Source organism: Mixophyes fleayi, chromosome 3 (assembly GCF_038048845.1).
Source record: "Mixophyes fleayi isolate aMixFle1 chromosome 3, aMixFle1.hap1, whole genome shotgun sequence".
Classification (NCBI taxonomy): domain Eukaryota; kingdom Metazoa; phylum Chordata; class Amphibia; order Anura; family Limnodynastidae; genus Mixophyes; species Mixophyes fleayi.
This window is the reverse complement of record NC_134404.1, coordinates 145,722,139-146,008,312: the sequence shown is the minus strand read 5'-3', so window position 1 is coordinate 146,008,312 and position 286,174 is coordinate 145,722,139. Positions and strand designations below refer to the sequence as shown.

At 40.4% G+C, this 286,174-nt stretch overlaps 1 protein-coding gene across 5 annotated transcripts; it reads right to left on the bottom strand.

Moving 5' to 3' along the window:
• Positions 1-45,278: 45,278 nt before the first annotated feature.
• MLIP (muscular LMNA interacting protein) lies at positions 45,279-229,103 on the bottom strand. 5 transcript variants are annotated; one of them, XM_075202513.1, is made up of 13 exons: positions 228,931-229,103; positions 146,236-146,382; positions 141,145-141,507; positions 136,131-137,528; positions 129,500-129,571; positions 121,040-121,108; positions 120,895-120,954; positions 117,245-117,307; positions 101,422-101,466; positions 88,418-88,462; positions 86,764-86,889; positions 57,344-57,400; positions 47,090-47,177 (listed from the first exon to the last, which is right to left on the bottom strand). In XM_075202513.1, exons 1-12 carry the CDS (start codon positions 228,991-228,993, stop codon positions 57,374-57,376), a joined length of 2,478 nt encoding a protein of 825 aa, XP_075058614.1. In that variant the 5' UTR covers positions 228,994-229,103; the 3' UTR covers positions 47,090-47,177; positions 57,344-57,373. The 5 variants fall into 5 exon arrangements, with proteins under 5 accessions (XP_075058613.1, XP_075058614.1, XP_075058615.1 ...); XM_075202512.1 differs by lacking the exon at positions 57,344-57,400 and having other exon boundaries at positions 45,279-47,177; XM_075202514.1 differs by lacking the exon at positions 86,764-86,889.
• Positions 229,104-286,174: the final 57,071 nt, after the last annotated feature.

The window sequence follows — 286,174 nt, the reverse complement described above, 5'->3', positions numbered from 1 at the left end:
CTTTTGTACCCGTAAGAAAAGATCAAGCTGACTAACTTAAAAGCTCATTTTATACTCAGAATGTAAGGTTAATACTGTTTGCTGCTCAGAAAACTCACCCTTGTCCTTTCCTTACCTTGCTTATCAGAAGAACCAGAGAACACAGTGGAGGGATCATTTGTTGCTGTAGTCTTTTGTAGATTCTGTGCACTGCAAGTAAGCCAGAAGTCTGGGCAACAGTCTACATGCCCCAATGGTTCCTGGTCACAAAATGTGTCACAATAGCATGTTGCATTTTTTCCAATGTAATAAAAACCGCAATCATCATTTCTACTGTCACAGCAGCCATATATGGTACAGTAACTATATGTATCCAGAGATCTTTTTGCTCTTGTACTTCTTAATAGGTTATTCTCCTCTGCAGAATACAAGTTTACTATTAGACGTCTCCCAGAAACAAGTCCTTTAAAATAAAAATTACTTGTTATACATAAATATATCAGTATATAGTAGATACATTCCATTGTCACCTAGGAAGTAGCTATCCTCAATGTGAGGTGGAAGTTAAATGAATATTAACATATAGTCTTATTGACTTGTACTTTGCTAGGTGATTTTGATTAACAATTAACCAGTCTTATCAAGTGATCAGCTTAAAAATGTGCAAAAGCTATAAAATGAGCAAACAGACAAATATGGTATAACTACATAAATTGAATAGACTTTGAACAGCATATTGTCACTTAGAAATCAATGTTTCTTAAGGTTAACATAACTATCCATAATAAAACCATGTTTGTCATCTGCAGATATGCACTAAACTGTAAGGATGTCATGCTCATTGTGCACTCTGAGGCTCATGCTCAGCAGACAAGTATTGGTTTCATCATCTACCTCATGTGCATGAACACACACAAATGTCAAACTTCGTAACTATGTATCCCAGGATGTGCAGCATGTTATGCAACTATGTAGTGTAGAGCCTGATCAACCCATACCGGCATTTAATAAATATTTTTACCAGTGCATTTTTGTTAAAAGAAATTATAGGTGTCAGGCGCTCCCACGGCTGGCTGGAGTCATCAGGGCCGCACCTGATCTAAAGGGGGGTGGGCCTGACAATTACTATAGACAGGTAGCCCAAAAGCAAATCAGATTACTGTTAGCTGCCTGTCAGTGTGGATGCGGCTGTTAGTCTCGTCTTGCGAGATTACCACTTCTCCAGAGACTGGATTAAGAATTGTCTACACCAGCTAGCAGTAATCGGATTTGCTGCCAATCTGTCTCTCATGTAGAAGATGAAGACTGCTGTGACTGAGGTAAGTGAGTCTGGAGGGGTGACTGAAGGGAGGTGATGAAAATTAATGCAGATGAGGTTATGAAAATGGCTGCAGGGTTGCAGCAATACAAAATAATTAATATTACCTTGAATCTGGAGAGATGAATCACATATAGCCTGGACATTGATCGAGTGGAAATATTTCAATAAATAGAAGCATTTCCACCCAAAGGGACCAGAGCTACGTGTGTACAATCTATTGCCACTATAATATATAAACTGTTATTTTATGGGCACAAGGGAGTGGCAGATGTATGAATACCGGATGCATGTTAGGAAAGTCCTTAGCATAACCTGCAGCACCTGACTGAAGGTGGCTTGGGACATTCCTTCCGCGACAACCACTGTGGTCTGAAAAGATCCTGGTACACGGAAATGCAATACCGCCAATAGTTTATTCAGTGGTGGTATTGTTGTTGAGATGGTTTGCAAAGGCTCTAGGTAACATTGCACAATGCACAGGGTGTCCATGATGACATGAAGCAGTAATCAATAGTGACGAACCACCTCAGCATCATGCATCCCAAAGAGACACTTTGCGTGAGGAAGCGCTCTCTGGGCTGGTTTCAGAGTGGATAGTGCCTGCTGTCCTCCAGATTCTGTGCCTCCACTATGCCCATGTCTAGTTACATGTGAGAAAGAAGGATGGAGAAAAGAAATCAGTTACCTAATGCCTTGCAGATGTCATAGTCTATTTGTACATTAACCATTAAAGACATACTTACATATAGAAGGGATCCACTAAGTTTCATCCTCAAATTTCTGTAAAATATATAATATAAAAGTATATAAATTAGGCGTCACATGAAATATAATAAGCATAACTATTTTAAAAAAATAAATGATAAAACTATGGTACTACATAGTCATGCATATTAGATGACACAGGCAAGCTTTTAAAAAACCAACATGCAAAATGCAAATTTATGCAAGCATGTACAAACTAGACAACAGGCACATAGTAATGTCACAGATTACCAATGCTTGTTTGTTTAAAAATGCTATGTTAAAAAATGTATGAAAATAATTTGAAAATCAGAGTCCATTGCAAATATTTGCACAAGTATGCAGTGTTTGTAAAATATAAAATAATGCACCTACCTCTTTGGTAGAACAATCCTCTAATATAATACTATTTGGGTGGTAATCATATTTCCTATGACACCAACAAAAAGAATACTGACAGTAAAATGGAGACACTTAAAATACTGACAAGTAGGAAATACCTAACTACGTAAATACAGACAGGCAAGAAATTCCGATAGCCTAAATACCTATATGAGAGAAATCCTGACCAGTGAAAATGCAGAGAATCACATTGCGAACGGGACTGGTGGATATATATATTGTTAAAAATAGAACAATTAAATTTAAAAAAGTGTGGCGTTCCGACCTATAAACACTATTAACCCTAGTGCTTCCAGCCAACTGCTGGTTTCTGTAAATTCAGGGAGAAAAAGAGCTTGAGCCCCCCCCCCCCCCCCCCCGATTTCATGAAAACCAGCACTAGGCAAACCAGCTGGGTTGCGTGGCACTATAACAGTGGGACACAAGGCAGGGGTAACCAACCCCAGACTGAAAGTACTAGTGATCTTCCTATTTGCCTGGGGTGGTGGGTGTAAGGTAATAAAGTGAGTGTAGTGTATGAAAATGTTAAAAAGACAATCTTATTGTGTGGAACTACAAATCCCAGCCAACCTGGGCTGTCATTAACAGTCTGGGCATGCTGGTGCTTGCAGAATTACAAGGACCAGCGTACGAATGACAGCCAAGGCATACCTGCACTTGAGAACCACAAATGCCACCATCCCCTGACACCCAGGGCCAGCTAATACATGTAGTTCCACAAAGTAAAATGTAAAATAAAACACAACTCCCTCTTTTACACCACAATTAATAACGTATACACCCCCACTTCGAGCACACTGTGTGTGTGTGTGTGTGTTTGTGTTATATATATATATATATATATATATATATATATATATATATAGATATATATATACAAGTTAACCCATGCATGATACTAATGCATTCTAGTCAAATCAAGCTACTTAAGGTCTTAAAAAGGTTCTTGTCATGCATTTGGGCCTAGCCCAGGCCTCCTCAGGGGAAGAGCGTTACTTCCCGACGCAAGTGCCCTTTTTAATGTGTGTTCATGAGGTAAAGCCTATGTTCAAGTACATAGTGGTTTTAAGTCAGGGAAGCAAAAATGTAAATAAAAAGCTTGTACCTTTTCAAAGAAAAAAAAACACCTCTCTAATAAAGGTGAAAGTTTACTGTAGAAAAACATAAAATTGCCAACATGCCATTCTACCCAAAATATTACCAAGCATACCAGCATCAGCTAGCTCCTTTCTCTCAGCTAGATCTCAGCACCTGCAGTTTACACTGTCATCATATTCACCCTCATCAGTGTGTACATTATCCTCAAACAATACTAATTAATTCCCGATGGAATTTACCATTACAGAAGTCTGTGTACTTTGATGTAATTGCCGGTAATAGCCTTCCTCGTGGAATTTGTAGTTCATTTTACAGAAGAACTGTCATGATTTTTGGGCAATTCTTTTAGACCAGACCAAATGTCAAAATGTTGTGCAGACTCATCTGCATCATCACTGGGTGTCTTGGGAAAGCTAATTTTTTTCCTAGCAGCAATTTACAGTGAAACTGAAGAAGGAGACGTCATTGTATCATGTACCACTTGAACTGTCAGCTTGCTGACCAGGAGCTCACTGCATCTTGAGATCTGGGTCAGTTGGAAAGAAAGAGAAGACATAGTTCTTAAACGTAGGATCAAGCACAGTAGCCAAAATGTAATGATGCGATTTCAAGATGTTGATAACTCTTGGATCCTGGTGAAGCAAATAAAGTACTTAATCTACAGTCCAACATAATTAATGGAATTGCTTTGTTTCATTTCCTCCTTCAATTTCTCTTCTGCTTTTCAAAAAGTCTAATTCGGGGAATCACTTGGCTCAAGCTAACAGTGTCTGCACTATCTTCACAGGTGACTACTTCGGTTTCAGAACCTTGCACAACATGGAAAGTATTCTACACTTCGCTGGACTAAAGTACATTCCCCCTAAACCCTATTCTTCTTGCAGCTGCTGCATTCTCCTACATGCTATTTCAGAATGCCGAAAATGACCTAAATATTATTAAATTACATTTTTACGAACCTTCTGGTAGAGGTGAGGAATAGCTTTTCTAGCAAAATGGTGTTGTGATGGAATTTGGTAACGGGAACGGAAGACCTCAAGTAACTGTCTAAAACCAGCTGCATTAATAGGGGATATTAGACACAGATCTAATACTAGCATAGTTGCCATTGCGTCTGTGTTCCACTTTGCAACTGGGTGACAACTTTCATACTTGCCTCCTCTTGCAATGGATTGTTTAACAGTCAATTGTTGTAAACTACTAGTAGCCTTCTTCTTGGTCTGCTTCTGGGTTGAAGATCCACCCCCAGCAGCAGCAGCAGTGGGCCTAACACTCAAGGATTCTTCTGAGGAGTCCTGTATAGGGTAGGACTCATCTCACCTTAGAAACTTGGATGCTGGACTAACTCTGATCACTTATGAGGATGTTGATGATGAAGGTGTTGGGGGTGTAGATTGCAGGTGCTGGGATCTAGCTGAGAGAAGGGAGGTAGCTGATGCTGGACTGCTTGTTGTTATTTTTTAGAATAAGTTTCTGATTTTCGCAAAAGCTTTTCATGAACTCGCTTCAAATGGCGTAACATGGATGACGTTACTAGATGGTTAAGGTCCCTACCTCTACTGACTGTGGTTTTATAATGCTACAAATGGCTAGACAACCGTTGTCAGGAGTTGTGTAAAAATAATTCCACACATAAGAGGTGGATTTTTTGGTCTTATGCCCAGGCATGACAATGGCCTTCTTCTTATCACTGGCAAGAACTGCTTCCACTGGTGCATGACTTGCCACAGTAGAGTTCATTAACAGCACTGTTTGTTTAGGTACCTTAAGCCCATTGTTAGCTTGTTTTGTGGGGGGCCCAAACAAACAAAGCACTTCAGCCACAAAAGTGGCACTGCTTGTTGCTGGAGTATCTTACATAAGGGTGAGTGGGAGGGCCCAAGGACAATTCCATTTGCTGTCACTGCTGTGTGGCAATGTTTCCTAGATGTACTATGAACTGCCGTGTGCTTGTGTCATTGCTTTGTTGCTTAGCATCCAGTCAGGTCGCTGCAGTCTTTGTTTGAAAGTTTATGAAAATAATATTGTGACCTGTGAGGTGGTCAAAATTGACAAGTAAATGACTTGAAATTAGTGTTATTGTGGTTAATAATAATGTAAGCAAAATTATGTGATTTTAGCAAAAAAAAAATAGGGATTTTAGAAAAAAATAGGGATCCAAAACCAAACACACAAGGACGGTTTTGCCAAAACCAAAGCACAAAGTTAATCCAGATTCAAAACCAGAACACGGGGGTCTATATTGTGATAAAGCATGGCATTCATTGGAGTCTCACACAGCTTGGCTGAACCATTTTACTGTTTATTGTCAGTTGTCAGGGTGTATTAAACTGTTTCAGCGATAATCAGGGCCGGACTGGGACTAAAAATCAGCCCTGGCATTTAAAGCACACAGGCCCACGTGTTGTGGGCTCCATGCACTATATTGTTGCACACTGATGCTGGCGCAGTACAACATGATGTAGTATGAGTGTGTGTGTGGTGGGGGGGGGTATTTATTTCTCCCAATGACCCTCAACATTACATTATTAGCACCCCAATTACATCAATAATTACCATGACAATACATTATTTGTACCCAAATTACAGCAATAAAAAACCCCCCACACACACTCATACTACATCAATCACCACCACATTACAGCAACCGGCATCACCCCACACATTACAGCAACCGGCATCACCCCCCACATTATAGCAATACCCTCTCCTACTTATTAGCAATACTAAGCACCAAACACACTACAACATTGCCACCAGCACGCCACCCCATACTACAGCAATACCACCAATTATACATACGCCACTGTAGGAAACAATGTTTTGCTTTTTTCAAATCTCCCACAAAATAGCAACAACGAACAGAGTACTTACACACACATATAGGTAACAGGTACCCTTTTCCCTCAATTAAATAGTAACAGCAGAATTTTCATGAATCATTCCACATGAAATAAAACTAACATATATCTAAAAAAAACATAACTATTGAATGATCAGTTGAACCCACACAGCCGCATTAAAAGTATTTCCATCTACAGCAAAATGTCAGAGAAAAATATTTTTGTTTTACTACAGTAATTGGATATGCGTCTTTTCTATTCATTTTAAATAACACAGTATATAAATTAAGGGGGATAAAGGAGGTGGGTGAGAAATAATTGGATGTGATCCATCAGTTTGATTAGATAGGAAACATTTAGATTATTTACCTGGAGGCGTCTACCCCCTTGACTCACAGGCAGGGCTGACAAGAGGAATTTTGGGCCCCGATACAGCAACTTCTTTGGGCTCCCATCATATTCAACAATGAAAGACTTGCCTTTGGCAGAAGTTCATATGATGCCACACCGTAGTGTGCCCAGTTCATATTATGCCACATCGTAGTGCCCCAAGGTCATATTATGCCACATAGTATTACCCTCAATTCTTATTTGGTCATGCAGAAGTGCCCACAAATCATATTATGGCATAGTAGTGCCCCCAAATCATTAGTAAAGCTCAGATAAAAACTCATTCACAAATAAAAAAAATTGCAACAGCATATCAGATACTGAGTGTGAGTCCCAAGAGCAGCTTAATACATCATTTACAATGCAAACAAAATAGATATATTGACACAATTACAGATAAAATTTATTACAAGCAATGTTTTTTCCTCTTAATTAAAAATCTCTGTACAGATAAATATGCAAAAAACATTACAGCACAATAATGAGCAATACATAGTGTTAAACATTATTGGATACGCTGTAGTGTCCCCAGTTCAAGAAAGGATGGTTAAAAACACATTGCACACGAGAAAATATATGAACTTACCTGATTATGGCATCCTGTGTTCTGTTCTCCTAGTGGGCGCGCTGGGCGAGGAGGGATCAGCAGCTGTCAGCTCACACAGGCAGTCGGGAGCAGGAATAGAGGGCAGTGGTCAAAGCAGAAATTTAGGAGTGGGGGTATAGAAAATATAAGTGAATGGAGTATGAAGGCTTGATTTTTTATTTTTTTTAACACTTGTCCCCTCTGTGCATTTCCATTCTTCATTACTACTTGTGTTTTATGATGGCTGCATCCCTGACATTCCCATTCTTAAGATGTCTCTCCCTTTACACTTTCTTTTACCTATGCCCCTGCACCATCTTCTCCTTTGTCCCTCTCACTTAACCCCCTGCACCACCTTCTCTGCTGGCTCTCACACATCTTCCTGTACCACCTACTCCCCTGGCTCTCTCACACGTCTTCCTGCACCCTCTACCCCCCCGGCTCTCTCACTCCTCTTCCTGCACTCCCTACCACCCTGGCTCTCTCACCCCCTTTGGCTCTCTCACCTCCTTTCCCAGCACCCCCTTCGGCTCTCTCACCCCCTCTCCCTCACCCCCTTTCCCAGGACCCCCTTCCGCTCTCCCACCCCCTCTCCCAGCACCCCCTTCAGCTCTCTCACCCCCTTTCCCAGCACCCCCTTGGGCTCTCTCACCCCCTCTCCCAGCACCCCCTGGCTCTCACCCCCTTTCTCAGCACCCCCTTGGGCTCTCACCCCCTCTCCCAGCACCCCCTGGCTCTCACCCCCTTTCCCAGCACCCCCTTCCGCTCTCTCTCACTCCCTCTCCCAGCACCCCCTTCAGCTCTCTCACCCCCTCTCCCAGCACCCCCTTCAGCTCTCGCACCCCCTTAAGCTCTCTCACCCCCTTTCCCAGCACCCCCTTCCGCTCTCTCACCCCCTTCCGCTCTCTCACCCCCTTCGGCTCTCACACCCCCTGGCTCTCACCCCCTCTCCCAGGACCCCCTTTCCCAGCACCCCCTTCCGCTCTCTAACCCCCTTCGGCTCTCACCCCCTCTCCCAGCACCCCCTTCGGCTCTCTCACCCCCTCTCCCAGCACCCCCTTCGGCTCTCTCACCCCCTCTCCCAGCACCCCCTTCGGCTCTCTCACCCCCTCTCCCAGCACCCCCTTCGGCTCTCTCACCCCCTCTCCCAGCACCCCCTAGCTCTCAACCCCTTTCCCAGCACCCCCTTCCGCTCTCTCAACCCCTTTCCCAGCACCCCCTTCCGCTCTCTCAACCCCTTTCCCAGCACCCCCTTAGGCTCTCTCAACCCCTTTCCCAGCACCCCCTTCGGCTCTCACCCCCTTTCCCAGCACCCCCTTCGGCTCTCTCACCCCCTCTCCCAGCACCCCCTGGCTCTCACCCCCTTCGGCTCTCTCACCTCCTTTCCCAGCACCCCCTTCGGCTCTCTCACCCACTCTCCCAGCACCCCCTGGCTCTCACCCCCTTTCCCAGCACCCCCTCCGGCTCTCTCACCCCCTCTCCAAGCACCCCCTGGCTCTCACCCCCTTTCCCAGCACCCCCTGGCTCTCACCCCCTTTCCCAGCACCCCCTGGCTCTCACCCCCTTTCCCAGCACCCCCTGGCTCTCACCCCCGAAAATCGCGGCACCCCCGCGACCCCTCCCCCCCCTGAAAATCGCGGGCACCCCCGCCCGAAAATCGCGGGCACCCCCGTGACCCCCCCCCCCTGAAAATCGCGGGCACCCCCACCCGAAAATCGCGGCACCCCCCCCCTCGAAAATCGCGGCACCCCCGCGACCCCCCCCCCTGAGAATCGCGGCACCCCTTCCTCTTCAGTAAAAAAAAAAAACAAATTAAAAAAGACAGGAAACTCACCAGTGTAACTGGCTGCACAGCATAACGGGGGAGGGAGCTGGGGAGCGCGCAGCAGAGGTGGCTGGTTCCTCCAGCCACCAAGAAGACAGGGGGAGTTGGGCCGGCCCATATAGCCATCGGCCCTTCTGGCATTTGCCAGAAGTGCCAGATGGCCAGTCCGGCCCTGGCGATAATTACAGCAGACATATCCAGTAAAAGCATCACAATTCTCCCACAAACCTACCTCTTTCTAAATAGTAGCTCCCTTACTACTAGCCGGCCACTAACTGGAATCAGTGTCTCTGCAAACGAATACAAAAAGTGTTTTTATCATCCACCCAAAGACTACAAACAAATCACAGTAAACAACAATCCAATGAGACCCATGTGGAACACTTGTGTGTATATGTGATGAAAGAGGAGCCCAGGGGAAATGTAACCCTCTCTACAATCTGCCCGTGCAGACTGCCTGGGTTTCTACCTTTTTCCCTAGAGGAGAGGAGAGGTGTGACAAATAAGCCTTTATGTTATTTTATATATATATATATATATATATATATATATATATATATATATATATATATATATATATATATATATATATATATATATATATGTATATATATATATATTATATAATAATATAATTACATATAATATAATTATATATAATATAATTAATATAATTATAATAATATAATAAATATAAGATACTTATATTTTTGTTTAGTCATAGAAAAGATGCCATATGGTCTACTCTATAAACATTTTTATATACAACCCTAATTATACAGTATATGATAAGGGTCCATTGAAAGGCATTCAGCCATTAAAGAGCCGCCCTCCTGAAGTCAAATTAACGTCACTAAGAAGAGTGACAAGTGTTTTGAGGAGCATGGGTTCAATATATTGTATAATTTGTCAGTACTCGCTGGAAAGAGAAAGGACATTATTTGAAAGTGTTTTGGACTATACATACAAGTTCTTTGACATACTACACCATATGCATGTTTGTGTTTTGTGTTTTATTTGTAGAATCAAAAATTTGTGCAAAGATACATATGAAAAAATTGGTGTGGATTGTGATTCTTCTTTAAATTGAAGGCCTACCTACTCTTTTGTGCTATACAGTGAGCCTAAAGTACGTATATACATTTTTGCATTATTGAAGACATTGAAGATATTGATGTTGGAAATGCAAGCTCAGATCTGCAAATTCTGGGAAGGTATGGAGCAGATCTATCTCAGAAAGGAATTGGATGTTCTTATTAATCCAAAATAGAAAATCTAAAGGGAACAACCAATGGAAAGTCCATGTTGTTCCATAGAGAGGAGACAAACGAACATATTATGTGTACTCCATCCCAGATATCGCATAAAAAAATATAGTTGGACAATGAGAGCAACTAGGTAGGTGAGAATGTTGTGGCAGCTAAAGATCTAAGAAATTAGATCAAGCATAGCAGCTTTATCTGGTAATCCAGACATTCAATACCTGCAGTCACCTGTCAAACTTGGAAAACCAGAGTTACCAGCTTCCCAGCTTAACCTGCCAAACCAGACACCCGGCAGCTGCAGTTATCTGTCATAATTTCAAAACCTGGGTCTCTGTGGAGATTCCCCCGGAGCCGGTGCCCGTGAAGAGGGCGAAGATCCCGGCTGTCGCTGTGCCCCTGGAGGGGCTGAAGACTCCCCTGATGGCGGTGCCCAGCAAGAGGGTGAAGAAAGAAGAAAGAACTTACTTACCCGTCCGGCTATCCAGCGGAGGTAAGTATTCATTCTTTCTTGCAGGTTCTGGCAGCGGAGGACGGATGAGCCAATCAGGGCTCATCTTTCCCCGCTGGCCAATCAGCGGCCGGATACGCGAGCCAATCGCGGCTCGCGCCCGGACGTTTAAAAGATCGGCACCGACGCGAGCCAATCAGCGCTCGCGCCAGCTAATGACGTCACGCCGGCGACTTTATAAGTTGCCGGGTGGCGCCATTTTGCCAGAAGTCCGTCGGTGGAGGAAGGAAGCAGACGTCTGGAGCGGCGGCGGAGAAAGAAGACTACAAGCAAGCCGCCGGAGCAGAGAACGTCGGCGGGGAGCCCTTGTAAGGGCAAAGAGCGCCCCCGCCAAGCAGCCCTCAACAGCGCCGAAGAGGAGAAGAGGCGCCGCCGGCTGGAGGGTCTGGAAGACCCGGAGAAAGAAGAAGGAAGACGGCGTGGCAAGCTGAGAGTCCTGCGCAGAGCAGGTAAGTAGCCTCAGCGTTAGGTCGGGCACTAGGCCCGTGGAGACAGTAAATTAGGGGCACAAGGCCCAGGGACCTGGGCACTAGGCCCCGAACAAGTAGTGGGCCAGTAAACCATATCGTTGTTAAAGGGGACAAGCCCCTATTAGCTAGAGAGTGAGGGAAGGCTCAGAGCCCCCAGGTACAAGGGCACAAGGCCCTTAGGTAGGTAGTGGCCTAGAGGCCATAGAAAAGCCACAAGGCCTGAGTAGGGACTGGTAGCCCGTAGGCTATAAAGGGCACAAGGCCCTAGTAAATAGTCAGGAAGGCCACAGGCCTCAGTAGGCAGGGGCTAGTGCCCCAGGTAGCAGGGCACAAGGCCCTAGTTAGTGGGCTCAGAGCCCTGAGTTAGAGAGGGGGCTGAGGCCCATAATCAGAGCACAAGGCTCTGGAAGCAACTGGGCAAGAGGCCCATGGTGTGTAGGGCATAAGGCCCTGGTGGTGTGTGGTAGAGGCGTGAGAGCCTCGTGAGTATAGGTGCGGTCCTGTGTGAGGTGAGCACACGGAGTTAGGAGGTAAAGTAGAGCGGAGGCTCCTGTGGTGCTGTAGCAACCGGCTGGTTGGCTAGCAGCGGTGTGCTCTGGTGAGTAGCGTGCAAAGTACTGTATACTGTATTTATTCTGTCTGTGCGGAGAGTATTGTTTGTATTACAGTATTTTGGGGTGTGCTACATAACTGTGTCCAGGGGAAAGTTGTCAGGCCCCCATTAAAGGTAGGCTCTTGTTCCCTGTGTTTTCCTGTACTAACCCGTGCTGTGGGGACAAGTGTAGTTACCAGCGTACACATAGTCAGGGAAGAACACACGTAGTTTTCCCGTCCCTTAGGTCCCTGGGGTCACACTGGATTCCAGAGGGGGTGACTGAGTGAGTCAGTGGCAGTGCAGCACAGCTCAACGCAGTTCCAGGGGCGTCCCGTGGTTCAGGTTGAGTGTCCCAGTCCTCAGTTCCGTGCAGGTTCCCTGGCGGTTCCGGAGTGGGATACGTGTTCGATATCTGGGTGCAGGCAGTAGGGCGGTTCAGTTTCGGTCGGCTGTTCCGGGCGGCAGTCTGTACGCAGGTTAGTGTGCTGTTCCAGTGAGTCTCAGTCGGGCCTGGTGCAGCCGGTGCTTAGGATCCGTGGGTGACCCCATAGCAAGAAGGCAGCTTCTTGGTACGGCCTGGGTGAGGGGGTTAGGAATCGCCCTCCGGTTTAGTCCGCGAACACCGGCTAGTGTTCCACGTAGTGGTTAGTGAGCGGTTCCGTTAGTGCACCACACCTAGGTAGTCATAGTTGTTTGACTTAGTTGCGTTACCGACCATTAGAGCGTTGTTAGGGTCGGGTCGCTGTTGTAGCCAGTTTAGTTTTGTGGGTGCCCATCTTAGTCTCACTGAGAGTGCAGAGGGAGGCTGTATGTTCCTTGTCATCCGCAGGTGTCGGGGAGGTGCAGGAGAACCAGATCATAAGTGGGAGTGTCCCGGTGAGTATCGCGCTCGATTCTCTCTTTCGGTTAGGCCCTCACCGGCAGGTGTGCGAGGTACTTGAGGCGGGACTAGTCCTGGTCTCAAGTGCCTGTAGTCCCCCGTGCCTTGGCAAGAGCAAAGTGAGGAGGCGGCAAGGGAGCTTGGACTGAGAGTGTTCTTGTTCATTGCCGTATTCTCGGACAGCCCTTACCTGGTAGGCACGGCCGTAAACTCTGTCTCTTTCTTAGAGGGACGTGGTTGGAGGTGACAAGGGTTGCGGCTGTGGATCTGCTGGGATCGGATCGCAGCTGAGATATCGGAGGCAGACTGGAGGTGACCATCGTTTTTTTGTGTTGCGTCTGTCCTGTTCCCCGCAGGCGCTACATCTCCAGCTTCCCAGTTAACCTGGTTATCTTGACATCCTATACATCCTATACCCGCAGTCATACTGTTGTGCCCGATCTCCAGTTTCCAAGGAAAACCTGCTCACTCTGATTTACCTGTAACCGCAGTTATCCTGTTGTGCCTGATCTGGAGCCAAACCTGCTTATTCAGACTAACCTGTACCTGCAGTTATCCAGTACTTTAGTTCCTCAGCTACCTGGTTATCCTGGGATCCTGTTTCACTGTTTCTATGGGCTTGTGTTAGTTGCCTTATTATATGCTACATCTCATATTTACCTGTGTGAACTGTGTTTACAATTAACCGATTTTTCATTTGCATTCTCTATGTGGTCTTCATATTGTGAATCCTGAGAATAGCATTGCATGCTGGTCATGCCCACTCTAGTAGCGTGGCTTGAAAACCCCCTCTAGACATTGTGTGCTTGCCCCTGAATAATAAATATAGAATTTATTTTCAAAAGTCAAGTATGTGTGTGAGAGACTGGAAAAAAGATATTTGGAGGAGTGGGGGCGGTAGGCTGAAGCTTTTCCTAGGGTGCCTAGAAACATTGCAACAGCCCTGTTAACATGCAATGTATTCCATCACATGGACACACAATACAGGGGAAAGTTTTAATTTTCACTAGTAGTGTAGCCAAAAGGAATATGTGGATGCAAAGAAGCAACCAACACTGCATGATGTACTAATCCGACCATCTTGATACTTTAAATATAGAAGTGCAGTATGACTAGATGTAAATTTCATGAGTGACTGACAATTGCTCGATTATGTTGTTCAGCTTAAATAATTGTGTTTCATCTTAAGGGCCTGAGTCATTAAATAGAGCAAAGCATAAAAAAGGAGTAACTTTGTACCGGGGAAAACCATGTTGCATTAGAAGGGGAGGTAAATTTAAAATGTGGGGACATATTTATAGTTGGGGTAGGGCATGTCCTAGATCAACTTTAAATTTCAGTGAAAAAATAACATTATCAAGTGTTTGTGTGCTACATGAAAAAATAGCCAGTAATAAATAATAATAAAAAATTAATTAATAATAATTAATAATAATAATAATAATAATAATAATAATAAATTAATTTGCACCCCTTGCATTGTAACATGGTTTGTCTCGAAGAACATTTACTCCTTTTTTTGCCTTAGTTTCCTAAATGACTCAGGCCCTTAGACTTTAGTGTAAAAACTGTAAATATACACAAAAAGTGTATGTAAAAATATGATAACTCTGCCTTTAAAAATCCATTCTGTTTTAAAAAGCAAATATGTTATTGATAACAATTTGACATTATTAAAAAAATCGACCAACCATTGTACCCTATGTCAACTCCAAAGCTACTGCAATACATGATCCAAATCCAACAGCATTTGATCAAGTATACCAGGATCCCTATTTTTAGATGCGTGAGGTTATCATTTATCCAGCAAAAGTAACTGCAATCTGGCCATTACTTTAGGCACCTGAACAACTGTGTAAATTAAATTTGTCCATCTGTGCATGTGGGTACATTACTTACAATTATATTGAATTGCTGGATGAGACCTTGTTTGCATACTTCACATTTCAGGCCCCCTATAGTGAAAATCTGGTTCTGGTTTTGAATTCTTGTTTGTGATACTGACCCAATTAAAAATTGATTTGCAAAAAGTTAAAAATGTAGAACTCACAAAATGACAGCAACAGTATTGTAATCTTATTATTATTAACAACACAATGCAATCCCTAAAGAATGCACAACACAATATGATAAAGGTGAAAATGTAATAAAATAGACATCCAATCTTTGGAGACTAGCGTTTAAGGTTATTTAAAATGAGTTTCCTAGCAGATGCCGTGTTCAATATCCTGCTTGGTTGTTCTTTTTTTCAATTTAAAGCCTAACACATTCTCTTATATCATTATGTGAGAATGTTTATTGTTTTAACTAAAGTAAAATATGCTTCCTAATGATTATTGGATCGTTTATATTGTGTATTCATATGGATATTATTTGCATGTGTAAAATATTGATTTAGATCAATTATTGCAACTAATTTAAAGCTTTTTTTCCCCTTAAATCACATCAGGTGTTCTGCTTGTCTTGAGAACATTGAAAGCCAGGTTTCTAATTCTGCATACATAAATACATGAAATTAAACTGTTCTAATAGGCTTGAGAACAGGGTGAATAATGTTCACTTGACATTTTTCAAAATGCTGCCAGCTAGTATCCTAAAGAGTTTAATTACATGAAATAACTACAGTACATAGGACCTGAGGGCAGTTTGTATCACAAATGTCAGAATCTATTGAGACTTATTAGCAGCAGATGTAGTAATTGCATTGAAAGTCTCTGTAGAAATGAGTATCAATCACAAAAATACAAAATGCCAAAAGTTTAGGGCCAGACTGGGAATCAAAAGCCGCACTGGCACACAAACCATTACTACTTACTATTGTTCGAGCTCCCAGCATGAGAGGATAAAGTAAACACAATGAATAACATAAGCACTAATAAATAGGGAAGATAGTAAAAAGTGGCAGTGAGCAGGCTAATAACAGTAATTTGACCCTTTTTAGGTAGCCCACCATCTTCCTGGAGCCAAGAGGGATGTTTTTATCCATCAAGTGCTTGGGTACGTCCTGTGATAGCGCCATCACACATCTGGTCCACCCCCAAGCAGTAATTAATTGCAACTGGAATGCAAATGGGCAGTGGGTGGTTTATTACGAGATTTCCAAGACAACGTGATTACATAGCTCAAGCTGCTAGCAGCGATAGCCATTGCAATGATGCAACGGCCGCTCATACTCATTGATACGTTACAGCTTTACTGGAAATCATGGGTGTTGATAGGCTCTGAAAACACCTGGGACACAGGCCAACAGTCGTCTTGCATATATATACACACATATATCTGTATAAAAGTAATTATTTTGCCTCAACGGAATGCTCCTCAGTATCATAGCATTTCTCCAAACTCAGCGTCTGATAATAAAAAAGGGGCATCATCTTCAGTTAAAATTATACTTTCCAATGACTGGTATAAAATGTTGTCATTGATTTCACTGACCAATTAGATATCACAGATAAATTTATGCTGTCTCTGTACAAACTAGGCCTGTATAGCAAAGCAACCCAACTTTACAGAATATGCAATGTATACTGAGCTCGTAATGTACAGTCTCATATATCAGTTTCAAACATCAGACACAAAAAGCAGATGCCAAACCTTACCCCCCCCCCCCCCCCTCCTGTGCCCAGATGTCAAGACGTATTGAAACGAAAGTATGCAGACAGCGAAATCACAACACTGTTGAGAAATTATTAACGGTACTTAATTAACCCGTTCCTACACTCTCAGTCCCTACTTGACCTTTCTTACACTTTCTGAGGGAGCAGATTCAAGATCCACCCATATTATGGCACTGAGAGAGGAATGCAGGTGAACACAATGAGCTGTGTTTGTGTTGTCAGTAAATAATTCCTCACTTTGGGAACCGCAAGGACTCTCTTTCCCAGACTATGTGAAATTGGAGACTAGCTTATGTGCCTATTGAAAGGTCTTGACCAGTATTTTGACTGCTATGACTTCAAACAGATATAAAAGTCAGGGAAGAAAGATGATTTTATTTGTGACACTCCATTATAATATTGTCAATTAGTGGGTATAGTAATCGGCAAATAGTTGATTGTATTCTTTAGTTATGTGTATTCCCTAGTATTTAAGATTTGCAATTTGCCATTAAAATTCATTTAAAGTGAAAGGGGGGATATTGAGGTCAAGGACTAATTTTATTTTTGTTTATAAGTATTTATCTTACAACCTCAAAGCATGCTGTAGTTCTGTATTGCAGAGAATAAATTATAGAGTGAGGTCAGGGGCTTTGTTAATAATATATTGTTTGAATTACAAACAATATATATGTTTTATGTCTTCTAGATACAGCTTTCATACTCAAGATGTTTGGATTGGATCTAATTTAGGTGGCCATGGGCTTATTAACTAAGCTGATAGGGGGCAACCCTGGTGGCTCTTTTTAACGATAAAAGAGGTTGTAGTGAAACCATTGGCAGATATCTTGTTTGGTATATAAGGCATCATTCCCAAACTGTGCACCATGGCTCCCTGGGGTGCCAGGGCCAGGGCTGGTGGTAAGCGGAGTAAACAACGTGCGGGAGGGGCACCCAGCCTCAGATGCTCTCCTCTCTGTCTGCCATCCCCAGCTTGTCCACTGCCTGGTCAAAAAATAAATAAACAAAACCTTACCATTATGAAGGCAATGGCACCCGACACTCTCCTCCCTGCTCCCTTCACACTTACTTCCGGGTGTAACGTCATCACGTCTGACATTTTCAGTGAGGAGTAGCGCAGAGAGGATACAGAACTTGAAGAAAATAAGACAGAAGAGAATACGAAGAAAACAGAATAAAGAAGGCCAAGTAAAAAGTAAGTAAATGAACAGAGGCATAGCATTGGGATGAAAGGGGCAGTGTAATAAAAGGGAAACTCATGAAGGGGCCCAGTGTGATGGTGAAGAGGCACAGTGTTATGATGAAGGGGCACAGTGTGATGGTGAACGGGCACAGTGTTATGATGTAGGGGCACAGTGTTATGGTGAAGGGGCACTATCTGATGGTGAAGTGACATAGTTTAATAGTGAAGGGGCTTACTGTTATGATGAAGGGGCACAGTGTTATAATGAAGGGTCACAGTGTGATGTGAAGGGGCAAAGTGTTATGATGAAGGGGCACAGTGTTATGATGAAGTGGCATAGTGTGATAGTGAAGGAGCTTACTGTTATGATGAATGGGCACAGTGTTATAATAAAGGGTCACAGTGTGATGGTGAAGGGGCACAGTGTTATGATGAAGGGGCACAGTGTTATGATGAAGTGGCATAGTGTGATAGTGAAGGGGCTCAGTGTTATGATGAAGGAGTACAGTGTTATGATGAAGACAAGGGTAACAGAGTGATTGTGATGGGCAACAGTGTTATGCTGAATGGGGCACAGTGTGATTGTGAAGGGGCACAGTGTTATGTTGAAGAGGCACTGTGATGGTGAAGGGGTACTGTGTGATGGTGATGGGCATAGTGTGATAGGGAAGGGCAGGGGTCACCCCCCCGGATGCAAAATACAACACTTTCCCCCGCGGCCGCATCCCCTGTCATGTGATGCGGCCGCCTGTGTGCCCCCCGGGCTTCCCTCTCCCAGCCCGCGCCTGGTGAAGGGGACAGTGTAATGATGAAGGGGCACAATGTGATGAAGAACCAGCACAGTGTTATAGTGGAGGGCCCCAGTTTGATGGTGAGGGGGCATGGTATGATGATGAAGAGGCACAGTTTAATTAAGGAAGGTGTAATGTGATGAAGGAGGACACAGTGTTATGGAGATACATACTCTGCATTTATTTAAAGAGCATTTTTGTACATGTCATTTTTCTTCCTTTACCAATAACTATTACCACATGTATCTTTTACTTATCAATGTACATAAGAATATGATCGTATGGGCATATTTTTATGAAATGTTTTATACCGTTTTAAATATGTTTCAAAGTCATTGATTAAAAATAAAAATTATTTCTCTTTCCCTGAACACTCCTATATCTTTTTATGGTACTTTATGAAGAACTTGTCACACTTTTAAGTGAGGTGCTTGGGAATGAGATAAATTTGAACATATGCCGTCATTACGTATTGAGTGAGATAAGCACTAGTTAATGTAGGTATCGATAGGCGCTGGTTAATGTAGGTATCGACAGGCAATGGTTAATGTAGGTATTGATAGACGCTTGTTAATGTAGGTATTGTTAGGCTCTGGTTAATGTAGGTATCGATAGGCGCTGGTTAATGTAGGTATCGACAGGCAATGGTTAATGTAGGTATTGATAGACGCTTGTTAATGTAGGTATTGATAGGCTCTGGTTAATGTAGGTATTGATAGGCTCTGGTTAATGTAGGTATCGATAGGTGCTGGTTAATTGTTCTGGTTAATTTAGTTGACCAGTAACTGTTGCAGACAGAGGAGAGCCATCACTAGGGGATATACTTTGGACACATAGAGCAATACTGTGGCAACATTTTTGTGGGGTGTCACCCTGCACTGTTCCTGCTGTTTATATGGTGTTGCTTCTTAGAAGAGCAATTTCACTTCTTGTACAGGATCTGCACAGGATTTGACTTCAACTTATAATAATTATTTATTCTGATGGCTTCAGGTTGCACAAAAAAATAAATTTTTAAATAGTGGAAAGAAGTGTGTCAGTGAAGAAAAGGGTGATGAACCACAGACCAGTGGCAAAGGTGTGAAGAAAAGGAAACATGTATGACAGTATTTACCTATATGTCTGTCTTACATCTGTAGCTGTCAATCATGAAGAGTGTCCACATTGTAAATTATGCCTGAAAATATTGTCTCCAGAATGAGTGATTCCCAACAAATACAAACTAAAATGCCATTTAGAGACCAATCCCCCAAATATGGCTAGTGAACCACGTAATTACTTCACCAGAAAGTTAAAAGAATTGAAAGAATAAAAAAGTAAATTTTTTGAAAGAGCATCCATACCAAGCAAGGCTTTGCTAGCATCCTATAAGGTGGCATATATAGTTGCAAAGTGTAAAAAGCCTCACACCATCGCAGAAGAACAGATTTGTACCGGCTGCAGTGGATATGGTCACCATTATGATTGGGGAATCAAACTGCTGCTGCAAGAAGAATCGAATTTGAGGGGTAAGGTACTTTAGTCCAGCGCAGTGGAGAATACTTTCCATGTTGTGCAAGGTGCAGAACCCACTATAAGTAGTCACCTGTGAAGTGAGTTCAGACACTGTTGGCTTGAGTCAAGTGATTCCCCTAATTTGACTTGTGGAAAAGCAGCTAGAGAAATTGAAGGAAGAGATGAAACTAAGCAATTCCACTAACTATATAGGACTTGTAGATCAAGTACTTGATTCGCTTCGCCAGGATCCAAGAGTTACCAACTTCTTGAAATCGGATCATTACATTTTGGCAACTGTGCATGATCCTAGGTTTAAGAGCAATGTCTTCTCTTTAATTCCTACTGACACAGATCTGAAGAGATGCAAAGAGCTACTGGTCAGCAAGCTGACAACTGAAGTGGTAAATGACACGGCGACTCATCCTCCCACAGTTTCTTTGGCAACTGCTGCTAGGAAAAAAATTAGCTTTCTCAAGACACCCAGTGGTGATACAGATAAGTCATGCACAACATTGTGACATTTGGTTTGGTGTAAAAGAATTTCCCAAAATTCGTGACAGCTCTGTGGTAAAATGAATTACAAATTCCACGGGGAAGGCCATTACCGGCAAGTACATCAAAGTACAGAGACTTCTGTAATGGTGGATTCCAGCAGGGATGAATTAGAATTGTGTGAGGATGGTGTACACACTGATGAGGGTGAGGATGATGACAGTGTAGATTGCAGGTGCTGGGATCTAGTTGAGAGAAGGGAGATAGCTGAAGCTGGTATGCTTGTTAATATTTTGGGTAGAATGGCATGTTGGCAATTTTCTGTTTTTCTACAGTAAACTTTCATCATTATTAGAGAGGTGCTTTTTCCTTTGAAAATTTGCAAGTTTTTCTTTTACATTTTTGTTTCCCTGACTTAAAACCACTATGAACTTGAACATAGGCTTTAGCACATGACGTGGAGGGATTAGTATCATCATCACTGAGACTGGAGAGTGACAAGAAAAATATGACTGAAGATTGGAGAGTGACAAGAACACTGCCACCCTCCTGTTTCTGTATGAGCTATGGCTCAGTAGAGTGTAACTGAAGACTTTTAAGAACACTGACAGCCCTATTATTACAATTTCTTTTTCAGCACTGAACCCTGCCACCTCTCCTGTTTCTGGGTGAACTATGGCACAGTAGAATGTCACTGGAGACTTTGAAGAACACTGCCAACCCTCCTCTTTCTGTTCTAGCTATGATGTTGCCCAACTGCACTGGAGACTACCAACAACCCTGCCAACCCTTCTGTGTCTCTCTGTGAAATAGCGCCAGATCTTCATGAAGGGCGGTATTTATAGAATCCTAAATTTGCGAGATCCAATGACTCTATGATGACGTTTTGCCTCATTTTCAGTTCCGAGGGTGAGCGAAAGTACTGAGCTGGCTCGGCTTGCTACTCGGATCAGCTATGTTCGGTTTTATCTAGTGTACTCTCCGTGATTCTTTGTGAACTTACGAAGCCCAGGTAGGCTCATACTACATGTGTATGTGATTTAAGTGTGAAATATTAATAAGTGGTTCTGGTGAACTTAAGGACACCATAATAAATCCTTTGTGGTGGCAGAAAATGTGTATTCATTGTTAATTAACTAAGGTAACACCAGTCACGGCCGGTTGTTCAGATTGCTGTATTTGGGACAAGCTGGACGTTCGTGACAGGTATTAAGAGTTGTTAATTTATTTAATAGAATTTATTTTTTCATGCGTTCTGATGGGACTTGATATTCTACATATGCATGTGCATATCCTGCAGTGTGTTCTGTCTATCTGCATGCGGCACGTAAAGTATAGCCAGAGTGTATGTATACCCAGATTCAAATGGAAACATTTCTTGAAATCTGCTTGTACTTTAACATAGATGTACGTGCGTTCAAGTTATGTCCCTTGTTTTGAAACACAAGTTGCGTTTACATTGTATTTGAAGATGAATCAGGCCCTTAATATCTGCTTTTTTTAGATAAAATGTGTCCAAATCTCCAACAATCCCATAAGATCATGTGTCTATCAAACACTCTACCTCTTTTTAAGCATAGTGCAAGTAACAAAAGGACCAAATTGGCCCAAGTCAACTAGAGCTGTTATAGTTTTGTGACTGGTTCTAGGGTCATTGGGATTAAGAATTTTGGGGTACAAGGAAGGTTTGTATTGTTGCTGCTTTATTTGGACATTGTACTTTAATATGTCCTAACTTTCCACAGTAATAACAAGCATTAGGGCCACTCTGAAACTGCAATACTCACACATTTCCCTTATCTCTGCCACTATAGCATTCCCTCAATTATCCTTGCCTCTGTCCCCCCCCCCCCCCAGAAAGATTTTGAAATTGTAATGTCATTAATTTTATTTCTGAATCAACCATTTTCTTTTCCTGCCAGACCAAATAATGATTAGCAATACTTATTGATTCTGCATGTGGCTTTGTCTGCATTTCAACTGCAATTATGCTTAATTGATTTTGGATGTTAGGTACTAATTCCCATACAAAAGCAATGGCCACTCTAGCGTTTTGAATACATAAATGCTGTTTTAATCTAAGTAATCTGCAGATAGCTTTCCTCCAATAAAAAGTATTCTAGTCCATAAAAACTCAACAGATTTGTTTGTATTACACAGATTGTACCAGACAGTATTTTTATTGTGAACCAGTAGGCTCTTAAAGTAAATTTTCAAACTCATAATACATTATTTGTCTGCAGAATTAAAAAAACAAAACAGAACAAAAAATGTAAAAATGTTGCTTACATAAGTATCCAACCCCTGTGCTGTGGAAATTCCAAGCTTACACAAATGAAAAATATTGCCCTAACAATTGGTTTTCAATTAACCTCTACCTGTGAATCATTAAAAAAGGTCAGGTTTTTATTAGAGATGGACGTGCTCGGTTTCCCGAAAACCGAGCCCACACGAACTTAGGGGGTCCGAGTACCGAGCAAGCTCAGTACTGTCGCGCTTTTTCGGATTCCAAAATGAGGCAAAACGTCATCGTGATGTCGTCGGATCTCGCGAGTTTTGGAATCTATAAATACCGCCCTATACGGCGATCTAGCACCATTTGAGAGAGGGATACAGAAGGGGTGGCACTTTTTAGTGCATTGTCTGGCACCCTTATTTGGTGTGTGTCTGATAAAAGCACGCATCCCGGGGGGGGGGGGGGTCAGCGTTCATTGCCATGTATTAGCTGTAGAATTACCCCACTTATCCAAGAAACACGTGGAGCGATCAAATTAACCATAACTGGTTTCATGATCCAAGGACAATTCTATCTTGCCCCACTTTTCTTTTCTGCCACTGCTGTGTGCAAATGTGTCCTAGATGTGGTATGAACTGCCGTGTATTTGAGTCATTGCTCTGTCGCTTACTATCCAGACAGATCGATGCAGTCTTTGTCCAAAAGTATATGAAAATAATATTGTGACCTGTGAGGTGGTCAAAATTGACTTCAAATGACTTGAAATTAGTGTTGTTGACGGTTATAATAATGTAGGATCAAAAAAAGAGCAAAAACAATAAGATCCCAAAAAAATACAGATCCAAAACCAAAACCCACGAGGGTGGTTTTGCCAAAACCAAACCCAAAACACAAAGCTAATCCAGATCCAAAACCAAAACTAAAACCACTTCACGCGGGTCAGTAAGCATCTCTAGTTTTTATGAATAAAAGTTCCCTTAATTTAAATAACTTTGGACATACTGTGAATCTGAAGGAAAGCTGTGAAAATAAAGACCAAATAGCATTCTATGAAAATTAAACAGAAAGTTATAGACATGCACAAGAAAGGGAAATACAAAGGGAAAGATCAAAAAAGCGCTCCCTGTCACAGCTGCCTAATACCTCAATAAATGCCACTACATTCAATTACCATAAATAATATAATACAGGTATATAGGCGCATATAACAAGTTCACCACAGAGTTCAAAAGTCCATATAATATCCACGTGAATCAACCTCTTCTTATAGGTCCAATCATGTAATCTTCTTAATAGATGATATTTAAGAAGCAGATGTCATATGGAAGGTTTTAGTTTTATCTTCTTATAAACTCTCCAGGTATTATAATCCGTAGAGTTTAGAAAAAAAGAGATAAATGGATATCAAATTAGTATTTCAAATTGGTATTACAACTGTTGAAGTCGTATAATTGGATGAACGAAAGTATATTGGTTTAATATTGGTTTGCCGTGCGTATTGCGAAGCGTACGCCACGTGTTATGTGACGTGGTGCATTCGCACGGTAAAATACGCGCGCACACACTCGCATTACAACAGTTAGTTATTTATATAATTTCATATTGGTTCTGTTACACTGTAATTCAGGAGCAGATAGTATTCGGTTTATTATTAGTCTATATATATAAATATATATATATATATATATATATATATATATATGTATATAGTGATTATATGTACATTGTAGTGTTATTAAAGGTTTAGGTAATAGGAAAGGTGTCATGCCTGATATCATATTTAGTTATTGATATTAGAGAGTAAACCTTTGTATGATACTGGCTATGAAAAGGAGCAGACCCCCTGGAGAGAAGACCCCCACCTTTGGATTCCTTAGATTGAATCAACCTATTACCTGTCTGGCCTGGACCCACCCAACGTCTGGACCTATAGAAACAATCTACGTCATCTCTATTGTTCACAATGAAACACTGACTGTATATATATTAGCTGCCTCTCACTGGGGCCTCAGTCAACTCTGACACAATATTCTATACAGAATATTGTCCATCGGGTCCGGTGGGTGCGCAGCGTGCGCAAGCGATTGCATTGGTATGTACTTATCTTTTGGTATTGGCTGTGCTGTACTGTACTTTATCATGATATAATAATGTATTGAATTGTTGACTATTTACATCTGTTAAAAATAAATCACTTTTTTGCTTTGGACACACATACAATTGATTGGGCAATGATTATTTTAAAACGATAGAATCACTTTAATACAACCTACTAAGAAAAAAACATTCTTCCTTAATCCCTTATCTTAAGGAATAAATATCCACTTCACCGTGTACAAGTTAACGGTTACTCAAAGCACCACACGTGTAGAGTGAGTGAGAAAATGAACTGAATCACTTACACAGTGAACTCGATCCACTGATTGATATAGAACGCCACGTCTTATTCTCTTCCTTTTGGAGCACTCCTCCGCTGCTCTTCTCTTCCTTTCTTCCAAGGAGCTTCTCCCCCTCAACTCGTCCGGACCGGTGGTGCTTATGGCCGCTTACAGAGGGTCCAACCTAGTGCTGCTGGTCCTGGCTCTCACACCTGATAGGCTCTATTCAGAGTCTTAAAACTCTGCAAAATGCAAATCTACAAACATGGAGCAGATTGTCGAGGTGAGCCTGGAACTCAGAGATTGTGTTGCCAGAACTTCACCCCTGTGTGTGCGATCCTCTTACACAACGAAATTCCAATATCCAATCAGGAACTGTAGCAGGTATGGATCTCCGGTGAGTAATAAATGCTGATTCCCAGTATGTTATCCTTCAATGACATTGAAGGACACGAGTTCCACCGCTAGCCACCGCCTTGTTCACATCGCGACCCGTCCTAGATAACATACTGGGAATCAGCATTTATTACTCACCGGAGATCCATACCTGCTACAGTTCCTGATTGGATATTGGAATTTCGTTGTGGAAGAGGATCGCACACACAGGGGTGAAGTTCTGGCAACACAATCTCTGAGTTCCAGGCTCACCTCGACAATCTGCTCCGTGTTTGTAGATTTGCATTTTGCAGAGTTTTAAGACTCTGAATAGAGCCTATCAGGTGTGAGAGCCAGGACCAGCAGCACTAGGTTGGACCCTCTGTAAGCGGCCATAAGCACCACCGGTCCGGACGAGTTGAGGGGGAGAAGCGCCTTGGAAGAAAGGAAGTGAAGAGCAGCGGAGGAGTGCTCCAAAAGGAAGAGAATAAGACGTGGCGTTCTATATCAATCAGTGGATCGAGTTCACTGTGTAAGTGATTCAGTTCATTTTCTCACTCACTCTACACGTGTGGGGCTTTGAGTAACCGTTAACTTGTACACGGTGAAGTGGATATTTATTCCTTAAGATAAGGGATTAAGGAAGAATGTTTTTTTCTTAGTAGGTTGTAATACCAATTTGAAATACTAATTTGATATCCATTTATCCCTTTTTTTCTAAACTCTACGGATTATAATACCTGGAGAGTTTATAAGAAGATAAAACGAAAACCTTCCATATGACATCTGTAACAGATTCTGGATACTATATTACTAATCTTGATTAGCGCTGGCTTACCTGAGGTGCGGAGTCTAACGATCTCCCCGGTGTTCACCAAGAACCGCCGCAAGGCGGGGTGGGCTTCGCTGCCAGGAGTCGCAGGTCGCGGTCCCCAGGTTCGCCTCAAGATGTAGTACAGCGGAGTGAAGCGGTGGTAGCGGAGTCAACGAGCCGGTTCGGTACACAGGAATGGAGTCAGGCAGAATCAGAAGGCAACTCGGAGTCAACAAGCCAGGTTCGGTACACGGGTCACAAGAATAGGAGAATGGTCAGCAAGCCGGGTCGGTACACAGGGAATAGAGAGCCAGGGAAGTCAAACAGGCAGAGATCAGCACACAGGAGACACAGGAACAGGAAGACACTGCAATCCACGAAGAGCAGGAGCCAGGAACAGGTAAGTGTTGCTCTGACACTCAGCGAGTGTCAGAGTGAGGTTTTTATACAGAAGGGGATTCAAAATCCCCGCCTCTAGGTTGTGGTCATGTGACCGCCTCCGGGTGCGGTCACATGGTCCTGAATGCGGAAGTGCGGCTGGACGGAGCGGCGGGGATAAGGTAAGTCCGTAACAGTACCCCCTGCCATAAAGGTGGACTCCGAACACCTAATAGGGTTTCAAAGGAAATTTTTTATGGAAGGATTTAAGTAGACGGGGAGCATGTAGGTCAATGGCTCTTACCCATGAGCGCTCCTCAGGGCCGTAAGCCTTCCAATCCACCAAGAACTGTATGGCACCTTGAACTTTACGAGAATCTAGGATAGTTTTAATCTCGTATTCCACTTGATCCCGATCCACAGCAGGAGGAGGAGTTCTGGATGAGGTGGAGAATCTGTTGGTTACCATCGGTTTTAACAAGGAGACATGGAAGACATTGGGTATGCGTAAGGAGGGAGGCAGACTCAATCTAAAGGCTACGGGATTAATAATCTCAGATATAGCAAATGGGCCAATAAACTTGGGAGCAAATTTTTTACTGGGAACCTTTAAACGAATGTTCTGGGTGGATAGCCATACCCTGTCACCAACTGCAAAACTTGGAGTCATTCCTCTCCTTTTATCGTAGAATTTTTTGGAACGAGTAGTTGCTTGTTTTAAGTTTGTCTTGGTTTGTTCCCAAATATCAGAGAAGTTACGAACCAGAGAGTCCACTGCTGGAACTTCAGAAGATGAGACTTGAGAGAAGGTGGGTAGTCTAGGATGGCAGCCATACAGAACAAAAAAGGGGGAGTTAGAGATGGCCTCATGAAAATGGTTGTTATGGGCGAACTCGGCCCAAGGGAGAAGGTCCACCCAGTTGTCTTGGTTACTAGAGATAAATATTCTTAGAAACTTCTCTAATTCTTGGTTGGTTCTCTCAGTAGCCCCATTGGACTGGGGATGATATGCGGAAGAGAAGTCAAGCTTGATCCCGGATTTATTGCAAAAAGACCGCCAAAATTTTGATATGAATTGTGATCCCCTATCGGAGACAATATGTTGAGGACAGCCATGGAGGCGAAATATTTCTTTAATAAAAATATCGGCTAAGGAGGAGGAAGAAGGAAGGCCTTTGAGAGCAATAAAGTGGGCTGTTTTAGAGAAGCGATCCGTGACCACAAGCACTACAGTACAGGATTTGGAAGGGGGAAGGTCCGTGATAAAATCCATGGAGATCTGTGACCAAGGGTAATCAGGAATGGGTAATGGGAGCAAGCATCCATAAGGCTTCTTCCTAGAGGTCTTGTGTTGAGCACATTTGGAACAAGCAGCAACAAATCTCTTCACATCCTCCAGCAAGGAAGGCCACCAGTAGCTTCGGGACAATAAGTCCCAGGTCTTGCGAATGCCAGCATGCCCAGAGAAGAGTGAGTGATGAGCCCAGTGAAGGAGCCGGGTGCGTAGATGTGGCAAGATGAATGTTTTGCCTGGAGGACAACCCTTTTTTAGGTGTGTAGCTGCCAATACTTGACATGGATTTACAATGAATTTCTTATCTTCCGAGGATTCCATGTCAGCTGGATCAAAAGAGCGAGATAAGGCGTCTGCTTTCGTGTTCTTAGATCCTGAGTGAAAAGTGATGTTGAAATCAAAGCGTGAGAAGAATAAGGACCACCTTGCTTGACGAGGATTTAGACATCGGGCAGTGCGTAAGTAAAGCAAATTCTTATGGTCGGTATATATGGTGATAGGGAATTGCGCTCCTTCTAGTAAATGTCTCCATTCGGAGAGAGCCAATTTGATGGCCAGGAGCTCTTTGTCGCCAATCCCATAATTCCTCTCAGCAGGTAAAAAGCGACGGGAAAAGAATCCGCAGGGATGAAGTTTTCCAGAAGGACCTCGCTGTGATAGTACGGCTCCTGTGCCAACAGAAGAGGCGTCTACCTCCAGGACAAAGGGACGAGAACAATCTGGCTGTTGAAGAATGGGTGCGGATGAAAAGAGAGACTTTAATAATATAAAGGCTTGGATAGCCTCAGAGGACCAAATACCAGCATCAGCAGATTTGCGGGTCAATGCTGTGATGGGAGCCACGAGAGAGGAGTACCCCTTGATAAATTGACGATAATAGTTGGAGAATCCTAGGAAGCGTTGAGTGGCTTTAAGGCCTGAAGGTTGGGGCCAGTCAAGTATGGCTTTCAATTTTGTGGGATCCATCTGTAGACCGGTGCCCGAAATAATATATCCCAGGAAGGGAATTTGTCTCTGCTCGAAGGTGCATTTCTCCAATTTGCAAAATAACTGATTTCTTCGGATACGAGAGAGGACCTCCAATACATGAGTACGATGAGATGCTAGATCTTGAGAAAAGATGAGAATGTCGTCCAAGTAGATGACTACAGATTGGTACAAGAGGTCTTGAAACAGCTCATTCATAAAGCTCTGAAATATGGCTGGGGCATTGCATAGCCCGAAAGGCATGACCAGATATTCAAAGTGGCCGTCTCGGGTGTTAAACGCCGTCTTCCATTCATCCCCCTCCTTAATGCGTATAAGGTTTAACGCTCCTCTGAGGTCAAGTTTAGAAAAGATGGTGGCACCCTTGATCCGGTCGAATAGTTCAGAAATCAATGGCAGTGGATACCGATTTTTAACGGTAATGGCATTCAGGCCTCTGTAATCAATGCAAGGGCGGAGGCCCCCATCTTTCTTTTTTACGAAGAAGAAGCCAGCCCCAGCTGGGGAGGCAGACTTGCGGATGAAGCCCCTGTTTAGATTTTCTTGGATGTACTCCTCCATAGCCTTAGATTCCGGGAGGGAAAGGGGGTAAACACAGCCCCTGGGAATGGGTTTACCAGGTATCAGATCAATGCCACAGTCCCAGATTCTGTGAGGGGGAAGTCTAGTGGCCTCTTGTTGACAGAAAACATCAGAGAAGGTTTGGTATGGCTCAGGCAGGAGAGTCACAGGAAATTCTTGGGTACGTCTGGGACTATTCGGGGGAACCACTCTCTGTAGGCAGCGAGAGAAGCAGGACTGTCCCCAGGACAATATGTGACCAGATTTCCAGTCCAAGGTGGGAGAGTGGGCACGAAACCAAGGAAGTCCTAGGATGACTGGGTTGGTAGATCTTTGTATTACTAAAAAAGAAATCTTCTCCCGATGAAGTGCTCCTATCTGAAGTAGAAGAGGAATAGTGCGTACCAGGATGGACCCCTCAGGGATTCTTCCCCCATCAATGGCCATCAGAGAGATGGGTTGTTCCAAGGCTTGTGTGGGAATAGCGAATTGTTTAACTACTGTGGCGGAAATAAAATTTCCTGCGGCTCCGGAATCTAGAAGAGCCGACTGCGGGAAGGTCTTTTGTCCTAACTGAAGGGAAATGGGAATAGACAGGCAATCATTACTATTGGGAACTGACTGACACTGAGAAAAGAGGCCCAACGACACAGCTCCAGAACTCGTTAGGCCCTGTCGTTTCCCGAGCGTTTGGGACAAGAACTCAGAAGATGGCCACTCTCTCCACAATATAAACACAGCTTGTTCCGAAATCTCCTCTCCCTCTCTTCGGCTGATAAGCGGGTCCTCCCAAGTTGCATGGGCTCTTCAGGGGGAAGAACAGGGGTTTGGAAGTTGGGGGCCAAGCGAATCATGCTACGCCGCGACTGTTCCTTCTCAGAATTACGTTCCTTGAAACGCAAATCAACTTTGACACAGAGGGAGATAATGTCGTCCAAAGACGTAGGGAGTTCCTGGGATACCAACTCGTCTTTGATTCGGTCTGAAAGGCCCTGCCAGAATGTAGCTACTAGAGCCTCATCGTTCCAGCGAAGTTCAGAGGCCATGGTTCTGAAGAGGACCGCATACTGCCCCACAGACTGGTTTCCCTGGCGGAGACGTAGTAAGCCGGAAGCGGCATTGGACACCCTTCCTGGCTCATCAAATATTTTCTTGAAGGTGGACAAGAAGAGGTTGAAGTTATGTAGAATGGGGTCGTCCCTCTCCCACAAGGGGGAAGCCCATGCTAAAGCTTGACCGGACAATAACGAAATCACATAGGCCACTTTCGTTTTTCCGGAGAGGAAGTTCCCAGGTAGAAGCTCGAATTGTATGGAGCATTGATTTAAAAAACCTCTGCAATTTTTAGGGTCTCCATCGAACTTAGGTGGGTTAGGCAACCGTAGCTGCGAGGAAGAAGCTGCTGCTGCGGCCTGAGGTACAGGGGCCACTGCCGGCCCAGGTGATCCACCAGCCACTAGGGTGTTCTGGACAACATCCAAGCGAGTGGATAGACTATTGAGGAATTTTAAAAGTTGCTCTTGGTTAGCTTCTTGTTTATCCATCCTTCCTACTAAATGCTCCAACAGATCTTTAGCTGTGGTATCCATGGTCAGAGCAAACTGTAACAGATTCTGGATACTATATTACTAATCTTGATTAGCGCTGGCTTACCTGAGGTGCGGAGTCTAACGATCTCCCCGGTGTTCACCAAGAACCGCCGCAAGGCGGGGTGGGCTTCGCTGCCAGGAGTCGCAGGTCGCGGTCCCCAGGTTCGCCTCAAGATGTAGTACAGCGGAGTGAAGCGGTGGTAGCGGAGTCAACGAGCCGGTTCGGTACACAGGAATGGAGTCAGGCAGAATCAGAAGGCAACTCGGAGTCAACAAGCCAGGTTCGGTACACGGGTCACAAGAATAGGAGTATGGTCAGCAAGCCGGGTCGGTACACAGGGAATAGAGAGCCAGGGAAGTCAAACAGGCAGAGATCAGCACACAGGAGACACAGGAACAGGAAGACACTGCAATCCACGAAGAGCAGGAGCCAGGAACAGGTAAGTGTTGCTCTGACACTCAGCGAGTGTCAGAGTGAGGTTTTTATACAGAAGGGGATTCAAAATCCCCGCCTCTAGGTTGTGGTCATGTGACCGCCTCCGGGTGCGGTCACATGGTCCTGAATGCGGAAGTGCGGCTGGACGGAGCGGCGGGGATAAGGTAAGTCCGTAACAACATCTGCTTCTTAAATATCATCTATTAAGAAGATTACATGATTGGACCTATAAGAAGAGGTTGATTCACGTGGATATTATATGTACTTTTGAACTCTGTGGTGAACTTGTTATATGCGCCTATATACCTGTATTATATTATTTACAAGAAAGGGAAAGGCTACAAAATAATATCCAAGTGCTTGTGACACTGTTGGTTCAATTGTGAGGAAATGGAAGCTGTATCATATCATTCAGGCTCTGCCTAGACAAGACAGTCACTCAAAACTTAACATCAGAGCAAAAAGGAGACTTGTAATGGAAGCCACAGACAGGTCACTTGAAGGTCACTTTGAAGGAGCTACACAGTTCAGTGGCTGAGACTGGAGTGAAATTGCACCAGTCAACCATATCAAGGTTTCTGCGTACAACTGGCCTATATTGGTGGGTTGCTAGAAAGATTCTATTACTGAATAAATACCACATAAATGCACATCTGGACTTTCCCATATTAAAGTAATTCTATCGTTTTAAAATAAGCATTGCCCAATCAATTGTATGTGTGTCCAAAGCACAAAGTGATTTATTTTAGCAGATGTAAATAGTCAACAATTTCAATGCATTATTATATTATGATAAAGTACAGTACAGCACAGCCAATACCAAAAGATAAGTACATACCAATGCAATCGCTTGCACATGCTGCGCACCCACGGGACCCGATGGACAGTATTCTGTTCAGAATACTGTGTCAGAGTTGACTGAAGCCCCAGTGAGATGCAGCTAATATATATATATACAGTCAGTGTTTCATTGTGAACAATAGAGATGACGTAGATTGTTTCTATAGGTCCAGACGTTGGGTGGGTGTTAGGAACTTACCTTGTTCCCGTTCCGCTGCGCTGTCAGCGGGAGCTGACAGCGGTGTCCGATCTCTTCAGCGCTTCTTCTGTGAGCGCTGCCGCACTTCCGGGTTCTCTCTGCTGCCGATCATGTGACTCCTGGGCGGGGAATTCAAACTCCTATATCTCCCCTGCTCTGACACGCTGCCTGTGTCAGAGCAATGTGTTTCCTGTTCCTGGCTACAGTTCCTGTGTCCTGACTCCTGTGAACCTGCTCCCTGTTAACCCCTCTATTCCTCCTACTCCTGTGTACCTACCTGGCTGTGACCTGACTATTCTTTGGCTTATCCCTGGCACTACGCAACTGGACTACCTTCTGTGTACCGACTCGGCTGTGTTACCAACTATTCTCTGGATCTCCCTCTGGCACCGCATACCTGATACCTTCTGTGTACCGACTCGGCTGTGTTACCAACTATTCTCTGGATCTCCCTCTGGCACTGCATCCCTGATACCTTCTGTGTACCGACTCGGCTGTGTTACCAACTATTCTCTGGACCCTGCCACGCACCCATTGCCTCCGTGCATCTACCGGTTACTGTTCCAGACCTACAACGCCTGGAATTAACGGTTAGTGCCTGTACTTGCACCGCATTGTCTATTTTCTTGTTTGCCTGCCATCACTTAGAACTTTCTCCCTTACGTCAGTAGGCTAATCTGGGGGCCGCGACCTGCGGTTCTTCGGCAGCTAAGTCCACACTACCTTGCGGTGGTTCTTGGTGAAGACCGGAAGGCCGTTAGACTCCGCGCCCTAGGTAAGCCTGTGCTAATACTGACTAAGGCATCAAAATCGTAACAGTTTGCTCTGAACCCCCTTATCTAACTGATGGAAGCGACAGGGAATCCCACTGCGAGAGTACTACTGGATAACTTAGCGGCTCAGGTTGAGGAACAGGGGAAAAATCAAGAACAGTTATTACAGATTCTGCAGACTCTGTCTAACAGGTTGGATACGCTCCAAGCAGCTCAGGTGGCAGCTCCTAATCCTCCACCTGCTCCGGTCCCACAACCTGCCCCCGCTCCAAGCAGTTCAGCTGTATCTGCTCCCACAACCTCTCAACTCCGCATACCGAACCCACCCAAGTTCAATGGGGATCCCAAGGAATGCCGAGGCTTCTTGAACCAGTGTGCTATTCAATTCGAACTTTTGCCCGGAAACTTTCCTACACAGAAAACTAAAGTCGCTTATATTATTTCCTTATTGTCTGGTCAAGCGCTTGCCTGGGCTTCTCCTATCTGGGAACATGATGACCCCATTCTCCATAATTGTGCCACTTTCCTGGAAACCTTCAGACGCATCTTTGATGAACCCGGACGAGTCTCCAGTGCAGCTTCTGGACTCCTCCGTCTGTGCCAGGGTACCCTTACTCTGGGCCAGTATGCCCTGCAATTTCGCACTATGGCGGCCGAACTTCGTTGGAACAATGAAGCTTTAGTGGCCACATTTTGGCAAGGCTTGTCCGATCATATTAAGGACGAGCTAGCAGCCCGAGAGTTACCCACTACCCTGGATGCTTTGATCTCTCTCTGTAACCAGATTGATATACGTTTCCGTGAACGCACTCAGGAGAGAGAGAGTTCCCGTCGATCTACTTTCCGTTTAGCTCCTCGCTTCCAAAGTCCTATTACACCGGAGGAAGAGCCTATGCAGTTGGGAAGAGCACGTTTATCCCAGAAGGAAAGAGAGAGGCGGTTCAAGAATCGTTTATGCCTTTATTGCGGGGAACCCGGTTGTCACTCACCGGACTGTGAGTGCTTCTTCCCGGACATTTAGGAACCGTGGCCGTCCTCCATCCTGAGGGACTGCGCATGCGCAGCCCTTTCTATACCTCCAGTGTATGTTCCTTTAACTTAATTGGCAGATCAGGCAACCTCCCTATATTAAGCACCTGTGGTCATCACCACATTGCCTGATCTTGGAGTCTCATTCCCCATGAGTCTCTGAAGGTGTTCCTGTGTTTCCTTGTTTATTCAGCCCTGCTGATTCCTGTGGTTTCCAAACCACTTCTACCTCTGTGGTTTCCAAACCACTTCTGCTACTGTGGTTCCCATACCACTTCTACCATCTACTGTATCATCGTGACTGTGAGCTGATTCCTATCCGCTGCCTCCGTGCACTACAGTCTTCTAATCACTTCAACTCTACCATGTATCATTGGGACTGTTAGCTGATGCCTATCCGCTGCCTCCGTGCACTACAGTCTTTCATTCACATCCACTCACCTGTTCATGATTGTGACTGCCAGCTGATTCCTATCCGCTGCCTCCGTGCACTACAGTCTTCAACCTGCAACCCGTCTGTGTTTCATCGTGACTGTTTAGCTGATTCCTATCCGCTGCCTCCGTGCACTACAGTCTTCAACCTGCAACTCGTCTGTGTTTCATCATCGTGACTGCTAGCTGATTCCTATCCGCTGCCTCCGTGCACTACAGTCTTCAACCTGCAACCCGTCTGTGTTTCATCGTGACTGTTTGGCTGATTCCTATCCGCTGCCTCTGTGCGCTTCAGTCTTCAGTCCTTGTCAACGCTCCCGTGTTTCCTTGAGTCTGCCTCCACTATTGCTACCCGCTATTCTCCGTGATCAACAGTGCCTGTTCAACTCTGCTCTCCCGTGTCCCATCGTTACTGCACCTGCTGGTTGCTATTGGCTACCTCCGTGTTCCCGCAGAGACCCGCTGCTGCTACTCCTCAGCACTACTCATCCATCTACTGCTGATCCGCTCTCCACGCTTTCCTGTGTTCCCTGCTGGTCTACCTACCCGTGCGCTGCACCTACTAGACCACCGCTTCACCCATCCAGGGACTTCGCATCCTGCCGGCCTCCTGCCGTTCAGGTATCTCTGCACTCCTGTCTGACTGCCTCCTGAACCACGGTATGCATACTTCTCATTGACTGTGCTGTGTATTGCATACCTTGCTGGACTCTGTTGGTTCTCCTCTGGAGTGTGCTATCCGCTGAGTCTATTGCCATCATTGACTGTGTTATCTTATGCTGGACTACTTCAAGAGACTTTCTATATTGGCAGTATTGTTCAGTCATCTATACATTTATATTGTGCATATCACTGTGGTTCAAAGTCAAGGTGCCCGTGTATATATTGTGTTGCAGTCTCTCCCCGTGCACCTCCTCACATATATATTCAGTGGTACAACTTGCTAGTGGCAGACCACTGACCCCTGTTTACAGTTTCACCTGTTCCAGTATCCTCTCACATAGCAGTGGTACAACTTGCTAACGCAGACCACTGACTCCCCGGATACCTCCACTTGGATTCCATTCCTTCACTCAGACAGCGGTACAACTTGCTATCCGCAGACCGCTGACTCTCATCATCTCCTCGTTTCTGTTGGACATTCCTCCTCACTATAGCAGTGGTACAACTTGCTACCGCAGACCACTGACTACCTTCACGTGTCCTTTGTCCATACAGTTCCTCGTGTATTACTACCTCCATATTGCCAGTGCTGCTAGTCATAGACTTTCCTGAGCATCTCATCATCTGCTATTTCCTGTTCCGTGATCACCCTGCTACCAGAGTACCATATTACCACCTATACTGCTCTGGTAAGCCTATCACCTGGTGATCCCTGGGTAAAGACTCCTAGTGCCCGTGACAGTAAGATCAGGCCATGACAGACCCAGATACGGAACCTACTGCTAAAGAGATGCTGCAGCATCTGGTCAGTCGTGTGGAGCAACAGGATGCTCGCCAACAGCTGTTACTTCAATGTTACCAATCGTTAACCTCCCAAGGAACATCTGGACAGACTGTTACAGCTAGTATTGAAGCTCCTGTGCTTTCCTCCGTTTCCCCAGTGCCATCCCAGGTGTCTACAGCTCCTACGCTTCACCTGCCTACTCCGTCAAAATATGACGGGGACCCCAAAACTTGTAGAGGTTTCCTTAACCAATGTTCAGTCCATTTTGAACTCCAACCTCAAAATTTTTCTACCCATCGTTCCAGAGTGGCCTATCTTATCTCATTGTTTTCTGGACAAGCCCTGGCTTGGTCCTCCCCTCTGTGGGAAAGAAACGACCCAATTCTACAAGATAGTGCCAAATTCATTTCCACGTTCCGAAGTGTGTTCGATGAACCAGGTCGTGTGACCTCCGCTGCTTCCAGCATTCTTCGTTTGCGACAAGGCTCCCATACAGTAGGACAGTATGTCATTCAATTTAGGATCTTAGCCTCTGAACTTCAGTGGAACACTGAAGCATTAGTTGCCGCCTTCTGGCAGGGGCTCTCCGATAAAATTAAAGATGCACTGACTACCCAAGAGCTTCCTTCGTCACTAGAAGATTTGATCTCTCTTTGCCATCGTGTAGACATGAGATTTCGTGAAAGAGAATCTGAGAAAACAACTTCTGCTAAAGCACCTCTTCGTTTAAACCCTCAATTTCGTCCAGTTTCACCTTCTGTGATTCCCATGGAGATAGGACGTTCCAAATTATCTTTAGAAGAGAGGAAACGAAGAGTAAAGAATAGACTCTGTATCTATTGTGCTGATTCCACACATATGCTCAGTTCTTGCCCTAAGAAATCGGGAAATGCCAGGCCCTAACTAGTTCTGGAGAGGTGAAGTTAGGGTCCCTGGAGTCCTCTCCATTGTCTATGAAATCTAAAGTCTGCGCTTTCGATGTTACGATTTCCTTTGCTACTAAATCCTTTGAGTCACAGGCATTGATTGATTCCGGAGCAGCAGGAAATTTCATTTCTAAATCACTAGTGAATCAATGGTCCCTACCAGTGATCACTTTAAAAACACCCATTACTGTGACGGCTATAGATGGATCACGTCTCATCAATGGTCTCATCACCCAGAGTACGTCTCCAGTAACCCTTCAGATTGGTGTACTACACCATGAAGAGATTTCGTTTTTAATTCTTCCTGTTACGACAAGTCCGATTGTCTTAGGCCTTCCATGGCTTCAATGTCACTCTCCCCAGATTGACTGGCGCACCCCTCAAGTTACGTCTTGGGGGCCTGAATGTCACCATCGTTGTCTCTCTCAAGTTATTCCTCTTAAAGTACAGCAATCTTCCATCTCATCTTCCTCCCCGGGACTCCCTCCTCAGTATGCTTCATTTGCCGATGTGTTTGATAAAGCTCAGTCTGAACGTCTTCCTCCTCATCGTTCTTGGGATTGTCCGATCGACCTTCTACCTGGCAAGACTCCTCCCAGGGGTCGGGTCTATCCTCTCTCGTTACCTGAAACTCAAGCCACATCTGAGTACATACGGGAGAATCTCCAGCGTGGGTTCATTCGACCTTCCACCTCTCCCGCTGGAGCTGGGTTCTTCTTCGTCAAAAAGAAGGATGGATCATTACGCCCTTGTATAGATTTTCGTGGACTCAACGCCATTACTATCAAGAATCGGTATCCCATTCCGCTGATCACTGAGCTATTTGATCGCATCAAGGGAGCTCGGATATTTACTAAGTTGGATCTTCGTGGTGCCTACAATTTAATTAGAATCCGTTCCGGTGACGAATGGAAGACCGCGTTTAACACCAGAGATGGGCATTACGAATATTTAGTAATGCCCTTCGGGCTGTGTAATGCCCCCGCGGTTTTCCAGGGTTTCATCAATGAGATCTTTCGGGACTTATTATATGTATGTGTCGTTGTCTACCTGGACGACATATTGATCTTCTCACAGGACCTGCCTTCTCATCACCAACATGTGGCAGAGGTCCTCTCCAGACTACGGAAAAACTCATTGTTCTGTAAATTGGAAAAATGTTCATTCGAGTTACCCCAGATTCCATTCTTGGGGTATATAGTTTCCGGAGTTGGCCTGAAGATGGATCCAGACAAAGTAAATGCTGTACTACATTGGCCTCAGCCAACTACTCTTCGTGCCATCCAGCGTTTTTTAGGTTTTGCCAATTACTATAGACGCTTCATTCAAGACTTCTCATCCATTGCATCTCCCATTGTGGCCTTAACTCGGAAAGGGGCTAATACTAAGCAATGGTCATCTGAGGCTCTCCAAGCCTTTCAAATCCTCAAAGAGTCCTTCTCGTCTGCTCCCATTCTGCGACAACCTGATGTGACACTCCCCTTCTTCCTAGAAGTAGATGCCTCTAATGTGGGCTTAGGAGCTATTCTCTCCCAACGCTCGGAGCAACAAAAATTACATCCTTGTGCCTTCTACTCTCGGGGTCTTCTGCCCGCAGAGAAAAACTATACTATCGGGGACAAGGAGTTGCTGGCCATCAAAGCTGCATTAGAGGAATGGAGATACTTGTTGGAAGGAGCTCGCCATCCGGTGACGATCTTCACGGATCATAAGAACTTGTCATATTTGCAATCTGCTCAATGCTTGAACCCTCGTCAAGCAAGATGGTCTCTTTTCTTTTCCCGTTTTGAATTAATTATAACCTTCAAACCAGCTGCTAAGAACAAGAAAGCTGACGCTCTATCTCGAGCTTTTGTGACGTCCTCTGATGTAGAAGAGGTTCCCAACCATGCTATTCTAGACCCCAAATGTATTTCTCTGGCTGCTTCATCCACCAAAATGCTGCCATTTGGGAAGACCCTCGTGCCTCCTACTCTGAGGAGGAAAATCCTTTCGTGGTTCCATGCCTCTCGTTTTTCTGGACACGCCGGTGAACATAAGACCTTTGAGATTCTCTCTCGTAGTTACTGGTGGCCTTCAATGAGGAGAGACGTCAAAGAGTTTATTGCTTCCTGTGATTTATGTTCTCAGTTCAAATCCTCCCGCAGAACTCCAGCAGGGTTGCTGCGACCACTACCCATTCCGTCCAAGCCTTGGACCCATATTAGTATGGATTTCGTTACTGATTTGCCACCAAGTAAGAATCACAATACTATTTGGGTAGTGGTAGACAGATTTTCGAAGATGGCTCATTTCGTCCCTCTGTCCGGTTTACCTTCCTCGTCTACTCTGGCTGAACATTTCATTAAAGAAATCTTCCGCATCCATGGATGTCCGTCTGAGATTGTGTCAGATAGAGGAGTACAATTCGTTTCCAGATTCTGGCGGGCCCTTTGTAAAACCTTGGGCATACGATTAGCACTCTCATCGTCTTACCATCCGCAATCTAACGGACAAACGGAACGAGTCAATCAAGATCTTGAGACTTTTATTAGGATGTTCTCTTCAGCCAACCAAGACAACTGGGTAGAATTGCTCCCTTGGGCTGAATTCGCCCATAACAACATGTACCATGAGTCATCATCCAAAACTCCATTCTTTGTGGTCTACGGTCACCATCCGTCTTTTCCGGAATTTCCTGCCCTCCCGCCCACCCAAGTTCCTGCTGTGGAGACTGCTTGTCAGACCTTCAAAAATATCTGGTCTCAGGTCAAAACCTGTTTAAAGAAGACATCTAACAAATATAAGTCTTTCGCAGATAAGAAGAGGCGGGCTATTCCACCACTAAAAATTGGAGATCGTGTCTGGTTATCTACCAAAAATATTCGTTTGAAGGTTCCATCTATGAAATTCGCCCCTCGTTTTATTGGTCCATATAGGATCATTCAAGTTATCAATCCAGTATGTGTTAAACTTCTTCTTCCTAAGAATCTTCGGATCTCCAATGCCTTCCATGTGTCCTTGCTCAAACCTCTCATCATCAACCGTTTCTCGACTCCTTCCTCAGCACCGCAGCCAGTTCAAGTTCATCAGGAGGAGGATTTCGAGATTACTGAGGTATTGGATGCAAAAATTTCGCGAGGAGTCCTCCGTTTCCTCGTTCATTGGAAGGGCTTTGGTCCTGAGGAGCGTTCATGGATCAAAGCTGAAGATCTTAATGCTCCTGCCCTTCTGAAGAAGTTTTATTCCAAAAATCCGGACAAGCCCGGTTCCAGGCGTTCTGTGCCCACCTTTAAAAGGGGGGGTACTGTCACTCACCGGACTGTGAGTGCTTCTTCCCGGACATTTAGGAACCGTGGCCGTCCTCCATCCTGAGGGACTGCGCATGCGCAGCCCTTTCTATACCTCCAGTGTATGTTCCTTTAACTTAATTGGCAGATCAGGCAACCTCCCTATATTAAGCACCTGTGGTCATCACCACATTGCCTGATCTTGGAGTCTCATTCCCCATGAGTCTCTGAAGGTGTTCCTGTGTTTCCTTGTTTATTCAGCCCTGCTGATTCCTGTGGTTTCCAAACCACTTCTACCTCTGTGGTTTCCAAACCACTTCTGCTACTGTGGTTCCCATACCACTTCTACCATCTACTGTATCATCGTGACTGTGAGCTGATTCCTATCCGCTGCCTCCGTGCACTACAGTCTTCTAATCACTTCAACTCTACCATGTATCATTGGGACTGTTAGCTGATGCCTATCCGCTGCCTCCGTGCACTACAGTCTTTCATTCACATCCACTCACCTGTTCATGATTGTGACTGCCAGCTGATTCCTATCCGCTGCCTCCGTGCACTACAGTCTTCAACCTGCAACCCGTCTGTGTTTCATCGTGACTGTTTAGCTGATTCCTATCCGCTGCCTCCGTGCACTACAGTCTTCAACCTGCAACTCGTCTGTGTTTCATCATCGTGACTGCTAGCTGATTCCTATCCGCTGCCTCCGTGCACTACAGTCTTCAACCTGCAACCCGTCTGTGTTTCATCGTGACTGTTTGGCTGATTCCTATCCGCTGCCTCTGTGCGCTTCAGTCTTCAGTCCTTGTCAACGCTCCCGTGTTTCCTTGAGTCTGCCTCCACTATTGCTACCCGCTATTCTCCGTGATCAACAGTGCCTGTTCAACTCTGCTCTCCCGTGTCCCATCGTTACTGCACCTGCTGGTTGCTATTGGCTACCTCCGTGTTCCCGCAGAGACCCGCTGCTGCTACTCCTCAGCACTACTCATCCATCTACTGCTGATCCGCTCTCCACGCTTTCCTGTGTTCCCTGCTGGTCTACCTACCCGTGCGCTGCACCTACTAGACCACCGCTTCACCCATCCAGGGACTTCGCATCCTGCCGGCCTCCTGCCGTTCAGGTATCTCTGCACTCCTGTCTGACTGCCTCCTGAACCACGGTATGCATACTTCTCATTGACTGTGCTGTGTATTGCATACCTTGCTGGACTGTGTTGGTTCTCCTCTGGAGTGTGCTATCCGCTGAGTCTATTGCCATCATTGACTGTGTTATCTTATGCTGGACTACTTCAAGAGACTTTCTATATTGGCAGTATTGTTCAGTCATCTATACATTTATATTGTGCATATCACTGTGGTTCAAAGTCAAGGTGCCCGTGTATATATTGTGTTGCAGTCTCTCCCCGTGCACCTCCTCACATATATATTCAGTGGTACAACTTGCTAGTGGCAGACCACTGACCCCTGTTTACAGTTTCACCTGTTCCAGTATCCTCTCACATAGCAGTGGTACAACTTGCTAACGCAGACCACTGACTCCCCGGATACCTCCACTTGGATTCCATTCCTTCACTCAGACAGCGGTACAACTTGCTATCCGCAGACCGCTGACTCTCATCACCTCCTCGTTTCTGTTGGACATTCCTCCTCACTATAGCAGTGGTACAACTTGCTACCGCAGACCACTGACTACCTTCACGTGTCCTTTGTCCATACAGTTCCTCGTGTATTACTACCTCCATATTGCCAGTGCTGCTAGTCATAGACTTTCCTGAGCATCTCATCATCTGCTATTTCCTGTTCCGTGATCACCCTGCTACCAGAGTACCATATTACCACCTATACTGCTCTGGTAAGCCTATCACCTGGTGATCCCTGGGTAAAGACTCCTAGTGCCCGTGACACCGGTCATGTCCTGAGTCAATGTGGGAAGCGCCCGGGAAACGATCGGACCTAACTGATGACGGAGAGACTAAGTTAGGTATGAATATTCTCTCTCCTATGGATTCTAGTTTTTCTATCCAAGTTATTCTGCAATATACTGATTATACTGACCGCATTGTCTATTTTCTTGTTTGCCTGCCATCACTTAGAACTTTCTCCCTTACGTCAGTAGGCTAATCTGGGGGCCGCGACCTGCGGTTCTTCGGCAACTAAGTCCACACTACCTTGCGGTGGTTCTTGGTGAAGACCGGAAGGCCGTTAGACTCCGCGTCCTAGGTAAGCCTGTGCTAATACTGACTAAGGCATCAAAATCGTAACAGTGGGGTCAGGCCAGACAGGTAATAGGTTGATTTCAATCTAAGGAATCCAAAGGTGGGGGTCTTCTCTCCAGGGGGTCTGCTCCTTTTCATAGCCAGTATCATGCAAAGGTTTACTCTCTAATATCAATAACTAAAGTATGCAATGTGCGATCTCTTCGCCGATTGCACCGGACAGCTGCTCATGATTAGGGCTTTGAATATGATATCAGGCATGACACCTTTCCTATTACCTAAACCTTTAATAACACTACAATGTACATATAATCACTATATATATATATATATATATATATATATATATATATATATAGACTAATAATAAACTGAATACTATCTGCTCCTGAATGACAGTGATAACAGAACCAATATGAAATTATATAACTAACTAACTGTTGTAATGCGAGTGTGTGCATGCGTATTTTACCGTGCGAACGCACCACGCCACGTAACACATGGCGTACGCTTCCCAATATGTACGGCAAACCAATATTAAACCAATATACTTTCGTTCATCCAATTATACGACTTCAACACCCAGAATACTTCAGAGTGACAGAACTAGAATGTGGGATAAGGTTTTGTTGTCAGATGAGACAACAGTATGTTGTCTATACGTTATGTGTGGGGAAAACCTAGCACTGTCCATTCCTCAGCAAACACCATACCAACAGTGTTGGTGTGGCAGCGTCATGTTGTAGGGATACTATTCTTCAGTGGGGACTGGGCCTCTTGTTAAAAATGGATGGATGGATGAATGGCGCAAAATGCAGGGAGATACTGCAAGACCACCTTCTTCAGTCTGCTAGAAAATTAAAGCTTGGGAAAAAGTTCACCTTTCAACAGGACAATTCTTCCAAGCACAAGGCCAAAGCAACATTGGTGTGGCTGAACAACAAAAAGGTGAATGTTCTACAAGAGGCAAGTCAAAGTCTAGGTATCAATGCAAATGACAATCTGTGGCACAATTTGAAAATTGCATTCCACAAATGGGATCCAACCAACCTGAACCAAATGGAGCAAAGTAAAAATGAGTGAAAATCACCAAACAGTGTGCAAAACTGGTAGAAACTTACCCAACAAATTTAAAGCTGTTATTGCAGGAAAATGTGGTTCTACCAAGTACTAGTCTACAGGGGTTGAATATGCAAGTAACATTTTTCAGAAAAATAACGAATGATGAGTTTAAAAATATTTTTAAGAGCCTACTAGTTCTTAATCTGTCTAAGTGTCATATGTAATACAGACAAATCTGTTGACTTTTTAGGGGGGTTAAATATTTTAGGGGGTTAAATACATTTGCAAGCCACTGGACAAATATCTGAAATAGCATTCAAAAGATTTTCTCTATGATTTCCCAGATAACTCTGCCCTTAACAGTTGGTTAAGCCCAGTTTCGATTATAACAATTGATATTTCCTTAAGTTTATGGGGTTCAGGGAGATCCTGAACTTGATCCCTTTGGTCAATAGGTTTTCAGGGGACATGGACAGTTTGTGGACCACCTTCTTCTGTGGGACACTGTCTTAGTGGCGCAATAAGTTGGCTATCTGATGTCTCTATTTGTTTCATTGGGGCGATTCAATTAGCAGCGTAGTGTTAGTAGCTGTAACATAACGTGGTGTGTTTCGACGTGATACTTTGGTAATGTTCTTCGCTCTTTTTGTTGCTCGCACCTCACGGCTAATAGAATTGACTCATTAGTTTATAATGGGCTAAAATAATGAGTGAGAGGGTTTTGTCAGTCTAGCTTCTCTCAAATCTCTGGTGGCGTCAGGAAGGGCATTGGATGCACCTTTCATTCTGTTTATTTTTTCCAGTCTTCTAGATAATTGCAAGTCCCTGAACCATACTCTGTACACATAACGGAGGCAAGTATTCTCAATAATGGACATTAATTATTACTTGTCATGTCCATTTTTTTAACTTGTCAATGCATGCCTTCAATCACAGGAATGACTGAAACAAGTACCAATGTCATCATCACACTTACACTCTTTTGCTCCTTCATTTTACCCCACCCCCGTTGCTAGGATGCTTAGTAAGTAACATAGAAATTCTATATGAAGGCTTGGGGCCTGATTCATTAAGGATCTTAACTTGAGAAACTTCTTATTTCAGTCTCCTGGACAAAACCATGGTACAATGCAAGGGGTGCAAATTAGTATTCTGTTTTGCACGTAAGTTAAATACTGACTGTTTCATGTAGCACACAAATACTTGATAGCTTATTTGTACACTGAAATTTAAAGTTGATATTTGTGTGCTACATGAAAAAACAGTCAGTATTTAACTTATGTGCAAAACAGAATACTAATTTGCACCCCTTGCATTGTAACATGATTTTGTCCAGGAGACTGAAATAAGAAGTTTCTCAAGTTAAGATCTTTAATGAATCAGGCCCCTGGTTATTAAGGGTTTACTTTCACAACTATAACATATTATCACACTTTAGTTTATAAATATGATAGAAATATGTTGAATGGGTATTTAATGCTCTTCTTAATGTTTTATATTAAAAACAAGCAACTTATTTAACTGCAGTTTTTATTTATTAAATGTGATTGATTACATGGTAAACTATAACAGAGCAGTACAAAGTATTAGATAGTAAATATTTATTAAGTTATGTCAGGGTGATATAACCATGTTAACATGTCTCTATTGAAGCAATTTGTTGTCCCAACATTTTAACATTGCCAGCTATCATTATAGGGACACTCAAAATATGGAGCTAGAACAGATTACTAAATTGTGTAGGTTTCTGCCATCTGCACATCTTAAGGTTGCAACTTAATGTATTATTAACAAATGATGCAATAAAAGCAGACATCTGTAATCAATTGTTCAGTTTAAACCTTGTTCGTAAAGAACTTTTTTAAATAAATTTCCAAATATCACATATAATGTTTTAAAATGGATGTCAAGTAGTCTTAAAGAAAATCTCCATCCAACTATGCTTAATTTTTAATACCCAATTGTCAATAACATGCTCTACAAATAATTCTTATGACATTTAAATTATCTGCTATTCCCAATTGTAATGCACTGCCGAGTATGTTAGTGCTATATAAATATATGTTAATGATGATGATAATAATAATAATAATAATAATAATAATAATATATTACTATGAATGAATGCAACACATGCCATCCTGCATTATTAAGAGTTAAAGGATTTTTCTAACGCCTCTCGCCTAACTAATTTAGGTGTTTATGAACAAACATAATATAAGTCCTTGTCATTCTCTGTTACGAAGAGAGAATAAAGAAAATGTCAGCATTAAATTAATTTATTAAAAACATAAACTAGTTTGCAGCCATGTAATACATATATAACCTTGCTACATTTGTATGTGGACTTGTATATGTGGTTTTTAGTTTTCGCGCATATCAGTTGCACTGCATGTATAAAGGACGTAGTGGGCTAATTCACCTAAGTTACCCAACCAATTCAAGTGCTTGTGAGGAAATAATTTCTAAGGCAGAGAGTAATTCTCTATAAGGGAGAGACAAGCAGAAAAATATCAGATCGTAGGGCTAATGGATAATGAAGCAATTTCAGTTGTGGTATTGTGCTTTTTGTGAAATGGCCATGCTATATAACAATACTTAATAAAGATTCATTCTAGCGACTGAATTTTATTTTAGTTTTGCAAATACCTACTGCAGTTGTATATATAAAAATCCATTAATGGAATACTACACAATATAGATTTAATATTTGTAACAAATATTAATAAAGGTTTGCCACTTTAAAGCCAATTCTGTCATTTATTTACTATCCACGGTTCAATAGACAGATGTTCACTTGCTAGTCATATATTGATCACAAAAACATCAAAACACAGACATTTCGCTCAGCATTGGGCCTTTGTCAATGTTAACGCTAAAAAGCCCATGTCTTGCTGACCTATATATCCAAAACTCAATGGGAAAATGTCTATGCTTTAATGTTTTTGTGATCAATAAAGATATGTTTTTACAACATGGAAAGAGCACCCCTGCTTTGGGGTATTTTTTGATACGCAGACATAGCACTATGTATTTGAATTAATAGTAGTGCAACTGTGAAGTGTATATGTTTCAATATTGTTATATTTTGAATAGCTGACCCGGAAATCTTAAACCAATTATGTAGCTATTTGTTTTATTTTATGTCCCCGTTAATGCTAAATTGCATTGCTTTTCAATTAATGTGCTTGTTAATTGCTCAAGCAGTTGTGCAAGTACTATATTTAATTACAACATTAGTATTTTCAGAACACTGTCTATACATACATATGCATACGAATATATTACCATACTATTACATATCTAGAAAAATTTGACAACATATGTTACAATCAAGTATAATTTGTAATAAAGCTTCATATCCATGGATAAGGATGGGAAAACGAGATGGCAATGTAAAAGGATGCTCAAGGTCCAGATGGCTTTTCTTTTCCCCCTTGTGCTTTCATCCTGCAAGACATTCAGTTGTATATTCAAATAAACATGTAAATGAAACATAAATATGTATGGTCTGCACTTTAAACAAACTGTCATATGTATGATTTGGTATGGAATTATGTTAAACATGACTTTGTCTTGTATAAATTCTCTAATTAGACCAAGATGCGGAGCCTGCCTACTTTTACGGTAGAAACTTGTAAATAAGGAGAACAAATTGTAGCTAGGACACATCATAATCTGTTTTGTAATGACAAAACCATAGATAACATACATAGTAAAATCAAGTAGGGATTAATCAAGCTAAGGCTAAGCTTTACATACAGTGGCGCAGTGATTGGTTTATGTACCATTTAATTATAAAACTATATATTATTATATAAGTTATCATCATAGTTAATTTAGATTGCGTTTTTTAAATCCAAAATATTTGCGTTTTCGCAAACATTTGAGCTAAAACACAGTGTACTGCTTTAATTTTTTAATAAACGTTGGACCAACTCTGAATAATTGCATAAGATATACTTGCCTACTCTTCATAACTTACTTTCAGGAAATGAAGTGGCATGGTGTGAAAAGAGGTGAGTGTGACTTAATGACATCATTCGTGTCATTGAGTTCATGGGGCAAGTGTTATTGGTATATGCTAATTACATCATCATACCTCAGCACACTCGGTATTCATTGGGTGGGCAGGGCTTGACAACACCATTTGTGTCATTGCAATGTGTCCTGACCCACCATACAGGCAGGTAAGTACATTTTTAGAAGTATTGCCTATTTTTTGCAGAGACTGGAAAATCTCTGGAAAATCTCACTCTAATGTGGGAGACTAGTGACAACTATAATATAAGGACAAATATAGTAGTGTAACTGACAAATTGTCATTTATTTTTGTTTCACATAATGGTAACCTATTGTTAGGACTAGATAGCTAATGTACATTTCTTGGGTGCAGTGGTACCTATTTTTTAGGGATCTGCTGCGCTGGCTATATCCTCCATATCACAATGAAATAGGCAATTTGTGGTAGCTGAAACCATAAACCTTTGTGATCTCAAAGTCACTCTGTCACTGAATATAGCAGGAAGGGTAATGCAATTATTGCTGTATAGTTGTAGGATCCAACAGCACAAAGGAGTGGTTAATTTCCACTCTGGAGTGCTTACTTGCCCTTGCTGTATTATTTATTTTATGATAGCAGTCTGGTAAATTACTTAGTTACTTCCCATAGAAAACAATTAAGAAAATCCCTCAATACACTCAATTTAATTCAATACATACATTTTTCCATACACTCTAAAAATCCCCTAGTGAAGAAGCGACATGTGCAGTTCACATACTTACATATACATATAGATATCAATATATATCATAGAGACATCAAATTATAATACATCCCTGGAGTGAAGTTACCTAGTACTGAGTGAATAAATAGATATTTATAAATAGATATTTCTGGACTTTCCTTTCTAAGCTTCCTGTAACATGATTGGTAATAGCATTGGTTCCAGCCCAATGACTACAATGCTGCAGTGGGTTTAGGAATGCTAATGTCTGTCTACTGCCAGTAACTTCTAAAGGAAGAAATAACAATTCTAGCTGACCAGGGGTTTCTGCAACAACAAAAAAGGTAGTTAAGCTAAACATGGGGAAGGATCTAATAATGTGAAATTATATAAAACAGGTTTTCGTCACATAGTGGCAAGTTTTCCTTTATACAGCTGCTCTTCACAATGCACTGAAAGAAAGCCAGAAATTAATATTTTAGCATGACTACCAGAGGTGCTGATTAGGAAAGAGGCAATATGATTATCAATATGTTATCCCTAGTCTATTCCATTAGATCCTTTGTTAGCAGAGTCAGGACTAGTGCACCACAGGCAAATATACAAACACCCCCTGGTGTAGAAACTACCAGCAGAAACAGCATTTTTTTTTGCTGTGTGTATGATGCCTTGTCCAAATACAGAAAAAGCTGGAAAGGGAGTTTTGCCTCCTTTTATCTACAGTGAATGTGCAGAACTTTAGGGGGGTTCAGGACAGTTACTCTTTCTTTTGTATACAGGTTTGTGTCTATAGAGTGGATTGCAATGTGTATTATCAACCTGAAACAAAACAAACAGGGGTGAAAGTTTTTTCTAATTATACTAGTCCTATGGATAATTAACAGAGTTTAGAATTTTAGAATTGCTTCTAAGAAAATGTTTAACTTATAGCATATTGTTTGTTTGAAAAGGAGACAAAGGGGGCAGATAGATAGATAGATAGATAGATAGATAGATAGATAGAGGCAATTGGGACACTTTGCCACCTTCTACTAGAGGAAAGAGTGGTGGTCCCTGGGAAACCAGAGTCTAAAAGTGCAGAGAGGGTTACATTCTGACCGGAAGCTTAAAAAGCTGGGTTTGATCTGTGTGTGAGAGACTGCTGCCAAACAGTGGCCAGTGACCAGTTGGGGTTCAGCAGAAACCTGTGTGAGGAGCCATCTGTTTGTAAGCCTTTCACAATATATATATATATATATATATATATATATATATATATTAGAGATGAGCGCACTCGGATTTCCTGAATCCGAGTCGGATCCGAGACAGATCCGGGTATTGGCGCCAAATGAAAACTTGAAACCGAGGCTCGGAGTCATAATCCCGCTGTCGGATCTCGCGATACTCGGATCCTATAAATTCCCCGCTAGTCACCGCCATCTTCACTCGGGCATTGATCAGGGTAGAGGGAGGGTGTGTTAGGTGGTCCTCTGTCCTAGTAGATCTCGTGCTGTGCTGTTTAGTTCTGTGCTGTGCTGTGCTGTGTTCTGCAGTATCAGTCCAGTGGTGCTGTGTGCTGTGCTCTGTCAATTTTGAGTTCAGTGGGGCTGCTGGGTCCTGTGCTGTGTCCTGTTCAGTCCAGTGGTCCTGTGTCCTGTGCTCTGTGCTTCTAAGGGCATAGTTATTTCCCCAATATTCCCAAGTGTTTAAAAAATTAAAAAAAAGTTATAAAAAAAATACAAAAAAATAATTACAACTTTTTTTAATTACAACAAAATTTGCAAAACCAATCCTGCAGTATAAGCCCATTGGTACTGCAATATTACCAAGTTCACACATTCAGCAGTAAAAGTCCAGTGGTACTGCTGCAATATTACAAAGTTCACACATTCTGCAGTATCAGTCCAGTGGTGCTGTGTGCTGTGCTCTGTCAATTTTGAGTTCAATGGTGCTGCTGGGTCCTGTGCTGTGTCCTGTTCAGTCCAGTGGTGTTGTGTCCTGTGCTCTGTGCCTCTAAGGGCATAGTTATTTCCCCAATATTCCCAAGTGTTTAAAAAATTTAAAAAAAGTTATAAAAAAAAATACAAAAAAATAATTAAAAAATAAATTAATTACAACAAAATTTGCAAAACCAATCCTGCAGTATAAGTCCATTGGTACTGCAATATTACCAAGTTCACACATTCTGCAGTATCTTGTGCTACATATAATGTAGAGCAAAAATTTGGAGGATAAAGTAGGGAAAGATCAAGACCCACTTCCTCCTAATGCGGAAGCTGCTGCCACTAGTCATGACATAGATGATGAAATGCCATCAATGTTGTCTTCCAAGCTCGATGCCCAATCTCCTAGTACAGGGCATGTACAAACCAAAAAGCCCAAGTTCTCAAAAAATAGCAAAAAGAGAAACTTAAAATCATCTGAGGAGAAACGTAAAGTTGGCAATATGCCATTTACGACACGTAGTGGCAAGGAACGGCTTAGGCCCTGGCCCATGTTCATGACTAGTGGTCCAGCTTCACCCAAGGATCTTAGCCCTCCTCCTCCTCCACCCTCTACAAAAAATTGAAGAGAGTTATGCTGTCAGCAACAAAACAGCAAACAACTCTGCCTTCTAAAGAGAAATTATCACAAATCCCCAAGGCGAGTCCAAGGGTGTTGGTGGTTGTCAAACCTGACCTTCCCATTACTGTACGGGAAGAGGTGGCTCGGGAGGAGGCTATTGATGATGTAGCTGGCGCTGTGAAGGAACTTGATGATGAGGATGGTGATGTGGTTATTGAAAATGAGGCACCAGGGGGGGAAACAGCTGATGTCCATGGGATGAAAAAGCCCATCGTCATGCCTGGTCAGAAGACCAAAAATTGCACCTCTTCAGTCTGGAGTTATTTTTATCCAAATCCGGACAACCAATGTATGGCCATATGTAGCTTATGTAAAGCTCAAATAAGCAGGGGTAAGGATCTTGCCCACCTAGGGACATCCTCCCTTATACGTCACCTGAATAACCTTCATAGTTCAGTGGTTAGTTCAGGAACTGGGGCTAGGACCCTCATCGGTACAGGGACACCTAAATCCCATGGTCCAGTTGGATACACACCAGCAACACCCTCCTCGTCAACTTCCTCCACGATCTCCATCAGATTCAGTCCTGCAGCCAAAGTCAGCAGCCAGACTGAGTCCTCTTCAATACGGGATTCATCCGAGGAATCCTGCAGCGGTACGCCTACTACTGCCACTGCTGCTGTTGCTGCTGTTAGTCGGTCATTTTCCCAGAGGGAAAGTCGTAAGACCGCTAAGTCTTTCACAAAACAATTGACCGTCCAACAGTCGTTTGCCATGACCACAAAATACGATAGCAGTCACCCTATTGCAAAGCGTATAACTGCGGCTGTAACTGCAATGTTGGTGTTAGACGTGCGCCCGGTGTCCGCCATCAGTGGAGTGGGATTTAGAGGGTTGATGGAGGTATTGTGTCCCCGGTACCAAATCCCGTCGAGATTCCACTTCACTAGGCAGGCGATACCAAAAATGTACAGAGAAGTACGATCAAGTGTCCTCAGTGCTCTAAAAAATGTGGTTGTACCCACTGTCCACTTAACCACGGACATGTGGACAAGTGGTTCTGGGCAAACGAAGGACTATATGACTGTGACAGCCCACTGGGTAGATGCATCCCCTTCCGCAGCAACAGCAACAGCTGCATCAGTAGCAGCATCTACAAAATGGCTGCTCGTGCAAAGGCAGGCAACATTGTGTATTACAGGCTTTAATAAAAGGCACAACGCTGACAACATATTAGAGAAACTGAGGGAAATTATCTCCCAGTGGCTTACCCCACTTAGACTCTCATGGGGATTTGTGGTGTCAGACAATGCCAGCAACATTGTGCGGGCATTAAATATGGGCAATTTCCAGCACGTCCCATGTTTTGCCCACACCATTAATTTGGTGGTGCAGCATTACCTCATAAGTGACAGGGGTGTGCAGGAGATGCTTGCGGTGGCCCGCAAAATTGCTGGACACTTTCGGCATTCTGCCAGTGCCTACCGCATGCTTGAGGCACATCAAAAAAGCATGAACCTGCCCTGCCATCACCTCAAACAAGAGGTTGTGATGCGCTGGAACTCCACCCTCTATATGCTGCAGAGGATGGAGGAGCAGCAAAAGGCCATTCAGGCCTACACAGCCACCTACGACATAGGCAAAGGAGTGGGGATGCGCCTGAGTCAAGCGCAGTGGAGACTGATTTCCGTGTTGTGCAAGGTTCTCCAGCCGTTTGAACTTGCCACACGAGAAGTCAGTTCCGACACTGCCAGCTTGAGTCAGGTCATTCCCCTGATCAGGCTGTTGCAGAAGCAGCTGGAGAAAGTGAGGGAGGAGCTGGTAAACCATTGCGATTATACCAAGCATGTAGCTCTTGTGGATGTAGCCCTTCATACGCTTTGCCAGGATCCGAGGGTGGTCACTCTTTTAAAGTCAGAGGAATACATTCTGGCCACCGTGCTCGATCCTCGGTTTAAAGCGTATGTTGTGTCTCTGTTTCCAGCGGACACAAGTCTACAGCGGTGCAAAGACCTGCTGGTCAGGAGAGTGTCCTCTGAAGAGGACCGTGACATGCCAACAGCTCCACCCTCATTTTCTTCCACATCTATGGCTGCGAGGAAAAAGCTCAGTTTTCCTAAAAGAGCCGCTGGCGGGGATGCTGATAACATCTGGTCCGGACTGAAGGACCTGCCAACCATTGCAGACATGTCTACTGTCGCTGCATTGGATGCTGTCACAATTGAAAAAATGGTGGAGGATTATTTTGCTGACACCATCCAAATAGACATGTCAGACAGTCCATATTGTTACTGGCAGGAAAAAAAGGCAGTTTGGAAGCCCCTGTACAAACTGGCTCTATTTTACCTGAGTTGTCCCCCCTCCAGTGTGTACTCGGAAAGAGTTTTTAGTGCAGCGGGGAACCTGGTCAGTGAGCGGCGAAGGAGGTTGCTTCCTCACAACGTTGAAAAAATGATGTTTATAAAAATGAATAATCAATTCCTCAATGAAGTACAGCACTGCCCTCCAGATAGTACAGAGGGACCTGTGGTTGTGGAGTCCAGCGGGGACGAATTGATAATGTGTGAGGAGGAGGAAGTACACACTGTAGGGGGAGAGGAATCAGAGGTTGAGGATGAGGACGACATCTTTCCTCAGTAGAGTCTGTTTAGTTTGTACAGGGAGAGATGAATTGTTTTTTTGGTGTGGGGGCCCAAACAAACCAATAATTTCAGCCACAGTTGTTTGGTAGGCCCTGTCGCTGAAATGATTGGTTTGTTAAAGTGTGCATGTCCTATTTCAACAACATAAGGGTGGGTGGGAGGGCCCAAGGACAATTCCATCTTGCAACTCTTTTTTTCGCATTATGTGACCATTCAACAGTCGTTTGCCATGTTCAAAAAGTAAAAGAAAATGTCAACAAATTCAAAAAATTAAATCAAAAGTTAAATGCCCTGTCATTATTTAAAACAAGAGGTATTGACGTGCTAGAATTAGTGTAGTGTTAATATGTTATAAACACTACACTTGGAACTTGGAGGAGGTATTGTGGCCCTGGTACCAAATTTAGTCCCGGGGCCACCCCACTACGCAGTCCAGATACTTGTTTGGTGGAATTCTGACCAGTTGAGGGTGTATTTATTATATTGTGGCCCCGGTATCAAATTGGGTACCAAAGCCACCCCACTACGCAGTCCAGATACTTGTTTGGTGGAATTCTGACCAGTTGAGGGTGTATTAATTATATTGTGGCCCCGGTATCAAATTGGGTACCGGGGCCACCCCACTACGCAGTGTAGATACTTGTTTGGTGGAATTCTGACCAGTTGAGGGTGTATTAATTATATTGTGGCCCCGGTATCAAATTGGGTACCGTGGCCACCCCACTACCTAGTCCAGAATTATTTTTTTGGGAATTCAGAGCCGTGGAGGTTTTTTTATTAATTATATTGTGGTAACCACTCCTCTACGCAGTCCAGGTACATTATTCGGTGGGATTCAGACCAGTTGATGGTTTTCTTATTATATTGTGGTGACCACTCCTCTACGCAGTCCAGGTACATTATTTTGTGCGATTCATACAAGTTCAGGGTTTTTAAATTATATTGTGGTGACCCACTCCTCTATGCAGTCCAGGTACATTTTTTGGTGCGAATCAGACCAGTTGATGGTTTTCTTATTATATTGTGGGGACCACTCCACTACGCAGTCCAGAAAGATACCTTGTTGCAACATTTTGGACTAATAACAATATTGTGAGGTGTTCAGAATACACTGTAAATTAGTGGAAATGATTGTTATTGAATGTTATTGAGGTTAATAATAGCGTAGGAGTGAAAATAAGCCCAAAAACGTGATTTTTGAACTTTTTATGCTTTTTTCCAAAAAAATCCGAATCCAAAACCTTAAATCCGAACCAAAACCTTTCGGCAGGTGTTTTGCGAAACAAATCCGAATCCAAAACACAAAATACGAGACACCAAAAGTCGCCGGTGCACATCCCTAATATATATATATATATATATATATATATATATATATATATATCATCATCATCATCATTTATTTATATAGCGCCACTAATTCCGCAGCGCTGTACAGAGAACTCATTCACATCAGTCCCTGCCCCATTGGAGCTTACAGTCTAAATTCCCTAATATAGACGCACACTCACACAGAGACAGACAGACAGCGAGGGAGAGACTAGGGTCAATTTTGATAGCAGCCAATTAACCTACAAGTATGTTTTTGGAATGTGGGAGGAAACCGGAGCACCCGGAGGAAACCCACGCAAACACAGGGAGAACATACAAACTCCACACAGATTAGGCCATGGTTGGGTATATATATAATTTCGCTATCACATGTAGCAAAGTGCTCCTTTGTCACAGTGCCGGCGTGGCACTGCCAGTAATGATACATAAAATACAATTTAGAAAAGCATTTGGAATCAATCCTACCACATTGCATAGGATGACATTAGCTGATAATGCACCAATATTTGTGTCATTATATTTCATGGTAAAAATAAAGCAAATTAAGCTATTCTTTATACTTGTTTTATATAGATTTTAAATGTATTTCATTGGTTTAAGGCATACCTTGGGATATATCTTAAGATATGTCTTGATTCAAGATATGTCTTAATTAATTAGCTGTGGACAGAATGGATATGTTGTTATGAGGGCTCTCATTATGCTACCCTCCCACCCTTCCCTTATGTCTTTACCCCTTCCCCACCTTTGTGTTTGTCTTTTTGTTTTATGCACTAGGTTATCAATAGTGTTATGAACATAGAGAGTGTGCAGTTATTTATAAAGGATAAAATCATAACTGCAGTGTAAATATGTTAGATCAAACGATTCCATTGATAAGTTCAGTTTAAAGTATAAAATTTAAAGAGCGAGAGTCTGATGTAAATGTGTTTGATGGCTTTGCACATCCCAGTGTGAGAAGATAAGCATTCTACCTTTAGCAGCTTCAAGGATCTCTTACTGTTAGTTTGTGACACTTGAATAGACTTTTAGGTACCGCTCAGCATGTGGTCTGGCTCAAAGAGGCCATGTGCTGACATAGGCTATACATAATATAGACCAAAAGAATTCAGTTTTAAAATATGCCCCTTAAAATCAATAAAAGTAGTGATCAACCACATATTCCTCAATAGCATGATTAGGGCAGCTCATATGTTGAATTAAGAATTCTGCCCCACAGAGACATAAGGGAAAGGAGTGTAAGCTCTGCAACTGCACTTTATTTAGGCGTGTTTGATATCAAAAGATGGACAAAGTCATAGGGGATTTATTAATGATAAAATTGGATCGATGTAACGCTCTACAGAAAAAATATATCACATAGTAGAATTGGTTAGTAAATCAGGCAACATGTAAATGGTGATTGAAAAAGTGTCCCAGGCCAGAACCCCCGATTAGCATTAAACGCTGTCCCTGTGAAGACCATCCCATCTCATGTTGCTTAAAAACCTGTGTTCTGAAGGAACAAATTGTCAGACTTTTTGGGAAATCAATTCACATTGATAAGCTGTCCATCTTCTTCCAAGCCAAATTTCCCTTGGCCAGAATGCAATTCATGTAAGTGCAAATCTGAATGTAACCCCTTTTTATTTGAAACTGCTTTTGCTTGTTATGCCAGTTTATTAATTGTTTATTCATTATTTTCCTTTATATCTGAATGCCCTGTATTTTTGTATATTAGATCTATATTTTAATAAGTTGCGTCCTTGATACTCTAACAAATCCATTAGCCTGTTTAGAAGAGGCAGATTGCTCGATCAAGTTAACCCTTGGAATGCCAGTGTGTGATTTGTTGATACATTTGATTAACAAGCTGTGTGTGCTTGTATTTACATTTGTGTAACAGTCTGTAGGTGTGAAGAGTTAACCCTGTGCATGCTGGTGTGGGTCTTGCTAGTCTGTAAATAGATAGAAGCCTGAGTGCCAGGGTGGCAAAGTATATTGGGATCCTATTGCAAGTACTCAATAGGTGGTACAAAACCTGAAAGGTCTGGGGGTGTGAGAGCGCTGTGTTTGGGGGCGATTCCGTAGGTCTATAACCTGTGTGATAGGTAGAGAGAGACTGCGGGCTGAAATCGTGTGTGACCTCATACAGCGAACACCCAAAAAGCACGACAGCTGGGAGCGTGTTCGTGACAAATAGCTATCAAATGTGGTTGGACATGTTTGTTCTTTTTGATACATTTATTCTTTCTTGGCTTGATGCCATGAGGTTATATTTTCTTTATCATTTACCAATCAATTCAAAAATTGTTGAAAATGTTTGTATAACCTGTTTATGTTCTTAAATCTCAATAAAACTTATTTCAGAAATAAAGCAAATCACACATACCTTCCAAGTACAGTAGTTTCCTTTTATATATCACATACGGTATCTTGTTTGCTTTTGCTGGGGGAAAAATTGGACAAAGTATATGATTTTAACATCAATGAATTTGTTTTGTAAAACATCTCTTGCACATATCAGTCTTTTTTCTTTTTAAATTCCCCTAACCATATGCCTATTACTGCTTTAACAGCAATCAGACCAGTAGAAATAAAGGGGAAGTGTTTTTGTGTCTTGGTCTATGTCCAACAAGCCAGAGCTAGATAATGTTATGCCACATGCTAAGACGCAGAACACCCTCCCCCCAACCTGCTAGTACCATCTCAGATTTTCACAAGCCCTGATTGCTGCTAAAACAGTGATTGGATATATCACTGTTTAGGGGGAGTAAACATTTAAACTAAGCTAGTGGCTAATGAAAATACTTTCACTTTAATCTGTGTGCATTTACAAACAGAAAAGCAATAGAAATAGAAATATATAAAAAAAAAAATACTGTTTCTGACCAAATAGTAAAACCCACACATTCAATGATTCACAGGCATACATTTATGTGGATATCTGCTGTGATAGAATAGACATATTTTCAAATGAAAAACTGTTCAAAATCATTAATTTTTTTAATAAAAGTTAATTATGTGCAGACACTGTACAATAGTATTTACAGTGTAAAAATCATGAGTGTTACATTGATAACACAGGTTAATATGGTCTGTCCTGGTAAGAAATTGACAGCAGCAGACATCAAATGCTGTGTAAAAAGTGATACACAAAGTTATAATAACCCATACCATCCATTGTTTATCTCCACTTCAGCTCATCGTCGCTATCATTTAACATGTAACACGATCTGACCTCCCAATTTCTCCACAACTTTGTTGCTTGGTACACATAACTTATATCAAATAACTTCCCCCTCCAAATTTGCCAACACAAACCTATGCTTGTTAATTTTTTCAATTATTTATTCCTAGCTAACTTCATATCTCAAACTCATGATGAAAATTACCATGATCCCAATCTTTCCAAACTTTGCCTAATATCTAGTTTCTCCAACTTGGACTTCCCGCTCTTCAACCACAACCTCCTTTCCTTCTACCTCACCTTGCACTAAGCACCCTTAGCTCCTAAAGCTATGTGCACTAAATGACACCTAAACACTTTGGACAATCTTTTCTTCTTCCTTTCTCTTGATCTTCTTCTCTTTCTCATTACTACTTTTTCCTGTTCGTTCTAACCTGAAGTGTCCATCATCTTAATACATCAATAAATTACTTTCAGCACTTGAAATAACTGGTACTTTCACTACACATGGTCTCCAGCACTCCTCAATACAGCCATGGCATTCTAAACCGACCTGATACCTACAAAAGCCCTCTCATATTGTTGATCACCACTCAACGAAATCTTGCACCAACCCTGACTTCCTCCACTACAAATTTGTTTTTTCACAATGCAACATGCATTATATTTTAACAAACAAATCTATTTCAAGGTTCTAATTTCCTCCTACTTGTCCAATCCCTGATATCTCTTTGCCACCTTCAATTTACTATTTTGCCCACTCTCATCTCCATCATCGCCTATGACTTTATCACCTAATTCAACAACATAATATGCCCTCCACTCCCCAACCTACCCTCATCTAATTTTTTCTAGTAATGGCTGACAATATCAAGGCACTTCTCTCTTCCTCCTACACCTCCAAGGTCTCCACTCTCTTTCTCCAAATGCCTGCCCGCTTCTAGCTCACCTCTTCAACCTGTCTCTCTCCACGCCATTTCTCCTTCAAGCATGCACTCATCTCGCCAATCCTTAAAGCTACACTACTACATATAAAAATAATTTCCTAAACTGGCCCTTCCATCTATTCAGAGACACAGGGGCTGCTACATGCAGATGTATTTCCTGGAGCTCTGCTGGTTCTGTAATGCAGAACCCAAAAATCTTTTGTTAGCCAAAGTAATATGGCCAACTGTGGAGGTAAGTGAGCAGAAGTATCAATTATAAGTCATGATCTCTTGATTGCAGCTTTTGATTAGTTCACTCACTCACATCCCCTCTGTATTTTGGCTGAGGATGTTAGAGAAATGAAGGATCCCAGGAAAAACATTGGAATGGAGCAGATCTTAGGGCTTCAGTTGGGGAGAGGGGCCTCCATGTCAATGTATTTTCCGAAGTGTTAATGCAGCTTTAATAAACCTTCTGCTGACCCAGAATTGCTTTAGAACTACCACCCTATCACTTACTTTCTCTTTGCTTCCAAACTACTTAAGTGGCCTGTGTGTCTGACTAGCTCATGTCCTCACCTCCCTCCCTCTTTAAATCTCTGCAATTGGACTCTCTACACTTTAATGACACTGTTTTTCTAAAGGGAGAAATTATCTACGCAGTCAAAGAGTCATGATTCTGTATTCCTCTTCACAGAATTTTCTGTCAATTTTGACACAATCAATCACAGTCTACTTCTGTATACACTTCATGCCATCTGCCTTTTTTTTCTGGTTCACTTCGCTCCATGTTCACTTCCTACCTCTTCAAATGCTCATTTATTGCACTTAACTCAGGCTCAACATCTCCTCCACTCCCTTTACCAGATGAGGCCTCTCAATGCTTCTTTTCTGGTCATCTCCTTTTCTTTGTGTACTCTCTCTCATCTAGTTTGGCTTATCCAGTACCATCTCTATTCAGATGACACGCTAACCAACATTTTCTCATCTCTTCACTTTTTTACTATCCCACATATTCTGCTGTCTCTCTGCCATCTTCACATAGATGTCACAGCAAAACCTACAGCTCAATATGTTGAAAATGGATCTCATCATCTACCCTGTTTCAGAGTCACAGATTCACTAACTCACATACCCACATCTCCCTCACCATTAGTGACACTACACTTTCTCCTGTTCCCACTTCTGCTATCTCGGTGTCATCCTGTTCCCCACTCTGAGTCACTCCTCAAATCAAATTTCTCTCATAGTCCTATTACATCCACCTTTGTGACATTTACACATTCATTTCTCACTCTGGACACACCCTAAACCAGGGGCGGGCTGGGCCGGAGGGCAGGTGGGCATTGGCCCCCCGGGCCGCTCAGAATCACGGCTGTTAGGGCCGCCCGCTCCCCGGAAGTAATATCAATGTGATGCGGCCGCGTCATTGATGACGCGCCTGCATCACGTGTCATGTGATGCGGCCGCCTGTGCGGCGTGTGCCCCCGGGCTGACGTCCATCAGCCCGCGCCTGCCCTAAACCCTTGTTCACTTGGCCTCAACTACTGGCAGCCTCCTCCTAATTGGCAGTAATCTATCCTAAATGCCACTGTATGACTAATCTTCCTCTCTTGCAGTTTCGCATGCGCCTAACCAGGCACTCTACACTGGCTCCCTATCCCCTCCATCATCCCCTTTAAACTTCTCATCCTCACCTACAAAACCCTCAACAAGACCTCTCACTTTTAGGTTTCTGAACTCATCCCCATATACTATCCTCTAGACCTCTTAGATCTACTTCTGACCTGCACATTATTTCATCTTGCATAACTACATCTAAGATTTCCTCTAGTGCTGCTACTCTCCCAAGGAACTCCCTACTACTCCTGATCCATGCTCCATCACACCTCCAATCACTAATCCCACCATACACACAAACATCTATTTCATCCACAGATTTCTTATCCTTGATGCTTTAGTTTCAAAGCGTATTAAGAAATCTGTATTGTCAATCCTCTCATGGCCACCCCTTATCCTTCTTAGGTGTACCCTGAGCCCCAAAAGCATATTGGACCAGGACCCAGGTTTAGTAATGGTTATTACCGCTGCTGCCTATGTTGCTACACCCAGGGCCGGTGCTAGGGTTTTTTTAAAAAGCGGCGCCCCCCCCGCCCCGCAAAAATCGCCGCCCTCCTCCCTCCTCTCCTTACCTTGTCTCACCACCGCCGCCTCTCTGCTCCGTCTCCTCCCCTCCACTCACTGACACTAGTAAGTGGAGGGGAGGAGAAGGAGCAGAGAGGCGGCGGTGGTGACAAAATAGCCTCTTCCCCACTCCCCGTGCATCTGAATGCTGTGCAGCGGCCGTGACAGGTATGGTCAGCGGTCGCCGCACAGTTTTAAAGTAATTTAGAATTCTGTGGCGCCCTCCAGGCGCCCTCCAGAGCCCGGCACCCTAGGCAAGTGCCTAACCTTGTCTAATGGGAGCGCCGGGCCTGGCTACACCACCGTTATTTCTTATTTAAACATAATATAAATGTAAACAAAATGTTATATTTATACTTGTATTTTATTTAATGTGTTGGCATATTCTTTTCCTTTTAGTGGGCACCAGGGTGTATGGGGAAGAAGAGATTGGCCTAATGCAAAGATGTACATTTTGCATTATACCATGCAACTGTGATTGAATTACATAGCTGGCTCACATTTGAGAAATATGAATGTTGCCATTTTATTTGTCAGATTGAAATTAAACTTTAAATTACTTTAAATATATTCTTATCAGTTATATAATTTAAAACCTTTTTAAGTATGTAGGTTAATATTTGTTACAATGAATACTTATATAATTAAATGGTAAATGTTTGTTTCTAAAATAATAATAGAAATTAAAAAAAAAAGAAAAACAATTCAGACAGGCCCACTAGATATAGATCCAGTTACAATCTGAGCGAGAGCCTCCGGACAAAAGTGCTATAGGGGACCCAGCAGCAGTTCTGAAGTGAGAGTAGTCTCAAGAATCGAGGCCATAATCTGTCAGAAAGAGTGACTATTAAATAACCTATGCTGTGTTCATAAAACAGACTACGAGAATATCAGTGTGCCAGAACACAATGTCCCAGTCTCACTTAAATTGAGTGATTTAATTACCTCTATATTTAAGTGGCAATTTGTTATGTATGTTCATTTTAGGAGTCACAATAATAAATTCTCATGAGGATGGAATACATAGGGAGTGATTTTGACAATTCAAATATTTTTAAAAAAAAAAAAAAAAAACTTAATCATAGGTTCTTAAACCCATTTAATGCCTTCATATATTTATAGTTACTTCTAGTACTTCACTTGGAAGCCATCCCACTGTTTTCTGGTGTCCTGGGCATAACGGAGGGTTTTATTGCCTATATTTTATACATGCTTTGGTATGTACCTGAAAGCAAAAGATAACAATTCTGAAAGAGAAGTATGTAGAAAACTTCTCCATACATATAGAGGAAATATTGATATTAAATAATGAAATAACAACAGTAACATGAAGTAAAGAGGAAAATTATAGATAAAAAAGACCATGAACATGTTCATAAAATGGATACATTATTTCTCTAATGTACAATAACTGGTGAAATCAGGGACAAGTTACTCAAAAATGCTTTACCATAGAAATTTAATAGATTATATTAGTGGTTTGGCTGGGTGTAGTCCTGTCAAACAGTTTAGTCAGCATTTTCTTCTATACAATAAAAAGCACATTGCCAATTCACACATCTGTCTTATCGTGTCCAATGCCTACAATAAGGAAAAGACCTTTGGTTGCACTTTGTTGACAGTCAATATAAATTTAGTACTTTACGCAAGTTCTCCAAGTGACAGGTACCCCATTCATGCTTATGTTGTTTAAATGGGCTTTGTCTAAAATAAAGGTTTCAAATCCAAGATGGAAGTCTCCAGGAAGCCTTACCATGATGTGGCTGTGACTTAATCATTATCAGAGGAAGTAGTAATTAAATTTGCAAAGGAGAGCACAATGTAAATTCTGCATAGCTTCAAGGATCAGTTGCTTAACTTTCTCAGGTTTGTTGTTACAAACTACATAAGACGATGTTTGGAGAGAGGCAGTTGCACATCCATCCACTTAATTACTTGATTTGTGAATACCTGCTTTTGGATGCAAATATCATCTAATCTAACTTTTTCCATTTTTCTAAAAGTTCAAAAAGATTTCTAAAAATAAATGAAAAGCTCTGTGGGATACTATAAATATTAGCAATTAAAAGACTACAGCTACCATCATACCAACCAGAAGCCTTATTGTCTCTAGGTATTTCCAGGATCCCTTTTCTAAACACCTAAATTCTCAATCAAGACTTTAAATAAGCAGAACAACTCTCAGAAAAAATCACTAATATCTTCTCAACTAATCCTTCCCTATTATGTAAACTTTGATGCAAGACCGCAGCTGGCTCACATCTAAATCATTGATCCATCAGATTAAAAAAAGTAAAATGTTTCTAAATACTGCTATGATGTTTCACTAATACTATTGCACTGCTATAATAATAAAATATTGCTTGATAGTATGACCTTTTGCAGTTTGTAAACAATGAATATTTGTATGAATGCATTAATAACATTCATACAATGGAAGAACAAGAAGATGTGCACAATTTATACTTTTGCAAAACATTTGTAAAAGTTATTGACATTTTCTGCATTCCTTGAGTCATACACAGATGCTGTAATCATTAATTGGTACAACCATTTGCAACACTGCTGAGAGCATTGCCTTTGATCTATAAATATTTCCTTCATATGACCTCGCTATATTTATGGCTTACTATAATCCTGTTAAATATTTACCAGAAACTGTAACCTACATTAAAAAGAAAAACTGCCTAAAATATGTAAGTTGAATGTAAACAAACGTATGTTTTAATTTTTTATGTATATTACTAACATTTAAAGCTAGTAAAGCATGTATGTTACATTACATATGTCAAATTTACAATATTAGAAAAATGCCAACACTACTTTAAAACATATTGTAACACTCTAGGAGTGCGGAGGGAGCTCGGGGTCTGCTTGGCTTGACACTACCGACAAAGAGGTGCGGAGTGTAACGAAAAGGTAAGTTTTCACCAGGGATCCCCGCAAGGGATTATGGACTTAGCAGCTCCCTGACCACAGGTTGCGGCCCTTAAGACCAGGTGGAGAACCCAATAGCTACGGTCTGAAGGCGGTGAGTCTGCTGACAGGAGTAGTTATTAGAAAGAAGGAGGTACTCTTAATATACAGGTAAGTTAGTAGGATGAATCACAAGCCCACAGAGGTGTAAAGGTCTGCAGAGAAGTGTAGCGCTATGGTCCTGGAGAGCTGGGAAGCCCTGGTGCAGGATTAGTAGGAGACACGACAGTCTGCAGGAGAATGCTGAGATCCGAGTAGACTGTAATGGAGAATCTGGAACACACAGAAGTGCGATGGTCTGCAGAGAGGTGTAGCGCAGAGGCCCTGGTGAGCTGGGAAGCCCTGGTGCAGAATCAGTAGGAGGCATGATTGTTTGTAGGAGAACACTGGGATCCAGGTAGACAGGAAGTCTGAGGCAGAGTACAGGAGCCAGTGGAAGGTACATCCAAACAGGTAGGGAGACCTGAAGATCTGGCACCTAAGCAATGCAGCAGGTGCTTTAAATTGATAGAGTAAGTAAGGCAATTAGCCAATAGGATGAATGAAGGAAGGTTCAAAATTGCCAGGTCCACGCATGCACAGAACTGCTGGCAGGATGGCGCCCGGCCGTTTTTGGGCAGATGTGTGGAAATGTATTTGTGACACTGCACCAGGCCCCCCCTTACATCTCTGATCTGCCTGTTTGGTGTCTCCTGGCAAAAGTCATAATAGCCCGTACATGGCTTGTTGCTGAGGGTAATCAGCAGCAAGTCAAACTCGTAAATGATGTTATTGGGACATGAACACTACATGTACAAGGTTAGAAATACCAGTCATAAGTATTATCAGATATAGGTTCGCTGGTACAACTCCAAGTATAGAATACATTCTGGAAATGAGGAAGTTTGTGTACCTCCTGACTAGTATATCCACAGGATCCACAGGCTTCTCTTAGTGGGTCCCTGGTTAGCATTGTCCTGCACATCCACCTGTTTATCTGCTGTCCTGAGCTACGTTATTAAATGTACAGAAATTCTGTTTTAGTTGCTTTGTTAGTTTATGCACTGACACAGCTATATATGTTTCAAATCTCTGTATTGGAACAATTGCTATTATGTCAGCCCTTTCATTAGTAATTGTTTATATCCTATAGTTAAATATTTAAATATTTAAATGTTACTATATTTTTAACCTGGATCACTAATATATAATTTCAATGATTAGATTAGCAAATGCATTTTAGTATAACATATATCAGTTGTTTTTTGTTTTTTTTGTTTGTTTTATAAAACTCTTCCAATAAAAAAACACATGATTCAAAAATACAGCGACCGGCCTGGAGTGTCGCAGCACTTGTACAGGGGAGGGGGCAGCAGCAAACGGATAGGTAGGAGCGCCAGACCCCGACCAAGTGGTCACTGGGTCCGGTGCTTGACACATATTTACATGTTGTATTAAATGAAGCATCAGATTATAGTAAGATTTTTTTTTTTAAACAGTTAAATTTATTTAAGACAACAAAAAAATGTTGAGATTTTGTATTTAGTGCAATTAGAGTGGAACAGTGTATCACAGGGCTTCATAGCAAAATTTGGGTAAGGGCCCCAACTTGAGCTTAACTGCACATGCACCACAGAAGTAAATTAGTAGATGTGATAGGATCAAAATAAGCAAAAGTCCTAATGTAAAAATGTCTGCATTGGATAACAATGACGGCAAGCTCACATGAGAGGAATAGGGGACCCCTTAGTGAATGCTTGTGCATGTGAGTTCACAGTGCCTCATTTGCATCCCCAATTTACTAGAATCCCACCAAGTTGTATATCAGTAGATACTAAACCAGCACAATGACACAGTGGGTAGTATTGCTGTCTAACAGTGCTGGGTCCATGGGCAGGATTTATTCAATGTTTTCATTAAGTATCCTCTGGGTGCTCAAGTCTTCTTTTGGTCTAAAAATACAATAGCAAGTTAATTGGCTTCTGACAACAAATTTAGCTTAGTGTGTGATCAACTTTAAATTTCAGTGTACACATAAGCTATCAAGTATTTGTTAGCTACATGAAAAAACAGACGGTATATATCTTATGTGCAAAATAATAAACTAATTTGCACCTGTAACAGGGTTTTGTCCAGAAGAAAACTTTCTCTAACTATTTTTTTGCCGTACTTTCCTTAATTAATCAGGCCCAAGAAATTCTAGTACAGTTTCTCACAACAGAAATCAGGCTTACAGAGAATCTGCAGCCCCTTTCACCAGGTAATGTGAGACTGAATCCCCTGCCTAGCAGCCTTTTAAACACAGCTCACAGGTGACAGCATTAATCAGTCTGACAGCAGAACAGAAGACCCGAACTAGGCCTTGTAAATGGAGCCCACACTTCTCTTTCCATTTACACCCCAGGGACCTTACCAGCTTTTCCCTAAAGCTGAAGGTCTCTCTGGGAAGCATTTTCCAAATGTAAACACTGTCCATGGGGTTTTAAAAGATGTAGGTTACAAAACTAATATAGCTGCCTGCAAACACTATTCCAAGGTCATTATATATATATATATATATATATATATATATATATATATATATATATAAAATCTTTTTAAATTACTGAATACTTTGTAAGTTTCAATTCACTTTAGGTTTTAACAGCTTGATGGAGACGAACATATAGCTTGGTTGTGACTATTTCAGAGTTATTATTAAACTGTCAAACAAACACTTTGTGGATATAGGATGAGCTGAATTTTTTATTTGACTATTTGACAAGATGACATGAAGATGGGAGACATGAACAGTTTTCATTTGTATATTTCTCAGCAACTTTTGATTTTTTTTCCAGACAGAAGAAAAAGTGTTTTTTGGGTCACTCTGTGATTACTTTATATTAAAATTTAAACTTTCATTGTTATTCATTAAAAAGATCATTTGGTCTATTACTAAATTATCATGGATAGCAAAATATTTAAAAACAATACAAGTGGATTAAAGTGACTATGCAATAAAGTGCTATTAAAATAACAGTTATAAACTGCTAAGCCTCGCTTCTGTGTCTGTATATTTTTAAATACACGTATATACTTTTAAAATATTCAGTCTCCTGTTTTTATATTGAATTAATATTAATCTTTTATTTCAACTCTGTATATTTTTGACAACAGAATTAAACTGTTGATACTGCGAAATTTCACACCTTTTAGGTTTATTTGAAGTGCTTTTTACATTTGAAAAATGATTATGTTCTAAGCGATCCTTTAGATTTCTAAATTTCCTCCAAGTGATCAAGATCTTGTTTTCCAGTGTGTCTTTTAAATCATCATCCAAAAGGAGAATATTCCAGTGTTTTTGAAAAATGTGGGTAATTTACTTCCATTCCGGACAGAAAGTTCCTATCATCCGCACTTTAGAGTCATTAGTTGTTTCTTTTGATAGTGGATAGATTAATGATTCTGTATCTCTAATATTGACTGAATGTGCTGCCATATGATTATTTTATTACCATATCCCCTTTGTTTTAATCTTATTTTTAATTCCTCAGATGGTAAAATTCTGTTCATCTGAGAAATTAAATTTTGCCATTAGAAGCCCTCCTTTCAGAATAACCTTAATAATGAGTGGGAAGTGTGCACTTGACTAATGCAGTAGGTTGTTGGTCGCAGTAGGTTGTTGGTCACATCAGTGCTTAATTAGTCTTCAGTGGTTTTTTGGATCGTCAAATCAAGATAATGAATTGTAGTGGCGAGAATCTCAGCAGTTAGTCTCAGATTCAATGAATTATTATTCAATATGTCAGTAAATTCATGAAAATGAATTTATGTGGCTGGTATACTTCTCATTGTTCTCTATTAAACACATTCTCTTTTTCCCACCAATCAAGAAAAAAATTGCATACGTCGGGCTACAAGATGTCCCCATTGTAGTCCCCCTGATCTACAAATAAAATCTCTCATCAAAGATTATGTAGTTCTTAGCTTGTATAAACTTTAAGAGTGTTTTAATAACGCCACTCAGATCACTCTTAATTTCCATTTCCATTTCCATTTATACATGTTCATGCGCAATTTTGGTGTACAGATATTCAATCTCATATGATGACATTTAGTATTATAATTTACTGTTATATCATATATCTTGGATAGCACATATATGAATAACACAAATCAAATGGGTCTAATGGGAAATACACATATGGTCGTAGATCGTCACTTGCGGTGGGTTTGTGTGATTACACCCAGACCGACAGAAGAAAACAGAGACTGCGAAGTGTGTACAGGAGATATGCCTCCTAAAAGATGTATATGTGTGTTTCTGCAAGTCAGCAGGCAACCATCTCAATGACGCATTTATTTCATTGGGGTTCTACGTTACATTCCAAATAAATAGGCCATTAACATGCATGAAGTTCCACAGCATTGTTAATTATTTTCCACACATCAATAAAAATTCAAGTTGTCTCTATTAATGTGAGATCCAAGCAGGGAGTCCCAGGGACTGTAACACTCTCAGCCAATCACATTATAGCTAATGTAGGAAACTGCTTATGATTGGTTGAGTGGTTAATAAAATTCCCAGTCAATTCATTCTTCCTGTGCATTACAATTTGAGAATACTTCCTGTAGATTTCAATTAAAAATGAACATCTCATGGATTACATTGTCCTTTGGATTGTATTTACAGAGGATGATGGGGAAATGGGTGGAATAATTGACTTAGGAGGTTTGCATTCTGAGTGCTACTGTAAAAAACATCTAGAGAGAGCATCTGCCTTAAAATTCGTTGACCCTGGTCGGAATGTAATAGTGAAATTGAACCGATAAAGAACAGAGCCCACCAGACTTGTTTTGGCTTAAGTCTTTCCACGGATTCTATATTTTGTAACATCTTGTGATCAGTATACACAGTGATGGTGTATTTTGCCCCTTCTAGCAAATATCTCCATTCTTCAAAAGTCCACTTGATGGCTATGATGAAACAGGGTCCCACTAGATTGAGGATGTTTTATTCATCACCCGTGTCTCACAGTTTATTATACTTTAAAATTCTTGGCCCAGTCTAAGTATATACATTAGAGCATTGGTGCATTTTGTGCATTATTATTTGTTGTTATTAGGAACATTTTGCCCTTGCTATTATCTGCAATGTTGTATGTATTAGAAGTATAAAGAATGTTGCCATATGGTGTGAAAATAACAGGACAGCAGAAGCCATATTGCATGACAGGATGGAAAGTTGTGTTAGCTAAAATGTGAGTTAGCTATGATAATTATCTTTTGTCTCAAATCTCCATTGTTATGAGGTGTGGCATAGATTTGGGCTGTTAGTAATCAGAACAATGTCTGAGTGACTGTTAATATAGCTAGCTGGCAGGCCATTTATCTAGCTCAACAGGTAATCTAGGAGGTAAATAGGTTAGAACTTCCAGATTATGAAGCAATGTGTCTCCACAGTACTATACTAGCTGAAATAGCAATAGAAACCATCTTAATATTTATTAATATAAATGTTATTGTATCAAAATATATCACAGATGTGTCAAATGTCTTACTGTTTCACGCAAACATGAAGTGTCATTCCCTGATGTAATATTGTCACCATTTGTTAAATGTATCCAGCCAAAAAAATCAGTCAAGCCATTCCATTGTATAATCAAGACAGTATGTCTAACAGTTAAATAATTTAGTGTCCACTGATAGACCACTGATGAAAGGGGGAAGATTGGGACATTAACTCTACTCCCTGTTTAGACAGCCAGGAAAATAAGGAGAACAGAATGTTAATAAATTCATTCTATCATATTAAAGCCTTATTTTGCATATATTATGGTCTGCCTGAGTGAATTGAATCCCACGAAGGGTAATCACCGTCCCAGCCAAGGGGGGTTTCCTCACAAAGGCCAACAACTCTCTGTTGCCTGCATCACAATTCATATAGAACTTTTGTGAGAAAAATGCACATGGATGCAGTTTCTTATCCAATGTATTGACCTGATAAAGGATTGCCCTGGCTCCAAATTCAGAGCTATCCACCTCAATGATAAAGGGCAGTTCCAGATCAGGGTGTTTGAGCAGAGGTGCCATACAAAAGGTTCCATTTAGAGTCAGGAAGGATTCAGACGCTTCATTGGACCAAATGGAAGGATCTACCCCTTTAAGGGTCATAGCGGTGAGAGGGGCAATTATAGCAGAAAAAGATTTAATAAAACTTCAGTAAAAATTAGCAATGCTCAGGAATCTCTGCAAGGCTTTCAGATTTGTGTGTTCTTTCCAGTTCTGAATTACATGTACTTTACTTGGATCCATGGACTGGATCTGGACTTTACTGAATCTATGGTAAATCCTTGATCTGAGCAGAAAGGTTACCTGAGATACTTCAAATTTGCACTTCTCCAGTTTTTTTTCTCTTAATTTCTGAAAACTGCACTGATGTGTGACATTGATGCTGTGATAAAGAATGGCAACTAACTAGAATATCATCCAGATAGACTTCCATGGATCTTCCCAGGAATGCTCTCAGGGCGTCATTAATTAGTTCTTGAAATACAAGCGGGGCATTACTTAGTTCAAAGGGCATGACAATGTATTAATAATGCTCTGTGTGCATACTGAATGCTGTCTTCCACTCATCCCCCTGGCGAATCCATAATAAGTTGTATGCCCCTCTGAGATCAATCTTAGTGAAAATTGTTGCCCCCCTTTAACTGATTAAATAGTTGAGGAATGAGTGGGAGTAGTAATTTGTTTTAATTGGTTATTTTATTCAGAACCCTTTACTCAACAAAGAAGGGTAAATGTATGAAGGATCGATTTCTGCAAGTCGCTGGAAATCGGCAACTTTGCAGAGGAAATTTAAAGCAACAATGTTGCCAATTTCCGTAACTAGACTGCCCTTGGTCCATTCCTGTATATAAGGCAGGGAGGGCTTAGCCTCCCTGCTGGCTATAGCATTAATTTCCTGATAGCTGACCTGCTCCTGCCCGTTCTGCTGAAACTTTGGATTTATTTCCTGTGCATGACCCTTGGCTTGTTTATTGGACTTTGATTGTTTGCTGATTGCCCTGACCTCTACCTTGGTACTCGGATACTCAAACCTCTTGCCTGTACCTGACTACGCTAACTGCTTCAGACCCTAGAACTCAGCCTGTTTCTGACCTTCGCTATCTTCACCTCCTAATTCTGTGCTGTGGTGTTATTCATAAGCTTACACTACACTATAGTTTAAGACTTGGGGGCATCTGAGTACCTGTGAGTGTAACTAGCTCTATGGGAAAGGCAGCTGCTATAAGTGAAGACCTCTACTCCTATTTCTGCAAGTTTATGATAATAGGCTCTAGCCGTAACACCCTGAGTGCAGATTAACTGTTTCTTGTCTCCAGTAGGTCATTAAAGAGGGAATTCACATATGCTTAGAAGACTGCTGAGTCACTGCACGGGCTGTACAGCATGACCCGGGATTCATATTGGTAATCCTTTGTGTTGAAGGCCGTCTTCTACTCATACCCCTCTTGGTCACAGAACAGGTTATAGGCCCTTCACATGTTCATTTTTGATTCATTCACAAAAATATGCAACCATGTCAAACGCATATGAATATATTAAATTATTATCAGATGCATTTTTATGAATTTTCACAACCAGTTTGCACTTGCATTTTTTTTAAACAAAGACATGGCCATTGGGTAAAGACCCTCGATTCTTTTTTTAACAAAATGCATAAGGCTCTCCTATCTTAGGCAAACTGCTGTAAACAAAGAGTGTGGTTTAGAGTGCAGGTATCATGCAATGCTACTATGCCTTATTTTCACACCTGCTTGAGCTTAACAGTTAAATAAAAAGAGGGCATGCAAAACCTTTATGGATAAGGCTGAAAAAATGTCACTAGACATCTGCAAAATGCCTGGGAGCAGACAGAATAGCAACTTTTCTTCCTTCGTGCATTCACTTATTCCCTCTCGTTGTCTATGCACTTCAACTAAAAACAGTGGTTTTTGTGTGTGGAAAACTAATTTTGGTTAAAATTTTGGCCCCATATTCATGAATCATTTTCCTAACCAAGAAACACATATTCATAGACATGGAATTTGCTGAACTGTTTCACTCATCTGTAATCTCTACATTTTGCAAGACTGTGCAGATGATATTTTGTAATGTTATAGAATGTTTATAAAATTTTCATTATATATTTTCTGTATGGACACTGTCATCAATAGATTTGGTCTTTCCACCTTAATACCTTTTGTAGCATCTAACATGTCATCCATTGTTTCGATATGTTCTGTTTCTCCTGAAGGCTCAAAAATTAGATCAAAACTTTCAAAATAATACTATTTATAAAAAGCACATATCAGAATATGGTTTTATATGTTGTGGGAATATTATGTATGTACAATGCTAGCACTGCCTCCAAGCTTGACTAAATAATACAGAACAACCTTATCAATCAGTCAACTACAATGTAAAATGCTACTGAACAGGATTTTACTTTGAAATTGCTGAATTATATCACGATATACTTTACAAATATTACCAATAAAAGTCTAGCAAAAAGTAGTTATTTAGGAAAGTCAACCTAGAGTTACGGTTGACTTTGTACAATGAAACAAAAAACAGAGCATGACATCATCATCATTATCGTCATCATCATAATCTTTTAGTGCAGGCCTGTCCAACCTGCGGCCCTCCAGGTGTTGTGAAACTACAAGCCCCAGCATGCTTTGCTGGTAGATAACCAGTTGATAGCTGGAAGGGCATGCTGGGACTTGTGGTTTCACAACACCTGGAGGGCCGCAGGTTGGACAGGCCTGATTTAGTGATATAGCACCTCCAAATAGCGTAGTGCTTTACAATTGGGGACAAACATAGCAATTGACAAAACTGGGTAATACAGACAAAGAGATGAGAAGGCCATGCTCGAAAGCTTACAATCTATGGAACTCGATTTTAAAGAATGTTATAAGCATGACTTTGTCATTACTAAGAACTTTGCCACTTGCTAATATAAGTGGAAATAGATAAGGTGAAAATATAGAAAGTAAGGAAGAGTCCTTCAGGAACACCTGCTTGGGTTTAGAAAAATTGAAAACTGAGACAAAAGTCGATGTTTTAGCATCATAATAATCCATAATATTATACATAAAAGAGTGTGTACCAGATTGGATAAACAAAATAATTTTGTTTTTTTTTGGCACATTAAGTATATTGTACCTTATGCATTAAACGCAAAACTGCAATTCTGTAAGTAGTATCTTTTGTGGGTCCAATGTCGAAGAGTGACATTCTCTAGCGCTCTTCGACACCTATATTAAAATAAAGAATTAGGGGAGAAGTCCAACCAGATAAAGTATACCCTGGAGAAATCTAGGGAGGTATATTTATCTACTGGAGTCTCTTAGGCCACTTGTGAGACCTAGTAGAAATTTGTTCAAAGTTTATTTGAATGTCTGAATAGATGAATCGTAGCACCAAAGGTGCGGTCGGAAAAGCCACAAATATGATAGAAGGAATCAAATTAACTTCCTACTAGAGGCTTATTTCGACCATTCCTGTCTGAGGTGTATCCTGAGTGTGGAGGCTACCTCCTGGATAGGCACGTCCCAAGATTTTAATAGAGTCATTTCACCTTCCACTGAGGAAATTACATACGTGGAATTATTTCTCTGTATGAGTAGCTTAACAGTAAACCCCCATCTGTATGCGATGTCTTGATCTCTCAGTGCGTTAGTGATTACTTGGAAAGATCTTCGTTTATTTACTGTAGCTGCGGAGAAGTCTTGGAATATCTGAAGATTCTGAAGGAGTTCAGCATTATTCTCCAGTCTTACCGCCGGCATTATTTTCTCCTTGATCGAAAAAAAATGGATTTGCATAAGTGTATCTTTAGGAAGGTCATCAGGTGTGGATCATGGCCTAGGAAGTCTGTGGATGCGATCTATCATTAAGTCTTGTTCAGATGCCCCAGGCAGTAGTTTTCGGAGAAGGTCCATGACATAGAGTAGCAGTTCAGCTGAGGTGCCTGAGTCTGGAATGCCTCTAATCTTAATTTTATTTCACCTAGACCTATCCTCCATGTCCGCCATTTAATCCTGCAATGTGTGGAATTCTTTATGTAGCTTTTCGTGTTTTGTAATAAGGTTGTTATATGAGGCTGTCAGTTCTTCCATTTTATCTTCAATAAGGCTAGTGCGACCACCTAGTTCTGTAACTTCACGCTGTATCTCTTTAATTGACAATCTCATTTCCATCAAAAGTTCAGATTTAAAATTGGATAACATGGTCTACATAGTTTTAAGCGTGAGTGGACCATCAGATTTTGGAGTAACAGAGACACCCCTACAGTGTTCAGGGGAATGAGCAGAAGTTCTAGCCGTAGAGGTTGTGTAACTGGAGATTCCTGACTTTTTAGAAGTACCAGTAACTTGAGTTGTAGACTTTGGCTTGTAAAAATGAACTGGGGATGTAGATGTAGTTGCCTTTGTTTTTTTGGGGGCCATTTTGAGGGCAACTGGAGAGTTTGATAACCAATAGCACTTCCGTCAAGACACCGGGTATTCCACAGCGTTGAAGGTACTGTGTTGATATGTGTTGATTGAGAGTGATCAGAGTCTCTCAGCTGACATTGTAGATGGTTGGGTGAGTGGTTAGGTCGACATGGGCAGGAGGATCAGGTGTAATCAAGCCAAATGCGTAGTAAGCTTGAATATTTTTCAGTGAGGTAAAGGAGACGTTTTTGTTCCAAGGACCCACTAGCATTCCAGTACTAACCGCTAGTTGTAGGCTTTGCAGACCAGCTGCGAGTTTTAAAGCTGTTAACAACAGATATGGATCTTGTACTAACAGTGTTTGCCTTTTATAGGTGCTGGTCATTATTTTGCTGGTATCAAATAGGCTTTCAACAGGAATACAGCACACCGGTGTTGTTTTTCTAGTTGACACAAGGTGGCAGTATGAAGTTAGGATTAAGGCAGCCTGACTATAGCTATATAGATTTCAATAAATGTCTGCTTATTATGAGTAGTCACTTAGAGAAATAAGCACACCATAGGGTATGAGGGCTGCCACCCAGCTACATAGATAATAGATGGGGATATATTACTGTGAGTGTTGTATTCACTCTGCCCCTTGCAGACAATACAGTTAAGGCTCGGCAAGCGTTCTACCAGTATCCATCTTCAGATGCCGTGAGCTTCTCCCCGTGTGACTCTCTGTGGACCAGCGCTGTCTCACAGGCAACGGCAGATGTAGTGGCGAACGTCCGTCCATCATGTCTGAGAGGCCACTGGCGTAAGTTCGTATACCCCTCCATGGTGTCCCCCCTCTCTTCCGACTCTGTCAATTCCGCTACGAGAAGGTCTCCGGCCAAGTCTCGGCCTCAGATGAGGTAAGTGCCGTAGTCTTTTTTATGCTGGGGTGACAGTTTGCCAGATGATCTATGACCAGAACAGTTCTCAGGCTCAGATTCACAGCACTGCAAGGTAGGCCCAGAGTTCCGTCATCACTCGCGGTCGGCCGTATCCCATGAGAAGCAGACTGGCAAGTACCCACAAGTTGTAGAGGTAAGTTACAGGTCCCTAGTATTTGTTCCTGCTGGTAAAAAAACAGATGTTTGGGGATTTTTGCTAGTGTTTGTTGGAGCTCTCTCATCATGCACCCTCTATAGATGGCATCCAAGCCACGCCCCCAAAATAACGTTTTTTTAAAGAAAAAAAGTGCAAGCAAAAAAAATGTTACTATGAAAACTGCTGTCCATTTAACAAAACTTGCCAAAGTTTTGTAAAAATAAGGATAAAATATAGAATCACTCCACAGTTGCATGCTGTCAATACCACAACTTGTCCCACAGTTACACACTATCCTTTCATAGGCATATATGTCCACAAATTATGGTGCACAACTTTATTGGTGCAGTTGGGACAGGTCTCAAGATACGTGTGGTGAAGGATTTGGGTGTTGGACTGCTGTGCTCTACTACACAGGATACTGCATAATACGTTCAATACCTAAGTGGATTATAAATTCACCAAAGAACGCACAGAAGAAAAATATATATCTAATTAATGCCACTAAAGGCATTAAAAATCAAAAAGTGAATAAACAAACAAAAAAGTCTATTTTAAATCCAATAAACAGATATAAAGGTGCTATAAACCACTCGAATAATAGTGCTTATCTGAACAGCAGCTCTCAATAACAGGATTCTGAAACCTGTGTATACATATATTAAATTGAAAATAAAATAAATTTATTAGTATGCTGTTAATGTCTACTGAACATAAAGTACATTTTTACAGTTGCTCCTGATGGCCAACACACCCCTTTCACTCCCCGAAATCATATGTCCGTTGTGCTCAAAGATGTAGCGGACAGAGCTACATTTATTGGCCTCGTTCTGGTCATGCGCAAGGTGATTTTGTGTCTGATTTTGTGTAATCAAAATCGGCAGATACGTGGCTTTGATGACTCAAGGCCACTGTATCTAATACACTTTTATGGTAACTTAATAAAGTAGTGTAAGGAGCAATTCATGTCCTTTTCTATCTTTGTTGTTAAACTATGAATAGTGTTTAAAAGAATTAATAATATACTTTGTGAATATAATGATTTGCTTTGTTTTGCAAGATAGTGAATATAATGTTGAAAATACCATTTTTCCTATGATGTTTTCAGCATTATTTTTGACCTGCCTAATCTTATTTGTAACACTGAGTTAAAGTAGGTATTATTCACAAGTTATATAAAAGTGCTAAGGATATTTAGCAAATCTTTGTAGCCCCTAAACATGTCATTGATAAATTGTACTAGTTGTTAGGTGAACATAGCTTTTCTGTTTCATTATGAAGTAGTTTTGTTTGTTCTGCAACTCAAAAAGATTTTAAATCATTCTGAATAAGCATAGTAATAATGTATGCTAAATTATTCTAAATAGGTTAAGGGATTTTATTATATACAGATTGTATCCATTTAGGAAGTAAAAAAGAAATTGGCAGGTGTATTACAGTACTTAAATTTTTTTACCGCTGGCTGTGGAACAATAATTTGCCCTGACTCCACCTTCTACCAAGGATATGGAGGGATTATCGTATTAATCATTGGACCTACACCACACTAGGTGAGACTAGGGAAACATATCCAGGATCATAGGGGTTAACTCACCAGAGGGTATAGCTTGGCAAACCCATCCCAGGTCCCTCCTGCAGCAGTGGGACCTGGCATTCAAGCCACTAACAATGCCTGGCTGGTGGTCTATTTTATAATGCCACCCCGACAGCACAAGGAGGGAGGCAACTTCATTTATACTTCTTAAATATTACACCCCGATCTCACCTCTTTAGAGAGGCCATGTTATATCAACCGGCCACTTGCTAGAGGGTTATTTGAGAGTCGTTGGTGCATAATTGTCTTAGTATTCCCATAAGAATTTGAACTCTACAAGATATATTTAATAAAGTGCGGGTTTGAAAAAGTAGAGATGTTGCCTATGGCAACCAATCAGATTCTAGCTGTCATTTTGTAGAATGTACTAAATAAATGATAACTAGAATTTGATTGGTTGCTATAGGCAATATCTCCATTTTTTCAAACCCACAGTTTAGTAAATATACAGTACCCCTATGCTTCTTAGCCATTATCACTGGTTACTGGTGTTTGTAAGAACCAGAGCTCAGTTGTAAAATGCTCTGTCAGCACTTATCATTCTGATGTATTTTAGAAAAACATGCTTAGGTTTTCACTGTAATGCAAGCCACTGTATTACAGAGTAGAAAAATTATGCCTAAGTAGGTTAAGAGTTGGACGCAAGTGTATTTGCACTGTGTAAATATGCATATGACATAAAATCTGTATCATTGTGCATGCACATAATTTACTCTTCAAGTGGCAGATTAGGGGCACTATGGTAGTAGCAAGTACACGCAAGTTAAGCACTTTGGGCCACATGTATCTTTGAAATACAGTCCTTAAAATGGATAAATTCTGCACCTACATAAGATGAGTGCAGGTTTTGAGTTAATGATTAAGATTGCTGCATCTGTACTTATGCTCCAGACACATCTATATGTTAGATTTAAGTTTGCACCTATTTTAAGGTGTTTTTAACTCAAAATGAGTAAATGTAAGTGTGCAGGCACATATGCAATAGTTGCAAATGCAGAATTTTTCGAGAGGGGGTTTCCAAATTGTTGAATTTGGAATATAGAAAAACTACAATATACAAAGACTTGTTAATAAGCCGGCAACAATGAAATCAAAATTAGCAGCCTAGAGGGTCAGGATTTGTGTGGCGCCACTGAAATCCCTCCCTCCAGTGCATCGTTTGCATCACATGGTATCAACGCGATCAGCCGCAGGGACTTTCTCTCCCCGTTGTGTGCCAACACAGCTGATACCTGCTGAGAGGGAAAGGGAATTCTGATGCTCCTTTCCTCTCTGTGCTGAAAGTGCAGACAGCATGCAGCAGAACATCAGACAGAGCAGGAGGAGGTCAGCCCGGTGATGAGGTAAGTATAGTCATTGTGTGGTATTGGTGTAATGTGTGGGAAGAGGTAATAGTAACTGTGGGTATTGTGATTGGCATAAGATGTTTGGGACACAAGGTGGCAAGGTATGTGGCAGAAACCTGGCATAACAAAGACCATATACACGTATACTGGTGCCATGTCTGGATATGGTGGTATCATAAAGTTGTTGGGGTCTTTGCCCCAGGTCCTTTAGAGTGACAGTAACACTCCAGCATCCTGGGGCATATATAAGCACTTGCGCTGTAAAACAATATTTCTTATATTAGTACCAATATAGATTTTTCCATGCTTTCAATAGTTTTTTCTCTGATTTAAAATAGACACACTTTATGCATTGTGCAGGTATATCGGAATTTCAAAGTGTCTTTAAACAAGTGCATAATACATAGAAAAAGACTCAAACAAATAATCACATAAAATGTGTCTGTTGCTGGCCTTTTGTGACAAGATTGTTCTTGCTTTGTTCCAAAATCAAACATTTAGAAACCCCCTCTTATAATCCTGCGTTTGCCCCTGGGCCTCAGTAGAGCCTGGACAGTGTTCTTCATCAGACATCAGTGCATTTGGACTGCAGCTTGCAAGCTAGAAAGGTGGATATAAGAGTTAATATTTTTATTTTACAAAAGTCAAATGCGTGGGGTTGGGAAGAGATTATTGTGGGGAGGAGGGGCGATAGGCTGAAGCTTTGCCTGAGGCCCTGCATTTACATGGCATGTTGTGACATGTCGTTCAGGAGTTGGAGAGTCCAGGGGGTTAGTAATGTGACCAACTAAGATGAGACTGGTTTTGTACACCTTCTTAAGCTGAAAATATAGTTATGATCCTGCTCTATCACAACAAATGAATACATTAACAGCTAGTTATAAAATTAGTAGCATTGAAATAAATAATTTACTATAGGGCATACTCTTCATTAGTTTAATAACTTTGTTGTAACTTAGTGCTTGTAGATAAAAAAAAGCATCTCACTGAGGTACTGATCTGTCTGACTAACCACTGCCCATTTACCAGCCCCTGCTGTGAATCATCTTCCTCCACAGCTCCCAAATTGACTTCATCCCTTGCAGACCGCATGAGAGAGAAGTTTGCCAGTGTTATTCTAGGCTGCACTTTCAAGAAGAAGGATGGAGCCTCCTGGTGACAATACAGCAATTACAGGGGCTGAGCCTCTTGGTCTCTGTGTCTGGGCTGCAATTGGAGATCAGAGTGTTGCCATGGAGGCATCTTTTCTATTGACTCTTGCTAAGGCAGTCAGAGCAGTCACATGTTGCTGCAGTGTCCAGACTCTTCATAAGCACGTTAAGGCTTCTCGTGATAGAAGTGCGACAAAAGGAGTTGCTGGGCAACGGGAACTACTTCTCCCCTATGTGCTGGCTTGTGCAAATAGGTATCTTTTACATAGTCTAAATCATTCACTAAGTGTAAAAATCTAACTGTGCAGAACATGTCCAACAAAGAACCTATGAAATACTCTTTATATTTTTGTTCAAAAATGTAAACTAGAAATTGAAGCTAGGAAGCTAGAAAATCAAGTCAAATAAACAGATTTCAGATTAGCATGGTCCTATCTTGAGCTTTGGTTACACATACAAAGAGTTAATTATGTATAACTCCAATGCCTACTGTTTTGATGCATGTACTGCATTGTTATAGAACAAATAAAACGCTTAATACATATTGGACCAATTGATGGAAAATTATAAGCAGTTGAATACGTGCATGCAGAGAATAGGGAAGAATTTTGTAATCATTGGTCCCAATGCCTCAGCTCACATTGCATACTGTGTTCTCTGTGTATTACACTTTAAAAAAGTAAGTGAGGAGTTATGGTGCATTGGTATTTAAGTTAATGGCCATGATATATGCTCTATTTGTATTGTGCTGTTGATACAACCTCACTGCATGCACATGATACTTTAGCTGTACATTGGAGTGAGTTATAATGGCATGGAAAACATATTCTAAAGAACCTCTATGACAAGCTTTCACTATGCCTCTTTGTTCTCTTTGGTTTGCAAGTAGTTCACAATATTGGACTAGTAGTTAGTTGGGGCTTGTATAGCTAGTAGTTTAAATACTTAACAGCCTGTAACTAAAGAAGTTAGCAAGATGGACACTTAAATTTGCATTGCCAGTGTGAAACAGGCAGAAAATGCTGTTTGAGAGCAATGATTCCACAACGCCAATCTCTGGCTGTCAATGAAAATGAGGGATCCAGGGAGGTCACCCGGAAGAGTGTTATTCAGATCCTGGCACCCCGATCACAGCACAGTGCTCAAAGAAAATGATATATGCTGCTTCTTCATTTAAAGAGAAATCCATTGATGTCATGGGTCAAACTGTTTTGAAAGAGTTCTCAAAAGTAGTCTGTCAAATATAAGCAAATGTTCGAAAAATCTCAGTAAATTCTGAAACTTTTGCAAGTTTGAACTTTAGACCGATTCAGGCCTGTTCAAGCAGGTTCGACAATATTTCAGAAAGTCTCTAATGTGTTCAAGCCTGTACTTTCAATGAACCTGCCATTTTAAATGTGATTCAAAAGAATGGTCTGGGACAGAGATTGAGGAACAAAAATGAACTTCCAGTAGCCAATAAGCAAATGCAAGCAGAAAATGACACATCTTTCAAACAAATTCACTGTATTGACAGCTGAAGTGTTACCAGAGATTGTTACCACTTGACATCAGGCAATAAAGCTGATGTAGAGATTGTGCAGGTGTTTCAAGAATGTTCTGCTTTGACCTATGGACTTGAGCTTTGCGCTAGCACTCTTCCTTCTAAGAGTTGTAAGTAGCCTGTCATTGTCAGTGCTTTAGAATATGGGACTGTTGACTCCATTCCTGTTGGCTCTAGCAAGCACTAAGACGGTTCATCAGTGTTTGCATGTCATCATGACCCTGCATACCTATCACAGTTGGATGCCAGTGCTTCCCACAACATTGCGCAAGCCACAGCATGCAACAATACAGAGAAAACAGTGGTCCAAGCGAAGCAGCTCCATTGTGAGGGATTCATTATGACTTTCACTTGGTGGAAGTGTCAGCAGCTGGTCCATCACCTGAAAAGTCTGTGAGTTGAAATGTGACAAGACAGGACGGGTTCCTGCCCTAATGCACCGTTTGCAAAGGGAGGCATCCAAATGTGTTATGAAGTTATGGTCAACGTGTCTTACAAATTGCAGTATCATCTAAATGTGCACTAAGTCTGAATAATTTAATCACCTCCTCCTGACCTGTGCATCTTATTTGCAGCAGGAGTCGGAGGAGGACATACCCATCACAAGGGAGCTGCACTAGTCCTGTTGCTAGTTCAGTAAAGCTGAGCTGCCAACTGGAGATCACTTTGTACATTTCCCACCTCAGCCATTACTTGCACCATCTCTGAGGCAGAAGGCACATGGAAGCAGAAGAACAGAAATGATTAGTCAGAGTGCGGAAGGGCATACCATTTGATGGATGATACTGTTTTCAGCATGTGCAGCACATGTTGTGGACCAGTATTGTTCAGTGGTGTGCAGGATCAGAATATGTGCATTCTAGATGTCTCTATGTTCTTTCAAAAGTTTCATCCAGTCCAAACTCTAGTTTGGAGGGAATGTTTACATGCAGAAGCTATTAAGGTGCACTTACCTGTGCTTCATTTTATCTACGCTGAATAGTAATCATCTGATTCAGCTACACCCTGATCTTGTGGGCTTTGCAAACATTTGTAATCTCTATTGAAATTCTTTGGCCTACTTTCCTTCCTTAACATTTTATTTCTGATTGTGGGTGGTGGATTGTCGCAATATCAGAAGCCGTGTAATATTATTATCCATAGATGCAGATCCTATGCGTTTTAACTGTTAAGTCTTATTACAAGAGTTTTTAGTTTGGGAATGTGATATGATGCACATAATTCATTAAACACTATTGCTTTAATGTATGCCATTACCCATTCCATCCCCAGTTCTTCAAACTGCCTGCGTTTGTTACTTCCCCTTCATTCATTTTAAATGTGAGAAGTTAAACACTGCTATTGCTGTTCTTCTTTTCTTGCCCTGTTTCCCACCTATGTGGAAATTGCCAAAAAAACTACTTCACTCATGAAGGATGAATACAAACACTACAAATATCTTGGAAATTAAATTGCAATTGTAACTTTTATGTTTGTATAAAGGTTGAACAAGAGCTTAACACAGACTAACAACTGTCCGTGATTCAAATGTCCGTGATTCAATTGCTCTAAAAAACACGATTAATGATAACTCTTCATCATCTGGTAAAACTAGTGAAATCATGTTGAACTTTACATTATCATGTAAGTGTTATTTGCTAGGTTCTATTCTTATAACACATTTTTTTAAAAAAATATGTTTTTGATTTGTTTTAACTGTTTTGAAAATTACTTTGGAACAAAAAAATAAAATAAATATCATTACAGAAGAAAGATGTCATGCTATTTTCATTTATAAGTTATCTTTAGACTGCCTCCACAAATACATTTGCTCAGTGCCATCTCTTCATCATTATTAAAGTACTGTATCATTTATATCATTATATTAGCCTTCAATTACAGCATTACACTATAGGGTAGAAGGTGCTTTGTTACAAGACTATTAAGCATCTTTCACTAGATACAAGTTATATGCGAGGCTGTATTAAATTCTATAATATTGTATTGTCTCCATATTTTCCACCCACGGATATTCATGGTCTTTATTAACGATTAACATCCGACTTAAAAATAAAATAAAGATATGCTACCAAAAACAAAGCCCTATAAATTGAAAAACAAATGGTAAAATGAAAAAAAAAATCCCAGTGAAACAGACCTCTCTGTTCATAAAATCATTTAAAATATGTTCCTAATGTATCAGGGGCGCACGCAGGTTCCCCCCCCACCCCCCGACCCCCCAAAAAAAAACCCACACGAGAAAGAGCTGCCGCGCATGCGCAAAGCACCGCCGCGGACGCTTCTTTGACAGCGCCGCGGCTGCTGTATAGGATAGTGCTGCTATGGCAGCCACTTGGTTAGCGCAGGGGGGGGGGTTTCTGGAGACTCAGAAGCCCCCCCTGCGTGCGCCACTGTGTATAACAAATATTTTAAATTTTCACTTGTACTAAGTATAATTTTGTAGAAGAAATTGAATAGAATTTATTGCTCCCGACTGTTTACCAGCTCTTATGTGCCCAGTTGTCATCCTCCTTACTGTTATGCAACAAGAAGTTTTCAAGTTATTTTCATTGCCTTTCTAATTACTGAGTGATTCATAATTCACTGGACTGATGACTGCAATGGTGAGGCACTCTTTGGGTATGTTTAGAACCATATAATTACTATGAAGTAATGTGATTTTTCCAACTTTTTATTTTCTGTGCAAACTGTTTGTTTGAGATAAGATGTTTTAGGACACAGTTCACTAATGCTAAACCTCTTGTAGTTAGAGTGCTGAGCTCTCTAAGCCATGTTATCTATGATTCACTGGATGCTTTACCATCATAGGCAGTAGGAGACTCAGCCTGAAGTCATGCTGCACTGTATTAACTGAATTTGCTTTGATCTTATTAGCTCACCTCTCTTCTTATACAGTAAAGAGATGCAGCCCCTCTAGCATTTATAATAATTATTTAATAACTATGTTCAATTATTTATTTGCATTTCTGTGTCCAAGCAAATTATAGCAGTCCCAAAACTATTAAAGGAATAAAATTTGGTCATGAAAATGTTATTTCCTTCAAATGTCACTTTTAGGAGTATAGTATGTTATTTGGATGCATGTAAATGATCTACTGTTTTTGCAGGAAGCCATAAGCCATGGCACATGAACCTTGTGGTCTGACAACTATAAAGCACAATGTTGTGAAGGGATCAGTGCAGTGCACAGTTTGTCTTTAATTTTCCAACATGTCACTTAAGTTAGAAGTCCTATTTAAATTATCAGGAGTTATTCTAGTTCAGTGGTCGCTAACCTGCTGCTCTTGAGCCGCAGGCGGCTCTTTGAGCTTTAAAATGTAGCTCCTGGCCTTGAGAATGACCGTAGAACAGTGCACTGGCAGGGGCTGATTAGAACATAGTCAGCTACTCGACTGTCCAGGAGCAGCTGTGTCATGGGACCTCCTCTGCACAAAGCAGGGGAGGTCACAATGTCCCAGACAATCCAGTCAGGGAAGGAGGAGGAGGGAGTGTAGTGCTTCTTCTGCGTGAGCTCCAGCGGCTAAGTGTTTGAGGTGTGAGCAGGGCCACTTTCAGGGGGGTATGACTGTGAGAAGTCCAAACAGACCCCTCCATCTGTCCAGGCCCCTGGTCTGTCCTGGGCATGTACTGTCATGACGGGAGGGGGGAAGCAGGACATGTACTGTGATAAGGAAGGAGGAGGGATATACGGTGAAAAGGAGAACTTGCCAGATTAATTTGTACTGGGCCCCACAGTTTCTGATGGCAGCCTTGGGTGTGAGAGTTAAGTAAGGGGCATGTTAGCTCTGATGGCATGTGAAGAGACAGATGTGCATGTAAGGAACTTTATGCATTTGAGGAGATCTGATGTAATGTGTGGAGGCCTGTTGGCATGTGGAAAGGTTTAATTGGCATGTATGGGGCATGTGGGGAGGTTTGATGGCATGTAAGGGGAATGTATGGATGTTTGATGGCTTGCATGGGACATGTGGGTAGATCTAATAGCATGTGAGGACATCTGATGGACATGCCAGGGGCAAGTAATGAGGTCTGATGGCATGAAAGGGGCCTGGTAAGGCAAAGTATGAGCTGATTTGATGATTATTGTGAGTAATTTGGCAATGTTGAATATTTTCTTTTTCCCTTAGCAATATACTGTTAATTATGTTATCTTTTCAATATATGTGTGTATGTATGCATGTGTTTATACTGTGTATATGTATATGCACATACATTTAAAAGGTAAAGTTGGCTCTTTGCGGTATCTATAGAAATTTTTGGGCTCTTAGTCTCTGACTTTTTAGCCACCCCTGTTCTAGTTAGTTTTAGTACCCAGCATAATGTTTTCTTTGCATGGAGCAATTATTAATGATTTATTGAAATCTGGAAAATTGGTTTTGAGGCATTCATTCATCCCACCAACAGGTAATAATACTCATAAGTGTCTCATAAGGCCAGGAGTACATTGGTATAGTCATCTGCTGACTATTTGTATATGTGCCAAATTGGCCACTGTGGGCACAGTAAGAGTAATAAAATATTGAATTTCCTGCAAGAGGAAGTAGTTGAAATTTCCCCTTCTCTATGGTCAAGTGCATGTTTAGACCTAATTATTATGTAATTATGGATACATGCTGTATTTATTTCGTGGAATAAAAATCTCCATGTGTGGTTGGTGTGTCCCTTCAACTACAGACCCTACATACATTAGTTTACTTAACTGGAAATAAATACCGGTCATTTACTCTATTTAAAATTGCAAGTTTAAACATATCTCTTATTCAAAAAACAAAACTGTATCCTCTAAGTCATTACAATTTGAGGAAGCTGCACCACATTTCCACAACTCACTTTTTGTAATGTTTCTGTTCTGTCTGAGCTAGTTTTCATTGTGATTTTTATATATAGTGCATGATATATTAATACGTTTGCTGCTGCATATGTTAGAATGTTGCTATAAATCATTATGTAAATAATGACAAATAAAATTGTAGCACTTTATAAAATACTCAAAATAATATATTTATGCAGCAGTAAAATCGATTAATGTCCTAATTTTCAGGGAAAGTCCCAAATTTTAAATAGCTGGTTTTAAAAAGTTTTGTCTTGTCACTGGAAATGTTATTCTGAATGTGTCCTCTTCTCATTCTATATATTGTAGGCAATTCTCTTGATCTAGTCTTATTATCTAGGATTTATATTAACATTTTCTAAGTTGAGTATTTAAAATGCAAAGAAAAAATCATTATAAGGAAGTGTGTAGCTTGTGATGGACTTAGAAGCACCTCTTCAACTACAAAGTGTGCCTACAAATTTAAAGACTTTTACAACAGCACTTTGGTGTATCTGTCAACTATGAAAATAAGAAACTGTATAAAAATGTAGCATTAGGACTTACAAAATCTGTCTCTCTTTTGTGTGGTGGCATGGAGAATTGCTGGAACGGATTTGAATAAAACCTTTCTTCCTTGTTTTCAATTGTATTAACTTTTAATGTTGTTGGACGAATAACCCCAGGCTTTGTCTTCAAAACAATAACGTGAAACAGAAAACACATATGGTGTCATTTCAAAATGAAGCATTGTGCCAGTAATATAATACAACCTCTAATACTCTTATTGAAGTTGCAGATCTACATATTACAGCTGTCTAAACACATTACTTCACAAATTGGATATATTCATGATATTGGTACAAATTATCAAAGTGATTAACAGAAAAACAGCTTTAAAATTATCTGAGGTCATGGCAATGTAAATTTGTTAAATGTGTTGTTTTATAGAATATTGTTGAAAATGGCAAATTGTTCCTCTTACCTTCTAATTTTCTATCTAGGACTTAACTCAATGCCTCTGTATTGGTGGTGCTATCTCACCTTGTTTAAGCGGTTGTGTGTGCTGTGTAGTTAACTTCTTGTCTGTTAACAAGGTTAACTATAGCCAATACCAAGAACAATCAAGTCCTGAAGGGTCCAGGATCATGTTCTTGTTTAGTTCATGTCTCCAGCCAGTTCCTGGTTCTTTTTGAACTGCACGTATTCCTTGTTATTATTTGGCCTTGTGCCCTCTGTCCAAGTCTATCCTAGTCTATCCTTCCATTCTGGTCTGCCCAAGTCTGTGTCTGCTGGTAGTGTATGATCATCACCTTCTCTGTCTTATACTCATTACTGTACTGTCTGCTTTGTTCAGGTTCCCCTTTCATCTGGTCTGGGCAACCTGCTATCCTGTCCTGCCATAACTCATGTGTGGCTTTGGTTCCTTCTTCATTTGTATTTCTACTTTGTTTCCAAATCTTGCCCCTGCCCCCTCACTTATCCTGATATAAGTTTGAGTTCCTTGTGTTGTCTAAGCCCCTGGGCGAATCTGGGTAGCCAAATGTATAATTCTGATGTGCAAGATGTTTCATATATGCCAAACACAAAGAAGTCCACAAGCGTTTTGAGTTTCAGAGCATTCTCCAATTCTAGGTCCTGTGTCAATTCTGCATCCTTCTTGTCTGTTAACTCTTTTGTCTCTCTTGTTATTTCTATTGACTTGTTACTGTTAATGACCTCCAGCTTCACAGACTAACTATCTTAGATCTGACCTCTGTCGATCTGACAGCCTGCTCTTGACCCTCAACCTCACCCTGGTTCCTCTATTTGTCTCAGATATATAGATAGATAGATAGATAGATAGATAGATAGATCTTGAAGATATAGACACCCCCTCTTAATTTAAAAATTGTATGCCAAATATTGTTTTCTCAAATATGCACTCAAATGTATGCATTGTGAGCCAGCATTATTTCAGCAATTTTTTTTTAGCACTGTGATAATGATTAATGAAACAAATAAATCAGTTAAAAAAGGTAACCTATAACTAATGTTTGTTATCATATTATATCAGGTTATTTATTTCCAATATTAAATTATTGTACCATTAATTATATCTTAAATAAATAGGCACAGCCTGCTTTATGGATTGTAATCAGGATAGATCAATAACCAGATCTTATCAGTTTCAATTGCTGTCAAAATGAATGTCACGTAAAGTACAAAATGAAGTACTCACTTGCAGATCCTTTGTTTTTGTATTCATTAGAGGCTGAACAGAGGCCTGTGAGTAAAAAAAATAAAAAAAATTCTTGTTGGATAAAACAGCAAAAGAAATGCTTTGATTGAATTGTTAGAATTACAGAGACAAGAAACATTAAAGGGAAAATGTACTGAAACATTGCATAAATTAAAAATGATTTTCCTGTAGAGCTCTTCATGCTAATACAATGTAATTACTTTAATAGTCTGAGTTGCAGGTGCTGCAGAAGAGTATGTCAGGTTATTTTGAATAGGGTGAGCTCCTAGAACCTCACTAAAGGTGCACTGGTTTTGACCAGTGGACTAAACATTCCAAATTTGGTGATGTACTGTGTACATCGTGGCTCATGTGGCAACATGCATGAAATGAAAAACAGCAGATATGTTTCTTTGATGCATATTTTGTTTTTTACAGAGAGTGTGATAGATCCATAGAATTGTTTCTCAACAGTTGGGGTAAGGACTTACCCAATGGGGAAAAAAAATCAAGGATGCATGGAACAAACATAATACTGTAGGTAAAACAAATATTAAGGAAAAGAAACAATGGTTCCCAATCCCAACAAAATAAAAATAAAGAAAACGCACACAAAAAAGGAACAGATTGATATGTTATTTTCTGTCATCAAAATGTTATGTTTCTATCCAATAGAATAGTCTGCCACTGTCTGGCAAGAAAAAGATAAATTATACATAAGGATAGATGTCACCCTCTTTGCCGCATAAAGGCACCCCTGCTGCCATTTCCACTTATATTTTTCCGGTGAAGTCATTTGGTGTAGTCTATTCTTATCCCATTCAGACCTCTGAGTGTCTTACTTGTCAAAATGATACTTAAGTGCTGAGAGGCACTATGATCACATTGATTTTTATAATGGACTCAGCACTACCAGAATTGTATCCACAAGCACCAGCTCCCCAACCAGACATTAGCCAAGTTAGGGGAGAGGGACCCACAGTGCAATGATAAACAGCAGAAGTGCTGGAAAGAACACCTGGTACCTCTACTGTTACAGGATTGAAAATGGTCACAGTTTGGCCCCTGGTCCTTTCTGCTCTTTGGACATTGAGATCAATGCAAGTCCTATTAATATGCCACTGCTTGATGAGTGATATAATGAAATTAATGGTAAGTTAGTCCTTACAGTTTTTTGTGAGCTTCAAAATGTATTTGTATTTGTGTATAAGTGAAATTGGCATTAGCAATGACATGCTAGCAAATCTTCTCAACGGTGATTTAAAACATTGTTTTTGGGACTGTATAATTTCAGCAATTTGAGAGTTATTACAGAGAAGCTTTTGTCCTCAGAGGAGTTCCCAGAAGTCAAGTAGCCTATGTAAGGTATGTTACCACTATATCTTGCACAATTCTCCTAACCTCTGTGTACTGATCTCACAGATTCTTTCACTGGCCACTCTTGTGACAGCAGATGTGATGGTCACACCTTTGCTGTTGCTAATGTGTATATTCATTTCTATAATCCATGCAGAAAGTAGGACTTCCTTCCAGAGCCTTCAGTGCCTTGTAGGTTCTAGGTCAACAGAACTAGGCAGAGTTCTGAATTAAATGTTTACCATAGAGGACCATTAATACCAAAATACAAATTGTCTTGTTTAAAAGTTATTAATAATATAAAAATTATTTTGTAAAAATTCCCTTAACTTTAAATGTATGATATTGTATTTACATTTGCTACACAGCTTAGTAAAGCTATTGTTCTCTATTACCAGCCATTTTACAAGACATTCTACTGTTTCCAAAAACAGTTGTAAACAGTAGAGAGAATCTTCAATTTGAGAGGACAGACAATCTGGAACAAGCAAACTAAACAGCAAGGATCCACACAGCACATCCCCTACTCTCAGGAACTTGTATGAAAAATCCGATTTTCAGAAACACATTGAATTTTCATCCATCCACCCATTCACTCAACTTTTTTCTTTTTCAACGCTAGCTTTTTGCTCCCTGAGGTGCAAGCAAATAGCCAGCGTTGAAATTACTGTATTAATGGTTATAATGCACACTATTACCATAATATCGGTAATAGTGCGCAGGCCACGTTACTTTTGACAGTAACTTGGCCTTTTGAATATGCCCCTATAAATAGTGGCTGCATATCATCATCCCTCCATCATCTTGAATAAGACTGGAAGCTGTTGAAACGCTTCATTGACCAAAGGAGGCAGGGGGTTGACCTGCTTGCTTTGGCCAATGCTTAATAGGACAATCGTTTGCGTTTCGTCTGCACCAAGCCATATGACTTGAGAAAGTCTGCATGGGCAGACTAAACGCATCACTTTCTATCTTTTTTTGCTGAACTTAACTACATATACAGAGGCTCGAAATACTACTGTTGTGGAGATTGTCCTCTTAAGTGAGAATGTGATACCGTATCCTCTGTAACTAGTGAAGGAACTCAAACTAGACTTAGTTCTGTCCGGACATTATCATTAGAAGCGCACCTACAGGAAAATGTAAAACAAACAAACAGAAACACGATGAGAGAAGTCCCTGAAGAAACATGTTAAAGAATGTTATTGCATATCCAGCTCTTCACTTCTAGATCAGATGAGTTACCCTGTCAGGACGTTATCCTCCAGCGACTTTGCTATGCAGAGTGTGTGGATGCACTCGCTTCTTATCGTGATTGCACTGTCACAAGCCTGAAGTTTGGAGGGCTGCCAGCTACAATCTGATTTGATTCATTATATCACCTGTAATTATTGAGCTGTGCTACAAGTAGACTATACTGCTTTACAGAGGATACTAAAATCACAAGGAACTTTTAGCGGAAATATATTTATTCTCACATTTTTTACTATATTTATTGCTGGATATTTAACAAGATATTTGTATGATGCAATTGCTGTTTGAGCTGTGCAAAATGGTCTGTGGTTCAATATCTATTGTTTTACACTTAAAACCATTGTGATTGTTTTTTCTGGTTTTTCTCTGTTTTTTTAATGTTATATTTTATTGATTCCTTGGGTATATATGGTATTTTATTTATGCCTTAGACAAATCATATGATCTATAGATTCTGTATACACCTAGGACAGTGATTTAGATTACTTAGGGCTAGCTGCGGGTTTGAAAAAGTGGGGATGTTTCCTATAGCAACCAATCAGATTCTAGCTATCATTTATTTAGTGCTTTCTACAAAATGACAGCTAGAATCTGGTTGGTTGCTATAGGCAACTTCCCCACTTTTTCAAACCCGCAGCTTAGTAAATCTAGTCCTTAGTCTCTAAAGGTGGATTAGAATTAGAGATGGGCGGGCTCGGTTCCCGAGATCCGAACCCACCCGAACTTCACCTATCCGAGTACCGAGCCGAGCAGGCTCGGTACTCTCGCACCAATTCGGATTCGAAATAGATGCAAAACATCATTGTGACGTCGTCGGATCTCAGTTCTCGCCATATTTGAAATCCATAAATACCCGCCTCCACAGCAATCCATCGCCATTTGGCAGAGGGAGAGAGAAGGCTTAGGTCGCAGGCAGCATTAGAGCAGGGAACATTAGAGGAGGGACAGAGCAAATATTCTTGCTATTCTTATTGCAATTCTTCCAGCAATTCTTATAGCAATTGTTATAGCAGTAAGAGAGGAGGATAGAGGCATTTTTGCAAATATTGCCAACTGTTTGGGGTGTCATATTCCCTCCTACAGAAACTATTTTCTGGCTGCAGAAAGTATTATCTAGCAGCACTATCTATTGAATATTTTGCACTACAAGTGTTTTGGGGTGTCCCATATTCCCCAGTGTGAAACTACAATTTTTCTGTTGTTGAAAGTGTTATCTAGCAGCACTATCTATTTAATGTTTTGCACTACAAGTGTTTTGGGGTGTCCCATATTCCCCAGTGTGAAACTACAATTTTTCTGGTGTTGAAAGTGTTATCTAGCAGCACTATCTATTTAATGTTTTGCACTACCAGTGTTTTGGGGTGTCCCATATTCCCCAGTGTGAAACTACAATTTTTCTGGTGTTGAAAGTCTTATCTAGCAGCACTATATATTGAATATTTTGCACTGCAAGTGCTTTGGGCTCATTAAAATGGATTCAAAGCAGTCCACATATGAGCAAGATCAGCAAACAGGTGCTGGCACCAGTCCTGATGGTAGTGTTCCCAGTACGTCATCTGGTAAAGCCTATGTAAAAGTACACAGTGTTTTTAAGTCAGGGGAAAAAAAAACAAAAAAAAAAATGGAACTGTGTTGAAGAGAAAAAGAGCTGTAACTGATGAAAAGTTAAATGTCGAGAAAAAAAAAAAAATGCCAACATGCCATTCTACACACGCAGTGGCAAAGAAAGAATGAGGCCTTCGCCTTTCTCTATTGCCAGATCAAAAAATGTTACTGAGACTTCTTCTTGTACGGTCACTCGTGACCAAGCAAGACCAAGTAATTTGGAGTCCAAAAGTGGTGCACAACTACTGTTTTGCGTGAAAGCCGAGGTGCAAGAAAACAGTAAGGCATTAGAGGAAAATATATGCTCAGAATAAGAAATGACACCAATCCCTGTGGAGGGTCCATTCACCAGTGGTATGTGTAATCGTGAGCATTCTGTTAGTGTACCCATAAAGAAGGGCCCTTTTGGCATTTCTGCTGATGTGTGCCTGAGCAGCCCGAGTGTAGCCGGTGATACACCAAGTGAGGATGACACTTTGGAATCAGAAGAAGATGAGGGGGAGATTTGGGTAGCCAACGAGGGCACTGATGAGGATGCGGTTAATTGTGTAAGTCCCGCACCAGTGGATGCAGTGTGGCACCAGTGGGATCAGTTCTGGCACGTGAGGTTCTGGCACCAAATTGCACTTTCCAAACACAAGCAGGGATGACGCAGGTGGCAGACCACAACAGTTTGACATCTGGGCTGGTTTGAAAGATTTGACCAAAAAATGTGTGACCTTGCCCATAACTCCAACCAATCCTACTATTACCATGCAAAGGATGGTGGAGGGCCTAGCAGGGATTAAACTGTATTTTTCCTAATTTGCACTAATAAGGTTTGGGTGTAATATACACCCAAAGACGAGTGCTCAATTGCTAAGAGTCATTGATGAAGAGGAAGACAAGCAGGCTTGTCAGTAGAATTTGCAGGCAAATTCTACTACGTTATATAGGTAACACCCAAAGAGAAGAGCTCCATTGCTAATTGCAATTGCTGAAATAGAAATAATAGGGCTGACAGTCTTGGTCTAAATCTGCAGTTACATTTTATTGAACCATAGCTCACTCAGAAACAGGAGAGGTAGCAGGGTTCAGTGCTAATCTTCCTCAAACAATACTAATTCATCCCCACTGGAATCCACCATCATAGAAGTCTGTGTACTATGATGTAATTGTCGATAATGGCTTTCCAAATGGAATTAGTAGTTCATTTTAGGCTAGAGCTGTCACGATTTTTGGGCAATTCTTTTACAGCAGAGCAAATATCAAAATGTTGTGCGGGCTCATCTGCATTACCACTGGGTGTCTTGGGAAAGCAACTTTTTTTCCAACAAGCAGTTGGCACAGAAACTGAAGGAGAAGATGTCATTACAAGATGTTGATAGCTTTTGGATCATGGCAAAGCAAATTGAGTATTCTACAATTAAAATATAGTTACCACATTTACTTTGTTTTATTTCATCCGTTAAATTTCTGTAGCTCCTTCTCAAAATGTATTATTAAGGTAATCACTTGACTCAAGCTAACCGTGTCTGCACTCTCTTCACAGGTTACTACTTCGCTGGACTAAAGTGCCCTCAAATGCTTGTTCTCTTGCAGTTGCTGCTTTCTCCTACATGCTGCTGCAGAATCCCAAAAATTACCCCAATTTTTCCGGACACAAACAGCATCTTCTGTATGTCATTGTCATTTTTTAAAAGTTCTGTAACACCAAGTTGATTGTGTGAGCAAAACAGGAAATGTAATGGAATTCCACCCCGCTGTAATTTTTAAACAATATTGGTGTCATTATCAGGAATGACATATCCTCAGGAGAGTCCAAGCAGGATTAGCCATGTTTCAATGACATCCCTTAGTTTTTGTAACACATTGTCAGCTGTATGCCTCTTAGTGAAGCCGCTGATACATAGAGTAGCCTACTTCTGAAAAATGTGACGTACTTGGGTACATGCTGCTGCTGTCCCTGCTGGTGAAGGTGAATGACCAACCCAGTGGCCTGTCACAGTCATATAATCTTTAGTTTGCCCAGTTCCACTTGTCCACATATCTGTGGTTAAGTGTACAGTTGGTAGAATGGCATTTTGTAGCCCAATAATTAAATTTTTAGGAACCTTCCGGTACAGGTGAGTAATAGCTTTTCTAGTAAAATGGTATAGTGATGACATTTGCTAACAGGGACAGAAGACCTCAATTAAATGTCTTAAACCAACTGTATTAATAGTGGACATTGGACGCAGATCTAATACTAGCGTAGTCCCCATGGCGTCTGTGATCCGCTTCGCGACTGGGTGACAGGTTTCATACTTGCTTCCTCTTGCAAATGATTGTTTAACAGTCAATTGTTGCTTCTGGGGATATTGATGATGAAGGTGTTAGGGGTGTAGATTGCAGGTGCTGGGATCTAGCTGAGAGAAGGGAGGTAGATGATGCTGGACTGCTTGTTGTTATTTTTTTTAACATAAGTTTCTGATTTTCCCAACAGCTTTTCATGAACTTGCTGAAAAATGCCGTAACATGGATGAGGATCCTAGATGGTTAAGGTCCCTACCTGTACTGAGTGCGGCTTTAAAAAACGCTAGAAATGGCTAGACAACTGTTGTCAGGATTTGTGTAAAAATAATTCCACACTTAAGAGGTGGATTTTTGGTCTTATGCGCAGGCATGACAATGGCCTTTTTCTTATCACTGGCAAGAACTGCTGCAATTTTTCTTTGAAAATGTATGAAAATCATATTGTGACCTATGCGGTGGTAAAAATTGAATGGAAATGACTGGAAATTAGTGTTAGTGCGGTTAATAATAATGTAGGTGCAAAATAATACCTAAATTAAGTAATTTTAGCCCAAAAAATAACATTTTTAAACAAATTGCCAACCAAACCAAACAAAACCAAAACCAAAACACGCAAGGGCGGTTTTGCCAAAACCAAAACCAGCTGCATTTGGGAACCCTTATAATTTATTTCTTGTCTTTTACAATACACAATTCAGCCCACGAGACTCTTCTTTTTTGTATATTTGAGGTGCTTTATATTGAATGCTATTTTTGCTCTTGTACGTTTAAGCACAATGGGAGGTGATTGGGTAGAAATACATAGGTCGACATTCATCTCGAGAAAATTGTTTTGTATTTAATGTCATATCAGAGATTTTATTCTAGTAAGTCTAAGCACAACAGGAAGTGTTGTGGTAGAAATTCACAGGTGGTTGTATGCTTTCACCTAAAGTGATTTGAGACACAGGATGTATTATCAATTCCAAAATGGAAAGAATATACTGCAATATATTATATTCCTTATTTTGTTTACATCCATATGCGTCATATTGAGAGGATGAATTATTTAACACTGGAGGAGGAAGACATCAATTGAAAGAAAATACTACAACCGGGCAATTGAGGACACTGTATCACATATGAAATTATTAAAATTTGTTTTAAATCAGTGTTTATGGTTGCAAGCTGTCTAAGAGTAATATTTTACTTTTATTCACCTGTCACTGAAACTGTGAGCGCCGCTAATGTAAATATACTTTAGATTGTATGAATATATTAATAGCCCTACCGACATTAAATTAAAAGCCCCCACACACAACATCATTAAATTAACACTCTACATAACATTTACACCCTCCCTCCCCCCTAACGCCAGCCACACTACACTCAGAACCCTCCCACACTTATATTCTTCCAGCTGGACTTCTGACCTCTAAAATGTAGGAGGCAAACTATTCTGGTTGCCTTGTTATCTGCAGACATGCGATGGTGTGCAAAAATCAGGAGAAGTTTGGCCACATATTTGACCTGCCAAGATGGAGTGGGAAGCCATCACACGTTGAGGGGACAGAGGGGAGTAACATGGGGATTTTGTCACAAGTAGAGGGGAGGCAGAAGGAAGGATTCACACATTGATCGAGAGACTCACCTTCTGACTGGGGGAGAGAGTGGGGATCTATCACAGGCTGAGTAGGAAACATAGGTGAGGGATTGAGAAACATCACATGCTGTGGTGGAGACATATAGGTGGGTGGGGAAACAGAGGGAGAGACGTACATGCTGACAAGGTGAGAGAAAGAGACAGAGACTCACTTGTTGATGGGGAGTCAGAGTAAAAAGGAAACAGAGACCACCAGACTGAGGGGAAGGCAGAGGGAGAGGAGCAACAGAGGGGATGGAGGGAGAGACTTCCTGGCTGAGAGGAGACTGTGGGAATGGTGGAGGAGACATAGAGAGAAATTCACATGCGGTCAGTCTGGAGGGAAGAGTGTCCTGTGATGTACTGCTCTGCCACTCCTCAGTCCACCTCTCAGATGACTGAGCTGGTGAACAATTGGTATACCAAGTTGAGCGCATCTGCAGCATGGAACCCCCACTGTGCTTTCCATATTCTGTTAGCCCTGTCTATGTGCACTCAGGACTGGCACTACCATTAGGCAGCTTAAGGCAGCTGCCTAGGGCTCCGGCCTCTGAGGGGCGGCACTGAGGCCGGGGACCCAATAATAATTGCTAAATAAATGCAGGCAGTGCGATCGCCCAGGGCAGATTCATTCATTTAACAATTTTAAAATGTGGTACTACAGTGCAGCACTGTATTTTAAAATCTGCCCCACGCCTGGCTCCCAGCTTCTGGCAGCGTTGTGACATCACAACCTTGCCAGTGTAGAGGAGCCAGCAGGAAGAAAGAAGCAAGAAAACTAGAGGAAGGCAAGAAAAGAATGAAAGAAAAGTGAAGAAGCTAAGGTGAGTACAGAGAAGAGGAGGCAAGAGAAAGGAGGGAGAATGGAGTCAAAAGAAAGGGGGAAGAATGGAGGCAAGAGAAAGTGGGGAGAACAGAGGCAAGAGAAAGGGGGGACAATGGAGGCTGCAGAAAGGGGGGAGAATGGAGGCAAGAGAAAGTGGGGAAGATGGAAGCAAAAGAAAGGGGGGAGAATGGAGGCAAGAGAAAGGGGAGAGAATGGAGGCTGCAGAAAGGGGGGAGAATAGAGGCTACATAAAGGGGGGAGAATAGAGGCTACATAAAGGGGGGAGAATGGAGGCTATACAAAGGGGGGAGAATGGAGGCTACACAAAGGGGGGAGAATGGAAGCTATAGAAAGAGGGGGAGAATGGATGCTATAGAAAGGGGGGGATGGATGCTACAGAAAGGGGGCAAAAATGGATGCTATAGAAAGGGGGCAGAAATGGATGCTATAGAAAGGGGCAGAAATGGATGCTATAGAAAGGGGGCAGAAATGGATGCTATAGAAAGGGGGAACTGATGTTATAGAAAGGGGGAGGGAGAAAGGATGCTACAGAAAAGTTAGAGACTATGGAGGTGACAAATTGCAGCGATGCATGATGAAGCACCACTGTTTTTCACCAACCCTGGGCTACTCTAGGATAGTTGAGGAACCATTTATGTTTTCTACTATTTGCACTCTATTCGGCTCTCCTTTGTTGCTTTCTATTAGTATAATTAATTTTACATCTGCAGATTACTTTAACAAATGCAAATAAAATAGAACGGTCTAGATTATTTGTAATTTAGATTACCTATCTCTATTTATTTGCATGTGTTAGTATATTTAATATATCATCTGCCATTCATGTCAAGTAGTGGGCAGGGGGGGCATGTGAGTAAAGCTGGTGTTATGCGGCTAGCATATGTGACAAAAGCTGATGGGCAAGGGGTGACATATGTGAAAATAGCTAGTGGGCAAATGGGCATGTGTGAGAGAAGTTGGTGGGCAGCGGGGTACATGTCAGTCTTTTTTTTGTTTGTTTTGTTCTGAATTCTAATATTTAGAGCCTCCCCTCTATATATCCTGTGTTTGCTCCTGGGCAGCAGTGAAGCCTGGACAGCATTCTGCATCAGACATCAGTGCTGCATCAGAAATCTGGACTGTATCCTAGCCAGCCAAGAGGAGGTAAGAGTTATTATTTTTATTTTAGAAATGTCAAGTGTGTTAGGGGCTGCGAAATTAGATTTTATTTTTTTTTGGGGGGGGGGGGGGCACGGCAAGCTTTAGCTTTGCCTAGGTCACCGAGCAACCTTGCACCGGCCCTGTGTGCACTGCATATATACTTTGGCATGGAGTAAATAGCAGGCCTTGGGCACCATGGCTGTTCGCTGTTTATGCCATAGAGCCAGGGCCAGCGGTAAGCAGTAAGTACAACAGTGCAAAGCAAAACATTCCTCCCCGCTGGACTGCCCACGTGGCTCCAACTTTGTCTAGGAGTTAAGGAGTACTCAAGACAGAATGCTCCTCCCCTTTTGGCAGCACATCAGATTTTCCAGCCCACCAACTGCACAATGATGCGAAGTGCACAGGAGAGAGCAGACCATCCCTGGACATCTCGCCAGATCCTCTTCCATTTTAGAGCTGCCTGTCCTCCATCTACGTCCATTAAAGCTTTAATTATTTCAGCATTTGAATTTCTCCCTCTGTCTTCTACATCCTCTCACTGTCCCTCCTCAGCCTATAAGTTTCTCCCTCCATAATTTGTGTCTCCCCCTTAGCATGGCAATATCTCCCTCTTTATCCCCCTCTCTCCTCTCTGTCTACCCTTCTGCCTGTGAGTCTCTTTCAGTCTCCGAGCTCAGCACGTTAGTTTCTCCTTTTCTGTCTCCCTCCCTCCGACCTGTCTCCTCATCATCGTGTGAATCTCTCCCTCTATCTCCCCATCACCATGTGAGTCACCCCCTCACCTCCACTCTTCATGTGACAGTATGCATATCACCCTTTCTTCCCTGAATGTGTGATGGTTTCTGTCTCCATCTTGGCAAGTCACATATTGAAATTGTGCCCATTGATTGAGATGCTCATCAATAGGCAGCAGAATTCAGGTCGGCTTACTGCTTACAGCCTTGTTTTCCAAAATGAATTGGAGGTTGGGAGAATAAATGTAACCTTATGATGATGAAATAAATAATTCTAGAGCATACACTGCAGTAAAACACTCTTTAAGGCTGAACACTATTTCAACAAGTCGACACTATAATAAAGACATTAGATTTCCACTGCTCACGGGGCCTCCTGATACTAGATAGGCACATTGTGGGTTGCCACTCTTTTCCCATGAATTGTTTATGAAGATAATAAATATTATTCAAAACATCATCATCATCATGGTTGATATTTATATTGCGCCAGTAAATTCCGTAGTGCTATATAATTGAGGACAAACACAGTAATAAACAATACAGGGTAATGCAGACAAAAAGGTAAGAAGGCCATGCTATCAAGCTTACAACCTATGGACAGGGCATATTTATATTATGGACAACCCTTAAAAGATCCCATCGCACAGATTACTGCTAGTCTCCCTCTATATAAATCTCATAAAGTCTCCTCTTGATAGAGATACGAGGGGTGCTATCTAATAACAACAAAATACAGTAGCTATAAATAGTAGGATTAAAAGTTTGTGTTTGGAAAGATGCACTTAAACTCTCCAGAGTAATAGGAAATGTTAAGCACTGTACCATATTCAAGGTTATAAAACTTAACTTTTATTGTCCAAATAGATAAAATGAATTAGTGAAATATAAAAAGGTGACTGATGTGTATAAAGTGTAAGTGAAATAAAATGCGTTGGAAGCACTCTCTATCCAGAAAAAAATATAAATGAATTGCTAGAAATTCCCATATAATAATGTAAGTTTGCCATGGATCCAAGTGCTAACAGCGACAACGCCAACCCGCGTTTCGCTATACTTTTTCAAGGCCCGTTCTCACTGTTAGCACTTTGATCCAGTGATTATTAGAGCGGAATCTTTTGGCACTCAGAATAGGCTCCTTATACCCAAAGTTAGTGGAGCTCTAACAGGTAGTTAGTAAAGCACTCCCCTTAACTTTCTATATTACGATCAATATGCTGGGTTCATTAGGTTGTTAAGGAGATATACCACATAGAAGTAGGCGCTGTGAATTCAGCAACCTTATGAAATTTGAGTGGTGGGGGACCTTATGAAATTTGAGTTGTGGGGCAGCACGACTATCCCTTTATGGATTCATGACTTTATCTGTGATGGTAGTACTGGTCCCGTTCACGGCAACCCACCATATAGAAATGATCACTTCTTTTATTTTAGAAAGCGGTGTGAACAATAGACGGTTCCAGTATACTTCTTGTATATATCATACAGCACAGACACTGTTCATTCGTTACGTTCAGAATGCATAGAAAGATACTTACCTGTTACTATATCTGGATATTTTGTGTCACAGTTTCTGATCTCCTACAATCTCTGATTGGTCTTTATTACTACAAGACCTGTTATCTCCTTTGACATATATGGTATTTACACCAAGTTACTGTTTTCAGAGGACTACAAAGGGAGAATTTGGAGTTTTGTAGTAGTGTATATTGTTATATAGAACCCATTATTATATGGGAATTTCTACCAATTCATTTATATTTTTTTCTGGATAGAGAGTGCTACCAGCGCATTTTATTTCACTTACACTTTATACACATTAGTCATCTTTTTATATTTCTCTATTTCATTTTATCTATTTGGACAATAAAAGCTAAGTTTTATAACCTCGAATATGGTACAGTGCTTAACATTTCCTACTACTCTGGAGAGTTGAAGTGCATTTTTCCAAACACAAACTTTTAATCCTTCTATTTATATTTATATTATGCTAATGTATTTGTCAGTAACTTTTCCATGAATCCCTTGTATTGCAGCTTCCGCACTTTAAAATACTGTATTTTTAATCATTTACTCAAAAGTGTGATATAGTACCCTAACACAAATGCACATTCTCTTGATTATCAACTTTGTATTGAATTGGTGCCATTATACATTTTAAAGAACTTACATATTTAGTTTCTCGTCCAGTTGATTTTGAGAGCGGCCTTGGTGTCTAGATATGCAAAGAAAAAGAAAAAAAATGCTTCTTAGTTAGTGACAAAGGAATCGGTGTGCACCCATTATGATTGGTATCGATAAAACAGAAAACAAGGTTTTACCTTGTTTGACTGTACAATAAAAGAAATTTATGACATTTTCATTATTGTTCCAGTAGCTACATTGGTATGAGCGATCTTTCTTTCAAAACTATTAGAATGCCTGCTGAAGCTACAGTATGTCCTTCCATTTGTTTACATACTGTTAAAGAAAATAGTATGTAGACAACTTGTTCTGTTTTCAATGGTTTTAATTAGGGATGTGCACCGGCGACTTTTGAGTAGGGATGTGCACCGGCGACTTTTGAGGTCTCGTGTTTTGTGTTTTGGATCCGGATTTTCGTTATTTTTGAGGTTCGGATTTGTCTCGCAAAACACTTGACGAAAGGTCTCGGTTCGGATTTAAGGTATTGGATTCGGATTTTTTTTGAAAAAAACATAAAAAGTTTAAAAATCAAGTTTTTGGGCTTATTTTCACTCCTAGGCTATTATTAACCTCAATAACATTCAATAACAAGCATTTCCACTAATTTACAGTGTATTGTGAACACCTCACAATATAGTTATTAGTCCAAAACGTTGCAACAAGGTATCTTTCTGGACTGCGTAGAGGAGTGGGTCACCACAATATATATTAAAAACCCTGAACTTTTATGAATCGCACCAATAAATGTACCTGGACTGCGTAGAGGAGTGGGTCACCACAATATCTTAAAAACCCTGAACTTTTATGATTCGCACCAATAAATGTACCTGGACTGCGTAGAGGAGTGGGTCACCACAATATCTTAAAAACCCTGAACTTTTATGATTCGCACCAATAATTGTACCTGGACTGCGTAGAGGAGTGGGTCACCACAATATCTTAAAAACCCTGAACTTTTATGATTCGCACCAATAATTGTACCTGGACTGCGTAGAGGAGTGGGTCACCACAATATCTTAAAAACCCTGAACTTTTATGATTCGCACCAATAATTGTACCTGGACTGCGTAGAGGAGTGGGTCACCACAATATCTTAAAAACCCTGAACTTTTATGATTCGCACCAATAATTGTACCTGGACTGCGTAGAGGAGTGGGTCACCACAATATCTTAAAAACCCTGAACTTTTATGATTCGCACCAATAATTGTACCTGGACTGCGTAGAGGAGTGGGTCACCACAATATCTTAAAAACCCTGAACTTTTATGATTCGCACCAATAATTGTACCTGGACTGCGTAGAGGAGTGGGTCACCACAATATCTTAAAAACCCTGAACTTTTATGATTCGCACCAATAATTGTACCTGGACTGCGTAGAGGAGTGGGTCACCACAATATCTTAAAAACCCTGAACTTTTATGATTCGCACCAATAATTGTACCTGGACTGCGTAGAGGAGTGGGTCACCACAATATCTTAAAAACCCTGAACTTTTATGATTCGCACCAATAATTGTACCTGGACTGCGTAGAGGAGTGGGTCACCACAATATCTTAAAAACCCTGAACTTTTATGATTCGCACCAATAATTGTACCTGGACTGCGTAGAGGAGTGGGTCACCACAATATCTTAAAAACCCTGAACTTTTATGATTCGCACCAATAAATGTACCTGGACTGCGTAGAGGAGTGGGTCACCACAAGATATATTAAAAACCCTGAACTTTTATGATTCGCACCAATAAATGTACCTGGACTGCGTAGAGGAGTGGGTCACCACAATATCTATTAAAAACCCTGAACTTTTATGAATCGCACCAATAAATGTACCTGGACTGCGTATAGGAGTGGGTCACCACAAGATATCTTAAAAACCCTGAACTTTTATGAATCGCACCAATAAATGTACCTGGACTGCGTAGAGGAGTGGGTCACCACAATATATATTAAAAACCCTGAACTTTTATGATTCGCACCAATAAATGTATCTGGACTGCGTAGAGGAGTGGGCACCACAATAAAATATATAAAAAACCTTCAACAGATCTGCATTACACTACACATACGGCTGCTCCTCCATCCTCTCCATCATATACATGTTGGAGTTTTAGCGTGTGACAACCTCTTGTTTTTGATAATGTCAGTGCATTTGGAATATTTTTCAATTTGCCCCACACCACTGAATGTACTTTATCTATGATACGCAATACGCATCTATCTATCTTGACTGCGTAGTGTGGTGGCCCCGGTACACAATTTGGTACCGAGGCCACAATATAATTAAAAAACCCTCCACGTGTCGGAATTCCACCAAACAAGTATCTGGACTGCATAGTGGGGTGGCCCCGGTACCCAATTTGATACCGGGGCCACAATACCTCCTCCAAACATGCTACAGACAATTCGTCATTGAGAGACCCCAGACAGACAGGGTCGAAGTGTTATTGTTTGACTTTGTAAACCCAAAAAAATGTCCCTGTTGCACTTGCACATAGTCGTGCAATGAAGACTGACTTTTTCATTTAAAGGCACGATCTTTAAAGTGTCAGAAAGAGAGAGAAGACACAGGAGAGGAGAGTTGTAGCTGGGGACCTGGGGTGGAAGCTCCCAGGCTCCCCCAGCATTGCCTGGAAGTCTGAGCGTGGTGACTGAGCCAGGGCAAGGAATGTGTGCCCTGGATGAGGGGGAGAACTCCATGCCACTATAGTGAACCCAAGAGAGAGGGGGACACTGCACATGGAAGAGGCCCTGGAGTGAGGGCTGCTACAAGAGGCATGGTAGCTGTAGTGTCAGATCCTGAGGCTGAGAGTACACAGAGTGACGTGTCAGAGCACAGGAGACATTATCCCCGCAGAGGAGGGATGAGCTGCAGTTGAGAGGTATGTTGTTGAAATAGGACATGCACACTTTAACAAACCAATCATTTCAGCGACAGGGCCTACCAAACAACTTTGACTGAAATGATTGGTTTGTTTGGGCCCCCACACCAAAAAAGCTATTCATCTCTCCCTGTACAGACTAAACAGGCTCTACTGAGGCAAGATGTCGTCCTCATCCTCAACCTCTGATTCCTCTCCCCCTACAGTGTCTACTTCCTCCTCATCACACATTATCAATTCGTCCCCGCTGGACTCCACAACCACAGGTCCCTCTGTAGTATCTGGAGGGCAGTGCTGTACTTCATTGAGGAATTGATTATTCATTTTTATAAACATCATTTTTTCAACGTTGTGAGGAAGCAACCTCCTTCGCCGCTCACTGACCAGGTTCCCCGCTGCACTAAAAACTCTTTCCGAGTACACACTGGAGGGGGGACAACTCAGGTAAAATAGAGCCAGTTTGTACAGGGGCTTCCAAACTGCCTTTTTTTCCTGCCAGTAACAATATGGACTGTCTGACATGTCTACTTGGATGGTGTCAGCAAAGTAATCATCCACAATTTTTTCTATTGTCACAGCATCCAATGCAGCGAGAGTAGACATGTCTGCAATGGTTGGCAGGTCCTTCAGTCCGGACCAGATGTTATCAGCATCCCCGCCAGTGCCTCTTTTGGGAAAACTGAGCTTTTTCCTCGCAGCCATAGATGTGGAAGAAAATGAGGGTGGAGCTGTTGGCATGTCACGGTCCTCTTCAGAGGACAATCTCCTGACCAGCAGGTCTTTGCACCGCTGTAGACTTGTGTCCGCCGGAAACAGAGACACAACATACGCTTTAAACCGAGGATCGAGCACGGTGGCCAGAATGTATTCCTCTGACTTTAAAAGAGTGACCACCCTCGGATCCTGGCAAAGCGTACGAAGGGCTACATCCACAAGAGCTACATGCTTGCTGTAATCGCAATGGCTTACCAGCTCCTCCCTCACTTTCTCCAGCTGCTTCTGCAACAGCCTGATCAGGGGAATGACCTGACTCAAGCTGGCAGTGTCGGAACTGACTTCTCGTGTGGCAAGTTCAAATGGCTGCAGAACCTTGCACAACACGGAAATCAGTCTCCACTGCGCTTGACTCAGGCGCATCCCCACTCCTTTGCCTATGTCGTAGGTGGCTGTGTAGGCCTGAATGGCCTTTTGCTGCTCCTCCATCCTCTGCAGCATATAGAGGGTGGAGTTCCAGCGCGTCACAACCTCTTGTTTGAGGTGATGGCAGGGCAGGTTCAAGCTTTTTTGATGTGCCTCTAGTCTGCGGTAGGCACTGGCTGAATGCCGAAAGTGTCCAGCAATTTTGCGGGCCACCGCAAGCATCTCCTGCACACCCCTGTCACTCTTGAGGTAATGCTGCACCACCAAATTAATGGTGTGGGCAAAACATGGGACGTGCTGGAAATTGCCCATATTTAATGCCCGCACAATGTTACTGGCATTGTCTGACACCACAAATCCCCATGAGAGTCTAAGTGGGGTAAGCCACTGGGAGATAATTTCCCTCATTTTCTCTAATATGTTGTCAGCGTTGTGCCTCTTATTAAAGCCTGTAATGCACAATGTTGCCTGCCTTTGCATGAGCAGCCATTTTGTAGATGCTGCTACTGATGCAGCTGTTGCTGTTGCTGCGGAAGGGGATGCATCTACCCAGTGGGCTGTCACAGTCATATAGTCCTTCGTTTGCCCAGAACCACTTGTCCACATGTCCGTGGTTAAGTGGACAGTGGGTACAACCGCATTTTTAAGAGCACTGAGGACACTTGATCGTACTTCTCTGTACATTTTTGGTATCGCCTGCCTAGTGAAGTGGAATCTCGAGGGGATTTGGTACCGGGGACACAATACCTCCATCAACCCTCTAAATCCCACTCCACTGATGGCGGACACCGGGCGCACGTCTAACACCAACATTGCAGTTACAGCCGCAGTTATACGCTTTGCAATAGGGTGACTATCGTATTTGGTGGTCATGGCAAACGACTGTTGGACGGTCAATTGTTTGGTGAAAGACTTAGCGGTCTTACGACTTCCCCTCTGGGAAGATGACCGACTAACAGCAGCAACAGCAGCAGTGGCAGTAGTAGGCGTACCGCTGCAGGATTCCTCGGATGAATCCCGTATTGAGGAGGACTCAGTCTGGCTGCTGACTTGGGCTGCAGGACTGAATCTGATGGAGATTGTGGAGGAAGTTGACGAGGAGGGTGTTGCTGGTGTGTATCCAACTGGACCACGGGATTTAGGTGTCCCTGTACCGATGAGGGTCCTAGCCCCAGTTCCTGAACTAACCACTGAACTATGAAGGTTATTCAGGTGACGTATAAGGGAGGATGTTCCTAGGTGGGCAAGATCCTTACCCCTGCTTATTTGAGCTTTACATAAGCTACATATTGCCATACATTGGTTGTCTGGATTTGGATAAAAATAACTCCAGACCGAAGAGGTGCATTTTTTGGTCTTCTGACCAGGCATGACGATGGGCTTTTTCATCCCATGGACATCAGCTGTTTCCCCCCCTGGTGCCTCATTTACAATAACCACATCACCATCCTCATCATCAAGTTCCTCCACAGCGCCAGCTACATCATCAATAGCCTCCTCCCGAGCCACCTCTTCCCGTACAGTGATGGGAAGGTCAGGCTTGACAACCACCAACACCCTTGGACTCGCCTTGGGGATTTGTGATAATTTCTCTTTAGAAGGCAGAGTTGTTTGCTGTTTTGTTGCTGACAGCATAACTCTCTTCAATTTTTTGTAGGGGGGGGGAGGAGGAGGAGGGCTAAGATCCGTGGGTGAAGCTGAACCACTAGTCATGAACACGGGCCAGGGCCTAAGCCGTTCCTTGCCACTCCGTGTCGTAAATGGCATATTGGCAACTTTACGTTTCTCCTCAGATGATTTTAAGTTTCTCTTTTTGCTACTTTTTCTTAACTTGGGCTTTTTGGATTTTACATGCCCCATACTACGAGATTGGGCATCGGGCTTGGAAGACGACGTTGATGGCATTTCATCGTCTATGTCATGACTAGTGGCAGCAGCTTCAGCATTAGGAGGAAGTGGGTCTTGATCTTTCCCTACTTTATCCTCCAAATTTTTGGTCTCCATTATATGTAGCACAAGATACTGCAGAATGTGTGAACTTGGTAATATTGCAGTACCAATGGACTTATACTGCTGGATTGGTTTTGCAAATTTGGTTATAATTATTATATATTTTTTTTTTTAAAATTTTTTATTTTTTTTTACTTTTTTTTTATTTTTAAAAAACTTGGGAATATTGGGGAAATAACTATGCCCTTAGAAGCACAGAGCACAGTACACAGCACCACTGGACTGAACAGGACACGGCACAGGACCCAGCAGCACTACGGAACTCAGCAGGACAGAGCACAGGACACAGCACCACTGGACTGATACTGCAGAATGTGTAAACTTTGTAATATTGCAGTACCACTGGACTTTTACTGCTGAATGTGTGAACTTGGTAATATTGCAGTACCAATGGGCTTATACTGCAGGATTGGTTGTGCAAATTTTGTGGTAATTAAAATAAATTTAAGTAGTTTTTGGTATTTTTTAAAAAAACTTTTTTTTATTTTTTTAAACACAGGGGAATATTGGGGAAATAACTATACCCTTAGAAGCACAGAGCACAGGACACAGCACCACTGGACTGAACAGGACATAGCACAGGACCCAGCAGCACCACTGACCTCAGAAGGACAGAGCACAGCACACAGCACCACTGGACTGATACTGCAGAACACAGCACAGCACAGCACAGCACAGCACAGCACAGAACTAAACAGCACAGCACGAGATCTACCAGGACAGAGGACCACCTAACACACCCTCCCTCTACCCTGATCAATGCCCGAGTGAAGATGGCGGCGACTAGCGGGGAATTTATAGGATCCGAGTATCGCGAGATCCGACAACGGGATTATGAGTCAGAGCCTCAGTTTCACATTTGAATTTGGCGCCAATACCCGGATCTGTCATAAATCCGAGTGCGCTCATCCCTAGTTTTAATATAAAAAATGCAGTCAAATAAATATTATTAAATTTTAAATATTAAAGGTACTTCAAGAATTTCACAATCAAGGCACAACTAAGGACAATCATGAAATGTATTAATTAATGCCATCTATAAGTCAAATTATTTACTAAAAATACAGTACTGACATGTTATACAACATACTTAACATTGTTTTGTAAGTTTGAAAACAGGTATTACTTATTTCCTACAAAGATATCTCTTTAAGTAGCAGGTGGCACATGCCTAAAGGAACAGTAGGGAACCTGTTATTATTGTTGAGCTGTAAATGCATGATGAGTGTTCTAGCCCTTTAAGCAAGAACTTAAGTGCCTTATAAGATTATGTTTTTCTGTTGTTTTTTTTATCTGGGATGATTTCTGTTTTGGCTACAAGCTCTACAGTAGGGAGTAAGTTCATTTAAAAATACTATTGCCCCCTTAATATAATAATAATAATAATACAATATTATTGCCCCTATCAGTAAATAAAAATTAATAGTGCCCCCATAAATAACATGTCTATTGTGGCTCCTCTCATGTTCACATTGGCAAGATAACTCAACAGTATGTGGTTTGAGCCAGGCTTAAATCGCACGGTTTCTACCATTTGATAAAATAGGGGTGGTGGTTTCAAATCATGCAGTTTTCTGTGTGGTTTGGATGGTTTTCACTGCTGCACCCACTCTGTGGAATGCCCGCACACAACAAGACTTTCATCTAGCCTCCAAACCTTTAAATTTTCTCTGAAAAGCGTAGCAAGTTCTCAAACTACCATTTTAACCTCCCTAGGCTACTCTACATGGTTACCACCTTTCTACACGGTTTACACAAAAGGGTATAAATTTGTTTTTGTGTAAAAATCTATTAATACCTGCCCAGTGGTAAAATACCTTTGAAAAGTATGATCATATAGAGTCTTTATGGGTAGATATAAGTGGATAAAAATACCAACTGCACTGATTATAGTTTATCATAAGTCATCTAGCATAAATATTTGTACTGAAATGTATTTATTCCAACAAATAGGGTCACGAGAAAAAATTGTGCTTTTTGAGTGATTTTGACAGCCCAGTATAGAATTAATTTTATAGTTCTGTGATCTAACTCTAGTTTGTAAGAACTCAAGATTGATGATTAACATACATATGGATTACTGATGAAGGCATTTTTCACTTGTGCAATATGTCTTGATATATTTATTATCCTTCAGTTTATGGCTTTGTAAGAAGCTTTTTTTATAATAGCGTTCAAGCTTTTAAAATCAAAAACCTTGTCACATTTAGTAAGGTATGTGTGTTATCATAAATGGATTTGTCAGTTCTGCAATTTTATAATAAGACTCTCTTCTGTTGTAATAGCAGAGAGCATTTCCTCACTGTCATTATTCCATGTCAGTATATGCTTCTGCCACTGATAGATCTCTCTTTTTTCTCAAGAATAAAAACAGCCTTTAATCCAACAACCCCAGCTATAAATTAGGGCAATGAAGGTAGAGATGAGAGGTTTGGATTCTGAGAAATCCGACAGATCTGAGATTTTGGTTTCCAAGTAGACCAAAGAAAAATCTTACATAGTTATTTAGCATTGAAAAAGTAACCTATTAGACCACATAGTAACAATGCGACAAAGTGACAGAGCGACATACACTGAAAACATAATTTTTTGGTTGTAAACAATTGTTTGACTGCTGGAAGGAAACCTCGCCACAACACGACAACGCAACAACGCGACAAGGCAACAAATCTTATTTTCTAAACAAAATTATTGTCTATTTACCAAACAATTTGCTAATATATAAAAACCGCTACACATTACAAATCGGCCAACAATGGGTGACCATGCCAATACAGTATGTATATATATATATATATATATATATATATATATATATATATATATATATATATATAAAACTTATACTTTATGCACACTTGTGTGCCACTATGGATTGTGTCTTTTATTAAAGTGGTCCCTATTTTTGCTGCTACACTGTCACTAATTATAGCCAGCCAGCTCACTGCAGACCTTGACCAAAATTGGTGAAAATATGGACAGTTGTAAAGAGATCATTAGAAAATAGAGTGGAAAAGACTGAAAATGAATATTAATTCTATAAATAGTAATATAAGAGCAAAAACAGCTCAAAATCACATCATGTTATCTATTTTTCACAATTTTTAATTAAATCCAGCGCACATCTCTAAATGAAACTATTTGTTAGTATGATAGCAGATAGAACAATGTAATGACATTTTTAGTGTTGCGGACAAAAAATGTACACGCCTTATTCTTTAATGTTTTCTGGGACTCCACAATATGCCAAAATAGAAAAATATTAAAGGGGCTTGCACTTATGAGTGCACAAATTAAAAATAGGAGCAATTGCACCATGTAAGAATTACAGATAATAATTGAGACTCAAACATGTTCTATAACAAAGCAATGTAAAAGGAGCTCTGCTGGGAATGTTACTACTTAATAGAGCATATAGGAACATATCTAAAGTGAAGGTGAGAGGACATTTATGGCATAGTGATCATAACATATTACTTGAGTTTCAATAACAAGTAATATAAACTAAATGCAGCAAAATATATGAAAATGTAATCATGTTACAATAATTAAAAGTTGCAAGTCTAACCCAAAAATGTTTTTCAAGTACATGAAAACTAAGAAAAATAGAGCTTAAAATATTTGCCCACTAAACAATAAACTTGGAACAATAATTGTGTAAAATAAATACAAACCTTTTGGGACTGTGCCTTGATTTGTGAGCCAAGATAGCTACTGATGGGCAGATTTTTATGATGGAATAAGTTTTCTGTGCTGTTATAACATAGATCCACAATGCACATTAAAGTTTGCCAACTCCAAAAAAAGAGGTTTTTTTTTAGAAAGTAAAATAAAAATGGACCATATAACTGCTGCTGAAAAAGGTTAAATTCTGTAAATTCTAATATGCTTGAAGTGGTAAGTAATACTGAAACGGTAAATATACTGTAGGTATCATCACACCAATGTATATTATAACACAAAGTTTCTACACTTGACACATAAAATATTGATCCACTGATGTCTTCTTACTTTCATGAGTTCAACCATGGTAAAAGTTGGGTAAAATGAAAATGTTTTTGGGAAAGAATAGATGTATTAATATTAAGATGGGGATGGCCTATTATAATAGCAGATGGAACAATGTAATGACATTTTTAGTGCTACAGACAAAAAAATGTCCCCTTTTTATTCTTTTAATGTTTTCTGGGCCTCCACAATATGCCAAAATAGACAAATATGAAAATAGGGCTTGCACTTATGAGTGCACAAATTAAAAATAGGAGCAATTGCACCATGTAAGAATTACAGTTAGTAAATGAGACTCACACATGTTCTATAACACCTGTAAATTTAAAATTAAATGTAATTTTTTTCCCAGCTTCAATTAAAGGACAAGCCTAACCTCAATAATGGTTACTGCTTAGGTGGTCCGGGTGCATCTAGAACTGTCACAAGTTTATGTTCCTTGCTGACTTCTCTGTGCTCCAGCTCAGGTGCCCTGGCATCTAGAGATGGTGAAAACTATTTAACCTGTTTGACAGCAAAGAACATGTTTGCAATTGATCCTGATTCGTATTTGTGTTTTTAATTTGAGGCTCTTATTATCTGTTCATTGTTTGTGATCAATGTTCACAGTCTAAGATTTGCTGTTCACATTATTAGCAAATTATCAAGGAAAATGTTAAATATTTTATTTGAAATCACTATTTAAATGAGATTTTTAAATAATTGAAAAGTAGTTTAACTTTTTTCATTTGAACTCTAGCACAATTATTTTCAAAGTTTGTCATTCGTGTTCGAGTTTTGCATTAAAAACAATTCAAATGTATAAATTTAAGCTTAAAATTGGTCAAAAAGGCTAAAACAAGGTCAAATTTATTTGGATTTCTCTAATGTACTTCGATTGACACTTTGAATGACACTTCTCCGTGAACTTCGCCACTATCCCAGTGGTAATCTGTTGTCTACTGAACTGACTCTTCATCATTCCTGCAGTAACCTGTTGTCTGTAGAGCCGACACTTCATCATGTACTACACCACCTATCTAGTAGTAAGCTTGCTGAATTTAAACGGACTCACGTCTCTGTTTTCCCCTATAGATCTCATCTGATACTCCCAGTAAGGGCCGCGACCTGCGGTGCAGACGCAGCTAAGACCAAACCACCTTGCGGCGGTCCCTGGTGAATACCTTCTGCCCGTTAGATTTCGCGCCTTGCTGGAAGTAGTGCTAATTTGGGCAGATCTAGAATCCAAACCGATAGAACCGTAACACTGTTCAGTATTTCATCTGCACCACTTCAGATAGGGAACTACTGTCCTTGTCCATGTTGCATTTGGGTTGTCTAGTAATCTCATTTTTACGGGTGAAGCTCAGGAGGTCAAAGTACCACAACTTTGGCACATATACATCCTCTGCCGCTGCCCCATATATTTTGGAGGCCTCAATCTTGTTAGTTCTTTTTTTAATACAGTCCTAAGGTTCTGTATCTTCCATTTGGCCTACTCAATATTTGCTCCAGGGTAACGTGGAAGGCATGATTTCATAAGTTCTTGCATAGCCACACTTCTCTTCTGGCTGTTAGAGTAGTCTTTAGATTTTTAGATTTTATTTTACACAAGTAGGGATGTGATCTGTTGATCTCAATGTCTATATATTGTATAAAAAATAATTTAAAAAAATGGTTATATTTGCACACACTAAATAGGACAGAAATCATTTTTAAATAATAAGCTAACATATAAAATAATTTCAAGTTAAGAAGAAATATAAGGAAAAAACTAAAGTTGACCGTAGCCTTCAAAAAGAAAAATAATGGCATGTTTGAGATAAACACAAGCCTACAAAAAGAACACATACTTGTCCCATAAAGTGTGTTGAAGTTAAAGCAATGAAACGTGCAAAAACGCTCTGAGTATCCATTCATATTCCACAAAATTTTGGGCATGTTATTCTGCCAGCAAACAGGAGGTTATTATGCACGAATGAACGTTCACCCAGAATGCTCCATTCTGTACTTGTACCAGCTATGATTGGCCCATATAAAAAATGAACGCCCATGTTTATGTTTCTGGTGGCAAGGCACGAGCAAAGATGGAGGATGAGGAGCAGGTGTCAGTGCAATTACAAGAGCAAAGTGAGAGAATTGATGAAGCAGTGGAGGGGGTGGAGAAGAGGAAATGTAATTAATGGAAATTAAGAGAGAAAAAGCCAATGAGCCCTAGAGGGATAGAGGTGATGGTAAAAGTGCTCTACCAGGATAACTACGACTGTCAAATGGGGAAATATTGAAGATTTAATCACAGAAAAGAAATGATTATGCAAAAACTGCTACACCCTATCAGGGAGAAACTGGGAAAGAAAAGGACAAAATTTTATATTCAAAAGAAGTGGTCCAACTTAAAAATTAAAGAACAAAGAAGGCTTGTGAGAATCCGTAAAAACATTAAAAAAGTGAGTATTAAAAATACTAAGTTAAAATGTTGTAAAACTGTTAAATGGCCTTGTTAGATACATCTTTAACAAATAATGATCATTAACACTAAAAAAAGTTTTAAAACTATTTACAGAAAGAAGAATGCACAAAACAATGTGCTGCGTAGCTACTGAAAAAGGTAAAGTGGAAAAAGGTGTAGTAATAAAACAAGAAAAAATTTAGATAGCAATTGGAGAAATCAAAGCTTTAACAACAGAAGATAATTGTAATGGCATGTAAAGGTTTTATTAAATGTTACAAGCACACTGGTCTGTTATAATAACCAAAAGGGCACCTGTTTTACAGATGATATGGGCCAACATGGCAGCTCTATTGAAGAAAACCAAGAGGAAGAACAACATAAAGTTATTTCAAGCAGTGTCCAACGTGAGGAAATTGTACAATGCACTGTGGTAGTAATGAACTTGTGTTCAATTTCTTTGTTCGACATAATTAAAATGTTTTTCCTTTCCTCATATAGATACCAACATTATATCTGATGAAAGTTCAGAAGGAGAGATGGATGCAACACACTGTACTATTTGTGGTCCTTCTGGTTATGGGAAGGGTGTGGTCGAGAAGATGGAAAAGCTAAATGACTATTTTACTGAATTAAGTGCAAACATCAATGATGTTAAGAAAAAATTCAAGAAACGTGAAAAAAAATTCCTAGAATTGATTAGAAATTTATGTCAGAAAGCAGTAGCCAGGTTAATCCTTAAATTTGTTAGTGGATTTATAAGTGAAGGATTTTTTTTTTATTTTGCTATATCCATTTCTATGGATATTGCCTACTAATAAATGTGTTGGATTAAAAAAAGCTTGGTTTCTTTGGTGCACTTGCAATAAATATATATATATTTACTAACAATAAAGTCATAAGTATGAAACATGTTGAATGCACCTGTAAGTTTTATCCAAAACACATCTATAGAATACATAGCTACATGCTTTTCTTGTAGACTAGATGCACACAGGTGTTTAATTATGGAAGCAGACATAACCAGTACACATCTTTAGTATTTCAAATGTATGTGCCTTTCTTGTAGACTGTACTGAAGAAGGGGAATAATTAGGTAAGCAGACATATGCTATATACATCAATGCAATACACAGGTGGTATTACTTTTCCTTTAGAAGCGCCTAATTGCCATTTTACTGACGAGCAGACACCGCACCACGTGGGAGAGGTAAAGACATCAGAAATTTACATACACACACCCCGAAAGGAGTAGCAGTTTGAGGAACTATCAGTAGTTGGTCGTGGAATACTTTGTGAATTCATACACACTACATGATCGGAAGGTGACTGGAACAAGATTGTCAAACAGTACGAGCAACCAAATAAAACGATGATCGGCACTTTTGGATGACTTTCGTTCATCATGTAAGTACGAACACTAACGAGATATGATTATCACGATGACTGGATAAAAAACTTCCAGTGTGTACCTAGCCTAAGAAAAAGAAAAAGCAGGGAACAGATGGCTCCAGATGGCGCATCTATATCTATATTATCTACTTACTGCAAAGTCTAAGGGTAATTTCTCCATATTCATTATCCTTGACCTCTCTGCAGCTTTTGACACTGTTGAACACCCTCTTCTACACATCCTTCACTCCACTGGCCTTCATGACACAGATCATTTCTGGTTCACTTCCTACCTATCGAACCGCTCCTTTAGCATTTCTACCTCCCCTCTACTCCCACTATCTGTTGGGGTCCCACAGGGCTCTGTTCTTGGACCTTTAATTTTTTCATTGCACTCCTCTTCTCTTGGGGCAATAATTCACTTATTGGGCCTCCAATACCACTTTTACACAGATGACACCCAAATGTATCTATATTCCCCTGACCTCTCTCCTTCTGTACTATCTTGTGTAACCAACAGTCTTTCTGCTATCTCCACATTGATGTCCTAACACTACTTAAAGCTCAACATGTCCAAAACAGAGCTTATTATCTTCTCTCCTACCAGAGTGCCCACCTGTCCTCAAATCTCCCTCACCGTCAATGACGCTACAATTTCCTCAATCTCCCAAGCCCGCTGCTTTGGTGTTACACTTGACTCCACCTTCTGCTTTATCCATACTCTCTACCAGTCATGTCAACTCCACCTTAAAAGACTTAATTTGCCAGAATACACCCCTTTCTTACTCAACATGTTACCAAAACTCTTATCTATTCTCTCATCATCTCCCATCTTGATTATTGCAACCTCCTGCCATCTGGCATTCCTGACACTCATATATCCACACTTCAATCCATCCTAAATGCTGCCACAAGACTGATCTTCCGCTCTCACCACTCCACATCGGCTGCACCACTTTTCAAATCCCTACACTGGCTCCCTGTGTCCTCCAGAATCACATTCAAATGACTCACCCTTACCTACAAAGCCCTCAACAACACTACCCCTGTATATATCTCAAATCTCATATCAAAATACTCTCCCTTCTGCCCTCTCAGATCTACCACTGACCTGCGCCTTGTCTCCTCTCGGGTAACCACCTCTCACTCTCATCTACAAGGCTTCTCCCTTGCTGCTCCCCACTTATGGAATTCCCTACCACACTCAATCAGACTTTCCCACAGCCTTCAAATCTTTTGCCGTCTTTGAAAACCCATCTCTTCTTTATAGGTGACTTTATATCCGGTAACACTATTCACACTAATTTACCCTCACAACTGTCCCAATCTCCCCTCTGAGCCACATTTGCTTCTCTTGTTTCAGCTGTGCCTCTTAGAATGTAAGCGCTCTAATGAGCAAGGTCCTTCATACCCTTTGTTTTCATGTCTGAGTTTATTTTGTCTGTCTTGTATGTTCTGTTTTATGTATGTCCTGTTTTTCCTACTGTAAGGAGCGGCAGAGCACTGTGGCACCTTTCAAATCTACGATATTATTATTATTATTATTAACATAAGTATGCCAAATACGTGCAATTTATTTTAAATCTTTTTATTTTTCTCCTCTTTAGCAAGTAAGAGAAACCTTATGCGGGTCTATCTTGCACTGCGTTGGGGTTGCCATCTGCTATGGTCTATCAGGGTGCTAAAACAAAATGGTATCATCTCAAAAGATTTTAAAATGGCAGGTCAAAAATAAAAAAATACTTTTTATTATACTACTTCGCCATTTGAACTTGGCAAGCAATCAGCAAGTAGTTAATATTTTTTTAATAATTTGATATTTGTTATCTAGTCTGTTACTTTGTTATAAATATATAAATTGTGAACCTCAACCATTTTGTTGTTAAAAACATAAGTCATAACATAATTACTCAATTACTGTATTTATTAAATACAATGCAAAATACTTACATTGGAAGATTTAGTACCACATTTCTTTTCTGAAGATCTTGCTGCAGATGCAGAGTTACAATGCTCACAGGAGAAAATAAAATAAATAAAAAAACAAGTGTTATTAATTATGATTGACAATAAGCACATGGGGGTAAATGTATCAAGCTGAGAGTTTTCTGGTGGGTTTGAACAACCAATCAGATTCTAGCTATCATTTATTTAGTACATTCTACAAAATGATAGCTAGAATCTAATTGGTTGCTATAGGCAACATCTACACTTTTCAAACCCGCTGGAAAACTCTCAGCTTGATACATTTACCCCCTGATGTTTTAACATAATTTGGGTTACTAAAACCTATTAGTGCAATTTAAATATTTGTATCCAGCTCCAAAATAATTAATGGACAAGTTCTTATTTGTGTGTAGATTATGCCCTCTGAATTAGATATATTAAACCCAATACCAGACTCTGAATACTTTGATGCCTTTCCTATATCTTGAGTAGATATGAAAGAAGTTGTGACGAAATTTCATGCAAATTGAATTTCCCAGCAGAACAATCCATTTTGCAGTGGGGCGAAGTTTCGTTTTGGTTCACCATTCCGCACTGTGTAATTTACAGTCTATGGATAGAGCTGGGACAATGATGGTCAATTAATTCTGCTGTATGCAAGTTTGAGATAATGAAGTTAAAATGCAGCTGAATAGTATTGTACATTTTTCTCATCTTTAGTTTTGGGTATATATTTTGCATCTGATGGAACACTTCAGCTAGAACCACCCATATATCTGTGAAAAAGTATGTCAATTTTAATAGATTACCGGTGAATTAGATTATTATACAGTGGTTTTGTATTGTCATCATGGAACAAAAATAAACAGGCTGCATACTAGTCTCTCCTGCCATTAAAAGCTGAATGTACTAATAAAAAAAGCTATATATTTTCTGGCTGTGTACATACACAAACTTTCAGTAAATAAATGTGCCACTCAGAGATTTGTTTCAAAATCTAATTTGGTGTAAAGGTTAAGCCCTTTTCCACATAGGTTTTCAATGTGAAAACACGTCCTTTGGGGAAATATGGAAAATATGATAAACTTTACATTAAACATAATTAATGAATTAATTTTGTTTGGGGTGGGTGCAGGTTATGCTTATATTCTAATTATTACTCTTATTATTATTATTATTATTACTATTATTATTATTATTATTATTAGAATTCTGTTAATACTGCCTATATTGGCATAGCTTCAATCAAAATATGAGCTTACTTTAAAATCTTTTTCCTACTCAATCTGTCAAAACCTTCGTGGTGGCTCTGCAGTGACTCATCCCCACTGCAGTCTTAATGGGTCTATAATTTGGACAGGTGCTCCTTGAGAATTTTGGAAAGGTAGCGGAGTTTGTGCTGGTTTTCAAAACACTGTCAGTTTGACTTGTTGATTGTGCATTATAAGCAGGGCTGCCATCAGAAATCGTGGGGCCCAGTACAAACAAAACAGGTATGGGCCCCTCCAGCACAACAACCTCCCCAACACCCCCCTTCCCGAAGCCAAATAACCCCCCCCCTAGCGCTAACCGACTGCACCCTCCCAACCACTGTCCCAGCTTATGTATTTGGAGGCAGATGTAAATGTGGCTGAACTGCATTATCATCAATTACTGATGCAAATCTACATTAATTACTAAGAGCAGCATATTTGAGCTTTGTGTGCTCTGAATCGCTATTGGAAGTGGGATTTATTTTGGACTGTGGGACTGAATCACAGATATAAACTTATTGTTATATTGGATTTGCCATATATACCTGTGAAATTGAATTACTTGAACTACATCTCCATTATAGATTTGTGATTGTGCATCAAGTAGTGTGGAGAGGAATATTATTTAATCTAAAATTTAACATAGTTTTAGGCAACCGGATATGTATTTATATCCACCAACATCATTTCCTTGCTTTCTTTATTGTTCCCTTATGCGCCTTTTCCCTTAAAGTACAATTTTTGAATTTTGATCAATATTGTATTTATTAAAAACTATACCTCCATCTCAAATGATATCAACCCTTCAAGACATCCTAAGCATTAGCCTAGGTTATTGCTAAATCCTAATAAGTGGGAAAAGCAGAGTCAGCTTTTATCACACAATGACAAGGAGCCTTGTTAGCAGGTATAGATCACACAATATATATATATATATATATATATATATATATATATATATATCTCCATCTCCTATTAGTGATAATGGGTTTATATGGATGTAAAATGAAGTGGAATATAAAATGCAAAGAGATTTATTTTGCTTTATATTATGGATATAAGCTTGGATATCAGGAGTGGTCACACCCCCTGGCCTGATTGACAAAAGAGGTAGGGTTGGGGGGGGGTATGGTCAATTTGCGTGTATATATACAGACGTCGACCCACACACCCTGTAAATAGGAGCAAACTACCACAGCACGGTTGTTAATAAGCAGAGGTGCAGTGGCTTAGGTAAAATAGCAGATAAATGGATGCAAACTTAGACAACAATGTAATACACACAGTTCAGTTGAAGATTGGAGTAGGAGCATACAATGTAAATCACAGTAACAGGCAAGTAACTCTAATAACATAATTACTACTAAATTCAGATATTATCATGCAGTTCCTAACTGGTATAGGTGGCTGATCACAGTAATGTACCTTACTCTAATTGTGTTAATTCAGTATACAGTATGAATCACTTATAAACTACTCTCACATCTGACCCACTGGATAACTACACTTCTGATTAATAATGACACATGTATCAGGCAGTGGTGTGTATGATTTTTCAGTGGTGTACATACATGATGCCAGAAATAACCTCACTAACAGATGGAAGTGGTGTCTTAGTCTGTCCTGGGTTTGCATATGAACAATAAATCTCCCTTTGTGTGCTCAGCCCTTAAGCCAGTTCTCTCTCTGTGTAACTCCTAGCTGTCTTTATCCCTCCATTAAGTACCTCTATCTGTCTTAAAATAAAAAATACTTACCTACATGTTGATTCCTGCAGGCTGCAGCCTCTCTGTTGCTTCTCCCTATATCATCGGCAGGAACTTCAGTGTGAGGTCAGCTGACAGGAAGAGGGGGGCGGATCACATGATCGCAGGGGTGCAACGATCATTCCCCTGCGATTGTGTTTGAAAGCTGCCTGGCTGTGACAGCCAGGATCAATGCAGCAGTGGGGACGCCGGTATTAGAGGAGAGCGGGCCCCCTGGTGAGCCCGGGCCCCATACGCTGGTACCCCCTGTACCCCCCTGATGGCGGCCCTGATTATAAGGCTCATCTAGTTAGCAGTATCTTATCAGGCAGTACAAGCCCTACTTATTTTCAAAGTTCTCTGGCTGTCTGTAAAAGACAGTTAAAGGGGCAGTGGCAGGGATAAGTAATTGCTTAAATACAATGAAGGGACCCCTTATATTTGGAATGTCTGTGTATATAGGTGAGGTACACTGCTTTTAGAGTCTGTAATTTGATGTGTTAATTGTATCACTTACCTTTAATCACATAGTACACACAGTGTAATTTTAAAAAGGCAGTTTTGCTATGCTCATTTTAGCAGAATAGCAAAAACAAAACACTGTAGATAAACTAAATTATTGTTTTACTACCAAGAACAGGGGGTCATGTAATACCTCATCAATTGCAGCACAAATTTCTTCCGTCTGTTGCCTAAGTAATGCAGGAGAACACATCTAAAAAAATAAAAGTACAAATAAAGTGATTATTTAGCCTTCAGCACAAATTAGAATGAGAACCAAGAATATGGAATCACTATACCTCAGTATGTGTTTCCATTGTATCTTCCATTGCAGTATTTGTTGCATTTATTTCAGGTTCATCTATTGCCTGAAGAAAAAAATATTTTCCATTAGGCTGAAAATTTGTTGGACCACATGTAATAAATCTACATTAGTCTTTGCAATCTTAGAAACAATATACCTAAAAGTTGATTGTAAAACAAGCTGACGGATAACAATATATTTAAAACATATAGCAAATAGTCACTAGAACAAGACTAAACCAAAAGTAAAAAGAAATCAGATATCATATTTACAGAGCATACTATCTAACAACAGTAGGCAACAGGCATAGAAACATAGAATTTGACGGCAGATAAGAACCATATGGCCAGGGCCGGATTAACCCGAGGTCTAACTGGGCTACAGCCCAGGGGCCTCGGGCATCCAGGGGGCCCTTGTCTGTGCTCATCGGTATTATTGATCAGTGCGGGGGGGGCGCCCACGGCCTGATCAATGCTGCTGAGCTTGTCACTATAGTCCTTCCCCAGTGCGCTGTAATCTTCTGATGATAAGGACTCTGGAACTGAACACAGTATTTGAGATGAGACTGTACCAATGAGGTCGTACCAATGTACCATATACAGTGGCATTATTGCTTCCTTCTGTCTACTGATTCCCTCCCTATGCAACCAAGCATCTGACTTGTCTTTCTCATTGCTTTGTTACATTGCTTACCTGCTTTTAAGTCACCTAAAATAGTGGCTCCTAGATCCCTTTTCTCTTCAGTAGTTCCATTATAGTGCCATTAGTACTATATTTAGCCTTTGGGCTTTTAAAACTCAGGTGCATGATTTTGCATTTTTTGGCATTAAACTGTAGTTGCCACACTCATTCCTGTAGTCTTCATAGATCATCAGACATTTGTTTTACTATTAATCAAAAATCACACAGCGCTCAAAATACGATCAGACCTGAGTTGTGGTGTAAGATGATGATGCAAGTCAGGTGCTTGAGTGGTGAGTGAAAAATGGGAGTAGAGTGCTAAAACAGTGGTGTAGGAGATTAATGGGCAATATTAGGATCAATGATCGATGAGAGGATGTAATAATAGTTGTTGATGACGAGACAAACAATGGTATTACAGATAAAACAATGAGTCTCTTATGACCTTTTGCAATTTCACAAACGTCCTATTCAAGCTTGCAGGATATGACTCCAGATAAATATAATTACAGTCAAAGTGATTGTGAGTTCAAGTTATGTCCAATGGATTGCGATCAGCTGATTAATATGTAGGCAGGCAGAAAAACTGAGTGTGAATGTATGCGGGTGGATGTGGTTAGGCACTGATGGTGACTGCAGACTGCTGACCGCACCTTCCTTGGGGTACAATTGTAGACCTTTTGACACTTCCCTGCATGTAGCCGGGGTTGTAACAACCTTACTGATGTGTTGTTCGCGTATTGGAGTCAAGGTCAATGCTCATTCGCAAGAAATCTCTGAGTAGTACTTCGGCTGCAGTATCTGATGGTAAGGTAAGTTCAAATGATGATTTATTTGCTCATTATAGATTCAGCTTACATTTACAAGAATGTATTAAAGCTTTAAATACCAATGCTCAAGTATCAGTCACAATTATGATGTGGTTTCCGATGCGTTACGTCCATTGTCGGACTTTCTCAAGTTTAACCTATAACGAGCATATAAACCATGGTTTGAACTTACTTCACCATGTAGCTGCAATCTTTTTTTCCAAGCTCTCATACCCACACATGCGCAGAAGAAGTGTTTATAAACACGAGACTGGCCATCGGATACTGCAGTGGGAGTGGAACTGTGATCTGGAGTGATCTGTATATCGTGGAGTCATGGTGCATATCCAATGCACCATGACTCCACGGTTGGGGAGCAGATTGTTTTATTCCTATTTAGCTCACTACCCCCTCTGCTAATTTATATAGTTCCTGATGAAGCTTTCAAACTGCCTAGTTACTATTCTGGTTCCCCTTTAAGATGGGTGCAGACCGGCACTTTGCATAAACCTTTATCTTGCCAGATGGTCTATAAATCCAAAGCTCTCCTCATTACACCACTTTCTTAACCACAGATAGAAGTTTCTGATACAAAGTTTTTTGTCTTCACCCCTGTGTAATACTGGCAATACTGCTGAAAAAGTTACAGTGGTCGCCACCTGTTTTAGAGCAGTCCCTAATTTTAAAAATTCACCTCTAATGGCCATGACTTCAGCATTAGCCAGGTCATTTATCCCTAGGTGGACAGTGACATTCACCTCCCCATCATTTTGTGCTGCTTTCACATTTTTTAAAATTCTCTCTTTATCCCTTGGAGCTGTGTCTCCAGGTAAACACCTTACTTCTTTTTCAAATCAACTGCATTAGATTTTCCCAGACGTATTCCTCTTATAATAGATTCCCCCAAGAGAACTGTAGTCCTTTTTAGATATTTAATTTTACTGTTCCTATAGCTTGTAGAAGTCCCCATATCCTCATGTTGTGTATTACCTATGTTATTTGTACATTTCAGCCCTACAAGAGCAGCATATGAGTTTTGCAATGTCACAGCTTGTGGGATGTGTTTGTGGCCCTTTGGATATCTCCCCCTTTCAGAGCTCAGAGTTGCCCAGGCAGAATGTCTTCTGGGGACTCTCTGAGGCAGTGTTGGCCTCAAGGATCCAGACATCCTACATATCTCATCCTGCAGTTTAGCTATCTACTACTGCAACAATGAAAAATGTTTACAGATTGATCAGTTGCTGACTTTCCAGCATGTTCCCTGCAAAACAAAAGCATTAAATCCACTGCACTGCTCTAGACTAGGCAGTCCCCCTCCCATTTGGTAGTTCTTCTTCCGAGTATTTCTTGCAACAAAGCCTAAACTGTAATCTATTTTATTTTTTAAAGGAGGTATTTCTTCCAGTTGCTAACAGCAATTAGTCTATGTACATGTACAGCTTAGCATGTATGGCGATAGGTACTGTGAGGGGGGCATGTACTGTGATCAGGGGAGGGGGTTGGGGGACATGCACTGTGATAAAAGGAGGGGGGAAAGGGATATGTACTGTGAGAGAGAGGGGGACATGTACTGTGATGAGGGGAGGGGGTTGGGGGACATGCACTGTGATAAAAGGAGGGGGGAAAGGGATATGTACTGTGAGAGAGAGGGGGACATGTACTGTGATGAGGGGAGGGGGGAATGTACTGTGATGAATGGTGGGGTGGGAGGGGATATGTACTGTGATGAAGGGAGAGGGGGAATGTACTGTGATGAATAGTGGGGTGGGAGGGAATATGCACTGTGATGAATGGAGGAGGAAGGGGTACATGTACATTGCTGAGGTGAGGGAGTTGGAGTACATGTACTGTGAAGAGGAGAGGGGGTAGTGGAGCATGTATGGCAAGTGCGAAGGGAGGCATGTACAGCAATGAAGGAGGGTGCATGCACAGCAAAGACCAAGTACAAGCATGTACGGTGAAGAGGGAGTACAGGCATGTACGGTGAAGAATGAGGGGGGCATGTACGGCAAAGAGGGAGAGGAGACCATGCCAGATTAATTAGTAGTGAACCCCATAGTTTCTGATAGCAACCCTGATCTTACTCACCCCCTCTAAGCCCTCACCCACGTATACCATTCTCCACCCTTTTCCCCAGTGCTACCCCTTCCATACCGTTGCTAAAACTTGCATTACCAGCTTTTGTTTGCATTTATGCAACTTGACTTGTGTTAAGCTGGGTACACACTACACTGTTTTCGTCCAATATTCGGCTCAAACTGCCGACATACGACCGCTCGTTCAAAAGTCTGGTTAGTGTGTACAGTTACACGATGGTTGAAAGTCTGCCCAAATGGACGATTCTCGCCTCATTTGGTTGGTCGTACCGTTTAATATTTTCATTCCAATCTCGTTTCCGCTGTGTAGTGTGTATGAACTTCCGACGGATCCACGACAATCCTCCGATACTTCCTCAACCTGGGGGGCGTGTGTATGTAAATTTTTTATATCAATCACAGTCCCACATGGTGCGGAATCCGCACATCATTGTGTTTTGTATCGATGTGTATTGCACCTGTCTGGCTGTAGACTGTTACACGTGTAGAAAGCATGTGGGTTATTACCCTTTGGATGTATGTTGGCATTCATTTGTCATTTAACCTCTATAAAGTTTGCTCCACTCTTTGCTCCAACAAGATCTATTCTTTCTCCTTCTTTCTCGTCGGTTCCGTACAATCATTCTTCTTGCCACAGTAAGCATGAGAAGTGCGGCTGCTTGTTCTTGTTCTGTAACCATTGTACATTTACAAATGGGAATGAATGAAGGGCCAGTGTAGCCTTCTGTTTTTGAGCTGTTTTGGGAGTTAACTATCGTGCAGGGTCCGCCCCTTTATGCTAATGTCTCCGGTTTCTCGTACATTTCCCCGCAAATGTCGGTGCAGTGTGTACGAAATTAAAATCATTGTCCACGACAACATGGCTGTGAAAAGTCGCTAACGGGACGTCCTCTCTTCCCTTTATTGTCCTAAACAAGGCTAGTGTGTATGCAGTCCATGGACCGAGCGATCGGACCATCAATCGCATGTAAAATTGCTCGGCATAAAAAGTTGGTCGAAATTTCTGTAGTGTGTACCCAGCTTTACAAACTGAACTATACGTCTGTACAAAAGTCTGCTATTGTTATGTTGGTTTAACCTTTATTTGCAATGCTTCTGATGCTTTGAATAAATAGAATCTGATAATAAAATGCAAATACAAAACAAGCAAATAATTGTTAAGGATAATCTATTCAAAAAAGAATATCAAATTAATATTTTTTTACACAACATACCCTGGTATCATTCAAATGTGTCTTATTCAAAGAATTAGAAACATAGTTTGCCATAAAAAAAAATTAAATCATTTCTGTGTACAGTGAATTTTTTTATCAATTTATTCTTACTCAAATGCACATTTCCTGCAGGTCTCCTTTGTAGTATTTACTGCATTTTATGGGGTGGATAAATGTGAGTGTAGATAAGGGAAGGAGGCGACCTTTGACTTAGGACTGCAGTGGCTCATGGCAATCAGTCAGGATATTCATTGCTATACCTATTTCTTCTCCTAAAGCTTTGCTGGGTACCCTGCTCCATGATTTTTAGTGTAGGCCTGTGACACTCTAAACAGCCACACAGAGGATTTCGTGCAAACTAAAAGAAGCCCCTCCGAAATGATGATGTTGTGATGAGATGGGGGTGTCATGACTTTGAAAATAGGGGTTTAGCTTGTTGGACATCCCTTCTCGTTACCGTTTATGTATGTATGTATTTTATGTCTATTGTATATTGTCAGATGGGGTTGTAGACACTGTCACTATTGGGTAATCATTGTGTAAACATGCCTTTTGCTTGTGTACTGTAATATGCCTCTTGGCCGTTGCATCGATATGCAGGCAGCAGGTGTCACACTTGGTGGAAATAAAGAATGTACCCCCAGAGGCTACCAGCACAGAGTTACAAAGTGCTGGGTCTCTCCCAGACTAAGGTAATAAACACCACTTTACCACTATATTAAATTACCACTTTACCACTTTATTTAATTTACTAAAAAATAGGGTCTTTTTAGGTTTCTTTAAAAAAACTAAAACTAAAAAATACTAGTGTTATATTTATCTCATTGCTTAAAATAATTAGAAGAATCCATGTATACTTTTAATAATTCAACTTATTTCGAGTTTTCAATTTATGTAACCAACTTATAAATTAAATATACTAATGTAGCTTAAAGTACAATTCCATAAAAAAAGAAAAACCTTGCACCAGTAATATAAAATTAGTGTGCTAGTTGAGCAACTGGAAATATTTGTCTTATGGGTGCAAAGAATGCTGTGGCTGGTACATTAAATCAGATCATATTTCATATTAATTAAGCAGTATTGTATAATAAGATTTACTGCACTGAATCCTAAATATAGATTTGAAATGTTGCAATGGCTGCATTTTACAATACATTATTTTGTATGTGATTAATTTAAATGTGTTAGAAAAAGGAACTAGCAAAAGTCTGGCACTATCTTACTTTTCCAGTTAATACAGTTTCACGGGTTTTACCAACAGGATTGAAGTGTTTTGTTAACATAAATATTCAATTATACCTTTCCTATTTCAAAATGTACAGGTTAATTTCTACAGGTTAATGGATTATATAAACCTACAGTTTGCAAGGTTTATTTATGTGAACATCTATGTGTAATAGGAACAATTTCAAAAACAGAAGTTACTCAGACACTTCTGTTGTAAGATAACATAAATCATGTATAATCTGAAAGAAAGTATTCCCTGCATGTAAATAATAGATGTGAAAGCAATTGTGAATGTAAGAATTGTGTTAGCTAAGTTACATTGTAAACATGAAAGATATTTGAATCTGTGGTTCCCCAAGTACCAGCATTCCCCGGTTGTCATAGGTATTCTGGAGCTTGTAATACTACAAGCACCATGATGCCCTAATTGTTAATGACAGCCTGGGCTTGCTGGGATCTGTAGTGCACCAACACAAACTGGTGTCTTTATTAATAAAATCACTTTTATTACTCCACACCTACCACCCAGGGGTGTGGGAAGAGCCCTAGTGCTTTAAGCACGGGGCTGGGTACCTCTAGGGAGGGACCTGCATTTTTTTTTGCAGACCCCAACTCCCTAGGGAATCCAGTCCTTTGCTGACCAGCCATGGGCTGGTTGTCATTATGACAGGGGGACCCCACACTGTAGTGCCACCAGCCCCAGCTGGCTAAGCCTAGTGCTGATTGTAGTAAAATCAGAGGACTTCACACTTGTTGTCCACCCAATGTTGCTAGTAGTAGCACAAGGCTGGCAGCACTATGGTTAATCTGATTGGGGGGAGGGGCACACTGCTTTTTTTTTAACCCTTTGTTGTCGGCGGCTTGTTGGTCTGCAGGCTACCAGTGTGTGTGTGTATGTTAGGGAACTTAGACTGTAAGCTCCAATGGGGCAGGGACTGATGTGAATGAGCTCTATGTACAGCGCTGCGGAATTAGTGGCGCTATATGAATAACTGATGATGATGATGATGATGATGATGATGATGCCAGGACAAGTTTTTAGGTGTGTTTTTTTGTGGGGGGAGGTTAGTTTTAACATTTACTAATGTTTTGGAATTTGTTTTGTTTTGGAGTATTTTGTGCCAGTGAGTCCAGCAGCATTGCTTGTTTAATGTCCACATTGTAGCTGTCAACATTACTACTGTAGACAATCACAGTGTCTACATTTTAACCTTGAAGTCAGCATGGGTGTGTCGACATTTACCCTTATCCTGTCGTGTTGACAGGATAAGTGTCAACATTTCCACCGCCGGGATATTGACTACCACCGGTCTCAATAACCCCATTGCCATCATTATGATGTGGTTTTGTTAGATCTTTGTCTCATCTGTTCACAGAACTCATCCAAAGGTCTTTTGGATCTGCCAGGTAATGTTGTCAATCTTGTAACACGCCTCTTTTTGGAAAATAGTTCACTTTTGTTCAATGTTTAAAGTTGGCTTATAAATACAGACATTAGACAATATGTGCTTGTACACCTAGTCACTTTTCACGTGCCCGTGGTTCATCTGATTTTAGTTGCATTCACTACTTGGTGGAGATCTCCTTTAGGGTATGTACACACAGATACTTTTTCATGCACCCCTGGTATGCCTTAACCCTGCTGCGTCCAACGCTTGGAGAAAGCAACTTGGTTGAATCTTCAAGTAGGATTTATAGAACCCTATGAAGAAACTGCAGACCATACATTAGATTTTATTCTCTTGTGTGCTGATGGCAAGTTCATAAGTTGTGCACATACCCTTAAAGAGATCATTAGCTGGTTTTCTTATGCTTTACTATTGGAACAATTGTAGTTAATGTGTACCTCACTCATTTGGTGAAGTATTTAGGTAATCTGAGTACTAACAACTTTAATTTTCATTTTTGACCAGATCACCATTCACTTCCATAAATTTGTGTCGGTAAGTACAGAGTTTGTCGATTATAAATTAGACTTTTATGGGCAAAGGTCCATCAAATTCTCATTGGAACTAACTGTCTGTTTTGGAACATCTTTCTAATATAAACCCATGAAAACATAGTTGATTATCATAGAAGTTTACATACCTTTCAGTCACAGATAGTACATGTTGCATTATTGTATTCAATAAAGGCATTAACAAAAGTAAATTGTATACAAATCATATCATATAACATTTAGGCCATATTAATATATGTCTAATGTAATTACTGTACAATAAATAAACATTTATTTGTAAACATTTATATATTTTATCATTTTTTATTTGTTTTTATATTTTAGAACTGAATGTTTGGAACTAAATGTTCTACCATTGTTATCAAAACAAAAGGATAATTAATATTTATTTGCACTCCTCCAAAACAGGATGTTTATGTATGATATAATAGAAAACTGTATAAAAATAATATAACCTTCACTAACCTTCTGATCCAGAAGTAATGTATTTGTAGGTATTGCAGCAAAAGCTTTGTAACTTGACTTGATTTTGTATGGCTAAAATGAACAAACAATAATCACGGGTTATTTTACCTTAGTTTACAAAAACACAAGTTCATTGTTTTGCTTCTATTGTTTAGCTTTTGTTGTAGTTTATATTTTAGTTTTCATTATTTCCAGTCTTGTTTTACTTTACAAGCATCATATCATGTTCTAACATAACTAAAAGCTTTTCATAATTTCATATGCCCCCTCGATTATTAAGAATTAACCTGCAAATTGTATGTTAGTATGAATTATTAAGCCATTATTAAGCCAGGAGCTGAAAAACTTCCCTGCTGCATTCAAATAACAATCAGAGTTTACCATACGTGTACTCATATGTCCGACACTGTTTAGTTCCAACATAAAAATTCCGCAGACACAAATCCCATTTTCGACAGGCTTTCAATAAACTGCAACTACAGAAAAGCGCAACAGTTGAAATTGGTTTTAAAGCAGCAATTCACTGACCCGACGCAGTTTATTCTAAACTAAGGGGCATATTCAATTGTTACCGTCATTACGGTAATAGTGCGCATAAATACCGTTATTACTGTACATTTCACGCTGGATTTCAGCTCATGGCTCAGGGAGCTGCGAGCTGAAATCCGGCTTAGTATTATCGTAATAACGGTAATACTTTTTCCATGGCGGAAAACGCCAACAATTGAATATGCCCCTAAGTGTTAGGTTTACGGTTAGGGTTAGTGTTAGTTTAAGGGTCAAGCGCCGGGTCCGTGCATTGCAGCTTCAAAACCAGAAATATCACATTTTGAAGTGACGTCAATTTCAACTGTCGCGCTTATCTGTAGTCACAGTTTATTGAAAGCATAATGAAAATGGTGTTTTTGTTTATGTGTGTGTATAATGGTAAGCCTGAATTTCTGCCATGTCATGCTATTAGGATTCAGAATTTTCATGACGCACTAAACAGTGTTGGACATATTAGTATCGGAAAATTCTACCCCATCCCAATTTCTAGAATGTGTTTATTATTGAAACAGCATATTAAATACAAGTTAACCCGTGCATGATACTCATGCATTCTAGTCAAATCAAGCTACTTAAGGTGTTGAAAAGGTTTTTGTCATGCATTTGGGCCATAGCCCAGGCCTCCTCAGGGGAAGAGCGTTACTTCCCGACGTAAGCGCCCTTTTTTAACGTGGTTTTGTCCACATGTCACCACCTCATCATTCTTCTCCATCATCTCATCCTTCATTTTCATCGCCACATCTATCCAGATGTCTATCCAGACACAGGGATCTCTCTCAGCGGTCCTGAGTATCACACTCCTCTCACTCTGTCACACCCGGCAACCACCAACCACTCCCCACTGTCACCCCCGGCAACCACCAACCACTCCCAACTGTCACTTCTCCTTCAAGAAATATATATGTATTTTTTTTAAATCTTTATAAACACTTTTAACAATTAACAAATTAAATTAACAAATTAAAAACATCTTAGTATACCAAATTTCAGCCCTTTCTGAATTTTCATTTTCCACACACACTAAGAATTTAGTAGGTCAGTGTATAACTCCGCCCAGCAGGTGGCGCTGCAGCTTGGTTTTATTTTTTCCACACACATACACACACAGACAGACTAACACACGCCACTAGACATTTATATTATAGATACAATCATGATTCCAAAATCTCACCCTGAGATTTTAAAATATAACTTTGACAAATGTTCTCTTTAGGACCATAAGATAAGACTCAGTTTAATAAACTGAGAAACATAAAATCCTGGTTAATTTAGCATAGTCCTCAAACAATGAAAATATTTTCATATACTTCTTTGTAATATAACTGGGGACAATGTATGCAAAACATGCAGCATATACATAAGTGTGTTTTGTGTTAATGTTTGAATAAAAAGTAAAAACAATTAAAATAACTATAAGATTTTTTTAAGTATTTTTGAAATAGTGATCCATAATTTTGCGAAATGCTGCAAAATGATTTTGTAATAATATATAATGAATTGTTTATCAATACTAATATCAAGCACATTTTCACACTCCTTTTAAGTAAGGCATATATTGTAAGATAAACTATTTTTTTTTAGTAAGAATAGAAACATTCTGTTAAGAAGTACTAATAAAATGTAAATGGTTATTATTATTAACATTTATTTATATAGCACCAGCATATTCCACAGCGATTTACAATTGGGAACAAACATAGTAATAAAACGAGGCTTAGTATTAACAGACAGAGAGCTGTGCTCCCAGGCTTAAACTTTATAGGACAATAGGAGTTAGATACGTGAGATTAAGTGCCAAATATTGCATATTGGTGCAGCCCGATTGCAGCGATAAAAAGTGCTTTGCGGTACTAAGTGGTCCAGTCAATGTTGCTTTGGGGTTCAGTTCATTGTTTGAGCAAATAAAGAGAACAAATGTAATTGTTGGGTGAAACCATGTAGAGGATAATCAGGTAGTGTAGCCTAGGGTAGTTAGGAGGATAGTTTGGGAATTTGTTACGCTTGCCTGAAGAGGTGAGTTTTTCAGGGAACATTTGAAGGTTTGGAGGCTAGAGAAAAGTCTTGGTGTGTGGGAGGGGAGGCATTCCACAAAGTGGGTGCAGCCTGAAAAAAGACCTATAACCAGGAGTGGGATCAGCTGATGAGTGTGAATAAGTGACACAGGTCCTGTGCAGAGCTGAGGTATTGAAATGGGAGATATTTTAAAACAATTGAAAAGATGTATGTTTAGTGTTGTTTATGGACTTGTATGTTAGTAGAGTTTTTGTTCTTTTTGGATTCAATAAAATAAAGGCAACCAAAAAAATGAGTACTGCATATCAAATACATTTTAGGGGTGAAAGTCTGGTTAGGGGAAGACCAGTAAGTAGGGAATTCCAATAATCAATGAAGGAGATGTGGGTGTATTCTGGAAATGTTTTTAGATGTATCTAACAGGAATTCTATATTGATTAGATGTGGGAAACAAAGGGCAGTGCTAAGTCAAGGAAAACATCTAGGCAATGAGCTTGAGTGGTTTATTTTTGTGTTATCAACAGAAAGAGATGTCAAGTTGGTATATTCTGTTGGCTGGTGGGAATGTTATTAACTCAATTTTTTAAAGATTGAGTTTGAGGTGGCAAGAGGACCTCTTTGTCTGTTTTACCCAGTTTGTTTATTAGTTTATTATGTTTGTCCACAATTGTAAAGTGCTACGGAATATGTTGGCGCTATATAAATAAATGATGATTATGATAAGAAGAAATGCCAGCATGACATTTAGTCATAAAGACAGGTTGTGAGAGATTTGGAGAGGATAGATACATTTGTGTATCATCTGCATAGAAATAATACTGAAATCCAATGGACATTAGCAGTTTTCCAAGAGAAGTAGTAAAGATAGAGAAAAGCAGAGGATCTAAGGCTCAGCCCTGTGGAACTGTAGGTGATAGAAGAAGTAGAGAGGAGGTGGGTGCATAAAAATGTACACTAAAAAATGATCTGGTAAAGTAGGATGCAAACCAGGGTCCAATATGTTGTGTGAGGAAACAAAGCAATTGAGGCAAATGAAGGCAATCCTTTCAAGAATCTTGTTCAGGGAGTAAACTGGGAGAGAGTTTAGGTCAGATTTTGCTGTTGTATTTTTAAGAATAGAAATAATATCTGCATGCTTAAATAATGATGTTCAATAATGATGTTCAGACAAGGATCATCTGATTATTAGTAGTACATAGTTATAGTGTCTGCAGTCCTGTGCTGCTGTTGGACTATTGTTTGCCTGATCTCCTGTTGTGACCCTTACCTGTACTTTGGACCTTACCTGTTGCCTTGACCTTTTAGCTTGAATACTGGACTCCGCTGTTTTGCTTGTGACCCTGACCTCTGTTTGGATACTGACTTGTCTGTCTGCTACGGCCCCCTGACCTCAGCCTATTTCTTACCATCCGCTACAGTCTGAGCTAGAGCCTCTGGTTCCATCTGCGCTACAGCCATCATTGATGAGCTTATACTACACTGAGCTTAAGACCTGGGGCATCCAAGTACCTGTGAGCACATAAAGCTCTACAGCGAAGGCAGCTGCTAAAGGTGAAGACCTCAACACTATCCGTTCTAAATGCTCAGCTTGGTGGTCGTGGGCCCTAAAACCTGACACGTAACAAAAGTGTGGAAGAGGTTAGTTTCAGGAGGGGCTGTGTGTTATCTAAGATCTGGAACTGGAGAAAGAAAAGTATTACCCATTGTCTTCCATGGTTCTGGCCAAGACATTGTTGCAAGGACATAGCAGGGGAGCCACTGTGGAAGCCCAGCTCATCTCCACTCCCACTCCAAACCCCTAGCCCAGTACCCACCTATGTTTAAGAAGGAAAGACCCAGAGCTTTGCCGGGGCGGGGAAAACACTGTGGGAAAATTACCATGGATATAAGTAGCCACTCCAAAGGGGAGGGGGTATTCATTAAGAGGACTGATTCCTGGAAGGTTTGAGGCTGACTGGTGTTGAGTTTCTGGTCTCTACAAGCAGACCCGGTGATCATCGCTGTCCTGTACCTGGGGAAACAGGCAGTTGCTCCATCTTAGGATCTGTCATCACCTCACTCCATCAGGAGATACTCACCAGTTCTGGGTAATTTGGTACACCCACAGGAGTGGGGAGACTGATACCCAGAACCCCACCACGTTAGTGAAGAGTTGGCCAGGGTATAGCAAGATACCAACACTCCGTGGACCTTCTGTTGACAGACTCTTTTGCCTGTGGTGGAAGTTTTGTGTGGCTAAGGTAGGTGGGTAACCTTGCTGGGACTCCTATTTACACTGGTGATCCTCTGACCCATTGTTTAAAGAGTGCAGTTTTATATTCTGTTTTTTTACTGTACAAAAACTAAAGATAGGATTGAATCTTTCGTTCTCCTCTTTGCCTGTGCGATTTCTGAGCCTAATGGGGGCCAGGTAACCTAGTGAACTTCGGTTCTAAAACCCTGGTATCCTCAAAATGTTTTACTGCCATTTCAGAAGAGGGTAACGTAAAAATTGGGGAGAGTGGTTGCTAAAGAAATAAACACAAAGTTGCATACACCAATTGATACATAAAAAATAATAAAACAACTTCTTCAGATAGGACTGCTATAGGAGAACATTAGGGGTGTTAAATATTTATTTGCAATCTTTCAAAAAAGCACAAGCATCATTGAAGCTCAAACTCATATTTCAAATGCAAATGGAAAGTCAAAACTAGTTCATTGTGCAGAATAAGCTATTTATTCCGCAGCAACTAAAATAGTTCCTTTCTCTTCTACAAAGCATTATTAACAAGTATATATGAGTAAGATATACTATAAAGGGCAAATAGTATATTAACACTGTTAATTATCCTTTTTAGATATACCAAACAATTAAATTGTTTACAGAATTTTACATTCCCTATGTTCCAAATGTTGTTACCACCAAAATCACTCAACATAATTCAGCAAGGGCAAACGTCTCCCTATTTTGATGTTTACTGTAATAGTAAGGGGAGATTGAATTCCCTGCGTTGTTCTGTAGAACAACGCAGGGTGCGCATCATTTTACCACGGATTTCTGCTCGCGGCTCAGGGAGCTACAAGCAAAAAGCAGCATTGAAATTACCGTACTAGCAGTAATAATGCGCATCAATTACCGTAGTAACGGTAATGAACAATGCAGGAAATTCAATCTCCCCCTAAGTCTTTATTTTAAATATTTTAATATCTACTAAAGAATTTGTGTTTTTTGATTGATTTTCCTAAGCAAAAAGCCTTGTGATAGACATGGTGTATTATGTTTTACTCAGAACTGAAATAGTTTATAAGAGCGAAAAAGGTATTGTACGGTATTTCTAAATAATGCAACATATTCAAATTAGGTAGACCACATACAATGATTAATACATATTGCATATTGCACAGTACTATAAACACTGTATAACACTGTGTAACTTTAAAAACTGTGCCAGTCTTTACAATTTGTTAATTTATACAGCTTTAGCCTATGAATCTACAGTTGCCTAGTTTACCATGATGCAAATATTTATATAAATATTATAATTAAAATAGCTGGATCTATAACACATTCAATTTAACGAGTCACTCCACAAGGGTTTACAAAGCTAATATGCCTTTCATGAATTTTCACATTCTTGTTGATTTGGAAAACGTATTATATGTTCCTCAATTTACTAAATACTAAGGTCAAAATAATTCACAATTTCAGTAAATACTGTATATTAGACGTTTCAAATATATACCTTATCTTACTTTAAATGAAAGATAAAAAAAATCTTAGTGATCTGATCTAAACTATTTTTTATTCATCCTATAAAGTTAGTACCTTTTAGAATAATTTGTTTATCATCAGCATGGCATGCTACAATTAAAACATACACAGCCAATAAATTAGAATTGGAATTTTGCTTAAAATTTTGACAAAAGTGCGTTTACATTGAATTTTGGCGAATAAAGGCAGCTTTCTGACATGCAAAGCATACATTCATTTTCATTATTGCTACCATGTTTATAATAATATTAAAATGTATAAATTATAAATATTTGATCATGCATACAAGATGCATATGAGATAGATATTATATACCTTTTTATTTTCATGGTCAGAACTCTGAGCTAATGAACTTGTTGTTCTCAGTTCACAGGATCTTGACAATAATGATCTTGATGGTGCCGAAGTATTAGTGAAAGTCAATGTTGGTGTATGTGTTCTTAATAATTCTTCATTACTGTAAGAATGACATGAATAGCTTGGATTCAATGGTGGGAATATGTCCATTTCTGAATCCATGTTTTCACGGTATGATATGTTGGAATAGGGTTTATGAAAAACATGGTTTTGTTGGATGTCAGCGGAGGAGTTCGATTTGGCATGTTTCTGATTTGAACTCTCCCTTGTAACATAACAGGTGGATTTAACATTTCCTCTAGATGGTGTATAACTTTTTAAATGCTGTATCACATTTTCTTTTTGTCTGACATATGATGGATTAAAATGTAAAGGGGGTGGAAATAATGTAACCTTTCTTGATTTACCAAGAACACAATCTTTTTTTAATGGTGAATATATATGTCTGTTTAATGGAGGTTTATCATTTAACAATGAAATATTTTCTCTGGCAAAGTATGGTGGTGTAATGGACCTGCGATACAATTGAGAATATGGTGACACAGCCCCTTTGCGAGAAAGGAGTGTCCCTGAAGATGACTTAAAGTGCATTGAGTCTGTGGAAAGTGTTTTAAGAGGCTTCTGGTAGAATGCGGATTCACCGTGTAATATGCTGGAATCTGATGATGATGTATGAATTTCACCTTTCTTTTGAAATTGTGGTATTTTGGATTCTCTTGGATAGTTAAGAGAAAAACAGGAAAAAGATTTTCGTGGTGGATTTGATGTTAAGGCAGATTTCTTAAAAAATTCTGTTCGGGGCATTGGATTAGGCTCAAGTCGATAATGATTTGGATCTAGAGAAGGGACTCTTTCAGTAATTGAGATTTTAGATTTTAGCAAAGAAGTTAAAAATGAAAGTCGTGATGACACAGGTGAAGCAGATTCAGGTCTTGGAACTGGTGATGTGCATATATTCATGCTACATATTGTTGAGGAGGATCCATAACATGGAGAGTTAAGTGGGCTGGGGCTACGGCAAAGAGGATATTTTATAACTTGTATTGGTAGAGGTGATAATGCATTTGATCTTACGGACTTACTAATAGAGGGTGTGCATTGATTTGGACTTTCTAAATTATTTAGAGAATTTAAATATTTTGTTAGATATTTGCTGCCTGGGGATTCTGCAGATGAAATATTAAAGGAATTAGATTTCTGTGATGGCAAATGTGTATGAAATGTATCCGTAGCTGTAGTAGGCATATAATTCATGATATGCCCTTTATATCCTATTATTCCATTAGCTGGGCATGACGGATTTGTAAATTGAAGTTTATATGACTCCAGGTCAACTGTAGGCACAGAACGTAATCGCTACAGAAAAGAAGAGAGAAACAATTAAAATTGTGGAAATGAAGCTGAAAATTAGTGTTTGATCTTATTTAATTGTTATGCATGTATAGCTGTTTTATAAGGACATTAGAAATCTAATGAATACTTAGAATTGCAGTTTAACTATCAATGTGGTTGTATAAGATTTTGGAAGTGTACCCTGCATATAATTAGTACTATGCATTCAGTATTTTACATTTGAATACAGTGTGTTATTATAGGTGTATAGTAAGGCTATACAATAATATGCAACAAGTAAACTGCACAGTTACCATAAACTAAAGTTGTAAGGATCTGAACATAATGGAGGTCAACTGAGACAAATGTTACATCAAAGTCACCATCTCCGTTTGGACATCTGCACCTATGCATGTCTACAGAGTAATCGTGCATCTAGTCTACCTCTCTGTGTTCATCTGGCCCAACAAAATCAAAAATAACTTTTTGAAAGTGTTATCATCTACCTGCTCATTTGGCTAAAAAACTCAACGGAATGATGGAACAAACTTCCCATCTAGTTGACTAACTCACTGTCTTTCCACTTACTCTCGGCCTGATCCCAATTAATCTGGTTTTTATTCACTATTGAAACCATATTTAACAATGGCTTTTAGGTGTCAGAGTTAAATGCCTTTACTCCTTACTAATTATCATGACTTGTGCTTGCAACACAGTTGTTCACTACTTTTTACATGGATAGACTAAGCTTTTTTGATCAGATGGACAGAGTTATATCTTAGTTTTCAGCCTTTCTCTCTTGTGAATCCTTTAGTAAATCCTTTAAAGCCTCTACTTTTCCTCTGTATGTTTGGATCTCAGTACCTTTTCTATGCTGACTCCATTAATTTTTATACTTTCCAATTTACTTCCTATCTTTATCTTCTAGCTATCACTACTCACTATTTTGTGATATTACCTCCATGACTATCTCTCCTGTGTTGTTTAATTATATTTCCCTACTCTTGGGGGTAAATGTATTAAGTAGCGATTCTAGCAAATCACCGATATTCTGCGACTTTGCCAGCATAATTTAAAACGACAAAGTGTTTAAAGGCAAGTTTTGACTCCAAACACATTGCTGTTTTAAATTATCCCGGCAAAGTCGACGAATATCAGCGATTTGCTAGAAATCGCTAGTTTATACATTTATCCCCTGGTCTCCCTTATGCCAAAGATTGATGGCTTACTTCAGTCATTGTCACCACCTCCCATTCCTGCTTGACTTCTCCAATGCTGCACCTATTTTCTGGAATGTTCTCACTTCTTCTCAGATTGTCCCATAACCTTCAAAGTTTTAAGGTCAGTTAAAAACACACTTTTTTTTCAAGGGAGCTAATCTCAATTCTAGTTACTCTATTATCTCCCCTTCACTGCTAAAAACACCCAGAGTATGTTATATGCTAATTCCATCAACTTCCCGTGCCATGATTAAAGTACATTATTTCCAGTGGCAGAAATTAGCTGTGTGTCTAGTCCATTAAGTACTAGTATGGATTTCCGGTTCTATTTTACTATGCATTAATATGTTGCTGATCCAGGGCTTGACAAATTTGTTTGTGCTTTCATCTGCACAACTCATGCAATTTCCTATTAAAAAATGGGAGTTTGCATTCCATCCAAAGAGTGGTACAAAATACAGTCTTCCTCTGTCCTTCACCCTACACCTCCAACTTTGTAGAGTTAATCGCTATTTTACATTTATTGTCACATTGTTGTACTCTTGTACTGTACCAGGTGCTTAAATTGTGCTTAGTTGTTAGGCATGCAAATTATATCATTGTTTAGCAGAAATCTAGACCCAATTGACTCATTGTTCTAGCAAATGTACAAAATCAGCTTTGCTATTTGCACTGCAGTGCAATGAAACTGCTTGTTGTAAATAAACCTCCTTGTGTCTGTCTATTACCATCCTAAATGTTAATCGATTGGTAATAAAAAACATTAATGTAACAATAATTTAAGGCAACCTTTCACAACATTGAAGGCGCTCTGACCCCTATTTTGATGTTTTCTCATATTATTTTGCTAAATGAATTACAAAGAAATAGACAGTGTTTAAAAATATAGTTAACAGATATAGTTGCGGATAGAATGGCTTTGATATATGCTTATCTTGTTAGGAGACTGCGAATTTCCTGTTATAAACTATTGTAGCCTCAAGTCTCTTGGGTGGCATTAGATAGTTTTTAATCTTATTGTTTATAATCATTTTTTATCTTAATAAGAATGGTTAAGATTTTTAGGCTATTTCCTAGTTCATGCAAATAAGCAACTCCATTTGAAAAGCCACTTTTGGGAACATCAGTTACATGTCAGCCCATTGAATACATGCCTTTCTCACTGTGTGCTGGAAGCATATACGATGAATGAGAAACAATTTCTAGTGCATCTGGGTATGCAGAGAAGGGGAAAAAAATCCTCATTTTAAGTGTTTTAATGCTTTACATTTTCATTTTATTTACCTGCGTCCATTATACATTTTTTTAATATATGAAGCTCCTACAATCCTTCATACTGGTAACTGTTTTTTGGTGTTCTCATCTCATACAATTAATATTAAAACTATACATAAATACAATACACAGTTGAGTCATACCTAAAGTGAAAGAAATATCATATTAATGTGTATGAATAATGTGTTTCCCAGTAAAACTATTTACAGGTGAAGAAATGCACAAATGATGTACCTGTCTATCATATAGCAGGTATCATATAGTTTCTCATTATTGTATAGCTTTAGGTAGTATGATATGCGTTGTATAACTAATAATTCATATATATTATGTTTCTAAGTGTAAACTGTCAACAGATATTAGGCAGCATATCAAATTCGGTGTTAGTCATTTTCACGATGACTACCACACCGACAAGAATTTCAGCGAAATAAAAATAACGATTAAGACTTCTCTTGATTTGCAATTGACAGGAGACGGCTATAAGAGCTGTCGCAAATGCTGCACATCTATATTAAGGTATGCAGATGTATACTGACCGACGCACTGATCTTAATCGTTATTTTTATGTCGCTGACATTCTTGTCGGTATTCTTGTCATCGGGTATACGTACAACACCCATCAAATTCATATTGAGTCATTTTAAATCTACCGTTTCAAAAACATTCTTATCTTATAGCAGCAAAGTACAAGTATGATTATCTTACAGGCAGACAAATAAATAGAGTTTTTAACTACACAATGGGCCTGACTCGTTAAGGAACTTAAATTAAGAAGTTTCTTATTTAAGTCTCCTGGACAAAACCATGTTACAATGCAAGGCGTGAAAATTAGTTTTCTGTTTTGCATATAAGTTAAATACTGACTGTTTTTTCATGTAGCACACAAATACTTGATAGCTTATTTGTACACTGAAATTTAAAGTTGATATTTGTGTGCTACATGAAAAAACAGTCAGTATTTAACTTATATGCAAAACAGAACACTCATTTTCACCCCTTGCATTGTAACATGGTTTTGTCCAGGAGACTTAAATAAGAAACGTCTTAATTTAAGTTCCTTAATGAATCATGGCCAATGTGTATAAATCAACAATTCTACAGTATAATGTATTGGTAGTGGTCAAAGATATGTAAGTCAGTACCTGCAGTTTCTGATCATCCACATCATGACAGAACTCTTGCTGTGATTCAGGGACATACATTTCATTAGCATTTACATCCCCTAGCTTTGCTTTTGGCTGTACTGTTGTTGACTGCTGATTTCCTTTATCTTCAAGAGGCAATGTCTTTTCTATAGTTATTTCCTCTTCACTGTCATCAGAGTCCATTACTACAACAAATTCTGCTATGAAAAGGTCATCATTTTTTATTGCCTCTGGATCATTTGAGGGAACCTTTTTCCTTGAAAATCTATCCTCAGATCTCGGTCTGTGATATGTGTTTAAAACATTTTCAGAAGATTCATGCATGCTTTTTTCTGATATATTTTCAATAGACTCTTCAGGCTAGTGGAGAGATTAGATTAAACAATACTTTGACAATATTGTAAACAAAATAAAAAAAATAAAATGATGACACACAATATTTTTACAAAATGTTTTTAAATTTTCTGCATTTTTTTCTTAGAATATCTACTTGAGACTTTGCAATTACCCTAATACAACCTCCCCCCAAGGCAACATTGTAGTGGGCACCAGAGGAAAACACTCAAATCCAGACTGCACTACATATAAAATACATACAAATTAGTATCTGTTCTCCTATTGCTCTTAATATACAGATCTAACTTTTCGCCTATATGACACGTGTTAATTAAGACTTTTATTTTTCACAGTGTGTCCTCCTTCTATTGACTTAATTTATTATTATTTATGCTTTGAACTGGGCATGTGAATGGTGTAGGCTTGATGCAGTGCCGTAACTAGCCATTTTAGTGCCCTGAGCGAGACAGAGAACCGCCTCCCCCCATCTAAGTGGGAGTATCAATCGTCGAGTGGGCGTGGTCAACCTACTGTGGGGCGTAGCTAGCACTTTACAAGTTCTAGACTGCACTGAAACCCGCTCCCTCCCCATTCTTCTCGGTCTGGCTTTGTAAGGATCTTTATGTAATAAGCCTCCATAGAATCAAAGTACTTTAAATGCAGCTATCACAAGCTAGCTGTATAAAAAATGAATTGGTTATTGAAATAAAACTCACTGAAACAAATTAAAACATAAATGTAACGGTACCATCTGTATCACACTGCCCCTTCATCCCACTGTGCCCTCCATCACAGTTTCTTCTTTATCACACCGTGCCATGGAGCATTCTTTATCACATTGCACCCCCTTATCACTATCACACAAAATTAATAATTATATTTATATATATATATATATATATATATATATATATATACATACACATACAATATAAAGGGCCTCCTAGTGTCCGCCATACCTTACAGAGAGCATTCCTGTGACCACCATACCTTACAGAGAGCATTCCTGTGACCACCATACAATACAGAGAGCATTCCTGTGACCACCATACAATACAGAGAGCATTCCTGTGACCACCATACAATACAGAGAGCATTCCTGTGACCACCATACCTTACAGAGAGCATTCCTGTGACCACCATACAATACAGAGAGCATTCCTATGATCACCATACAATACAGAGAGCATTTCTATGACCGCCATACTATAGAGAGAGCATTCCTATGACTGCCACACAATACAGAGAGCATATCTCACCTGAAATTAATAGACCCCACAATTAAATTAAAAAGCCCCATCAGTAAATTAAATTGACCCACCAGCACCCCACAAATAAAATAATACCCATTAAATAATTAGCCCCCACCTAAATGTCACCATTAAATTAATAACCTACCTCCCACCCATGTGCTAAGACACCCAACCTCCCTACCCTCATATCACACATTATATTAATACATCCCCCCTTCCCTCACACATTATGGCAGCATACCCCCCTTCCCTCATAAAGCATAGCAGCATCCCCCCCTCCATAATAGCAGCTTACATCCCCCCTCCCTCCTTCCATAATTGCAGCTTACATCCCCCCCTCCCTTCCTCCATAATTGCAGCTTACATCCCCCTCCTCCCTCCTTCCATAATTACAGCTTACATCCCCCCTCCTTCCAAAATTGCAGCTTACATCCCCCCTCCTTCCAAAATTGCAGCTTACATCCCCCCTCCTTCCAAAATTGCAGCTTATATCCCCCTCCCTCCATAATTGCAGCTTACATCCCCCCCTCCATAATTGCAGCTTACATCCCCCTCCCTCCCTCCATAATAGCAGCTTACATCCTCCCTCCCTCCATAATAGCAACACACATCCCCCTTCCCCTGCTTTGAAGCTTACCTTCTTTATTCTTGACCAGCCGTCGCTGGCTGGCTCCTCTCTGCTTCTCTGCTCCTCTGCTGCCTAGCAACCACATGACATCAGACGCTATGGTAGAGGGCAGAGTTCAGGAGGGGGTGGAGCCGGGTCCCGGCCGCCATCTTGGGAGCGACGGGCGGCCGGCAGTCTGAATCTGAGGTCTGTTTAATTATTTTTTTTTACTCCTCTCACAGAGGCCGGTGCGGGCGGCCCTGCGCCCCCTTGGGACTGCGCCCTGGGCGGCAGCACTACCCGCACCGGCCTCGTTACAGCTCTGGGCTTGATGACTTATTTGTAAAGGATTACACTGTTGCAGTTTTACATGCATGCAATCAATCTGTGATTGCCTATCAATTGTTTACAATGCAACTGAACATATGAATACTGTGTACTTAACAACACAAATGTGGGGTATTATAGAGATATAATATGACATTCAACCAGTTGTATTTATATATTGGTTGTTTATTTAATCCTTATAAATAATAAGCCAATGAATGTCTGAGAAATCCAGGGACTTATACGTAATTATAAGTGATTTATGATCAGGATCATAAAGAAGGTAGGAGGCATAACTACCTTTAACTAGGATAAATGTAGTGGTATATCTCAATAGTAACCCTCACTATTGTCCCTGCATATAGTAATGCCCCCTAGTTGTTCACATATTCACTGTCCACTCATTCATTTACAGCCCCTCGCCATTGATTCTTACACCAGATTTGTGCTATCCGTTAGATATAGGCTAACCCCATAAATACACTATTACAACAGCTATTAGGGCTTTTCAATTTTGAATAAAAGAGAGGCAAATAATTTATTCAGTGCTGTGTGTTCAATCTTTATAATAGAAAGGTGTCAGAACACACATTGTATCGTAGCTTGTTGCATATTGGGCTGCGTAGCCTGGTCTGATGATTCACGGTTTCTTTTACATCATGTGGATGGCCAGGTGCGAGTGTATCATTTACCTGGGGAAGAGATGGTACCTGGATGCACCATGGGGAGAAGGCAAACCAGCAGAGGCAGTGTGATGCTCTGGAGAGCATACTCGGCCACCACATAACTTTGGCATCAAACCGAACAGGATCCGAGTGCATCAGGGGAGTAATACCTTCAGTGAAAAATGGATCAGCAACAAGGCGGGGGAACAGCGCAACCAGCAGCAATACCAAATGTGCCCATAACCCTACCGTACTATTTCGGGGCCCCATGGCTCCCGAAGTACAGCGGAGACAACAACAAGCTACAGACGACTCCATTCACAGAATTCGAGAACAAACTGGAATCCATGTTCCGGCTATACCCGTTGAATGAACAGCAGAAAGTGGAGATCTTAATAGGGCAACTCACAGGGTCGGCGCTCAGAGAAGTAATCTCATGGCCAATGGACGACAAGAAAGAAGCGGCACAAGTTTTAAAAAGAAATTCCACAACGTTTGAGACAAGAACTCTTCCGGAGTTGAAGATGAAACTATATGCTCGCAAGCAACAACCGAACGAGACACTGCGGGACTATGCCCTGAGCCTACAAGAGATGCTAAGAGCCATTCAGGCAGTGGACAAAGAGGAAGTACGAAACGCGGACGAAGCCCTGACCGTACAGTTCGTAGAAGGAGTCGCCCGAGAAAGCGTTAAGATTCAGCTACGACTGATGAAAGCACAGATGCCAGGCAAAACCTTCTGAGAGTTTAAAAAGACCGCCATCGCCATTGTCGGTAACCAACGGGGAAAGGAGAAGAATACCCAGAATTGGTAGGCTTCAGAGAAAGCTGGGAAACTTTGAGTCCCAGCATTCATGTGTATGTTACTTTGACACATACCACCTAAACAATGTGGCATACCAAGTACACCCCTTCATGACAATGGTATTCCCTGATGGCAGTGGTCTCTTTCAGCAGGATAATGCTCCCTACTACACTGCAAAAATTGTTCAGGGACGGTTTGAGGAACATGATAAAGAGTTCAAGGTGCTGACATGGCCATCAAAATCCCCAGATCTCAATCCAATCGAGCATCTGTGGGATGAGCTGGAAAAGCATGTCTGAGCTATGAAGGCCCCACCTCGGAACTTACAAGACTTAAAGGATTTGCTGCTAATGTCTTAGTGCCAGATACCACAGTACACCTTCAGAGGTCTTGTGGAGTCCATGCCTTGATGGGTCAGAGCTGTTTTGGCAGCAAAAGGGGGACCTACACAATATTAGTCAGGTGGTTTTAATGTTGTGGCTAATCAGTGTATGTCATATCGAATGTCTAAGATGTATATTGAACTGTGATTGCAACCTCTCATGAGCAGGGCCCCCATTTTCAACTTCATCTACCATGTACAGTACTTCTTTGTGTTATGTTTTATGCTTGTTCTGTTTCCCCACTGTCCGGTGGTGTGGAATTTTTTAGTGTCCTTTAAACAAAAAATAATAATAGCTGTGAAAATGTGAAAAGCCATGTTTCTAACTTAGCATAAAGCAATGTTTTGTATATTTATGATTTCAAGGCTATGCAGATGTGTCTATAAGACAAAGTACTCCTGTCCCCAGTCTGAGAATTACACAGTCCACTACCTAACCATTGGTAGAATATACCCAACATGAAATAATTAAATATACTCCTTTCTACAGTGTTGTGTGAGATGCTTTATCTAGTCTCCTATAAATCATTTTACTTTACTCTCAGATCTAATATTACAGTTTTATACCAAAAAAAAAAGTCCAACAATTTTTTTTCACCAGTAAACATTGGTGTCATTGATCACTGTATACTCTCGGTTTTAAATATAGCTTCTATAATATTTGGACATACACCTCCTGTACATATAACCACCTAATGCATATATATTGATACCTTTTGTGGCATTGCTCCTTTGTGATCCACAACAATTTTAGGCAGATATGTTGAATCCTTTCCTAGTAACACCTGAGAAGGAAGTCTTCCAGTTTCTGGTACAAACGTAAATTTCAAAAGGCCCACTCCATCTTCAATGAGAGAACCCTAATAACGATTACAAAGAGCAGACAAGCTTGGTGTTATATTTAAGTTCACAACAAATTGCTTTATAATATGTCTGATAGCTTTAACAGAAACATTGAAATAATCTTTGGCTAATTAGTTGCAAATGTCAAATAAACAAGTCAAAATATGTGTATTTAACATTTGCCTATTAGCATGATGTTTTGCACTCTTGACATTGTGATTCAATAATCCTTCATTTATAAAATGCTAAGAAACAAGTGTAGATAGTTAGTCAATAAACTTTAATCCATTTTGCAATTTTCTAGGAAAGACAAATGTTAAGGGTAAAGAGCACTTGTGCATTCTTGTTTACTCATGATCATTATTTTTGACACGGCTTGTCACGCATAACTAGCACTTGCACTTTTAATGTCCACATTCATTTACAGAGTACTCGTATTTCTTTATTTCCCACTCAAAACCACTTCTACACTATAATTCTCCTCTTACATTCATTGATTAAAACAAGATTATACCACATGCCTTGTATAGCTCTAGATTTACTTTAAAGGAATAGCTTGTAGCACAAGCAATAGTACAACAACATTGATGAGGTTCTTGCTATCTATTTGCAGGAACATCCAAATAGGCTAAGGAACAGATTGAAAGACTTTGCCAGGAACACAGATGCCTGATTCATAAAGGCACGTATCTGCCGATTTAGAGCATATTGTATAGAACCAGGACATAAGCCAATAAACACAGCCCCGTCTGCTCCATCTTCAAATGCAAAGGACACTTAATACAGGCTACAATTTTGGGGAGTGAACGGGGCAGGAACAGGGTGTTTTGACAAAGTCGATGTACAATAAGGGCAGTCATGTCCGAATCATGCTCTGGGCATTTCAAAGTTACTTGTTTTTCTGCCGTATCTCTTGCTACAGCTACAGGCCTAGTCCAGTAGTGATGACTGTCTCATATGCATGATATAATATGTGTTCGCAATCACTAGCAACTGTAAACATGTATTTTATGTACAGTAGACATTAAGACCATTCTAACAAATATACTTCATGGGGAGAATTTTTTTTTTATAAACTGTTTAATCACTAATGCCCATGCTATTAACAGGTTCATTTAATTAAAAAAAATTCTGTGAGTTCTTTTAAGAGTTTATAATTCACCAATGTATTGGATGTATCCTACAGTGTCCTGTGTAGTAGAGCAGAGCAGACCTACACCTGAATTCATCAGAGCGCGCATCTTCAGATCGGGAGTGCGCAGAGCCGATTTACATGCATTTTAAAATAAAAGCATGTTGCACTTAGTATGTGTGGCTTGATAAATCAGGCCCAGTATGTTTAATAGGCCTTGATAGTAATAAGCATCTAGGTATCCATGTCACATTGGTAAAGATTATATAAATGGAAATATGCTTAAAAGTTTGTATTGTTGGATTTAAATGTAACTTTGAATCAAATAAATATCAGCTTTACAGCAGCTGTTTTGGTGATATTTTATTTTAATGATTTATTGATGAAAGAGATATGAAATTTAGAATATTCCTGGCAAAAAAACAGATATATGCTTTAGAACACAATTCTCATTAGAACTGTTCTTAATATTCATCCAGATCCACGGCATATATTGTATATTTCTGGTTGTTATAGATTTGCAAGAAAATGCAGAATCTTTTCTATACGTGAAAAATAAGTTGCATCTGTGGTTATTATTATTATTATTATTATTATTATTTATTTATAAGGTGCCACAAGATGTACAGGGTACAAATCATAGGACAGTACAATGTAGACCAGTACGGTACAATAAACAAGTTACACTATAACACTAGTAACTCAAAGCACAATATATATTCAGCACAAACTGGAAACCTGTGCCCAAGAGTGTGGGCGCAGCTAACAGGTGAGCCAAGGAAAATGTGCAAAGAAATGCAGGAGTGGAATCAGTGGGCAGAAAGCCCAAGAAAGAGGTGAGGAGAGTAGCTGGTAAGCAAAGTTAAAAGTGGTGGAAATAGGAGGAAAGAGGGCCCTACTCAAAGAGCTTAACTTAAAGGGAAGGGCAGACATACAGATGACACAAGGGGCTAGATTTACTAAGCTGCGGGTTTGAAAAAGTGTGGATGTTGGCTATAGCAACCAATCAGATTCTAGCTTTCATTTATTTAGTACTTTCTACAAAATGACAGCTAAAATCTGATTGGTTGCTATAGGCAACATCCCCACTTTTTCAAACCCGCAGCTTAGTAAATCTAGCCCAAGGGGTGAAATGGGAACAGGGACATGTGGAACAAGAGGGAGAGAAGGAGAATGGGGAATGAAGGGATGAGAGGGTGAGGTAGTCGACTAGGTGAAGTGGTTAAGCCGGATGACTGATGGACTTTTATTAACAGGTGGGTTTTTAATGCCTGTTTGAAGCTGTACAGGCTTGGGGATGTTTTGATGGAATGGAGGAGGGCAGCGTGGGAGAAGTCTTGGATATGTGAGTGAGATGAGGTTATCAGAGGGGAGAAGAGATGGCGGTCATTGGCTGATCACAAAGGAAGGGATGGAGTGTGAATAGAGATAAGGTTGGAGATGTAGGGAGCAGTGGAGTTGGCGAGGGCCTTGTATGTGAGGGTGAGAAGTCTATGATATCATATTTACTTAAGATTTATTAATGTGCTACGAAACAATAGCTTTTACCAAAAGAATATGCTTCTGCAAACAGTGCCTTTTAATCTAGCCATGGGACTCCATGCTGCCAGGAAAAGAGCTAAGGAAGCATAGGAAGCATGCAAACTTTGAAAAATAAAGTATACATGGCTTGGGTGTGCCTCTGTGTTGTCTTACGCTAGTATTTATGTAAATGCCCTACATAACATATGAAGCTAGCAACTGCACCAGGCAATGGCCATATACAGTACTGAATCCACAATATAGAATATGTGCCGGATAGTGTCCAGCATGCAACGGATACACTATCTCAATAGTGTCTAGCACTGATCCAGTAAACACAGTCGGGTGTAATTTACAATCAAAGAACAGTGTATTTATGCGTATCTGCTGTGACGGAAGCTTATCAAAAGTCGTCCTGCCCTGCACCTGTAGCATAAGCGCCATGATTATATCAGACATGAAAATGAAAAACACATTTGCTATTAGGCTTGATATAATATAGCAGACATAATATTCCTTCTCATGTACAAATGAAAGTAGCAATATTTTTAAATAAGCTCACAAAATCCTATAATATATGCATGCTCAATGCAGAAAGTAGAAATGGTCACTGACATCCGTGTTTTGGTTTTGTATTCGGTTTTGGAACTGGATTACCTTCGTGTTTTGGTTTTGGTTTTGGTTTTGCAAAACCGCCCTTGCGTGTTTTGGTTTCGGTTTTGGTTTTGTTTGGTTTTGTTTTGCTATTTTCGAAAAAAATACAATTTTTTTGGTCTAAAATAACCTAATTTAGTGCTCCACCAGTTTCTTAGATAAGTGAGGTAATTCTAAAGCTAATAAATTATGAAAAAAACAGTTTAATCCCTGGTAGGCCGTCCTTAATTCGAACACTTGTCTGCAAATTATACAGACAAACCTGGTTGTCTACCTCCTCCATCTTTGATTATTGGCAATGTAGCCATCGTCTTTGGGTGTATATAACACCCTACACTTGTAGTTGAATTTTAAAGAAAGCAGCCTGCACAGACTGTGGAACTAGAAAGTAAAATTAAATGGACCACGGCAGTTTGGTGGCTATCTATGCCCCCCCCCTTGCCCTCCACTTGAAGTTGAATATAAAACAAGCAGCCTGCACAGACTGTGGAACTAGAAATTAGAATATACAAAGAAATGGACAAAGGCAGTTTGGTATCTGTCTGCATCAGACCCCCCCCCCCCATCCACTTGTAGTAAAATAGGAAAAAAAGCAGCCTGCATAGACTGTAGAACTAGAAAATCGAATAAACAAAGAAATGGACAAAGGCAGTTTGGTATCTGTCTGCATCAGATCCCCTCTCCACTAGGAGTAAAATAGAAAACTATTCAGCCATTATATAATCTAGAATATAAATAGAAATTGAGAAAGGCAATTTGGTATCTGTCTGCATCATAATCATCAACATCCTCATTAGGACCCTCATCACCTCCACAAATCTCCCCCTCATCCCCTTCTATTTCCAAAGTGGCATCCTCAATTTGTGTATCACCGGCTACACTCGGGCTGTTCAGGTACACATCAGCAGAACTGCTGAAAGGGCCCTTCTTCATGGGTACACTAACAGAATGCTCACGATTAGACATGCCACTGTTGGATGGACTCTCCACAGGGATTGGTGTCATTTGTGAATCAGAGCAAACATTATCCTCTAATGCCTTACTGTTATCTTGCAGCTCGGCTTTGACGCGTAACAGTAGTTGTGCACCAATTGTAGGCTCGGTAACCTTTTGGGATCTGCCACCAATAGCCAAAGGTGAAGGCCTCATTCTCTCTTTGCCACTGCGTGTGTAGAATGGCATGTTGGCAATTTTTTTTTATCGGCACTTAACTTTTGCTCAGTAACACTTCTTTTTCGCTTCAACACAGTAGAAAAAAAAAATTATTTCGTTTTTTGGACTGATTTCGAAACACTCTGTAGTTTGACATCGCCTTGCCCAGATGACGTACTGGGAACACTAACACCAGGGGGTAAATGTATGAAGCTCCGAGTTCTTCAACACCCGCGAGTTCAGCGTCTTCAGCGCTTAAATTTAAAGCGGCGCTTTACAAGGCAGCGCCGCTTTAAATTTAAGCGCTGAAGACGCCGAACTCGCGGGTGTTGAAGAACCCGGAGCTTCATACATTTACCCCCAGGACTGGTGACAGAACCTGGTTGCTCATTCTGATCATATGTGGACTGCTTTGAATCCATTCTGAGCGCAAAGCACTTGTAGTGCTAAAAATTATTTGGCAAGATACTGCTGACGAATATGACTTTTGACAGCCAGAAATATTTATGCACAATTATGGGAGACACCCCAAAAGCACTGAGGAGTGCTAAAAATTATTTGGTAGATACTGCTGACAGATATGACTTTTGACAGCCAGAAATATTTATGCACAATTAGGGGGGACACCCCAAAAGGACTGGGGAGTGCTAAAAATTAGTTGGTAGATACTGCTGACAGATATGACTTTTGACAGCCAGAAATATTTATGCACAATTATGGGGGACATCCCAAAAGCACTGGGGAGTGCTAAAAATTATTGGTAGATACTGCTGACAGATATGACTTTTGACAGCCAAAAATATTTATGCACAATTATGGGGAACACCCCAAAAGCACTGAGGAGTGCTAAAAATTATTTGGTAGATACTGCTGACAAATATGACTTTTGACAGCCAGAAATATTTATGCACAATTATGGGGGACACCCCTAAAGCACTGGGGAGTGCTAAAAATTAGTTGGTAGATACTGCTGACAGATAGTCATTTTGACAGCCAGAAATATTTATGCACAATTATGGGGGACACCCCAAAAGCACTGGGGAGTGCCAAATATTAAAAAATTAAAATAAACCTCTATCCTCCTCTCTTCTCTAGCGATTTTTGTTACAGCAATTGGAATAAGAATATTGTATTCTCTGTCCCTGCTTTAATCAGCCTGTGACTACACCCTACTCTCTCCCTCTGTCAAATGGCGATAGATTGCTGTGGAGACGTGTATTTATAATCTTGAAGTATCGCGAGAACCGAGCCATGAGATCCGACGATGTCACGATGACGTTCGGCCTCGATTTGGATTCGGAGCGGGCCGGGGGAGAGTGCCGAGCTACTCAGCTCGGTACTCGGATACCCAAAGTTCAGGTGGGTTCGGTTCTTGGGGAACCGGACCCGCCCATCTCTAGCAGAAAGCACCTATCAGCTTCAGAAGTAAATTTGCCATCATTATCATTATTTGCGGATCCTCCCTCTCCCTAACCCGCCCTCTCTAGCTGTGCATTAAGCTTACTGAGTTACTGTGCTTACTGTTTTCTATACTGTGCTGTCTCCCATTGTATTGTAATCTGTTTGTCCCTGTAAGGCGCTGCGGACGCCTTGTGGCGCCTTATAAATAAAAATTAATAATAATAATAATCACCAGCGTGTATTTGCACCTTCCCTCTTTCAGGTACAATATACACAGCCTCTGGCAGGCATATATGTGTCTCCAGTCTGACCTGCCTCTGTCGCATTTGAATAAACATGCATGCTCTCTGTTTGTGGTCATACATAGTGCAACTGTTCGTAATTTACATGCAAACTGATGTAAATTCAACTCGGCATCAGGCCCATAGTGTCCAGTTGTCCCACATTTTCACTGATGTCCAGCATAATATGCAGATTTTGACAATAGGTAAAGATATAGTCAAGATATCACAAGATTGTGGCCTTATATGTTTATTTTTAGTTGCATATAACTAAATGTACCATGCATAGATGTGGCTGTATTAAAGATACGCCAATCATCATCATATTGATGATGCTATATCTGTACTGTATTAAAAAAAAACAAAAAGAGTAAATGAACAAATAAATAAATAAATGTCAAAAATCATACTTGTCCCCAATAAAGAAAGTAACTAGCACTAGTGCTATAACTACAGCTAGTTACTGCTAAAGCAGGGGGGACTACAAGCGTGGGTTCCCCATGAAAAATCAGCAGTAAGCATCGGACTATGCCAAGCTGGACTGGAAACACAATGGAAGACTGCAGGGTGGGGTCCCCCTTTGATAATGTGAAAACTGCCCCAGCTCCCTCAGCACAGGGCTAAATTCTCTAGAGAAATATAGCTCACCAAAAATGTGCAGACCCTCCAAAGACAACCAGAGCCATGCGTAATAGCTCTGGGACTTTTCCTGGCACCCTTTGAGAGGTGGGTGTCAGGGTAATAGCAAAATGTCAACAAATAGAGTAAATACTATTATGGACCTACAAGTCCAAGCAAGCCATTGAATGTTTGAGCATGCTGGTGCTTGTAAAACTAAAATATTAAAGCCAAGCAAATGCTATTTTTACAATTGGAATCACTATTGTACTGTATTGTAGGAACGATTATTTAGATTATACTGATTAGACAATCAGTATGGCTTAAAATGGGATTATTTTAGCTTTAGTTTTTACCTGTTACACATGTTTTTGGGTTCTATGATTCCATATTAGAGATACAGTGATAATAAATAATTAAACTAGTAATTTAAAAGAAAACAATAAAAATACTTAAGCTACCGTAATGAGTTTGCCAAATACAGACAGTATCATGGCAACTTAAAATGTTGCGTCATCCAAATGTAGTCATGTATACTAGAAAATGAAACAACAGATCTTAGCTCACAGCTCGGCAGTAAAAAACAAAGTGTCAAGACTGAATTTGGTGCAATGTATAATATTTTAAAATATAATATAGCAATCAGTGACTAACAATGTTTTTACAGCTCCATAAAACGTAAAGAAAAGAATGTATTTCACTACATTTTTCCAACACTAAATAGTAATGAAAATATTTTGGATAGATGTTATGGAGTCAAATATCACCTAAGTTTAAATTTTGTCTCTAATACCAAATCATTGACACATTCAGAGGCTTTTCTTGAACGTGCTATCAAATTAGCATATGTTATCCCTTTCCTGCCTAGAAAGTATATAAACAGACATTGATGGCATACTATATGCTGCTTCGCTCTATTGCAGAATAAGGCACTGACAAACTAAAATTTAATAGACTTGTCAGTCAAAATCTTTATAAATGCCTTGGGTTGAAGTTCCCAAAGCAAGGTTAATGAAAGCAACATATTTAGAGGAATTTTTTCAAAAATTGAATTTTTTCCATAAATCTTAAAAAGAGCCCAGCTGAGGATTGGAAAAAATAACTAACTGTAAGTGTGGCCTTTCCTTACCTAGCATAAGTTAGAGATAAGAAAAAAATTATTTCAAAAAGCATGTCCACAGTAGTGCTCCCCAACCATCTATTTGAAGGTGGCCTGTATTATATTATAATGTATTGTATTGAATATGGGCTGCAATAGCAAATTAACTCTAAGTAATGCAGACCCCCGAATCCTTTGAAGATATCTAGAATTGAATTTGTATTCTATAGCCAAACAATGTTTTGTTAGTTCTTCAACTACCCTTGCTGAGTTCAGTTTTTTAATTGCCTTATTTCCGAAACATTTTGTCTACAGCAAGAAATATACTACTATACAACACAATAATTGATACAACATGAAACATGTGATGAAGAATATTTTACTATCCTTTTATTATTAATATCTATTATTGTTTTTATTGATTTGTAAGGTGTCCTAGTGCTTCCAGCTCCAGACCACGGAGAATACAGAACATTATTAAAACAGAGACATACAAGGTAGACAAAATAATGAGGACGTGAAAATAAAGGGTAAGAAGGGCCCTGCTCAAGAGATAGCAAACAATCCAGTGGGAAAAGGCAGAGCTGAGATAAGAGGAGTGTGTTAGGTAGGATATTGGGACAGCAGCCAGGGTAAACCTGTGTGAGTAGTATAGGTGGGAATACGGTAGGCTCTAATAAAGAAGTGGGTATTCAGAGAGCATTTAAAGATTTGAAGGCTGGAGGAGAGTCTGAATAGAAGTGATAGGGAACTCCATAGGCAGGTAGCAATATAGAAGAAGTCTTAGAAGGTGGGGGTGAATGGTGGTTATTAGAGAGAAGGTGTTGTGTATATAAGGGGCACATCTAAATAGACATTAAGGCATTAAGGAGAACATTTAAAAATTCAAAAAATAAATACAGATTTTATGTATCAATCTATATATCTATCACTATATCTATCTATCTATCTATCTTTCTATCTATCTTTCTATATATATATATATATATATATATATATATATATATATATATTGTAACAACAGGAGGCATTTAGCTGGCAATATGCAGAGAAAGCAGGGAAGTAGAGTAAAACATTTGTGCAGTAATGCACCTAGAGTGAAGACTTAAGTATGAAAAGCAATAGTTTAAATTTGGTTAAACTTACATGATCTGAAATCCTTCCTCTCAGCAAACAGACAGGGCGTGTCTGGTTGTGCAAACAGGGCCAGTGATGGGTGTTTTCTTTTAAAGAGAAGGTGGGTGTGTCACCTGTCCATCAAGCTAAGGCTGGGGGAGGAGCATCATGTATAAAAGCTTGTTTGTTTCATTTGTTCAGGGAGACCAACGCTGGGATAGCTGGCTGGTCCTGAGAGAGAGCTGGTCTATGTATAGCTAGCGTTTAGGGTCTCAATGATTGCTGTGCAAGTATACGGTGTCAAAATATTTACCATCCTGACAATAAAGAAAAATAAAAAGGAAGAAGTTGTTCGCGTGTGCTTCTGCAGTAGCGGGCTCTTGCCACAATATATACAGATATAGATATATATATATATATATATATATATGTCAGGATGGTAATTATGTTTTGACACCGTATTACTTTGTAATTATTTTTTGACACCGTATACTTGCACAGCAATTATGGAGACCCTCAACGCTTACTATACATAGTCAAGCTCTCTGTCCGGATCAGCCAGCTAGCCCAGCGTTGATCTCCCTGAACAATGAAACAAGCAGGGTTTTATGCCTGACACTCCTCCCACAGGCCTAGCTTGATGGACAGGTGATACACCCACCTTCTCTTTAAAAGGAAACGCCCATCCCTGGCTCTGTTTAGACTATCAGACCCACACTGTCTGTTTGCTGAGAGGAAGCAGCTTTTAAATCATGTAAGTAAACCAATTTTAAACTACACATATGTTTTTACCTGGTTTAATCTCCACCTAGGTACATAACTGTGCCAATGTTTTACTCTACTTCCCTGCTTTCTCTGCATATTGCCAGCTAAATGCCTCCTTTTGTTACATATCCCTCCCCCTAGCTTCTCCAAGTAGGGGGACGCGGACTTCGCGAGGAGCGCATATTTTCGTGACAACGCATCTGCATTTTTGTGTAGAATCCCAGGCCTATGTTCTACTGAGAACTTGAAAGGTTGTAGTGCCAAGAACCAGCGGGTTACCTTGGCATTTACCTCCCGGTTGTTCTGCATCTATCTTAATGGTGCATGGTCTGTTATTAGGGTGAATTCTCTGCCTAGGAGATAATAGCGCAGAGCTTCTGTAGCCCATTTTATGGCGAGACATTCTTTTTCCACAGTGGCATATTTTTGTTCCCTTGGAAGCAACTTACGATTTAGGTACAGGACAGGATTTTCTACTCCATTCTTCTCCTGTGACAAGACTGCACCTAAGCCAACACCAGAAGCATAAGTTTGGAGGAAGAACCTCCGGGTAAAATCTGGTGCTTGTAGAACTGGAGAGGAACAAAGAGCTAACCGAAGATCAGACTAGGCGGTTTCTGCAGAGTCAGACCAGGTTAATCTATCTGGACAACTTTTTTAACATGTCCGCAAGTGGAGCAGCTCTAGTGGCGAAGTGGCTTACAAACCGCCTGTAGTAACCTACTAAGCCTAAAAAGGTTCTTAACTGTGACTTTTTCTCTGGTCTTGTCCAATTTTTGACTGTCTCCACTTTGTCTAGCTGGGGTTTTACATGCCCTCGACCAACAATATACCCCAAATATTTGGCTTCTCTCATGGCTATGGCACATTTCTCTGGGTTAGCTGTTAACCCTGCGGACCGTAATGAAGCTAAGACCGCCTCAACTTTGGCTAAATGTGATCCCCAGTCTGGGGTATAAATCACTATATCATCCAAGTAAGCAGCTGCACAAGCTGTGTGAGGGCGTAGCAATTTATTCATAGCCCTTTGGAAGGTGGCAGGTGCCCCATGCAACCCAAAGGGTAGGACTTTATATTGATAGAGACCATCAGGGGTGGAAAATGCAGTCTTTGGCTTGGCCGTGGAAGTCAGGGGAACTTGCCAATAACCCTTTGTTAGATCAAGGGTTATTAAATAATTGCTACCAGCAAGATTTTCCACTAGTTCATCCACACGTGGCATCAGATAGGCATCAAACTGCGACATAGTGTTTAGGCCCCTAAGGTCATTGCAGAACCTAATTGTCACATTGGGTTTCGGGACAAGCACAATGGGACTATTCCAATAACTAGTGGACTCTTCAATTACATCTAACTGGAGCATGTACTCGACCTCCTTTCACACGTTCACCCGTCTGGCTTCTGGAATACGATATGGCTTCTGCTTGACAATGACTCCTGGCGCAGTGACAATGTCGTGTTCGATTAAGATAGTGCTCCCAGGAATGGAAGAGAAGACATCCCTGTTCCGACGAATCATTTCTTCAGTCTGTTGTCTCTGCTGAATGGACAAGGCTGGCTCTATGGGCATTTCAGACTTTTCAATGGCAGTACTCACTACCTGAGGAGAGGTTTCCTCATCATGCCAGGGTTTAAGGAGGTTCACATGATATATTTGCTCCTCCCTTCTCCTGCCTAACTGGTGGACTCTGTAATTGACAGGACCGACAGCCTCTAGAACTTCATATGGACCCTGCCAATGGGCGAAAAGTTTGCTTTCCTGGGTAGGAACCAGGACTAGGACCTTGTCCCCAGGCTTGAAAGATCGAACAACAGCACTTTTGTCATAACTTTTCTTCTGTCATTCCTGAGCCTCTTTTACATGTTGCTGCACAATGGGCCTTATCTTTCCTAGCCTCTCATACATTTGGGACACAAATTGTACCAGATTTGGCTCCCTGGGACCTTGCTGCTCCCACCCTTCTTTTAACATATCCAAGATACCCCTGGGCTGTCTCCCAAACAATAACTCAAAGGGACTAAACCCTGTTGAAGCTTGAGGTACCTCACGGATGGCAAACATCAAATAGGGAATAAGAGTGTCCCAATCTTTTTTCTCTTGAGCCACTGCTTTCCTGAGCATGTGCTTTAATGTGCGGTTAAAGCGTTCCACCAAGCCATCTGTTTGTGGATGGTATACAGAGGTGTGAAGCGCCATAACCCCTAGCAACTGGCACATGTCCTTCATCAGTTTAGACATGAATGGAGTACCCTGATCTGTGAGAATTTCTTTGGGTATTCCCAAGCGTGTAAACATCAATACAAGTTCTTTAGCTATGGTGCTGGACTTTATGTTTCGCAGGGGAATTGCCTCTGGATACCTGGTTGCATAGTCAAGCACCACTAGTATATATTGGTGCCCACATGCAGATTTTTCCAGGGGCCCCAGAAGGTCCATAGCTATCCGTTCAAAGGGAACTTGTACTATTGGTATTGGAATGAGAGGTGCCCTGTATATGGGTTTGGGACAGGTTCTCTGACAAATGGGACAGGACCGGCAATACTTTTTCACTGCTATGTGTACACCGGGCCAGTAAAACCTAAGCAGGACTCGTTCCCGTGTTTTATCCTCCCCTAGGTGTCCCCCACAGACATGTGTATGTGCTGCTTTTAACACTAGGGTTACATGGACCTGAGGAACCATTAATTGTTCTACTTTTTCCCCCTGTACATTAGCAACTCTATACAGGAAATTATTTTTAACAATAAAATATGGTATACCTTCTGCAGGCTGGGCGGCTTTCGCTACCCCATTTACCTCAGTCACACTTTTAAAGGCATGTTCCAAAGTGGCATCGTTAAGTTGGTCTAATGCAAAGTCCTGCAAAGGAAACAAAATTGGTATTGCGGACCAGTCCGTATCCTCACTGACAGGCGGGGTGGGCTCATCTGCGACCTCACCGACCAATGCTAGTTTGGACTGTCCATGTTTCCCCACAGTTGGATGCTTTTGTGGAACTCCTGCTGTAACTCCCAGGATGGCATTCCGGTTTGGCGGTTCCCAAAGATCGATGTCCAGATGTGGATTCTTAGGCGGTTCCTTTAAGACCGGGCTTCCGACCGTTGCATCAGTTGCCGGCATGTCCGGCCGGATCCGCTCACAGAGGACATCATTAAACAGTGGGAAGTCTCGCCCCAAAATGAGTGGATATGGGAGTTTAGGTGCTATGGCAGCTACCACCATAACAGTTTTGTCTTTGACTGTGACTGGTAGTATTGTTCTCTCATACTCCTCTGTCGTGCCATGTACGCAAAGAACCTTCACTTTGGGCAACTGAGAAGTTATGGTTTCGGGTAAAGCAGAGCGAGAAACCAATGAGAGTTCACTCCCTGAGTCAACCAAGGCCAGAACAAGGTTTTGGTTGATTAGCACAGTCACCCGGAACAAACAAGGACTTCCTGATGTGGGACTCATGGTAAAACAGCTTGGAAATGCAGGTCCAATATGTGCTACAGAACAGTTCATGGGTTCCTGTAGTTTAGGACACTCTGCCTTAAAGTGGCCTGGGTCACCACATTCAAAACACTTCAGATTAGACAGCTTTGCACCTGGCCCTCTGTCCATAGCAGTTTTGCCATTGGGCCCTGTGGCAAGGATTGTCAAACCTGGCTTTTGGCGTGGCAGCGGCTTTGGCACAAATGCAGGTTCTTTAGTTATTTGCTGTAGCGCACAAAACCTTTCTACCACAGTGGCAAGCTCTTCATAAGTTTGTGGGTCTGATTGCAGAACCCACCTTTGCAAATCGCGGTTCAGCCCCCGGATGTAGTGATCTATCGCCAGAACTTCAATAATCCGAGAAGGCGAATTCTCCTCAGGCTGCAGCCACTGCTTTAAAATTTTAGAAAGCTCAGCCACTTGCGCTCTGACCGGTTTTTCTTTATCATAGCGCCATTGGTGATAGCGCTGGGCTCTGCCTGGCCTGGAAACTCCAATGTGAGCCAATATCTCAGACTTTAGACACAGATAATCAGAGGCCCGTTCCTCATCTAGATCCATATAAGCTCGCTGAGCTTCACCAGTCAGATATGGCGCCAGTCTCTCAGCCCATCTTTAGGAGGCCATTTTGCCCTTTTTGCAAGTCTCTCGAAAGACACCAGGGGGTAAATGTATGAATCTCCGGATTCTTCATCTCCGGCGTGTTCGGCCTCTTCAGCACTTAAATTTAAAGCGGCGCTGCATTGTAAAGGGAAACTTCCTTTTACAATGCAGCGCCGCTTTAAATTTAAGCGCTGAAGAGGCTGAACACGCCAGAGATGAAGAATCCGGAGATTCATACATTTACCCCCAGATATGCTTCTACGTCATCAGCTGGTGACATTTTCTGGAGAACAGGACCAGGTGGTTCATTTCTGTCATGCCTCACCTGGCTTAACTCTTCTCTTAAGAGCCTTGTGTTTTCCACCTGTGCCTCGGCGACTTGTAGCATCTGAGCTTGCTGCTGTTGCTGCGCAGCGGCCACATTCATGAGGGTTCTCAGTACTTCCTCCATGTTGACGTCTGCGCAGGTTGGGTAGCGGAAACTTGCTTCCCGGAGCATCCCACTCCTGACACCACTTGTGGCAAAAGAGCCCGCTACTGGTGAAGCACACGCGTACAACTTCTTCCTTTTTATGGTTCTTTATTGTCAGGATGGTAATAATGTTTTGACACTGTATACTTGCACAGCAATTATGGAGACCCTCAACGCTTACTATACATAGTCCAGCTCTCTGTCTGGATCAGTCAGCTAGCCCAGTGTTGATCTCCCTGAACAATGAAACAAGCAGGGTTTTATACCTGACACTCCTCCCACAGGCCTAGCTTGATGGACAGGGGACACACCCATCTTCTCTTTAAAAGGAAACGCCCATCCCTGGCTCTGTTTAGACTATCAGACCCATCCTGTCTGTTTGCTGAGAGGAAGCAGCTTTTAAATCATGTAAGTAAACCAATTTTAAACTACACATATGTTTTTACCTGGTTTGATCTCCACCTAGGTACATAACTGTGCCAATGTTTTACTCTACTTCCCTGCTTTCTCTGCATATTGCCAGCTAAATGCCTCCTTTTGTTACAATATATATATATATATATATATACATATATATATACATATATATATATATATATATACATACATATATATATATATACATACATATATACATACATATATATATATATATACATATATACATATATATATATATATATATATATACATACATATATATATATATATATATATATATATATATATATATATATATATATATATATATATATGTGTGTGTGTTTGCACACATGTATATATGTTTTGTATTTGATCTAGCTGTATATGACACTGCAATAACCTAAGGATGATCTATTAGACTGTTTAATTCCATGACTGAATAATGCTCTAAATCTCTAAATTATGAATCAGTGGCTATTGTTTTCATTGATCACATCAATCTATGTATGAATGATATTGATAGTGTAGCTAATCTATAAATTACAGTTGACTGCTACATTATTATCTGCATAGTAAGGTTAATCCATTCACTAAATATAAAGATAAATATTTTTCCTAATATATTAGCCAGTATTATAAAGCAATAATTGTTCAATTCTGCAATCAGTATTGGTATACTGAAAAAAATACATTATTTTGACAAGCTATGTTTCAGGTCTCTTTAAATTTAAGTGACCTGTGAACAGCAGTCATGGCCAAGAGTTTTGAGAATGACACAAGTATTGGTTTTCACAAAGTTTGCTGTTTCAGTGTTTTTAGACTTTTTTTGTCAGATGTTGCTATGGTATACTGCAGTAAAATTACAAGCATTTCATAAGTGTCAAAGGCTTTTATTGACAATTACATTAAGTTTATGCAAAGAGTCAATATTTGCAGTGTTGACCCTTCTTTTTGAAGACCTCTGTAGTTTGCCCTGGCATGCTGTCAATCACCTTTTGGGCTACATACTGACTGATGGCTGCCCATTCTTTCCTAGTCAATGCTTGGAGTTTGTCAGAATTTGTGGGTTTTTGTTTGTCCACCCACCTCTTGAGGAAGTTCTCAATAGGATTAAGGTCTGGGGAGTTTCCTGGCCAAAATTTCGATGTTTTGATCCTGAGCCACTTAGTTATCACTTTTGCCTTATGGCCTTATGGCAAGGTCAATCATTTTTCCAGATGGCCCATACAATCTGAAAGGGGATTAATAAGAGAAAATTACTTTACCCTAGTCCTCAGCAGTCCACTCCCTGTACCTTTCGCAAAATATCCGCCTGCCCCTGATGTTTTTCCTGGAGAGAAGTGGCTTCTTTGCTGGCCTTCTTGACACCAGGCCATCCTCCAAAAGTATTTGCCTCACTATGCGTGCAGATGCACTCACACCTGCTTGCTGCCATTCCTGAGCAAGCTCTGCACTGTTGAACCTCTCTCCTTGAAGTTCTTGATGATTCGATAAATGGTTGATTTAGGTGGAATCTTACTAGCAGCAATATCTTTTGTGCAAAGCAATAATGACTGCTCGTGTTTCCTTGCAGATAACCATGGTTATCAGAGGAAGAACAATGATTTCAAGCACCACCATCCTTTTAAAGCTTCCAATTTGTTATTCTAACTCAATCAGCATGACAGAGTGATCTCCAGCACTGTCACCTGTGTTAATGAGAGAATCACTGACCTGATGTCAGCTGGTCCTTTTGTGGCAGGGCTTAAATAAGGTGGAAATGTTGTTTTTTGGATAAAGTTTATTGTCATGACAAAGAGGGACTTTGAAATTAATTGCAATTTATCTGATCACTCTTCATGACATTCTGGAGTATATGAAAATTGCCATCATAAAAAGTGAGTCAGCAGACTTTGTGAAAAATAGTATTTGTGTGATTCTCAAAACTACTGGCAAAAACTTTACTGACTGTCTAATTTTATTGAAGAGACAACAGAAGATAGGTAGAAACAGATGTTAAAAAGGCACTTTCTATTGTGACGGCAAACAGAAATTATAACATATTGCTATAAAATTAGATTGCCTTTGCTATGCAACATTTAAATTATATATGTTAAACTGTACATTCTATATTCTACCTTTCCATATGTCTGTTAACAGAGCATGGGATTGAGTCAAACCCACTGACCATGTGTAATTGTTGTGGCAGTGGGACTGCTTCTGATCCTTTCCTACTAAAGATCAGATATAGGTAATATTAGATACACTTAGCTAGAGATTATATCTAATCAATAATAAATGACACGTGTAGTTACATAATAGACCTTCTGTATCTATTTTGACAGTTGATATTTTTAGTTTAAGTAAAATAATTATTTTGCAAATAATAATAATAAAGCTAAACCTTTGATCAGCACCTACTCTTCATGCTGAACATTTTTTTGATATCACCCTGGAAACATTGTAATAGAATAAAAATGTAAAATGTTATCCTCAGTGGTATACTTTTTGCCTTTGCAACTAATATGAATATAAAAGCATCACAAAAGTAAATGTGCTTTATCATATTTTTGTATGTTTTTTTACTATTAAAATATACTTTCCTGTAATGACATTTCACTCTCATGTTGCACCCTTGCATTACTTTACCAAGCCTTTTACAGTGTGTTTATATATAGTCTTCTAATTGATCTTATTTATTGGCATTCACTACTACCGTAATTGAAGAAATCAGGTAGCAACAAGCCACGTACAAATATATTTTCCATAAAACACACTTTTTCCTGCTTGTCACAGTTTGCCAGACAACTTAAAAATATTTAAGATAAAAAATACATAAACAAGAACATGAAAAGCATAGCTTGTAGGTTTCAGACAATGCCAGTGGCTAACATGTCATAATAATCTTTTTATTAAAATGTATTTGCCAAAAAGCACAAGCAATGCATAGCAACACATAATTCCAAAGGTTAAAAATCAATTTATGTATCCTTCATTCACAAGAATGGAACAGAAGAATGTCTGTGTACTGTAACATTAATAGCTATTGAATTTGCCAAGTTACTGAAGCCTTGAGTCATAATTGCCGTACTTATATATTCTACTATACCTACAGCATAGTGTTATACTAAATCATTTTGTATAGCAGGTATTTGTGCTCAAATCCATATATTTTGGTTCTAAATAATAACATCCTATTTTTAGTGCTGTCATGGAATATTAATGTTGTTAAAATGTTATCATGTAAAAATAATTTAAACTTTTTATGCATTATTTATCAATGTAAGGAAAATGTTGAATATAGATGCTTCTTTTCCTCTTTGCCCTTGGAGTCATGTTATGCTCTTATTCTTTTAGAAGATATGATTATATGCTGTTATTAATTATTTGCATGGGTAGGGATGCTTTATGTAAATACTATATGGAGGAAGTTTATGCTCTCTCAAGAGTACAATAGTTTAAACTGCCATCAAGTAATAAACACAAATGCATCAAATTTATTTTGTAATTATGAAATTCTGAAATACATTTGTATTTTTTCTTTTCTTTAAACAGAGAGTCTGCCTCCATAATTAAAGTGATACATAGTATTGGTTAACTGAATAAATATTAGCTGTAAACTTTCAAGATTATTTACTATAGGTCTCTTTACCAGATATAGCATCTAAATTGTGAGATCCAAGAAACTTTGAATGAGTTATCTGTGCAGTAATTACTGCCCTGGTTACTTTAAAAAAAATGGCCCTTCTACTTTGTACATGCAAACCGCCATTCAATTTGCATATAATGGCAAAGTAATAAATAGTGATCTGAGCTTACACTCAAGCCAGTCAAATATATCTAGAGAGATTCACTTCATTCTACCTCCTCCCTGTTCATATCTCATTGTAACATTGGGTATTGTGTCATTGGGGAGTAGAGGAATTTACTAAAACTGTAAGTTTAATTTAAATATTTCATTAAAGGTTATATAAAATATTCTAGAGTACCCAACTAAGATAGAAATGGCAAATACAATATGTAAGCCTTTCAACCTTGTAGAATGTTTTAATTATAGAACAAAGGTCAAAAAAGCAGGTAAACTTTACTTTTTTAAAGTCAGTTTTATGAGAGGGGTTATGAGGGTTTTGGACACAGGTAGAAAGTGCATAGATTTGGCTTTGGATATTTGAACCCAGAATACAAGGACAGCAGAGTAAAACAACTTAGGGTTAGCAATGCCTCTGCTTTGTTATATATGGTATGATTAACTTATCTGCCTGATTGACCAGTGTTACCAGTGAAGCAGCGGTATACAAATATGTAAATAATATTATTATTATTATTATTATTATTATAATTATTATTATTATTATAAACAGTAGACATTATGATGGTTCTAGTCCTAGCAAATACCTGTACCCAAAAAGTGCTCATAGAGGTTACTTATAATTTTACTATGTCAGATTTCTTAAACACATAGGGCCTGATTCAGTAGCGATCTCATCTTGCATTTTTTGCGGATGTTCCAAAAATGGTCTCTGCGCATGCCCAGAAAAAGGGAGATAAGAAGGAAAATCCGCTACGTAAATTAAGAATTTCTTAATTTAAGATGAAAATTCTTCTTAACTGCACTTAAGAAGTTCTCCGATCACTTAAGAAAAAATGAGTGGGAAAGGGAGGAGATTGGGGGCGGAAATTTAGTGGAGATAGTACTGACTTAAGAAGAGTAGGCGTTTACCTCCAGATCCGTTGGATAGATTAGGAGAAATGCTTAGAGTTTTTCTTAACTTCTTGTTTAGGCATAATGAAGCTCGAAGTCATGTTTTTAAGTCAAAAAAAGCTATAGCAGCATCAATGAATAACAACACGAAACTGTTCAAAAAGCATCGTTCATTTAAAACACTCACAACTAAATATGCACAACATACATCTTAATTCTTTTCACTCAAATTTTTTTAATTAATTTTTTATTTTATATTAATGTCAAACATTAAACAAAGTACTATTTTTTAAAAACAACCATGGTGGATGCACAATTGTAATAAATTACAATGTGAAATGGTTGATGTGTAATATCTAATACCATGTTTGATATTTTAAAAAAACGGCTAATAATACGCTAGTATAAATGAAAGGCTGAACTGCTACATTTGTTTAAATTGTGCGAACATAAACCATGTGTACTCTTCCATAAAGGACACATAGGAAACTCACACAAACATGGGGAGGATATTTAAACTCCACAGAGATAAGGCCGTCACTGAGGATTCAAACTCATGACCCCACTGTTGAAAGGTGGATTGTCTAATCAGTTAGTCAACGTGCAAGTGGAAACAATATGTGCATGATATAGACAAGAAGTCAAGTGCTATTGGCAAGCTAAAGTTTTATTGTGAAAAATTAACAATTGCACACAGCAGCAGCACCAAAATAAGCCAGAACACTAAACTATTGTAAAAACAATGTTTGCTTAAAAGAAACATAAAATTAAAAAAATATGCGCAACATACACTTGCATACACTTCTCTCATAACAATTTTTTCTTTCTTTTTTCATTTTTATTAATGTCAATAATTATACAATGAAATATTTTACCCCTAAATATTTGGTAGATGCACAGTTTAAATAATTTGCTATGTAAATTTATTGATATATAATACATTAATAATAATAATAATAATAATAATAATAATAATTGGACTTTAATTTGTTTCTTGTTTTTTGCCTTCTGCCTTTTTTTGTCACTTAAGTGTTTTTTGCTTTTATCTGTGGATATTTTCTATTTGTTTGGATTCACTTTATTTGGAACAGTTGCTTGTCTGTGTTGTAGGCATGTTTGGAATTCTAACTCAATACCCCAGTGCTGTGAGACAGAAGTGCCCCACTAAGGCAATGTGCTGACATTACTGATCAGACATTTATAATATTACAGTGGCAGATATGTTATATTGCAACAAGAGTTTAACATCATCTATAGAGACAATGCTCACAGTTGGCCTAAGATGATTTTTACATGTTACAAGGTCTTACCCAAATACCTTCTGTAAAATGTCTCCCTAATCTGACACTAATTAGATGGTATAAGTTTGGAATCTGAAAAAAATGAATACTTGAGTACTAATTTAAACAGTAATAATGACATTTCCACATCCATAATCCCAAAGCAAACATTGTTATAGGCCACCTGAAAGTGGTGTGTGTCTTTCAAATTTAATTCCATTTATTAAAGATTTTCTTTATATCTGTATTAAAGTACATGTTTTACAATGTCAGTTCCCATTATTATCATGCTCGTATGTTTATAATTGAGAAGCAGGTTGAAGTTTTTACAATAAGCTTATGTGTAATATTTATTCCAACAGACCGTAGACATTGCCAACAACAGGTGTTGGAGGAGGCGGCAGAGGAGGTGGAGGAGGAGAAGCCAGTGTTGGGGGTGGAGAAGGTGGCCTTTTTGGAGGAAGTGGACCTGGAGGAGGAGGTGGCTGCCACACAGGCAGTGTTGGAGGTGGCGATGGATGAATGTAAGTATTGAAATTAAACTCTTTTCCTAATTGTATTCCTTTTGAGGCACATTGTAGTTGAGCAAAAATCATGATTACCCACATGCCATATTCAGAATAGCAAGTTATCCATTCCACAGTTTCCAAACACCATGATAATAATTTTTTTGTGATTCAAGTAAACCCCACCCCCGTCCACCACACAAATGTGTTTAAATAAATACATTCGCCACCGAAAAGTATTAATTCTTGCCTAGTACTGTGTTTAGCATACCATTAACCTTTTCCAACAATGTAAAGTAATGTAACACTCCATGCCTCTGCTGATCCTGTCAAATTAGGTGAACAAAGTACACCCTTTTGAAGTAATATATGTCTGAACAATTAGCTAAGAATGTTTTTTTTTTATCAACAGCTCAAGAAGTCACCCAGACTGTGGGTGAAATCCCACAATCAAAAGATAACATCATGTATGATATATTAAAATAGCGAAGAAAGATAAAAAAAATATTCCAAATTGTTTAAAAAAAAATTATGCTGCAAAAAAATCATTAGTTTTTCACAATATTTATAATGTTGTTTTTTTAGAATATTAAGGTTCAAAACATTGATATAAAAAAAACTAATTTTTTTTTTTTGTGTGTGTCTTTTGTAATTTAATTACAAGAAATGTGTCTAGGTTATTTTAGCCACTAATGGATGGAGACACACACACACACACACACACACACACACACACACACACACACACACACACACACACACACACACACACACACACACTTTGATTGATGTAGTCAATTGGAGTTCAGGAAGAAAAAAAAAAAAACATGGGGAAGAATCGTTAGGCAATAAAAGGAGTAACTTGGTAAGAGCATGTTTAATTGCAGGCATATTGAAAAAGTTGATATATACTTATAATTGGGATAAGGCATGTCCTAGATCACCTTTCAATGTATTAGTGTGGTACTTGAAAAAAGAGCCATTAGTTTACTTTGGTGCCAAAATGAAAACTTTTAGTCAACACTTTTACAAGGTTCAAATTTCCTCTAATTTTGACTTACTTATCTTAATGGCCATGCAGCGAAGGCCATGTTTGGGAAACAAACTGATGACACCAGGGATGTAAGGCAGAAGTGGCAACCACTAACCCACTGTGCTGCTGAGGTGTTGGCTGCATTGATTTGTAGGGAAGCTGAGTACATAGCATACAAGCAGTAAATGAATAAAAAAAACAATATTTGCATTAACCTCAAAGGAGCATGTCCCTTCAAAATCAACCCACTCCACCCCAAAAGTCTAAAGGCATTCATAGTAGTAGATGGTAGCATGCAGATAATGTGAATGAATGTGCCCTGTGGGCCAGATTAATTTTGGATCCAAAAACATTAAGAATTATAAATGCTCCTTGGCCTTATAAAGTTTCATTTGAGGGGGAGGTAAATGTAAAATATGAGGACATATTTATAATATGGATAGAGCATGTTGTAGCTCAACTTTGAATGTTAGAGTAAAAATCAAGGGTTTGTTTGTGTTTGTGTGTTACATTAAAAAATAACCATTACATTCCTTATGTGCAAAATCAAATCAAAACACTACCCCTTGCTAATTAAAAGCATCTGATGGTTTGGACAAAGCTCTGTTTCTATTCCTTTCCTTAATGATTCAGGCCCACAAGTTGCACACAGATGTTTGGTATTCAAACTCATGACAACAATGCTGTGAAACAGAAGAACAAACAACTAAGGTAACCGTGCAGATATTAACTTGCGTATATTTTTTCGTAATAAGGATCAGTGCCAGTATTGTGTTGTTTTGTTGTTTGAAGCACAGAGGCTAGCTCTTACATCTGTTGCACGCATGCTGTATTGTTGTGCTTCTCGTTGTAGTCTATAAAATGGACTTATTTTTCCAAATGAATGTTGCAATAGTGGTTAGCCCCTAGGTTCCCAAACTGTGCCCGCTTCCCAGGGGTGCCGCGGCGCTGTCACAGGGGTGCCGTGGCCAGGAAGAAGAAGAAGAAAAAAAAAACTTACCAATCCGGCGTCGCCCGGGACCCAGCAACCTCCTCCCGTGTCGTCATCACGCCCGACATATTCAGTGAGAAGCGGCAGGAGAGAGGATGCTGGGTCCTGGGCGCCACCGGATTGGTAAGTTTTACTTTTTTTTTCTTTTTCTTCCCATTCACGGTGGAATACAGAGGGGGCAGAGCGAGGGGGGACAGCGTGGATGCAGAGGGGGCAGACAGGATGCAGAAGGGGCAGAGTGCGGATGCAGGGGGGCACAGAGTGTGTGGATGCAGGGGGCACAGTGTATGTGGATGCAGGGGTCACAGAGTGTGTGGATGCAGGGGGCACAGAGTGTGTGGATGCAGGGGGCACAGTGTGTGTGGATGCAGAGGAGCACTGAATGTGTGGATGCAGGGGGCACAGAGTGTGTGGATGCCTGGGGGCACAGAGTGTGTGGATGCCTGGGGGCACAGAGTGTGTGGATGCCTGGGGGCACAGAGTGTGTGGATGCAGGGGGCACAGAGTGTGTGGATGCAGGGGGCACAGAGTGTGTGGATGCAGGAGGCACAGAGTGTGTTAGCTATAAATTATTCTTTGACAGAAATATAATTGAAAAAAATATATATAAAAATATTCTTTTCCCTTGGATTTATGTGTATTATTTTTGCATTCAACTAAATAAGTATCTCTGTCCTGACCTAAATACTTATTACGGTTTTTTGACTACTTATAAAATGGGACTGCTCGATAATTATTTTGTAAGGGGGTGCCTTGAAAAAATAATGGAGACTCTAAGGGTGCCACGAGCTGCAGAAGTTTGGGAACCACTGGGTTAGCCAATCCACCTTCCAACAACGGAGTCATGAGTTTGATTCCTGACTTACGCTCTTTATCTGTATAAAAGATGTATGTACTCTCCTATGTATCAAATATGGAAGAAAACTCTTTGTAAACAAACCATTTGCACCTCCTACATTTGCAGCTACTTAACACTTATCTTTAAATAAGAAGAGGATCTTAAGAAGCGGATCTTAAGATGAACTGACTGCTTAAGATCCGTTGCGTCTTATTTTCCGTTGAGTACATGACTTAAGATGGGCGTGTCTTTCAACTTCCGCTCCTTGTTGAATCGCGACTTTCTTATCTCTCCGTTTATTTTTAAAATACTCATTGCAACTTCTGCACAAGATAAGATCACAGATGAATACAAAAGTGGAAGTTGCTCAAATCAATTTATAGGCCATAACAGGTGCTAAAAGGGTGGGGTTATCCTGCAAGGAACATACACACAACATTTTTTCCCCCAGCACACTGCTATAGCCAGCAACAGATCTGCCATTTCTACTGTAGATAAAAATGCAAAAGTCTTTGTTGCACACATTTGCAAATGTATGTTTAAGCCATCCTGCCACGCCAAGGCGCTTTTGCTAATAGGATGGTCCTACTCTAAACAATGAGAGTCCCTATATTTGGGCCATACATATGTGTTTTTAAATTGAGAGCTAACTTACCAAAGAGGTACCCCAGAAGCCTCCAAATAGCAATCCAATGTCAGCACTCCCCCTCAGCTACTGACACCAACATGCCTCTCAGACAAATACAAAAGTGGAAGTTGCTCAAATCAATTTATAGGCCATAACAGGTGCTAAAAGGGTGGGGTTATCCTGCAAGGAACATACACACAACATTTTTTCCCCCAGCACACTGCTATAGCCAGCAACAGATCTGCCATTTCTACTGTAGATAAAAATGCAAAAGTCTTTGTTGCACACATTTGCAAATGTATGTTTAAGCCATCCTGCCACGCCAAGGCGCTTTTGCGTGAATCAGGCCCATACTCTGCAGCTGCTCCAACTGTACAGAGTAAACAGTAGGTCTTAGAACCATTATTAATGATAAACAACTGACCAATGGAGAGGCACTGAGTTCGTCACAAATTCAGTGAACTGATACTGTGAGCATACTTACCTATTCTCCCAGGATAATCTGGGAGACTCTCAAATTTCAGGTAGGTCTACCGGACTGCAGACCTTTCTCCCACATTCTGCAAACTTCCTAGTGAAATGGGCAGGATGGGGGCTTCAATGATGATTGTCAGTGAAAAATTACAAGAATCAACGCGCAACTTTCCTCCACAATGTGCCACTCCTACACTTTACCTCCCTCCAGGATCTCCCAGAGGGAAGTTAGGCAGAGCTGACAAGTATGACTATGAGACTGCAAAAGAAATAGAAGAGAGGTGTTTACTACATTTTTGCAGCCACTTTTGTCTGAAAGGTCATGTCTTTTTTTTTTCATGCTACTTCAGCCTTTACCAGTAATAATAACCATACTGTCTTCCTTGAAAGTAATGCACTAATATCTGCTAAATACTGTACATTTACAGCAAACAATCTAGCATTTGCAAGTTGCTTTTAGCAGGGAAATTACTGCTCTTACAGATTATTCTCCCACTTCCCAACTAAAATCTCTCCTCCCTCTTTGCTGATGATCACATGAAAGAAAGTAAATAATATTAGTATGAAGCAGAATATGCAGAAAGTGAACAAGCATATCGGCAAGAGATAAAATGACCCGAGGGGAACGGTTTTAGCAGTCTTTAGGTAAAATAATTTTCAGGTGTTAATGTATTTATTAGGCATGAGGATTGTATTACTCAATAGAAAAACAGTATAATTATAAGGGATGAGAGCAGTGATAGTCTGCAAAATGATTTGCAAGTTGGTGAGAGGCAGAGTAATGATAATATACAAAGCTTTCTATCATTTATTTTTCAAACATGTAACCCTTTTTTAATATAATGAGAATAAATTTGGCACTTTACTGATGTCCAGATGACCCATTTCATTACTGAGGCATGAGGCTAATCACTCGGTGTACCCTCTTTTTCATATGCGTAGCTCTACCTCTTTTTAACAGAGAGATAAATTGTTGATAAAGTGTTTTCTTTTCCAAATTAGTTTTCTGGTTGCAATAACCTGAATTTACTGTTTAATGCCTCCAAGTTTATTACAATTAGAACCGAAGTAGGTTAGTAGTGACTGACAGGAGTGCCTGCATATTATCACTCTCAGCATTTCTTATTGGTGTAGAGGAGCAGTGACTAGCAGGAGTGATTGCATGTTATCAGTCTCTGCATTAGTTACTGATGTAGAGGAGTATTGACTGCCAGATGAGCATGCACTTCATCCCTTTCGGTATTGGCCTAGAGGAGTGGCGACCGACAGGTGTGCATGCACATTATCCACATTCTTTACTGGTGTAGTGGAGTAGTGACTGACAAGAGGGTGTGCACGTTATCTCTCTCTTAGTGATATAGAGAAACAGTGACTGACAGGAGTGGAGATGGCACTGGAGATAGAGCAAGGACCAATTTTACCATTTGCATGTGGGGTGTGGTAACATTGGGGGATCCCCTGCAAGATTGTTAAGAAAAATAATGACTCACTATAAACAATAATATAAATAAATATAGCTGGCATCGCTGGACATTTTGAAATATGAAATTAAAATGAAATCAATGAAACTGACAAAAGGAATCATAAATGTTGAATAATTTAACAGTGATAGTAATATACACATGTGGCTCATGTAGAGGTACAAGAAGTGAAAGCAAAATGCACATTTCCTTATTGAGCATGTGCATTAAAAAAGAGTATGGGCTAGATTTACTAAGCTGCAGGTTTGAAAAAGTGGGGATGTTGCCTATAGCAACCAATCAGATTCTAGCTGTCATTTTGAAGAAAGCACTAAATAAATGAAAGCTAGAATCTGATTGGTTGCTATAGGCAACATCCCCACTTTTTCAAAACCGCAGCTTAGTAAATCTAGCCCTATGTCTCAGTCTGTAACAATAAGAGCATCTCTAATATTCACTACTAAAATGTCCTCTTTATAAATTGCTAAGCATATACAGCATATCACATATTCAAGTTCCAAACTGACATTTTATTGCTATTTAATTACATTCTCATTTATTTTTTAATCAATTATTTGCATATGTGCAAATAATTGATTACACTTAAAATGTTGAAATCTATGTTTTCAACATGATTAATACTACATGCAAATCATCACCCTTCACAAAATATTATAACCTTTTACTGAAAGTGAGACTGCTAAGTTACTCTTGTATATAATCAGACAGCATATTTCAGCTTTCCTTAAATACACACAGATTAAACAACTTTTATTTAATAGTTTTAAATCACAACAGTGTTATATAGGTCCACTATCAAATATGAAAAAATGACCTAAAACTGAGCATTACTTCACAAAGTGGGACGATCAGCACTTGACTCTTACTTAAATTCCTAGCAAATATTGTTTGTGGTATTTGAAATTGCTAGAAGAATATATTCATTCAAAATTACTAACTCTATAACTTGGTAAGGTACAATAGCAATAAAATACATAATAAATGTAAACAAAACTATGGAAAGTGTGACTAGGGTGTATATTATCTTACATAGGTCAATGTATGCATCTGTATGTTTGCAATACATATGCCATTCCTTCATCACTTAATCCTAACTGCAGTGACTCTAGGCACTTGTGAAAGGTTACATTTAAGTTGTGGCAAATGCTAATTGTTTTCTATACATGGGTCGCAAGTACCATTAACATGGACTACTCAAAGCACAAGATTTTGATTTTGCAAACACTGGTTGGGTGGTTAGAGAATTCATTTCCAAATTAAATTGTACCATTTAAAATATGTGTTTTACATATCCTATGAGTACATTATAGTTTTCATGATGCTTTTTTATTTTCTTTCTATTTGATGGACTAGGAAACATGTCAACATTTTGACAGACATAACCTTGCACAAGGCAAGGTATGAAGATAATTATTTCCAGGATTGCAATATGGCCATTATGATTATTTTCAACCTACTTCCCTGTGGATAAACTGAATCACATTTGAGTGCTGGACAGCTTGTGTAAAATCAGCTCTTCTCTTCAGAAATATTTGTTTCAAAAGCAGTATATGACAGTTTGATAATGAGTCCCTTTTCCTTGATTTAGACATGTTTCATTTCAAAAGAAAGAATGTGTAGTAAAATGAAAAATGTTTTTTATTGCAGTACCCTGTCAGCCAGAAAAATCTATGTGATGTTGAATACTTTTGTGTCAAAAAAGACAAAAGTATTATAGGAGTGATACCTTTATTGGCTAACCGAAAGAAATATATATATATTTGCTAGCTTTCAGAGCACAGAGGCCCCTTCATCAGGCGAGTTTACAAGTGAATGACTGAGAAAAGGGCACAACATTTAGGAGATGTTACATCAAGCAATTTGTACTGGGGGGGCACTACATGACTCACTACATGGACACACTTCACACCCCGCAGCTGAGTGACTCCAGGAGTATCTCTGCTCAGCATCCCACTGTCAAGTCCTCTGTGCTGCCTACCTACCGGAGTTGAGTTATCACTACTCGAGAATAATTCCTGCGGACAACCGAGTACCGGCGAACATATCTGGTTCTATGGGAAAGGCGGTTGCTATAGGTGAAGCTCTCGTCAACAACAGGTTCTGATAACTGAACTCGTAGGGTGATTCGTGACAGGTAGATTTACTAAACGGCGGCTTTGAAAAAGTGGAGATGTTGCCTATAGCAACCAATAAGAATCTAGCTGTTATTTTGTAGGATGCACTAAATAAATGAAAGCTAGAATCTGATTGGTTGTTATAGGCATCATCTCCACTTTTCCAAACCCGCAGTTTAGTAAATCTAGCCCCAGATCTCTGAACTCTTAGGACTTTCACTTTTCCATCCCTAAAGAAAACATCTGTTTAATTACTTTAGCTTGTCATAATGATGTATGCCTATCCCCTCCTGTACAAATTGCTTGATGTAACAGTATTCACCATCACATAGATTTCACAAGAAACAAATTCACATTATTTTTCAAAATTAGGTATTTAAGTAGTTAATAAAGCAAGGCAAAGGCTAATTAGTCCAGTGCTATTTACTCCTTATTTTAATCATTACTGTGGTCTTCCCATTCACTTGTGTATGTGGAAAGTCAACAGGGGGAGGGCACTGACAGCAGTCAAGTGGGAGGAGAGGAATGATGGCCTATTTGAAGCAGTGGGAACCTGCCAGATCAAAGGAACATCAGTCCCCAGGTATTCTTTAGCTTATTATACCAGGCTCCATCCAAAACTAAACCTACATTTTGGGTGGCATTCTTCATAAAACAATGCAAGTACTATTTATTTCTATACATGTATTATAGTATACATTATAGTGACTTTTGATACATGTGACATATATATCACTTACATCCAAAAAATGTAAAGATATCACAAGATGATATGTTCAAGCATTTTGACATTTAGGGGGAATTCAATTATGTGTGGAGTGCCACAGAATGGACCACAAAATTGTGGATTTCTTTTCGCCCTCCATAGTGGAGTGAGGAGAAAGTCACAATATTGCGGTACCGTAGTAATGATAACAGTGCGCGGGCTGTGTTATTCTCACTAGTAATGCTGTCATTTGTATTCTCCCCACATAATTTCTTTTATTTACTCCATATGGCAAGCAAAACTGAAATAGTGTCACTGTTTTAACTATAATGCATATGGTGTGAATGGAACATACATTCATACATTCCCTATTCAATGTGCTTAATCAACATGTATTTATTATTGCAATGCTGAGTAACAGTTAATCATTAACTAATCATAATTAAAATAAAACACACATCAGTGACTGCAAATATTTTCATATAGTACTATGTCCATACAGAAAAATATTTATATAGAAATTATATAAATCCCATTGTGAGCGCATAGCAAGCAAATATGAGTAAATCAATGCAAACAAAATTGTCTGTTGGATATTTAACTTATTGTCATAAGATAACTCCTAAGAAATCATAGCCAGTCTGGCTACAGTAATGAAGCATTAACTGATGAAATGTGTGATGCTAGTCTAGTGTTATGTTACACACAACAAATAATTGTAGTGTTCAGCTTGTTTGTTTGTTTGGAGAGACATCAAACGCTTGGCCCTGGGTTGACGGGCTTAACACCATTATTCTATCCACTTTCTTACTCACCTAATGCACTGGTGCTTAGAAGTATCAGTCCATATCTGCACCCCAAATTTTACATTATGTTTTCTCTGCCACTTGCCTGAGACAATAATTGCACATGAAATAATTGAACTGAGATGTAACGTAGTAGACTGATAACACAATCATGCAATTTAACCAATTTGGTCCAGCTGATTGTATTATGCTTGAGCTTCTACCAGAATTCTCATTTCTAATTCTAACAGCTGCACCAATGCAGATGAGAAAAAAAAAATAGGACTCTGCAGAACAAAGATTGTCTCTTTGTCTCTCTGTTTAACTATTTCAATGTTACGGTGTCTGAGTAATTCCCTATATTAGCATGTGTGTGTCTCCATGTACATGTCTATGTTTGTGCCTCTGTATTTGTTCTCTATTTGGGAACCTGTCACAGCATTAAATAGTAAGTTGACTGAAGTGTGTCTACTGGTTTGAGTCTGTTTAAGCACTTTGCATTTTTAGAATTAGACAAAATACTGTGGGTCATCAAATGTCTAATGCAGTGGTTAGAATAAAATGTTAGGTCTTGTTAAAAATCTCTTCAATGGTAAAAAAATGATGGCTTCTACCCCAGCAAGCAAAACATGACACAGCAAATGGGGCCTATAATTGGAAGCTGAGGGCACAGAAATATGCATGTTTGAAATACACACCAACTATCATACAAATTTGCATCTTTACTCTTTGGTATGCAGTATCCCCCAAACTTTACACACCTCACCGACACAACCGATAAAGATTATAAGGTGAAAAGCCTGCCTACGACGTAAAATAAGCAAATCCAGTCCTAATTATTTTGAGGCAAATAAGACAATAACAGTCATATTTGTATATGAATGCTAATTTGACTGACAATAAATTAGACAATTGTTTTCAAATTGTTTTTTCCGCTGCTCTTGTTTTACACATGGAGTCTAAATTGTTTGTTTATACATCAATCTGTCAAATTACTTACATTGAGAATGGTAATCTACAGTATGGGCTTTCAAAGACTGGTAGGAAACTTCATTTAATTAAAATTCAAAACCAGTTTTAAGGCCAATTAAGTGTAATTGATATTCTCAAATGAATACCAATGACAATGAAAATATGTTAACGTCCACTGTAAAGGCCAATATCACTCATTTGAATATTCACTCTGCAAGTGCTGCATTGATGGCTTAGTTGTATTAGCACACTATTCTATTTAAGAATTCCAGTTAAAATTGTCCTTAAAGAAACATATAGGCCAATATGGTGGCACAGTGATTAGCACTGCTGCCTCCTAGTGCTGGTGCCATGGGTTCAATTAAAATCAATATTTCTGTTCTATTTAACCTTGTTCCTGGTTGGCAGCTTATACAGTCTGCATTCAAGTAGGTGATGTAATGGTCCATCTAAAAAGTAATTATCACAATGTATTAAAATAATCTGCTTAATTTAACAATTGTATGAATTTAGTTTTAATTATTGTAACATTCACTTTATTTTGCTATATTAAACAAACTGTATGTATGTTGCTATCGGCCTGGTTCTAAAGCATGTTTTACATAGCTTTTTTATGTAAAAACATCAAACTGCTAAATATTCATAAACACAGTTTTTCTGTTTACTATCAAGTTTGTCAGCACTAGAAACATTCTTATCAGCATCCATGTATTTCTTTTGATCGTGCATATATTCTTACTAAATGTTAGACCTCCAACAATTATGTCTAACTTTATTCAAGGTGCATTGAGTAGGCACACATTGGGCTAGATTTACTAAGCTGCGGGTTTGAAAAAGTGGGGATGTTGCCTATAGCAACCAATCAGATTCTAGCTTTCATTTATTTAGTACCTTCTACAAAATGATAGCTAGAATCTGATTGGTTGCTATAGGCAACATCCCCACTTTTTCAAACCCACAGCTTAGTAAATCTAGCCCATAATATTGCTATTGATTTACTTCAAGATCTTGTATTCTTTCATGGCTGCAGTGTTATATATAAAGGCCACTGTGTCATTGAATGACTATGGAAAAGCACACAAATAGATTTTCTGACAAGAAAGGAACATACATAATCAAACTACTTTATAATTATATGAGAGCACACAACTGAACTATTATTCCAGTACGCTGTATTTTCCAATACATTTATTTTATTAACATTTATTTACTTACATTTATTTAATTAACTAATGATGCTTTGTCATATATTGACTAGAATAATAAAGTATATATTATAAATTTATCACACCATGGGGAAGCTATCAACATAGTATATATTGCGTTGCTTTTAACATTATCTTGGTCCATATAGAAATTTGGTAAAATGAGTTTTATTAAAGATCTATCTTTAAAACATAAATTTAATATATTGTATAGAATTAAATATTTAATGTAGCAAATGATCTATTGAAAATGTAAATATTATATTTATAGTTTTACGTATTGCTTTGATTTAAGATATAGCTAGATTAATATGTTGGCTAATACCAACTAACAGATAGAGGAATTTAGATTTTTAACACTTTGTTGGAAGCAAGTATAGGTCAGCTAAGGTAGAGCAAAATGTACAGCCATACTAAATAATCACCTCAGTCTCAATAGCTGGTCACTTTTAACTATGCTGCAAACAAAAGGTACTTAGTACTACCACTAGAGATGAGAAAATCACGCACAATTCAATTTACAACTGATTTAAATTGTGTAACTCAGCAAATAAGTTCATTGATTCATCAGTTACAATGCTATTCCCTGCAGGGAATTCCTGTCTAGTTGGGTCTCTCCACCTTAAGAGACATTGTTGATTGCCTCTAATGTGACTTATGTGAATGAAAGCTAATAACAGTGTTTGGTAGCATTGTATTGCAACAGCATCTTTACAGATTTTCTTTATTGGTGACCCAGTTATTCATTTTTCTAATTTAGATAATTATATAACTTTATTGGTCAGATTTTCTTCCAGAATATTCCAATAATTTCACCCATAAATTGGGGAATTTGTTGACTTGAACCATGCATATTGTGATTATTGAATACAAAAAAGGTGTTAATTATGGGGGCAATAGTCTGTTGCAATTGGTAAAGAGATCATTTTCTGTTGTAGTAATTTGAACTACACCTACTGCAGTTACTGAGTCAAGGAAGCTGTATAATACAGAATCTTTTTTTATTGGTCAAACTGTGCTCTATAGACAGCAGTGTGAGTAAAGCAGTATAACTGTGATAAAGATCAGTAGGATAGTCAAGGTTTACTAATAAGAGGCTCTGGGGCCTCATGTAGAGTAAAGTGCAAAGTGGATCTAGAATAGAGATGGGCGGACTCGGTTCCCCGAGACTCGAACCCGTCCGAACTTCACCTATCCGAGTACCGAGCCGAGGAGGCTCGGTACTCTAGCGCCAATTCGGATTCGAAATCGAGGCAATATACGTCATCGTGACGTCGTCGGATCTCGGAGCTCGGTTCTCGCGATATTTGAAATGCATAAATACCCGCCTCCACAGCAATCCATCGTCATTTGACAGAGGGAGAGAGCAGGGTTAGGTCACAGGCAACATTAGAGCAGGGAACATTAGAGCAGGAACAGAGCAATTCTTCTAGCAATTCTTCTAGCAATTCTTCTAGCAATTCTTCTAGCAATTGTTATAGCAGTAAGAGAGGAGGATAGATGCATTTTTGCAACTTTTTGGGGTGTCATATTCCCTCCCACAGAAACTATTTTCTGGCTGCAGAAAGTATTATCTAGCAGCAATATCTATTTAATATTTTGCACTACAAGTGTTTTGAGGTGTCCCATATTCCCCAGTGTGAAAGCACAATTTTTCTGGCTGCAGAAAGTCTCATCTAGCAGCACTATCTATTTAATATTTTGCACTACAAGTGCTTTGGGCTCATTAAAATGGATTCAAAGCAGTCCACATATGAGCAGGATGTGGTTGATTGTGTAAGTCCTGCACCAGTGGAAGCAGTGTGGCACCAGAGGCAGCAGTTCTGGCACGTGAGGTTCTGGCACCAATTTGCACTTTCCAAACACAAGCAGGGATGACGCAGGTGGCAGACTACAACAGTTTGACATCTGGGCTGGTTTGAAAGATTTGACCCAATAATTTGTGACCTTGCCCATAATTCCAACCAATCCTACTATTAACATGCAAAGGATGATGGAGGGCCTAGCAGGAATTAAACTGTATTTTTCCTAATTTGCACTAATAAGGTTTGGGTGTAATATACAACCAAAGACGAATGCTCAATTGCTAAAAGTCATTGATGAAGAGGAAGACAAGCAGGCTTGTCAGTAGAATTTCCTGGCAAATTCTACTGCGTTCTATAGGTAACACCTAAAGAGAAAAGCTCCATTGCTCCATTGCTAATTGTAGTTGCTGAAATAGAAATAATAATGCTGACAGTCTTGGTCTAAATCTGCAGTTACATTTTATTGAACCATAGCTCACTCAGAAACAGGAGAGGTGGCAGGACTCAGTGCTAATCTTTCTCAAACAATACTAATTCATCTCCACTGGAATCCACCATCATAGAAGTCTGTGTACTATGATGTCATTGCCGATAATGGCCTTCCAAATGGAATTAGTAGTTAATTTTAGGCCAGAGCTGTCATGATTTTTGGCCAATTCTTTAACAGCAGAATAAATATCAAATTGTTGTGCGCACTCATCTGCATCACCACTGGGTGTCTTGAGAAAGCACCTTTTTTTCCAACAAGCAGTTGCCACAGAAACTGAAGGAGAAGACGTCATTACAAGATGTTGATAGCTCTTGGATCATGGCAAAGCAAATTAAGTCTTTAATCTACAATTAAAATATAGTTAACACATTTATTTTGTTTTATTTCATCCGTTAAATTTCTGTTGCTCCTTGTCAAAATGTATTATTAAGGCAATCACTTGACTCAAGCTAACCGTGTCTGCACTCTCTTCACAGGTGATTACTTTGCTGGACTAAAGTACATTACCCTCAAATGCTAGTCTTCTTGCAGCTGCTGCACTCTCCTACATGATGTTGCAAAAACCAGGAAATGACCCTAAATTTTTCGGGACAGAAACAGCATCTCCTGCATGTCATTTTTAAAAAGTTCTGTAACACCAAGTTGATTGTGTGAGCAAATCAGGAAATGTGATGGAATTCCACCCCGCTGTAATGCTTGAGCAATATTGGTGTCGTTATCAGAAATGACATATCCTCAGGAGAGTCCAAGCAGGATTAGCCGTATTTCAATGACATCCCTTTTTGAGTTTTCGTAACAGATTGTCAGCTTGCCTCGGACAAATGTGACATACTTGGGTACATGCTGCTGCTGTTCCTGATGGTGAAGGCGAATCACCAATCCAGTGGGCTGTCACAGTCATATAATCTTTAGTTTGACCAGTTCTGCTTGTCCCCATATCTGTGGTTAAGTGTACAGTGTGGGTAGAATGCCATTTTGTAGCCCAATAATTAAAGTGGGTACAGGTGGGTAATAGCTTTTCTAGTAAAATGTTATAGTGATGACATTTGTTAACAGGGACAGAAGACCTCAATTAAATGTCTTAAACCAACTGTATTAATAGTGGACATTGGATGCAGATCTAATACTAGCATAGTACCCATGGCGTCTGTGATCCGCTTTGCGACTGGGTGACAGGTTTCACACTTGCTTCCTCTTGCAAAGGATTGTTTAACAGTCAATTGTTGCTTCTGGGGATATTGATGATGAAGGTGTTGGTGGTGTAGATTGTAGGTGCTGGGATGTAGATGAGGAAGGGAGGTAGATGATGCTGGACTGCTTGTTGTTATTTTTTTAACCTAAGTTTCTGATTTTCCCAACAGCTTTCCATGAACTCGCTGAAAAATGACGTAACATGGATGAGGATCCCAGATGGTTAAGGTCCCTACTTCTACTGAGTGTGGCTTTAAAAACGCTACAAATGGCTAGACAACTGTTGTCAGGATTTGTGTAAAAATAATTCCACGCCTAAGAGGTGAATTTTTGGTCTTATACCCAGGCATGACAATGGCCTTTTTCTTATCACTGGCAAGAATTGCAGCATTTTTTCTTTGAAAGTGTATGAAAATCATATTGTGACCTATGAGGTGGTCAAAATTGAATGGAAATGACTGGAAAGTAGTGTTAGTGAAGTTAATAATAATATAGGTACAAAATAATACCTAAATTAAGTTATTTTAGCCCCAAAAAATTGTACTTTTTTTAACAAATTGCAAAACAAAACCAAACAAAACTAAAACCAAAACACGCAAGGGCGATTTTGGCAAAACCAAAACTAAAACACGAAGGTAATCCAGATCCCAAACCAAAAGCAAAACCAAAACACGGGGGTCAGTGACCATCTGTAATCTAGAACGCAGGTGAAATGTGCGCCTTTAAAATTGATGCATTTTGGATGGGTAATCAGTTTAAGGCTTATCACAAGATACTTCCTGTGATGTATAAACATGGTCTGATTCATCCTGAAACGCAATTTGCATTTTTTTTAAAAACAGATGAAAGTTGCACGCACGTATGCCCGTTTTCAAGCCGATCTCAAGAAACATTTCCATTTGAATATAGGTATAAGCATGCTCTGGCTATACATTACTTGCCATATGTATGCAGACAGACAGAACACACTGCAGGATATGCACATGCATATGTGCAATATCATGTCCAATCAGAATGTATGCCAAAAAAATCTATTAAATACATTAGCAACTCTTAATACTATAATCAATACTAAAAATATATTTAAAAAAACAACCTTTTTTTTTACATTTCTTAACATGAAATACATTTATCAGGATGTTATTAAAGTGCACTGTAAATTAAATGCATTTTTACAGTTTCTCTTACTTGCAAACTCATGTTCTGGCTTGCATATGCATCAGTCATTACTATTGGTCAGCACTTACACCTGCGCTCTAGCTGGTGCAAGTTATATGACTAAATACATGTACCTTAGTGAGGGCCAGAGCATTAATCAGATGGATGTGTGCTAGACCTCAGCACGCCCTTAATGTATATTGCCTATGTGCATACCTTCCCTCCCCTGTTCCGCCCTTCAAACTGTAGGCAGTCGGAAGAATCATTTGCGTTTTGTTTTGAATTGCATGCAATTGTGTTCAATTGTGTAAAGTCTGTTTCTGCACATGAGCAGAGCAATTTCACGCAACAGATCTTATGTCCTAAGATGAGTCAGATGTGCAATCTATTTTATTTATTTTGTAAGTGCAATTTTATACACAAATGAGAAATCTGAAATAAAGATAGCCCCGATATTTCCTCTATTCTCTTGATAAATTTATGATATGAACAATTAGTATTTTATGAGCAACATGTTTAGTTTAAACTAATTAAGAGATTAGTCCTAAAGTGCTAGTAGGCAGGACTTGAAGTGGCATTTTTATCCAACGTATACATTTCCATGTGAACGTACAATCCCTCCAAAAGTCACACAGTTCACGTTCACATGGACAGTTCCCAAAAAACATAATCTAGGCATGTACCAATGTATGCACAAGGCATTTTTGCACATTATGCACTTCACTGCACATTCACATATTCTTTGGTTAATAAAGATGTGTCAAAAATAAGGTTACATTGTTACATAACAGTGAATATATCGCAGTACACAATGGTGAAAGGTGCCAACAAATATTAAAAACATGCAGTACACTTCCACTTATCATATATGCGCAAGATAGTTTTGTATTGTATTGTATCACCATTTGCATCAAATAGGATGTATACCCAGAACACATAAAGAGGAAGAGAGATAGGCTGATAGATGGACATATAGGACTAATTAAAATTTGCATGCAATATGCTGAAGACGCTGTAAAAATTAGTTCCATTCAAAGCATAATTTGAGACTTGTAACCTTTAAGATGTTTTACATTTCTCTCTGGAAGCCTTAATTAATTAAATTAAGAATATATGTCCCTGTATGAAATTATTTTGTGATTATAATACATAGCATCTTATAACACTTGCCATATGTCAGACACAGATAACCTTGATCATATTTACATAATTCAATCATGATATCCTGTCCTTGGACTAATTTATTGCTATCACTTGAAAATGTGAACCTGTATAATGTACAGCACTTGGTATTTCGGAATGCTGGTCTAAACTCCATACCAAACAGCCTAGAAATTCTTTAAGGAATTCTACACTGATCATTTTACACTCTAAATATTTCATCCTTTTTGGAGGTCACTATAGATTTATTTCTGCAGGGATTTATCACATTGCACATGTCACTATTGGGGGAAGTTTTCAGCTTGCCTATAGTGTATCTATTTTATGCACTCATAATACTATGCGTTATTGTAATATCCACCGTAAGTTATTCACCTATATGTATTCATTTAGAACAATTACTAAGACACAGTAATCATTTTCTGGTTTTAAGATATGAATACTTTTGTTTTTCTTTTAATTTGCAAAGAAATCAATTTTTTTTATTTTTGGAGTCGCTCAGGGATTGTTTTGTTGGGCTATTTTTGTTGTTGTTTGTTTGTGAGTTTCCTACTAGCTTCATTTATGCATTCAGTAATAGAAATATCATAATCACCCTTTTCTATTACATATCATTCACTCCATTGGCCTTTATGACAGAGTATGTTCCTTACTTACTTCCTACCCAGGGCCTGATCAACCAATAGGCTGATCAGGCTGCAGCCTGGGGCATTGGGCCCTGGGGGGGGGGGGGGGGCGCAGCACCAGCAGCATTTAAGATTTTTTTTGTTTACTACTGATTATGTGCACACAGAAGCGCTCCTCCCCCCTCTTCCCCACTGTAGCTCCCTCCTTCCCTCTCCTCCCTCCCCTCTCCTCTCTCCACACTGGCTGTCGGGCGTGATGTCATCATCTCATCCTGACTGTGTCAGTGAGTAGCTGCAGTAAGAAGAGCTGATTGTCGGTGGAAGAGAGGACAGGTAAGTAGATTTGTGTTTAAGCTGAAAGGGGGGACAGAGTGCGTGTTTAAGCAGAAATGGGGGACAGAGTGCTTGTGTTTATGCAGAAAGAGGGGACAGAGTGCGTGTTTATGCAGAAAGGGGGGAAAGAGTGTGTGTTTATGCAGAAATGGGGGGACAGAGTGTGTGTTTATGCAGAAAGGGAGGACAGAGTGTGTGTGTTTAAGCAGAAATGGGGGGACAGAATATGTGTTTATGCTGGAAGGGGGGACAGAGTGTGTGTTTATTCAAAAGGGGGGGACAGAGTGTGTGTTTAAGCAGAAATGGGGGGACAGAGTATGTGTTTATTCAGAAAGGGGGGACAGAGTGTGTGTTTAAGAAGAAATGGGGGGACAGAGTGTGTGTTTATGCAGAAAGGGGGGACAGAGTGCGTGTTTATGCAGAAATGGGGGGACAGAGTGCGTGTTTATGCAGAAAGGGGGGGACAGAGTGTGTGTTTATGCAGAAAGGGAAGAAAGAGTGTGTGTTTATGCAAAAAGGGGGATAGAGTGTGTGTTTATGCAGAAAGGGGGGACAAAGTGTGTGTTTATGCAGAAAGGGGAGACAGAGTGTATTTTTAGGGGGACATAGCGTATTTTGAGGGGGACAGCGTGCAGAAAGGGGTACAGAGTGTGTGTTTTGAAGGGGGACAGAGAGTGTGCAGAAAGAGGGACAGCATGTGTTCTGAGGGGGACAGTGTGCAGGGGAGTCATGAATTGGCCACTGCGGTGTTATAAAATGACTGGGGGGTCATGAATTTGCCGCTTGTGGGGGGGTATGATCTCTGCATTGTGTGGCGTTCTTGAGGATGTTCTCTAAAGAGCCTAATCATTAAGGGTTTGTAATGTTTGCACATTTCCAAAACAGGACCACAACTTTCCAGAGGATAGCTAAATGACAACAAAACTGCAAGAACAAGCAAGAAAGAACACTAAGAACAGGTAAGAGAATCTGTCTAAATTTGTTTGCTGGAAAATACTCCTGGATTTTTCATTAATGATTTGGGGAAGGGGGCTACGGGTGTATTAGCCTAGGGCTGCCAGAACCCTTAATCAGGCCCTGTTCCTACCTATACACATATTCTGCTTTACTTCCATTATCTCTTAAGGCCCCATCAGCCTCTGTTCACTGTATACTTCTATGTTTGATGAATTAATTTTGTCATTTGTCATCCTGTACCATTTCTATGCTGATCACACCAAGTATACCTTTAATTCCCGGACCTCTCCCCTTATCTACTAACTTGTGTGACCAACTGTCTCTCTGCTATATACTCATGAATGTCTCAACTCTACCTGAAGCTCAACAGAGCTTATCCTATTCTTCCTCCATGAGTCACAATCTCCCTTCATATCTCCCGCACCATAAATCCACTGCAATTTTCCTTGGTCTCCAAAGCCCACTGCCTCATTATCTATTGCTTTACTCCTCATCTATAATCTATCAGGTAGTCCTATCATATTGAAATATTGCTAGATAATACATCCTTTTCATACCTCAAACCTTTTATCAATCCTCTCATCATCTCCCACCTCTACTACTGCAACCACCTTCTATCTGGTTTTCCTCTCCAACATCTGCCAGCACTTAAAACTCTCTTATATTCTGGTGCCACACCATTCTGCAAATCTCCTCATATCACAGAGAATGCAATTGAAATTACTCACCATCATTGACAAAGTCCTTAGCAATACCACATCTTCATACATTTTAAACTTCATCTCAAAATATTCTCCCTCATGCTCTTAGCTATGCCTATGACTGATGTATCAGCTCCTCTTTGATAACCACCTGCCATTCCTGCTTTTTTTGCCTACAAGACTCCTTCCATGCCACTACCCACCTTTGGAATTTTCTATCACACCCGATTAGACTCTTCAACTGCATTAAAATCTCCAATATCTCTGCAAACCTACCTCTTTACTATTCTACTGCCACATATATTCTTGCTGCTCAGGGGCTGGCTAGCAGACTTTACCCCAGGGGGGCAAACACAGAGCATTGGCCCATTAGTAGCGTTATAGTAGTGGTAGTACTTCATTATTATAAATGATAAATCTTAAATAATGGAAAGAAATAATGCAACAAAAAACAATCCTCACTTTATATTGCATTTTATTTTGTATGTTCCTTCTCCCTACAGCACTTTTTTTTCAAACATACCTGCCTGATTATAATGGGACATAAGTCATATTATAGCAATCAATTATATAATAATGTTCTATTACAGTATTGAACACAGGGGCTGATTTATCAAAATGCAAAAAGCCCTTATGCTTTAAACACCTAAGGCTAGATTTACTAAGCTGCGGGTTTGAAAAAGTGGGGATGTTGCCTATCGCAACCAATCAGATTCTAGCTGTAATTTTGCAGAAGGTACTAAATAAATGAGAGCTAGAATCTGATTGGTTGCTATAAGCAAAATCCCCACTTTTTCAAACCCGGAGCATAGTAAATCTTGCCCCTAATGTGTTTGCCAGCAAAAGGGCTTGTTTTTGCTTCGCCCTATATACTAATAGGGTTAATATTTGTTTTAAGTTTAATCTAAAACAAATAATATGAGGGGTGGTACTGGGAGGAGAAGCAGAGCACTAGGTGTCAATCTGGCACCCTGGCCCAGAGCTGGATTAAGGCTACTTTAGACAGGGTAGCCCGTATGATGTAACATGGCTATTATTTTACACAAATGCACAGGCAAAACTGTGTGCAATACTGTTAGTAGCACGCTGCCCTGTCTTTACAAACAGTACAGTGTGAAGCGTCCTAACTAAGAGAGCAAGTCACTCAAATTCAGGACTGTCACACCAGATTCAGGACAGTTGGTAGACTGTCCTGCTCTCTACTACCTGTTCTTGTCACTTTCACCAACTGAGACTGCTGGTGTCTTTAGATCAGTTGCTGCTTGTCTGGATCCTGGAATGTTGGTGGCCCTATGTGGAAAATAAAATGGGTACATGAAATTTAGAAAACAACCAATAATAATATTCACATTTAATGAATAAACCTATTTCCCACCCTCCAAACAGCCCCAGCAATAAATTTAATAGCATTTACATTTAATAAATATAACCATTTCCCCCAACCATCCCAGGCATTAATTAATTCATAATCACATTTAATAAATAGACCTCATTTTCCCCAAACAGCACCACATTCAATTAGTAGGTCCTAAATCCCCCCAGCATTAAATTAAAGGTCAAATCACCCCATCTTAACTTCATAGGCCCCACTAGTAAATTATATTGCCCCACCATCACCCTACAAATACAATGGCACCCATAAATAGCCCTCACCTATACCATTAAATTAACACCCCCTTCCTTTACACTTTATAATAATATACTAACCCCCTTACTCACACATAATATACTGGCCCCTCACTCACACACAATATGCTGTCCCCTCATACAATATACTGGCCCCTCACTCACACACACTATACTGCCCCCTCACTCACACACTATACTGCCCCCTCACTCACTCACAATATACTGCCACCTCACTCACACACAATATACTGCCCCCTCATACAATATACTGCCCCCTCATACAATATACTTGCCCCTCACTCACACACAATATACTGGCCCACACAATATACTGGCCCCTCACTCACACAATATACTGACCCCTCACTCACACACAATATACTGCCCCCTCACTCACACACAATATACTGGCCCCTCACAAAATAAACTGGCCCCGTACTCACACACAATATACTGCCCCTTCACTCACGCACAATATACTGCCCCCTCATACACTATACTTGCCCCTCACTCACACACAATATACTGGCCCCATACTCACACACAATTCACTGGCCCCATACTCACACAATACACTGGTACTCACACACAATACACTGCCACATACATACATACATACATACATACATACATATATACATGCATACTATATTAATATACCACCCCATGCACTTACTTTGTTCCATCTACGCCGCATGCTGTGCAGTCTTCTGACATGGGATGGCACCTATCACGTGGTGCACGTCCCATGTGACAGCAATAGGTGGCCACAATTAGTGGAAGGGGGGGAGGGCGATCGGATCCTGAGGATCTGCGGCCAATGGTAGAAGGTGGCTGATCCCGGAGGAGGGGCCAGCCATCAAGTAATAGAGATTAGGGACCGCACCGGCCCAATAAAGTTTTTTTTTATCTGGTCCGGGAAGCATATACCCCCCTGCCCCCTGGCCCAGCCTGACCCTGTTGCTGCTGTCCCTAACTTCACTGTGCGCAACACTTGCTCCTCTTGTCTTAGCTCTGACATTTTCCCACTAGATTGTAAGCTCCTTTAATCTTTAGTTATTATGTATGCACTTATTTTATATATCTTCTAAGCCCTCTTTTATATATGTTCTGTTTCCCAGTGCCGCAGAGCACAATGGTGCCTTACAAATCCATGGCAATAATAATATTCGCTTAAATTAAAAAATAAATAAAAAATAAAAAATATTGATTGATACTACTGGCACATACTACAGAGATCCATAGAACATGATGCAGCATAGTTGACCATACCAGCGTTATGTGCATTTATGCAACCCTTATTTTCCTTAGCTGAATTCCCTCAAATTCTCAAAATGTTTCTAGATTGAGAAGTTTCCATTATATTTTCATAAATTCTAAACTACATTAAAAAAATTTAAGTTGTTTCAGCCTACTTTCAGTAACTACAGCCCTTTCCAGAAATGCAAACACAAAGTTTAGTTTTTAAAAATCAAATCAAGTTGGCTGTCTTTGTTCATAAAAATGAGTGTTAGTAAAACATTACAGTAGTGGAAAAGAATATATCCAACTCCACAACTTCAATAAATTTAAAATCATGTAGTCAAATGAATCAATTCAATTGAAAATGACAAATACTAAAATCTAAAAAAAATAATAATTAAAGATTTCTCTTTGTATAGCCAGCCAGGATCCCCATCTTTTTTTCCTTTTTGAAGTAGGGGTATGTAGAGAAACCATTTTTAAAAAAAACATAACAACATAATTAACTGGGTCTGTTGACGTGTCTTTTACTTTTTAATACATATAATTCCGAGTATGGATAGGAAATATTTATTTTTAGGGCAATGCAAATGGCACAAATGCCACAATTTATTATTTATTATAACCATTCCCAAAGAACAGAATATATTTTGAACAAAAAGAGGTTCCTTGCTTGTAGTCCGTGCAGCACAAGCACATTGAAAAACCTCTCACCTCCAGGCCATGTAGCAGCAATCCCCTGTAGTGGCGATAGTTCTGCCTCTGGTCTTAGCATTGTGAGACAAACTGGTATTGACATATGTTACTGTTATTCTTTCTATTGCATATTTGACATCCTGACTTTTTTACATTGGTTAAAAACACATTGAGCTGGAACATCATAAAAATTGTTAGACATCCCACTCACATGTATTTACGGAATTATCAAGTGCACAGGGACTGCAAATGAGATGGAGTTTGTGGCACGTAGAGGTCTGCAATACAATGAACTGCAACAAGAATTTGTTCCAGGAAATGCTTAAATTTGGCAAATAATATTCTGGTGAGTTCCAAACATTTTTGCTGTGAATCACAAAGCAAAATTCCACTGGACTTTAATTACATAGAGACAAGACTCTTCAGATGCAAACTAACCATTAATAAGTATTAATCCCTTTGCTTAATATTGCATTTTGCTCTATGTCTGAAGTAGTCATGATTAAATATCTATTCTATTAGTGTTGAGTTCATCCATCATAATTACACATCTGGCTACATTATAACCAGGCACAAACAACACTGTTTCCAAAACAAGGTAAGGATCCCACATTAGTATTCTCCGATTGCCCAAGAACAATTTTAAATGTAAAATATTATCTAAGATACTGGCCATTAAATTTCAAACTCCTTCCTATGTTAACAGACCATCACCTGGGCTTTGTTGAGCAGCCGCCACTCAGTTAGGGGCATGCGCACAGCAATTGCAGCAGTGGCCAACTCCTTGGCTAACAAATAGTCCCCATAATGCTCTTAAGCCTCCCATCAGAGGTGGTAGAGGCTGATACAGTAGAGCAATTTAAACATGCTTGGGATATACATAAGGATATCCTTACAAAGATTAAAGGTTAAAATAGGGTTTGAGGTTATCGTAGGTTAATAAAAAAATTGGCAGACTAGATGGGCAAAGTGTTTCTTATCTGCCTTCAAATTCTATGTTTTTATTTTTCTAAGCTTGGATGTTCACAGAGCCTTTGATACATTCTCTTGGTATAGAATTCATTTAATATTTTTATAATACACCCAGAATGTCGTTATTAATCAATGACATACAGAGAGAAACATTGGAGATGACAAAAGTTACATCTCAGGGCTGCCCTATGTGCCCCTGTTATTTCATTTATTCCTAGACCCTATGTTATGTATCCTACAGAATTTGCCATTATTACAGGGTATCTGGAAAGAAACAGAATAGTTAAATATCTCAGCATTTGCTGATGATATTCTGCTATGCATTTCTAATCTGGAAACCTCTTTGCACCCTTGCTTATGACAAATTAAAGAATTTGGGCAAGTGTCTGGGTTTAGGGTTAGTTTTGATAAATTAGAAGCCTTATTTATTATTATTATTATTTATTATTATATAATTTTAAGGGTCATACATGCTCACACTGGACATCCAACCTTTATGTCAGATTTGGGAAATCAGTTGCCAAAGAATCTTACTAGTCAATATAAATATAACATTACCAAAGTTATGCAAGCCATAACAAAGGGCCTAGAGGTGTAGGATCATCTTTGGCTATCTTACTTTGGATGGGTTAATCCATAAATTACTGTATTCTCCCCAAACTCTATTCATTTTGCTGCTCAATAAGCTTATTCAAATTATCAATAATCTTTTTCACATCTTCATATGGCAAATAGAAAAGACCCCATATTAACTTAATTAATCTACAATAAAACAGACTGGAGCATAAACCTTCTAAATATTGTACTTTATAGTTATGCAGCACATTCAAGATATATAAGAGATTGGCCACACAATCAAAATAAATATGCAAATACAACTTTGGAGAGAAACTTCCCTATGGACATAAACTTTAGCTATTTTACACGTTCCTTATCAAGAAATACCCATGCACTTGTTTGCTTTCTTTGTTAACATGCAAAATGTGGCATATCCTTCGACACAATTATATCAATCCATATAAATCTGTACATATACACTTTCTGGGAATTCCAGAAAGTGGTAAGATGATAAGGCTGCCCATTCCTTCACTAAGGATTGAAATCTGTGATCATCTATTAGACTCTCTGGTAATTTCAAGGTAAGGAAAATATATAAGGTGAATGGCTTGTCATACGCCGGGGTCCCGCATCTCTAGCCGAGACCCGGCTCACTTACCCATCCGGTGGTCTGTCTGATCCCCGCTGGTGGCCGCCATCTTGGACGCTTTCTGTATTGAGCCTTCTCCAGCCTCCTATTGGATGAGGGATTTTTCCCTCCACTATTTAAACCAGCCTCTTCCTCTCCTCTGAGCCTGTTCTTAGGTTCAGTTGGATACTCCTAGTGGACGTCTCCTTCATTTTGAGCTTCCTGCAATCCGCGGACCATTCCAGGCTTCACGCTGTTCTCCGCTATCCCAGCGGTCATCCCTGCTATCCGCAGACCATCACAAGTTTCACGCTGCTCTCTGCTATCCCAGTGGTCATCCCTGCAATCCGCAGACCATTCCAGGTTTCACGCTGCTCTCCGCTATCCCAGCGGTCATCCCTGCTATCCGCAGACCATCAGAAGTTTCACGCTGCTCTCCACTATCCCAGCGGTCATCCCTGCTATCCGCAGACCATCACAGTTGCATGTTGCTCTCCGCTATCCCAGTGGTCATTCCTGCTCTCCGCAGACCATCACAGTTTCACGTTGCTCTCCGCTATCCCAGCGGTCATCCCTGCAATCCGCAGACCATTCCAGGCTTCACGCTGCTCTCCGCTATCCCAGCGGTCATCCCTGCTATCCGCAGACCATCAGAAGTTTCACGCTGCTCTCCACTATCCCAGCGGTCACCCCTGCTTTCCGCAGACCATCACAGTTGCACGTTGCTCTCCGCTATCCCAGTGGTCATTCCTGCTACCCGCAGACCATCACAGTTTCACGTTGCTCTCCGGTATCCCAGCGGTCATCCCTGCAAAATCCGCAGACCATCACAGCTCCACGCTGCTCCCCGCTATTCATGCGGTCATTCCTGGAGTCCACAGATCTCTAAATCATTGAACTCCGTGAATCTTGCACCACTCCCAGAGGGCCGCGACCTGCGTGGTGGTTGGCGCGAAGTCCATACCACCTTGCGGGGGTTCTTGGTGAAGGCCAGCCACCGCGTTAGACTCCGCGCCTCCGATAAGTGTTAGTATTGGCAGGTCAGGGGTCTGTATCCCAGCTTACCGTGACATGGCTCAAGCAATCTTGTCTTTCTCCAGCCACAGCATTAAACTAGTAGTGTACATAAAACATTTGATTGGATAATCAATTAGATATACTTTTATTAAACACTCCCCAAAAATGTAACCAATCTATTACTACAACTTTATATGCAACCAATATGAACATGAGAAGCATAAATCAGGCCTTACACAACGGCTTATACATATCAGTAATCTCAATGCAGTAGGCCTGTTTAAAGCCCTTGATAATCTACTAAATAACTATCTGCTTCCACATATGTGGAAATGTTTCTTAACATTTTTAATAGATGCTATTATCACCACATAGAAGTTATATGAGTGAACACACAGATAGACCAAGATGGCCCAAATGTCGACATCCAAAAGAATACCTATTTAATTTCTTTGGTCTATGTCTCATAGAATTAGTCAACTATCTGCTTTTTGCATCTGAAAGGACCATTTTGTAAGTATCAAGATGGATAAAAAATAAAATATTAATGCATAGAGGGTTTTCTTTTACTGTTGTAGATTTATACTGACAGAAGCTATGCTGAGTGATATGTTCCACAGTCAGACTAAAACAATTAACAATGTCATTGAAATGTACTGTCCACAATAAATATTCATGACATTGCCATACAACCTATGAATCAATTACTTATAGCTTACACTTGATATTGACTTGTGAAGGTGAAAAAACAAAAGCATTCATTGTTATGGAATTAAAAATAATTTCATTTCACCTCATAATTTGCTGCATATATTCATCAAGTAAAACTAGCTAAAGTGTAATTATTACAATAATACAATTATATTCATATATTATATAGCCTAGATTTGTGAGTCACATATGCAGAGCAAACTGACAGTTGTCCCCTAGAATTTTGCCACTGGACATTTTTAATTTTTTGCTACAATTCAGACCTTTAGCAACTGGGCTACCAGGAACAGTGTTTCTGTACAGTCATGGCCAAAAGTTTTGAGAAAGACACAAGTATTGGTTTTCACAAAGTTTGCTGCTTTGGTGTTTTTAGACGTTTTTTTCACATGTTGCTAGGATATACTGAAGTAAAATTACAGGCATTTCATACGTGTCAAAGGCTTTTATTGACAACTACATTAAGTTTATGCAAAGAGTCAATATGTGCAGTGTTGACCCTTCTTTTTGAAGACTCTGCAATTCGCCCTGGCATGCTGTCAATTAACTTCTGGGCAACATACTGACTGATGGCCTCCCATTCTTGCTTAATCAAAGCTTGGAGTTTGTCAGAATTTGTGAGCTTTTGTTTGTAAACCCACCTCTTGAGGATTGACCACAACTTCTCAATGGGAATAAAGTCTGGGGACAAAAAATGTTGACGTTTTGATCACTAAGCCACTTAGTTATCACTTTTTCCTTCTGGCAAGATGCTCCATCATGGTGGAAAAGGCATTGTTCGCCACCAAACTGTTCTTGGATGGTTGGGAGAAGTTGCTCTTGGAGGATATTTTGGCACCATTCTTTATTCTTGGTTGTGGTCTTAGGCAAAATTGTGAGTGAGCTCACTCCCACCAGAGCAAAGCTTGCTCAGGAAGGGCAGCAAGCAGGTGTGAGTGCACCGGCACGCACAGTGAGGCAAAGACTTTTGGAGGATGGCCCGGTGTCAAGAAGGCCAGCAAAGAAGCCACTTCTCTCCAGGAAAAGCATCAGAGACAGACTGATATTCTGCGAAAGGTACAGGGATTGGACTGCTGAGGACTGGGGTAAAGTCATTTTCTCTGATGATTCCCCTTTCAGATTGTTTGGGGCATCTGGAAAAACGCTTGTCCGGAGAAGAAAAGGTGAGCGCTGCTATCAGTCCTGTGTCATGCCAACAGTAAAGCATCCTGAGACCATTCATGAGTGGAGTTGCTTCTCAGATAAGGGAGTGGGCTCACTCACAATTTTGAAAACAGCAATAAATAAAGAATGGTACCAAAACATCCTCCAAAAGCAACTTCTGCCAACCATCTAAGAACAGTCTGGTGATGAACAATGCCTTTTCCAGCATGATGGAGCACCTTGCCATAAGGCAAAAGTGATAACTAAGTGGCTTGGGGATCAAAACATCGAAATTTAGGGTCCCTGGCCAAGAAACTCCCCAGACCTTAATCCCATTGAGAACTTCTTCATTATTTGGAAGTATTTATAATTTTTATTCTTCTTATGAGACCTTGTTGCATGTTTATGATCTGATTCTACTGCATAACAGTAGTACTCGCACACCTGACAGCGTTGCCATTCTTGCAATATTCCAGCACTGGTGTCTTTCTTAATTTCTCTATCTCATCCCTTTTAAGCAGGTTTTGCAAGTAAATCCATTAGGAATTAAATGGATTAGCCTATAAAATTGGAAACTCACAATCCCTCTTCTGCAGAGTGTTTACTTATTATTATAATTCTTTATTTACATAGCATGAACAAGTTCCACATAGCTGTACAACACCAGCATTTTATTCATACACACCAGTCCCTGTGTAGATTACAATATCATTTACCTACCACATACTCGCACACACAAGGAGCAATTTAGTCATAATTCAATTAACCTTTCAGTATATCTTTAAATCGTAGGATCTTTAAAATTCCATCCATTATTTGTCTCTGTCTCTGTGTACTAACATATTTCAGCACATCATTATTTATTAATTTCAGACTGTGATGGTGAATTACTGATAAGGCCTCACCAATGTGCCGTATGAAAATGGGAGATAACCTGTGGCTCTGAAGTGGTTGAAGAAGGCTGGCAGGTCATACTGGGGACTGGTGTTGTAGAAAAGCTGAGGAGCCACATGTTGCCTAATCTGGTCTACTCATTAGTGACAGGAGTGCAAATGCTGCTTACAGCGACTAAGTATTAAGTTCCTACTCAAGGTGCATTGACTGTAATGGTGTTCCTAAATATCATTTACTGATAATAGTAATCTTGCTAGGAAAATTGTTAACCCAGTGCCATGGTGTATTAGTAATGCAGTATGACATGAGATTACAATCTCATTGTATGATTTGGGAAATTTCTGCACATGGACTACAGTATATTGGGGTGGAAGAACCTTCCCCTATAAGAGGGTGATCAGGAACCTATTTCCCTTTAAACATTCAGTGACCCTCTGTACAGTGGGAGTTTCTGCACCAAGGACTTTATATAGGTGACACTGCTTCAGAAAGTGGATACTAAAGTTTCTGAAGATATTGACATTTCTCCCTATGAGAAAATACTGGAGAACTAAATGATTCCTTTTTTGGTGAAAAGGAATGAAGCTGCTACAATTGCATAAAAGTAAATATGGGCAGAATTTTGACAAAGCCTATTTTTTGCCTATGTTTGTCCACTTTCACTTGTATTAGTTTCTCAGAAGTATAGACCTTCAGCAGAGAAGTATATTTCTAGGAACACTTCAAGCAATGTAATTAATAGTGACACCTACAATAAAGACAATTCACGGGGTAAATGTATTATACTGTCATTTATGCAAGTTGCCAACATTCAACGACATTGCCAGCTAAATTTAAAACGGCAATGTGATTAAAGGCAAAACTTAACTTACATCACATTGCCATTTTAAATTCATGCTTCAATGTCACCGAATATCGGCGACTTGCAAAAATCGCAGTATAATACACTTATCCCCAGATGTCCATTCACTCACATGATCTATTTAAGCCATAAATAAGACTAAACTGTGCAGTATTTTAGGAGAAAAATTGTATTCAATGGAAATTGTAACAAGGGAATCCTGCACCTCTTGAATTGCAAGTATGTTTGGGCAAGGCCATCATTTTCTTCAGTTTCGTATCATTGTATTTCATTTGTTTGTATAATGATCCACTCAAAGTACAGTACTGGCTACCATGCTGGCGCTTTATAAGTACAAGATAATAATAATAAGCGGTGCTACAAAAGGAAGTGCGCATTTAGTGTAGGGATGTGCACCGGCGACTTTTGGTGTCTCGTGTTTTGTGTTTTGGATTCGGATTTTCGCGATGTTTTGGGTTCGGATTTGTTTCGCAAAACACCTGCCGAAAGATTTTGGTTCGGATTTAAGGTTTTGGATTCGGATTTTTTTTGAAAAAAGCATAAAAAGTTCAAAAATCAAGTTGTTGGGCTTATTTTCACTCCTACGCTATTATTAACCTCAATAACATTCAATAACAAGCATTTCCACTAATTTATAGTGTATTCTGAACACCTCACAATATAGTTATTAGTCCAAAACGTTGCAACGAGGTATCTTTCTGGACTGCGTAGTGGAGTGGTCCCCACAATATAATAAGAAAACCATCAACTGGTCTTAATCGCACCAAAAAATGTACCTGGACTGCGTAGAGGAGTGGGTCACCACAATATAATTTAAAAACCCTGAACTTGTATGATTCGCACCAATAAATGTATCTGGACTGCGTAGAGGAGTGGTCACCACAATATAATAAGAAAACCATCAACTGGTATGAATCACACCGAATAATGTACCTGGACTGCGTAGAGGAGTGGTCACCACAATATAAATTAAAAACCCTGAACTTGTATGATTCGCACGCACCAATAAATGTATCTGGACTGCGTAGAGGAGTGGTCACCACAATATATATAATAAGAAAACCATCAACTGGTATGAATCGCACCAAAAAAAAGTACCTGGACTGCGTAGAGGAGTGGTCACTCACCACAATATAAATTAAAAACCCTGAACTTGTATGATTCGCACCAATAAATGTATCTGGACTGCGTAGAGGAGTGGGTCACCACATTATAATAAGAAAACCATCAACTGGTCTTAATCGCACCAAAAAATGTACCTGGACTGCGTAGAGGAGTGGTCACTACAATATAATTAATAAAAAACCCTCCACGGCTCTGAATTTCCCAAAAAATAATTCTGGACTGTGTAGTGGGGTGGCCCCGGTACTAAATTTGATACCGGGGCCACAATATAATAAATAGCTACACCCTCAACTTGTCAGAATTCCACCAAACAAGTATCTGGACTGTGTAGTGGGGTGGCCCCGGTACTAAATTTGATACCGGGGCCACAATATAATAAATAGCTACACCCTCAACTTGTCAGAATTCCACCAAACAAGTATCTGGACTGTGTAGTGGGGTGGCCCCGGTACTAAATTTGATACTGGGGCCACAATATAATAAATAGTTATACCCTCAACTGGTCAGAATTCCACCAAACAAGTATCTGGACTGCGTAGTGGGGTGGCCCCGGTACTAAATTGGATACCGGGGCCACAATACCTTCTCCAAGTTCCAAGTGTAGTGTTTATAACATATTAACACTACACTAATTCTAGCACGTCAAACCCTCTTGTTTTAAATAATGACAGGGCATTTAACTTTTGATTAAATTTTTTGAATTTGTTGACATTTTCTTTTACTTTTTGAACATGGCAAACGACTGTTGAATGGTCACATAATGCCAAAAAAATAGTTGCAAGATGGAATTGTCCTTGGGCCCTCCCACCCACCCTTATGTTGTTGAAATAGGACATGCACACTTTAATAAACCAATCATTTCAGCGACAGGGCCTACCAAACAACTGTGGCTGAAATGATTGGTTTGTTTGGGCCCCTACACCAAAATAACAATTCATCTCTCCCTGTACAAACTAAACAGGCTCTACTTAGGAAAGATGTCGTCCTCATCCTTAACCTCTGATTCCTCTCCCCCTACAGTGTGTACTTCCTCCTCCTCACACATTATCAATTCGTCCCCGCTGGACTCCACAACCACAGGTCCCTCTGTACTATCTGGAGGGCAGTGCTGTACTTCATTGAGGAATTGATTATTCATTTTTATAAACATCATTTTTTCAACGTTGTGAGGAAGCAACCTCCTTCGCCGCTCACTGACCAGGTTCCCCGCTGCACTAAAAACTCTTTCCGAGTACACACTGGAGGGCGGACAACTCAGGTAAAATAGAGCCAGTTTGTACAGGGGCTTCCAAACTGCCTTTTGGAGTTCTACAACATCACTACCTCTAGTTAATTTAGATTGCAAGGCTTGTAAATACTTTGAAGATAAAAAAAGCAGGCTGCACAGACTGTGGAGCTAGAAAGTGAAATTAAATGGACCACGTTACTTTGGTGGCTATCTATGCCCCCCCCCCCCCCCCCGCCCTACACTTGTGGTTGAATATAAAAAAAGCAGCCTGCATAGACTGTAGAACTAGAAATTCAAATATACAAAGAAATGGACAAAGGCAGTTTGGTATCTGTCTGCATCAGATCCCCTCTCCACTAGGAGTAAAATAGAAAACTATTCAGCCGTTATATAATCTAGAATATAAATAGTAATTGAGAAAGGCAATTTGGTATCTGTCTGCATCATAATCATCAACATCCTCCTCAGCGCCAGCTACATCAATATCCTCCTCCCGGTGTACAACATTCACACCTTCATTAGCCAAATCTGTAACTGGACTGTGGGTGATCCTTCCAGCATATGCAGAGGGCGTGCTGCAATTGCTGGATGGAGTCACCTCTTCCCGTACAGTGATGGGAAGGTCAGGGTTCACAACCAATAACACCCTTGGACTCGCCTTGGGGATTTGTGATGTCATCTGTTTAGAAGGCAGAGTTCTTTGCTGTTTTGTTGTTGTTGCTGACAGCATAACTCTTTTAAATTTTTTGTAGGGGGGGAGGAGGAGGGCTTAGATCCTTGGGTGAAGCTGGACCACTAGTCATGAACACGAGCCAGGGCCTAAGCCGTTCCTTGCCACTACGTGTCGTAAATGGCATATTGCCAACTTTACGTTTCTCCTCAGATGATTTTAAGTTTCTCTTTTTGCTATTTTTTGACAACTTGGGCTTTTTGGATTTTACATGCCCTGTACTAGGAGATTGGGCATCGGGCTTGCCAGACGACGTTGATGGCCTTTCATCATCTATGTCATGACTAGTGGCAGCAGCTTCAGCATTAGGAGGAAGTGGGTCTTGATCTTTCCCTACTTTATACTCCAAATTTTGTTTTTCCATTATATGTAGCACAAGAGAGCGTACCCCTAAGCCACACACACTCGGCAAAGCCTTTAAAAATTATATGCGGCACAGGAGAGTACCACTGGACTTATACTGCTGAATCAGTGAACTTTGTAATAGCAGTACCACTGGACTTATACTGCTGAATCAGTGAACTTTGTAATAGCAGTACCACTGGACTTATACTGCTGAATCAGTGAACTTTGTAATAGCAGTACCACTGGACTTATACTGCTGAATCAGTGAACTTTGTAATATATCAGTACCACTGGACTTATACTGCTGAATCAGTGAACTTTGTAATAGCAGTACCACTCGACTTATACACTGCTGAATCAGTGAACTTTTTAATAGCAGTACCACAGGACTTATACTGCTGAATCAGTGAACTTTGTAATATCAGTACCACTGGACTTATACTGCTGAATCAGTGAACTTTGTAATAGCAGTACCACTGGACTTATACTGCTGAATCAGTGAACTTTGTAATAGCAGTACCACTGGACTTATACTGCTGAATCAGTGAACTTTGTAATAGCAGTACCACTGGACTTATACTGCTGAATCTGTGAACTTTGTAATAGCAGTACCACTGGACTTATACTGCGGAATCAGTGACCTTTGTAATATATCAGTACCACTGGACTTATACTGCTGAATCAGTGAACTTTGTAATAGCAGTACCACTGGACTTATACTGCTGAATCAGTGAACTTTGTAATAGCAGTACCACTGGACTTATACTGCTGTATCTGTGAACTTTGTAATAGCAGTACCACTGGACTTATACTGCGGAATCAGTGAACTTTGTAATATATCAGTACCACTGGACTTATACTGCTGAATCAGTGAACTTTGTAATATATCAGTACCACTGAACTTATACTGCTGAATCAGTGAACTTTGTAATATATCAGTACCACTGGACTTATACTGCTGAATCAGTGAACTTTGTAATAGCAGTACCACTGGACTTATACTGCTGAATCAGTGAACTTGGTAATATTGCAGTACCAATGGGCTTATCCTGCAGGATTGGTTTTGCAAATTTTGTTGTAATTAATTTTTTTTTGAATTATTTTTTTGTATTTTTTTTTAAATTTTTATAACTTTTTTTACATTTTTTAAACACTTGGGAATAATGGGGAAATAAGAACTATGCCCTTAGAAGCACAGAGCACAGGACACAGGACCACTGGACTGAACAGGACACAGCACAGGACCCAGCTGCACCACTGAACTCAAAATTGACAGAGCACAGCACACAGCACCATTGGACTGATACTGCAGAACACAGCACAGCACAGCACAGCACAGCACAGAACTAAACAGCACAGCATGAGATCTACCAGGACAGAGGACCACCTAACACACCCTCCCTCTACCCTGATCAATGCCCGAGTGAAGATGGCGGCGACTAGCGGGGAATTTATAGGTTCCGAGTATCGCGAGATCCGACAGCGGGATTATGACTCCGAGCCTCGGTTTCAAGTTTTCATTTGGCGCCAATACCCGGATCTGTCTCGGATCCGACTCGGATCGGCAACGTTCGGGTGGGCTCGGATTCAGGAAATCCGAGTGCGCTCATTTCTAATTTAGTGGGACATTTACAACAGAATTCTTAGCCATTTTGCAGGTGCTCCGCTTATTGAGACATACGTTCAGCTGTTGAGCAGTGGGGAGGTGTGGATGTTGATGTGACAGGTGAACCATTGTGATGTACCAGTGCAAAACCAAGGTATTTTGTGGTGTGCATCCATTGCTTTTTGCCAACTAGATCTGGCATATTTTATAGAATAGATTATTACTGTTGTAGATCTGATTTATTTTTCCTCCTTAGACCAAGCAACTTCGATACAGCAATGACAATGCAATCTTGACTTATTCCTTTCTACATTTCAGATATTTACATGTAAAATGGAAATTTGCTGAATAATGCATTGGAAACTACAAAAAAAAACCTTAATTTATGTTTTATGTTGTCATACAACTTTCATATATTTTAGTTTATGAATCATAGTGCTGGCATGCCTATACATCTTATTTTTAAGCAAATATACTTCCTATCCACATCATAATAAATAATGATCACACTTCTCATTACATAAAGAAGCTTTTTTAGTCTTTTTTAGTCTAAATCAAGTTGCCTCTTCAAGAATATATGTAAACAAGTGTATTGATCACATAATTAACTAGGGTTTTTATGCAATTTAAACAGGAAAAGTTGTCTATAATGAGCAAACTTCAAGTAAAAAGCTACTTGAGAAATAATGAGATCATATTAGACCTTCAAAGTGAACATTGCAGACACGTTTAATTAAATGTTGTGACACACTTAACCTTTTAATATTTGTTTCTACTTTAAATACATTATATTTCTGCAATTTAAACATACAGAAGACTAAGCAGGCAGAATTGCATTATCCTAACTGAGAGATAAAACAACAGTTTAATAATGTAGTAAACAGAGGAAAAAATTTGATTAGATTTCTGTTCATACATCTGTTTTTGAATACATTACGAAAACCAGATTGTGAACAATTCCCCTTATTTCTTCTCATGATGCACTTTATTAATGCATTTGTAACTCTCTGAAAATCTAGGGATGTATTTATTGAAGCAAATATGTAGAAAATAGTAGCACGTGTTTTATTCTTTCTTCCATATTTGGCTTCCCTCAGCTGTTTTTCGCTGTGGAAGAGTCAGGTTAGAGACAGAGGGCTAGATTTACTAAGCTGCGGGTTTGAAAAAGTGGGGATGTTGCCTATAGCAACCAATCAGATTTAAGCTTTCATTTATTTAGTACCTTCTACAAAATGATAGCTAGAATCTGATTGGTTGCTATAGGCAACATCCCCAATTTTTCAAACCCGCAGCTTAGTAAATCTAGCCCAGAGAATGCATACATGGTAATGGGATTAATCATTGCATGTTACACTGCTCTTATCCCTCCTCCCCAGAGCCGTCTTAATGCATGTGCACACTGGGCAGTTGCCCGGGGACCCCACAGGCATAGGGGCCCCATAGGCTTGTCAACTTTTCAGTGTATTATTCTAGGAGATTTATTCAGAACCTTCAACTCCCTCTTTATTAAAATGTTTAGGTGGACTAGCACTGGATATATGATTTCTGTTAACGCCACCAATATTTTTAGAGCATTACAGCGGGGGGAATTCCATCACATTTTCTGTTTTGCTCACACAATCAACTTGGTGGTACATAACTTTTTAAAAAATGACAATGACATGCAGGAGATGTTGTCTGTGTCCCGAAATATTTATGGTCATTTTTGGGATTCTGCAACAGGAGAATGTAGGAGAATGCAGCAGCTGCAGGAAGAATAGAATTTAGGGGGAATGTACTTTAGCCCAGCACAGTGGAGAATACTTTCCATGTTGTGTAAGGTGCTGAAACCACTCGAAGTAGTCACCTGTGAAGAGAGTGCAGACACTGTTAGCTTGAGTCAAGTAATTCCCCTAATTAGACTTTTTGAAAAGCAGCAAGAGAAATTGAAGGAGGAAATGAAACAAAGCAATTCCGCTAATTATGTTGGACTTTTAGATTAAGTACTGTCACGACTCTGAATGAATTAGTAGATCCCTTGTCTCTGCCGAGATGGACCTCGCCCAGGAGTGCGGAGTCTAACAGGTAGGAGGTCTTCACCACTCATCCCCGCAAGGTAATATGGACTTCGCCACTCCTATCCCACAGGTTGCGGTCTCCCAAACGAGTAGTGGCAGATGGTAGTGGAGGTTTAGACACGATGGATAAGAAGAGGATTCAGATACACAAATTAAAAGTTCATAGCTCACAGGCATCACAGATAAGAGTAATACTGAGGAATAGTAGCTGTAGACTAGGAGGCACTGCGGAGTAGTAGTAATGGATATTGGTATAATTGAATGATAAGATAACTTGAGATAACTGCAGAAGCTGAACACACAGCAAGTTGGTCAGGATGACATAATGAGTCTCAACACGCTACTTCATAGTTGGTAACCCTTGACAATTGCAGGGAGTGAGTAGAGCAATAGTTCAATGCTGGAGATCATGGAGGGAGAATGCTAGATCCAATATAGTAACTCATGGCAGATAAAGGTGAATCACTGATACAGCAACAGTCCAAACAGAATGATAATATAGAACTAGCTGATCCGTAAACGAAGATGATTCAACATAGCAGGTGAGTTACTGGCATAGCGGTATTTCCCATTATAGGAAAGGCAAAGGCGTGGAACTCGTTGATCTACAGATAACAATTCCAAGTGGCAGAGATGAAGACAAGTACATCAAACAGTTCGTTACCTAGAAGTAGCGGAGGAGTGAAGTATAGCTGAGCCGTGCGTGGAACTACAGGTAACTCAGCAGTACATCCAATAGTGAAGCAATAGTGATGTTGAGCCAGCCAGGCAGGAATGAGAAACTTGAGCTGCAATAATGAACACAGGTGTAGCTAGTAGTTCATGATAATAGTTTACCATACGGATTAGCAGCGGAGAGATGATAGGTAACTCGGCAGTAGATCCAACAGTGAAGCAATGGCAGTGTTTGAGCCAGCCGGATAGCAATGAACACAGCTGTAGCATGTAGTTCACAATAATTGTTCACCATTCGAATTAGCAGCAGACAGAAGTTCAGCTACTATAACGAGTCCAGATCAGGAGCAGTGAAGAGTACAGCTGAATCCAGGTGATCAACGAATAATAGGTAAGTCAGACCTATGGAAGCCATATCCTAGTACTGAATGAGTAGCAAGAAGAACAGGCAAAGAGCAGAGAACCATGGGAGGTTTAAATAATACTCCAGAACCAATGAGAATAGGAAGGAGGTCCAAGACAAGGTAACAAGGAGCACATGTGCAAAAGTGATGTCTCAGGACCAAGTAGTAGGTTCAATCACCGCTTACAAGAGGAAAGTAACAGTGCCGGTACCTGTTTATGGGATCGGCATGTGACAAGTACTTTATTCGCTTCACCAGGATCCAAGAGTTATCAACATCTTGAAATTGCATCATTACATTTTGGCAACTGTGATTGATCCTAGGTTTAAGAGCTATGTCGTCTCTTTCTTTACAACTGACCCAGATCTCAAGAGATGCAATGAGCTCCTAGTCAGCAAGCTGACAGCTCAAGTGGTTCATGACACAATGACGTCTCATCCTTCAGTTTCTCTGGAAATTGCTGCTAGGAAAAAACTTAGCTTTCCCAAGACACCCAGTGGTGATGCAGATGAGTCTGCACAACATTTTGACATTTGCTCTGGTCTAAAAGAATTGCCCAAAAATCATGACAGCTCTTCCGTAAAATGAATTACAAATTCCATGAGGAAGGCCCTTACCGGCAATTACATGAAAGTTAACAGACTTCTGTGATGGTGGATTCCAATGGGGATGAATAAGTATTGTTTGAGGATGATGTACACACTGATGAGGGTGAATATGATGACAGTTTAGAATGCAGGTGCTGAGATCTAGCTGAGAGAAGGGAGCTAGCTGATGCTGGTATGCTTGGTAATATTTTGGGTAGAATGGCATGTTGGCAATTTTATGTTTTTATACACATATGTTATTTACATTTTTGTTTCCCTGACTTAAAACCACTATGCACTTGAACATAGGCTTTAGCACATGAGGTAGAGGGATTAGTATCATCATGACTGAGACTGGAGAGTGACAAGAACAATGCCACCCCTCCTGTTTCTCTAAGGCACAGTATAATGTCACTGGAGACTTTTAAGAACACTGACAGCCCTATTATTACAATTTCTGTTTCAGCACTGAACCTTGCCACCTCTCCTGTTTCTGAGTAAGCTATGGCACAGTAAAATGTAACTGCAGATTTTGAAGAACACTGCCAGCCCTATTATTTCTATTTCAGCAATGACAAATAGCAATGGAGCACTCCTGTTTGTATGTTACCTATATAAAACAGTACAATGTGACTGCAGATTTAGACCAAGACTGCCAGCCCTATTATTTCTATTTCAGCAATGACAATTAGCAATGGAACAATGGAGCTCTACTCTTTGTGTGTTACCTATATAACACAGTACAATGTGACTGCAGATTTAGAAGACCAAGACTGCCAGTCCTATTATTTCTCTTTCAGCAATGACAATTAGCAATGAAGCTCTCCTGAATGTCACTGGAGACTTTGAAGAACACTACTACCCTCCTCTTTCTTTTCTACCTATGACGCTGCCCAACTGCACTAGATACTGCCAAGAACTGTGCTACCCCTTCTGTGTCCCTCTGTGAAATGGGGCTGGATCGCCGTGGAGGGCGGTATTTATAGAATCCAAAACTCGCAAGATTCGATGACGTAACAATTACATTTTGCCTCATTTTCAATTCCGAGGGCGCGCGATATTACAGAGCCGGCTCGGCTCTGTACTCAGATCTGCTAAGTTTGGGTGTGTTCGGTTCTCAGGAACCGCCTGAGCATTTATACTAATATCTACCCAGTCATCTATCCCACATTGCTGCATTACGACTCTGCCTGCTTTTGGTATATATCAACAGTACCTCAAATCTACCAGAGGTGCTGCTGTTCTGCTCCTGAGCTTTGCACCATGCCTGAAGGGGTTAACCTCCTTCCCTAATTAGAACTGCACCTGTCTCACAGCTTCAAATACCTGTGCTCAGTGCAGTTTATCGTTTTTCTCTGGCTGCTGTTGGTTTCTTCCTGTTCCTGTGTTTGCTCTACTGCTGCTTGATCTCCTGTTGTGACCTTGGCTTGATTTCTGGACCCTGCTTGTTTGCCTATTGCCCTGACCTCTGCTTGATTTCTGGACTATACTTATTCGCTGGTGACCCTGATCTCTGTCTTTCTATTGGATTCTGCTTACCCTGATCTCTGCTTAGTCACTGGAGTCATTGCCTGCTTCCCTGGACAACCTCATGCCTCCTGGACTGGGGTAACTTATTATACTTGTCCCTGCTATTTATTTGTATCTGTGATTACTTGGAATCTGTTACTCTGTGGACTTTCCTGCCATCCATCATACCTGTTCATATCTGTGTATTGGAGTTATACCTGTTCATACTGCTACCTGAACATCTGCATATCCCAGAAACTGATTCCTTGTCTATATATTTACCTGAATAAAGACTCTTCGTTTATTAAACTTCTGTTGCCGCTTCCTGAATGCACTAGGAATCATAACATGATCTACTTACTACAAAGTCTAAAGGTTATTTCTCCATACGCAGTCTCCTTGACTTCTCTGCTGCTTTTGACACTGTTGATCATCCTCTTCTCTTATACACCCTTGACTCCATTGGTCATTGTGACACATTTCTTTCCTGGTTCTACTCCTACCTATTGAACCTCTCCTTTAGTGTTTCTACCTCTGGAATATCCTCACCTACACTCCCACAAGCAACTCTAGTTCTTGATCCTTTACTTTTTTCACTGTAATCTCTTCTCTTGAGTTATAGATACGCTATTTCGGCCTCAAGTACCATCTAAGATGATGGCACCCAAATCTATATCTCTTCAGCTGATCTTTCCTCATCTGTACTATATTGTTTAACCAATTGTCTTTCAGCTATCTACACATGTATGTCCCAATGCTGCCTAAAGCTCAGCATGTCCAAAACAGAACTTATCTTCTTCCCTCCTACTAAAGTCACCACCTCCCCTCAAATCTCCCTCACCTTCAATCGCACCACAATGTCCACAGTCTCCCAAATATGTTGTCTTGGTGTCAGATTTGACCCAGTCCTTTGTTTTAATCCCTTACATCCAGACTCTCTCCCAGTCCTTTCAACTACACACCAGAACACTACTTTGCAAATCCCTACACTGGCTCCCTGTCTCCTCCAGAATCCAAATCCACCTTATTAAAGTAATCCAAAGGTGGGGGTCATCTCTCCAGGGGATGTGCTCCTTTGTTCCCGCCATGACTCCAGTTACAACTAGTCTATTAGCATTTTATAGTCAGCATCATATTAAAGGTTTATTCCCTAACATCAATAACTAGAGTATGCAATGTGCGATCTCTTCGCCGAATGCACCGGACAGCTGCTGACGTAAAGGGGATTATATGATATCAGACATGGCACATTTCCTTTAAGCTGAACCTTAAATAACACTGAAGTGTACATATAATCATAATATATAAACTAATAATAAACTAATACTATCTGCTTATTAATCACTGTATAACGGAACCAATATGAATATGAATTATATAAATAACTAAATGTTGTAATGCGAATGTGTACGTGCGTATTTTACCATGCGATCGCAGTATGCCACGTGTAGCGTGGCATACTGAGTGCAATCGACCAATAAAACAATATTGACCAATATACTTTCGTTCATCCAATTATACGACTTTGACAACCTTTATCTACAAAGCCCTCAATAGACATATACTATTTAAAAAGGACAAAGGAAAGGCTAAAGTTGATATCCCCCTGATGAAATCCAGCTAGATTGAAGGATGAAACACATTGGGGTCACCTTGGGAACCCTCTCTTCTCATACCTCTATAGAAGGGACTAAGATTAAGAATTTGACATTGTTCATTTACTTAAGAAAACTACCAGAGTTCTATTTATGTACATTGAGGTACATGCAATACTACTTTTTTATTATAATAAATGTATTTTTAAAAGACTACACTATGTGGCCCCTCTATGCTTCTTAATTTTATAGAGAGGTATGAGTCCTATCAAGATGAGGTGGAATAAGAACATTTTTGAGTTGAAATAAGCAATTTAACATATAACTGTTTGTATGTAGAAATTCTTTTACAGTGTCACTGGCTATTGATAATACACTGAAGTGTCTCGATGATCACTTTTTGATTGGATATTAACCACCTTTGTGGAGGATCAGTTCTAGATTTACTAATAAGTATACTTTACTGGAAGATATTCTTTTGGTACGGAGGCATTTTTTTCAGTGTGTGTGTACACGGGTGTATATTGTGTGACAATGTTTCACTAATATTCTTTGTAATTTTATTATTATATATGGACACTTGGAGCTGAGAGCAGATTGAAGGTGATTCAAGATTCAGGATTTACAGATAAGCTGTTTGACTTTCTTTATATGGCAGACATTTCATGCACAGGTGTGGCAGAGCACTTGTTGTAACTGTACTAGGCGGTGGTACTCAATTTACCGGCACAAGTAAATCACTGTGCAACGCGACTCTATTAATGCTGTTTTTTTGCATCAATATTTTTATTCAACTTTTTCAAAGGTATAAGGGGTACAGAAAAAAGTAAGGGGAAAAGAAATTACAAACAAAGGGAAACAGATAGGGAATCCGCACGCAGGGGGAAAGGAATCACTCAATTAAAACTGAAATTAAAATAAGGCACACAATATCAACAATGCGCATTTAAAATTAAAAGGAGAAAACCAAACAATCCAATCAAAAAAACAAACAAACAAACAAACAACCCCAAAGAAATACAGAAAGACATATCAGCCTTCATTTTGATCATCCGGAGATGTCTCCACCATGGGAGGGGTACCAAGGGATAAGAGCTGGTCGGTGGGCTGGGGAGGTTCTATAAGGGCCGCTGGAGAATGAGCTGTTGGGAAATCGGGAGTATCATGGGGAGGCCCAGGGCCATCTGTGATGTATTCATTCCACCTGAACCATCTCATGATAGGAGCTGATGCAGATGAGGAATAGGGCATATCTATTGTTTCCATCTCAAAGCTGTACTGTAACTTAGAGATGATTCGGGTAGTGGTAGGGGGGTCCTGAGACTTCCAGTTTTGTGCTATTGCTGCTCTAGCAGCTATTAATATGTGGCCCAAGAGGTAGCAATCCTGCTTTGGAATGGAAGTCGGACAGACATGGAGAAGAGCTAGGGCTGGGTCTGGAGCAACAGAAGTCTTTAGGACAGTTGAGATCAAAGCAAATACCTCACCCCACAGCGGCTGAATCATCGGACATGATCAGAAGACATGAAAAATATCAGCTATTTGGGAACATTGGTGCCAACAGAATTTTGATTGACTTGGCCAGAACCTGTGTAACCGCTCTGGGGTAAGGTATAGCCGGTTGAGAAGTTTGACCTGCATCTCTGTATGATTAATGCATTTAGATATACGGTGGGAAGTTACAAAAATTCTTTCCCATTGTTGCTCAGTGAGCATTAAATTCACATCCGTTTCCCACTGGGTTTGTGCCGGAGATTTAGTTGGGGGGATCAGGGAATAAATGTAATTGTACCAAAATGTTATTCCGCCTCTACCACTACCCTTTGTCAGTCTATCTATGACAGATGATGGGAGCGAAGTGAGAGAGTAGGGGGTCCTAGAGACAGTTCTGACCCAGTGACTATTATTGCTGTTTTTAAGGGGGTAATGGAAACAGGTGAGAGCTGTATAATGTACAAGCGTTTGTCAAAAATATTGTACAACCACTGCCTGCTTCCATTACCACCTTAACAACAACAATAATAGAGATGCATTGCACGGTGCCGTCATTTATTTGTCCCGGGATCTTCACTGATCTCAATACTTGGACATCACTTTTACAAACAGCAGGAATTATAAGTGTGCCGGGAATGACAGCGTCGCCCTCAAGTAGTCGGAGTAAGTCTTGTCTGTGTTTTGGTCATCACACAAACGTACCCAACACGTATTGGGAGGCTCCTATTTTCCTTTTTCTTTTATAGATTTAAAGGATGGCAGCCACCTGGATTTAAGGGAGTGCTTGCCATTGATGAGGACTATTGATTCAAATAAAGACTTTATACAAAAGAGATCAGCTCCTTTTCAAGACTTTTCAGACAGTGTTGAAGCGAATCAAGTGTCTGATTCCATGCATCTAGTATATTTCTGTTATCCCAATCATCCTTGCACTATTGCTCTGTTAAAACTGGTAGGCGTTTTTGGTGCCATCTACAGTATTGTAATTTTACCTAAGGAAGTCTTGATATAGATGAAATGTGTAGGGAACAGATATATATATTTTTTCTGCTCGTATGAGGAGGAAAGCATTTGCCAAACATCTCAATCTAGGATTTTCTGTTCACCAAAGTTCGCAGAACAATATTGATTTACTGGTAATAGATTCCAGAATGGCTGGCTAGACACTTCTTGTATTTTCTGAGTTCCAACTCTGGTCTTTTTGATAGTAATGGCTGGCTATACACCTAGCACTTCATATAAGCAGATGTATCAAATTTGTAATATAAATTCTCTTATCACTAATAAATACATTTATAGTAATGTCAAACTATAAATTCTATTACTCATTTTGCTCCTTGCCTGGGCCTTCTATATATGAAGATTGCAATCCCTGCAAAGAGGAAGCCGACTGTGACACGCCAACCCGATTTTGTCTACTGTTTACTTGGAAGGTGTTCACTTGTCTGCATGGACTAAGCACAATTGTATTTAACAATAATTCACTATACAGGCTCCATACTTTTTCATTTATGTTCCCAGATTTAACACACCTGAGGAAACACCAGGGGGTAAATGTATCAAGCTGAGAGTTTTCCGACAGGTTTGAAAAGTGGAGATGTTGGCTATAGCAACCAATCAGATTTTAGCTATCATTTTGTAGAATGTACTCAATAAATGATAGCTACAATCTGATTGGCTTTTCAAACCCACCGGAAAACTCTCAGCTTGGTACATTTACCTCCCAGGTGCCCTTTCTGTAGGAGGCAGTGATTTCATATATATCTTGCATTAGAGGCAAGCTGATTTTGGACTGAAGTTTATCAATTCTTCATGTTAGCTGATTTACAAAGTGGACTTTGTGCCTAAAATTGATTAGTATTGTATGCACTAAGATGACAGTAACACTTGAAACTTATAATCAAACCGGGGCACTATTTGTATAGAGTTTGTATGTGCTCCAAATGTTTGTGTGGGTCTGTATATATATATATATATATATATATATATATATATATATATATAGCAAACATTATAAAATAGGAAGTCTGGTCCATGTGAAATACTCCAGACACCTTTAGACCCGTAATCTTCTCTGCCGTTACCTTGCAAGCAGGCACTCACTAACTGGGCTATAATAAACTATGTAAAGGGTCACCGGTAATTATAATACTAATTTTAATACAAGAAATATTAGATTTTTTAAAAAGTTGAAAGCACTAAATTTGTAATAACTTTCTACTATCTGACATCTAAAGATTTTCTTTTGCAAAGTATGAACCAAGCAAAATTATTTGAATAATAATAGGTAGCATGCAGAGTTCCACAGGCTTAACATTCAAAAGACTGAATTATTCAAATAGAACAACTCTTTGTTGTTCAGTGTACTTTTATAATTCTACTGTGCTATATACTATGATTTTTTTTTATTGTGCAGTTAGAAAATTACTTAAAATACTAACCAACAGATATAGCCCACATTATAACATTGGAATTCTGGCTACACTATTGATGGCTGATTTTCCAACATTGCCATCATGTAGTCTGTAATAAAATTACTTTACAGAAGTTATTTAAGTTTCTTCACCTTCAAAGCATGACCTTGTTTTTTCTATCTCACTTTAAATATATTCTACTCTACTTCACTTAGAATTCATTTCTATATGTTCAAACATATTGCAGATTTTCCCTTTAAGCTATGCACATTAATAATGATGTACAGCTATAGATTTATAGCTATGAATATGCTTTCCTGAAATAGTAAATGTCTTCCCTTTGAAGATGCTCCTTAATGAATATTAGTACTTGGTGACTGGAAAATATTAATGCATTTTTTTAGAGTTGATCATAAATGCAATATCTCTTCTATTAAATGTTATTTTAAATTTTTTGTGCGCCATTATTTACTTAGCAAAATGTATATACGTAAAAAGATGTATAATTTATGCTTCGCCATAGATGCTTTAAACAGATGTTTAGACATTTTACTATTCATTTTCATAGAAACAAAATTCTAAAACTCATTTGTGTGTAATGAGCTTTAAAAATATATGCTAAATATGATAAATAAACTAGATGCGAGAAAGTGGTAAAAATAGCAATGTCTGACTGGACTATTAACTTTACATACAATGTACTTATGTAGACACATATAACTATATCATTGTACCATGTAACTTTCAATAGTAACATATGTTACTAATAAAATAACATATAACCTTATATGTTGGCTTTCGAACCATATAACTGTATAAATATCTATGTTTAATATCATATAAATACAAATTATCACAGTGTCCATGTAAATGCTAACTAGTATGATGATTGAATATGATGAGAAATATAGATGGAACACCCCAATCAAGCAGAGTCAGCTTCGCCCATGGGGCCATACAGTAGATTGTTAGATCTTTTATCACCCAACAAGCTAGTTCTCCACAAAGTGCAGCATGTGGTTTATTCAAATGTTCATACCATTTTCTCCATATGTAGATTGCAATATATTTGCAGAGTAGCACCATGTCAATCAAATGTTAATAGTTTAAAAACAGCATTTTAAAGATACAGAGAATGTATGTGATACACCCCAATTTAGCAGAGAGAACTTCAAACATGTAGCTACACAAAAGATTGTTGAAGTTTCATACCACCCGACGGTACTGTTCTCCACAAAGTGTCCAGTGTGTTGTATGTTCAAGCTCACACCGTTATCCCTTGATTGCGTCTGAGCAGGCAAACAAGCGCCACTTCACAGTAGTTCCAATCCTGTGCAGTAATGAGGACATAAATCTGCTGTGTGAGAAGGTAGCTCCATAGTTGTGTACTTGTGGCTTCCCGTTAAGTTCTGGGGCCTGATTCATTAAGGATCTTAAATGAAGAGGATTCTTATTTCAGTCTCCTGGACAAAACCATGTTACACTGCAAGGGGTGCAAATGAGGGTTCGGTTTTGCACATAAGTTAAATACTGACTGTTTTTTCATGTAGCACACAAATACTTGATAGCTTATTTGTACACTGAAATTTAAAGTTGATATGTGTGTGCTACATGAAAAAACAGGCAGTATTTAACTTATGTGCAAAACAGGACACTCATTTGCACCCCTTGCAATGTAACATGGTTTTGTCCAGGAGACTGAAATAAGAATCCTCTTCATTTAAGATCCTTAATGAATCAGGCCCCTGGTTATTAAATTGTAGAACATCAAGTCTAGAATCTTCTCAGATATTAAAAGCAAGGTAGTAACTAAATGGTTCTGCAGCAATAAAATTATGTGCAGCACACTAAAGGTAATACAGACATCTCATGTATTTCCCCACATGAGTATGGATTTATCAGAGGTATTCAGGTGAGGGTTAAAGGAAGGCGTTCTTAAACCCACATTTTCCTATTAATGCTGTATTTTGGGCCAAACCTCCATATTAATTCCTCCAAGTATTTACAAAAAAGCTAATTCTCCCATCTATTAAGGAACATAAGTACTGTACCACAAACAGAAAAAAAACTTACATTTCAACAAATGTTAGATGTAAAACCCTCAAGTTAAAATTGTAAATCCAACAATATATAAAGTATTATATTAATCTCTAAAGTATAAAATAAGGTGGAGACTTGAATATGTCAAAGTTAATTCAACCTTCAATAAATAAATAAATATATTGAGACAAAGGGAGTGATTTGCCACAGGCATCTAAAAGAGGAATTAGATATTCAGCTGACAGTCTGGATCCAGGCTGCAGTCATTACGTAAACAAGTCTTTGATTTCTGGTATACATGCCTAGATGTGAACGTTATTCTGAATAGTGCAACAACATGGTGTTAATAGGGGTGTGTGCAGCTGTCTCGACTAAGAGCCTGTAATGCAGAGGTCTTGCATGGAGGTGACCTGGGGCATACTCCAGGGCCCTCTTAGCTGTGCATGCTTGGTAAGACAGAACTCTTCCCCTGAGCCGGGTTAACTTGCCATTAGCTATGCAAGGCAATAAATTTCAACTAGTGAATGTTTTATAATGCACCGACTTGCACAAATTCCATAGTGTTTTGTCATTTGTATTCAAACGTACACATAACCAGGCAATATATTGGCATCTTAACTAGGGAATACTTTTACAAAGCGCTGTCTGACTCAAAAAGTTCTATTTTTTCTGCAACCGTCACCATCACAAATCACTCTGTCCATCACCTTGAATTGAAGCTCATATTGTATTGCAAAACCGCCCTATCAAGTTTATTGTATTAACTGTCAGTTACTTTATAGAGAATGATGATTTGTGTGAAGGCTTTGTAGATATGCGTCAAACACCTGAAAGTATTGACTGGCTAGCTCACGTTGGCAGGTTAGTTGATAATAAAACTCATTAATTTCTCTCATTCTCTTTATCAAATTATTTAGACACAGTTTTGTAGACTTTGAGGACAATATTTCAGGACCTAGCATTAATGAAAGCAAAGTACTAATGACAATACAAATGCCAGTGACTCTAGCAGCAGTTTGAGGATGAGACTGATAAGTACTACTATGATTAGGTAGTAATCCTCAGAACATTAAAAATCATTACATGCTCAAAGGATGTTAGACAAGAATAAACATTTATTCCCAAGTGATGAGCCTAAATTTGGCATCTGCAAAAAAGTATGAATGTACTAAAGCAATCCAACACTGCGAAATACACTGTATAAGACAAGTAGCAATCCTAGTGTCAGTGGTAATGAAGCAAAGAAATCCTGTGCTGATCCTCATCCAACCTGAAATTTAAAAAATTGTAATGGGTGGCAACCATTTGCCAGCTGGGCACAATGCAAAGCAATCTATGTTTGAAGATTCTGGTGGCTAGTGATGCTCAAACCAGCCTTAGATCGGTTTTTGAACCACTCTGATGAATCGGTACAAAAATAAAAAAAATTGTCCGAATTTCAAATTTCTAACTGATTAAAACAGGTTTGAGCATATTCAAGTTGTTTGACTATGTTCAAGCTTAAATTGATACACTTTACTTTTTTTAATTGTGAACAAGGAATCTCAAACTTTGAGCACAGTAGTGTTTGCAGTTTGATTGAAACATTTTTTAAAATTTAGTTGTTAAAAATTTGTATTTTAATTTCTCTTCAATAAAATAAATCAAAACAGAAAACAGTATACCTCTAAAGAAGTGTGAGTGATGAAACACGTAGGGAGGCCGCCTCATTTTCTGTCATTGATTTGATTTATTTTATTCAATAGAAATCACTGAGGATCTGGATCCCTGCAGCTGATTATTTGCAGTTGTTGTTTCCATCTATCTCCAGCTGGACGGGAGACTACAGATAAGTTTGTCACTTCATTTTTATTGTGAGCATTTAATTATTAACCTTTTGTCTTAATATATATTTACTTAAATATCACATAAGGATGGCCTGTTGGGCCTATAATTTGTTCTAGGTCTTGCTATACCGGATGGATTCCTTCCCATTAATTTATCTTACCTAAGCGAATATTCCAGTGGGATCCCATCATTAGTAGTTGCAACTATTTCAATTAAGCCCTCTATACATTGGACTAAACACAAGTTTTTGGCGTTTTTCAATAATTAACAAGGTTATCATATACTGCACCATGGGCGCTCTCTTGCCTTTTTACTAGCAATGTTAATAATATTTATTAGAACTATTGGCATGGAAATTTATTTTGTTCCCAGGATATCTGTATAGCATATGTTGTATAATTTTGAGCATTGAGACTATGGCAGGCCATACCTGTGTTTTTGTTTTGAGTTCCCAACACCAATACAATTAGGAGTTTAATATTCTATATTAAATTACCTGTTCATAAAACGAAAACTAGGATAGACTCTTGATATGAGTTTCCTTTAATTTTTTAAGCCATCTCATCATTCATTTAGGTGAGACATGGAGGAAAACATTTATAGGACCGTGTTATGTATTATATGCTTACCCTGGTATTCCAGGCTTGAATGTTAGGTAAAGGAATAATCTATGCTTACATGTTTATCTGAAAATTAAATAGCACCTTCTTGAATATGTAGTCAGTGAAATGTTCAAGGTATGTTTTATTCAAATGTACAAAGAAGATCATAGGTGGATGGCTGGTAATAATGAACACTGTAACATCTAGGAAAAAGAATATTATAAAAATGCCAAATTCTGAGACATTAAAAGAAAAAACAACATATATTAAACCCCAAAAGCTAGCGTAGAACAGACCAGTATTTTTTTTAGTAACATATCTTCTAAATCATACTCTAATATAGAGTAGATGAAAATTAAAAAGACAAATGTTTTCATTATAATTTTTACTTATATATGCTCACCAACATATCACTTCAATTCTGATTTAAAATGTATCTAATAAATAAATCTTTAGTCAGTGTGATGTGGCAATATAGAAAATTGAAATCAATGCTATTGCAGTGATTCCTATGTGAGGATTGTTTTTATAGATTTTTCAATTTATGAACATATCAAATCTTTATTTTATTTAGTAATGGTTTAGTAATGGTTTAAAAAGACAGCATTGATTATAAGTTTGGTTCAAATGCACATATTGATAGTATGTCTGGTGGATTAGCATAATAGAAGACAACATCCAAAATATTTCTTATTTCATAGATAATTGCAGCCATCTTTTATCTTACATTTTGGAAACTGTCATAGTTTATTATTGCTCATCTTTGCACTGCACTTGACACATAAATTGCTTTTATTACAGCATACATTTCACAATACAATATCTGGATCATGATTTATCATCTGGAGATTTAAGGAGCTGTGGACATAGTGTATTAGCTTTTGTTGAAGATCTTTTTCTAAACACATTGTGCTAAAAATCATAAAATGCTTCCTTTCTAAAATTATTAATATTTCAACATTTTTACTTACTTGCACATTAGTGGTTTATACAATAACTATGTAGCATAACATGATGACAGATGTAATAATATTACATAGTAACAGAGGAGATCCTGGTTGGTAATGGTAATAATCAAAATCAGTAAAATAAACAAAGTAAAGCAATGAAAAAGTAAATTCAACATATGAGCTCTTAGTCTGTTGAAGAAACAATAACCATTCTTAGAATAATATCTCATTTGTGCCACGCATCTTGTTGCCTAGCCCTAGCATATATTATTTCACCCAGACACAGCTAAAATTATTACTAACAACACCCCATCTAGACTTCAGTTATACTATCTTCTTTGGCCTCCTCTAAAGTTCCAACATCCATTCAACCCATTCAATACACAATTTTGTGGACAGATTTATTTATTTCATTGGCATTCCTCTTTCACTTTTCTTAGTAGCTTGCTGCAATGCCTTCTGATTTCCTCCAGGAGTAAATACAAAATGATAGCAAAGGAGCACTGTTCCACATTAACATTAACAATGTACAACGCTTTGCAAAGTACATTGTCCATGCCCGTATACTTACATTACCCCCTAAACAGCACCGATAACAGCGTTGAGGTCGCCAGTGACATCATCCACTCTCCTTCATTCGTTCATTCAACTTCTTCATTCGCCGCGATGCCTTGCAGTTGGTTGTCACATCAGTCGTCCTGGAGCCTGGTCGGAAAGGAGCCGTTCGCTGTGAAGACGTCAGGGTAAGTCTTGTCGGAATAATCATCAACATTATTCCGTACCCCACCCCTTCTCTGGATGATCTTATTTCTATATGTGTAAAGGTGAATTCAAGTTTCCAGGAGAGATCACGAGAGAGAGAACGGGTTACCATGGCCCAATCTTCGTTTTACTCCTCAGTTCCAGACTTCCCCTGCACCTCTTGAAGAACCCATGAAATTAAGGCGAGCAAAGGCTTTCTCCTGAGGAAAGAGAGAGAATATCTAAAAACAAATTATGCCTTTATTGTGGAGGGAATGGCCATCTTATTTGTACTTGTCCTATTTGTCCGGGAAACAACAAAGTCTCTCTCTCCTAAACTCTTTCCAAAAAGAAAATCTTCTTTTCCCTGTGCTTCTTTCTTCAGGGAAACACTTTATTTCCCTTTTAGACTCTGGAGGTGCAAGGAACTTCATTTCTGCTTCGGTAATTTCGGTTTATGACATTCCCACTATTCCCCTGGAATATCTGGTTTGTTTCACGGCCATAGATGGCAGCAAGATATCTGGGGGTTTGATTCAGTTTCAAACAATTGCACTTACACTTCAGATTGGAGCCTTGCATAAGGAGAAGATTTCCTTATTAGTGATTCCTAGGGCAATAAATTCTCTAGTCCTTGGCCTTCCTTCGCTTCGCCTCCACTCACTTACCCTGGATTGGCAATCCGCCTAAATCCTATCTTGGGGACTACAGTGCCACTCCCGTTGTCTTATCGAAGTCATACCTCTCCGTTGTTCATCTGTTACCGCTTTACAACCCCAGGACCAGGGGTTCTTGGACGTCTTTTGTGAACAGAAGCCTACCAAACTGCCACCTCATCGCGTCTGGGATTTCAATATTAAGCTTTTCATTAGGAAACCCATTCCTCAAGGTCGCATCTATCCCCTTTCTATTACTGAGGCACAGGCCATGTCGGAATATATTCAAGAAAATCTTGAGAGGCTTTATCAGGAAGCCCACCTCCCCTGCTGGCGCTGGATTTTTTTTCGTAAAGAAAAAAGATGTAGGTGTTCGTCCCTGCATTGATTTTCGTAATCTCTAATCTATCAAGAACAGTTATCCACTGCCGCTAATTTCATAGCTTTTCAATCGGATTAAAGGAGCCACCGTCTTTTCTAAATTAGACTTGAGAGAGGCGTACAACCTTATCCGCATTAAAAAGGAGACAAATGGATGGTGGACTTTAACACTCACGTCGGTTACTTTGAATATTTAGTGATGCCTTTTGGGTTATGTAACGCCCCAGCTGTATTCCAAAACTTCATGAATTAAATTTTCCAGGATACCCTCTTTCCGTTTGTCGTCATATATCCGAATGATATCCTTATCTTTTCTAGAGATCTTCCTTCAACTTAACTCTTAACTCTGACGACCAGAATTCTTCTGAAGAACCTAAACCTATTCTGGACCCCAACTGCATTCTAGCTTTTTTTCCCTCTTGAAAGTCCTAGTTGTTCTTCCGGGAGAACATTAATTTTGCCTCATCTTCGCCTTAAGTTACTACGCTGGGCTCAGGCTTCCCATTTTGCAGGTCATGCTGGAGTCAAGAAGACTGGAGAACTTCTTACCCATTATTATTGGTGGCTTTTGATGCTGAAACAAGTATAGGACCTAGATACATTGGGCCTTTTCCCATTTCTAAGGTAATCAATCCAGTAACCTACAGGCTTAAACTCCCATCCTTTCTTTGTATCACCAACGTTTTTCTTATTTCTCTTTTGAAGCCGGTGATTCTGAATCAGTTCTCTACTAACACGAGACCTCCACCTCCGGTTCTTTTACACAATCAAGCTGAATACGAGGTTAAACAATTGTTGGATTCTCGTAGAACCAGAGGTTCGGTTTAATTTCTGGTTGATTGGTAGCAGGGATAGGATTGCGCCAATTGGCCAGCCATGAGGTCACATGATCGGGTCCCTGGAGTTTTTTTTTTAATGTCTTCCTATTTAAACCTGCACTGACACTTGCTCAGTGTCAGTGAAACTAGTTTGTTGTGTCTCTGACTCCCCTGTCATTTCTTGCTGCATTTCTGTGAATCTCTCTGTTTACCAGTATCGCCTGTCTGACTAAGTCTCGAGAATCTTCTAGTGTACCCTTTTGCCTGAACCATGTACCAGTATAGCCTGTCTGACCAAGTCTGCGGAATCTCCTAGTGTACCCTTTTGCCTGAACTGTGTACCAGTATCGCCTGTCTGACCAAGTCTGTGGAATCTCCTTGTGTACCCATCTGCCTGATATCTGTGTACCAGTTCACGGCTGGTCTACCTACTCTCTGCCTGATTTCCGTGTAGAATAGTTGTACATAGTTGATGAGGTTGAAAAAAGACACCAGTCCATCAAGTTCAACCTATTTTGGATCTCCTGTGATCCCTCACTTATATTTTAAATTGAGCCAGAGTAAGCAACTGCCAATTGTGAAAATCCCCCCAGGCCCAATATTGCAGTCCTATTTTTACTCTATATCCACTACTATCCTTCATTTTAATTAATGGTCGTATCCCTGGATACACTTTTCCGCAAAAAAATTGTCTAACCCTTTCTTAAACATATCTATTGAATCTGCCATCACAACCTTTCCTGGCAGTGAATTCCATATCTTGACTGCCCTTACTGCAAAGAACCCTTTCCTTTGATGGTTGTGAAATTTTCTCTCCTCTAATCTTAAGGGATGGCTGAGTGTCCTGTGTATAGTCCTTGGGGTAAAAAGTTCCCATGAAAGTTCTCTGTATTGACCCTTAATGTATTTGTACATAGTAATCATATCTCCTCTCAGAAGCCTCTTTTCTAAAGTAAATATGCCTAAAGTGGCTAACCTTTTCTCCTAACTTAATGACACCATACCCTTTATTAATTTTGTCGCCCTTCTCTGAACCCTTTCTAGTTCCAAATTATCTTTTTTATAGAGTGGTGCCCAGAACTGTACTGCATATTCAAGATGAGGTCTTACCAACAATTTATACAGTGGCAAAATTACACTGTCTTCCCTTGCATCTATGCCCCCTTTTATGCATGCCAATACTTTATTTCCCTTGCAGCTGCTGCTTGACATTGAGCACTATTGCTAAGTCTACTGTATACAAGCACTCTTAAATCCTTTCATTACAGATTCTCCTAAATTAATTCTATTTAATTTATAGATTGTGTTCTAATTTTTGATCCCTAAATGCATAACCTTATATTTACCTGTGTTAAACCTCATATTCCATTTGGCCGCCCAATCCTCCAGTTTATTTAAGTCCCTCTGTAGAGAAGCTACATCTTGCTCTGATTTTATTACCTTACAGAGTTTAGTGTCATCTGCAAAAATAGAAACTTTACTCTCTAAACCATCAACAAGGTCATTAATAAATATATTAAAAAGGAGTGGCCCCAGCACAGAACCTTGAGGTACTCCACTTAAAACTTTTGACCAATTAGAAAATGTTCCATTTAGCACAACTCTCTGTTCCCTAATCTCTTACCAGTTTTCAATCCAAGTACAAATGTTGCTTCCTAGACCCAGTTCCCTTATTTTGTAAACTAACCTCTTGTGTGGCACTGTATCAAAGGCCTTTGCAAAATCTAAGTAGACCACATCTACTGTGCTGCCCTGGTCTAAGTTCCCACTAACATCTTCGTAGATAGTAATTAGATTAATTTGACATGACCTATCCCTCACGAATCCATGCTGATTCCTACTAATAATCTTAGTGCGCACCAAGTAATCCTGAATACTATCCCTTAATATACCTTCCAGTAGTTTCCCCACCATTGATGTCAGGCTTACAGGTCTATAATTCCCTGGTTGTGATCTCGTCCCCTTTTTAAACAACAACACTGCATCTGCTATTCGCCAATCCCTTGGTACTGAGCCTGAGGAGATTGAGTCTATGAAAATTAAGAATAGCGGTCTAGCTATTTCTGAGTTTAGCTTCATAAGAACCCTTGGGTGTATGCCATCTGGACCTGGAGCTTTATTTATCTTAATGCACCAGTCCAGGCTTGTCTGACTAACCTCTGTCTGATACCAGTGTACCAGTTTCAGTTTGTCTGACTACTCTCTGCCTGATATCTGTGTACCAGTTCCCGGCTTGTCTGACTACCCTCCGTCTGATATCCTTGTGCCAGTAACGGCTTGTCTGACTACTCTCTGCCTGATATCCGTATACCAGTTCCAGCTTGTCTGACTACTCTCTGCCTGATCCCCGCTCATCTGTTCCACCCGGCCTGTTCATACCTCCACCTGTACAGCGGTTGCTTCTTCATTACACCCGAGAATCCCTCCTATGGTTCAGGCCTTGTGTCACATCCTGAGGCAGTCCAGAGGGCCACAACCTGTGGATTCCCGGCAGCAAAGCTCATCTCCCCTTGCGGTGGTTGTTGGTGAATACCAGGGAGTCCGTTAGACTCCGTGCCTCTGGTCTGCCAGCGCAAATAGGGATTGATACAGGTAATCTGAAGTTGGAACACTATGGTAGTTCGGCCACTGATTACAATTTGTAATACAGAAGGTTCCCAAGGTTCAAATAGAAGAAATAGTGTATATTAATAGCTTATGCACGTGGTATATGTGATATATTTGTAAACCAGTGTAAATAACACTGATATTCATGTATTAGAAGACACACTATTTATAGAAAAATTCCTGTTTGCACCTTGGGATCCTTTTTCAGTGTTATTTATGTACTGGGAGTTTCTTGGGAATTCGCTCCCCACACATCCCTATTGGCAGCATTCCTTACACTGTTAGGGCATAGGGCAGCACAGATAACAAACTTTGCTTTCCATTAGTACAATTTAAAGTTATGTTACTGATAATAATACACTATACTTAAACAAGTATTGCACAAACATGTATTGTACATGCAAAGCCCAGAATAGGTGTATGTACAATTTCCATAAACCAATCACTTTTACTCATCATGAAGAGCATCACTGCATCAACAACATTTTAATGTGAAATAATAAATAACTTAAAGATTGTGACTTGTAATCCATGCTACTGAGTAGTTCAGTTATACTTAATAATGATTAATCAAGAGTTTGTTTAGCACATTGTACATTCAAATATTGTTATTGTAAAAAGCCAATTATATTTGTGGTCTATTTTGTGTCAGACATGGCACGGCAACCGTTGTGATTCTGAAGTCTGGTTATGTGACCTGGATGTGATGCTGCTAATAATAATGCTATGATTTATATCAGCCATGTTGGTGCAAAAATTGGAAACCACAAATGTCAGATCTTGTATTAGTGACATTTATATGTCCATACATCAAAATTGATCATATTTTAGACACATGCTTTCATCAGGGGGTGTTTGGTGTCATGTTGAGATGAACAACTTTATAAATTGTTTAACATATTTAAGTTGAGTGAATGGTACTATAACATTTATTGATCCATTTAAATCTGCCTTTTAAAATAGTTAATGAACAAGAATATGACATTCAGACTAACTTTAGGTAAAACAGAAGTTAAAGTGTGAACAAGCCCCAAACTGTGGATTGTTCCTATACTCACTAGATAATCATTAGATACTATACACGCCAACAAAACATGACAGTTGGTCACAAACTGTTCCATTCTGCAATAAAAAAAGTTTATCAACATGTGTGCCTATTATTGATAGCCATGTTCTTCCATACTCACATCCATTCCTCATGATATCCATTGTCCTCTGGAGCACTGAAGGTTGGTACACTGGGACAGTTCTCTACTAGTTTCCCCAAACAATTGTAGACAATACTAACTTATTATAGAAATTGAGATGGTGATTTTCTGGCATCCTATCACTCTATATTCAACAACAATATATTCAGGACCTACTACAGGGCACCATAATCACCACAACTGTGGTGGTTTCTGAGTTCACAAAAATGTCCTGCACTGTAGCACTGTCGTTAATTAATTACAGTACCAGCTGTAATGGATTGTCTTATACATGGATTACTTATGTATGTACAAGGCAGATCACTGTTATCAACATGCTATACAGTCCAATTACTGAAATTGAATAATGTTTCAACGATTAGCACTCCTTAAACCAGGACTCCTCATTTCACCTCTTTGTTGTCACTGCGGGTAAACATAACAACTAATAATGATGTACACAGTCAATGGCTATTAATGCAATACAAGCATATTCTTCGATGAAATTCACTGGCCAACTTCGTGCCAAGAAGGTCATTTCAATTAATTTTGCAGAAATCAATCAAATCTCAAAATGTTTACCTGCTCCATTGTGACTAGTACACAAGCAAGGCCTGATTAAGGGTTCTGGCCGCCCTAGGCTAATACGGCCGCAGCCCCCCCCCCCCCTCCTCCGAATATATAGGTGTATAGGAACACTCCTGAATATGAATGTTCAGGTGTATTCTCCAGCATTCAAATTTAGACAGATTGTGCCATTGTCTCTTACCTGTCCTTGCTCTTCTCTCTTGCAACTTGTTATCCTCTCGCTGGCTTCTGGAAAGTTGGCGTCCTTTTTTGAAAATGCAAAAATGTATTATAATGCAAACCCTGAATGATTAGGCCCTTTAGTTAAAACAAAACACTCCATTATGGCCAGCTAAAAGTACCCCATTGGACAGGCATATATAAGCAATATCTGAATATTTGTTGTCAATCAAATACAAACCTCTACCAGCCCCATCTCACTAATATTTAGTATTCTAGTGATTGCTGAGACCACCCATGTGACCACCACACAATCATGAGATTCTGCCCCCCAAAGCTGCTCTATTTTTTAAATACCCCCTGCAGCCATTTTCCTTAACCACAACCCCCCCGCACAGCCATTTTCCTTAACCCCTGCTGCAGCCATTTTCTTTACCTCCCACCCTGCATCCATCCCCCTTGCAGCTATTTTCCTTACCTTCACTCTGCTAGCTAGCTATCCCCCCCCCCCGTCACATCAAAACTCCCCCAGTCACATATATCAGCCCCCCTCCTCTGCCCTCCTTCATACATATCAACCTCTCTACCTCCCTATAGATTTTCATGGCAGCCCCCCCTCCCACCCTATAGATTTGTATGACAGTCCCCCTCTCCCTCCCTATACATATGCATGACAGTCCCCCCTCTCCCTCCCTATAGATATGCAGGGTAGTCCCCCCCCTCCCTATAGATATGCAGGGTAGTTCCCCCCCTCCCTATAGATATGCAGGGTAGTTCTCCCCCTTCCTATAGATATGCAGGGCAGTTCCCCCTCCCTATAGATATGCAGGGCAGTTCTCCCCCTCCCTATAGATATGCAGGGCAGTTCCCCCCCCCTCCCTATAGATATGCAGGGCAGTTCCCCCCTCCCTATAGATATGCAGAGCAGTTCCCCCCCCTCCCTATAGATATGCAGGGCAGTTCCCCCCCCTCCCTATAGATATGCAGGGCAGTTCCCCCCCCTCCCTATAGATATGCAGGGCAGTTCCCCCCCCTCCCTATAGATATGCAGGGCAGTTCCCCCCCCTCCCTATAGATATGCAGGGCAGTTCCCCCCCCCCTATAGATATGCAGGGCAGTTTCCCCCCCTCCCTATAGATATGCAGGGCAGTCCCCCCCCCCCTCCCTATAGATATGCAGGGCAGTTCCCCCCTTCACTTACCTGTAGTTGTGCCAGCGTCGCTCCTCTCCTCAGATCAGCAGATAGGAAGTGAAGACGTCCTGCTTCCTGTCTGCTGCACAGCAACAGGCAGCCTGGCGATTGGCTGTGTGTTGCTAACCACTGACCACCAATGCTTTTGATCGTCGAGCCCTCCACCCCCCCGTGGCGATTCCCCCCTTCCCGCGGCGATCCCCAGCGGCGACCCCCCCCTCCCCCACCCCGAAAAAAAAAATGAATGAAGAAAAAAAAAAAAAATTAAAAAAAATTTAAAAAAAATAAATAAAATAATACCCACAGTGCAGCGCCCCCCGGGACCCAGCGCCCCAGGCTGCAGCCTGGTCAGCCTAGTGGTTGATCAGGCCCTGTACACAAGAGTGCATATATTAGACAAGGTTGCATGTTATTTCTTTGTTCAGATTATGAGCAAACTTTGTCTGCTGTCTGTTAGTTTCACTTCTTATGACCAAAATCTCATTCACTTAAGACCATTTCCAGTTGTCACTATCCCAAGTAACCAAGGTGTTTACTTATCATATCATATTATTAACACTGACAGTATGGCTTTGGGAGGAACTAATCAGAGCCCAGTAAAAAGATTAATATTATACATTCAAAGTTTAATATTCTAATCAAGTTAAAATAAATTACAAATAGTTATGGCTAGTATGCCATTAATCAAGATTTATCAAATATCTGTTGTACAGAAACATTTTTTAAGATCTCTGGAAATCTGATGATAGGACATGGTAGTTTAGCAGTTATGTATCTATGCCAGCCAAGAGGAATCTGGGGCCCCAGATGAAGCCATGGATAGGTGATTGGCAATGGAAACCCATTCACCCCATTATAACATACCCCCAGTATATATTTTATTTTATTTAATAGCAGTGGTCATAGTGAACGTGTTCATGGAACACACATTTGAAATTTGAAAGGAGGTACTCCTATCGCAAGGCACATAACCTCTAATGAATGTAAACAACTGGCATTGCTGTGTGATGGAGAGTGGTTCCTGTTGGAGCAGTACATTCACAACAGCTCAAATATATGACAGCCTTTGTGGGAAAGGGTAGAGGTAAAGAGAAACATGAGAAGAAGGAAGGGGGGGTTGTACTGAAAACGGGAGGTGATGATGACATGGACTGAAGCAGCTTAGAACAGTCTGCTGTGTATAAAAATATTCTGTTCTTTTACTACAATGACCAAATTTACATTTTGCCTCATGTCTGTTCCTTCGTTGTCTTCCTCATACATACTTGTTATGTTTTATGTTTCATTTGTATTTCATTTGTCCTTTGCTGATTTGTATCCCTGACTGTTTTAAGTCTATCTGTTTTATATGATTTTTGTTTGATCAGTATTGCTGAAGTGCCACCTTATAAATAAACAATGATGATATTGTAAAATCCTTAAATCCACCTATTTTATATATTTGCAATCAGGTAAATCCACTATCAATAAGTTGCATATGTTATACATTTTCTTAGGTCTCTACGGTTATACACATGTTACAATAATATAAATAAGGATAACAACTAATTCTAAATAACTTTCCATACTAACCTAAGATCATTTTAATTTTGCTCAAATGGATTGTAAATGAGTCTCTAGACAAAAAAAAAGACAACTGGCTTCAGATAACAATTCATGTAAACAAGTCAACAACAGGTCAGCTTTACCAATAGCTTACTATGCTGTAATCTATAACTGTTTTCTATCTGCACCCCAGTTTGTATAAGTATGGCTGCATTCTGAGAACACCAGTTACAGGAACATGTAATTAACACATAAAACTGATACATTGCAGCAAGTGTCAAAGTATAGTTAAACATGTGTCTAATGCACGATGTGGTTAGTCTTACCGTAATATCCTCTCTTACAGTCTTACTTGATAAGGTTTCAGTTTTATGTTTTCCTAAATCCATTTTCTACACGTAAATCCTTAGTGAAACAAAACCATCTTGTTGCTCGTTGGTTATTACAGTTCTTTTCAAGCTGCTGTACTCCTAGTGTGTCCTACAGATAACTACTTGCTAACACTACTTTCCAATTATAGTTCCATGAAGCACACAAATAGTACTGAGTCCCCGGAGAGACGAGGCAGCTGGCTTCAGATAACAATTCATGTAAAGCCTAGCTCAATTTCAAAGCTATACATCATTATTTTCTATAAGGTGACTTTTACACCTGCATTTCATAATTGTGATTTTCCTCCTAGATTTGTGGAAAGCAGATATATATCATATATGCAAAATATGTTTAATAATATTTAGCTTGTTGTTAGGTGTGAGAGCATACAGAGAACTCCTATAAATAACTAAGTAAATATAACCAGTCTTTTACTTTCCAAGTCAGAGCAAGGATGTGTTGGCAGGCTCATCTGTTTATGACATTTTATGACATGTCCCAGCATAAGGGTGTTCAATCTATGTTTTCCAGTTATTATCATAAAATTACTTTTGCTAAGAATCTATGGGTCACTTGAGGAAAATACTATCTTCAGAACAACAATTTGCAGACTCTTCAATCCCTAAGCAATTCTGGTAATAACTACAATTGTGCGAAGCCCTAGAAATACTGTATGCCCCACATGGGCCGAATTTCAGCTCAAAAGTCATGACCCACGGGAAAATTTGGGTTTTAAACATAGGAGTTAAAATTATGTCTTTTTTAGTGTTTCCTTTTTCAGGAAGAATTGTAATATTGTTTTCTTTGTTAGTTTTTCCTTTACATAATAGTTTAAAGTTCATTTAATTTCATTTATAAATGTTTTTTGTTTTCTTTAAATAACTATGAGGAGGAGCCTGAATAGGAGCCGCTTTGGCTTTCGGCCAGATGCTCCCTTAGGTCCTGTAAGTGGTGACCACAGAGAACAAAGTCAGACAACTGGAGAACAAGCAACTTCTGCTGACACTACCAGGAGCAGTGGGAGCGCAGCACTTGCTGTACAGTACTGTACAGGCACATTACTCACACCGAACAATTCCAGGCTATGGAATGCTCGGCTGAGCTGCACATTCAGGCAGAACACAGGCACGTTACTCACACTGAACAATTCCAGGCTATGGAATGCTAGGATGAGCTGCCAGTTGCATCTTCTGGCTTCAACGCTGGAGGACTCCCATCCACTTCTCCTCAACCTGAGACATATTAGAGGAGGGACCTCTTTTCACATTTACAGCATCTGCTTTGGTCAATTTTCCTGACCGCATATTTTGTCTCTGGCTGTGGGTTTTAAATTATAGGTTTGATTTCAGAAGCAGCCAAAACTAGCAGTGTGTCCATTTTTTGGTAACTTCACTAAATGGATCAGTGTTAGTTAATCTGTGTGAGGATAGGATAGGGTCATATCATGCAGCTGTCCGCCACAAGTTTCATATCCGCGATATGTTGGATGTAAACTAGTCTCCGTATTCCTGTTCAAACATTCTCTACCACCACCTGAGGCACTTCACTGTTGAGGCTTGATGCAGTGATGCTTTTTCTGCTTATTATAATGTATTTATATAGTGCTACCATACTATGCAGCACTGTGCAAATAATATTTGTCATTCTCAATAATTCCTGCCCCATTGGAGCTTACAGTCTAAATTCCCTAACACAAAAGCACGCACACTTGGGTCCATTTTAGTAAGCACCCAATTAACATACTTTGTATGTCTTTGGAGTGTGTTCCATGCAGTTTATATATTGTATAGCTTGGTTTGAGAAGGTGTAGAAAACAATAGTTTACTGTTTTCTAAACATTAGTTTGGTTTATAAGGTTTTAAAAGATTAGATTAGGAATTGTCTTCTGTGAAAGTATAATCATTGATTTTTGATTTTTTAAACTCAACAAAATAGATTATGTGTTAATATTTCTAGTGTTTTGTACAGAAATATAAAGGTGTAAAGATGGTTTGCGTCGAGAAATTAAATCCAAATAAGTCCAATAAGCAAAAGTGGGATAAATAACTATTACCACTGGTTTAATATTTACAGAAATAAAGAAATCTGATAGCCCCTATAATAAATAGATAGATTTGCATCTATATCGGGCTGCTAGTAGCTATCTAGGTCACTGGAGAGGCCGCTTCTTGCCCCCACCCAGGCTGCACACGCTGCCTTTGCAAAAGCCAAAGCTGCAAATAGAATAAATTTTGTTAATAAGAAATCTATTATTCTTCTATTCCAAGGTGATCATCTAATCCATGGGAAAATCTTCTTTCATCTACTGAAAATGAAAATAAAAACTGTAAGATGATGCACAGTGCTCATTGCAGATTGAGAGGCAAATCAATTGACCGGGTCACAAATATTTAAAAAGGGTTTTTACATGGAGAACACAACCCAATTGGAATTAGTGAGACAAAACATTTATAAATGAAATTAAATAGAAAAAATGCAGCACAAAGCTTTTTAAACCGCTCTTATTAAGACCTAGTGGTAAGTTCATAATGCATTCCCATAAACATGAATGGACTTTTTCAAGAGCAGTAACATTATTTGAGCACACTGAAATAGAACAAATAGTGTCCAAAAATTATATCACCGCAGGTACTTCTAACATTATCAATGGATATAGCATGACTATAAATAGGTTCCCATTTTCCTGTAAGTCATTCAAACTGTTTCACATTTCTACACAGGTTAAGATTTATTGCAGTCCCTCCTAAAGACTATATACTCCCAATGTAGCCCTTTGACCTAAAAAAAAGTTGTGCACCCCTGCTCTCCACATAGATAAAAAACAGATGTCATAGAAAGTGCCTGTGTTCGTTCTGTCACTAGACAGTTCCAATTACATGCTACTGTCCACTAGTCTGTATGGTCACTGGTCCATAGATTACTCTGACAGCCTGTCAAAATAAAATAAGTTTATTTGTAAATAAATAGTTTCCTATACCAGCCGTTCCCTACTCCTGAAATAGAAGACAACCTCCCGGACACTTGTGGAGGTGGGGCTTAATGATGCAATCGTGCCATTAAGCTCCACCCCCACTATGCACTGCCACAAATTTCATCTTTTTTATATAGTATGGGCGGAGCTATGGTGACACGACGGCGTCACCAAGCCCATTCCCCCTACACTTGTTATTTTACCTGTCTTCCAGGATCTCCCGGAGGACAGATTTTAAAAGTTTGCAAGTATGCTATAAGAACTGTCTCTGAGAGAGGCTTTGAAAAGGTTAACAAAAAATACTTTTTGTTGTTTTCTCCAACCCTCCTGCAGTAACCCTTTTTTATTATAACCACAAGCCCTGCTTGTCTACTTTTTATATTAGTTTTATTTTTTGTGGGAATAAACTAATTAGGGTTATTAAGATCATTAGCTGGGTAGATTAATTATTTTGGTATCATATAGGTAGATCAGGATATTATTGTATTTTAATCAGATTTTGTCTAGTTTTAGTGTGGCTTTTTACAGTAATATATTAACTAGGGTTTAATAGTTAGTCATTTAGCTTTTAGATAGTATTCTATAAGTAATTTAGTATATGCATGTATACAGCTTCTGTACATCAAACAATTTGCTGCATAAATGTAGCATTATAAAAACTTAGCACATTTGACATATTAATCTATTTAGAACACAAAGACAGAACGTTATTTGTGATTTGGTAACACAACAATTAGTCTCAATACTTCTTGATAAAGATACATACATACATACATATAGAAATATACATGCAAAGCATTTTCAAAATAAACAGAAGAAATACAATAAATGCAGACTTAGGGGTAAATTTATCAAGTTGTGTGTCTGAAATAGTGGAGATCAGATACTAGCTATCTGTCAGGCTCAGAGAGTGCTCAGAATGCACAGAAACCACTAACTGGTATTAGCGCCACTGAACTAGGAGGTGCGGGGTCTAACGTACCCCTGGTGTTCACCAGAGACCCCTGCAAGGAGGTTTGGGCTTAGCTGCAAAAAGTACGCAGGTCGCGATATTCCGAGACAGTTACCAGTGTAGAGATAGAGAGTAGTCAGAACGGTCCGGGTCAAACCAATCAGGAGAAGGCGGTACCAAAGGGAGATCCACAGAGACGTCAGACAGGCCGAGGTCACAAGGATAAGACAAATAGCGATATCCAGAAAAATGGTCAACAAGCCGGGATCACAACAGAAGGCAAAAGGGCACAATCCAAGAGAGTAGTCAGAAGAAGCCAGGTCACAACCAAAGCAGGAGTAGGAACATACAAGAATGCTGGAGAGAGGATACCTGATACTATGGCACTAATGGTGCCAGAGCAGGGTTTAAATAGAGGCAGCAGAGCTGTGATAGGAGGAGGAGAGGGGCGGTCAGACACACTGACCGCAGATCAAAGGAATCATTCCGAAGTCACTGCGCATGCGTCCGATGGCACAAGGACGGCTGGGGACGCTGCATTCCTGTTGCTTAGCAACATGACGGCCCCCGGCCGAAACGGTCAGGCGGCTGGCCCCGCTCCATAGAGGAACAGCGGGGACGGCGCCTGACATTATCATTTAGTACACTCTACAAAATGACAGCTAGAATCTGATTGGTTCCTATAGGCAACATCTGCACTTTTTCAAACATGCAGCCTGATACATTTATAACCTTTAGACTCACCTTTCCTGGGGAAAGGCTAAACGAATTAAACCTGAGCATAACTTTGATCCCCCAAATACAGTTGTTATCTCTTACATCTTCCCTTACATATTCTCTTAATGTACTCCAGTAAATACCCTTGCATGTTTGTCTTTGAAAATTATAAAATCACTTTCACTTCTTACTTACAAAGCATAACAGGCATAAATCATCAATGACATGTAAAGCATTATGCGCCCGCAGCTGTCAAGAGTATTCCTATTTCTCTTTACTCCAAATATGCATAAACAATAGATTTTCATTTATAGGAAGAAATAATTAAATATATTATGGATTGATGACTGGTTTTGGGTCAAATTATACCATTAAACCAATATTTAATGTAAGAAAATGTTTTTTCCCATCAAAAACCTAGTTGACCAGGAAAGATCTGTTATTTCTTATCTTTTGAACCTATAATGCAGATGAATTTATTATTATAAAAAACACATTTTTCTTTCTTGATCACACGACATGCATCATTATCATGGAATGCAGACTCATGGTATGAATCCGTGTCGGTATGTATTTAGCCAACTGCCCAAGTGTAAAAAATGTACTATTTACTTGATGCACTTGAGAGGAATTTTGTTGCTTAATTCCAGTAAATATAATTTAAAGTACCATAACAAAAGAAGAAAGATTAAAATCATAAGGAGTTATGGTTTATATATAGTTCTATTATGAGGACATTTTTAATATTCTGGCCTGAAAATCAGCTACAGAATAATTGTCTCCTGAAAGCCAAAGGTGCTCCATCATTTCTGGTCCTTGTCACACAGATAAATACCTTTGGGGATCGAGATTTGATAGTCTTGTCAAGTCTTTTCAAGATTTTTGCAGTTTGTAAGTGTTTCTTATCTGGCATTTCAGATTTTTGCAGTTTGTAAGTGTTTCTAAACTGGCATTTCAGAGCATCTCTATTGGTTCTAAAAATAAGATATGTAATCATTGCCCCCTAAAGTCATAGTGTACCCTGTTGTTTCTGAGACTTTTAAATGTTCAGCCAGTGAGTAAGTTACACATATGTAGTATTCCCATACACAGGAGTAGCAGCAGGATATGCCTTGAGGTGTGTTTGTCCATTTGAAAGTGACAAAAAAAGAAAACACTCAGATGCATCTCAATTTTAGACTGATCACAAAAGCAGTGGTGTGGAGCAGGGGAGGGCTAGCAAATTTTAGCCCGGGGGGCAAGACTTGATTCATCATCCTATTAGGAACATTTTAAAGGAAAAAAATGCAGATGACCCAGTGACCAAGCCTGAGGTAGCCCACTATGGAACCGGCCCGGGGGGCAGATGCCCCCCAGCCTAGCCTGCCCCTGGTGTGGAGAGATTTCTTGACTATTTCCAATGTTCTCTCAAGGTACAGTACCTGTACAGTATGTCATGGTGTAAGAAAAATAAGTGTACTTTAAAAGTTAAAATGACAACCTTGTCTAGACCATCCACTGTTGTCTTATCCTGAATAAAAGTAAATAAGTTGTGTGCCACTATAATCAAGGCAAACAGGAAAGTACATTTTGGGGGTATATGTATGCAATATCACTAGTTATTGTTTACTTATGTGTGAAATCAAAGAAACATTTATCTTTTGCAGATTTGTGCCAATTTTTTCTTACGTTGCAAACAAAATATAAAAACATATTGTTATCAAATGAAAGCCTTATCTGTCTAAAAGATATCAAACACAATTGATAGAATAAGAAATAAAAAAGTTATTCATGCATTAAAGGCACATTGTCAAAACGTGAAAATCTTAGGTTGTTATTTTTTAAATCATAACTTATTTTCAGTATTGCATAACATGTAATGCCATGTAATAGCGAAAGCAACTGTGGGTTTCCTATAGAATTGCAATAAACAAATACTAAAGCATTCTAATTGATAATTACTCTGGAACACATAACTAACACAGTAAGATTAATGCATACAAGTTATGGTTAGAAAATCCATGCCTATTTATACTTTCAACAGCAATATGCTAATAGAAAAGCCTATATTTGAAGCATGTAAATGAAAGGAGTTGAGAAAGGTTGAAAAGAAATCAATTCCACACCAATTGAGATAATTTGTGTTGATTGGCATTTTTATAAAGGAGTAGGGGTTAAAATGTGTCACTTGTCAACTATAACATGTTATTAGGCTGCTAGCAAGACAAACTATAAATGTTTCTAAATTTAGTCAAAATATTATTAGAATCATTAATTTTTTATAAGAAAATTGATGATTTTATTAAAAGTAAGACATATGCCAACCTTCTGCTATGACAGACTGACTTACCTTCTCAGGCGGCTATGCAAAGTCATATTCAGAATTTTTGAAAGCAAATTAAACAAAGAGAATAAAAATATTGTGTTTATCGCATGTGTGGTTGTGTTTTTAATGTTACAGAGTAAAATTTGGAAATTAATTTATTCACTGAAATTGTCACTTAAAAATATAACCTGGATAAAGTTCATGGTGCGTTTTTAAAAGAACACTCCATGGAGGTGAATGTCAGCTTGGATTTATGTACCACCTTCTTGAATCACGTGTATGGGAAATTGGTTGGTGGTTTTCTAGATGCTAATTCATAAATATACTATGGAATGGTGTAGCAAAAGCAACACTCTAAGATTATATAGCTGGAAATTCACAAGTCTGAATGGTGTGATTCGACAATACCACATCCAAACCAGTTAAGCAAAGATAACTTTATTGCGCACATAACATGGTTGCAGCAAAGTGTTCATAGCCAAGTCTCCTAGCCCTAACATACAGCTACAATCATGTACTTCAAGTAATTCAGACTACTCCTATTTACAGTTAGACTGTGTTGACTTTTGTTAGGCCAGGTGTAAACATTCCTAGAATGATCCCCTAGACCCAGGCTAGTCATGTTCTTCACATTTAGCAGCTCCTTTCCCATAGAGCAGAAGGTGCTCACTGGTACTCTTTTGCACTCAGTGCTTAGGTGTACAGTAGTACGGGCTTATTCCAGAACCAACTCTAGAACTAGATATATAGGAGACACTGGTCACTTTATATTGTACTGCAAAGAAGAAATGCTCAAAGAAGAAATACTCAAACAGGCCAGGAGCTGTGTTTGCATGGCAGTCAGGCAGACCCAAAGGAATAATCAAGGTACAATCCAGTCACCTGGACAGGAAGCGATCCAGAATGTAGTAAGTGTTTATGCAAAGGCTAGAGCAGGCAGCAATCCAGAGAGTAATCTGGGTCCAAAGCAGAGGTCAGGGCAGACAGCAATCCAGAGAGTAATCGAGCTATCCCCCGATATGCCCCAACCCTGATCCCCTCTTCGTTGGTGAGGGAGCGGGAAACTTAATAATAAAAAAAAAAAGAATACTCACGTGACCGCGGGTCTAGTGCAGGCTTGGCTAACCAGTGGCACTCCAGGTGTTGTGTAACTACATGTCCCAGCATACCAGTATGCTGGTGCTTGTAGTTTCACAACACCTGGAGTGCCACAGGTTAGCGAAGTCTGGTCTAGTGGGACAATCCTGATTTTTGGTGACTGTTCTGCCCAATCTAAGAGGCAGGTCAAGACTGTGTACTCTTGATATACACACTGCATTCTTTACATACTACACTATGGTGCCAGCTGTCCTTCGAGGGCTGGCCACTCCCTCTTTAGTGTCTGGTCTCGCCTCTATGATGGCTGGCCACACGCCCTCTGGTGGGCCCCTAGCATTGCAGTCCCCCAGTGGGTCCTTCATGCCCCAGTCCGACACTGTACAAGAGAACTGAACTTCCAGCAGTATAAAAAGCAGGGAGCCAACCAGATGTCTCCTAGAGAGCAGGTGCCCCTACAGTGATGTGCTGCAGTGTGTTCACTGCTCATCCAGCTGCCATGAGATGTCCATAGCAAATGAGAGTAGCCAGGCCAGGGTGAGCACAGTTGCAGTGGGGTACATCTGCACTCCTTGCTCATTACAGACTTTGATATATAATCAAGTATATGTCCAGCAGTATTTAGTAACAACAAAGCCCTTATTGTCTTGACGTGAAGCAATGTATGTTCATGGTTGTGGTTGTATATCTTGGTTGTGTTTATCAGTAACAGACTGAAGTCCAATAAGATCTCAAGTGCTGGACCAACGTTTTTATTTACGAAGCTTTTTAATAAAAACCTTTATTCCTTTGTAAATGTTGGAGTTAGGCCTTTATCAAATGGATACAAAATGGCTTTGTCTAGTCATGTTTATATACATTTGTTTTGTCACTGGAATTTGATTAATAATCCTATATCTAAAGATGGGTTCAAGAAATACAGGTAGACAGTGCTTATTTATGGCTTTGCATGTCTGCACTCACTCCTGAAAACACAAAACACGTTAGGCTTCCAGCTGACCTGCTTATCCATTTTTATTCTTGATACTTTTTTTACTACCAATGTTCATAAAGATACTGTTTAAACAGAAGAATACTAATAGCGGCTTGCTTTGATTAATGTGCATGCTGTCTCTGTCATGTTACATTTCACTAATTTACAGTGACTTTTTTATTAGAGATGGGCGGACTCGGCTCCCCGAGATCCGAATTCATCCGAATTTAGCCTATCCGAGTGTACTCTCCCACCCGTTCGGATTCCAAATCGAGGCAAAACGTCATCGTGACGTATTCGTATTTCTGAGCTCGGTTCTCGCGAGATTTGAAAAGCATAAATACCAGCCTCCACAGCAATCCATCGCCATTTGACAGAGGGAGAAAGCAGGGTTAGGTCACACTGGCTATATCAGCGCAGGGACAGAGCAGTAATTGGACACGTTATTGTTTCTATTCAATTCCATTCTAATCTTAATACCAGTTGTTACAGAAGTAGGAGGAGGATAGAGGAGGGTTTTTGTTCAGTTTCTGGCACTCCAAGTGCTTTTGGGGTGTTCCCCATTATTTTGCATTAATTTTTGTGGCTGTCAAAAGTCATATTTGTCAGCAGTATCTAAAACAATTTGTAGCACTACAAGTGCTTTGGCCTCATAATGGATTCAAAGCAGTCCACATATGAGCATAATCAGCAACCAGGTTCTGTCACCAGTCCTGATGTGTTCCCAGTACGTCATCTGGGAAAGGCGATGTCAAACTACACAGTCTTTTAAAATCAGGTAAAAAAACACACACCAAAAAATTTTTTACCGCGTTGAAGTGTAAAAGAAGTGTAACTGAGGAAAAGTTAACTGCCGATAAAAAAAAATTGCCAACATGCCATTCTACACACGCAGTGGCAAAGAGAGAATGAGGCCTTCACCTTTCTCTATTCGTGGCAGATCCAAAAATGTTACCGAGCCGTCTTCTTGTACGGTCACTCGTGACCAAGCAAGACCAAGTAATTTGGAGTCTAAAAGTGGTGCACAACTACTGTTACACGTAAAAGCCGAGCTGCAAGAAAATAGTAAGGCATTAGAGGATAATGTATGCTCTGAGTCAGAAATGACAACAATCCCTGTGGAGAGTCCATCCAACAGTGGTATGTCTAATCGTGAGCATTCTGTTAGTGACAGTGTACCCATAAAGAAGGGTTCTTTCAGCAGTTCTGCTGATGTGTGCCTTAACAGCCCAAGTGTGGCCGGTGATACACCAATTGAGGATGCCACTTTGGAATTAGAAGAGGATGAGGGGGAGATTTGTGTAGGCGACGAGGGCGCTAATGATGATGTTGATGATTATGATGCAGACAGATACCAAATTGCCTTTCTCAATTTCTATTTATATTCTAGACTCTATAACGGCTGAATAGTTTTCTATTTTACTCCTAGTGGAGAGGGGTTCTGATGCAGACAGATACCAAACTGCCTTTGTCCATTAATTTTTTTAATCTAATTCTACAGTCTATGCAGGCTGCTTTTTTTCTATTCAACTACAAGTGGAGGGCGGGGGGGGGCATAGACAGCCACCAAACTACCATGGTCCATTTATTTTTTATATTGTTCAGTCTATGCAGGCTGCTTTTTTTTCTATTTAACTACAAGTGGAGGGGGGGCTATAAAGACAGAAACCAAACTGCCTTTGTCCATTTCAATTTTTATTGTACAGTCTATAACGGCTGAATTCTTTGGTATTTTCTACAGCTGGAGGGGGGCCTAGAGAGACAGAAACCAAACTGCCTTTGTCCATTTCTTTATATATTTAACTAAGTGTAGGGTGTAATATACACCCAAAGACGATGGCTGCATTGCCAATAGGCTAAGATGAAGAGGAAGACAATCAGGTTTGTGTGCAGAATTAAGGACAGCCTACCAGGGATTAAACTGTTTTCTTCCTAATTTATTAGCTTTAGTATTACCTTGCTTATCCAAGAAACAGGTGGAACACTAAATTTGGTTATTTTATGCCCAAAAACATTGATTTTTAAACAAAATAGCAAAACAAAACCAATCAAAACCAAAACACGTAATCACAGTTTGGCAAAACCAAAACCAAAACCAAAACATGGAGGTCAGTGAGCATCTCTATTTTTTATTCTATATTTTGCTAGCAAATGTATATCTTGCATGAAGTTTGGTTAATTCATGCAAGATATGTAGATCACACTGTTAGGTGTGGTACGTTTAATATCTTGAGGTAAAAAAATGCCACTGTAGTTTTTCTTGCAACTGACAGTTAACATGCTGAAGTGATGTCTATTGTATATGTATCTTTTGAATTTAAATAACAGAATCAATTCAAGAAGTCATGTGACCTCAGCTGCATTGTAGCATGACTAGGCAAGTTACTTTCTGTACACAGACTCAAGTCCGACCTACATGTTTATATGCATAGATCAGGTAGTTCCTAACCTGGGCAAAAGTATCAGTACACTTTTAATAATCATGTCACTTAAGGTAGTATATGTTTAAACAGCAGCTAGCTTTTCATTCACTTGAACTAGTGCATGAACTCAATATAATTCTTCTTTCCTAGTCAGTCATCTGATTTTAAATCATGAATAAGATACACTGAGTAGCTCTGCTCCTTAAACTTAATTAAATGGAATGAAAAATTATGTACACAACTCACTCATTGGCGCCTCAACTGGAACTGACAGCTGTGTTCCCTGGATGCAAGTCTTTTGGATGCTGTGAGATGAACTATAAATGTCTTCTGGCTTCACTGCAGACCTATACTATGTACTTTGTTAGAATCTCTCTTACATCCTCAGGAAACAGTATTTTGAATTGTATAAGGGGTCAGTATATAAGGACTGTAGTAACATTTGTTTGACTGCTATCTTATATCAATAACAGCACTTTAAAAAGAAAACTAAACAATAAATCTTAAAAAATGTTTTCTAAAACAAACACGCATCTGATCTTATAAAAATGAATGCTCATAAAATCTAGAGATTTTAAATCTAATTTGCATAGAATCTGTAGTAAAACATTGCATCCGCAGTTGGCAACCATCTTTGAGAAAGTCAGTCCCTGTACTGATGAAACGTGTCAGTTAAATATGCTCAATTGTTATGAAAATATAATTGGATAAGCAGATTGTACTTACTGATATTGGTTACTATTGGACGAATCATTTACAAGCGGACATAGCACTTGATTTTCCACCCATATGAGTATGAGTACTCCAAACATCATTAAGATATTGTCAGGCGCCGTCCGCACGGCCGCCTGACTGCCTGACCGCGCGTCTGGTTGCTAGGCAACCAGACGCATCACTTCCGGATCTCCCCTGCCATCTACCCCTCGCTGTATGACGCGCCCCGTTGCTAGGCAACGGGACGCTCTGTAGGATTCCCGGCGGCAGGTATGACAGCGCTGCAGCGCTGATGCTGATTGGGTCACCACATTATTTAAACCTCTTCCTGCCCTCTAATCAGTGCCAGAGTATCAGGTCTTCCTGTCTCCAGCGTTTGTGTGTACCAGTTGCTGTATTTGTTCCTGACATTCCTCGTGCTGCTTGTGACCCTTTTGACCCGGACCGTTTGACCACCCCTATTTGGATTCTGCCTTTGTACTGCGCTCCCTGAAAGTTACCGACCCGGCTTGCCTCACCATTCTTCTGGATTTCCCTTTGTACCTCCTCTACCTGAACCTTGCTGAACCGGCCTGTCTGACACCCCCTTGTATCTCGCTGTGGACTCTAGGAAGGACCGCGACCTGCGTGTCCCTGCAGCGGAGTCCATACTTCCTTGCGGGGGTTCCTGGTGAATACCAGGGGCACGTTAGACTCCGCACCTTCCTCTGAGTTGCGCCAACAACAGCAGGTACCCACTACCAGTCATACACCCACTATCAGTCGTGACAGTATACTCTGGCCATGACAACGGAAGGGTCTGGTGAACCGTCTGCTCGTGACCTACTCCTGCATTTGGCTCAACGAGTGGAGCAACAAGAAGCAGCCCAAGCGCATCTTCTACAATGTGTCCAAGGGATTGCTACCCGCTTCGATACATTTCAGAATGCTGTACCCGCTACACCAGCCATAACCTCTGCGGCATCCACAGCATCCAGTGTGGTCACGGTCTCTACAGCGGCCTCCGGTGTACGCATCCCGACACCCGAAAAGTTTGACGGTGATCCCAAGAAGTGCAGGGGCTTTCTGAACCAATGTGCCATTCAATTTGAGTGCAACCCAGGGGCCTTTTCTTCAGAACGCACCAAAGTAGCCTTTCTCATCTCCCTCCTCAGTGGTCAAGCCCTTACCTGGGCCTCACCTTTATGGGAACAAGGAGGTCCACTTCTTAATAACGCCAACTCTTTCATTGAAGCTTTCAGGAAAGTCTTCGATGATCCCGGAAGAGTTGCTTCTGCAGCTACCAGCTTGTTAAACCTCCGCCAAGGTGACCTGTCCGTGGGGCAATACGCAGTTCAATTTCGAACCCTGGCTTCCGAGTTAAAATGGAATAACGAGGCACTGGTGGCAACCTTTTGGCAAGGTCTGGTGGACCGGATTAAGGATGAGCTAATTTCCAGAGAACTCCCGGCGGAGTTAGATTCTCTCATCTCCATGTGCATCAAGGTGGATTTGCGCTACCAAGAGCGCACGCAGGAACGCGCTCCTGGCAAACGGTTCATACCACGGCTAGCACCCCAGTTCCAAAATCCCATCCTGCCAGTGGACGAACCAATGCAAGTAGGACGCTCTAAATTATCCCTTGAAGAGAGGGAGAGACGCTTTAAACAACGCCTGTGTCTGTATTGTGGAGATCCGGGACACCTGCTAAGAGTCTGTCCCAAGAAACCGGGAAACTCTTCCTCCTAAACGGTGGCGGGGAGGCCGTTTTAGGAGAATCCACAGTTGCTCCCTATTCTAAAGAAAATTCCCCAGAATTTCAGATGGCTGTCATCCTGAGCACCCCCAAGGGTACCTTTTCCACCACGGCCTTTGTGGACTCCGGCTCCTCCGGGAACTTCATTTCGGCAGATCTAGCTTCGCAGCTCCAAATACCTCTAAACCCATTGCCCCAACCGTTATCTCTGACGGCAGTCGACGGAAGTCGTGTCACTCACGGCTCCATCTCCTCCGTGACTTCTCCTGTTCGGTTGATGGTAGGAGTACTTCATAGCGAAATGATCCAACTTTTGGTGTTGCCGAGGTCCATTAATCCCCTCATCTTGGGGCTACCGTGGCTGAGAAAACATTCTCCTCAGATGGATTGGGACCACGCTCAAGTTATGTCGGGGGGTTCAGGATGTCGCTTTGAATGTCTGTCTAGAGTCTTGCCTCCAAAATGTCAAGTAATGGCTCATTCCGAGCTAACCCACCTTCCTGAGGCCTATATAGAATTCCAAGATGTATTCAGTAAAGTGGAAGCGGAGATCTTGCCTCCTCATCGTCCCTGGGATTGCGCTATTGTTTTATCCCCTGACCAACCCATCCCCAAAGGGAGGACCTACCCTTTATCTCGTCCAGAGACGTCAGCCATGTCTCAATATATTTCAGAAAACCTGAAACGGGGATTTATCCGCAAATCCACTTCCCCAGCGGGTGCAGGGTTTTTTTTTGTTAAGAAGAAGGATGGGTCTCTTCGGCCTTGTATTGATTATCGTCCTCTCAACCGCATCACTGTCAAGAATCGATATCCACTACCTCTCATCTCCGACCTCTTTGACAAACTCAGTGGATCTCAAATCTTTTCCAAACTAGATCTCCGTGGGGCCTATAATTTGATTCGCATCAAAGAAGGAGACGAATGGAAAACGGCCTTTAACACCAGAGATGGACATTTCGAGTACCTGGTGATGCCCTTCGGCCTCTGCAATGCCCCAGCCATCTTCCAAACCTTTGTTAACGATATCTTTCATGACCTGTTGTACCCTTCTGTGGTAGTGTATTTAGACGATATATTAATATTTTCTAAAGATCTGAAGACTCATCGGGAACAAGTAAAGGAGGTCTTACGTAGACTCCGGAAACATCACCTCTACTGCAAGCTGGAGAAATGTGTGTTTGAGATTAGCCAGGTACTTTTTCTTGGTTTCATTGTGTCGGGTCAAGGTCTTTGTATGGATCCCACCAAGGTGTCAGCTATTCTGGACTGGCCTCAGCCACAAGGCCTTAAAGCTATTCAAAGGTTCATCGGCTTTGCAAACTATTATCGCCAATTTATTCAGGGATTCTCCACCATTATAGCCCCCATTACAGCTTTAACCAGGAAGACTGCCAACCCCAGGGTTTGGTCCTCGGAAGCCATGTCTGCCTTCATAACGTTAAAGAAAGCATTTTCTTCAGCCCCAGTTCTGTCCCAGCCAGATCAAGAACGACCCTTCTTCTTAGAGGTAGATGCATCCTCTGTAGGCATTGGGGCGGTGCTTTTTCAAGAGTCTCCGGCTGGCTCACACAACCCGTGTGGGTTTTTCTCCAGACGATTTCTTCCAAGTGAATGTAATTATGGAATAGGGGACAAGGAGTTACTGGCCATCAAGGCGGCTCTGGAGGAATGGCGGCATCTGTTGGAGGGGGCTATATTTCCTGTCACTGTGTTTACCGACCATCGGAACCTAGTGTTCATTCAAGAGGCTCGTTGCCTTAATCCTCGGCAAGCCCGCGGGGCATCCTTCTTCGCTCGATTTAACATGAAGCTCACATTCTGCCCGGGAGCCAAGAACGGACGTGCCGATGCATTATCTCGCTCATTTGACGATTCCGATCATTTAAGACCGTTGGTTCCTCAGCATATTATTGACCCTTCTAATATCGTAGCCCTCACTAGGACCAAAACGTCCTCTCCTCCTCCAGGCCGGTCATTCGTGGAACCCCATCTCCGGCTCAAGACCCTGCAGTGGGCTCATTCATCCCGCATTGCCGGCCATGCTGGAATAAAGAAGACAACATCGCTGCTTTGCCGACGCTTCTGGTGGCCTAATGTACGTGCCGATGTTGGTAAATTTATTGCTTCCTGTACTACTTGTGCTCAACACAAGACTTGTAGAAGAGTTCCGGCAGGCCTTCTTCGTCCACTCCCTATCCCCGATGCTCCTTGGGAAAGTGTGGCCATGGATTTTATCACAGACCTACCCCTCAGTGCAGGGTTTACCACTATCTGGGTGGTTATTGATCGATTTTCGAAGATGGCACATTTTATTCCTCTAACTGGACTGCCCACGGCCAGTCGTCTAGCAGATATCTTTATCAAGGAGATATTCAGACTACATGGTTGCCCGAAGGAGATCATTTCGGACCGTGGAGTCAAATTCACATCACATTTTTGGAGAGCCTTTTGTAAGAGATTGAACATAGAATTGAAATTCTCTTCGGGATACCATCCGCAAACCAACGGACAGACGGAGCGAATCAATCAGGATCTCGAGACATTCCTCCGCTGTTTTACCTCCGACAACCAGAATAAATGGTCTCAATTCCTTCCTTGGGCGGAGTTCTCCCATAATCAACACATTCATGAGTCTACCGGATTCTCCCCTTTCTTTATTGTATACGGAAGTCATCCTGTGTTTCCGGATCCTTTTCCAGTGTCCTCTTCACCGGTTCCAGCCGTAGATACTCTTTAATCGGGAGTTTTCTCTCATTTGGGCTAAGACTAAGATGGCTTTACTCAAGGCTACTCAGCATCACAAAATCTTTGCAGATCGTCATCGGAGGGCCACTCCTCTCTTAAAGGTGGGAGACCAAGTATGGCTATCCACCCGGGACCTAAAACTAAAGGTTCCTTCTATGAAGATGGCTCCTCGATTTATTGGCCCGTACACCATCATGCAAGTCATTAATCCTGTATGCTTTAAATTGAAACTTCCTCCTCCTCTGAGATGTCATAATACTTTTCATGTCTCATTACTACGACCAGTGGTACTCAATAAATTCTATCGACCTCCCTGTCGTCCTCCACCAATACAAACCTCTTCTGGAACTGAATTCGAAGTCAATCGGATCTTGGCCTCTCGCATTCTTCGTGGCAAACAGCAATTTCTTGTCCATTGGAAAGGTTTTGGCCCAGAGGAGAGATCATGGGTGGACAAACAGGACCTTCACGCTCCTAGAATTCTCAAAAAGTTCCTTCAAACAGGAGGAAGAAGAGGAGGGTATACTGTCAGGCGCCGTCCGCACGGCCGCCTGACTGCCTGACCGCGCGTCTGGTTGCTAGGCAACCAGACGCATCACTTCCGGATCTCCCCTGCCATCTACCCCTCGCTGTATGACGCGCCCCGTTGCTAGGCAACGGGACGCTATGTAGGATTCCCGGCGGCAGGTATGACAGCGCTGCAGCGCTGATGCTGATTGGGTCACCACATTATTTAAACCTCTTCCTGCCCTCTAATCAGTGCCAGAGTATCAGGTCTTCCTGTCTCCAGCGTTTGTGTGTACCAGTTGCTGTATTTGTTCCTGACATTCCTCGTGCTGCTTGTGACCCTTTTGACCCGGACCGTTTGACCACCCCTATTTGGATTCTGCCTTTGTACTGCGCTCCCTGAAAGTTACCGACCCGGCTTGCCTCACCATTCTTCTGGATTTCCCTTTGTACCTCCTCTACCTGAACGTTGCTGAACCGGCCTGTCTGACACCCCCTTGTATCTCGCTGTGGACTCTAGGAAGGACCGCGACCTGCGTGTCCCTGCAGCGGAGTCCATACTTCCTTGCGGGGGTTCCTGGTGAATACCAGGGTCACGTTAGACTCCGCACCTTCCTCTGAGTTGCGCCAACAACAGCAGGTACCCACTACCAGTCATACACCCACTATCAGTCGTGACAGTATACTCTGGCCATGACAACGGAAGGGTCTGGTGAACCGTCTGCTTGTGACCTACTCCTGCATTTGGCTCAACGAGTGGAGCAACAAGAAGCAGCCCAAGCGCATCTTCTACAATGTGTCCAAGGGATTGCTACCCGCTTCGATACATTTCAGAATGCTGTACCCGCTACACCAGCCATAACCTCTGCGGCATCCACAGCATCCAGTGTGGTCACGGTCTCTACAGTGGCCTCCGGTGTACGCATCCCGACACCCGAAAAGTTTGACGGTGATCCCAAGAAGTGCAGGGGCTTTCTGAACCAATGTGCCATTCAATTTGAGTGCAACCCAGGGGCCTTTTCTTCAGAACGCACCAAAGTAGCCTTTCTCATCTCCCTCCTCAGTGGTCAAGCCCTTACCTGGGCCTCACCTTTATGGGAACAAGGAGGTCCACTTCTTAATAACTCCAACTCTTTCATTGAAGCTTTCAGGAAAGTCTTCGATGATCCCGGAAGAGTTGCTTCTGCAGCTACCAGCTTGTTAAACCTCCGCCAAGGTGACCTGTCCGTGGGGCAATACGCAGTTCAATTTCGAACCCTGGCTTCCGAGTTAAAATGGAATAACGAGGCACTGGTGGCAACCTTTTGGCAAGGTCTGGTGGACCGGATTAAGGATGAGCTAATTTCCAGAGAACTCCCGGCGGAGTTAGATTCTCTCATCTCCATGTGCATCAAGGTGGATTTGCGCTACCAAGAGCGCACGCAGGAACGCGCTCCTGGCAAACGGTTCATACCACGGCTAGCACCCCAGTTCCAAAATCCCATCCTGCCAGTGGACGAACCAATGCAAGTAGGACGCTCTAAATTATCCCTTGAAGAGAGGGAGAGACGCTTTAAACAACGCCTGTGTCTGTATTGTGGAGATCCGGGACACCTGCTAAGAGTCTGTCCCAAGAAACCGGGAAACTCTTCCTCCTAAACGGTGGCGGGGAGGCCGTTTTAGGAGAATCCACAGTTGCTCCCTATTCTAAAGAAAATTCCCCAGAATTTCAGATGGCTGTCATCCTGAGCACCCCCAAGGGTACCTTTTCCACCACGGCCTTTGTGGACTCCGGCTCCTCCGGGAACTTCATTTCGGCAGATCTAGCTTCGCAGCTCCAAATACCTCTAAACCCATTGCCCCAACCGTTATCTCTGACGGCAGTCGACGGAAGTCGTGTCACTCACGGCTCCATCTCCTCCGTGACTTCTCCTGTTCGGTTGATGGTAGGAGTACTTCATAGCGAAATGATCCAACTTTTGGTGTTGCCGAGGTCCATTAATCCCCTCATCTTGGGGCTACCGTGGCTGAGAAAACATTCTCCTCAGATGGATTGGGACCACGCTCAAGTTATGTCGGGGGGTTCAGGATGTCGCTTTGAATGTCTGTCTAGAGTCTTGCCTCCAAAATGTCAAGTAATGGCTCATTCCGAGCTAACCCACCTTCCTGAGGCCTATATAGAATTCCAAGATGTATTCAGTAAAGTGGAAGCGGAGATCTTGCCTCCTCATCGTCCCTGGGATTGCGCTATTGTTTTATCCCCTGACCAACCCATCCCCAAAGGGAGGACCTACCCTTTATCTCGTCCAGAGACGTCAGCCATGTCTCAATATATTTCAGAAAACCTGAAACGGGGATTTATCCGCAAATCCACTTCCCCAGCGGGTGCAGGGGTTTTTTTTGTTAAGAAGAAGGATGGGTCTCTTCGGCCTTGTATTGATTATCGTCCTCTCAACCGCATCACTGTCAAGAATCGATATCCACTACCTCTCATCTCCGACCTCTTTGACAAACTCAGTGGATCTCAAATCTTTTCCAAACTAGATCTCCGTGGGGCCTATAATTTGATTCGCATCAAAGAAGGAGACGAATGGAAAACGGCCTTTAACACCAGAGATGGACATTTCGAGTACCTGGTGATGCCCTTCGGCCTCTGCAATGCCCCAGCCATCTTCCAAACCTTTGTTAACGATATCTTTCATGACCTGTTGTACCCTTCTGTGGTAGTGTATTTAGACGATATATTAATATTTTCTAAAGATCTGAAGACTCATCGGGAACAAGTAAAGGAGGTCTTACGTAGACTCCGGAAACATCACCTCTACTGCAAGCTGGAGAAATGTGTGTTTGAGATTAGCCAGGTACTTTTTCTTGGTTTCATTGTGTCGGGTCAAGGTCTTTGTATGGATCCCACCAAGGTGTCAGCTATTCTGGACTGGCCTCAGCCACAAGGCCTTAAAGCTATTCAAAGGTTCATCGGCTTTGCAAACTATTATCGCCAATTTATTCAGGGATTCTCCACCATTATAGCCCCCATTACAGCTTTAACCAGGAAGACTGCCAACCCCAGGGTTTGGTCCTCGGAAGCCATGTCTGCCTTCATAACGTTAAAGAAAGCATTTTCTTCAGCCCCAGTTCTGTCCCAGCCAGATCAAGAACGACCCTTCTTCTTAGAGGTAGATGCATCCTCTGTAGGCATTGGGGCGGTGCTTTTTCAAGAGTCTCCGGCTGGCTCACACAACCCGTGTGGGTTTTTCTCCAGACGATTTCTTCCAAGTGAATGTAATTATGGAATAGGGGACAAGGAGTTACTGGCCATCAAGGCGGCTCTGGAGGAATGGCGGCATCTGTTGGAGGGGGCTATATTTCCTGTCACTGTGTTTACCGACCATCGGAACCTAGTGTTCATTCAAGAGGCTCGTTGCCTTAATCCTCGGCAAGCCCGCGGGGCATCCTTCTTCGCTTGATTTAACATGAAGCTCACATTCTGCCCGGGAGCCAAGAACGGACGTGCCGATGCATTATCTCGCTCATTTGACGATTCCGATCATTTAAGACCGTTGGTTCCTCAGCATATTATTGACCCTTCTAATATCGTAGCCCTCACTAGGACCAAAACGTCCTCTCCTCCTCCAGGCCGGTCATTTGTGGAACCCCATCTCCGGCTCAAGACCCTGCAGTGGGCTCATTCATCCCGCATTGCCGGCCATGCTGGAATAAAGAAGACAACATCGCTGCTTTGCCGACGCTTCTGGTGGCCTAATGTACGTGCCGATGTTGGTAAATTTATTGCTTCCTGTACTACTTGTGCTCAACACAAGACTTGTAGAAGAGTTCCGGCAGGCCTTCTTCGTCCACTCCCTATCCCCGATGCTCCTTGGGAAAGTGTGGCCATGGATTTTATCACAGACCTACCCCTCAGTGCAGGGTTTACCACTATCTGGGTGGTTATTGATCGATTTTCGAAGATGGCAAATTTTATTCCTCTAACTGGACTGCCCACGGCCAGTCGTCTGGCAGATATCTTTATCAAGGAGATATTCAGACTACATGGTTGCCCGAAGGAGATCATTTCGGACCGTGGAGTCAAATTCACATCACATTTTTGGAGAGCCTTTTGTAAGAGATTGAACATAGAATTGAAATTCTCTTCGGGATACCATCCGCAAACCAACGGACAGACGGAGCGAATCAATCAGGATCTCGAGACATTCCTCCGCTGTTTTACCTCCGACAACCAGAATAAATGGTCTCAATTCCTTCCTTGGGCGGAGTTCTCCCATAATCAACACATTCATGAGTCTACCGGATTCTCCCCTTTCTTTATTGTATACGGAAGTCATCCTGTGTTTCCGGATCCTTTTCCAGTGTCCTCTTCACCGGTTCCAGCCGTAGATACTCTTTAATCGGGAGTTTTCTCTCATTTGGGCTAAGACTAAGATGGCTTTACTCAAGGCTACTCAGCATCACAAAATCTTTGCAGATCGTCATCGGAGGGCCACTCCTCTCTTAAAGGTGGGAGACCAAGTATGGCTATCCACCCGGGACCTAAAACTAAAGGTTCCTTCTATGAAGATGGCTCCTCGATTTATTGGCCCGTACACCATCATGCAAGTCATTAATCCTGTATGCTTTAAATTGAAACTTCCTCCTCCTCTGAGATGTCATAATACTTTTCATGTCTCATTACTACGACCAGTGGTACTCAATAAATTCTATCGACCTCCCTGTCGTCCTCCACCAATACAAACCTCTTCTGGAACTGAATTCGAAGTCAATCGGATCTTGGCCTCTCGCATTCTTCGTGGCAAACAGCAATTTCTTGTCCATTGGAAAGGTTTTGGCCCAGAGGAGAGATCATGGGTGGACAAACAGGACCTTCACGCTCCTAGAATTCTCAAAAAGTTCCTTCAAACAGGAGGAAGAAGAGGAGGGTATACTGTCAGGCGCCGTCCGCACGGCCGCCTGACTGCCTGACCGCGCGTCTGGTTGCTAGGCAACCAGACGCATCACTTCCGGATCTCCCCTGCCATCTACCCCTCGCTGTATGACGCGCCCCGTTGCTAGGCAACGGGACGCTATGTAGGATTCCCGGCGGCAGGTATGACAGCGCTGCAGCGCTGATGCTGATTGGGTCACCACATTATTTAAACCTCTTCCTGCCCTCTAATCAGTGCCAGAGTATCAGGTCTTCCTGTCTCCAGCATTTGTGTGTACCAGTTGCTGTATTTGTTCCTGACATTCCTCGTGCTGCTTGTGACCCTTTTGACCCGGACCGTTTGACCACCCCTATTTGGATTCTGCCTTTGTACTGCGCTCCCTGAAAGTTACCGACCCGGCTTGCCTCACCATTCTTCTGGATTTCCCTTTGTACCTCCTCTACCTGAACGTTGCTGAACCGGCCTGTCTGACACCCCCTTGTATCTCGCTGTGGACTCTAGAAAGGACCGCGACCTGCGTGTCCCTGCAGCGGAGTCCATACTTCCTTGCGGGGGTTCCTGGTGAATACCAGGGGCACGTTAGACTCCGCGCCTTCCTCTGAGTTGCGCCAACAACAGCAGGTACCCACTACCAGTCATACACCCACTATCAGTCGTGACAGATATACATCCGGCTGTTAGAAGATATACACTTGGCTGTTGAAACCTAAGGCCTAGGTTCCCAAACTGTGCACCGCGGCTTCCAGGGGTGCCGCAGCGCTGTCACAGATGTGCTGTGGACAGGAAGAGGAAAAAAAAACTAACAAAAAAAAAAAACTTACCAATCCGGCGGCACCCAGGACCCAGCATCCTCCTCCCTCCTCACTTCTCACTGAATGTCGGGGCATGACGTCATCACGCCCGACATTCAGTGACAAGTGGCAGGAGAGAGGATGCTGGGTCCCGGGCGCCGCCAGATCGGTAAATTTTTTTGTTTGTTTTTTTTCTCTCTTACTGGCAGAGTGAGGATGCAGAGGGGGCAGAGAGAGGATGCAGAGGAGGCAGAGAGAGGATGCAGAGGGGGCACAACGAGGATGCAGAGGGGGGAAGAGAAGTGGATGCAGGGGGCACAGAGAGTGTGGATGCAGGGGGCACAGAGAGTGTGGATGCAGGGGGCACAGAGTATGTGGATGCAGAGGGGGCACAGAATGTGTAGATGATGCAGGGGGGCACAGAGTGAGGAGGTGATGCAGGGGAAAAATGTGTGTGCAGATGATGCAGGGGCACAGAGTGAGTTAGCTGTAAATTATTCTTTGACAGAAATATAATTGAAAAAAATATATAAAAATATTATTTTCCCTTGGAAACAAAATGTGTATTTTTGCATACAACTAAATAAGTATTTCTGTCCTGACTTAAATACTTATTAAGTTTTTTGACTTAGCTACTTATAAAATGCGACTGCTCAGTAATTATTTTGAAAACATTAAGGAGACTCTAAGGGTGCCGCAAACTGCAAAAGTTTGGGAACCACTGACTTAAGGGGAATCGTTCCCCAACAGCTGGGATGTTTTTCCTTCAGGTGTAACATCGGAACCCCCTTTTCTGACATTCTGGAACTACCGTGTGTGGAGGTGCATATTAACATCGTCAAAAGGTGTTTAGGATCAGGTGAGATTGTTCTAAACTTTCCACTATTCTATGGCAATTGTGATTCATTAAGCCACTTATTTGACATCCATATATACCTAAGATTTCAGATGATTATATTATTGTGTACTGGCCATACACACTGCTTTTTTTTAACATTATGAGGATATTTATTTCTACAGACTGATTTCATCCTCAAGATTGCAGCTTTTTCTGCCTTGTCCGTGCATTTTATTTTATATTTCATTCTTATAAATTAGATATTCATGTGTTTATATTTGTTGTGATTTTTTTTGTTGTTTCTGCTTTTGTATTGATGATTTTTAAACCATTCATTTCATTGTTTTTATTATACTAATAAATTTCTTTACAAAGTTCGCCATCTCACATGAAGTACTTTTCCCTTGGCGCACCCTATTATGTAGTAACATGGCATCCGTAGTTGTTGCAAAGAGACAGCTCACAGTTCACAGTTAATTAAACTCAATCGGTCATGTATATTCCATTAGTGCATCAAATTAAGTAAACAAATATATATCCTTTCACTGAGATAAGTTTATGGACTAAATATATTTTGCTGAAATAATTCATTGAATTATAGTCCAAGTAAGCAGAGTTTATTTCCATCAAGTAGCAACTGCTTCAAGTTAATAGTAAGGGATCAGCTAAAATAACCTTATGATTCTACTTGTAACATTAATGACACAAAGCCCAAGTTTACCCAGGATTAAAAATAACACAATTATTTCTTCCATAAAGACAAATAACACTCTGTGGGACTGTTGCAAAGTGGGACACCAGTTTGTATCTGGCATGAAATCACTCACCACATGCACAGAGGATGCACACATATGTGCCTATACAGGCTTGCATGATTCTGGCTCTTTGTCTCTCTTGTGATTGGAGAGACAGGCCGGGCGAGAGAAAGGTTCCTTCTAACATTGGCCAGGGAGTTTAAATATGTGTCTATACAAATGCTGTTCATGCTGACCTACAGAAACACACATATGCACATATATAGGTCAGGTGCAAATACTCTGTGATGATGATAATTTGTGGAGGCGCGTGCATCTAGAGACATGTAAGGCTCTGCATATGGGTGGAAATATGCTATAATTTACCCCATTTTGCTACCAAGTCTGCATCAGCATATTCCTTCAAATTTAGGATCTGTCATAGAAATGGTTTATGTAATTCTTTATTTTTATGATTTAAATTACATAATTACAGGGAACAGGAATGGGGACCAGGTTCGCACCCAGTTGTACTAACCTTTTAATGGACCTATGGCACTTGAACTTGATATTGAATAACTTCCCAGGTGCCATGAACCTGGCTCTATGGAAGATATATATTGATGATACGATTTTTATTTTAGGTGAGTTCTTAGATTATTTAAATTCAGACTTAATATAACCTTATGTTCATCCTTAAAGGCCATTAAAAAAAACTTACTTTTAGAAGTTTAACATGACAAGAATACACTATGACCTATTTTATCTAAGATAATACTAATATATATTTTACTTTCAAGATGCCCTAATCAGCATTGTATTAAAAATATCCCAAAGGGTTAGTCAGGATCATGTATTAAGAAAAATTGCACAGATAATGACATTTTAAAATACATTTAAAAGTCAAGCAAATTATCTGACTCACCTTTTAATAGATAAAAGGTATAATAAAAATCATCTTAAATTGTGTTTAATGAGGTTCAAGATTTCAAACTGCAAGAATATTTTACATAAAAGAAAGAGTCAAAAACATTGGTTTTATTCATTGCTGAGCATAGTGACCAGTCTGAAATGTTGAGGAAAGTGATCAGTAGACACCGGCATATTTTTCATAAAGATGTTCTTACAGAAATGCCAAACATTATGTAAAAAAAACCACCATACATAAGACTATCTTGACACCTACAGTATTAAACAAAGGCTGTGACAAAGACACTTGGTTAATGGAGAAAAACAAAGGTATTTACCCTGTATAAATGGCAAAGCATGCAAATTAGGGATCAAAACAAAATACTTTCTTCTTCAGAAAAAAAAATACACACAAATATAATTTGCAATTAGTTTTGTGATCTATTTGTTAGAGTGTCCCCTTGGCCTCGGATTATATCAAAAAGATCTCTAGTTCTTTGAAAAATAAATAGAGTAAGACAACACATTTTTAATACAAAAATATTAGTAATGAATATGCTGTTGAGCGCATTATTTTTGGTGGAAGAGGGGAGATCAAGGGCAAACAGGATCTTCAAAGGGGGGTTCCATTCCACACTGCCTGAGTGTATGAAAGGGATGTCCCTATCATTTGATTCAGTGCTAGGCAGCTCTACCTCTCTTCCCATCCCTTTAAAATACAGACTCAATGGTATCCAACTGTCCTGATTCTGCTCAGGCAATCCCAATTTTATATTACTGTCCTGTTTATTCAGGACTTTTTTTTTCGACTGCAAGGATAGTTGGGATGGATGTCCTGCTTCACAGTGTACTGCTTATTTAGGGCGAGCTGCTTGTATCTAACTGTAGTGCATGTTGTTTGCCTTTATTGATCAGTACAAAGTGAACCAGGACAACCCAACTATCATTGCAATTGGGACAAAGTCATGACTGAGCGGGATAGTCACACAAAATCAGGACTGTCTCACCAGAATCAGGACAGTTGACAGACTGTGCTGCGCTCTACTATCTGTTCTTGTAATTTCCACTACCTGTGGCTGCTGGTCTCTTAAGTTCAGTTGCTGCTTGTCTGAATCCTGGAATGTTGAAGTCATGTTTGGTAAAATGAGAGAAACATAAAATATCAAAAATCTAGCATTGATTTAGCCCAATTAGGCATCCTTCCCTCAACCACCCCAGACTTTAAATCAATAGTAGCTAAATTTAATAATTAGGCCTTCCTACTTGAAATCAGACCAAAATTCAATCAAATTAATAGTATTCACATTTAATAAATAGAACTATTAGAACTATGTCCTCCCTACCAGCCCCATCATTGAATTTATAGCATCCACATTTAATAAGTAGACCTATTTCCTCCCTTCCAGCCAACATTAAATTAATAGCATTAACATTTAATAAATAGACTTATTTCCCCCAACATTAAATAAATTGCATTTAGAATTAAAATAGAGACCTAATTTTCCCCACCATGCCCTGACATTAAATTAATGGTGCTTACATTTAATACATAAATCTATTTTTCCACAAACAGCCCCAATATAAAACAATTAGTATCCCAATTCAATAACTAAACCTAATTGCCCTCAAATTCCCCCAATATTAAATCATTGGTATTCACAGTTAATAAATAGCGCTCCTTCTGCCTAAGCTCAGCCCCACATTAAATTAATAAGCCCCAGACAACCCTAGCATTAATTAAATACTGCCATCACACCACTTTAATTTAATAGCCATTACTATGACCCCACTATTAAATGAAATAGTTTTCACCATAAAATAAATTGCTCCTCCACCAATAAATTTCTATTTCCCACCCACTATTAAATAATTACTACCCACCCTCACCATTAAATTAATACTCAGCCTCCACCCTTAGTACAATAAGCCCTTGCTTACCTTCTTCCATTTAGATCTGTATACTTCAGACGTAGACAATTCTGTCTGCATCCAATATTTCCTGTCCTATGACACATTTGTATCTGTACTAAACACCCTACATGTACATGGCTGATGCAGGTAAGCAAAAGGTAATATGAGCTTGCAGTAAATACTAGGTACACAGCTGATGCAGGAAAGCAGGCGGTAATATGAGCTTGCAGTAAATACCAGGTACACAGCTGATGCAGGAAAGCAGGAGGTATGGAGAGATCCCAAGCAGCAAGTAAACCAGAAGGAAGCAACAACAATAACCAGCAATGAATGCTGGGAGAGAAAAGTATAAGAAAGGACACACCCAGGTGCAAGGAATAATTAGTGAACAGGTTAACCTTTAATACACACAAGAAAGGTGCAACAGCAGCACCTCTGGTGAACAGAGGTACTGCCACAATACACACACATATATATATATATATATATATATATATATATATATATATATATATATATATAAAAACAAAAACAATAGATAATGCAGCGCGTAACTCTGAGGAGACGAACAAGTTCAAATTGGTAATCCTATGTTAAGGCGGCTGCCAAATCCCCACAAAGCCAGTGTCACTCACCGGACTGTGAGTGCTACTTCTCGTGTGTTTAGGAACCGTGGCCGTCCACCATCCTGAGGGTCTGCGCATGTGCAGCCCTTTCAAACCTTCAGTACATGTTCCTTTTAGTTAATTGGCTGATCAGGCAACACTTCCTATTTAAAGCACCTGTGGTCAATACCTCGTTGCCTGATCTTGGAGTCTCATTCCTCATGAGCCTCTGAAGGTGTTCCTGTGTTTCCTCATATATTCAGCTCCTGCTGATTCCTGTTGTTCGTTTGTGGTTTCCAGACCACTTCAACTCTCCTGTGTTTCATCGTGACTGCACCAGCTGATTCCTATCCGCTGCCTCCGTGCTTCTACAGTTTCCAAACCACTTCAACTCTCCTGTGTTTCATCGTGACTGTACCAGCTGATTCCTATCCGCTGCCTCCGTGCTTCTACAGTTTCCAAACCACTTCAACTCTCCTGTGTTTCATCGTGACTGCACCAGCTGATTCCTATCCGCTGCCTACGTGTCTGTCTGCATCGGATCAACGCCCCGCTGCTTTCATCTCAGCTAGACCGCCTCAACTCTCCCGTGTTCTCCAGGTGTCCAGTTCTATATACTACTGCTTCCTGAGTATTGTTTCATTCCATGCTGGTCTACCTACCGTGCGCTGCACCTACTTGGTTACCGCTTCCACCCTCCTGGGCCTTCTCATTCCTGCCGGCCTCCAGCCGTTCAGGTATCCCTGCACCTCTCTCTGACAGCCTGCTCTCCTGAACCACGATATGCATACTTCTCATTGACTGTGCTGGTGTATTGCATATCTTGCTGGACTGAGTTGTTCTCCTCCGGAGTTTCCTATCCACTGAGACTATTGCCATCATTTGACTGTGTTTCCTTTTAGCCTGGATAGTTCTTGTGACTTTGTATATTTGTGCAGTGCTGCTCAGTTATTATTATTTTGTGCCTATCATCGTGGGATCAAGTTCAGTGTGCCCGTGTATACTCTGCATTGCATTTATCTCCCCGTGCTCCTCCTCACTTATATATTTCAGTGGTACAACTTGCTAGAGGCAGACCACTGTTCCCTGTTCCTGAGTCACCAGTTTCCAGTATCCCTTCACATAGCAGTGGTACAACTTGCTAACGCAGACCACTGACTCCCCGGATACCTTCACCCGGATTCCATTCCTTCACCTAGACAGCGGTACAACTTGCTATACGCAGACCGCTGACTCTCATCACCTCCTCATTACTTCTGGACATTCCTTCACTATAGCAGTGGTACAACTTGCTATACGCAGACCACTGACTACCCTCACGTTTCCTTGTCCATCCAGTTCCTCGTGTACAGTTATCTACCTATTACCAGTGCTGCTAGTCATAGACTTTCCTCGGGCATTCTCTTACCATCTGCTGTCTCCTGTTCCGTGATCACCCCGCTACCAGAGTACCATAATACCAACTATACTGCTCTGGTAAGTCCATCATCTGGTGATACCTGGGTAAAGACTCCTAGTGCCCGTGACAGTAAGATCAGGCCATGACAGACCCAGATTCGGAACCTACAGCTAAAGAGATGCTGCAGCATTTGGTTACCCGTATGGAGCAACAGGATGCTCGCCAACAGCTGTTGCTACAATATTACCAGGCGTTAGCCTCCCAAGGAACATCTGGGCAAAACATCACAGCTAATGTTGATGCTCCTGTGCTTTCCTCCGTTTCCCCAGTGCCATCCCAGGTGTCTACGGCTTCCACGCTTCACCTGCCTACTCCGTCAAAGTATGATGGAGACCCCAAAACATGTAGGGGTTTTCTCAATCAATGCTCAGTTCATTTTGAGCTCCAACCTCAAAACTTCTCTACTCATCGTTCCAGAGTGGCCTATCTTATTTCATTGTTTTCTGGACAAGTTCTCGCATGGGCTTCCCCTCTGTGGGAAAGAAACGATCCATTATTACAGGATAGTGCCAAATTTATGTCTACGTTCAGAAGTGTATTCGATGAACCAGGTTGTGTCATCTCCGCTGCATCCAGCATCCTCCGTCTACGTCAGGGTTCTCGTACAGTAGGCCAGTACGTCATTCAATTTAGGATATTAGCCTCTGAACTTCAGTGGAACACTGAAGCGTTAATTGCCGCCTTCTGGCAGGGGCTCTCCGATAAAATTAAAGATGCACTGACTACTCAAGAACTACCTACTTCTTTAGAAGATTTGATTTCTCTTTGCCATCGTGTAGACATGAGATTTCGTGAAAGGGAGTCTGAAAAAACAACTTCAGTTAAAGCACCTCTTCGCTCAACTTCTCAACTTCGTCCAACTTCATCTCCAGTGATACCCATGGAGATAGGACGCTCCAAATTAACCTCTGAGGAGAGGAACCAAAGAGTAAAGAATAGACTTTGTATCTATTGTGCTGATTTCGCACATATGCTCAATTCATGCCCTAAAAAAAAATCGGGAAATGCTAGGCCCTAACTAGTTCTGGAGAGGTGAAGTTAGGGTCCCTGGAGTCCTCTCCATGTTCTACGAAATTAAAAGTCTGCGCTTTTGATGTCACAGTTTCCTTTGCTACCAAATCCTTTAAGTCTCAAGCTCTTATTGATTCTGGTGCTGCGGGAAATTTTATTTCCAAATCCCTCATGAATCAATGGTCCCTACCAGTGATTACCCTGAAGACACCTATTACTGTGACTGCTATTGATGGATCACGTATTATCAATGGTCTCATCACCCAGAGTACATCTCCAGTAACCCTTCAGATTGGTGTGCTACACCAAGAAGAAATTTCGTTTTTAATTCTTCCTGTTACTACAAGTCCGATTGTTCTAGGCCTTCCATGGCTTCAATGTCACTCTCCCCAGATTGACTGGCGCACTCCTCAAGTTACGTCTTGGGGAGCTGAATGTCATCATCGTTGTCTCTCTCAAGTTGTTCCTCTTAAAATTCAGCAATTCTCCATTTCACCTTCCTCACCGGGACTCCCTCCTCAGTATGCTTCGTTTGCCATGTATTTGATAAAACTCAGTCTGAACGTCTTCCTCCTCATCGTTCATGGGATTGTCCGATTGATCTTCTACCTGCCAAGACTCCCCCTAGGGGTCGTGTGTATCCACTTTCATTACCCGAAACTCAAGCTACATCTGAATACATCCAAGAGAATCTCCAGCGAGGATTTATTCGACCTTCTACTTCTCCCGCTGGAGCCGGGTTCTTCTTTGTAAAAAAGAAGGATGGATCATTATGCCCCTGTATAGATTTTCGTGGACTTAATGCCATTACTATCAAAAATCGGTATCCCATTCCACTGATTACTGAGCTATTTGATCGGATTAAGGGAGCTCGGATCTTTACCAAGTTGGATCTTCGTGGTGCCTACAATTTAATTAGGATCAGGTCCGGTGACGAATGGAAAACAGCTTTCAACACCAGAGATGGGCATTATGAATACTTAGTAATGCCCTTCGGGTTATGTAATGCCCCCGCTGTTTTCCAGGGCTTCATTAATGAGATCTTCCGGGACTTGTTATATGTATGTGTCGTCGTTTATCTGGACGACATATTGATCTTTTCACAGGACCTGTCTTCTCATCACCAACATGTGGCAGAAGTCCTTTCTAGACTCCGGAGAAATTCATTATTCTGCAAATTAGAAAAATGTTCATTCGAGTTGCCCCAGATTCCATTTTTGGGATATATTGTCTCCGGAGTTGGTCTGCAAATGGATCCAGAAAAGGTGAATGCTGTGTTACATTGGCCTCAGCCAACTACTCTTCGTGCCATTCAGCGTTTTTTAGGTTTTGCCAATTACTATAGACGCTTCATTCAAGATTTCTCTTCGATTGCATCTCCTATTGTGGCCCTGACTCGTAAAGGGGCCAATACTAAGCAATGGTCATCTGAGGCTCTTCAAGCCTTTCAGTTTCTTAAAGAGTCCTTCTCCTCTGCTCCCATTCTTCGACAGCCTGATGTGACGCTTCCCTTCTTCCTAGAGGTAGATGCCTCTAATGTTGGTTTAGGAGCCACTCTCTCCCAAAGATGGGAGCAACAAAAATTTCACCCTTGTGCCTTTTACTCTCGGGGTCTTCTGCCTGCGGAGAAGAATTACACCATCGGGGACAAGGGGTTGCTGGCTATTAAAGTAGCATTAGAGGAGTGGAGATACTTGTTGGAGGGAGCTCGTCATCCTGTGACAATTTTTACTGATCATAAGAATTTGTCATATCTACAGTCTGCTCAATGTTTGAATCCTCGTCAAGCAAGATGGTCTCTTTTCTTTTCTCGTTTTGAGTTAATCATAACCTTCAAACCAGCTGCAAAGAATAAGAAAGCAGACGCTCTATCTCGAGCCTTTGTGACGTCCTCAGACGTTGAAGAGGTTTCCAACCACTCTATATTAGATCCCAAATGTGTTTCTCTGGCTGCTTCTTCCACTAAGGTGCTACCATTTGGGAAAACCCTCGTGCCTCCTGCTCTTAGGAAGAAAATCCTTTTGTGGTTTCACTCTTCTCGTTTTTCTGGACACTCTGGTGAACGCAAGACTTTTGAGATCCTCTCTCGAAGTTACTGGTGGCCTTCTATGAGGAGAGATGTCAAAGATTTTGTGGCTGCTTGTGAATTGTGTTCCCAGTTTAAGACCCCCCACAGAACTCCAGCGGGTTTGCTTCAACCACTACCCATTCCGTCCAAGCCATGGACCCATATTAGTATGGACTTTGTTACTGATCTTCCTCCTAGTAAAAACGGCAATACTATTTGGGTAGTGGTGGACAGATTTTCGAAGATGGCGCATTTCGTTCCCTTGACTGGTTTGCCTTCTTCTTCTACTCTGGCTGAGTATTTCATCAAAGAAATCTTCCGTATTCATGGATGTCCGTCCGAGATTGTGTCAGATAGAGGAGTACAATTCGTTTCCAGATTCTGGCGGGCCCTTTGTAAGACCTTGGGCATACGATTATCACTCTCATCTTCCTACCATCCTCAATCAAACGGACAAACTGAAAGGGTCAATCAAGATCTTGAGACGTTTATAAGGATGTTCTCGTCAGCCAATCAAGACAACTGGGTAGAATTGCTTCCTTGGGCTGAATTCGCTCATAACAACATGTACCATGAGTCATCTTCTAAAACTCCATTCTTTGTGGTTTACGGTCACCATCCGTCTTTTCCGGAATTTCCTGCCCTCCCTCCCACCCAAGTTCCTGCTGTAGAGACTGTTTGTCAAACCTTCAAAAATATTTGGTCTCAGGTCAAAACCTGTTTAAAGAAGACATCTGCCAGATATAAGTCTTTTGCGGATAAAAAGAGACGGGCTATTCCACCACTGAAAATCGGAGATCGTGTTTGGTTATCCACCAAAAATATTCGTTTGAAGGTCCCATCTATGAAATTCGCTCCTCGTTTTATTGGTCCATATAGGATCATTCAAGTTATAAATCCAGTTAGTTTCAAACTTCTACTTCCTAAGAATCTTCGTATTTCCAACGCCTTCCATGTGTCCTTGCTCAAACCTCTCATCATCAACCGTTTCTCGGTCCCTCCTTCAGCACCTCGGCCAGTTCAAATTCATCAGGAGGAAGACTTTGAGATTACTCATATATTGGATGCAAAAATTTCGCGAGGAGTTCTTCGTTTCCTCGTTCACTGGAAGGGGTTTGGTCCTGAGGAGCGTTCATGGATCAAAGCTAAAGATCTCAACGCTCCAGCTCTTCTTAAGAAGTTTTATTCCAAGTATCCGGACAAACCCGGTTCCAGGTGTTCTGTGCCCACCTTTAAAAGGGGGGGTACTGTCACTCACCGGACTGTGAGTGCTACTTCTCGTGTGTTTAGGAACCGTGGCCGTCCACCATCCTGAGGGTCTGCGCATGTGCAGCCCTTTCAAACCTTCAGTACATGTTCCTTTTAGTTAATTGGCTGATCATGCAACACTTCCTATTTAAAGCACCTGTGGTCAATACCTCGTTGCCTGATCTTGGAGTCTCATTCCTCATGAGCCTCTGAAGGTGTTCCTGTGTTTCCTCATGTATTCAGCTCCTGCTGATTCCTGTTGTTCGTTTGTGGTTTCCAGACCACTTCAACTCTCCTGTGTTTCATCGTGACTGCACCAGCTGATTCCTATCCGCTGCCTCCGTGCTTCTACAGTTTCCAAACCACTTCAACTCTTCTGTGTTTCATCGTGACTGCACCAGCTGATTCCTATCCGCTGCCTCCGTGCTTCTACAGTTTCCAAACCACTTCAACTCTCCTGTGTTTCATCGTGACTGCACCAGCTGATTCCTATCCGCTGGCTCCGTGCTTCTACAGTTTCCAAACCACTTCTACTCTCCCGTGTTTCATCGTGACTACACCAGCTGATTCCTATCCGCTGCCTCCGTGCTTCTACAGTACACTGCTCACCTCAACTCTCCCGTGTTTCATCGTGACTGCTCAGCTGATTCCTATCCGCTGCCTCCGGGTTTCTGCAGTATCCTGCTCATCGCAACTCTCCAGTGCTCATCGTGTCTGCTGCCAGCCGATCCGCTGTCTCCGTGTTCTACAGTGTTCCTGCTTGTGTCATCTCGCCTGTCTGCATCGGATCAACGCCCCGCTGCTTTCATCTCAGCTAGACCTCCTCAACTCTCCCGTGTTCTCCAGGTGTCCAGTTCTATATACTACTGCTTCCTGAGTATTGTTTCATTCCATGCTGGTCTACCTACCGTGCGCTGCACCTACTTGGTTACCGCTTCCACCCTCCTGGGCCTTCTCATTCCTGCCGGCCTCCAGCCGTTCAGGTATCCCTGCACCTCTCTCTGACAGCCTGCTCTCCTGAACCACGATATGCATACTTCTCATTGACTGTGCTGGTGTATTGCATATCTTGCTGGACTGAGTTGTTCTCCTCCGGAGTTTCCTATCCACTGAGACTATTGCCATCATTTGACTGTGTTTCCTTTTAGCCTGGATAGTTCTTGTGACTTTGTATATTTGTGCAGTGCTGCTCAGTTATTATTATTTTGTGCCTATCATCGTGGGATCAAGTTCAGTGTGCCCGTGTATACTCTGCATTGCATTTATCTCCCTGTGCTCCTCCTCACTTATATATTTCAGTGGTACAACTTGCTAGAGGCAGACCACTGTTCCCTGTTCCTGAGTCACCAGTTTCCAGTATCCCTTCACATAGCAGTGGTACAACTTGCTAACGCAGACCACTGACTCCTCGGATACCTTCACCCGGATTCCATTCCTTCACCTAGACAGCGGTACAACTTGCTATACGCAGACCGCTGACTCTCATCACCTCCTCATTACTTCTGGACATTCCTTCACTATAGCAGTGGTACAACTTGCTATACGCAGACCACTGACTACCCTCACGTTTCCTTGTCCATCCAGTTCCTCGTGTACAGTTATCTACCTATAACCAGTGCTGCTAGTCATAGACTTTCCTCGGGCATTCTCTTACCATCTGCTGTCTCCTGTTCCGTGATCACCCCGCTACCAGAGTACCATAATACCAACTATACTGCTCTGGTAAGTCCATCATCTGGTGATACCTGGGTAAAGACTCCTAGTGCCCGTGACAGCCAGATGGTGGACTGGAATAAATCTAAAACAAAATAAGCGGGAGGGGGCGCCACATAGTATAATACTGCATATAAAAATACAGGATAATGTGCCAAAGAGCGAAATATAGGTCACCAAGTGGGTATAAACACACAGGTATTAAGGGTCAATCAGTGAAGAAAGTGCACTCTGGAACACCGACACCAAGCCAATAAATTATGCATACCAGATATAAAAACTTTGACGCTTATCTGTAAAGGTAACTGTTATCTTCATATGTCGGGATGTGTTCAGGTTCCCCTTCAGAACAATGGAATGCTTCACTCAGCAAATAAGGTTCAAAGCTGACACTTCATATACCCTCAGTAATATCCAGGGTTATAGGATAGAAGAAACTCACACAGTGTGATACTGTATATCCACACATTTATTTGTTAAAAACAATACAGATGTACACTTACATAAAATACTTTAAAATGAGCTTATCTGGGTATCTTAATACAAAGCCAAACCGTTAGAATCACCAATGGAAGCTCACCAACGTGCTGCTGACCTTGCAGTGCAGTCTACCTGATGTTCTCTTTTGCTTGTTCTTGGAGCGTTGTCAGCTGACTGGCTTCTGGAAACTTGGGAGTCCTCTTGACAGACTGGACAGCATCTTACAGAGAGGTCTGAAACCAGCAGAGGCCGAGGACCGCAGGGACAACTTGTAAAGGCAGCGAAGAGGACTCCCAAGTTTCCAGAAGCCAGTCAGCTGACAACGCTCCAAGAACAAGCAAAAGAGAACATCAGGTAGACTGCACTGCAAGGTCAGCAGCACGTTGGTGAGCCTCCATTGGTGATTCTAACGGTTTGGCTTTGTATAAAGATACCCAGATAAGCTCATTTTAAAGTATTTTATGTAAGTGTACATCTGTATTGTTTTTTACAAATAAATGTGTGGATATACAGTATCACACTATGTGAGTTTCTTCTATCCTATAACCCTGGATATTACTGAGGGTATATGAAGTGTCAGCTTTGAACCTTATTTGCTGAGTGAAGCATTCCATTGTTCTGAAGGGGAACCTGAACACATCCCGACATATGAAGATACCAGTTACCTTTACAGATAAGTGTCAAAGTTTTTATATCTGGTATGCATAATTTATTGGCTTGGTGTCGGTGTTCCAGAGTGCACTTTCTTCCCTGATTGACCCTTAATACCTGTGTGTTTATACCCACTTGGTGACCTATATTTCGCTCTTTGGCACATTATCCTGTATTTTTATATGCAGTATTATACTATGTGGCGCCCCCTCCCGCTTATTTTGTTATATATATATATATATATCACAATAACAAAGTCCAAAAGGCAGGAGCTGCCAGGCAAAGTAACATGCAATGCAAGGCTTGCAAGCAGATCCTGACAAGGGGTTTACATTTTTATTTTTATTACAGAAGCTTTTATGTAAATTAAGGAATAACAATAACTGATAGCTATATATTTCATACTATTATTATGGCTATTGCACCTATCAGATTTGAAAGCATATTTATCAAATGGATTCAGAGTCTCAAGAATTCAGAAATATAAAATAAATTTTAGACTCTATACAGCACATTAAGGTAATATTTATCTTATGATGCAAAAATTAAGTCTGATTAGGGAGGAACAAGGAACCATAATTTTCTTTAGAATTTGCTTGACAGCTGTGCACTAGGAGGTGGAAAGATAAACCCATTACTTAGCGAAAGTCTATTATCTACCTTGTAGTTTTATCTAAAATGTGTTACAAAGCAATAAGTATTTTTTGTCCTTTTAACAACATTTATCCTGTTGCAAATACTGTTAGTGCTATAGGTGAAAATGCTAAATTGTATGACGGATGGATGGTTTTATCTAAATGTGAATATACAATTATGCATTATAAAAGATTTAAATAAATAGTAACAGCATATGTATTTTTAGAATATGGGATCAATTCTAGTTCCTAGTTGCAATTTTATAATCTTCTGAATAGATTAAATGCTATCACTCTAACATAGAAATTGTTTCTACCGTATAGAGAATAATGATTTATGATTCTATCCTGTCATCACTCTGATATTGATAGAAAGTAATAGGGAGTTTTTTTAAGAACGTATCATGTAGGTTTTATGTGCGTCATAAATAATTTTAGATAAATGATAGGATGTACAATAGGATGAAAACACACATGAATCAGAAATAATTGAGCCTTGATTCAGGAATTATATACATTTTACATTTCATTTTCATGAAATGTATTACTGTATTGCAAACTGTCAAATGTTTGTGTCATTGTGTTCAAAGCTACTTTAAAATTATGTGATTTGATAGGTTATACTGCAATCCAAGACAATAATTAAATTCAATCTATTTATATGTTCTAATTTAGAGAAACGTTCTAATGTGCTAGGAATGTTCTAATGCATTACTCTTTCTAAATATAATACCTCTTTATTTTAAATCTTTATTTTCAACACACATCAGTATCACATAATAATAGGTGGTTGAATACTGTAGCATTTAAACTGCAAATATAGATAAATGAAGAAGTATATCAATCCCATTGCTATGAGATTGAGAATTTTGAAAGAAAAAATCACTCTATTAGAACAAACTGCAAGGCTAAATGTAAGAGGTTGTTGTAAACCACATAGAGTGCTATTTATTTTTATGTAAAAATAATTATGTAATTCTTTTTCATTTTTACTCTTAGGTAGGATATATATTTGTATATTTAATTTGATGATACTAATCGGAACATACATGACTAATTGACTTTAATTAATTATGTGCTTCATGGCTTCCACTGTGTGCTGTCTCTTTTGTTCAAAGTGCACAATATAGGTCTGCTGTGGAGCCAGAGAATGTTTATAAGTAATCTCACAGTAACCACAATATTTGCATCCAAGGAGCACAGTGTAGGATTCCCCTGCTGTCAGTGCTGTTTGAGGAGTCTATTTGGACATATAGCTTTAAGTGACTTTGTGAGTTGTTTACATCATTCCTCTGATGAAGATGTCCTGCATACAAATGAAACGCTTAAGGACAAAGACCCTGTTTGGACCTAAACCCAGTTGGTGTCAGACTCTTCTTTTTATTTCTTTGTCCATTAAAATAAAGGTTCTTGGGGTGTATCTGACAGTATCTGGATGAAATAAGACCTAAGTACAGGGAAGGAGTAATGAACTGACTATTCAAACTGCAAGTATATGCTAAATTATGCTCCATGGGACTTACAGGGCTGTTTGTGTCCTCACATATATGGGATTTGGATGATAATATAACAACTGCGTGCCGAAATCTCTTCTGTTGAAACAGATCCATGTGACTTTGTGATTATTTGGCACTATCACAAGTGTGCGAGTTCATGAAGAACAGTGTAGTTTGTTCTACTGTATAATTTATTAATCTGTATCCATATTATTACATCAGCTCTTTGTGAGGGGGAAATTTTATATATTAGATCTGACCATTTCTACTATGAGGAAATGAAATATTATGGAGTCATATAGGTCCAGACATGAACTCATGTATAAGTTTTTATAAAGTTTTTCAGAGAGTGAATGAAATGTATTGTTATTTTTGAATAGAAGTGATCCATGAAGTTGACTTTTGTTTTATACTTTCTCTCTTTATCCAGTAAATGAGTGTTGTACTATATTTATTTTTCTTTAATGTATATATTATAGAGGTCGGCTACCTCTATCAGATACAGCTACTGGTATTGGTTATTTTATTCAACAAATTATCCAGCGCCTATAGGGTTCACTGTTTATCTGGTCTATATTTTGTATGTTCTCCCATGTTTGTGTGGATTTCCTCTGAGTGCTCCAATTTCCTTCTACACGCTGAGGAAACAGTGGCAGGTTATTTGAGCTCTGATGAAATTATCCCTAGAGTGTGTGTGTGTGTGTGTGTGTGTGTGTGTGTGTGTGTGGTGAAGAATATAGATTGTGCTTTTCACTGGGGCAGGGAGTGATGTGAAAGATTAAATATTCTATGTAAAGTGCTTTGCAATATGTATGCGCTATATACATAACTGTTAATATTAAAACAATAAGCATATTTATGTGCAGCACGGTGGCTTAATGGTTAGCACTTCTGCCTCATATTACTGGGGTCATGAGTTAGATTCTCGACCATATCTGTGTGGAGTTTGTATGTTTTTCCCGTGTTTGCGTGGGTTTACTCCGGGCGCTCCGGTTTCCTCCCACACTCCAAAAACATAGTGGTAGGTTAATTGGCTGCAACTAAATTTACCTTAGCCTCTCAGTCTGTGTGTGTGTGTGTATTAAGGAATTTAGACTGTAAGCTTCAATGGGACAGGGACTGATGTGGGTGAGTTCTCTGTGCAGCGCTGCGGAATTAGTGGTGCTATATAAATAGTTGATGATTGTGACGAAATGTAGTATCTAATGACTGATTGTTATTTTCTGTTGAATTCATGTATGACAATGTATATTTTATGTAACCTCTCAAAGTATGCTTTGCTGACTGACCTAGGTGACCTGTGCAATTAACAAAGAGTCTTTTGAAACTATAAGGATCTCAGGGGACTTTGAAGCCTCAAAGTTGTAAACCATCTAGCCACTCAAGCAGAGCAGAGGTGAGACCTTCTCTGAGGTGCCCAAACATATATCTTAGTGATAGATAATCTACTTCAGAAAGCTCTGTCCTTTTGGGAATTAAGCTGACTTAATTGAAAGTGTAAATTCCTAAGATGGGGGTAAAGAGCTTGTAAGAAGGGTTTAAAAATCTTCTGCCTTAGACATCAAATTGTGCATTTCATGAGGGGTCTATCAAGACTAAAATGTCCCATACTTTTTCTATTGTGTTCCCTCACACACAGCAAGACTACCTCTAGTACTCTGATTTTATTTCCTATTTTATTTTTTGAAACTTATGTGCAACCTATTGTATGTCTGTTTATTACCTTTTTGTAAATAAGCCTTGGAAATAGTTTTTCAGATTAAACATATTTAATCTATCGTATTTATCCGTGATTCTTTGTAAACTTACGAAGCCCAGGGAGGCTCACGCTACATGTGGATGTGATTTAAGTGTGAAACTTTAATAAGTGGTTTTGGTGAACATAAGGACACCATAATAAATCCTTCATGATGGTAGAAAATGTGTATTCATTGTTAATTGCTGTATCTGGGACAGGCTGAGTGTTCGTGACAATGATGATTTAGCACTTTATATCCAAAGAGATCCTTGAAAAGTCCTCTACTGATAGCTTAATTTGCTGTTTATTGTTGCAAACTATTCACTTCTGTAATGTAAAAATCTAATGGTACAAAAAATAGAGAAATAACAGTAATCATAAATTATTTTAGAAAGCACTGTTTCTGTCAGGAAGAAACCAATGCTGACAATAATAATACTTTAGGTCCTACAAGAAGCAGGTTTTCAAAATCGTACAATAATGCCCAACACCACAATAATTCAAAGTTAAAAAATCAGCAATTTCTAACATAGAGCAAATTTATTCCAACCCATCTCTGGAGACGTAGTATTGTGGTGAAGCATTGTGACATTTTTACTTTACAGATAAAAAATATGCTATGAGTCATTTATATTATAGCCTTAAACTGCTGTTCCATATCGATTATTGGATTTTCATTCTAACTGAATTTAAAATAAAGCTTTTTCCAACTCAGTGGTTAAAAAGGAAAGAAAAAAAAATCAAACACCATTGATTAATAATTGTATTTTTGCTCTTTCTATTTTTTCAACTTGTCTCATTTATCTGAGGTCCATGAAATTATAGAGCAGTAGCAGCATGTAGATTTTTGTGAAATGAACTCATTTCTAATCACTAGGACAAACAAACTGCAAGTAACAGCAAGTACAATATTTAGACTACAATAGGAAGAAGTCTCTGCTCAATGCACTGATGGAAGTACAATAAGTGCAATCATTATTGGACTTTGCAAAAGTGCTAACAATGTAGGATATAAGATCTCAAATTACATTTAAAAATAGATTCTGACAGAAGTTCATAGCACGCTGTGCAGCCACAGATCCCGTTGCTGTATGGTAACAATGTAATTGCAGTACTGTTTGTTACTGAAGCCCTGAACAATGAGGGAAATATTTGGATGGTTGCAATTTTTGTTTAGATAGTTTACTGGTCCTTTAAAATGTGAAAAGCTGTGGGAGTGCATGGTGTAGAAAGGAGGCATGTTAGGGAGGAGCAAAGTAACACCTAAAAGAATATAAAGACAAGTGCTGAGACGTAGAAATGACCGTCTGAGCATATTCATTACTAGGTAAGGAGAAGAACTTTATAGGTAATGCTGTGAGTGATAATGATCAGATGGGGAACCGTAACATTAATACATTTGAAATATGAGTTAGTATATTTTGGAGATAGTGATACAACCCCAGAGACTCAGTTTATAATGAAATGTAGAGGAGAAAAAAAGAAAGTAGGCAGACTAAACGTAAAAAGGTTCATATACATAGAAAAAACACACAGTGCACTGTGTGTATATGATAAATATATATATGAGTATTTCTCAGGCCTAATATATTTATATAAACTAGACTAGGGGCTAGATTTACTAAACTCCGGATTTGGCGGACGAGAGCAGGGCAGTCAGCATAAGCAAAGCCAATAACGATGAAAAGGTCAGACCATAGTACCTCCAACCCAGGATCATACCTTATCTATTGTCCAGTGCTAAAATCTGTCCAAACGGCAAGACTACACCCCTTTTTTAACTGCTAGTATTAACCTGTACATACCGGCCGAGGGTCCACCTCACAGGGGAACCAACCATGTGCTGACAGCAATGGGGTGGGGTAGTGACCGATGAAAAGATGAACCCAGCACCATATGCAAACCTACTAACTGCAATGCTCTCCTACCACCCAAGAGAAACAGATGACCGGGTACCATTAAATGCTCCCACTAACTACCATTTGCTGGGTGGGAGGGTGGCATCTGGATGCAGGAACAAAGGGAGAACTGCATGAGCTGGCAGTTTATGAAGGTCAGCAAGACCCACCTCTTGTCTTTATTGGCTGATATTTCCTGCAAGCGTCATTGAATGGTGAGTACTCCTGTCACTCACCCGCATGATTTTAACTGCATTCTGGCTAATTATCTCACTTCAACCACCACCAAATGAGCTGTGAAATCTGGATGAAAAGCCAGTCACGTTGGCAGTGGGACAGCTTGATCACGGGTGTAAGCTGTTTGTTAATTTTGGACGCCTTTTACCTTTTTCTATCTGGTAAAGATTCTGTATATCCAGGACATTGTGGTTTTTATGATATTTATGTTTTTTAACAATGTGAGTTTGTTAATAAAAGGTTTAGGGATTCTTTATCCAAGCAGTGTTATGCTATGATTATATTTATTTTGTTTAATATGGAATGAAAATGGAGTAATTGATGTTTGCCCTGATCGGGAGATTTTTCGACCGCCCATATGGTTTCGGAAGGCACCTTGAGGATTTAAAGAAACACCTATAATTGGGATTTTATCTTGAGATCATCAAGATTGGAGTTTATGTGTCACGGAATTGCAGAGATGGCCGATAACTGGTATTGTCACAACTGAACAGGGAGGCGCAGAGTCTAACATACCCTGGTATTCATCAGGGACCCCCGCAAGGGGATTTGGGCTTAGCTGCAGAGGGTACGCAGGTTGCGGTTCTCCAAGACAGTCACCGGTGTAGCGACAGTAGTAGACAGGCGAAGTCAGGCAATCCAGGTCAGAGCCACCGAGCGGTGCCGTACACAGGGAAGATCCAGAGAGAAGTCAGGTCAAGCCAAATAGTCAAACCAGCCGGGCAGCGATGTACCAAAAGGAAACACAGGAGAATAGTCCCAGGAAGCCGAGTCAGACCGAAGAACACAGGACCAGAAGTACAGGAAACGCTGGAGCAGGAGTGAATCAATACTCTGGCACTAGACAGGTGTCAGAGGCTGCTTTATATACCATTAGGTGCCTCCTGATTGGGTTAGGGAGATTTTGGCGGTCAGACATGGAGACTGCTGACAGGAAGGCAGAGATAGCGTCCCGCTGCTAGGCAACGGGACGAGGCTGCCGAGAAGGTACAGGCGTCCGTCTCCTGCACCAAGTGTCAGTGCGGAGACGGCACCTGACATTATGCTCTGCAGCCTTTCATTTAACGCCTTGTAAGTACAATTACATGTGGCCGGGATTGGAAAGAGCTGCCCTCTGTAGTCAGCCTTTTTCTGTATTAATAATATAATATCGATTAAAAAGAGAGTTCTAGTTCGCACTAGAAAGGGACCATCCACTATCTATAAAGCATCACATTCTGCATTTTATATCATAAAGGCGGAGCTCTCACAACTTTCTATATGACCATTTAAACTTCAAGACCAGAGTTAAAAAAAAGAACATGATGGCAGCAACGTGAGTCCTATTAGATGTACAGAGCTCCCCCTACATGAGCAGAGGACCGTGAAGTAGAACATACTTACAAACAGTCCCTGAAGTCTGGAAAAAATATCTGATTGCATGGGACAGTCTCTAAAAATTGTGACTGTCCTACCAGAATGGGTACAGTTTATAGACTGTGCTGCATTAACATGGCTGCTGCTATCATATTGCAGCTTGTCTGGCTTCTAGAATGTCTGGGCCCTGTTAGATACTATTCAGTAGTTATTTATTTAGTACATTCTAAAAAATGACAGCTAAACCTATTACCCTCCCTAAAAAGCTCCAACACTAATTAATTAGTATACTCACTGAACAAAAAGCCACGCTTCTACCCAGACTCAGCCACACATTAAATTATTAGACCCAAACCATCCCAACATGTTATTACATAGGCACCACCATAACCCCACCAATAATATGTCCTGCAAAGTATTAAATAGCCCATGCCCCCACCTAAATTACATTGAAATCATCCACCCCTCTCCCCACATTTACCTGCTTTCTTTCCAGCACTGCACAGTCTTCTGTCTCCTTGTCTTGCTGCTAGCACACGTAGGACAGCTCACATCACTTAGTACATGCCTCATGTGTAATGAGGTCAGCAGAGGAAGAAAGGAGGGGAGGAACAGATCATTAGGTTCCGTGGCCTGATGGCTGTATACATCAGGGTATATTTCCTAATTTTTGTGGTGTGAACAATTTTTTAATTTAAGTTTTAAGTTTTAACTTGCGTAAGGATGGGCTTTATAGATGCTTTGTAGCTCTTTACGGATCATCTTTTCTCCTTAATTTGTTATCTCCAAAACAACCTCCCTCGCCTTTTTCATAATACCACCCCCTATCCTTGGTTCTCTAATTGAAGCCTGTTCCCCTGTTCTCATGACCTAATTATAGAACATACAAAATCTAAAGTAAAATAAAAAAATGGCATTTCTACTTCTCAAGATGTTACCTCCTGCTCAAGACACACAACCAAATACAAATAACATAGATCATATATCAATCTAATGGAATTTAACATTGATAGATAAATAAATTCTATTAAATTTATTTATATTACTCTAATAATTCAAAAGTTCCTGTGTCCACCACTAGTGATAGAATTACAAGTACACATATTCTTTTGCACGCGGAGCCTTCAAGAAGAATTTTGAGCCCTGATACAGCAATTTCTTGGGGCGCCTGCCATAGTTGACCATAATAGTGACTCGTGTGCGCCCCGTCAAGGGTGAGTGTGAAAAGCCTTAGGCCACCCCCTACAACAAAAAACTTGCATTGTTGCGCACACCATTGGCAGAAGTGTACAGTGCCTGCTCACAGAAGTGTGACATATCTCCTGGCAGTCAGAACAGAAACACCGGGACAGTGCCCTAAAAGCACTATATTTACGTAGTGGAAGTTATGTAGCTAGATAAATATGAAAAAATGATGTTTCATAGAAAGACAAAAATTCAAAACACGCAAAACACATATACAAGCAGTGGGGCACCTTGTCTCAGAATAGTTACAATTAACCTGACCATATGCATACTATTGTATTATATATTATACTACCTTAGTAAGAACATTCAGTGCCACCCCCGAACTTAGCTCCATGGGAATTACCTTTGCCGGAGATCAGGGGTTGGCTAAAATCTAGTCAAGTCCAGGTGTGCTAGTTGTGTATTTATATATATATATATATATATATACATACATATACATACACACACACATGTATACATAAATATAATATATATATATATATATATATATATATATATATATGTACACATACAAGTTAACCCGTGCATGATACTCACGCATTCTAGTCAAATCAAGCTACTTAAGGTGTTAAAAAGGTTCTTGTCATGCATTTATGGCTAGCCCAGGCCTCCTCAGGGGAAGAGCGTTACTTCCCGACGTAAGCGCCCTTTTTTAACGTGGTTTTGTCCACATGTCACCACCTCATCATTTTTCTCCATCACCTCATCCTTCATCTTTATCGCCACATCTATCAGATGTCTATCCAGACACAGGGATCTCTCTCAGCGGTCCTGAGTATCACACTCCTCTTGCTCTGTCACCCCCAGCAACCACCAACCACTCCCAACTGTCACCCCCGGCAACCACCAACCACTCCCAACTGTCACCCCCGGCAACCACCAACCACTCCCAACTGTCACCCCCGGCAACCACCAACCACTCCCAACTGTCACCCCCGGCAACCACCAACCACTCCCAACTGTCACTTCTCCTTCAAGAAATATATATATTTTTAAAATCTTTATTAACACTTTTAACAATTAACAAATTAAATTAACAAAATTAAAAATATCTTAGTATACCAAATTACAGCCCTTTCTGAGTTTTTTTTTCCACACACACTAAGAATTTAGTAGGTCAGTGTATAACTTCACCCAGCAGGTGGCACTGCAGCTTTGTTTTTTTTTTTTCCACACACAGACACACGCCACTAGGCTTTTATATAGTAGATATATATATATATATATATATATATATTGTGGCAAGAGCCCGCTACTGCAGAATCACACGCGTACAACTTGTTCCTTTTTATGGTTCTTTATTGTCAGGATGGTAATAATGTTTTGACACCGTATACTTGCACAGCAATTATGGAGACCCTCAACGCTTACTATACATAGTCCAGCTCCCTATCCATATCAGCCAGCTAGCCCAGCGTTTATCTCTCTGAACAATGAAACAAGCAGGGTTTTATACCTGACACTCCTCCCACAGGCCTAGCTTGATGGACAGGTGACACACCCACCTTCTCTTTAAAAGGAAACGCCCATCCCTGGCTCTGTTTAGACCATCAGACCCACCCTGTCTGTTTGCTGAGAGGAAGCAGCTTTTAAATCATGTAAGTAAACCAATTTTAAACTACACATATGTTTTTACCTGGTTTAATCTCCACCTAGGTACATAACTGTGCCAATGTTTTACTCTACTTCCCTGCTCTCTCTGCATATTGCCAGCTAAATGCCTCCTTTTGTTATAAATATATATATATATATATATATATATATATATATATATATATATATATATATATATATATAAATTAGTATTATTAATAGCAATGAAACCAACAAATAAACGTTCATATTATACCACACAGTAGTGCCTCCAAACAATGTTATGCCACACAGTAGTGCCCCCAAACAATTTTATGCCACAGAGTAATACCCCCAAACAATATTAAGCCACACAGTAATGCCCCAGTTCAATTTATTTTTCTCTCCTCATCTCTCTCCCCTCATTCCTCACTGTTACAATGACTGGCTACCGCTGTACTAACCTGTGGCCAAAAACAACAATGGCTTGCTCCTGAGTCTTTTGTCCGGCACCTCCGGGCAGCAGCTCCTCCTCCATGGGCGGATCTTCTTCCACGTGAGATGTCATTGCCGAGAACAAAGTGCAGAGAGCCGCATCTCATCTCTCTGTAAGTAAAATCGCTCGGGACGAACGGTCTTCTGCAAGGACTCTCCGAGCCCTAGGCAAAGCTTCAGCCTTTCACCCCCAATACTCACTGCCCAGCCCCTGACACATTTGACTTTTGTAAAGTAAAAATTATAAATTAACTCCTTCTTGCTGACTGGCTGGCAAAGTTGTAGTTCACATGCAGAATGCTGTCCAGAATCTACTGCTGCCCAGGAGCAAAAGCAGGATTTCTAGAGCGGAAGTTTTTAAAATAGTTAGAGTTTGGAACAAGGCAAATGTTCCACAATGTTCCAAATGTTTCCTTCATGCCCTCACATTTCTCCATAATGCCCCAATATATCTATACCCCAATATAATTCCATAATACACCCTATGACTGAAATAGCTGTATAAAATGTACAAAATGCAGTAATATTATACACTTATATGCCCTCTCAGCCAGGCACTCGACTAACATACAAAGGTAAAATTACTGTGCTGGAATTTGGATAGTACTGAAGAGTATAATAAGTTCTCAACTGATTAAAAATTAGATTAAAAAAATTGTTAACTACTATTGCAGAATCTTAATAAAAAAATATTTTATTAATACATACAAATTATGGTTATAATCATATTAATCAACCAATTTAAAATCTCCCCCATTTGATTGGAGCAAAGTTTATGTGTGATCAAAGTAGTTTTAACTAGGGATGAGCGCGCTCGGATTTCTGAAATCCGAGCCCACCCGAACGTTGCGGATCCGAGTCGGATCCGAGACAGATCCGGGTATTGGCGCCAAATTCAAAAGTGAAACTGAGGCTCTGACTCATAATCCCGTTGTCGGATCTCGCGATACTCGGATCCTATAAATTCCCCGCTAGTCGCCGCCATCTTCACTCGGGCATTGATTAGGGTAGAGGGAGGGTGTGTTAGGTGGTCCTCTGTGCTGTTTAGTTCTGTGCTGTTTAGTTCTGTGCTGTTTAGTGCTGTGCTGTGCTGTTTAGTGCTGTGCTGTGCTGTTTAGTGCTGTGCTGTGCTGTTTAGTGCTGTGCTGTGCTGTGCTGTGCTGTGCTGTGTTCTGCAGTATCAGTCCAGTGGTGCTGTGTGCTGTGCTCTGTCCTTCTGAGGTCAGTGGTGCTGCTGGGTCCTGTGCTGTGTCCTGTTCAGTCCAGTGGTGCTGTGTCCTGTGCTCTGTGCTTCTAAGGGCATAGTTATTTCCCCAATATTCCCCTGTGTTTAAAAAAATAAAAAAAAGTTTTTTTTATAAAATACCAAAAACTACTTTAATATTTTTTAATTACCACAAAATTTTCACAACCAATCCTGCAGTATAAGCCCATTGGTACTGCAATATTACCAAGTTCACACATTCAGCAGTAAAAGTCCAGTGGTACTGCAATATTACAAAGTTTACACATTCTGCAGTATCAGTCCAGTGGTGCTGTGTCCTGTGCTCTGTCCTGCTGAGTTCCGTAGTGCTGCTGGGTCCTGTGCCGTGTCCTGTTCAGTCCAGTGGTGCTGTGTCCTGTGCTCTGTGCTTCTAAGGGCATAGTTATTTCCCCATTATTCCCAAGTTTGTAAAAAATAAAAAAAAAGTAAAAAAAAATAAAAAATTAAAAAAAAAAAAAAATATATAATAATTATAACCAAATTTGCAAAACCAATCCAGCATTATAAGTCCATTGGTACTGCAATATTACCAAGTTCACACATTCAGCAGTAAAAGTCCAGTGGTACTGCAATATTACAAAGTTTACACATTCTGCAGTATCAGTCCAGTGGTGCTGTGTCCTGTGCTCTGTCCTGCTGAGTTCCGTAGTGCTGCTGGGTCCTGTGCCGTGTCCTGTTCAGTCCAGTGGTGCTGTGTCCTGTGCTCTGTGCTTCTAAGGGCATAGTTATTTCCCCATTATTCCCAAGTTTGTAAAAAATAAAAAAAAAGTAAAAAAAAATTAAAAAAAAAAAAATATATATAATAATTATAACCAAATTTGCAAAACCAATCCAGCATTATAAGTCCATTGGTACTGCAATATTACCAAGTTCACACATTCTGCAGTATCTTGTGCTACATATAATGGAGACCAAAAATTTGGAGGATAAAGTAGGGAAAGATCAAGACCCACTTCCTCCTAATGCTGAAGCTGCTGCCACTAGTCATGACATAGACGATGAAATGCCATCAACGTCGTCTTCCAAGCCCGATGCCCAATCTCGTAGTACCGGGCATGTAAAATCCAAAAAGCCCAAGTTAAGAAAAAGTAGCAAAAAGAGAAACTTAAAATCATCTGAGGAGAAACGTAAAGTTGCCAATATGCCATTTACGACACGGAGTGGCAAGGAACGGCTTAGGCCCTGGCCCGTGTTCATGACTAGTGGTTCAGCTTCACCCACGGATCTTAGCCCTCCTCCTCCTCCCCCCCCCTACAAAAAATTGAAGAGAGTTATGCTGTCAGCAACAAAACAGCAAACAACTCTGCCTTCTAAAGAGAAATTATCACAAATCCCCAAGGCGAGTCCAAGGGTGTTGGTGGTTGTCAAGCCTGACCTTCCCATCACTGTACGGGAAGAGGTGGCTAGGGAGGAGGCTATTGATGATGTAGCTGGCGCTGTGGAGGAACTTGATGATGAGGATGGTGATGTGGTTATTGTAAATGAGGCACCAGGGGGGGAAACAGCTGATGTCCATGGGATGAAAAAGCCCATCGTCATGCCTGGTCAGAAGACCAAAAAATGCACCTCTTCGGTCTGGAGTTATTTTTATCCAAATCCAGACAACCAATGTATGGCAATATGTAGCTTATGTAAAGCTCAAATAAGCAGGGGTAAGGATCTTGCCCACCTAGGAACATCCTCCCTTATACGTCACCTGAATAACCTTCATAGTTCAGTGGTTAGTTCAGGAACTGGGGCTAGGACCCTCATCGGTACAGGGACACCTAAATCCCGTGGTCCAGTTGGATACACACCAGCAACACCCTCCTCGTCAACTTCCTCCACAATCTCCATCAGATTCAGTCCTGCAGCCCAAGTCACCAGCCAGACTGAGTCCTCCTCAATACGGGATTCATCCGAGGAATCCTGCAGCGGTACGCCTACTACTGCCACTGCTGCTGTTGCTGCTGTTAGTCGGTCATCTTCCCAGAGGGGAAGTCGTAAGACCGCTAAGTCTTTCACCAAACAATTGACCGTCCAACAGTCGTTTGCCATGACCACCAAATACGATAGTAGTCACCCTATTGCAAAGCGTATAACTGCGGCTGTAACTGCAATGTTGGTGTTAGACGTGCGCCCGGTGTCCGCCATCAGTGGAGTGGGATTTAGAGGGTTGATGGAGGTATTGTGTCCCCGGTACCAAATCCCCTCGAGATTCCACTTCACTAGGCAGGCGATACCAAAAATGTACAGAGAAGTACGATCAAGTGTCCTCAGTGCTCTTAAAAATGCGGTTGTACCCACTGTCCACTTAACCACGGACATGTGGACAAGTGGTTCTGGGCAAACGAAGGACTATATGACTGTGACAGCCCACTGGGTAGATGCATCCCCTTCCGCAGCAACAGCAACAGCTGCATCAGTAGCAGCATCTACAAAATGGCTGCTCATGCAAAGGCAGGCAACATTGTGCATTACAGGCTTTAATAAGAGGCACAACGCTGACAACATATTAGAGAAAATGAGGGAAATTATCTCCCAGTGGCTTACCCCACTTAGACTCTCATGGGGATTTGTGGTGTCAGACAATCCCAGTAACATTGTGCGGGCATTAAATATGGGCAATTTCCAGCACGTCCCATGTTTTGCCCACACCATTAATTTGGTGGTGCAGCATTACCTGAAGAGTGACAGGGGTGTGCAGGAGATGCTTGCGGTGGCGCGCAAAATTGCTGGACACTTTCGGCATTCAGCCAGTGCCTACCGCAGACTAGAGGCACATCAAAAAAGCTTGAACCTGCCCTTCCATCACCTCAAACAAGAGGTTGTGACGCGCTGGAACTCCACCCTCTATATGCTGCAGAGGATGGAGGAGCAGCAAAAGGCCATTCAGGCCTACACAGCCACCTACGACATAGGCAAAGGAGTGGGGATGCGCCTGAGTCAAGCGCAGTGGAGACTGATTTCCGTGTTGTGCAAGGTTCTGCAGCCATTTGAACTTGCCACACGAGAAGTCAGTTCCGACACTGCCAGCTTGAGTCAGGTCATTCCCCTGATCAGGCTGTTGCAGAAGCAGCTGGAGAAAGTGAGGGAGGAGCTGGTAAGCCATTGCGATTACAGCAAGCATGTAGCTCTTGTGGATGTAGCCCTTCGTACGCTTTGCCAGGATCCGAGGGTGGTCACTCTTTTAAAGTCAGAGGAATACATTCTGGCCACCGTGCTCGATCCTCGGTTTAAAGCGTATGTTGTGTCTCTGTTTCCGGCGGACACAAATCTACAGCGGTGCAAAGACCTGCTGGTCAGGAGATTGTCCTCTGAAGAGGACCGTGACATGCCAACAGCTCCACCCTCATTTTCTTCCACATCTATGGCTGCGAGGAAAAAGCTCAGTTTTCCCAAAAGAGGCACTGGCGGGGATGCTGATAACATCTGGTCCGGACTGAAGGACCTGCCAACCATTGCAGACATGTCTACTCTCGCTGCATTGGATGCTGTCACAATAGAAAAAATTGTGGATGATTACTTTGCTGACACCATCCAAGTAGACATGTCAGACAGTCCATATTGTTACTGGCAGGAAAAAAAGGCAGTTTGGAAGCCCCTGTACAAACTGGCTCTATTTTACCTGAGTTGTCCCCCCTCCAGTGTGTACTCGGAAAGAGTTTTTAGTGCAGCGGGGAACCTGGTCAGTGAGCGGCGAAGGAGGTTGCTTCCTCACAACGTTGAAAAAATGATGTTTATAAAAATGAATAATCAATTCCTCAATGAAGTACAGCACTGCCCTCCAGATACTACAGAGGGACCTGTGGTTGTGGAGTCCAGCGGGGACGAATTGATAATGTGTGATGAGGAGGAAGTACACACTGTAGGGGGAGAGGAATCAGAGGTTGAGGATGAGGACGACATCTTGCCTCAGTAGAGCCTGTTTAGTCTGTACAGGGAGAGATGAATAGCTTTTTTGGTGTGGGGGCCCAAACAAACCAATCATTTCAGTCAAAGTTGTTTGGTAGGCCCTGTCGCTGAAATGATTGGTTTGTTAAAGTGTGCATGTCCTATTTCAACAACAGACCTCTCAACTGCAGCTCATCCCTCCTCTGCGGGGATAATGTCTCCTGTGCTCTGACACGTCACTCTGTGTACTCTCAGCCTCAGGATCTGACACTACAGCTACCATGCCTCTTGTAGCAGCCCTCACTCCAGGGCCTCTTCCATGTGCAGTGTCCCCCTCTCTCTTGGGTTCACTATAGTGGCATGGAGTTCTCCCCCTCATCCAGGGCACACATTCCTTGCCCTGGCTCAGTCACCACGCTCAGACTTCCAGGCAATGCTGGGGGAGCCTGGGAGCTTCCACCCCAGGTCCCCAGCTACAACTCTCCTCTCCTGTGTCTTCTCTCTCTTTCTGACACTTTAAAGATCGTGCCTTTAAATGAAAAAGTCAGTCTTCATTGCACGACTATGTGCAAGTGCAACAGGGACATTTTTTTGGGTTTACAAAGTCAAACAATAACACTACGACCCTGTCTGTCTGGGGTCTGTCAATGACGAATTGTCTGGAGCATGTTTTGAGGAGGTATTGTGGCCCCGGTATCAAATTGGGTACCGGGGCCACCCCACTATGCAGTCCAGATACTTGTTTGGTGGAATTCCGACACGTGGAGGGTTTTTTAATTATATTGTGGCCTCGGTACCAAATTGTGTACCGGGGCCACCACACTACGCAGTCAAGATACTTGTTTGGTGGAATTCAGACCAGTTGAGGGTTTTATTATTATATTGTGTGGACCACTCTATCTATACCACACTACAACTCTATACCACTCTATTTCCTACTTTAATTCTATTTAATTCTATTTCCTACTTTAATTCTATTACTAATTAATTAACATAAAGAGGAACAAAAAAAACCAATTTTACCAAAAGTATAATATGACTTAGACTTACAAACACTACACTTGAAAGATCGTGCCTTTAAATGAAAAAGTAAGTCTTCATTGCACGACTATGTGCAACAGGGACAGTTTTTTTCTTTACAAAGTCAACTAATAACACTTGGACCCTGTCTGTCTTTAACATACTTAATGGGATCTCAATGACGAATTGTCTGTAGCATGTTTGGAGGAGGTATTGTGGCCCCGGTATCAAGTTGGGTACCGGGGCCACCCCACTACGCAGTCCAGATACTTGTTTGGTGGAATTCTGACACGTGGAGGGTGTATTTATTTTATTGTGGCCCCGGTATCAAGTTGGGTACCGGGGCCACCCCACTACGCAGTCCAGATACTTGTTTGGTGGAATTCTGACACGTGGAGGGTTTTTTAATTATATTGTGGCCTCGGTACCAAATTGTGTACCGGGGCCACCACACTACGCAGTCAAGATAGATAGATGCGTATCATAGATAAAGTACATTCAGTGGTGTGGGGCAAATTGAAAAATATTCAAAATGCACTGACATTATCAAAAATAAGAGGTTGTCACACGCTAAAACTCCAACATGTATATGATGGAGAGGATGGAGGAGCAGCCGTATGTGTAGTGTAATGCAGACCTGTTGAAGGTTTTTTATATATTTTATTGTGGTGCCCAGTGCCCACTCCTCTACGCAGTCCAGGTACATTTATTGGTGCGATTCATAAAAGTTCAGGGTTTTTAAGATATTGTGGTGACCCACTCCTCTACGCAGTCCAGGTACATTTTTATTGGTGCGATTCATAAAAGTTCAGGGTTTTTAATATATTGTGGTGACCCACACCTCTACGCAGTCCAGGTACATTTATATTGGTGCGATTCATAAAAGTTCAGGGTTTTTAATATATTGTGGTGACCCACACCTCTACGCAGTCCAGGTACATTTATTGGTGCGATTCATAAAAGTTCAGGGTTTTTAAGATATTGTGGTGACCCACTCCTCTACGCAGTCCAGGTACATTTATTGGTGCGATTCATAAAAGTTCAGGGTTTTTAATATATTGTGGTGACCCACTCCTCTACGCAGTCCAGGTACATTTATTGGTGCGATTCATAAAAGTTCAGGGTTTTTAATATATTGTGGTGACCCACTCCTCTACGCAGTCCAGGTACAATTATTGGTGCGAATCATAAAAGTTCAGGGTTTTTAAGATATTGTGGTGACCCACTCCTCTACGCAGTCCAGGTACATTTATTGGTGCGATTCATAAAAGTTCAGGGTTTTTAATATATTGTGGTGACCCACTCCTCTACGCAGTCCAGGTACATTTATTGGTGCGAATCAAACAAGTTGATGGTTTTCTTATTATATATATTGTGGTGACCCACTCCTCTACGCAGTCCAGGTACATTTATTGGTGCGAATCAAACAAGTTGATGGTTTTCTTATTATATATATTGTGGTGACCCACTCCTCTACGCAGTCCAGGTACATTTATTGGTGCGATTCATAAAAGTTCAGGGTTTTTAAGATATTGTGGTGACCCACTCCTCTACGCAGTCCAGGTACAATTATTGGTGCGATTCATAAAAGTTCAGGGTTTTTAATATATTGTGGTGACCCACTCCTCTACGCAGTCCAGGTACATTTATTGGTGCGAATCAAACAAGTTGATGGTTTTCTTATTATATATATTGTGGTGACCCACTCCTCTACGCAGTCCAGGTACATTTATTGGTGCGATTCATAAAAATTCAGGGTTTTTAAGATATTGTGGTGACCCACTCCTCTACGCAGTCCAGGTACATTTATTGGTGCGATTCATAAAAGTTCAGGGTTTTTAATATATTGTGGTGACCCACTCCTCTACGCAGTCCAGGTACATTTATTGGTGCGATTCATAAAAGTTCAGGGTTTTTAAGATATTGTGGTGACCCACTCCTCTACGCAGTCCAGGTACATTTATTGGTGCGATTCATAAAAGTTCAGGGTTTTTAATATATTGTGGTGACCCACTCCTCTACGCAGTCCAGGTACATTTATTGGTGCGATTCATAAAAGTTCAGGGTTTTTAATATATTGTGGTGACCCACTCCTCTACGCAGTCCAGGTACAATTATTGGTGCGAATCATAAAAGTTCAGGGTTTTTAAGATATTGTGGTGACCCACTCCTCTACGCAGTCCAGGTACATTTATTAGTGCGATTCATAAAAGTTCAGGGTTTTTAATATATTGTGGTGACCCACTCCTCTACGCAGTCCAGGTACATTTATTGGTGCGAATCAAACAAGTTGATGGTTTTCTTATTATATATATTGTGGTGACCCACTCCTCTACGCAGTCCAGGTACATTTATTGGTGCGAATCAAACAAGTTGATGGTTTTCTTATTATATATATTGTGGTGACCCACTCCTCTACGCAGTCCAGGTACATTTATTGGTGCGATTCATAAAAGTTCAGGGTTTTTAAGATATTGTGGTGACCCACTCCTCTACGCAGTCCAGGTACAATTATTGGTGCGATTCATAAAAGTTCAGGGTTTTTAATATATTGTGGTGACCCACTCCTCTACGCAGTCCAGGTACATTTATTGGTGCGAATCAAACAAGTTGATGGTTTTCTTATTATATATATTGTGGTGACCCACTCCTCTACGCAGTCCAGGTACATTTATTGGTGCGAATCAAACAAGTTGATGGTTTTCTTATTATATATATTGTGGTGACCCACTCCTCTACGCAGTCCAGGTACATTTATTGGTGCGATTCATAAAAGTTCAGGGTTTTTAAGATATTGTGGTGACCCACTCCTCTACGCAGTCCAGGTACAATTATTGGTGCGATTCATAAAAGTTCAGGGTTTTTAATATATTGTGGTGACCCACTCCTCTACGCAGTCCAGGTACATTTATTGGTGCGAATCAAACAAGTTGATGGTTTTCTTATTATATATATTGTGGTGACCCACTCCTCTACGCAGTCCAGGTACATTTATTGGTGCGATTCATAAAAGTTCTGGGTTTTTAATATATTGTGGTGACCCACTCCTCTACGCAGTCCAGGTACATTTATTGGTGCGATTCATAAAAGTTCGGGGTTTTTAATATATTGTGGTGACCCACTCCTCTACGCAGTCCAGGTACAATTATTGGTGCGAATCATAAAAGTTCAGGGTTTTTAAGATATTGTGGTGACCCACTCCTCTACGCAGTCCAGAAAGATACCTTTTTGCAACGTTTTGGACTAATAACTATATTGTGAGGTGTTCAGAATACACTGTAAATTAGTGGAAATGCTTGTTATTGAATGTTATTGAGGTTAATAATAGCCTAGGAGTGAAAATAAGCCCAAAAACCTGATTTTTAAACTTTTTATGTTTTTTTCAAAAAAAATCCGAATCCAATACCTTAAATCCGAACCGAGACCTTTCGTCAAGTGTTTTGCGAGACAAATCCGAACCTCAAAAATAACGAAAATCCGGATCCAAAACACAAAACACGAGACCTCAAAAGTCGCCGGTGCACATCCCTAGTTTTAACTGCCTGAAAAAAACTTGTGTTATTGCAGCGCGGCAGAACATACTAAATACAGCTTTTCTTCAGTTTTTTAATGGCATAAACAGTCATATAATATATTTCAGGAGCTCAAGGAGAAAAGGCAGTTTATATGAAGTGAGCAAAATGATTGTATTATTCCTCCAGGTTACTTGTGTTCTGGCTTTTTTTAGAAGGAAGTGTGCCTTATCACCTTCCTTATTGTTCTCCAATCAGAGATCTCTCAGTGTGGAAAAACATGAATCCTTGACGTGTTTGTGTGTGTAGCACTTTCATCAGTTGGTGAAAGAGAGAATGTCCAATCCAATTTAAACAGGTTGTAATCAATCAAT

Bases quoted from the DNA above. Each gene is read 5' to 3' on its own strand.
- MLIP (XM_075202511.1), bottom strand. From the start codon at position 228,993: ATGGATTTAGGAAAACATAAAACTGAAACCTTATCAAGTAAGACTGTA. The intron at 129,572-136,130 runs GTATATAATATC...TGTTCATTTTAG, and splicing joins CTGACCATGAAAATAAAAAG to CCATACAAAATCAAGTCAAG. The intron at 101,467-117,244 runs GTAAGTATTTTG...TTGCATATCTAG, and splicing joins GTGGTACTAAATCTTCCAAT to ACACCAAGGCCGCTCTCAAA.